Below are 265,499 nucleotides of genomic sequence, written 5' to 3'. Positions count from 1 at the left end.
TATATAATATTTCAAAAAGAGATTTTAAAGAGATTAATGAAAAGTCTTATTCTAGGTCTATATCTATATATCTATAACGTGTTTTATCAGTGAGTGGGTTATATTAATGAGTGGGTCACTTTCATCTCAATTTATTCTCTTTTCTTTTAATATGTATTTTATTAACAATTTATAATGAATTTGAATAATCAAAAAGCTTATATATTTCTTTTTATTGAAACTATTTAAAAAGATAAAAAAATAAGTATTCAAAAAACTGCAAAAATGTATAATATTCTAAATACAATATTATAATATAAAATCAATAATTTTATTCCTTATTTCAAATATCGATCTAAATCTAATAATCTTTCAGAATTAAAGGAGAATATTATTTCTGAATATATAATTGATATAAATATAAAAGGATTTTTATTTAAATTAAAAAATACAAAAAATATAGTAAAATATATTCTTGAATTAAAGAGTATAAATCATATTAGAAAACTTTGGGTATATTGATTTATAAAATATTGAATCGAATTAAAAATATATTTTAGTTATATTTATAATTTTCAAAAGGCTTTTTGTAAAGATTCTAAACTTATTAAAGAGTGATTTCAATTGATTATAAATATATAACGTAGTTTAACACCGAGTGGCCTATATCACTAAATAGCTCATTTCAAAATAGACCAAAATAGGTCATTTTTGAATATTCCTATTTTAATAACTAATCATTATTTTTGCAAAATAAAAGAATATAAAATAATAATAAAAATTCAATTTTTTAGAAATCTATTTTTTTTATAAATATTTCTATTATATTTAATAAAAAATTGAGAATATTATGATTTTTGTTACAAAAAATCTATTTTAATAATAATGCTTATATTAATTCGAATTTTCAAAAAAAGATCAGATTTTTATAACACTTTTATAATTAATTTTATATATTCAATTTTCAAAAATTTCTATTAATAAATAAAGAAAATGTATAATTATATATAGACAAATTTTGTATGTATTTGAAGTGGGCTATTCAGTGATATAGGCTACTCGGTGTTAAACTACGTTAAGCAAAATATAATATTTTAGATAGCGATTTCTATAATTTCAATAAAATAAGCTTTATAATAGGTATAATATACCTTGGAATAATAATAATTAATATTAAATAAAATAGTAAGAATAAAATAATAGAAAATAGACTATAGTAATTATATATAGTAAAAAAAAAAACTATACCCCTATTTCTAATAATTTAAGAATAGATTTATTTTTCCAATTGATATACCAAAACCGATTTTCCTATAGATTAAACTACTAAATCTATATTCAATAAATAAATAAATAATAAAATAGATTTAGAATAATTAAAATGCTTTGATAGGTATATTAAGAATTAAAGAAAGGGTAGGTATTGAATATTAATATTAAATAAGTATAAAAGTTATAAATTAAGAGCTTTTCAAGTATATTATAAAGAGAATAATATTATATATTTGAATCTATTATTATATTTAAATTATTTAATTTAATTATTTGATGTAGATTGTTTTAATAATCTAAAATATCTATATAATAATCAAATTAATGGATTTATTAAGGTATATATTAATTATATTTTAAGGATTGAATTCTTTATAGTTTTTAAAACTATATATAAAGAATCAATTATTTTTTAAAATATAAAATTAGGGTTTTGAGGAATAGATTTAATTCTATTTAATTCTAAAGTTATATTTTCGAAATTAGATATTCAAATTTGTATATCTACCCCTCCTTTTTTTGATTTAAATTAATGAATTTTTTAAATCTCTTATAATTCAATTAAAGCTTTTTTTTAATCAATATTAATCAAATCTCAAATAACTTATTATTATTTAAATTTCCTTATATCTATATTTAAAATTATATTAACTTTAACTAAAGATATAAAAAAATTAGTTTATAAGAATACACTTTTAAATATAAAGATTCATATATTTTGAATAGTAAATAAAATATCAAGCAAATATCGACATATAAAAAAAACCTAATTATATTAAGAAGGAATATTTATTAAATAAAAAGCTTTTGATATATTATTTCAATAAAAGATGAATATTCAGATTTAATATAATAAATATCAAAAAGAAAGGAATTCTAATAAGAAAGTATCTTTTAATTAATATTATAGTAAATATGGAAGGATAGATTATAATACAAAAATCTATTAAAATAATATAATAGATTCCAGATTATTAGAATCTTTATAATTTTAATTAATTGATATTATTGTTATTAAATAATATGGTTTTGAATAAGTGAATTGAGGTGAAAGTGATTCACTTATTGATATAACCTACTCACTAATAAAACACGTTATTTATATTAATCATTACCTTATACTCATTCTAATAATTCTTTTTATTCAATCTCTTTAAAACAAACTAGCAATTAGTTTTTGGAAATAGCTTTAAAAGCTTTGAAAATAATTCTTTCGAAGATCTTATTTCAATTAGATTATAATATATTTGTAATATATTTGCAATATATAATTGATATTATTTATATTAAAATAATCCCTATTTCCTTTATTTAAATCAAATTAAAAGAAAGTTAAAAAAAAGAAAATATTCTTATAATATAAATTCTTTAGAATATTTATAAAGTATTTTTACAATAAATCTTTTATATTTTTTTGCAATAAAATAGAATAATTGAATAAAAAGGAAAAAAAAAGAATATTAGAAAAAAGAAAAGGGTTTTTTTAAAAAAACGAATTTTATTTTAAGTAATGCCTATAAGATATTAATAGTGTTTTTATTATTTTATAAATTCTATTAAAAAGATAAAGTTCTTTTATAATATTTTAAAAGTCTTTTATATAAAAAAGGGTTTAATTAGTTATTTTATGAATAATTAGATTTGTTAGTTGAAGTTGATTATAAATAATTGATATTATATTAAATAATTTATATTTAATTAAAAACAAAATAGTATTTATTAAAACTATTTATTTTATAATAAATATAAATAAATTATTTTTAGGATTTTAGATTATTTTCAGATTATTTTTAGGATTTCCTTTAGATTTTAAAGATTTAATAGAAAATTAGTAAAACTCTATATATTCTTTTAATTATTTTTAGAATTTTTAAAATTTTAGATTTTAAATATATTCGTCTAATTAGCTTACAGAATTCTATTATTTTTTTAGGATTTCTAGATTTTTGAATACTATATATTAACAAATTATTATTGAATTCTAATTTTATAAATTTTATAAATTTTATAAACTTTTAAAGATTTAATAAGAAATTAGTGAAACTTTATTATTTTAAGATTTTCTGGATTTTCTGGATTTTCAAGTTTTTTATAATATTCCGAATTTTCATTATTTTCAGGATTTTTAGGATTTCGAATATTATATAATAACGAAATACTATTAAAGTTCTAATATTATAGATTTTATATATTTTCAAAATGAATAAGCTTTTGAAATCGAAAGTTGAAAAAAGAAAAACAAAACCCTATTAAATACAAATCATTATTCTATCGAATCAATTTCTTTCTTTCAAATTTTTCGAAAATTTTAAGGGTTTCAAATTTCAAATTATAGATTAGATTATTTCTAATACTTTTATATTACAATATAACTTTTTTCAAAAACTATAGAAAAACTAAACCTTATAAAATAAGGATATAAATACTATATAACTAACTCTTGCTATAGGATTTAATAAGGCTTCGAAAATATATTAACATAATAATAATTAAATAACATGTTTTATCACCGAATGGATTATATCATTAAGTAAATTACTTTCACCTCAATTTACTATTTTAAACTTATATTATTTAATAATAATTGAATTAATTAATTGAAATTATTAAGAATCTAATAATTTAGGATTTATTATATCATTTTAATAAATTCTTAAATTATAATCTGATTTTTTATATTTATTATAATATTTATTAAAAAATTCTTTTCTAATAGAATTTCTTTTACTTTGATATTTATTATATTGAATTTGAATATTAATCTTTTATTAAAATAATATATTAAAAGTTTTTTATTTAATAAATTTTTTTTTTATATAATTGAGTTTTTTTTATATTTGATATTTATTTAATATTTTATTATTATTTAAAGTATATAAAATCTTTATATTTAAAATATATGTTTATAAATTAATCTTTTTAATTTTTAATTAAATTAATATAGTTTCAAATATTAAATATAAAAAAGCTTAACTAATAATAAATTATTTGAAATTTAATTAATATTTAATTGGAAAAAAAAGTTTTTAAATTAATTATAAAAAGTTAAAGAAATTATTGATTTATATTAACAAAAAAAAGAAATTAATATATAAATTTAAATATTTAATTTCGAAAATATAATTTCAAAATTAAATAATATTAAAATCTATTTTTTGAAATCCTGATTTTAATATTTTAACAAATACTGTGATTTTTATATATAATTTTAAAAATTATAACAGATATCAATCTTTAAATAGAATTTAAGATATATCTTAATATCTATTAATTTATTATTATATAAATTTTAGAGGATTTAAAACATTTATATCAAATAATTAATTAAAATAATATAAATATAATAATAAATATAAATATATATATTCTTTTTATAATATATTTAAAAAACTTTTGATTTATAGCTTTTATATTATTTAATATTAATATTTAATATTTAATATTATTCTTTTTTTGATTTTTAATATTTTATTAAAATTTTCAATTATTCTAAATCTATTTATTATTTTTTATTTAAAATATAAATTTAATAATTCAATTTATAAAAAAATCGATTTTGATATATTAATTAGAAAAATAAATTTATTCTTAAATTATGAAAAGAAGAATATAATTTTATTTTATTATATTTAGATAAATTATAATTTATTCTTTAATCTAATTTATTATTTATTTTTATTATTATTTAATATTTATTATTATTTTAGAATATATTATTTTATTATAAAGCTTATTTTATTAAAATTATAAAAATTATAATTAAAAATATTATATTTTGTTTATATATTCGAAATTAATTAAAAACATTTTTTAATAATTTAAAATTTTATAAAAAATCTTTTGAAAATTATAAATATAATTAAAATATATCTTTAATTTGATTTAATATTTTATAAATTAATATATTCAAAACTTTTTATATTTTATATTCTTTAATTTAAGAATATAATTTAATATGTTTTTTATTATTTTAAATTTAAATAAAAACTTTTGAATTTATATCAAATATATTAAATAATTACTTTCTTTTTTAATTCTATAAGATTTATAATTTATTTGAATTTTAATATAAAGAATAAAATTATTTATTTTATAATCAAATATTATATATAATAAATTATATAATTTAATAATTTTTTGAATATTAAGTTTTTTATTTTTTTGAATAACTTTAATAACTAAAAGTATTCAAGTTTTTTTATTATTTGATTATATTTTAATTAATTAATAAAATATATATTGAAATAAAAGATTAATAATTGAAATGAAAATCATTCATTTAGTGATATAATCCATTTGATGATAAAATATATTATCAAATAATTTTAAAAAGCGTTTAAGAATAAAAATCTAAGAAGAAGGGCTTTATTATAAGCATCAATATAAAACCAGTATCACACCGATATTATTCCAATATTAAAGAATTTTCATATATATATATAACTTCAAAAAGAGGTTTTAAAGGGATTAATGAAAAGTCTTATTCTAGGTTTACACCTATATTCATACTAGTTGTCACCTTGCATCCACTCTAACAATAACTTGAATGTGATAGTAAATATATATATTTAATATTATTCTTCTTGTAATAATTTTGAAATAATATTGATTTATAGCTTTTATGTTTATTTAATATTAATATTCTATATTTGCTCTTATTTTAATTTCTTATATATTTATTGAAATATTTTAATTATTCTAATTCTATTTTATTAATTAATTATTTATTAGATACAGGTTTAATAATCTAATCCATAGGAAAATTGGTTTTAGTATATTAATTAAAAAGATATATTTATTCTTGAATTATTAGAAATGAAGATATAGTATTTCTTTCATTATTGTTATATATGATTACTGTTATTTATTCTTAATTGTTCAATTATATTGCTTTTTTTCTGTTATTTCGTTTAGTATTAATTATAATTATTCCGGGATATATTATGTTTATTATAAAACTAGTTTTATTGAAATTATAGAAATCGTAATTGAGAATATTATATTTCGCCTGTATATTCGAAATTATATAAAACTAGTTTTTAATAAACTTAAAATCTTTATAAAAAGCTTTTTGGAAATTATAAATACAACTAAAATACATTTTTAATCTTATATAATATTTTATGAATCAATAAGCCCAAAGCTTTTTAATCTTTTTTGCTTTTTACAATTAAAGAATATAATTTACTATATCTTCTATATTATTTAATTTAAATAAAAATCCTCTATCATCCATATCAATTATATACTAAATAAATACTTTCTTTTCTAAATCAATCATTTTATAACTATTTGCTTGAATTTCTATATAAAGAAATAAATTATTTATTTTGTAAAGAAGTATTGTATATATTATATTATATAGTTTAATAGTTTTTCGAATATTAAGTTTTTTATCTTTTTGAATAATTTTGATAGTTAAAAATATTTAAGCTTCTTTTTTATTTGATTGTATAATAAATAATTGATAAATCGCATATTGAAGTTGAAAAATACAAATTAAGTTAAAAATAGTATATTCGGTGATATAATGTACTCAGTGTTAAACCACGTTAGTATAAATTAATTATATAATATTTATATTCTTATTTTATAAGGTTTAATTTTTTAATAACTTCTAAAAAAGGTTATATTATAATACAAAAATCTCAAAAATTAATTCAATTTATAATTCAAAATTTGAAAACCTTAAAAATTCAAGAATACAAAAGAAATCGATTTGTTTTTAATAAAATAATAATTTATATTCAATAAAATTACTTTCATTTTTTTAAATTTTTAATCTTGAAAATTATTTATTTTTTTAAAATATATAGAATCTTATAAGATTAGAATTCAATAGTAATTTGTTATTATATAATATTTAAAATTCAGAAATCCTAAAAACAATAGAATTCTATAAATTAATTGAATTAATATTCGAAATTCTAAGGATAATAAAAATTTAAAAATTTGAAAAATATTTTTTTAAGATATAAAAATCCTAAAGTTTCAAGAGATATTTAAAAAATTTAGAATTCTAGGGAATAATTAAGAATATAAAGTTTTACTAGTTTTTTATTAAGTTTTTGAAATTTAAGAAAAATTTCGAAAATCTCAAAAATTCAAAAGATATTTAAAAGATCTAAAATCGTAAAAGAAATTTGAAATCCAGGAAATATCTGAAAATGCAAAATTCTATTAGTTTTCTATAAAATCTTTACAACCTAAAGGAAATCCTAAAAATCCAAAAGATTCTGAAAATACCTAAGATTCTGAAAATAATTTATTTATATTTATTATATAATAAACAATTTCAATAAAATGTTATTTTGTTTTTGATTAAAATATAAGCTATTTAATATAATATCAATTATTTGTAATTAGCTTTGATAAATCTTAATTATTTATAAAATAACTAATTAGATTCTTTTTCATATAAAAGATTTCTGAGAATATTACAAAAAATGTTTTATTTTTTTAATAGGATTTATAAAATAAGAATATTATTAGTATTTTATAATATTACTTAAAATAAAGTTTTGCTTTATAGAAAAGAAATTCTTCTTTTAATATTCTTTTTAATTCTTTTTTAACTTTTATTCAATTATTTTATTTTATATTAGAAGGATATTGATAATATATCATAAAGATATTTTATAGATATTTTAAAGAATTTGTATTATAAAGATATTTTCTATTTTTAGTTTTCTTTTGATTTTTATAAATAAAATAGGGGTTTTTTGAATAAATAATATTAATTATATATTAATTATATATTAATTATATATTAATTATATATTAATTATATATTAATTATATATTAATAATATATCTTAAGTATATTATAATCTAATTAAAATAAGATCTTTGAAAAAATTATTTTTGAAGCTTTTAAAATTATTTCCGATTAATTTTTTTTTCAAAGAATTGAATAACATGAATTATTAAAGTAAATATAAAATAATAATTAATATAGATTTAGATTTAGATTTAGAATAAGACTTTTTATTGATTTCTTTAAACCCTTTTTCTAAAACTATATATATATGAAAATTCTTTAGTATCGGAATAATATTAACCTGATGCTAGTTCCATATCGATGCTTGTAATAATTTGAAATATATAAATAAATTAAATCTCTAAAGCCTAAATAGTCTAATGTTAATTAAATATTTTATTATCTCTAATCTCAATTTTAGATTCAATTTAAATGAAATAATTTATGTTTTTATTTAAAGTAATCTTTTCTTTATATTATCTTTCAATTTATATAAATATATAATTCTTATTAGTTATATTTTTTATAACTTTATTTCTTTTAACAATTTTATTATATCCATTTATAGATATTAAAGATTTATATAAAATTATTTTTTAATTGAAAATCAATATGTTTTTAAAAAATATTTACATAGAGAATAATATATTAATACATATATACACTTTTTCTATTCTATTTTGTTATTTGATTTTATAATTTTTAAATTATATTTAATATTTTAAATAAAATCTTTATAGGATATAGTAATAATCAAAAAAGTATGTTTATTAATATTTATAAAGTTAATAAATGTATAATTATCAATATAATAAGAAATATAACGTGGTTTATTATTGAATAACCTATATCATCGAATAGTCCACTTTCATTTTAATTTATATCTATCTCTTTCAATACACATTTTATTAATAATCTATAATAAATTTGAATAATCAAAAAGCTTATATATTTTTTGCTATCAAAGTTATTTATAAAAAAAAAAAATTAAATATTTAAAAGGCTGTTATACTTTATAATATTCTTTATATAATTCTTTAATATAGAATGGAAGGTTTATTTTTTTGTATAAAAACTTAAGCGAATTATTATAAAATTATAGAATTAAAAGAAAAAGTAATTATTTAATATATATTTGATATGGATTTAAGAGAATTTTCATTTAAATTAAAGAATGTAGAAGATATAACAAATAATATTTTCGAATTAAGAGGTATGAAATATATTAAAAAGTTTTGGGTATATTGATTTATAAAGTATCAAATTGAATTAAAAATATATTTTAATTATATTTATAATTTTCAAAGAGTTTTCTATAAGGATTCTAAACTTTTTGAAAAATGATTTTAATTAATTACAAATATATAAGCGAAATAAAATATTTTAAATAGAGATTTTTATAATTTTAATAAAATAGATTTTATAATAGGGATTATATATGTAGTAATAATAATAACTAATATTAAATAAAATAGTAGAAGTAAAATAGTATAGTTAGGTAATCAAGAATGGGTTATAATAATAATATATGGAAATAGAGAGAATAAAACTATTCTTTTATTTCTAATAATTTAAGAATAAGTTTATCTTTTTAATTAATATATTAAAATGAATCTTTTTGTGGAATAAATTATTAAATTTATATTTAATGAATGAATAAATAATAAAATGGGTTTAGAATGATTAAAATATTTCGATAAATATATTAAGAATTGAAGAAAAGGTAAATATTGAATGTTGATATTGGATGGGTATAAAAATTATAAATTAATAGCTTTTTAAGTATATTATAAAAAGAATGATATTATATATTTATATTTATTATTATATTTAAGTTATTTAATTCAATTATTTGATATTGATTGTTTTAGTAATCTAAAATGCTTATATAGTAATTAAATTAATGGATTTATTAAGATATATATTAATTATATTTTGAAGATTGAATTTTTCATAGTTTTTAAAATTGTATATAAAGAATCAATTATTTTTTAGAATATGAAATTAGGATTTCGAGGAATAGATTTAATCTTATTTAATTTTGAAATTGTATTTTCGAAATTAGATATTCGAATTTGTATATCTATTTTTCCTTTTTTTTGATTTAAATTAATAGATTTCTTAAATCTTTTGTAATCCAATTAAAGCTTTTTTTTAATTAATATTAATTAAATCTCAAATAATTTGTTATTAAATAAGCTCCTCTATATCTATATTCAAGATTATATTAATTTTAATTAAGAATATAAAGAGATTAATTTATAAAAATATATTTTTAAATATAGAGATTTATATATTTTGAATAGTAAATAAAATATTAAATAAGTATTAATATATATAAAAAATTTAATTATATTAAAAAAAAGTGTTTATTGAATAAAAGACTTTTGATATATTATTTTAGTAAGAGATTAATATTCAGATTTAATATAATAAGTATTAAAAAGAAGAGAATTCTAATAGAGAAGTATTTTCTAATTGATATTGTAGTAAATATGGAAAAATAGGATATAATATAAGAATCTATTGAAATAATATAATAGATTCTAGATTACTAGATTATTAATAGTTTCAATTAATTGATTTAATTATTGTTGAATAATATGGATTTGAAAGTGTAAATTGAGGTGAAAGTAGGCTACTTGATGATATGGGTTACTTGATGATAAACCACGTTATCTCAAATTTTATAATCTTTTAAAAACTATTTATAAAGTTTAAATAATGTTACTTTTTCTTTATTTATATGTTTCTTTTAAAGATATTAATATAATATAAGAAATTTATTAATATAATAATAAAATTGTATTTTGTTTTTTTGAATTATATAATAGTTTCAAAGATTTATATATTTATTTATTTCATTTTTTTAATATAATATTAAAGTAATCAAAGATTCATTTAAATCTATATCTAATAATAATATTTCAAAAAGTATACTTTCAAGTATATTAATATTATTAATAAATTATATATTATTATTTAATTAATTAAATCTATTAATATAAAAAATGAGTATACAAATTATCAGGATTTTATCTATTAATAATAAAACCCCTTCTCTTTAATAAATTCAAACTCTTTCAGGTTTTTTTTTAAAATAATTTAATTAATACTATTAATATTAATTTAATATTCTAAACTTTATAATATACTAAATCAAAAAATAATCTATTTAAACATAAATTATATGAAGATTTTATTGTTAAAAAAACCAAGAAAATCAAATATATAAACAAAACAAGATTTCTTTTTTGATTAATTAAAAACTATTTAATATAATTATTTAATTCTAGTTTTTATATAACGTGTTTTATCACCGAGTGGATTATATTACCGAATGGATCATTTGAAATTACATCAAAATTAGCTATTTTTAAATATTCTTATTTTAATAACAAATCATTATTTCTAAAAATCAAAAGAATTTTATATAATAAAAAAATTCAATTTCTTGGAAATTTTAATTTTTATATAAATATTTCTTTTATATTTAATAAAAAATTGAAAATGTTATGATTTTTGTTATAAAGAAACTATTTATATAATAATTCTTATATTAATTTGAATATCCAAGAAAGAATTAGATTTTCATAATATTTTTATAAATAAATTTTATATATTAAATTTTTAAAAGATTCTATTTATAAATAAAGAAAGTTTATAACTATATATAGACGAATTTTGTATGTAAATTGAGTGATCCATTTGGTGATATGATCCACTCGGTGATAAAACACGTTAATTAATATTATATATATATAATATTTGAGATCAAAATTGATTATTTATTAAATGAATATAAAGAAAATGATTTTATATTTTTTATTCTTTTATTTATATTAATTACAATTTTTTTCAAAAAATAAATCCTTATTTTTCTTTATTAAATATATATAATAAATATATAAATAAAATATAAATACATAGAGTTTGAAATAAATATTATTAATATTATAAATGAAAACTAAATTATAAATATATACTAAACATTCTTATTCTGAATATGTTATATTATCTTTTAATTTCTATTTTTATTATTTATCTTTTATAGTTATTAATAGATTAATATAATTAAAAATGAGTTATATATTTTCCAGAATATATTTATATATTTATTTTGAGTATTTCTGATAATATTATAAATAATATATACTCCATTTTTATTCAATTTTTTCTAATTTGTATAAATATTTTAAAACCATTTTTCTAGTTTAATAAGATTTACAAAAATAACCTTTTTCTTTATATATTTTTAATAAGATTATTATTTTATAATATTTTTAAAAAAGAGAAAAGAGATTAATAAATAATAAATAAAAGTCTTGAAACTATATATATATATATTGAAATTGAATAATGAAAGCTTTAATAATATATATATTATATGGGGGTTTGCTTAAAGTATTATTATATTGAAATTTAATTTTATATAAAATCTGTTTCTTGGGAAGCTATAAGTGATCTATATATATAATATAGTATTTTAATTAATAAAATATTAATAAATATTGTAACTTATACCAAATATGGGGAAAGTGTTATATAAATTTGAGAAAATAATTAAATATTAGTTTTTATTGATTTATAATAATTCAAATAATATAGATTTTAATAAATTATTTGAATTCCCTGAATCTAATATATTAGAAGTTAATAAAAAGGAAGAAGAGTTATTAATTATAATAAAACCAAACGCCATTTTATTATATTAATTATGTAATTTAATATTATAAGTTTTAAATTAATTAAATGATTCTTGATTAAAGAATTAATAAATTCAATTATTTATTTATATTAAATATATTTATTTATTATAAATTTACATATATTAAAATAATTATATAAATTCTATATAATTAATAAAAAGCAAGGTCTATTATTAAAATAAGTATTGTAATTCAATAATAATGATAAATTTTATTATATTATTCGAAAAATTAAACATATATTATAACGTGTTTTATTAGTATATAGGTTATATTAGTATACGGATCATTTCGAAAATCATCTAAATTAAGCTTTTTAAAATATTAATATCTTAATAATCAATTATTGTTTTCTTGAATAAAATATTTTAAAAAAAAATTAAAATCTAGATTTTTTATTATTCTAATTTTTATAAAATAATTTTATTGTTTTTTAAAAGAAAAAGGAAATTGTTATGATTTTTATTACAAAAAAACTATTTTTATAATAACAACTTTATGAATTCGAATTTCTTAAAATTAATTAGATTTTTAAAAATTCTATATATTCAAATATTTTGTATCGAATTTTCAGAAAATTATATCTATAAATAAAGAAAGTGTATAATTATACACAAACGAATTTTATATATAAAATAAGTAACCCGTATACTGATATAACTTATACACTGATAAAACACATTATATCGTTTTTATAATAATATATAACGTGGTTTAACACCGAATATACTATATCACCAAGTGCACTACGAATTTTACATACAAAATACATCTGTGCATAACCATGCACTTCCTTTATTTATTAATATAATATGATTTTTTAAAGAAATTATTACATTTATTTATATAAATAATATGAAAATCGAATTATTTTTTTAAAAATGTGAATTAAAATAAGAGTTATTATTAAAATAGTTTTTTTTGTAACGAAAATCATAACAATTTTGATTTTTTTAGAAATATAATAGGAATATTTATATAAAAATTAGATCTCTGAATATTTTATTTTTTCTTATTATTCAATATATTTTTTTTTAATTGGAATAATGATTTGTTATTAAAATACAAATATTAAAAAAAAGATTAATTCAGGTATATTTTGAAGTAGTACACTCGGTGATATAATGCACTCGGTGTTAAACCACGTTAACGAAATTGCGTTTTATATAATACAAATAATTTTTCCAAGATTTCTATAATTATATTATACAAATTTTAGAAATTTTTCTTGCACCAGGCAGAAATCTATTTTTAGTATATTGGCAAAATGATTCAAATGGGCCTCGGTAACCATGAATTCGAAATTCACTCACCACATCTATTATCTTCTTTGCCTCGATACAATCCGGCTTCGGCCACCTTGATACCACTTCTTCTACGGTCCTTAATTACCCACTTGCTCAGTTCTCTCCTTCCGCATAAATGACACAATCAAACTTCACCTCCGCTCTCCTAGCGGGAGCCCTCGCCGGTACCACGGTCGACCTCACCCTTTTCCCTCTCGATACTTTAAAAACCCGCCTACAATCTTCCGCCGGCTTCATTGCCTCTGGAGGCTTTACAGGTGTGTATCGGGGAGTAGGTTCTGCCATAATTGGCTCTGCGCCCGGAGCTGCATTGTTCTTTTGTACATACGAAGCTACCAAAAGCGCATTTGCGAAACGACGAGATACCTTAAATGCAAATATACCTGGGGGTCGCGAAACGGGGAAAGCAGTTGAGCATATGGTTGCAGCAAGTCTGGGAGAGATTGCCGCTTGTGCGGTTCGTGTGCCTACGGAAGTTGTCAAGCAGAGAGCTCAGGCGGGGCAATATTCAAGCTCCTTACTCACGCTCAAGGCGATTTTGGGACAATACAAACACATTGGGGTTGCAGGAGTGTGGAGGGAACTCTATCGCGGTTGGAGTGTTACCATAATGCGGGAAGTGCCGTTTACAATCATACAATTTCCTCTCTGGGAATCTATGAAGGCATACAGGAAGAGAACAAGTGGAAGAGATACTGTGAACGCAGTGGAGAGTGGGCTTATAGGAAGTCTTGCGGGCGCAGTCGCGGCTGCGGCTACTACCCCTTTGGATGTGCTGAAGACGAGGATGATGTTAGAGAAGCAGAAGAAGTCGACGAAGGTATTGTTGAAGGAGATAATAGCTACGAGTGGTCCTAAGGCATTCTTTGCAGGGATAGGCCCAAGAGTAATGTGGATTAGTATTGGAGGGGCGATATTCTTGGGTAGTTATCAATGGGCATACAACGAATTGGCTAAGGAGGGAAAATGAATAGAAGGAAATGATACATAGGGTTAAGTTACTGGTGGGGCAAATAGTCTGATGGATTGACTAGGTACACATAGATAGCTTGATGACCACGTAGATACCCTCTCTCTAAGAGCATGATCTCACGATCCATATGAACACAAGTGTAATATTGCCTTAATATACCCATAGCCTACACAGAATTTAATGTCACAATCAACAATTGAAGACAAGCTCGGAGGCTAATCGGTCCTTTCCCAGGAGATATGCACCCAAATACCAGCCAACCCTAAGAATTGTACAAGCGCTTCTGAAGGATAGGGTATAATGGTACGTATGCTAAAACTTGACTCATTGCAAGCAAGACTATACACATCCAACAACTGTCACACAGCTAATCTGGGTGCTTCAAGACTGAATTGAAATGTTGCCCACTCCCTCTTCATCGCCCCAAACTAATACATGCAGGATGAGTATATATCGGAAGATCAATTAGGAAAATCCAGGACAATCCAGGACAATACACCCCTCCAGCATTGCGGTGGTATTACCTAAATTGCAAATCTATTCATTGCCATCTAGCAATTTGTATGTCTATGCTCGAACGATTTAGTATTGACCACAGTATGACTTCTTGACTTCGAAGCCAGTTTTGGAGATAGACTCCGGGGAAGCGAGGTGTAAGTGAGGCGATTGACTTAGCCATTACGCTACCAAATGAGATGCCATATTGAGTTCTTCGGGTTTGTACAAGTCAATATCATGATTAGACAGCTCAAATGAGCTATGGGAAGTAGTAGTTGATTGGTATCTATCAACATCAAAATCGAACTTAATTGCTATAAGCGCGGCCAAGCTTCACTGCTGTTACTTTTCGACCTACTGTGATGACAAAAACGTATCGCTACATTATCACTTCATAATCACCGCCATCAAGAGCCATTCGAATCACTGTTCCCATAATGAGAGCATAGTCGCACATACATTTCCGCACATTCTGTTCATGAGGAATCGAAAATCAGCTGCCGAAATGTTGAAGAATATCTCGCTTCCAGCTGGAGCTTCTTGGAAGACATGGGTGGTTTCAATTTGCAGGTATTTGCTAAAGGATAATGTGTTTCATGAGATTTACATAGTCCATCTTAGCCGTGATATTTCAGGTCACTGATAGGCCGTAAAAAGGTGGGTTGCGATCTACGCAACGCATGAGTCAACTAGTTTTGCATATTGGTCAATTGTCTCTGGCAGCTATCTGTTTAGTATAGTAAATGAGACATAACGTTAAAGCATAAGCTAAGTTAAAGAATAAACAGGTCAATCGTGTACATGGAGGTCTTATTCTCATAGGACAACCCATATAGTATCCATTTCCTCCGGAAGACCGCACGTTCTCTTTCTTGAGAGTAGTTTAACACTCAGATATATCCGCATGCCTAGTATTCGTGGGGCATCTATGAAATTGGAGGGCTTATGATCATCCTTCTGAATGGCTATACTAATGCAATGACTATACTATCTATAACCCGTATATTCAACATTTTCTTTCAGTCAAAGGCATATATTGTGGTAACTAAAAAGCAAAACTACTACCCAGGATAGGCACATACTGTATTACTGGCATGCTAAACGCAAATTCATAAGGTTGACGAGGGCAATTACCTTCCACTCAGTCATAAAAATAGCTCTGGAAGTTGCATTACCGAGTCAACGAAATGAACAAGAGGGGAGGAATGGAGATACGGAATTGATGTAACGATACTGGGAGCCAAAGATTCGAATGTGACTCGTAAGGTTCACAGACTTCAAGATCTGAGTGACTTTACGAGGATATGGCCATTCTGTTCAAAAATAGCAGAAGAGTAACGTGGTCATCATCTTCGCTACTATTCCCCAAACTCGGGTTCTTTTGGCGAAGATATACAGCATCATTTCTGGGAGCCGAGATACTTCTCTCAGCAATTTCAGACGAGAAGCTGCATATACAATACGAGAACCAGCGTTTTCAAACAGCTTTGCAGAAATCCTAGCCCCTCTTCCAATCACCACTTTGAACATGTTCTCTTTCGCTCTCGCTCTCGCTCTTTAGGCAGCACAATACAAACTGTCGTAAGTGGCTCAAATTCTCGACAGTGTAACACCATCACTGACGATAAATTCTGAAAGATTGGAAAATCTCAATCAAATACCCATCGCCGACCAAAGCCCAAAGTCGGGCTTTGACAGGCCTAGTAGATCCCGAAGTATAGATCAAAAGTCTAAGTGGGTTTTCTTGATACTTTCAAGGATTCAAGTTGTCTAGACTTTTAGTTCCAATGTTCTAAAAATATTGTTATTACTCTTTTAATCCCATTATTTCAGATTAATTAATTAATCAAAACTACCTAGTTTCGGTAAGTAGGTACTTACCTAAAACAATTTCAATATTTAAAAGGAGTTGATCATTTCAACGTTGTTGATTGTAACATTGCACTCCGGACTACTGGTTACTCTGAGTAAGCACTTTGTTATCAAAATACTACTCCTTCCATGCTGCACCCGGCTATTTCTAACCAGAACAGTCTAGAAACATGCGGAATATACACTAAAAGTAGAGTGGAATCCAGGGGACATTGCGGAAGTCAGCGTACCATTCGTACCTCGTAGCATTGCATGGAACCAACTTCGCGGAAGCGAAGATTATGTTGTTTTGAGCAATTGTTCTTCCGATAGGATTAAGACCTTGAGCTCCGGAACTCACAATTGGACTTTCTATCTTCCCCGAGTACCTATCGTATAGTTTGATTCATTGATATGTTTAAACTAGGTATTTACGCAATCTGGAGGGGTTCGTAGATGGTTGCCTACACCGGCATCTCACTGCCTGCTCGGGCAAGGAAAATTTGGTAATTTTCGAATAACTATCTGTATAACAATACACACAATCTTGTTGCAGCTTATTTTCCTGAAGAAATGAAAAACTTCAGCGATAGCCGGGAGTGGTTCCGGTGCTTCCCCGGTGGACGAATATAATCTAGATCCATTTTTTGGAAGCCTGGTTGTGAAACGAGATAGCACGATAAGAGATAGCTTTTACCCATTCAAATGGAAACGCATCATCATTATTTTTGGGAAGATCTGCGAAGTTTCTCATGTTGCAAGGTGGGTGTCGTGCAGCTTTTGTCCTCTGTAATCCCGTGATCGTTAGTCAGTCTTTGCCATGCGGCATTGAATTGAACCAATCCGGAATTCTGTTAGGCATGCGATAAACATATCACTCTCTTCCATTGTATCGAATGACCGTTTTATTTACACTGTATGTAATACTCGCATAGTATTAGATGCGTAAGTTAGGTGTCTCGGAGTAATTCCGTTGCCTTTCTTCTCGGCGACTACAACTCATCAACTCAACTTACCGGCGACGTCGGTGACACTAATGGAGTAAACTTTGTATTCTGAGACAGTTCAGCTTTATTAGGGTGACGAGTATCTACAGGGTGTCGACATATCGGATCGCATGACGGGGCACTGGTTTGGAGACAGGTGTGAATGCCTACTTGATAGGTCACAGCCGGAAAACCGTTGGGCTATTCAAAACGGGGAGGCACAAAATGAGTGGCAAAAAGTCACTCGGGTCATATGAGTAGAAGGATTTCATTCATGGGTGTTCGGTCGATAAGGAGAGGCTAGACTTGCGCAACTCGAGACATTCAAAATCTAGTCAACTTGACGTGTTATTGGCTGAACAAACGACTTACAATGTTTCAGCGACACCAAGCTACTTAAAATCTCGTTGTCTGGAATTGAGCAGATGGTTTGAAGCCAAAGCAGATTTATGTTGAAGATAATTCGCTTTTCGCGAAAAGCGGTTATATAGAATCTCTCCTCGGCCTCGCATTGGGCCGTCCAAGTTCAAGATACAGAATAGGAAACAACCCGAGGGTTTTTGTAATATCCATTAGGAATAGTAATATTCAAGACCCGGATTTGGTTTATGACTCTTGATACACTGCTAATGGGCCCAAATGGGAAATGGCTGAAACTTTTTACGAGTGCAGATAATCCTTGGAGAACTAAAGAGGCACAATGTTAGAGTCTTCCTCCTATTGGACAAACCATTTCTCTAGAGAACTGGTATTTAAAGCCCCTTTCCATTGATTATCTCATTGTGGAGTTCCTTGGGACCCAGAATACTTTTTGAAACAAGAGTGTCCACTTGGCTTCTAAAAATATTCAGATGCACATCAACACTGACATATACGAATTGGTGTGTGTATGTGGATAGCTGTTCCACCGACTGCATAATGCTTGAAGATCTTGTTTGACTTGCCGCAATACTCCACTTGAAGGTATTTATTAAGCGCTGAAGATGCGCAACCACTAGGACTGCATATGGCGTGTAGGCCATAGATTCTACTGCCATTTCATGTGCAGACTGTGCCTCGCGGAACGGAACGACGTTGTGAGATCTTTGATGGAGATGTTCTTAGGATTCTACGGTGCCTTAACTGGCTTCGATCCGAAAACGAACATTCGTTGAAGTACCCAAAGTGGGATTCAACTCCGAAGTCAATTAAGTGCGGAATGATGAGATTGAAGGTATTGGATAAAGAGCTTAGTGATAAGAATAGCTATCATCTTCTGATGAACAAGGAGAGATCGTCCAGGTAGTTTACCCGGAAATGCATTACAGGGTAGCGAAGGTAGCTTTGGTGAGCGATGTTTGATGCCAATCAAGTGGAAGGATACTTGAAGGAATCGATCATCGAAGGGTACGATAGGTGTGATGGGCGTGATGGAGGGGTGTAAGTCGTTTAATTTTGGTGGCTCGTTGTTCCTACCAGAAGGTTGACCAGGTTTCTGAACCTTGCAGAATAACAAGAGCGTGCCATCCACGTTTTCTTAAAACGCTTTTTGGTACATTTTAGTGTACGTAAAAATACAAGCAGACGGATTTATAATGACTTAGCAAGGGGAATAAATTGAATCTTTGGGGCTATGTCGACATATGAACGATCTTCAACTGTTGAAGACTTTTCTGCAACACTGCCGCATTCTAACTATCAACCCTGAGAGGAGAATTTTAGCGCAGTGCGTTCGTTCACACAAAACACACAAAACACACATCTTGAATATCAAGGATTATGTAAGGCTGGTGGTTGATTATGTTGGGGGCCAAGCCAGATAGATGGGGCTGTCGTCTTAGATCATGGATCATAGAATTCTGGTCCGCATTTTAGATGAGATGAGATAAGATGAGATGAAGCCCCCGTCAGTCAGTCAGCTTTTGATAGTACGCATTGTTGCTGTGCGAATGAGACAAATGCCGTTGACCTGTATCGATGTGTGGGATCATTTGTGAGACTATTCAGGTTCCCCCCACATAGAAATGATTGCTTACTTACATTGCAGTTCGTAGGCTTGACCAATGAGAAGATATCCCGCAATATCCTCCCAACTTGCCAACAATACACAATAGATTTGATGCATAGTAAGAACTAGGTAATCAGTCGATGTGAGTGGTAACCATAGAATGGAGATTGGTACAAGAATAGAAAGATGTAATGTGATGGGTGGAATGAGACTGAGTGTAATGTAGTAATGGAACGGAGAATACCCCGAATTAGGCGATAGGTTTCTTAGCGTCGGGGAACGATCACCCCGATATTCAGTAAGATTCACAGTTACTTTCTCGTTGCCAATGTACAACATAACATTCCAAGCACACACACCTTCTATTTTGAATGAGATGATCATGAGATATGACACAATATCAAAAAAACAAGTCCGGAATGGTCTCTGGCTTTCTACTGGGAAAACTTGTTGACAAGTCTTTATGAAGTCGGCCAAGACACTAGCCATGATTTCACAATTATCTTTCCATTATCCACCTATTTTGAAGCCAGATCTATACACAGAGATGATGCATGTTACATCTTGAACCCAGGTATCTTGTAGTACCCAGTACCTTGTTTAAAAGGAGTTGCCGAAAGAACACCACTAAAGTAACTTTGGCAAGGTCCTCGTATATTATTAACCACTTAATACTCTGCGGGGGAACGGATGGAGATTATGATGATGGGCACTAGAGATTCGAAGTGAACTCAAATCTTTTCACCAGTGTATCTAGCCCTCTTTTGAACGATTACAACCCAGTCCTCATCCATCGTTATACATGATTATTACTTGCCACTATCAATCGAATGATATATCCCGTTAATCCCCCGAGTTCTCCACTATCGTCCAGAACATCATGGATAACATTTCCGGGATTGATGTTAACCTCAAAAGGAAGAAACAAGCTCAGATCAGATTAATAACAGGCATCACCGATGATCTCCCATAGAAGATCAAAGCGTCTATCGAAAGGTTTGACTACTAGACGAGATGCTCTTTATTGTAGCCGCCGTTTAGGAGCGTACCACTGCCGTGCTATCCGTTGCAATATCATCTGGCTCTGATTACTTCTTGGCTTATTGGCTTATGTAATCAAATCTCAGCCTCCAAGCTCGTTTGTTTCAAAAGCTTCTGAAACCTTCGATCAAGGGTGTCACAGAAAAAGTGTTCTTCGCAGTACTCGGCGTAGTGCCATCCTTTTGAAGTGTGGGTGAAAATAAAACCCAATGTTCAGAAGCGAAGTACACTATGTACCGTCATCACAAACAGGATATCGGACAACGTTGCCACGAGCATGACAAGCAAGAAACGGGCCAGAATGTAACGGTTGCACATGCATCATGTATGACAATCATGGGTCATGGTTATCATGAATTCGGTTGCTCCCTTGTGCATAAATGTAAAATATCCTAGTTCAAATTACATTTCACGGTATTACTCCGTACAATTAGTCCGTCTGTCGAGAAGGGACTCAACGGGAGCTCCCCTTATCAATTGCATCTCGATGTGCGAATGATCAACATTGTCAGCCGAGACTAGCCATGTTGACGGCCAGCAGTAGAACCAACATCTGACATATCTAACAAATTGAGAGACAACACATCAATCTTAGGGGGTGAAATGCACGCGCTTAAAATGCCGATTCTTCCCCTGCCCGGAACACGCACAGCCATCTACCCCGTCTCCGTCCGGACCGGTTTCAATTGCGGGGTCAAGTTTTGGCCCGTTGGTCTTTAGAGACGCAAGGGTATGCGGCCTATTTGAAATTTAGCCTTCCGACCAATGACCATCTTTTTCACCAACCAACAGCTCGGATTTTCAGCCAATAGATGGCCAATCCATTCGAGCGGTATCGATGCCAGATTTACAGTCGTTACCATGTAAGCACCCTTCAAAGCAACAAGAAAACGTATGATTAACCCACAAGGAGAGGGGGATATGCCCTGATTTTCTGCTCTTACCTTCTCTATTCGCTCTAGTCTGTCCAAAATCATTTCCCATCTAATTTTTTGTTTCTATTTCCAATTTCTCATCAAGTCATACATCTACTTCTTACATACGGTAAGTACCTTTGTTCCTCCCCGGCCACTACTTCCCGGTCATTTTGCCCTGCTGATACCCCTGTGATTCTCGCTTACCGCACACCGTCCAATCCAACCCATCGACCCGGCATAATGTTCTCCCTTTCTTACTTTCATCTTTGCGCCTACCCTAGCATTCATATAATATTCGTGAGCTATTCATATTCGACCATACCTATTCTTTGTGAGTTTGTACCAACTAGCCCCATCTTATAAGTCAGCATTAGCCTCATTCCGTACCTGCCGCCCTAACCACACCCATCATTCTAAGCAGCAATGACCATGGTTCCATTTCACCTATTGATTAGATACTTGAATAGCCAATAAGCCAACTTACATCCAATTTATATCTAGTAGCCCGAGCTTCTTTCCAACATCGAAACAACGAAATACAAATAATTCCTATCATGTGAATAATTTAATTACAAATTCAGAATTATGTCCCCAATTGGGATTTCACGAGGTGCCCAATGATCTTGAGAGAATCGAAATTCATTTCAACTCCTGGTACGATGATAGAGACAGCTGAAAGGGGCATACATGATACAGCATCTAATTCGCAATGCACAAACGAATAGATACACCGAGAGAATTCAAAACAAGGCAAACGAAAATTTCATGATGGTTGTTCAGGTAAGGCAAACAATTTGACTCAGGTGTCAATTCAAAACGGAGTTCTATTTTTCTATGTCATCTTATCTCATCTATTTGATCTGTGCAACTGACAGTCCCCAAATTTTAGAGTTCCAGCTTCAACTCGCTTGTAAACATCCTTCGCCTTCAGTAATTTTTTGAACAGTTACAAAAGATGGGAAAATAGAAATCTCTCTATGTAGTGTACCATATCACATAACTCAGCTCTGATTCATACATATAGTAAGGAAAGGAATAGAAAATAAAAGAAGTAAAAATTTATATCAAAAATTGAAGAGATCCAGAATTCATCATGTCTTTTCCATCCAATCCCATTAGCCCAATTCCAGATTTACCCTGTCGTTTAAAAATCATCTCGTTTCCGAATCCATCGCGCATATTCCCAAATGAATGCATGACCTTGACCTTGCCTACCAAAGCCCAAGTATTTTCTTCCATCCGTCAATCCATCCATCATCCTACCAAGCCTTTATTTCCCAGTGCCGACCGACCGTTTGTGTGACGTTGTATCCCGCTGACGGCGGGATTATAGAATTTGAAAAGGGTATTTGTACGCTGAAGGAGACATAAAGAGAATGAACAAAAGAGAAGTTATAGAACAAGATTGCTAAAGAAGAAAAAAACAGAAATAAACGATCAAAACAATAAGTTGATAGAAAACATCGAGATGCCACTCTCATGAAAATCCACCCAACAGTTTGTAAAAGTACATGTGATGAGTTGATATTGGAAGCGACCGAGGTTCGAACCCAAACAATCGGGATTTCACAAATCGCAGATTGCAAGAACAAAAAAAGGGTGGAAAAATTCCCCAAAATGACACCGAGTATAATTACACAACGCAAAGCAAAACAGCACAACCAAACAGGTAGGAAAGGGGAAAAAGGGAACAGTTGACCCGATGCAATGCAAGGCAGGGCAGCCAGCATCGCGACTGCACTTCCCAATGGACGCGTGAACGAGCGCTCAGCATTCATCTCCCAATCTCGCATTTGAATTCGTGCGGTTGGTCGTGCGTCGTACAGCCGGTTGTGGAACCATCAGCGACCCCAACCTTACAAGTATTCTTTGGCGTATGGAGAAATGTAATTATTTGGATTTGAACCGGAAGTATCTTTTAGTGTGGTAGTATACATGATGCGGAATGAATAGTGCGGCGGTACAATACGATACCAAAAATGCAGGTTGGTGCTGACATCTGACATCCGTCTATGCACGTCGGTTTTTTTCTGGAATAATTTATTTATGATTGATGACTGATGATGACTGCTGAGTTTGAACCGAAGCGCTGAGCTATCAAAAATCTAGGTGATCTTTTCGTATTTTGCAGTATTTTGTGTAAGGCTCTGATGGAAATGAAAGCGAATTGAAACAATCTTCAAATTCCCTCGGGAGTTTTATGCCCATGGTATCCTTCTTGCCGTGACCGTTTTCATATGTTCTCCTTTGCGCCAAATCATAATGATAGTGAAATCTACTGAGTATGCCATATAGGTTCATGATTGTGATGTTCCGAGCTTGTCGTCATTAGATATGGAGCCCCTGATGAGGCTGATGTAAGAGGGCTAACCATAGCGTCATGAGGCGCATGACCAGAGCTTCCGCTGTGTGGAGGTGATGAATAGTGGGAGTCCTGAATGTAAGATGGATTCCGTCCCATCTGATCTGGATGAGGTGGAAGCACTAGCTTTAGTGTGTTCATGGTGTTGTTGTCCATAGCGTAGTTCTGAGGTCTGAAATCAACAGTTTCGATATCAAAGCGTTTAGAACAACCATCTTCCATATGTCTATTGTATTTGTTAGTTTGAGGGAACAGTAAAGATACAGAGTGGGAGGGAGGCGTACCTTCTCAGTGTGTCTTTTCTTGCAAAGAATCTACTGCAATAGTCACACTTATGGTTTCGTTGCTTCATGTGAACACTCTGGTTGTGGCGTTGAAGGTCCGTCTTCCGGACAAATTTTTTTGTACAGTTGTCCACGGTACATGGAAATGGATACTCTCGGTCTGCATCATGTGTTTCCATATGCGCCTTGTAGTTGTAACTACGACCGAAAAGCTTTCCACATCCTTTAACACGACATTGGAAGTTTGCATCTTCCTTGGTGGTGAGCTTTCGAGGTCCCCTGGTCCTTGCTACTACGCTTGGACGTCGAAAATCATGTGATGGTGATGTATCCTGACTTTCGGATCGTCTGTCATAATTCGGGATTTGTAGAGCCGAGAATGGTGGCAAGTCAGTGGAAGTGTATTCAACCTTTTGTCCCCATTGTAATTGGTCGTAGTATGAAGTCTCGAGCGACCCTGGGTAAGTAGTTGTTGCACCAACATATTGAGTGTGGCCATTGTGGGGGGAGCCTAGTGTGAAAGAATCACTATTTGGAGCATATTCTGTATGGTCTTCCATCTTTATACGCGGAGTGTAAGAAGGTATTGATCCTGCTTGAGTAAATATCTCTGAAGGTGGAGCAGAAGAAAGTGAAGAGCGATGAGAGGTATTGCTGGAGTGAAGTGGAGAAGCTGGAAGAATGGATATTTCGGCAGTCTGGGAAGTGGTATATATATCAGAAGTGAAAGGAGCTGATACTGCCGGATTATAGGAGGCAAAGGGATCATACTCCGCGGAAAGGATGTTAGGAGTCGATCTTGAGGACCTGGGCGAATCACGGTGTTGCAAAGGCGTATCTGCCCAGTGGTTGGCGATCACAGCCGATGAGCCTCCTGACTCCGAGCTAGCATCCTGATTGTCCATTGCTGGTGGAGATCCTGGAATAGAGCAAGAATAGAGTCCCAAGCCTTGAATAGAATCCGTTGATCTGTATCTCGAGTCACTTTGAGCCGGTGAAGGATATTCAAAGAGTGGCTGTGAGTGGCCTGAGAATGTGAAAGGCGGTGTTGGGGAACGAGTGGATTGAGGTGTCAACTCCATAGTGTTCATAAGAATGGAGAAGAGATATTAGGAGAAGTAGAGAAGTGATGGAAGGAGCAAATAGCTAATGTAACAGTTGGGGGCTAGAAGTGTGACTTGAGTGATGGCTTATAGTGCCAGGTACTGGTAGATCACGACTTGGAGATGTGTAATAAAGATCCCTGAAATGTGATGTGATATTTCATACAGAATCTGAGGCGATGACTGTGGAGAATGAGGACTTGGACCGTGGCGAATATAAACCTGAAGGAATCGGGAGTTTGGGGAGCTTTGGAAGTGATATCCAACAGGATGGGAAAGGTTGAAGATACAATATGAAGCTACAAGAATAGCTGGAGCTCAAATACTAGGAAGATTGAAGGATGTAGGGTGGTAGGTGAGCTGTATATTTCTTGTTCTTTCGAGGAAGAGAAAGGAAGACCACGAGCATCTAAGTATTGCAAGGCAGATTTCCAAGGGTTGTCGTGCTTTTGAAAGAAATATATATAAACATAGCGGCTTCAACGAAATCCTGTAACTCACCAGGGTTGCGGCAGTCTAGGTTGGCATACGGAACTAGTTAGAAGAGGAAGCAGGGGGGTGAGCCCCATGGAAGTTCAAATCGGTGGCACCCCTGTCATATAAGCCAACTGCAGGAGACGCACTGGTCGAAATCCGACATAAAGGTAACAAAACTTACCCGTAAGCAAGGATATTATGCTAATTCTGCTCTATTATAACGCCAAGTAAATTAAATAAATTAGGATAAGAGTGCAAAGTAATATGGGGAAGGACAAGTGGAGGTTTTATTGTTGTATGGGGCAAGTTAGTACAATCGAACTGACTGTATGATTTTTTAGTTCCTCGTTTGGAAGAGCTAACGACCCCAAAAGATTGTTAGAAGCAGTAGCTGAAAACGTAGAATGCATCTAATTGAATGAAATCGGTATTTCCAACAGACGGTTTGCAAGACAACACTTCAAGTTGCTATATTTGATGATATAAAGCAGGCTCAGGGGCCCATTCGTCCCAGGGTCTTGAGGAAGAGTGCAAAATGGAAGACTAAGCCTTGTCATTGTTGTCAGATAGATCTGACAATGATTGGCTAAGATGTGATTTGAGGTATCTTTTTTGGCCATCTCGTAATTTGATCTCGTTTAGTGTGAGTGCTGAGGCCGTTGACTGTATTTGGGATGTGCTCTCAAATATCGGGATATCTTTCACCATCTGATAATGAGATTCTTATCCGCAAGGGTTCCCGCTACGACACCACGCTCAATTATGGAAAGTTCGCGAGAAATCCAGGAACGTCTAGGTAAAGGTTTCCTGACTCCATCATTACCATATGTGAAATACATGTACAAGACTTCTCAACAGTCGATCGTAGAGTAGATATCTCTCACATCCCGGATGTATGATCGTACCGGAACCGGAACGCTGTGTGGATTAGAGATAACATGGTTGGTTGCCCTGTCGAATAGCACGTTGTCAATAGCACTTGGATTTGTATTTGATCTTTCCAACCCAGTGTCTCGAGAATCATCACTCATGTTAATTGGTATTTGGTAATGGGGAATATCCTTCTAGAGGGCAAACGTGTTGGATGACTGTACTCCGAGTCTCCGCAAGGTTACTAGAAAACGCGCTACAAGAATTAAAAATTGACACTAATCATCATAACCATTAGTGACCGTTCTAGTGTCTGAAAGCTTATAATTTTTTACTTCTCCACTAATCACTTCCATTATCTCATCCAAATATTAATTAGCTCGAGACTGGGTAGCTAGGTGCCAGGTGGTAGATATCCTTTGCCATTGACGCGCAAAATCATCAATTTACCCGCTGTTTGGGTATTAAAATCAGATCAATCTTACTTTTTCAACCAGTCATTCAAGACATTCCCAATCAAATGCCAGGGAGATGACGATTGAAAAAAGTGCGCACAGCCTTGAGTAGTTTAGTAGCGACGTTAGAACTTAGGACAGTAGGAAACGGCTATTAGAATGGGCCAGTAGGAACCATACCTCAGATAACAAACAACACCATAACAATATTTTAAGGGTTCAGGGCTGTACATTACGGTACTGTACTCTATTATGGCATTTCTGAGTGGACCACATGTTTAGACCCACGGTTAAGTCTGGTCAGATGAATGAAAATAGGGAAATGGGAAAATTGATGAATTCAGATCTTACAGCATGAAAATAATGCCTTGCTAGATACATCGTGGAGGTCAGGCTGCAGGATGGTCGATTGGTCGTTTTACTTGTTGTAATGCGTTACGTTACTGTATCTTTGTCTACTTGCTTGCTTCCGTATTATTCTTGGGTCATCGAGTCGAGATCAAGATTGGTATTTTTGTCAGATAACAGTCAGAGAGGTTCGGCTGCCTGCAGATGGGGGAAACAGGTTGTCTCGGCTGCCTCTGCCCTAGATAAGATTAGTATGATTTTAAGAGATTTCGACATTTGAAGCAGCATTAAATCCTCCACTTCTGGTTTAGCTGCAATAAAGCTCGTTGAAAAATGAGGCCACTCAAGCCGCTGTATTTTGTAAAATTTGTAAGTGACAGGCTACCGAGTATGACCCTGAGTGGCTCCTACCAACACAGTTAAGGGACAGCTCGTTTAGGTCGATTTGCGGGTGTGCTTGATCAGTGCATCAGAGGGCTTAGACCGGTACAACTATCCAAGTATCATCAAGATCTTGGCTGATCAGTATGATTACCTCAGTCTTTCACTCTACCCACACCTTTTGGAACGATTTGCGGATTGTCGTTGCATCATAGAGCCATTTGTTTAGTACATTTGCTCCCCTCCTGCTCCTCTCCTGATCCCCTTCATTCACGCGATAGGATGGATGTAGCTCATTTTCTTCTCCTTCCTCCCAATTACTTGGGTCCGTATGTTCGTACCTTCGATCCAGTCAGAAGCCCAAGTTTCCAACCGAGTTCATAGGGCCAGTTGTTCCCACATACCATCTAGCCTGCCCTGCCAATCTAATTATCGACCGTGCGAATTTTCGGTCTAGACTAACAAGCATGTAGATCTTTTTAGGACCGGATGGGTACATATAACTTTAATGGTCGGATCGCACTTTATTGAAAAAGAGGCTGTTGGACCGAAATGACAATTTTCCACTTTATTAATAATAATGATCAAATCCCGACCCATGGAAACCGAACGGTGAATGCCATATTCCGATGTTTGAATCCAACATTTGCTTGATTAGATGTCCATCTTCTCTGCTCATCCGCTCATCTAATCCCATTTTTGGAAATGTCTAAATTTGACCTACCGCAATGAATGTGATGATATAGAAGATGTCAGACAGCCTAAGATCCATCAAAAGCCTTCTTACACCTGGCCATTGAGTCGATCACTTTCCAACAACCACACCTCGTCTCTGGTAAAGTAGAAAGCACGAGAGATCGTCTCGTCTGCCTGTGCTCCCCGAAAAAATGCCCTTGAGATGTCCACACACCCATACTGATCTAGCTTCATACCCTAGCTGTTGGAACTGAAATTCCGACCCTTGTAAGTTCGTCCCAAATAAATCCCATAGGTTGAGAGCGGCTTATAGCCGGATGTGGTTTTCCTGCGACAGCGCTTAGATCCTTGAAGGTTTTCAAACCCGACTGGCCAGTACAAGCAGGAGAGAAGGTCAGTAGATGGAGGAAGATGAGGGGGAGGAAAACCAAGTTTTGGGGCCATCCGATGTTGTGTGATTATGGAAGAGATGCAGATGCACACTTACACGCGATGCAATGCTACACTTTCCCGTGGGTAGATTATCATGTACAAAGTGACTGTACGTGAAAATCCCTCCTCGCCATGCATATATCTTTGTTTCGGAATAATGAATAATATCTATATTTATCAATGATGCATCTGGGTTTCGTTCATGTTGGTCCATTCGAAGTGATAACGGCCCTACGACCGGTACCTTCTTCGTGAGGTCGAGAATAGACCTGAGATGATCATATGCTAATGATGCAATCACACATCCCTGTTTGTTCGATGACTCTTTTCTTTTTTTTTTGGTTTTGGCTGGCCCCCGTACTCGAGCTCGATACTTTGATACCGCAAATCTGCCTTGAGGAGGCAGACTTCGCGGTTGTTGTTCAGCCTCTGCACATGAATCATGTAAACGAGCTTCGATATCCTGGATGTGCAGGTAAACTACGAAGGAACCACGAGATAGAATCATCTAGTCATATTCACTACAAAACCCTATAAGTAATTTTCTACCTACAATTTCAAAATTCCATCTGCATTCCGCCGAGGCTGTAGTGGGGCTTCCATCCCCTCCTACCAGTTCCGAAAATCCTTCTTTGAATGTAATATTACCTACATAGACCTAGATCACATGAATATTGACACCTTGATCATAACAACAGCAACCTCAAGTTCTAAAAAAGAATCTAAAACAAAAACTTCTCCTTTGGGCTATCAGGATTCCAAATCCACCATCCAATCCAATCAACTCCAATCCAGGACCCCCATCTAATCACCCACACATCAAAGGATTCGAAACAACACTGTACCTACATACTGCTGCGTATTCACACAGAAACGCAAGAAATGCCAAACATGCTCTATCTGTCCACGAATAAAACCCCGGGTAACATATCCGAATCCAACCCAATTTAGTACTCATCGGTTCAGTCCATCTCTATCTAGTAGGTAGCTAGTTCTCTGCGGTGAGACTCCTTCCGGAACCGTCTTTCTTCACGTTAAATTATCATCTAAACTTAAACGAAAGGATTCACATTCTTGCGCAACCACTCCAATAACCCCAAGGCCCATCGCCACCACCGAATAATCCTATCTACCATAAAAATAGGCGACGTAAAATCTGTCAGGGTCTTTCTGCAAGGTACGGTACCTACGTCGTGTATTCGTAAATCGTGCCTGAAACGCGATCTGATGTATAGTATTATCTACGCGGCGCTTCATCCTAATCCATCCCATTTCGTCTCATCTCATCTTACCTCATTCACATGCCACAAACGGCCTGAACAATGAGCAATCTGGGGATACTGGATTATGGCCATGTACGATCCACTCTAGAATAAACATATGTAGACAGGGCTATACAACTACATTGGCACAGACAGGTACGGAGGAATTACTCTCCTCTCCTATCCGCCGACGATTCGAATTTCATGCAGCAAAACCCATGCTTGTCATTGAATCCTTCTCGCGCGAAATACTCAAACAAGCCCTACTCTACCACTCCACTCTACTCCAGCCCAGGTAAAGGTCGTTGAACCATATTCCGTGTCAAATTCCCTTTTGTAAATGAAATCTGTCAACCTGCTGTATTTGGCCGAAAGACGATAAAAGTTACTACGTATGAAAACGAGATGAAATTGTAATGATATTTGATATTAATTTTTACGATCAATGAGATAAGAGACGGCTCGTAAGCTTGGTCAATAATTCCCCTCCTAGTACCGAAAAAGACCGACCAGAAACACCTAACATGATGCTGAAAGTTTTGAAGACTGAAAATTAAGAAAAAGCACGCTAAAGCTTGATGAAAAACGCCAATGAATATACACCCTCTAGGTACGGTAGCTCACATAATTAATGGGCGGTGGCTCCAGACTGTCGTCGCCCTCAAGAACACTGCCAAAGTGGTTAGAATCATATAAATCAATCACAGGATTTTTACTCACGAATACTGTTTAACCAAAATTCCCTCTCCTCCTGTCTCCATGTCTATGCTGTAAATGTAGAAGCCCCCATCGCTCGTCACTACCATTACTTGTGGACTACTGCTACTCATTGCCACAACACTTTTGACTGGACCACTTCGGGGAGTAACTCCCATTCCTCCTTTCGGAAGTTTGATGAAAGCGAAATCTCGCGCTGGCTCCCACATTTCAGTGACAGCTTGGGGCAGGTATCCTCCAACGACTCCAACGACACCCTTGCCCACCATTTGCGAGGATCTCCTGATCATGCTTCCAAAAGTGCCACTAGACTTGTTTTTTTCTATAGGAACATCTGCCATTTCACTTCCAGGTGATATCCCAGCTGGAGGAGAACCATTCTCACTATCAAAACTCCGGGATCGTCTCCATTTATCTTTATCGCCGGGAGATCGTGGGGACTCCGGTAAACCAGTAACAGGCCCGCCCAAACGGAATATATGGATTGTATCAGAGTTTGAAGATACGCAGAGCAGCGTAGAGCTCATATTGAATGACAGACTAAAAATTGATGACGGATAAGTGCCTCTTCGAAATTGGTAGAGCTTTTGTCCATCTGGTACCGAAAATACCCTGATAATGGTTCCTGTTTCTGACGCGGTTGCCAGTAACGTTCCATCATTGTTCAAGGCAATACAAGATAGTGGTGCCCGATGTGCCTCAATAACATTTACAGCCTTCAATGATTTCGCGTCAAATATGAGAACCTCTCCGGATGTCGGTGCAACATATGGAGAGAGTGGTGGTGCATGGGCTGGTCTCTTATCTCCAGTCTCCTCCCTGGGCTTTGGTAGTGGGTATGCCAAATAGCAGTTATCAGATGAAGCGGATAGGGAGCATATGGCGTTGGGGTTTGCTGATGTAGAAATGGTGTATAGGAGACCCATGTTCTGTATATCGTACAAGTATATTTCCTCCTCCAACAAAACGGCAAATCGTTTTCGGTTCAACCGCACCGCCAAGACCGCAGATGGAAATGTAAGTTCGCATATCACCGTACCTCTCTGTAGTGAAAAGAATGGTCAGCATATGTGATACTCGGAGCTCCCAGAACATATGATAACCTTGATCTCAAACCGTACCTTGGTATTCTGAATTACAATATGTCTAGGTGATTGCTTGATGGCCACCAAAGACGTCGAGAAAAGCATCTCGATTATAGTTACATTCTCATTGTCCCCCGTGAATATCTTCGAGAATGGCTCGGTGTGGTATATTCGAAATCCTTTGGCAGTTCCTGATGAGAGCCATTAGTAATTATCGGTATTGGATCAGATAGAACACCAACCAACTGCCAGGCAGCTGTAATCCTGGTTGAACGTAACATAATTCATGGCTGCGAATCAGGAGACCCCAAAGCGAATATGTGCAGGACGATGTTTCTCCAGGATAATGCAAGAACTGTGCGCTGCAAGCTTCAGGGTTGATTGGTAGTCACAATGGCGTTGGTTGAAGATTGGGAATGGCTCTTCTGCGGATGTCACTCAAGATCAACTAGACAGCGCAGCTGTAGCAATTGATGTTCTTTTGTATGAGCTGCACATTTGATTTCGAATCTTAAGATTGACACCTCGATAAACGACTTCAAGGAAGTTATTGAGGGACGCGGGGTTGTTTCCCATTCTCTCTAAAGAGCTCCAGGAATGGGAGCTGGTTCGCCGCCTAAATCTCGGTAATTCGGCCGCTAGACTAAAATGTCAAAGCCGTTGAAGTTCCAGTATCAAATTTTTGCGAGAGGACTTTTGTGCAGTTTGCGAGACCTTTCGATTTATTATAGGTAAGGGAGAAATCTTTTAAAACTATGGAAGGTCAAATACAAAATGGGCGTCGCCCAGCGAAATTCTCAAAATCGTCTGGGCAGACCAAAGCCCAGAAAACTGATGATTCAATCATGGGTGTAAGTTTTTACACTGGAAAAACTCTATCTTCTGTGGATGTTAATGAAAATTAGACAAATAACAGCAGTATTGTTTCCAAACGCAGTGTTGAACGTCTCTACTTCCCAAATGAACCACATTTTTTTCGTTATTTCGTCAAAAAACCCCTTAGGCGATCCCCTCTCATAAATCGTGGATATTGGCTACGTATGAAGGCCATAGACCATGTAGTGAAACAGTTCCTGGAGCAGAAGTCTGAAAAACAAAAGGTTGTTATCAATCTGGGATGTGGATAGTAGGTCTTAAAACCTCGAGTTTACACACTGTTCGCTGATGTTCCAAAGTGATCCCCTTCCATGGCAATGTATGAGTAGATATCCTGCTGCTTCTCAAGGTGTGAAATTCATTGATATCGATTACAAAGACTTAATGATCAAGAAGCAAACGGTGGTACAAAATGCACCAGAGCTCAATTCCATGCTCACTAATTTGAATATTATTCAAAATGGAGACATATTGCTCAGCAGTGATCAGTACTTGCAACTGGGATGCGACTTGCGAGATCTTAAACGGCTTGAAGAAACTATATCAAAAGTTGTGGATATAGAGAAATGTTCATTCTTGTTCACGGCAGAGGTTTCAATCACATACATGCCTACGGAGGCAGCAGATGCACTCATACAATGGGCAAATAAACTTCCAAATGGTAGAATTACTTCCTATCTTCTCTAGAGTTGTAAAGTTAACCTTTTTCAGCTCGTTTCTGTCTTCTAGAGCAATTACTTCCTGAAGAAATAGGTCATCCGTTTGCAAAAACAATGATGGCACACTTTGACAAGCTCGGTACACCTTTAGGCGCCTGCAAGAAATACCCGACTGTGGCGACGCAAGACAGACGTTTCCGTTCTTTAGGGTGGCCATCGGTATTAGTTCGCAGTCTTTGGGAGCTTTGGGGAGCCGAAGATTTTCTAGATTCTAGTGAAAGGATTGCTCTTGACAGCGTTGAACCTTTCGACGAGTGGGAAGAGTTTGCTTTATTTGGCTGTCATTATCTATTACTCGTCGCAGATAATGTGAGTACAGAGAATCGTGAAGCGATTCAGGAGAGCTCTAAGCAAAACTTGGATGGCTTTAAGACTAGCTGCACTGAAAGTATATATTCTGAGTATCCAAAAGCTCAAGGCCAACGAAGATTTGCCGCTCCAATCCCTCTAAAAAGTGAGAAGAAGGGTCAAGATATCATTGGTAACTTTTCCGGCATGGGTCTCAATACACGAGTTAGCAGTTGTGACGTGTACTCTACAGATGTGCATGGTTTCAGTTCATTCGATTACCAAGATTCTCATTCATGGCCATCAAGTCGCATGTGCCACACTATCACCGAAATTGGCGATGGTGGATCTCTATTAGTTGGTGGTCGAACGTCGCCAGATAATTCTATAGTGGACTGTTGGGTGTACCATAAGTGGTTAAATACTTGGGAGAGAGTTGATGATCTTCCTCAGCCGAGATATCGACATTCTGCTGTCCATCTTGGCAATGGCTATGTGATGGTGATTGGTGGCAAAAGCACTTCAAGAACTCTGGTCGATGATGTCATGGTCTGGAGCCGACAGGGTGGATGGGTGAGATGCAGTACAGATTCAAACGAGCGGCCATCACCTACCATTGGATCTTCTTTTGTCATCTATCCTAAAGCATTGACATCTGATTCTTCGGATTCAATTTTTGGAGCTATCGCTGGTGGCATAGCTGAAGATGGACTAGTCCAAGAGGAGGTTTGGGAATGGAGTATATCGCAACATATAGGGAAGGTACGTCTCACACCTAGCTAAATTTGATCTTTAAAGCTGACATAGGCAGCAACCTTGCATCGATTTCAAATTCCTTGGAAGTCCCAATACCAAGGCCAAAAACGGGGCAACTCTTGCTCGTTTTGGCGCACAAGCACTGATCCACCAAGGCAATATCATTGTTGTAGGCGGTATTGTTAGAGATGTGCTATTGCCACTTTCACATGAGATATGTAGTAGTAGTATCGAAGATATGACGAGAGCCGGGCCCTCTTGCTCAAGCGTATCGTTGAGTTTTGAACCGCGGCCGCTTCTCATTGGTACTTCTGCAATCTCCAATGGCGATAATATCATAATCATGGGCGGCTCAGCAGTATGCTTTTCATTTGGAACATTCTGGAACAAGGGTTGCTATACGTTAACCACGAAATACTCTGGGGATTCCAAGTCCGGTGAAAATGCAACGAACGATGCTTCATGTGCTCCATGGAAATTTACGTATACTTTCGATGCTGCTGCTGCTCCTAAATCATCTCCTACCAGTATCTCAAGCTCGGCTTCAGGAACTCAGACTCTGGTCAAAGTATCACGGGTCAAGATCGATTCATCCGTAGAGTTTGACAAAATCCTTGACACCAGCAAACCCGTCATCCTCGAAAGACTCGACATCGGTGTTTGCACTCAAGAATGGTCCTCTGAGTATTTGAAGGACAGAGTTGGTGCGGATAGAGAGGTAAATATGCATCCGTCCTCCTTATAATTTGTCTTTAATTCTTATAGGTTGTCGTGCATGAAGCATCTTCAGAAAATATGAACTTCAGCTCGAAGAACTTCGCGTATGTGACAAAGAAGTTTGGCGACTTTTTAGACGAGGTAGAGAAGGGAAGTAAGCTCTATCTACGTTCACTATCTGCAGAAAAGGCATCAGAACTCCCTGCCGATATTGTGAAAGATTACCCTGCGATTTCCGCGGATTTCAAACTGCCTCCAGAATTAGCGTCCGTTACGGAAAACGCACATAGCTCTCCTCTACGTATCTCCGGACCCGTCAATATGTGGTTACATTATGATGTAAGTTTTCTCCCTGCTAAGTTAAAAGATGAATCCCAAGTCTTAATGTCTTTAGGTTATGGCCAATGTTCTCTGCCAAGTCAGGGGCTCTAAGCGTCTTTTACTTTTCCCACCTTCCGATGTCAAATATTTCGACTTCGCCCCTGGCGCTTCAAGTTCAGGTATAAATGTTTTCGAAACCCTCAGCGATCCTAGCCTCTCACACACGCACCCACATGAAGTCTTACTTCAACCGGGCGATGTACTGTTCCTCCCTTCGCTCTGGCTCCATACTGCCTCGCCTACATCTGGCATGAGCGTCGCTGTCAACGTCTTTTTCCGCAATCTTCGAAATGGATATGCGGCAGGCAAAGATGTTTATGGTAATCGCGATCTACAAGCTTATGAAAAAGGAAGACACGACATTGCTAAGATTGTGAAGTCTTTTGAAAGTCTGCCTACGGATGTGCGAGGATTCTATTTACAGAGGTTGGCAGATGAGTTTATGCAAAAGGCTACATAGATACTGATGTCACCATATACTCTTATTGCATGTCTGATGGAGAGAAGGTGCGGACATGAGGTCAAAAATAGAGAATCCGAAGATTTGGTGTTAAAGAGTGGATTTCTTCTTCAAAACCAAACCAATTCGAGGATATACATATATCTTCCCCGTTCCCGGGAATATTCCCAATACCCGTCTAGTAGTCTTGAAAGTATTATCGATACCCAGCTTCCATAAGCTTCCAAGGAAATTGCGGACCGTAATAGCTAGACTCCAGACATTGACAGGCATTGCTAATTTCCTTCATCTGTATCTCCCTCCCATCTATGGCTTCAGATGCTACATAAAAATCGAATGCAGCAATCTAGCATCTATCAATCCTATTTTATGTATCGCTATGAAATTGAGCTGTTCATCTTGATATCAATTGAAAATTAGTAGTAATTCCCTTCTGTCCCCCCCGGAATGTGTTTCTGCATTACGCGCGATTGATTATACTTGATGCAAATTGCCAAAGAATATAGAGATGTCTCACTAATTTTTTAACTTATTTCACAACTCCTGTACTCAAACATGCAAAATCAACTTTCAAGTATCCCAATCCCACGAGAAATATTATCACACTCATTCTACAACATCACATATCCCACACCAAAGCTTCTACAATCTCGCCAGTTCCAAATAGATAAGAAGTATAAGAATGTTATTCACCCCTAAATCTTACTCCTGAATTCGAGCATCTAGCTTCCAACTATCAAGTATAAAATACTCTACTATGTTCCTTCAATCCAAAGAGGTTTCAAACCTCTTTCGTTCACCAATCCATACACTACTCCTAACCTTTTGTTATACTAAATGAACACAACTTGGCACGCCATCCATAAGTGCATAACCAAGATTCTTCTTTCTCCTCCATTTCCCATCTCCGCAGCTTGTCCCTTATACTTTCCCACTTCAATCCGCATCTACGACCCAACAAAACTCGTGGTTCCACCTCCGGTCACCGGCGCCGCAGCACCATTTCCGGCCCCAGTTCCAGCACCAGTAATTCCATTTCCGTTTCCAGCATCTCTAGAATTCTGCTCGCCATCCCCGTTTTCCTGAATAAGCTTTTCGGATCTGATAGTTCTCTTTCCATTGCTCTTGTAGTACAGCAATACATCCGCGCCGCCCTTCCAGACATGTGCACGGAGGGTAGCGAGGGACATTGTTATAGGGAGTTTCTGTGTGAGTAACAGATTAGCTATATTTTCCTATCTTACTATCCTCGACTTTGACAAGCTGAAACCCGAACCTCATATCATGAGTGTATCTAGAGAAATGACGTCTGATAGACAAGATAAGTATAGGGAGAAAGGACGAGAGACAAACCTGTTCATAACAATATAAATCTAAATAATCCTCCGGCTTCATAACCTCAGGTTTCGGCTGCTCACTTGCTGGCTCGATTCTCTCCGCCACATAAGCCAGAATCTTCTTAACCCTCAACATACGATTCGCATTGAGTCTCGCATTGCCATCAGGGCCTGCGATAGAGGGGAGAAGATCTTGGTAGGGTTGAAGAATGAATGAGACTTTGACAGGATCTTTGAGTGGAATTTTGTTCTGTTGGTCATTAGATATTGGTGCTGGGAGTATGGAACACAAAGTGTGAGCTTTAATAGGAATAGGGAGATAGATACCTTTAGGAGTAGTTCGCCCAACCACATTGGAGCTTTCTCGGCAATAAGATCAGCATCTTCACCCACCGTCTCTACACTGCCTCTATACAGATCCTTGACACCACCACTCGTTTCTTCTTGAATGATGACCGTAGTGCCACCAGGAATCTTTAGCACTGGCGTCTCGGGTGGCAGACTAGGCGTTATACCGGTCTCAACTTCTTGAGCAGGATTCTCCGCGAGTAACCTATCGTATTCGTTTCGAATCTTTTGTATCGTACCATTGAAATTATCTTCGACTTCTTTTTCAGCAGGAGGTTTATCACCTGCTTCCGAAGACTCCGATCCTTCGTCTGTGGCTTTGTCCTTATTGTCGTCTAGTACAACTGGTTTATCCATAGTAGTAGAAGATGAACGACCAAGTTTCTTCGTCCCGAAGGACATTCCTTTACGAAACTTCATACCAAATGATTTACTGCTATCCTTGCCATTGTTTTCTTTTTCGGTATCTACCGGTGGCGATTTAGCCTCTTGACCATCGTTGGTTGTCACAACTGGTTGTTTAGAAGGATCGTTTGTGATTGCCGAGCTTCCGAAATAGTCTGGCTTTTCCGCTGAGCTCCTGCTTGCTTGCGATCCTCTTTTATCCAATGGCCCGCCATCTTCAGACACAGAAGGTAGATGACTCCCAAGCCCAGGAGTGGCAACACCAATACCCATTCCAGGGGTCATGGCAGGATAATGGGTGCCGTTTGCTCGCGGAGTTAAGGAACCTTGCTGATCCCAAGCGGTTGCAGAAGCATTGGGTATAATGATGGACGTTGGTGGGCTAGCTTCTCGTCTTGCTTTGACGCTTTCATTAAGCTCGGCGCGGAATGCTCCATCCTTCTTAATCTGCTCATCAACCAGTCTAGAAAAAATATACCGTAATATCCACTTTCCGAGGTTTACTGTGAACTGTTAGCACGAAAACTCCACCGTCCCCAAAGAATAGACCTACTTCTTTGATCTTCTCTAAACTCAATGTCATCTTGCAGCTCTAGTTCATCCGCATACATCTCCGCATCGAAACAATTATACTCCTCTAAAACAACAGCCAATCGACCAGTTCTAGTGTCCAATGAACACCAAGGCGCCACGGCTTCCATTGTATTCACTTCCGGCTCTACATCTTCGAGATGACATTTTCCGAAAGATTTGACAGGCATGCACTATTTTATAATTAGTCTTCAGTCTAAAGCCATTTGTTAAAAGTTTGCCTACTTTGAGAAGATCCCATAATAGCACATCTCCAGCAGTATCTAAAGTCAAAACCCTCCTACGATCATTCAAAAGCTTGTGCTTCACTAGACCATGTTGCCCCTCGATAGTTTCTTCTGGTAATGTATGAATTGGAATAATCACCCCCAAATCCTGATCCACAATTGGCTCGGATGCTTTCCCACCACCATTGACTACAGAGAAATTGGTGACAGAATCCGAATCTCTTATGGCTGGCGCCGGAAAGCTTGCCGTATTTGAAATCCTCAAAATAGATTTGAGAGGAATCTCTTTCTTAGGTTGCCCATTAGTGACAGGAGATGAAGCCGCCCTAGGTTTTGACGCAGAGCTACTGGCACGATGACGCTGATAGGCTTCTGGGAATTGCATATCTGATCCGGTATCGACATCTGCCCAGCGATTAATAGAGGAACTTGATGTTGCCGTCCAGATATGCTCCCCGGAAGCAATAACTCTAGTAACACCATCATTTTCTTGCGCCAGCGCCAGCGAAACTCCATCGTCTAGTTCTCCTAGTGTACCTCTGATGTCTGTTTTGGCTACCAATCCAGAGCGATCACTACTGTAAAAAACGCCAAGCGATGGATCCTCAGAAAACAGCGACCAAACACTATCATTGTGCATCGTGAGTGTATGCATACATCTTCCAGCCGTCATACTCCACACTTTGACTGTCTGATCCGAGCTCGCTGTCATAATCATATCGCCCGCTTCATTAATCAATATATCCCTAACATTATCCGTATGGCCCACAAACTTTGTGATTCTCTTCCCCGTCCTCGAATCCCATAAGCGCACGATCGATTCTGGTCCTCCAGCTGCCAGTATGTTGCTTCCCGTACTCAACGCATATACCGATCCCTTTTCAGAAGTATCTTCATCGCCGACTTCAATTTCGAGTTGTTTTCCGCCTCCATTCAAATCCCAGAGACAAATTCGTCGGTCCAGACCACCCGAAGCAACCCAATTGGCGGTATTGCCAGGACTGGCGAGGCATTTGACATAATCCGCATGCTGTCCAATTGTCACTGGCTCACTGTCCTTCTCCAAAGGTCTCCAGACCCTCACAGTCAAATCGCTCGATGCGCTCACCAGCGCTGTGTTATTTTTCGCAAGTACTATATCATTAACCCAATGCGTGTGAGCTTGAGTTTGCGCTCTGAAGGTGGTCGCAGACTTTGGTTTAGATTCGGAAGAAGGCGGATCGTCGAATGGATTATTGGTGGACGGTTCTTTCGGTCGCAGATCCAAATTTAGATCCCAGGCGCAAATAGCACCGTCTCGGCCTCCTGAGTATCTTTGTCTCGTTAACCCATGCGCCCATCTCTACCCAAAGCTCTTCTCTTAAAGAACTTCACTAACATATGACCAAAGAAGTAAAACCGCAACACAAAAGCCACAGGACTCACAAAATTGATTGCTCACTATCCACGGCCAAACCATTCACACCCAATCTATGTCCGCCCGGAGAATTCGCAAGTGGTAAGACTATAATCGCGCAGATCAATTAATTAGCTTCTGAATAACATTTTGTTCTTTCCTATATCCCATACGGAGAATCGATGCGAGGCCTTCACACACAACGAAATCAGGGGCTGTTGACATACCGTAACTTATTCTCTGCCGTGCCTTCTTGGCCATCGCCATCTTATCTTAGAGGCTTGCCCTCTATCATTCGCATGAAAACAAATTTAAACTTGTTTTGCGTCTCTATGTACAAGATTTGAAACTTTCTTCTATGTATGTTTGATTGACAGTCACAAAGGTAGAGGTTGGGTTATGCTGCAAACAAGGTGAGTAGTAAGTGACGACTTGCAGATTGTAGGATCGAGGTTAGCAGCGGGTTTCGGTTTATTAAGAGATTAGTGGGGATTCTAGAAGGATGAACTACAGTTTGTGGGGGAGTTAGCATTTTAACCGGGGTATGTATTCATGAATGTTGGTTTGTGGTATGATTCTGGTAATAGCCATGAGCCATGAGCCACAGGTTATGTTGATATACGGGATTCACATTGTTGGGTACCTAGGTATCATGAATGTGCTTTGTGATTATTCAAGTTTCGAATTATTGTATAATTTTGGATTTCCCGACCCAGTATTACTAGGTATGTGCGAGTCAACCGACTAGTATAAGTATAAGTAAGCAGGTACAAGGCTCTATCAGATGGAATAGACCATGCCATCTTCTGCATGTGTTCGTGTCAATCATACGGGGTCATCACCCCGAGCTCATATCATCCATCCAATGAGGTTCGTTGCCCTCGGCTTTTCTTTCCCCTTCCCTTTCCACTTTCTTGACCAAGACTCCATCTTTCAAAATGCATCTTTAACACCCTTCCGGCAACCTGCCATTTTTTATACAACACATAATATAATGGGTATCGTTCCTTTGTCCTTGCTAAAAAAAAACGCCTGTCCCAAAAACACGAAACAAATTTAAAAAACTCCCCGGCCCCAAGCGAAATCTCCTTGAAAACCTTTGTTAATTAAGAGCGCAGCGATATTCCTTCTCATGGTCGTCATATCCGTCCCATTATAACAGTCAGTATTGACGCCCAGAGCAACGCAAAGAGAATTTGTACAGACAAATACTCCACAATCATAACCATTCATTTGTCGAGTGCATCCAGTGTTTGGGGTCTTCCATTCATCTTCTTTGTAATCCGCACCGAGTTGAAATTTCAACCACCCTCGCATTAGTTTGATGAATGTTTTTGGAGACCCTTGCAAACTATCGAAATACTCAATAGTTCTAGCCATGGGTCGTACAACTCCAACAGTCCAATGACTACCTCTGCAGATAGGAACAAACACCGTGTCAACCTGAAGCAACGAGACTCCTGGAGCTTTCTTCCTACCCATCAGACGTTGTGTACTGCTCGGGCCTTTCTTATCTAAGTTTTCGTAAAAGAAGCTGTTATGTGCTATAAATTTTGGCACTTTCCCCACAGGCTCCCCGAAATCCTTTGCCTCTTCTTTCGCGAATTCGTTTGCAGCTTCCACGACCCATTCAATATAAGTGTTAATAATCTCATCGTTGAGCCATGAATTTCTGCCCAGTAGAGTTCCAAAGTCTTTGTAATGTAACGGAGTGCCACCCTGCGATTGGGTGATTGGCAGATTCCCATTATTTCGAGCGCGATCCAGAGCTTCACGAACAATGTCCTCCCATTTATCGTCCAACGCATGTACTAACCGGTTCGATGGATCTCGTCGTGTCAGTCTGCGTTCCTTTGCAATTCGAATCTTCTCTTGCTTTTGCTTGAGTTCTTGCGCTTCACGTTCCTTCTTGTGTTTTTCTTGAGCTCGTGTCGAGATAGCAAGCGGCGAGGGTCCAGATTTATCGTCTTGCTCATCATCACCAAAAGTTAATATTGTGGCCAAACGGTCGTTCAAAGAATTCTCAACAGTGACCGTGGCCGTGGATGAGCGCCTCAAGTCTCTCATCGATTGGAGGCGTATACTGGGAGCTTTGCGTGATCGTGGTGTCCGTAGCGTATCGGCTATCGACTTTGGTCTTTCTTCTTCATTTTCCCCCTCATCATCATCCGAAATTACTATAACCTCTCGTTCTACCGTTTTCGTAGGAGCACCGAAGGCTGGTGGAATCCATTGCGCATCGGTCTCTGCCCTCAGCTCTTCTTCCGACAAGCTCTTTGATTTGTCCATATTTGTTGATGGTGTCCTTCGTTGACATGATGAGGTTCTCCGGTGCTTGTCGCTTCTTGATTTATTTCTCTGCCGCTTGACCGCAGTTGACCCATCTTCTCTCGCTTCTGCCCTCTGGATATGTTCGTCTGCGACTACTGTATAAAAGGTTTTAGTGAGTTCAGTGAATAATATGAATACGACAGTACTACTCACCATCAATGTTGCTGTAGCTCATGTCTGTATATAATGGATCGACCCTTCTACGAAACCATTCCACGGCGCCCCAAAACCAACCCAATATAGTCTCGAACATTTCGTCCCCGTGAATCGGCTTACCAAAATATCAGCTCCTATCTCCTTGAAAGCCCTAAGCTAATAAGGCTTTGAGGGTCTGGACATACCTCAATAACCTCTATCGAATTGTGAGTTAACTCTTGACTAGCTTTGCGCTTAAGACTGGTCATGACGGAAAAGCGAAATTCCTTTATTGCTGGGATCGCCCAACATTGAGAAGTACGTAGAAGTAATGTTCTCAACTGGTTTTGGAGTCTTACTGATTGATGTTGATTGTTGATAGTTGATGTGCTGTTCCTTCAAGTGGGCTGCAATTTGGGAAAGATTGCATGTAGTTGCGGTTTATTGGAAGAGTGATGGTTGTGAGAGTTGCGGCAAATCAATGATGAAAGAAGAAATGGAGAAATAAGTACTAGGTACCTTACCTTACCCTACCTAGTGAATGTACGGGATATGGAACTTAAGGTTTGGAGGAGGACAAAGCTTTTTGATTGGATGAGAGTTGTTGGTGCCGGAATCAAAAGCAAGGGCTGGTTATAGCTGGGTTCAGGCCTCGTGAGTGCTAATTGAAAACAATAACAAAGATAGGTAAGATCTTACATTTTATAAGTACACTCATTAAATATATATCAATTATCAAAATGATCAATACTAAATCATTACATTTGTATGCAGTCTTAAGGTGGTTCATTCATCTGTTGGTATATTCATTAACTGCCTAATTGCTAAGTATAATAATAATACACGCTTTCGCCAAACTCCAATCCAATCCAATTCCATACATCATTGGTATCAAATCATACAATGCATACTAGGTCTTGACCCCATCGATTTTACAGAGATGGCCTCGATTCCCCGAGCTTCTTCGAACAGAAGGCTCCAAAATACTTATTCAGCGCGTCCACTGTGACACTACCTGCTTCCAAAGCCACAACAATTCCTACATATCCATCCGGTCTAACAACAACCACGCCTCCTCTTTCTTCATCCAATCCCATTTTGCTATGACTCGAAGCCTTCGCATCGGGCACTATACGATCCCAGATGTCATCTGCATAGACGTGATCGCTATATCTAGCCAAGATCTTTGGAACGTCTCGTGCAATCTCAATGTTCTGCCTCTTCTCCGCGAAAATCGTACAGAAGGTGAAGAAATGACTGTGAGGGTTGTGACGCTCGTGATAGGATACCTTATCGACATCTGATCGTAAATATGTGGAAAGGAATGAATTCTTCTTGGTAAGGTTTTGTGCAAAATCATCTAGTGCTTGCTTGGTAGTTGCAGGCTTTCCAGCAAAAACGTATACTCGGAATGAACCATTGACCGGAATCTCTTGCTCGAGATGAACGACATTGGCATCCGTGACTCGTGTGACGTTGGAATTGGTGAGAATACGGCCGGTTCGGAGCTTATTGCCCTTTGGATTTATGGCGCTGGATTGTGCTGGATGAGACGATGACCAGTTCAAAGAATTTGGATTATATGCCACTCCATAGCCACTGGTAAATTCACAGGACTCTTTGAATGTTTTGATGAATTCGTTTTCCTCTTCGTCGACGTTTGTGTGCTCTGCTCCTCGTTGTGTAGCTGCCTCTACATCCTTAGTAGCTGGCGCCTTTTGTGAGAATAGAGCTGCATATTTTGCATCGAAGTCCAAAAGATTTTCAGCAACCTTCTTTCTCTCGGCCTCGTATGAATGCAGAATAGATCGATCGGCGAATCCTGATTCGACATGGTGAATTTTCCACGCAAGATTTTGGGCATCCAAGAAGGCTGTGTTCATTCCCTGTCCAGCTTTTGGCTGCTTTTTGTTAGCGGGTGTTGAGATGGGAGTGCCGGATATGACTTACACTATGTGTATGGCAGGCATCACCGCCCATGAATACTCTATGATCAAGAGTATACTTTTCCGCAATTCCTTGACCAATTGGATACACAGAGTACCATTCCACACGTTCCCATTCAATGTTGTACGGTTGTAGTATCTTCTTTGCAGATGCCTGCACTTCTTCTTCCGTCGCGGTTTTTCTGGGATTCCAGTCCTTATCGGTCGAAGACGCAATTTGTATGTAAAGACGAACCATGTTATTTTCTCGAGGAATGACCATGATAGATCCAAAATCTGAGTGAATAGTACATTTCATCTGACAATTTATCAGTGATTAGTAGCTTATAATGATGTGCATAGGACAAGATTGCTTACCTTTATATCAGGAAAGTCCGTCTGGACAACCCCATCCATAACACCCCATACATGTGCGATCGGATCCTTGTGTTTGATACCAATATTCAATTGCTGTCGCACAAATGATCTAGCTCCTTCGCCACCAAATAGATATTTAGCCCTAACTGTCTCCTTCACGCTACCTTCAACTTGAGCTAAATTGACCTCTACTGGATAGTCGGGATCTTCATTCTCATCTGTCTTGAAGCCTGTTATCGTCCAAGGTCTCTGCATATGAACATTATGCTTCTCTAGATCTGCAATGAAAACCCTTTCAATCATTCCTTGATGTAACAAGGTTGTGAAAGGGTATCTGGCGTCAATAAAGCTAGGACAACTCGCCCATGTTCCGGTTCTGTGTATGCCCTTTCCGCCCGAAGTTGGATCCCAGAATGCGACTTCATAGACCTTCGCAGGTTCATATGCCATGATGGCAGGCTTCAAGCCCATGTTCCGTAATAGATCCAAGGACCGAGGTTGGATACCATCTGCTCTTCCGGTTTTGGTTGGCTCCGATCTGTTATCGATGTGCTTGATCTTGTAACCCCAACGTGCAAGGCAGGTTGAAAGCAGTAACCCTACCGGCCCAGCACCGACGATTACAATATCAAACTTCTCCACTACCCTTCCAGTATTTCCAATGTTCTCCTGGGGTGCCACATTTTTCTCCATTGTTGTGACTGTATAGCTAAGAGCGAGGAATTCAAAAAAATTGACTAAACAGAAAGGGAGCTTGATGAAAGCAAGATGACAAGAAGAGTAGAATGGTTATGAAAATGCAACAGGAAACAGAAGGGAAACGTGAGACTTTAATAAAAAATATCAAATTGCTGTGAACTACATGTTGAGGTCGGAAACTTCGAACGGCATTTCATTCGAGCGCCATTGATCCATCCTAAAGCTCGATTGACTACCTTGATCTAATCCCGAAGAGCATTTAAAGCTAGAAAGGAGTGTCAGAAAGGTATGAAATAGTAACGGGAAAGCCCACGGCAAGTTCTACTTGGAAATAATGCGGGGAAGGGTAGTTGAAGGTGGAGAGTGAGCCAATCATATCACTCGTATTGATTGTCATGAATTGCAACTCGTATCGGCTTCGAAATTCGGTAGCTGCTAGGTTAGTTTTAAGCTTGGTTTAAAGAAGTGGACGACTGGGGCCAAGCTTCCCAATGTATTTACTGGAAAACGGCTGCTCGTAGCATTAAGTAAGCTCGGCGAACTTTCGGTAAATCATGTGACAAAATGTAAGAACGACCATCACCCGCAAGAATCAATCAAAGGTCGATTGGCCTTAATGATTTACTATCGGTAGGAGAACTATCATACAAGAACCGTTGCAAGCGAGATTCCGGGAATTATCAGAATACACGAAACTCGGGCAATATCCCATTTCGTGGTGGAGATACCCAATGTGTTCAGTACGTCATGGACACGGAACCATGATCATTGGCAAAGCAAAATGCAAAGTCCATGACGAAATGCTGTTTGCTGCTATATTTTTCATCAATTCTCTTGAAGCTGGTCATCTTTATATGAACGGCAACTCTGTACCCGAACCTCACGACAGAAAAGAGGTCTAAGAGACTCCAGAGGCGCATTGAGAGAAGAATGATGTTCACTAAGACGAAATTGGGCACCAGTGAAAATGAACTCAACACAGACGACTTGATTTTTCACGTGGGTAATATAAGAGTTCCTAGCTGAGGGGCAGCTCTCAACTCGACTGACTCCCGACAATCTTAGACATCGGACGCACTCGCGATAGCTGATACAACTCTCATGTTTTACCGGCGGAGCTCAGAATGTGAACTGTGCTCTTAACCTCTTACGAAGGGCAAGCATGGCTTTGAAGGGCCCAAGGAAACTATGCAATGGGTATTACTCCGTATCTACTATGCAAAACTTCTTTGTATGGTATTATGGAACCAGAATTGCAACGTAGAAGCATAGTACCATACCATACTTCTGATATGATCTCAAATATATCATTAGGTGCATGCATCAATGCCGTACTCTGCAAGTTGTCCGGATTAAATTTGAATATTGAAAGCAACTTTTTTCTTGGTAGACACACAAGATGAAGTTCCCACACCAATCATGGCAAATGGAGTAAGATGAGTTCAAGAGGGGTATTTGCAGTAGGCTTTGTCAATCTGATGACCAAATGACGGACCTTAGAGGATGAATTTGTGTTGTAAACCTCCCAAACTCTCAATCAAAAGATCTCATGGTACCCAAACACTCAAGAGAATTGGCTGGCCATGGTGATTGGTCTCTTATCACCACCAGCACTTATGTTATGGTGGGAATTTATCTCCATCTTCAGACTTCACTTCATGATCGTTCCTCAAATGAGATGCATGTTCTCCAATCTTTGTTATTGGTAGTAGTATGTTGAGTTGAAAGATAATCGCGCCTTCCTCAATTATTGCAATTCCTTCACTTGAGAGAGGATATCGTACGATGGAAGGGTTTTCAAGTCGCCTCTGTCAAAAGATGATAAACAGATGGAAACTCTTAAATAAAGGCCTTTAGATGAGATATTGCGCAATATGCACCATTATTCGTCTTCAATTTCTCACTTCACAGTGGCAGCACTAGGAGTTATTCAAGGCAATATAAATTATTTCAACAACCGAAGAGATTCACTTTCGACTTTGTCGGACAACAACAAAACAACCAGCCGATTTCTTACTTACTGCCTTCACTTACTACCTTTACTCCTTTCTCTTCTTCGAACTGTCAGAATATCTACACATTATAAAATTCTTTATTTTTTCTTGAACCATAGTATCATAGATCGACAGACACGATACCACCGCATTTAAGAGGTTTTCTTAGGCACTCTCATCGGTTTCTTCAACTTACACTCCCTCTTCCTCATTTGTGATGAAATTTGTTCCATCCTTCCAACCAGTAAAAACAACAGGACGTTACAATTACTTGGTACCTTTCTTTCAGCCAGTATAATTCACTGGTCTTGTTCACTAAAAACCATTGTCTTTTTGCGATTTTGTTTTGGCAGCAATTGTCACTATATTCGTACTGTTCACTTAGTATAATTGCTGGTTTGACATTGTCAGAAACTTTCCAGTTAATACTCTATCTGATGTCCATGGAAATGAAATGATGAAGACTAATTCCATCGAAGGGGATAGTCCATCAGGATATGACAATGGTGACATGATACACCCAATCCTGGGCAATTATCATCTTCCTGTGGAGATAGAAAATCCACGGAAGCAATCAGGAATGCATAACCTCTCTCGAGAAGGTTGGGGCGAAGAGAGTGAGTAGAGTGTTTTCATCCTAATAATTTATAAATCCTAATTGACAATTTCTAGAATGTCGTAACTATTTAATCCGACTTTGTTCAGATGGTAAGCAATGCAATCCGACATCTTACACCTTTGTACCCATCCATTTTGAAAGGCTCGAGTTTCAGTCTTCAGAGAAACCCGAGCAGACTTTCTGAGCTGGCAAACAATACTCAATTTTGGTCGTCTGATTTTCTTCTGTTCAATCTACCTAGTATACTAATTTTGAAACCATTTAGTGCCTCGAAACTTTCCATATAAAGATGGATTGCGCATATTGCATCCTCGACTCCAAGAGAGATTTGGCGATGAGAATGTTGACTTGGCCCTGGGAGTATTGGAGGAACTGATCGAAGTTGAAGAGCCGCCGCCATTTCCAGCTTCTGTTTTTCAAAGATGGAAGCACGAACATCTTCGTAGAAAGGCAAGTGCTCGATAAGCCATTACGTGCTCCTTATCCTTCTAACAGGGCTGTAGGAAGACTTCACCAATCCACACGCTCCGCATACTGCAACAATTCAAGCGCCAGTCGTGCCTACCCAAGCACTCGTTGCGTACAGAGAAGAGCAGGCACGAAGACAATTTGCTCAGCCACAGATAAGTCCTAGCGCTATTCCATACTGCGAATCGTGCAACTCGAATATTGCCCACCAACCTAGCTGGAAGATTGACCATAGCGTATTCGTCTCAGTGGGAGGAAAGCCGGCAACTTTGGCATACTGCCCAACACCCGAAGAGCTTCACAAGGGAATGTGGGATCCTGAATATGGTCGTGCAGGCGTTTGTGTGCGGCCGAATACTGCCCAGACAAGTCCGCCTGGCTCGGCAATGGAAGCCATTGGACCAAGTGCAACACCGTCAAAATACTCCACTCCCACTCGATCTTTCATGAATAATGCGAAGAGAGAGCTGGGGCACAGAGTGATGAGTGCTCTCTCAGAGACTAGAGAAAGTCCAAGCAACGTGGCTTCTGACCGAGTAGAGTTGTTAGATATCGAAAGATGCGAGAAGTTTCCCCGCGATAGGGTATCTACCAGCTCCGAAGCTTCCAGAAAGATTAGTGGACAGAGTGAAGTTCGCAAAGTCTCCAAGATAATGAACGTTAACCTACCGCCAGGCCGCGAAATCCCGAATGCAAATTTCGCGAGAAAAAACGAGTTGATTTTGAGCGGACCATCAAGTCTAGATTATCTTCTCACTTCTCGTCAGCCCACTCTTGATGAGGTTGTCAATAAAATGTTGGATTCGAAGACAAATTGTCCTGGTACAGCCACCTCAAACATCGATATTAATGCTCCTTCGTCCAGTGAAGACGCCAACCCACTCCGTTCTTACTTGAGTACCTACTATAGTCTTCCAGCCAGTCCCAGCGATTTCTTCGATGGCGGGCTTGACTATAAGTGGGACACTCCAGACCCTATCGAGAGCGCGGAAAATGAAGTATCCAATACGTTTTCCGTTTCAGGAGCCGATGAAGTGCCACAGTCAGCTCATCTTATATATGGAGATAGCCACAACATCACAGACGACTCTCAGGTTGAGAATGGATATCATGCGCACACGACTGACTGTGTTGAAAACATCAAGGCAAGCAAATTCTCGATCTTGGACAGCTATGACACGAAACTGCCTGAACTCAAAGAGCAAGAGATGCTGTATCCTACGGTGTATGTACCTCCTCCAAAGAGCGATATTTTGAAGATTAGAGACCCAGCAGTAACCTCAAAGAATGCGGTTCCTAAGGAAAGTTTAGCACTAAGCTCTGAGCCTTTTGTAGAAGAGCACGAACATGAAAACCGCAATAGCTACGATGGTACATGTCAGTCCTGGGAATGTCGATACAAACAAGAATACCGAAAATCTTCCGGGAATCTTGTGAAGTGGAAGGAGCCATCTTCGGAGTATGATGAAGAATCTGGAGAGTCCGAAGAATCTCGGCTATCACCAGACATCTACAGTCCCCCATCGTCTCTTGATCCCCTTAACAAGTATAAGGGTTTTCCGCGCAGTACAAAACAACTTTCACGAAAAGCAAGTAACAATTCGTCCAACTTTGAGGTTGATTACTTCGAAAGTTACAATGCTGAAACTGAAACTGCCCAAAACATGACGTTCCCAGAAGTAGAGAACTTCGAAGCGAATGTGCCTGAAGCATCGAAGTCGCAACTTTCTACCTCACTAGGAAAATTGGATATAACACCACCAGGCCGATTGTCTGAGCGTTCATACCTTTCAAAAATTCAGGTTCCGATAAGAGGTAAATCTTCTGCCGCTTTTGGTACACAAAAGGCGGGCAGCCCAACAATTTCGATTCCCATGACAACCGAGTTTCCACTGACTTCACAATCACAAACGACAACAAATCAATTAAATCTTGCAAAAAAACGCTTGTATAATTCGTATTCCTTGGAATCTTTGGTCGAATCGCCTTCATCTGTGGTTACGTTCGAATCAGTTCAAAACCAGATCATGAATTTCGACGGTGCAGCCGATGTTTGTTTACCAGAACCAAACAATAGATCCAAAGTAGCGACTCGCGATAATAGATCCAAGAACAACGATGGCGATTCACTTTACAAAAAGAATAATTTAAGCGACGCGGCGAAAAGATTCTTGATGGAACTAAATCAAGGACGTCTCCCTACCTTACAATCCCCAGTAATCTGCCCTCCGCAACCTTTGTATATCTGCAAGCAACCGAGTCAAGTTCAACTCGAACAAGCAACAGATCATCAAGATAATAACTACAACCACGGGCAAACCCGCTATCCACCTAGGTCATCTTCCATTCCAAAACGCGAGTGCCTGGGGTCAATTGAGCAGGCCACGCCTTTTCTAGTTGACGAAGACATTGCAACCCGTGAGCCAAACAATCGCAGCACAAAGGACTCGCAGATGTCAAGAGATCATCCAAGCACACCTGAGACTACTGCTCGCTCAACTGTCTCTGAAATCAAGCAATACTACTTCTCTGACACCTATGGCACCTCTGGCGGTTTATTTGGTGACTTCATTCCAATCGGAACTCCCGGATCTGTTTATTCTCCTCAACCACAACAGCCATTGTACACGATGCCTGTTCATAGGTAAGCCAAAAAATACATGAAAATTGATACTTTTCTAACATGGATTAATTCTTCGCACAGTCGCAACGCTGGAAATTTCAGAAACCCATACACATTTGAGCCAGAGACTCCGCTGAGTATTGATGAGTCGCGCCAGACCACAATGACCGACTTTATGCATATTGATGAGAATGTCAGGCCTGCCTCGTCACCAAGTTTTGGCCATGTTAAAAACTCACGATCAGTTGGCCATGCGACAAATAGCAAAGATCTTTTGATGGCGCCCCAACACTCAAGTGATGGCCATGGTCATGGTCTCCAACGTAGTGGCACATCACCAAGTATTTCGCGGTCGCGATTTGCAGTACGCGAAAAATCTCCTGCTCCTGATCATCGAGCCTACCATGCCGGTGTCGATTCTATCTCGCCAATCCTTCAAAACGCTTTTACAACTCGAAGTCTCCCCAACCGCGGTCGCGCTGCTACTGTTGAACTGTCTCGAGTCTCTGTCAATAAAGGTGCCAGAGACAAATTTCCGCAGCCATACAGCTCGCCGGCTTATCAAGCTGCACGAAATTATCAACGACCATCGCGTTCCCCAGTTCGTATGCCATCTGACGAGCACCGCAAGCAGTCTTCACGCCCATCTGAAGAGGACGTGCCGGATGGCAGAGGTCGTTCTGCAACATATTCCCCAGTCCGAAAGGAGGTAAAATCAAGTGAAAGCAATGAGTCTTATTCGAGCAGCACTGCTTCGACTAAAATCAATCGTCAGATGACTCGGTCCCCCACAAAGAACCTGGTTGACGTAGCTGAAAAGGAAGAGCCTGATTCCCACGACCAGGACCTGCTTCCGATTTCTCCCAAGAAGAGATCGCGTTCGCCAATGAAGAAAATGTTCGGGGAGCATGGCTGGCTTGGCTCATCTCAAAATGAGGTCCGACCAAGTGTTATGTGTTCAAAGTCGACTCAGAAGATGGATAGACCCAAGAAGCCTGGAATGATGGAAAAGATTAAAAATAAAATTGAGGGCTTCGTAAGTCCATGCTATTTTATGTACGGTTTTTATTACTGACCTTGAGTAGGCTGAAAAGGCCGACATGAAACTCGACAAGAATAGAATATCAGTTTTGTCTATTTCCATCAACCCGTATGAGCAGGCTAGATATTTAGTTGAACTTGAACTTATGATAGTTCACACAGCCAATACCTTTCTCATGATACAATTCAGCCAGGGCCGCATGTCCATCGATAGCATCAAGAAGACTGTGGACACATGGAAGAACAAGGGACGTCCTGCTGTAGTCGAATTCATGTATGACCAAGGCACCCAGCGAGATCTAGTCACTGCCAATCAGTATAACTTTCGATTTCATGGCAACCGATCAGGTGATGATGTTCGTATCTCATCTATACTTTACAATTGGAAACAGGTGGCATCTCTCATGTCTATCCGTACCTTCTGTAATGCAGATACTGTTCTCTTGAAGCTGGTGTTCGATGTAGAGCAGATATTAGAGCTCATTGGTGGTTCAGAACAGATTATGTTTCGTCTCCAGCATCTTCGGTTGTCAATCAACGAGGCGATTCGCGTTGCCAAAATTGAGAGGACCACTTCACGAAATGGCCATGAGAAGCAGTGGGAACCACAATTATCGTCAAGCATTTCGCACAGTGATCCATATAAAGGTATGAAGCTCGTTCCTGAACATTACGCCAATTAAGATAATTTCATCAATCCGCAGACGCCTGTGTGTTGTATGTATGTATTTTCGCCGTCATTCGACTGATTTATATCTACCTCGAACTCGTTCAAATGACCTGTCATCTAGAAGTTAGAAACTCCAGCGCACGAGATTTTCCGTGGAAATTGAGATTCACGATTGTACATGGGTTGATCTGTGTGCATTGTGGAATAGAAAATAAATCTGTCATTTTCGCCTTATTAATTTGATCTTAGTGTTCTCATGTTGACTTTTTTGTTTCCTTTCATTCTTTGCCGTATTGCTAATTTGCTTCGAAATCCCAATTCATCTCAATTCATCTCAATCTTTTGGACGATGTTTGGACTGCAATCCAATTGTACTCAGCGTTGCACATTTTGATTACATGTGTGTACCTAGGGGGAATGGAGACGAAGCTACGAGTACATATGTACAAGGGAGAATGAAGCAACAGCTGGTAGATATTTGAGGAGGTAAGAAAGCTTCACAGTTTCAAGCAGTAATTATTTAAAATCAAAAAGTGTAAAATGAGAATTGCTCTTGTTCTTTATCTGCACCGTGATTGTGATGTGTACCTGGGTGGGTGTAAAGTGTAAAGGATATCTCGTCCAGGGTATAAGAGATTGGCCCACCTCTCTGAAAGTGGTAAGGTGTACATGCCTGGTGGGCCTACCAGGTAGGGACAGACCGTCAGTACTTATTAGGTACTGACTGGCAAACGGAAATTACCATCCATCCATCCACCATCCACCATCATTCAACCGATTTTTTATCATTAACCTTACGAGGGTTGGGAAACATTACATTGTAAGAAAGACGACTCGCTCGTAGCTTGATACCACAATCTCACAATTTATGATATGAAGCTATTCACAAATGAATGACAATCAAACTTTGCATCCACTTTTTCTTTAAGAAGGTTCCAAGATTTACTTTTTTCCCTTCTATTGTCTTATCAATTAAACTACCAGGTACTATAGCATGTGATGTTCCCCAATCCCAAAGCGCCGCCCGTAACCTAGCAGACGTCATCTCACACAGAAAGTCCGCTGTACTGTATCGTACATGTCTGGATTGCAGTTGCCTCCACGCCCTCCAAAAGAAACACGACTACAGTAATAAGTACTTCCTTCCTATCTTTTGCTTGCCTGATATTGGCAGCGACATCCTTGATCGTTCATGGCTTCTTCTCGAGTTTTCTCTTCATATTCTCTTTCATCATCTTCAACATCATCATCTCTACTCCCATTCTCTATACATTCTTTCCGCTTCAATACAAGTTACACCGCTATAAATATTACTATACTGTCTCTGCTTTCGATTTCTTGACGACGACCACATTCGCAGAGCAGTGACCCGTATCTAATCCTTCTAATCCTATTAATCACCTAATATTACTTTCTTTATAACAGTAAGTTTGCCAGTGCCCTTTCTGCGGGACCGCCTATTGATTCTCAGCAGTGCAAGACGATATGTCTCAACCTATTCATACCTTCGGAAAAGGATGTGACCTCGCTCCTCTTGGCAGCAGCTCACAAGCTCGCAAGCCGTGTGATGAGATGCCTCCAATGCGAGCGCAGTTCTTCTATTGTTCTCCTCTTCCCCTCGATGATCCTCTCACTGCTGTACCACCTCCATCGGCCGACTCAAAGAATGTTAGACATCCTCCACGACCATTCCCAAAATGCGATAACAAGGTGCTTCTGGAAGCATGGCTGGGAATGGGTTCAAAGCGGGACCGCAAAAGTCACAATCGGACATGTAAGCCTAAATCAGGGATCGAGCCGATAACAGACAAAATAATCACCAGTGCTATTGGATTCAAACCAATAATCAAACGCGAGGCTAAGGAGTTGAAGGAATCTTTGATGCAAAATACAAGAAATCCTGAAAGACAAGAGACAAAGACTGGATCGGCAACGCAGCCACAGCAGGCCCATTCCGAGCCTTCAAATAGTCATCAAGAACATAAGGTAGGAGCAAATGAGGGGAAGACTTCACCCTCAACTATTAGTTGCCCCTGCAAAGGGAGTCATCTCTGGTGCAGAAAGAAGACAGGGAAGTGCAAATGTGTGTCTTGCCCCAAAGCTCCACAAGAAGTGGCTGAAGCCGAAACCCACCCACCCCATGCATCCGCCCCTAAGACCAGTGACAAGCCAACTGTTCCTTGGCCTGTCGGCAAATGTAAGTCGAAGGAAAATCCCGAAGAAGAGACTACCGATCATAGCAAGCCATCCAAACACCAAGGGCACAATTACAAGAAAGAAAGACCTGACAGAGGAGATTCTGAGAAGGACTTCAAACCAGAGGCAGACCCCGAGCCTGAGTGTACATGCAATCAGTCATCAAAGGACTTAAATTACACAACCGGAAAATCCAAGGAAACCAAAACAAATTACAACCGCCCTAAAGAGCCATTCCCAGCCGAATCACTCAAACATGGTCAACAAGGAAAAGGAACCCCTGAAGAATGCAAGCCACATAACCATCAGCCTAAGTGTTTGTGTACCAACATCGAATCTCACAAAGATAGCACTGATCAAAAGACGAGATCTAAGCATTGGGAACACAATTGTAGAAAAGGAAAAGCAGAAAGGGAAAGGTCTGAGAAAGAACGTAACTCGGAAGAAAAGGCATGTAATGAGGAACCCGAGGAGGGGAGGCCTGTCAAGACGAAGTTAAGTGACAAAGGGAAGGGGAAGGCTGTCGCGCTCAATGACCAAGATGACACGGATCAAGTGGAAAAGACAAAGGCATGGTTTGACGAACAGTTAAAAGATCAGATGGAGTCAGATTCAACCTCGTTCAACAGAGATCAGCGTCACCACGGCGAGAGTACCGAAGATACGGAAGACTCCAAAGCACACGAGAGGGAGGAAGAAGCTTGCTGCGTTGAGGATAGAAATCATAATATAGATTCACTGGTCTCAAGAATACCAAGCTGCTGTGATGATAGCAAGGCTGGTGTCAACTCTAAGCGGCAACAATCCGAAGCCGAAACTACATTTTCGGGCCAATGTGAGGAAAGTAAAACTGATAAGGCTTCTGAGCGAAAGGAATCGGACGTTGAGACAGAATTTTCTGGCATCTGTGATGGAGACAAGGCGAGAGATCGCCCAAAGCAGAAAGAATCCGAGGCCGAGACTGCATTCTCAGGTAGCTATGACAAAAGCAAAGACGATAGATCTAAGCAAGATTATCCCGAGTCTGTAACAAGATTTGGAAGTTGTTGTGACGACCTTAAATTCAAAGACAAACATGTTTCCGAGGGGCAAACAACTGGGAAGCAGATTGCCGAGAGGCCTACATTGAAAGCATTTTCTAAAAATGCATCGGGCGGAAGCAGATTCTTCGGTAGACGCCAGGCAGATGGTACTGGCGACCAAGACCGTGGACTATATGATGATTCCGATGAGGATCCTCCCGTTGATCACATGGCTTCCGATCAAGGAGATGCTGCAAATGACGAATGCACCTGCAAACGTCAATCGCAAGTATCTGAGCATAATGTACTTGCAACCGGAAATGGCAATGTATACTCTCAAAGTCCCAAAACTGCAGGTTATGGTACAACAGGAAAGCCATTTCTGAAACTACCTGCTCGTGGTGAAAGCCCTCAGATGCAGAACAACACAGCATATGATGATGAGCCACCCGCTGATTCTCGGATCTCACATGAACGCGACATCACAGAAGATATGGAGGTTGAAGGATGCAGGGCCTATAAACATAAAGATCATGCAAAATGCCAAGTTGACATCCCTGTTGGGACATGTAGACTTCATTTGGTCAGCTTATCATCTCTGATTTTGAAGCCGATATACTGGTCACCTCTCAATGATCAGTACCCTTGCATATATGGCACGTGGTTCTATAAAGATAACATGTGTCCTGTAGAGCCCGCTGTCGCAAATCAGTTAGAGAAGGGTTACAGAGAGAACGAGTGTTGGTCTCAGACATGGGAAGATCAACTCAACTCTGCAATAGAAGTTGGCGCGGAAGGCGAAGAGAAAATTGTTCACCGTCTCTGGCCAAAAGAAAATGATGACAAGACTGTAGACTATGATCCTTCCAAACACATTCTCTCCGCAGATCCACATTGCGCCGCACGCTGCTTCCATGGCGAAGCTGCTGCAGAAGGCAAGGTTGAAGAGTCGGATGCAAAGCCAGGTGCAGCTACCTCAATTAGTAAAAAATACCCGAATTCACAAGTCATATATAAGAACTGCGAGGAAGCCTTCATTCTGAAGCCCAGCATTTGTCCTTCGGCATATTACGGACGTAGACCGCTCGCAAAGATCAAAAGTGGACTATGTGTTGGTATACCTGTCGTTCGTGGTTTCAATCGAAAGGCTTGGAATAAGCTTTATCCTTCAAAGAAATCAATGGCCGCCACGAAAGTACACACCAAAAGTGCGAAGCATAGTAACACTGGCTATAATATACTGGAAGAGTGCCCGGCATGTAAGGTACAAGAGGAACCTGAAAAAGTTACTGATTTGTGCCTGGTCATTCACGGCATTGGTCAAAAACTCTCGGAGCGCATGGAGAGCTTCAACTTTACATATGCAGTGAACAGCTTCCGATGTGAGATGAAGCGGGAATTGACAAATGATGATGTGAAGAAGGTGCTCCGAGAAGACTTCTGTGGCCTTACAGTGCTTCCTGTCAACTGGCGTGCCAATCTTTCATTTGAAGATGGTGGACCAAGAAAGCCTGGAGACAAAGAACGTCCAGGCTGTGATTTCTCTCTTGACGACATAACTCAGCCAACAATTCCGAGAGTGCGTCAGCTCATCTCGGATGTGATGCTAGATATCCCATACTATATGTCTGGACACAAGCACAAGATGATTGCAGCTTTGATTGCTGAGGCCAACCGGATATATCGTCTTTGGTGTAAGAACAATCCAGGTTTCCACAAGAACGGTCGCGTTCACCTTATCTCGCACTCTCTTGGTAGTGTCATGGCGCTCGAGGTACTAAGTAAACAGCCCACCACCTTACCAGCCGAGCTTTCATGGAGACCAAACACCAAGTATTTTGACTTTCAAACAACAAACTGCTTCCTCGCGGGTAGTCCATGTGCATTCTTCCTCTTACTCGATAGCAAGTCTTTAGTTCCTAGGAAGGGTATCTCTAAGCCTGGCTGCGAATGCGAAAATGGCAGCAGTAAAGACATTTTCGGTGACGCGGGTACATTTGGATGCTTGGCAATAGACAACCTTTACAACATCATGCATTGCAATGATCCTATCGCATATCGCTTGAACGCATGCGTAGATTCACGATATGGGGCGAATCTCAAAGAGGCGGAAGTACCGGATTCTTCTCGCAGTTTCATGACAGCAGTGACCCATGCTATGAAATCTGCTGCTGGCATGTCTCAAGACGAAGCGCTTCACGTTGGAGAAATGCCTAGGCCTACTTTAATCACCAAAATGCCATCTCAAATGGAAATGGAAGTCCATGATTTCACGGCCGAGGAGATGGCCGAGAAAAAATTCTGTCAATTGAACGAAAACGGTCAGGTAGATTGGATTTTGGGAAATCGTCCAGGAATGTTAGCCAACCAGTATATTGATATGTTGTCGGCTCATAGCAGCTATTGGAACAGTAGAGATTTTATCCGCTTCTTGTGTGTGGAAATTGGAAGGAGATCGGGGAAGATGCATACCTTGCCAAACATGAGAGCAAGGAAGAAGAGCCAGAAATAAATGGGATCCACAGGGGGTCACAACAATTGGGGATTTGTGTATTTGCTTTCAGAGGGGAGTGTCACTAGGGAGTACAATATGGTTTCGAGAGGTGTTTATTGAGTAACATTGGCACACGGACATGGGAAGACAATCGTGCTTTAGGGAGTTGGGTGGTATGGTATGGCATGGTAATGCTTGCTTTGTTTTACGTCTTTATGATAGACCTTTTTGTTGCGATTACCCTAGACTACCTAGTACATTATGATACCCACCTAGAATGAATCATGAAGTATAATTATGACCACAATTGAAATACATGAATACTGAAGACTTGATGAAATACTGGACTGATTTTGTGTTAGATAAGAGGATGATCAATATCTAGTGAGGGATGAGCTACGTGATGGGCGGTGAGATTTCCCCACATTCCCGAGAACCGAGGTCCTGGAATTTTGATGTGCGGAGTGACTTGACAGGGTGGATATATCCCGCCAAGCTGGCTGGCTGTTCATGTTCGTATGGGAGAAATAGGTTTGCTTGATTTGAGGATACAGTTTTGAAGGATTGAAATAAGCTGCATTGAAGGAATTTTTAATTTTGATCGTGAGAGTGTCACAGGAGGCTTACCAGGAAGATTGAACATATGGAAGACACGACAGCAAGACCAAAAATCACGTTATACGTTGATACAGTCAGCCCTTTTGCTTATGAGGCTTATTGGATTTTTAGGGTAAGTGGATTTCACAATGAATATAACTGAATGAGGGCATGGAGGTGGAACGGGGAGCCAAAGTTGATGAACCTGATAAACGATAGAAAAGTTTCTGTCTTCACAATCTGGTCAAGTGAGAATTGGGTATTGGTATTGATTGAGGGAATATTAAAAATGTCTTGCCTCATCATCTGTTCTAGGGTTTCTCGCTGGATATAAAGACTCATTTCTTAACTTGATTACAATAAGACGTACTAACTGATGTCTTCTTGTAGCATGATCCTACATTCTCGAAATGCAACATCGAATACATACCCGTATTCCTGGGTGGCATCATGAAAGATGTTGGGAACAATCCACCTATTAATATCAAAAGTTTGTCCCACTGCTTGCTTTCTGCTTAATCTCTCTCTTTCCTCACGCTAGAGTTCTTCATTCTCTACGATAATAACACCTCCTCTCAGATAAAGATAAATGGATCGACCGCGATCGTGTCCATTGGGCATCGGTCTTCAATATCCCCATGTCCTCTAAAACACCAGTCGGCTTTCCTCATATGACGCTTAGGATCCAACGCGCGTTGGGTGTGTTACCATCCTTGTTTCGGGAGGGAAACGAAGCGCAGGATATTTTGTGTCAGTGTCTAGATCGTTTGTATGAAATGTATTGGGTGGAAGGGAAGAATATCACAGCTCCTGGTGTTATCGAAGAGGTGCTTCAAAATTTTATTGGAGAGGAGAAGAAGCAGTTGGTATTAAAAGAAATTGCAGGGAAGGGTAAAGAGGCGGTGCTGAAGAATAATGAGAGAGCAATACGGGAAGGGGCTTTTGGGTTACCTGTGAGTTTGTCTCTTTTTCTGGGCTTTTTATAGTGGAAGGCTGTGATGGCGAGGAAGCGGGAGAAATGAATACTTGCTGACGTGAATGAAAATAGTGGATAGTATGCACGAACTCCGCAGGTGAAACGCAAGGATTCTGGGGTGTAGATCATTTAGCACAAGTGGTGGATTTCTTAGGTTTGGAGAGAACAAAGAGTAGAGCTTGGAAAGCCTATCTGTGAATTGATTCATTGCTTGTCTTTGTTATGCTAAGTCCGGAATCCTGTACTCAAATACGTCAACGGCCCATATTTTCTACTCCTCTGATGTTGTGATCGTCATTACTTCCCATGAAATTAGATGACTAAAAGTCCAGCAATGCCAAAAGCACTTAGAAATACAACAACAGCACTTAAAGAACCACCGGCACTTTTCGATCCGATTGAAGTTCCAGTGGCAGAAGTACTGGATGTGGTGTTTGTGGAGTTAGAGTCGGAAGTGGTTTTCGAAGCATCGGTAAGTGTGGTCACTGTGATGCCAGGGGTGGTAGGACATTGGGTTGAGTTATCTGAGGCCTTGAGCGCAGTGACGTTGCTGGAGAAGGTGATATCTGCGCACTATTTGTTTGTCAGCCCTGGAGTACGTTGTCTTCCTCATTCGATACTCTTCCTATTGGAACGAGAGAAATGGTATACAGAAGATGTTTGTTCATCAGGTGATTAGGAAGAAGAAAAAGCTTACGTTGTAGAGTGCACTTCCGCTTTCGCCAACGGTAACGACTTGGATTGTGGCGTTCATGCCATCTTCGATGGTGACACCGGAGGGCAAATCGAAGTCGGAGAGACAGAGATAGCCGGATCCAGTGGTGTTTAAGGGGGAGGGTGTGAGGGAGATATTTAGGTTAGAGGAGCCGTTGATGCCGAGGCCTGAGGAGGTGTTAGATTGGATTTGGAAGTTTGGAAGGTATGGTGAGGGGAGTAGGATAGGTGTGAGAAGAATGGGGTAGAGAGATACCAAGGGAAAAGACGTACCAAGATTGATGAACACATATGTCCATGGATGATGCAAGTCAAGATTGATGGGGAAGGAAGTAGTTGGGTAGAGAGTACGGTTCTCAGTGGTATTAATGTTTGCGCCTAGGAGAGAAGGTTAGAAATCGTTCGAATAACAAAAAGAGACGTTTGAGGTTGGATAAGGATGAAACGAAGAGGATAAATCCTATGAGGATAGATGTACATACATGGATATTCCCACTGAGAAGCGGGCGGAAGAAAGGAATCACCCCGCGGTGGTGGGTACTCAATAGAGAAATGGGCGGAGACAATGGAGGAGAGGAACGAGAGAAGAACGATGATATTGAAAGTCGCCATGATGATTTTACTCTCTGTGGTGATCTAGAGTACGAATTCCTTGAAGATCGGAAAAGCTTCTTATTAAAATGAAAATCCAAGACACAGATCAAGAGCCAAATACCAAAATCAAGAAAGATCGACGTTGCTTAAGAAGATAGTCGACGAAACTATTTTCAACTATTTAGTCCACCCATGCAGGAACACATACATATAGATATGCATGAACAACAAGGTACCCCAACTAATTCCCTCATAATCTGCTCACATATTCAATAGCCAATATCACGCCCATTCACACCGAACCATCCCATCCCATCCCATTCACTTCCCCAGAAAGAAACCTCCACTCCACACCCTCCCACCCATCAGATGAAGAATTTCCCCAAAATACATGACAAAAACTAGACCGTATATATAAAATGTGCTCACCCGCAGCGTCTTACAGTTCTTGGCGACGTAGGATTCCGGCTCCATTGACCCAATCGAGAAATTGTGGCTGGAGCTTTGGCTTGGCGTGAGGGATTGGGCCAATGGGGGGAGAGAGGGGATGGATGGTTTCTTTGTTTGCCATGGCGGGCGGAAAGCGAAAGGGCGTGGAATCGTGCTCATATTTGCGCAGTTTGAATTTGGGAAGGGTTTGGGGAGACAAAGGCGTGAGTTGGGTGTGAGGAGGATTTTCTGGTCGTGGGTGGGTGTGGAGGTTTGAGGCGGGGCTGAGGATATGAGTTGGTGGTTTTGAGGGTAGGTTAGCTGATTGTTATGGGATTGGAATGTAGATTAGAATCAATATTTCTGCTGGAGTTGTTGATTTGGTTGATTTGTATTCTTGTCGCATTACACTTTTGATATTCACGATGGAGATTGACGGGAAGTTACACGAAGATACGAGTTCGTATTTTGACCTTGACTGCAGCTAGAGCCTTCCTGCACTGAACTTGCGATTACTTATCCCACATCAAATTTCTAAAAAAGAATCGGAAAATTTGTATGCACATGATTATCGGGGAGGGGCAGGTGCAATATACTGCTGCAGTGCGGGGTTTTGAAGAGGGGGGGATGATATTTCCTTTGTGCAACAACCTTTCTTTTCTTTTTTGAGGCTCGAGGGATTACGCGAGGCTGGTGTTATGTACCTTAGAGTAAGAAACTCATGGTAGATATGGGCCGGCAGAACTGAGTACAAGGAGCTTAAACGCCGTCCTCTATTGAAAAGGTATCAGGAATATATCTAACATAGAAATAGGCATGGAATTGGTGTTTGGACATGAAATCCATGTCTTCCAAATGGCAGTGGTCCTGCTTGATCAAAGATTATTAAATTTGGGACTATCAGATCCGCTTCCTTCCTGGGAGATGGAGCTGGACTCATTCTTATTCAAGTCAGAAGAGTGATGGGATTTGCTCTAGACGGTGTTGTGCGATGATCTTTTCTGCTTGCGCTATCAAGCTTGCTCTGCAGCCTCGAAAGGCATTAAGAGTACCACACTCGAGAACTCGACTTCAAGTCTTCAACATGTTCTTTAATGTCTCGCAATCAGATTACAAGATATGAATTGACTCATGAACGACCACAAGACTTGCAGAGTCCCGTTGCACAACGTAATGAGGTGCACTTTCAATTATTTCGAAGATCTACTGGGCAACAGATTAATATTGGTATAGCTAACAAGCTAATGTCTTCTCAAACAATCTACACAGGATATCTCAATAGCCAAGTAGACAATCGAAGGGACAACAGCAGTGAACAAAATCCTTGACTTGACAAAAGCTATCAAACCGGCAACTACGAACTGAGAGCCTGAAATAAGGTCAAGTTTTCCGGACCGTAGGCTCAATCATCTTTCAGTCTCGATGGCGCATGATGAATGCAGTCTCCCCTGCCAGACCGTCCACTGAATTTTGGGCGCCATTGTTCGGTCGAGAGGGTCTCTGCGTCAATTTGCCCAGGGTGCAGCTCCACATATAGGGCTGTGTCCGCTCCGCAAGACTGTAGTAGGCCTGAAAATGCGCACTTGTGAGCAAATTGCTATGATGGCTACTAACGGCGTTAGTATAATTCATCAGTTATCGATGCAAATTTCAGTTTTCTTTGGATAAGACATACTGAACAGAGAAGATCCACTGCGGATATGGTTCTCTAGCCATAGAAGCTGAGAAATATGAACGTCTTAAGCATGAGCCATCGGGTGACTGGAACGCTGGTGTTGAAAGGACATGGCTTATCGTTTGTGTTCTTGTCGCAGTGATCACTTCAACACAAATTGCCGTCAGCAGAATTTTGAACCCAACTGTAGCCCAGCAGCTAGCTATGGGATGTTTAAAAACGAAGTTAATGGCCCGTCTGTTGTTGGCAGACGTGCTAATCGATCGTCAGATTTGCGTATAGGAGCGAAAGACTCATCGAACCATTAAGGAATAGACCAGACTCTAGATGATTGAGAATGAACGATGCGGCAGGTGGTTGTGCAGGTTGAGAAGCATTTGGTGTGCTTGTTGTGGTATCTGGCAGTGGCTAAAGGTTTGAGACTCGTGACAGAACCTGGGAGTCAGCTATTGTTAGCATGTTCTATGGTGGATGATAGTTTTAGATATCTCTACCTGCTAAGTATTTAAATCGTTGAGGTGAATAAGGTGAATAGCGCTGGTCAAGATGGGTAAGTCGTAATGGTTCCTCCATTTATCTTTTGCATTGCTTGTGATGAAAGTGTTGATAAAGCTGTCGCTTTGTCGAAAAGCCCTAAAAGAATGATTCTAATAATTCTGTTAGTAAAGCCGTTAAATAGAGCATAAAGAGATGAATTAGAAGTGCAAGGACAACAAACATGATACAATTTAATGCTCCCTTCTGAAATTTTCTATCATATCTTTTCTGTTGACGGAATAGTGAAACTTGTGGTAATGTCTGATGTTATGTTTAGTGTACAATATAAAGGCAGAAGGAGGACAGATCAAAGGGTTCTAATACCAAAAGAATCAATTTTCACAACAATTTTTGAGAATTCTACTGTGAAAAGTTGAATTAACTTACAAACTTTTGATTCTTTCTCTGGAAAACGAAAATATAGATGTTGGTCGAAAAACAAGGTGGACATGTGAAGCTCTCGACTCGGCTAAATAGGAGGTGTTCCAAAAGATTATGTTCAAGTCAAAGATTGGAAAATATGGTGTATTATCCATGAACTCAAGAAATATCTCAAATTTTTTAAATGAAAGAATTTTAAAGGGAGCTAAGTGTACAGGAATCTCAAAGCAGCATGGAATCGAATCGATTATTCAGGATCCTAGCTCTAATCCCAACTTTCGAACGCTTGACCTCTTTCCGATTACAACCACAACTGCAGATTCCGATCTTTAACATCAATATAAGACATGAATAACGAGTACTGTCATTACCATCAAGCTTCTCCGTCATTATATCATGCGTTATGTGTACCAATACATGCTGCGCTTATCTCTTTTGAAAAAAAAAAGATACTACTTTTAGGCCAGGCTCATTTCTTTCACCACATCTCTTCGACGCCTATTTTTAAGTCAGCCCAATCTTGCTCTAACGATATTCTGCCGAGAGATATTGATAACCATGACAGTCGCAGAATCGTGCTTGAATATCCCAGGATCTTTCGACGACGGAGTTTATAATCCATCTCATGTTTCGAAGATTTAGAACTGAGACCGAACACCCACATTCGTTGTAAAAATTGATAGAGCAGCATCGACTATCAGTCGGTTCCTCGGTGTCGGTGTAGGAGACAGATCTGCCAGATTTAAAGACTGACTCGTCCATATTGAAGTACGTACATTTTTCCCCACATTTCATTCAAAGCTTGACTGCGATCACCTTCCCGAATTGAGTTCAGATTCCAAAGACTGACAGTTAAGATTATTTTCTCAACCAGGTCATAAGCCAAGAATTCATCAGCCGACGCAAGTAGCTCAAACAATAATTTCGAAAAGGACACCTGAAATATTCGATTTGTTACTTTCTATCCTCACAGCCCACGCTAGAGACAACATGGAGTTGATCTGGTACTCCTGGCCAGTTCAACTCGCGCCTTCTGCTGGCGCTCGAAGCCGCAGGTTGAACGAGTCAACAAATCGACCACAATCGAAGGGTCTAAGTGCCCAGCACCAACGTTCTTCTCTTCCACATTTCTTCCTGCATCACCTACTAGCACGAGGACTTTACTTTCACACAGCCTCTGTTATGAGTTTTTCCTCGTGAGCGGGACAGATCAAGGGTTGTTTTCGCTAGTTCCGAAAGCTGTAAAGCTTCTAGTAAGTCATCTTTGATTATACCTCCATTCATTTTTGTTATAACAAACACAGCTAATCAATCGCTGTCCAGGATCAGCCATGTATCAACAAATCGATTGTCGAAAAAATACCTGGAGAAAGGGCACAAATATGGCAAGTGAAAAAATTGTCTCGTTGAATGCAAGTTATCTCTGAATTCGAGGAAACGATTCGTTGTCTGGTCGAATGATCCATTCGCAGTTTTACGATCTAGTTGCTTGTAATTTTATTTGCATGGTTCAGACTTGCGTTGTACTACGCGTCGGCTTCCACAGTCATGTTGTCGATCAATCTGCTAATGCTTGTTTTTCGTAGGGAAGATTGACTACATGCGAATGGTAGACTATCAACAGTCACCAAAAGAACGACATCGCCCCCGAGTGTCACAAGGCAAGACTCGCTCCCAACAATAAGGGCCTAGTGCTATTGAGAAGACTTCGGAAGCTTGACAAGAAAGCATATCCAGATATAATAAGATTAAAACGGGAAATGGGGTTGCATCGAAGAAATAAGCTCACCACTCAAGTGCCATTCGTCAAATTTCGACTAGGCAGCATTATTTAGGATCAACTGGCAAATCACCTGCGATTACCCATCGGAAGCTTCTGGAGGTTGTCAATCGAAGCCAACCAGTTGCAACACCGAAACTCAGTTATAGAACTGATCGACCCAGTCCAGCATCAGAAAGGTATATTTCACCAATCGTGGCGGCAAGGAAGCTGGATGGAAAGATTGAGCTGTGCAAGATAAGAGCCAATCCAGATATCATGCATACATGGACGGAAGAGAGATGGTTCGAAGTTTAGCTTTTGGCAATATCGCGGCACCAACAAAATGTGCAGAGTAGCTGCAAGTGTTTAAAGAACACTCTTGGTATTGGTAGAATCTAGACTAGCTAGAGGCCCCCTCCTTTATTGAAGTTCTTTTCTTTGTGGTAGTTGACATACGCAATTTATCACACTTCCTTATGAATTCATGAATGGTTCAGTCAGTTGAATAAAGTGCGTTTCTTGTATCCCGGCAAACTTTAGAACTGTGTTCGCCGTCAAGAATCTACATTGATATACTATTCGTAATTCCTGACAAAATCTATGCGTTGGAAGAATGGCGTATTAGCATTGAAATTCTTCGCCATTTTTACAGAGCTACTCTGCAACATATTTCATGATGTAATTTGATTTGATGGCTTCTGTTCTTATATCCAGAATTGGCACTCTTTATTTTGGTGAGTCGCATGTAGAATAAAGCCTTGCTTCCTGTTTTGGGACTTCGTTTTGAGCAATTAGACTATTGGCTATATAATTGATTGCACCACTTTTTCACTTCTTGTTCTGTTTAATTAGAGCAATCAAAAAATTGAATAGAAAGTTGTGATTATAAGTTTACAGTTCTCTATCTTTACACCCGCTCGCTTAATTAGACTTCCATGTTTTACAACATCTTGAATTATCAAGCAATACACGCAGACGGCCGACCACCCACCTTTAGAATATTTATCGCAAATAACAAATTTTCATTCACAACCTATGAAGTAGATTATTTTGCATTTTGCTGCCGAAGCCTATCACTTTTCCGAGATTCAGAGTTATTGCATGTGGCACATGCAACTTATGGACAGCTTATCAAGCCAAATAATCTAGGAAATCTAGAAGAATAAGCAGAAACGAGGAAGAAAATCTCGAAATGACTCTGAACAGCACGCGGTCTCAGAAAGGCAAGCAAGTTGTCACCGGTGCAACTAAGATGCAGACGGCACAAGGCACCATCAATAACAAGAACAACGCGCGGTCTCGCAAAGGAAAGAAAGTCGATGCCAATACAACACCCTCAGAGTCGGTACAAGATAATGAGGGTGCCGCTAAAGATCTCCAAATGCAGGATGTCTTCGGAAAGATCCACCAACTAGCATCTGACTTGAAAAATCTTCGACAAGGAGTTGCTAAACTTCTCGTCGAGGTGTTTGGCAATGAACGAGTAGAGTCGCTTCTTAACGATCTATCGAAGATCAAAGTTGCGGTTGACACCGGTGATACTACCTTTCATGCAATCGTCAATCTTATGCAACTAATGATTGATGAATTACAAGATGGCATCGACGAGGCTAAATTTATGATTGTTGGTAACTCATCGAATGGTTTCGAGGAAGAGGGAGAAAAAGATTTTGAGGATGATTATATTATTAACAGTAGCGCTGGGTCTGATATTCCAGCTGTGCCAAAAGGTTTACAGCAGCCTCCACAAAAGCAAGTCGATCAATCTCAAACTTCTGTTGTTGAGCCTTCGGCTGTCGCAGATGTTGCTAATCCATTGCTTCCCCGGAAAGCAGTGAAATTGTCAGCCCAGAAAATTGATTTTAACCGTCGTCCAAGTGTCAGGGTAGCATTGGGCAATGCTGCAACATCTTCCAGTGCTGGTTCATTGAGAAGGAGCAAGAGAAGTCACGACACTACAAATCTGGAGAGAGAAGATAAACATCAACGCCGTTCCTAAGAGGTTCAAGGACGAAGGGTCCTTGTGGCGGGGCGCAGTTTCATAAGCAAGTGTCAGGAAGGCAGCGTGGCAAGAGCATATACATGTAGATATATGATATTCTTCTTGAAGGGCTGCTAGCTCCCTTCAGTGTTTCATCACAGAAATTCGCCCTGGCTGGCAGTTTTCTCGCTTTCTTCTCACTAGATCAGAGAGTCCCACAGCACTTGCCTTTTGTTCGCGCGAGGCGTAAAAAATACAGAGAATGAACCGTTATAGGAAGGAAAAATGGTGGACGACATATGATTCAACGTCCTTGCACAACAAATGGCACAACGATAAACCGAGTTTCCGACACACTCGCGCGGCACAAGTACACATTACGGGAAGACTCATACTTGCAACTGGCACGCAATTGGAAGAAGGGGAAGCAGGCAATGGAAGTGTTTGGCGGGGATATGTCCCACATGCACCGATACTTACCACATTGAGGCATTTGCTTCTGCTTCAATAGCCATCGCGTTTGGCTCGTTGCTTTTTAGATGATGAAAGAAGTCTCCTTTTCAACACTAGATACCAGACTCATAATATGGACTGCGTTTCCTTTTCTGTCAGATTCTCGCAAATTTCGAGAACAATCTTTCTGCAAGAGTAGTAGGGCAGGATCTCCCAATATCAAAAGCTTTGTCATCATCCCCTTTATGAAGTTGACGTCTATGAAAGTGACAAAAGTCTGAATCTGACTAACAAAACCAGATGCAAGGTTCAAGAGTGACAAGTGATTCAATATGTATTCATTCTGTTCAACCTCCCCTTTTCTTTGAGATGATTGATGAGGGAAAGAAGCTATCAAAGAGCAAGGTTCTTTGATGTCTTCTTGTATGTTTGCCTCAGATAGTTGTTTTGTCAATCAAGAGGTTGTTTTTGATCAGTGTGATGTTATTGTGATGGTCCGAGCTCTGGAACAAATTTTATTCTCTCCGAACACCTGAATCAATGAACCATATTATTCCAACGTGTTGACCCTCCAGCAAACCTTTTCTGACACTCAAGCTCCCAAAGGACCTACAATTCAGATGCATTCAATGATTTCGTTTAAGCTCTTTCAGACGTTCATTTTCACGGATCACCTCTACATTTTGATCTAATTATCTACCAAGAAGACCTCGAGTATGAATTGAGCACTCCGCCCTCGACCCTTCCTCAATTGTTCCACGCGACATACTCTATTGCTGCTCTGAGTGGAAAATAAGCTTCTAACAGAGTATGCCGAGCTTCCCAAACATTCTCCTAGATAATCAGATATTTCAATGAACTTTCTACTTCGAAGTGTTTTGAGGCGTTTCGAATTCAAAGCCAATGCCTCTTTCCATTCCCATTAAATGTAGTCACCAATAGTTTAAGAACGGAGCTCAAATCGAGGATGTATTAGCAAATTTGGAAGACAAGACTCACCACGCTGTTTTCTGCCGCTTTTATGGACATCCTCTCAGGAAGCCTCGAGCTTGGAGCTAGATTTATATTACCTACACCGTGACACTCGCGGCTTCACAACCCTCTCGAACTTCCAAAGTCTCACGTTATTTCTACGCCTATTCTCTCGTGGTAATTACAGACTCAGTCGTTGGAACGATACCTTTAGTCCTGGTTACCATCGCTCGCTTTACTGATTTTGAAGCTGGTCACACGTCTCCAGTTACATTTCATGTATTTGTGACAGCTCAGTATTTATTACTTATGGGGGAAAGCTGCTCTAAAAATTGTTGTGTTGCTCGAAGATATGGCTTTTGGATTCCTGCAACGATGTATTGCCTCAGGTCATCCTGAAAGACTAACCACCCAGACAAGACAACTTTCCCTCCCTCCCAGCAGCTCATCGTCAACCGCTCAAGATTTCTTCTTTGCTTCTTGAACAATTCGGACAAATCAAATCACTAAAAGCTCTTCTGGATGACAGAGCAACCATAGGGGAAGAACTTCTTGCCTCTCTCTACAGCTAATGCACCAATTGTTCGCCAGCGACGACGGATCACGATGTCATATTATACCTCACTTCAATGTTCGCAAGCATATGTATTGTGGTCCCACAGCCATCACTTACTTTGGGAGTCTAAAACTGAAACGGCGATCGAACAACTTGTAGACTGTTATTCTTGAAGACAGCAACACATTTCCATGCACGTTCACTGCCCGTCTCCGGCATGGTAGTTATGTCTCACTATTTCACATGGTGAGTTCAAGTTCAATGATTGAAAAGACAAGTACTAGAACAACGGTCCTGGAATATCAAGCGCTGGTTGCAAAGGCAATTCAGTATGGGGGGTCCATAACTCTTGATGATACTTTGGACTTTGGACATGCAATGCCTCTTCACTCCTTTTGAGGGCTCATGACATGTGTAGGTCCTAAGGCTCTAGTCTTGTTACACTTCTCATGATGATTCTCATGAGGACCATATTTCTGTTCTTGAACTTGGTTATGTAGCTTGACTCTTGTCCTGTATATGCCTCATAAGATTGAAGGTGCATTCACGTCGACACCTTCCTCTCTCACACGACCATACCTGCCCGAAAGTTGTAGCATAACATTCATGGACTTACTATTCCCAGAGTGCGCGGGATCTCCCCACCATTTATCTTAGGACATTGAATCATCACAATTGATTCTTGCCAAATGCATTTTGGACCTGCATACTTTTCAGAATAGATCCCATGAAATGCTCTAGCCAATGATCAACGGAAGTGTCAACATGTCCTTCACGATCTTCGGACTCATCCCACACTATGATTTCCTTATATTATTCTTCGTCTAAGAGCTGAGGGAATGTTGAGCTGAGATGGCCCGCTTTCTAGATTAGAACTTCTGAGGGAGGTACTGCAAGCGATGGAATGCATTAGCATTTTGATGGCATTATGTAGAGCACGAGAATACTTGCCTGATAGTTGACTGTTGTATCCTATTTGCGAAAGGTTATACAGCCCATGCGGCTCCTTTTGAGCAGGAGGTTCATAGACTTGAAATCCTCTGCCGGGTCTCCTAGGATGCGTCAAAGGCAACGAGGTTTCTCGTCACCTGCGTCGTCGTAGCTGAGCAGCTTGACTTGAAGACCTGAATGCAAGCCATGGGGTCGGAATAGTGATCAAAGAGTATAGTATGCATGGTCAGTTTGATCTTCCTGGGTTGTTCAATCTCGTTTCCGTTTATGCATATAGGAATGCCATTGTTCCGGGGTCTTTCAAGTGATTTTCCTAGGCCCTTCTAACCTCTGAGAGTAGCACAGGTTCGGCTTGTAGTTCTTATTTCACGTCGATCTCACATCTCTCATTTTGTAATTTCGTTGATAGTACCTTTGAATGGGCGTTCTTCTCTGGTTTGCGGTAACTTTGGGACATTTTCCATCCTCCAGATCGCATATAATTGTTTTCAAAGACGGCTCTTATCGTATTGATGGCTTCAGCATGAGCTTATTGGCCTGTAAATTTCGTTGTGGAGTTGGGTATTGTGTGTGGTCCCTTTCTTTTTGACGAGAATTCGACATTCGGAGCGAGATAGATAATTGCCTTCGTTGGGACAATGATATCTTTAACGTAGATGCGGGAAATATTAGCTTCGTCTTTAATTAGCTATTGATACCATGCATACATATTTATTGATATCATATCAAAAAGGGCCTTGAATTCTTGAAACTTGCTGTGATGGGTCGTATTTTATTTTTTAGAAAGTGCCGGTCAAAAGTCGGTGCAGGACGATCCGTGGATACGCATTTGAGAGCTGAAACAGGGCATACCCAGAGGAAGAGACACATAACGAATTTTCTGCTCGTCAACTGCTAAAAACAATTGAAATAGCAGCAGCATAGAGACATCTGCGGCGGTCTTTGGAAATTGGGAGGTTGTGGAAAGAGAGATGTTTTGGTGGGGTCAGTTTTCTCAAAAGAACAGATTTATGAAGAGCTTCAGTCACATAATTTCGCAACGTTCTTCGATAATAGCTCTTTTTTTGATGGATCTTCAGTTCTAATATTTCAGACAGTAAAGAAGATCGATCGTTTCAAATATATGAGTATTGATATTGTTCGATTGGGGTTCTCGTTGCAGAATCGCGTACTTCGTAAACTGATCCGAGAGGACAGGGAACTCCAGCGGGCTTCCATACTCTCAATGCAAGTCAAAACCTCAGTAATTGTTGATCAATTCTCTACATGACACTATGATACTACGTTGCTTCTCTCGCAGGCGTCTGCGATTACTCTAGATGGCCTTACACGTCGTTTATTCTCGAATTTTCTTCGTAATGACTCAAATACTGGCAGATCCTGAGTGTTCCAGACCTAACAACCATCATCTCACTCTAAAATGCTACTAATTTGAAGGACTAGACTAACCTCAAGCTCAAGAAAATGTGAGCCAAGCTGCTAGTACTATACAAGGCTAGAGGCTAGCCTCATCTATCCTTAGGGCAACGTCAGTAGGAGGCCTAAGGAAGACTAGTTTCGATTCTAGCGTATTTTTTGGTCTCTGGCCCCACAATAACGAGATAAACTTCGCCTAAGCTTCAGTCTTCAGGTAATTTGGAAGTTAAATTCAGTTTCTCGCACCAGAAATTTCTAAACCTTCACAACCTCAGAATCCGACTCAACAACCTCCACCACATCAATCAAACAACTCTCGAAAATGTCGCACGTGCTCCCAACCCTTTGCTTGTTGTCCCGAAAGATCTTACGAATGGTTGAGAAGATAGTGAGTTTCCTCAAGATCGATCTAACGCTCTTGGCTTGAAGAATAATTAACGTTTTCAATTACAGCATGAGTTGGAGGAGAAGATCCTCGACAAAGACGACGTAATCCACGATTGGTGGACAAGAGCACTATGGGCCGAGCGAAGAGTTGGTGTCTTGACCGCTGAAATGGCTGGGAAAGACGTTGAAATTGCTGCACTCAATGCAGAACTTGCTGCCGTCCGAGTACGTACATCCCTGCTGCGGCTACACTCTTCTTCTTGATAGATCGTTAACAAATTCTCTACAGGCTGGTCAAGAGGCGAATCTTGGTGGAGCTAGGGGAGTTGTGCGCAAGAGAAAGAGACAAATCCACCAGTAGGGAATTTCCGTGAGTGGGAACGTCGCATTTGGCTTCTCTCGAATCAGTTTTGTTGTGTGGAAAGAGGGTGGTGCCCTAAAGAACCAAATCCTACCATCGATCTTTCCGAATTCAACTGTTTTCTGCCTCAATTATACTTTCTCTACATGCTTGTGACTCGTAATGGCGTGAATAATACCTTGGTTGCTCATTGCTTGCTACATATTCTTACTATCATAGACTACGAACGATTTTCTTTCCGTTTTTGCGTTCTTAATCGTGAAAATGTGCTTATTACTACGAAGTTTTAACCTAGTGAAAGATTTCTGGGCTATGAATACCATAATTGACCTGTAAATATAGAGATCTGCACCTCTAAGTGAACTCTTTATAGGCTTAGTTAAAGGGTTTAAAGCTTATAGCTAGCTCTAATAGACTGCTTCTAATCTCTTTATCGCCTATTGAGCAGTTAAATCGAAACTTCGAAGTAAATTTACTGTCGTTGAAATATTTTCTTTACAAACTCAGCATCGCCGGTAAGTATCTCCCGGTTAGCTAGTTCTCTCAATGATGCTAATCACCTGATTCTAGCCCCAGATCTCGTGATTTGAACATTTCGACTGTTTGTCGTCTGATTTTCAAAATCTAGTACGTTATTCTAATCAACGTATTCAGATCTCTCGTCCCTTATACTAAAGCCTACTATCTTACTTTTACTAATCATCTTTGTATAATAAACCTACTCTAAAAGAAAAACGTTAGACGAAGTACTTATAGTCTATCATCTGAGCATAAGCTAATATAATTAAGTAAAGAATTCTATCTAGTAATTAAGAGACCTCGCCTCTTGAACTCAAGGTTGTTTACTTTATTATTCGTAATATAGTTGTATAATTATTATAATTGAGTACATATAGCTCGTAGTAATATAAAAAGTTAAGAAGTCTAGTATATTATTCTCATTGAGATCTCAGTAGTTCTCGTTTAATCTATTCGAACGTATAATATTAACTGTTCTAATTATAGACATATATATTACTATAATCCTAAGATTAACTTCAATTTGAAATGTAAAATCTATTATCTAAATATAAGTTATAGACGTCTAATGTTCGAATGTAAGAGTCAGACTACTTATAATATCCTATCTTATATAATTGAGAGATAAATATCGTCTCCTATATCGTACTAGATACTTCTAAATGAGTAAATCTATTTAGTCCTTTTGAGAATTGATTCCTGAAATCTGTATCTAGTTATCCTCATTCCCTCTAATTAAATGAAATAATTTAGAGCATGAATTGCCCTGGAATTACTCTAGCATATTGATTCCTATAATAAGATAACTAATATGAGAAGTTCTCATTCTATAGACTCTAGATTAATATCTCTGTAACTTTCATCTAAACATAAGTTCTCACTTCTAATTCGCTTATAGATTAGATTTGATTACGTATGCTATTATATTAGATATAATCATTGAGTTTTTATCTTTAGTTATATTTACATCAACCTCTTATTAGTTTTAAGACTAATATATAATATAAGTCTTTCTAGTATATCTTAAGGATTATAGTTATACATAAACTCTACTTTAGTTACTTTTAGACATTAGGAATAGTTGAGTGGATAATAGATAAGAGTAGATTATTATTGTTTTTAGCGAATATTATTTGAATTGTATTTCAAGTATAACTTTCTACAGGATGTTATGGGTAGCATAGACTAGGAATTGAGAGTATCTAGAGGTTGAATGAGATTGATTGTATTATTAAACTAGCTATGAAAGAAAGAGAGCTATTAATAGTACTAATTAGAGCCAGCTCGTCCTGTTCTAGCACTACGTGAAATATACTTTTAATAAATCACTTGATACTATTTATTACACAACTAGATAATCTTATACCTCTTAAAGCTTATTTAATTACTCTCGTACTCCTTGAATTCTATATAGGTTTTAGAGTAGAATATATTCTAAAATAAGCGAATCTAGCCACTTTGAATTAGATTCTATAATTAGAGAATAAATTCTATAAGGAGAGGCTGGATTTCATAACAGACTAGATTCTATGAAAAAGCTAGATTCTAATTATTTTAGATCACATTCAATTTAAGAGGCTAACTATTTATTTACGTATATAGAGTAATAGATCTTAACTAAAAGCTATCAAAAGAATTCATCACTTTTACATTCGTTTGATTAATACAGCACATAACTATCTGAATTGAGATGATTACAAACCTAGGTATATTTATATAATTCCATCTTACCTTAAAATCTATCACAGAGTCTGAAAAGCACAAGAGTAATCAAGTTGTTTTTAAGGAGTATGAGAACAATTCATCATATATATTTTAACATTAATCCTCTCACTTTTGATATATTACAATAATCGAATAACGTAAGATTCTTCAGCTTCGATTGTATAATTCTAACTCTACTATAGATCTAGAACCTATAAAACTTAATTCAAAGGCTATAAACGATTCTCATTCATCTCGTTTATGTTATATAGAATAATACTACTCGTTGAAAATAGTGAGATTGTTTCTAATACATGTGTTGAATATCGTCAGTATAGTAGCTTACTAAGCATATTAGCTTATTTAAGAGCTCTCCTCTTCCATAGAACCTTTAATCAATCAACTAATTCTACAAACCCTTTTCTCTGGTGATTCAATAGTTCTACAACATTAATACTAGCGCAATAAAAAATACAAATGGGATTGATAATAAACAAGTTTTGAATACCCTTTTTTCTATAGGATTTGTAAGATCAGATTGATGAGAAGTAAACGAAGTGGGGTGTACTGGGTCGCAGAATTAAGGATTACGGACTAGTCGAATTGATAATATGGATTTCATCTGATTTTGTGACCCGACAGCTCATTCTTGAAGTGATTACTGGCTTTCGTGCAATACGTTCACGCAAAATAATTGCCCTACTAATACCGAGCTACTACCTAGTTGGCTAACCGCAGCCATTATATAATGTGTGTACTTAGAATTCCTATTTTGAGAAAGAAACAAAAGTCTATGAGAGGATGAACAAGGAATAGAAACTTTTCCAGGTTCAAGTTGAAGTCGGGGAATGGAAGTCCTACAACATTCAGTCGGAGACAGCTAAAAGTCAACATCTAAAAGTAAAATTGTATATTTACACAATGTAAGACGAGATCGTAGTTCCCAACTTTCACTCAAGCTTCTATCTCCATGCTTCTCTCCGCTTTACATCATACAACAGTGAAGAGAAACTAAAGAATACAGAAAGAAGTTTGCACTGGACAAGTATCCGGTGGAGCTCTATATCCATGGCTCAAACGACGAAATGTTATGATCTCCATTCATAGGCAGAGACTCCTCGATTTCATATGGATCTATAATTGAATCGGCAGTTTTGTATTAATATTTTATATTTAATACTCACCCCAAATTATGGAGTCAAATGTGCCGATTGGGGAATAACTTATTTGTCCCTCGGACCTTGCGGGCTGGAACGTAGTCATATCATCGATATTCAGTGTAGGCAATAGTATTTCCTGTAATCTGTATACGGGTTAGTTTAGTAATGCGTAACAAATTTTTTCGAAATATACACGAAAGTAGTATAACCCCCTTTTCAAAAGTACTAGCTACAATATCAATATACTAATACGCGCTACAGTTTCACTATAGTATACTAATGCCTACACTGTCGATATTGTAGTTGCTTTCTTTTCGTGGGCAGGGTGGCTAGCTGATTCTGTTAGAAAAGCCTCTTGCGAAGTTTCTTAGCGAAAATGACTTACCATGCACCTTTGGCAACATTCGGAAATCTTCCCACATTTCCAGTTTCGGGTGTAAGATGACCTCCAGTGTGTAAAGTGTTACTTTCATAATCAGTGTAGACCTCTTGAGCGCAACAATAGCTCTAGCCTGTGGTAGAGTTAGCTTCTAGACTTGAGCCAGCGGTACCATCCTGGCTCTCTGAAAATACTTCCAGAATCTTGCCTTGCAAATCTCGCACTTCGGTGTCTCGAGCAGTACCACCCAGAAGACCTAGTAAGAGGGCTGAGCTTAAGCCATTATGCATAATAGACCATGATCGTGAAGTGACAACGCTCATTGAATGTAGATTTACGAATGCTAGTACACATTCAACAAGATTCTGATAGCATTTCTCAATTAATTATGAGTGGGTAAATGTTCGTGTTGTAGGATCGTGACTGCGGAGCACCGGACGACATAAACAGTCCATGACGAAAACATGTGCGAATTCAGTATTGAAGCTCACAACGCTGCACAATGTTGAATCTTTGTGGTCTACCGTTTCAACCAATGATTTTTGATCGGATCTGCTCAGTACCTGATACGTCCCCGAGTATAATAGCAAGGTCTGGCGATTCAGAAGATGCCGACAGGCTACTACTGCGGAGAGTACGATCACAGAGAAAGTGTATAGCTTCTACGTAGGAAATATTGTCTCGGAGATCCTCCGCTGCAGCGATTGGTCTTGTGACGGGGGTTCTGTCGAAGCATAAGGATAATAGATAATCTCGCCATACGACAGCTAGCCTAGGAAGAGTCAATTTACTATGACGATAAAGTGGAAAGGCGTGTCATAGCTTTCGACTTGACGAAGAGGCATCGTGTTTTTGTGTGTGTATTCCAAGACTCTGGGCAACTCTAGCAGTGGTCCATAGAAGTATCCATGCACTTTTAAGTTTCGTGCCATTCTGAAGAACATGGTCAAGAATCAACATTGTCTGGATACATAACAATGAAGGTCGTACAAGAAACTTTGCCATCCCGAGACACTGGATTGAGTATCGAACTACAGATAGTCCACTGAGTTAACTACAGCGGTTGAGTGAGTTCATGAGACTGACGGTATAATTGGGACTTCTCCTGTATCCAATTGCTGGTGTGTTCCGAAAATCGTAGTCCTGAGGCCAACACTGCATAAAGAGATACCAGCCATGCTATTGAGCGCCAATTCGAAGTATCTAAAAGATTTGGTTCTACATAATTGGATTCTCCATCTTGCCTCCTGCCTGCCGTGGTGCATCCTCCGTTCCAAGGCCGTTTGCTGGATCCAAATGCCTTATATCAACGAGATGCGCTGTGTATGCTACTCCATTGAGATTTGTAGTTAACTCCGGTAGAAATTTTGAACTCTAATGCTTTAAAGGGGAGCTAAATTCCAGATTCCTGTGTGTGTTGACTTCCTGCTGTAATTAATGTTTCGCCGTTTGTGAGTGTTGATCTCCTGAATGTGGAGCGCCTTTCCTTTGTAGGAATATTCCGGACAAGGTGATCATGGGCCCAGATTCATATGCATATTTACAAAGCTCCGGATAACTTCTTATTGCAAAATTTTCACACGGAGAGGCTTTATCGCACCTAGCCTTCACGTTGACTTCTATAGATCAAAAAGAATTAATTTTATTATTAAGTTCAATCAATTCTTATCTTACTTTAAGACTTCAATAAAGGATTTGAAGTTTATATAAGGCAGGTCCTGATTGGACTGTGGGGGATGATAGCCTTTTGAATTTGATGTTTTGTTCGATATTCAACGAGCATAAGAGAGAAGTCCCTCAATCAATCTAGGAGATTACGGAATTCACAAAAGATATGTCTCGGCAGATAGTAGAATAATTTGTTATGAAATGAACTTTTTTTCTGCTACTCCACAATGTTGATGGCTACTCAAAACGGATAGTAGCGCGGCAATAGCATCCGAACATCTCCGAATACTTCCGAACCAATACGAACTTGAGATAATCCATCGATTCGAAGGATCCGCATTTGATTTATCCGGTTTGTCTTTGGGATATAAAACAAAGATAGGGGACCATCAACAAGATGCATTATCATCAGTCTCGTTCTCACAGTCTGACAGCAGGAGCATCGTTCTACAATCAATATAAAAACAGAGAAGCGACATAAAACGCAACATATCCCCATTCCTTGCTCGTTATCAGAATCGGAATATCATTGAACGTCTCGACTCTCAACTCTCACCTCATTTGACTCTACTTAGAAATCCGAGACAATCAACGCAAGCATGGTTTTTTACGAGCCAGGTGTCACTGATCATAACCTTCCCCGAGATCCATTCAAAGTAAGCACTCGAATCCTTTGATATAACAGCTTTTGACAGGAATGACAGGCTTGTGTTGTACCTAGACCTATTGGTTGGATCTCGACCCGATCACAAGATGGTAAAGATAATCTTGCACCGTATAGGTATGTACCTTTTCGGTTCGAGTGAGCGATAGCTAAGGAGATGATTCAGTCAATTCAACAACCTGACTTTCGACCCACCATATATCATGTTTTCAGCCAATCAAACAGACGCTAACGTTCGAAAAGATACCACTATGAATGTTGAACAAACTGGTTCTTTCGTATGGAATATGGCCACTTGGGACCTCCGAGAAGCTGTGAATATTACATCTGAACAAGTTGCATACGGTGTTGATGAATTTATAAAAGCTGGTCTCTCGAAGATTCCCTCAACAAATCTCAAGCATGTAGTTCCCATGGTTGGAGAGTCACCAATCAGGTTCGAATGCACTTACCATTCGACTTTGAGATTGCCGGGAAACCCTCCTATGGGGACTGTAGATATTATCATTGCGAAGGTTGTTGGAGTTCATATCTCGGACACAGTCCTCACAGATGGACTAATCGACTTGAGTAAGGTTCAGCCCATCGCAAGATGTGGCTATTATAGCTATGCCGTGGTGCGGGAAACATTTGAGATGCAACCTCCACTTGGAAAATGGTCCTATGGGCTGGAAGGAAATGCAGCGAGTAATGCAAAGGCGAATCGTGAGCAGACTAAGACTGAAGATTAGACAAGTAAAGCCTTGTAGATTCAAGACATTGATCCCATACGACCTGAATACACAATTCTTTGCAATGCTGATTGTGAACGCTCATGTATAAGGTTCACTTTAGACAATGAGAAGCTCACCGTTATTTTATGTCCCAATACTCCAAGCCCGACGCTTCAAATTCAAACTAAGACTGACAAAATGACTTTAATTCCTCAACCGTGAGCAATATAATCCTTCCTCCCCGTGATCAGATGCTCCAAATTTAGTCTCGCACTCCAAACGATCATGCTTTTGATTCCCTTTTGTTTTGTACTTTTCGCATCCCCCTTCTCCAGACTATTAACATCACTATCTCTGTCCATCATTCCAGCCATTTTATAATGTTGAAAGAGTTGAGGCTCAACTGGAAAACATTTCATATCTAAATAACCATCACGACAAAGAGACGCAAGTGCATCGTTGACGGGGAGATTATTACCACCTTTTACCGCAGCCATGAGAATCTTCTGAGCTCCACGATAGGAAATTACATATCCCAAGGTACATTTGGGAGCACCAGCTTTATGAACTATACGCGTCTTCTCGGGATAATCTGCGAGAGTTTTAAGATATGGTTGAGAAGATTTGGGAGCGGCGGTTTCGTCATTGTCAATTCTGTAGAACTCATCCTTTTTCCCTTTGTGGAAAACAGAGGGAAGCTCATCACCACAGTGACCTGGCCACAATACATCCCAGTCATCGCCGTATGGGGAATGTTGACGTTGAGAAAGTGGGATGTGTGATAAAGTGCGGATACCCTTGGCGAATTCGGGGAGTTGGGTTCGGAGCCGGATATCCCAATCAACGTCGTCGTCCATAATCAATGCTGAGGCAAGCTTGGTTTCTACGATTCTGTGTAATAGTATTGTGGATTAGTATTGAATCGTTCGTGTATTCTAGAACGTAAAATGATAGTAGATAGATAGTATGTACACACCTCCGTATCACATTCATGTGACCCCGCCAAGGACCCATCGCCCCTCCATTCAGAAAATATTCCTAGGTCAGAGCGTCAATCCTCAGTTCTGGTACCATTTGTCCCAACTTATAGTAGGTATCGGGTGCTGTTGTAGAGTACATGTCACATACCGGCGGCTTAGCCTTATCGGCTACTTCATCGCCTTCAATTCCATCGACAAATTCTACATCAAATCCCGTCAGAGAGGCAGATAACGCTATCGTATCCCGTTTGTCTGAATGTTCTCTCAGCCCTATGACAAAAACTTTCTCAAACTAGTCGATTATTGTGTTAGCAAGCTAGTTTCACCCAATCAAAGTTGGAGGAGGAGGATACGTACACCAAGAGTTGCATTACTGGCTCGACCTATTTCCGAAATGGTGTCGGCCGGTATAAGCTTCTCATCGGAAGTCGCGGATACATAGTTGCGGCTATCTGAAATTGACTTATCTGAGTAGTCTAACCATGTCGAGGATTTTGGTGATTCCTGGCGAGTTTGGAGAGAGATAAGGGTGATGAACACGAGGGCGACAAACGCGCCAAGAAGATAGGGGCGGGAGCTTCGGCGAACCATCACTGCTCTACTATTTCATATGCCGATATTTATTATCAGGGGTACATAAGATAATGATTATCGAAAGGTTACATTGGAATGGGAGCACGCAAAGTTGCAGAAAATAGGGAGGTCGAGAACAGACTGGCCAAACGAAATTGCCTTATTTCGTGATTCAGTAAGAAATTTACTAATATAGACTTTGTGGAGCCATCAGTCGAGAGTTAAAATAGAATAAGGATTTTGAAGGAAGTATTAACCTTTTCTGTACTTGGGCGTTTAACGGGGGTAACCCAGACGCTAATCACACCACACGCCTGTCATTTGTTCCATTTGAAACGCGAAGCACGTGAATTGATGATTCAAGAAAGAAAGATCTGATCCGGTAACCGATATCCCTACATCGTGCACGTCCCTGTATCGTGCACGCTTTTTTAGCTTTCAAAAACATCAATATCATTATCTAAATATCGCGACAATATATCTTTAGAAAGCCATATGAAGCTTATGCTAAATCATATTAAAGATCAAGAATATCCTAAATATACTCAGATAGCTTATTTATATAGAATCAATTGTATTATGCTCTCAAAATGGTATAGAGGCAAAACCATCTCCCATAAAATAGATTATATTAATATATATTAATATCTTTTATTAAAATAGGAGAAAGCTTTATTAAATTAGATTAACAAATTAATACAAAGATCTATACCTTTTATAAATATTATAATTAGAAACTTAATAGAAGAAATAAAAGAGTGCTGTGTAGAGAAAAACTAAATAACCAACTTCATTAAGTAGTATAAAAGTTGTATTCAAAGTCAATATCTTTATTGCATTGATAATTTACATATCAAGATTAATAATATAAATATGTTTAAATACTTTTATAATCTTGTTAATATTATTTTATATTATTATTGATTTATACTATTTAAAAAAGCTTTTGCTAATCTTTTTTTTTTTTTTTTTAATTAGTAAAAGTGATTATAAAATATAATATTGTATTGAAAAATATATATAATTAGAATAAAAAAGAATTTCTAATTAATTTTGGAAGAGTTATGAAGAGAATAATAAGTATTAGTACATATAAAAAAGGCAGAGTTACAAAAGTTAAGCAAAATAGATTAAGAGAGTTTATTACTTTTTTAGTATATATAACTGCCGATGGTATAGCTCTCCCATCTATCTTAATCTATAAAGAGGAATCAGACAATCTATAAGATATATAAGTTGATAAAGTGGGCATAAAAGATCAAGCTTATTTCGAAGCCTTAAGTAATGGGTGATCATCTAATGCTTTTGAGCTTAATTGGCTTATAAAAGTCTTTCAATACTATACACATCTAAAAACAGGTAAAGAATATTAGCTATTGATTGTAGATGATCATTCTAGTTATATTAATATAGAATTTATATCAAAATGCGATGAATTGAAAATTATATTATTGATTCTGTCTTTTTATTCTATGTATTGATTACAACTACTCGATATAAACTACTTCCTCCTTCTTTTAATGAATTATGGTATAGAACTCAATAATTGGATATATAAAAATGGGGGTTTAATTAGTATATCAAAATACAACTTTTGGGTCATCTTTAAAGTGGCTTGGGCTTAATCTGCGATTTTCTATAATATACTATAATCCTTCGAAAAAGCGGGTATTTATTCATTTAGCAAGGAGGCTATTATATTTAGCATAGAGCCAGAAAGAGCTCCTATATCATTTATATTGATATGGCTTATAGAGGAATAAAATTAAAACATTATATATGTCAAAAGCTCTATATTGATTTAAATTAGAATTTCGACGAAATTAGAACCCCGAGATTGCTTTAAAGCTTTTTAAGGCTGTCTTTGCTAATGTAGCTAAAGCTGATATTCAATTGTATAGAGTAAAAGGTCTAGAAAAGGCTTTAAAAATGGAAAAGAAGAAAAGGACTTATTCCAAGCATTTAAATCTTATAAAAAAAAAGGCTGGTGGTGCTTTTTTATATTCCCCCTCTTAGATTAAAAGAACTAGGATTATCCAATCAGAGAAAAAGCTTGTTATAGAATAGGAAAAGAAAGTTAAGATATAGAAAAAAGCTAATAAAAAAGCTAAAAAGGAAAAAAAGGTAATTAAAACTAAAAAGAGAATAATACAAAAGGAGATAGATTATTAATTTATAAGAGATATTAAAGAGAAGATTGAAAGAACTTATAAATCAATAGAATTTCCTATTAAAAGAGATTTAAAGCTTTAAGAAGATTTATATATTATAAATCTAATATCTAAGGAAACTATAGAGCTCTCTAATATAATAATAATGGATAAATCAACAATAGAAGAAAGGGAGGGGGTTATATAGTTGAAACAAGGCCAACAGATCAAGATTCCTATAAGATTTAAATAAAGAAGTTTTAAATATTCTTTTCTAATCTATTATATTTTATTATATTCTTAAACAATTTATAGCTTTATATCTTATTGAATGCATTTATTATTAAATATTGAAGTTGTTGTAGAGTGAGTTTAAAAACGTGTACGATACAGGGACGTGCACGATGTAGGGATATCGGTTAAGCTGGTACCGCATCAGGGGCTGGAAATTGCTATCACATTATCGGCTCGGTTAGCGCCGTCGAATGCCCCTGTATACCCAGTATTTCTCCGAGCCAAGGGTCCTAATTCGAGAAGAAAGAAAAAGAATAAATAAAGCGTGACAACGTGAATATCAATACAATCAATGGTGAGTGATATTGAAAAATCTAATGGCATTTTCTGGGAAGCTTCTCTATCCCATGACAGTTACTGATTCCCACAGATTCGTCTCCAAAAGTCACGAGGTTTTAGTGAAAGGAAAAACTCCAGATGCTCCCTTGTAGATTATCCAGGGTTGAAACAAATCCTACCTCTTGCGTCCGAATCTGGTAGCAAAGATAGAGGGATGCAGCAGCTGCAAGATGGGGTTAATCATGTGACACGATTTTGCTCAGAGAGGGCCAATTGTATCGTGCTGGGTTATGAGGCTCGCGCTTCAAACTATCGCAGCGATTACACCGTCCAAAATTAGCATCCTTACGATGATCTTAGCAGGGTCCCGAATACCTTACACTCGAAAGCCCTTCCATGCATCAGATATGTCATAGAACTCCATTCTCTTTAATTCTTTTATTCATCGTACAAATGCTTTCAAGACAGTATTGTAATTGATGATACATTGAGAAACGTTCTTCTATCAAAAACATGGCGCAGAGATGGACTTTTGAGGCTCCGGTCAACGTCACTGCAACTTCTCTGGTGAACCTGACGTGGGCAGCTCACACGTTCAATGTCGCCAAAAATGGAGATTTTCTTTTGAATCTATGGCTTCTGCGCGCCGACTCACAAGATAACACAGTAGTGAAAAAATACGCACCTTTTCTTCTTGCTGGTGAGTTATACTGATTCACTTTGTGGTGTACTTACTAAAATCATGAAAGGCAATCAGGATGTCTACAATTCTTCCATTCTATGGACACCTACAGTTGATGAAATCGATTTCAATGTTGCAGCCGCCGGAATACATCAGCTGGCATGGGAACATAGTTCGAATAATACAAGTCTCAATTCATTAAGCACAAAACTTGAGGCGTGGTCAAGGGGATTCCATATCATATCACCGGTCTCCTCAAGCACCTTTTCGATGTCATCTTCTACCCCATCATCGACCTCGTCAAACCCAACAGCTTTCACAACCTCAATAATTTCAGCGACCTCAGCAACTTCAGCAACTGCAACCACCCCCATAACCTCAACCATCTCTTAAGAACCCGCCCAAAAGACCGACTCCCCAGCCGGACCTAACGGCACCCTTATCATCGGGCTAGTAATCGGAAGCGGAATCCTTCTCATAACATTCCTCTCCGCTTCATTCTGGGGATTCCAAAAATATCATTGGACCATAAAAAGCTCATCTCTCGAACAACTATCCACACCCCAGACTCACCATCAACACCAAATCCAGAAAAGCCTTACAACACCCCATCCACCTCGATACCCAATTCACTACCCCATGAATTCTACTCCCCACCTACAAACTCACCACCCATCCCAACCCCAAACCCAAAACCCTATGAACTCCCCTCTACATCCGCATCCCCAAATCCCCCAAGGAGATGTTATATATAGCCCCGGAATAATCGGGTTGGGATTTTTGTACGAGATACCATTTCGGGTGTTATTTTATGGTTTGGATGAGATTGTACACCAGCTAGGATATAGAAAATCAGATCGAGCATTTTAACTGAATTCCGAAACTTACTGTACGTAGGTATAGAACTCTCATAGCTAGTTAATCACACAAAAGGGACGAATGAAACATTGTAAATATCTCGAAAATAAGTCGATGGTAATCTCTGATACCCACATCATCATTCGTTTCTGAATGCATATCAAATAATTTGATGAAACTCTTTCACGAATTCGTTCAGACTATGAAGTGTCTCTCCGTATGTCGATACATTGATTCTGTATACCACTTTTCACTTCATACCATCAAAAAATAAAGCTTCGGTCAAAGATCGAGATACCTCCACCAACCATCTCACATCTCATATCCAAAATCCATCTAAAAAGGAGATAAGACACAACATAAGCAGCTGATCAGAAAACCACAGTAAAGTAAACATTACATATCAATCCCATCACACTCTCTCTCAACAGCTCGATCCCACCACTCATACCATCTCCTTACAACGTATATCTTGCAGAGCGCCGAAAGCCTTTCTTCAGAAATCCCACTCGCTTGTTACCTTCATCCGATCTCTCAAATCCTATAACCGATTCCATATAATCAATCCCAAACATCCCTTAAACAAGCGAAGAGCATCAAGCCCACTACATATATCAAACTTCAATAAAACAGTAAACCCATAGATATTCAGAAATCACATCAACCTATCTCACACTTCTATACGTCGTCAATAACCTTAATACAGCTACCATTCTCAAAATCTCAATCTCACTTGGAAATGATATCCTTTCAGATTTAAATTCTCTAGATAGGTATCGAAAGATCTATCCTCCTTCTCAACCAATTCTAACTTCACATCGATACACTCATCTACAATATCCTAGGCCAAGTATGAAAAACAAATTCACATTCCCATCTCATCCCCGCCTTAGTATGATCCAATGCCTAGCTCAACCCACTCCCTACTCTTCAAGTATTAAATCTATGCTCAATTACTCATTGACATACATCTCCAATACCCTCAATCTCTTCATCTTTTTATCCTTATATAAAATAACTGAAATTAATTCCTCATCACTCCTATAAGAAATCAATACAATACTCTCCTCATGTAATATCTCCTCTTCAGTTCACTACTTCCTATTTCCCTCCCATCTCATTCCACTTTATTCCATTCAATCCCAAAACCTCACACAACACACTCTCAAATAAAAGCAACCCATCTCAACAGCAATCCATCTCAACAGCAAAACAAATCAAAAAAAACCCCCCCCATCCAACAAATTCAAACCTAATTCAAATAGTCAAATCTCCAACTCCCTATCTACACACTAATAAACACAAGATTTCACAACCACATTTATCACCTAAAGAATCAAACACAATCAAAAAATCTTACACTTTACAAAAAGAAATAAAGTACCTACCTACCTAGATATACAAAGGACGGAAATCCTCTCTCTCCTCTTGCTGCTCTCGCTCCTTTCACCTCCATATCTCTAACACCTCAGATCAGACTCTGTACGCACCTGCTACAAATCTACAAACCTACAAACCCACAAAATTCTCAATCTACTTGACGAAAACCTTAAGACAAGAAAAAAAATAAAAACAAGATATGATTTTCATCTCATCTCATCTCATCTCATCTCATCTCATCTCATCTCATTCTATCATCCCAGATTGAGTTTTCATATCCCATATCCCATATCCCACATCCCAAGCTCACAACACAACCCAACACTACATTTTCGCAAATCAAATCATCACTAAAACCTCCTTCCACTCCCTCACTACCTAAAAACCTAACTCTCCAAAACAAACTTCAACACATCTCCAACAAAACACATCAAAATCCTCGCAGACCTCTCGAGACGTCTGAAATGAGAGATTGCAGAATATGGGTTAACATATAAGAGGGTTTTAAAGTTAGGAGGTACATCGAGTTCCCCAAAAAAAGAGCTGATTTCTCATTCTACCTTGATCTCGAGGGATGGATACCATTATACCAAATTACCAAAAAATCCACAGGCAATACCATGAAACATTTTCTATATTATCACAGTGTGAGGGATTGGAGGTAGGTAAGATGTATGATATTCTACCAAGATGGAAGGAGAAGGGAGAGTGATGCCGACTACATGAGACATGGGTACTCAAGAAAACCACACAAGTATGCGATTAAACTCGTGGCGAACATGCCGCCCTTTATTGCGCTCAAAAATATGAGAGCCTATATACAGACAATATGACAATGCTGTGGATATTGACCTTAGCAAAGCAGTGTATTCGAAATTAGCTCGAAACCCAAGCAGCCACATTACAGTAACCTGGTAGCGGAGTGTGGGGCGAAAGATCTATCGAGGTTGAGGCTCAGATTGAGGGGTAGCCCGAAACCGAGCGGGGAAATTTTCGCATATTGTCTAGCCTCACGTGGTGGTATTTACATCTGCGTGGTAAGCTCCAAAGCCCAAAAAGCCTTCATCGCATGCCACGTGTATTGTCCGCTGTAGTCATGGTTCATTCAATAGTTTGTGTCAAACCTCGTATTTTAATAATTTCTGGCGGCTGCAGGTGATACACTGACAAACCGATTTGTGGCATGACAACGATATGAATGCTCATACGAGAAACTTCCCTTCCTGAATCGCATTCCAAAACATTCTCGCTATTCGTTGTCATCGGATGTCTAGCGTATCTCTCTCATTCAACTAGACAACCAGAATTCTGATATCTTATCAGAAACGCATCCATAGCTACCACTTCACCATGCCTTCCACTTGGAATTAGGACTCGAGGTGACTTACTTAGTTTTGCTGAATCAGATACGTGGACAAGTTATCTGTGTATTCTCAGACTTGTTCGGTGGCAAAAAGAGGGATGATGATGAGTGAAGAGTAACCAAGTAAACTTCCTCTCAAGATTAACATGTCATGGACCCCTCGATATGTTGAATAGAAAGACAAATGCAAACACCACTTTAGAATCTATAGTGCCTTGAGCACTCATGTCAGATTTCACCTAACCATGACTCAGGTTCCGAAGTCGTCAATGTACTGATACTGAGTAAAGTTCCCTCCTTCGCCAGCGATCAGCTAATATGGACTAGGCAAGACTCAAAAGAAGATTTTGCTCGCCATCACCAACATCATCATCAGCATTACCATGCATCTACAACTACCTCTGCCTCAGTCGTCAACTTTGCCTCGGCCATCAACTTTGACCTAACCACCAAAGGATTGACTACAAAATCCGTTCAATCTAGCACCTCAAAGAACTATGATCACCTCCACCATGAAAACATAGATAGATTGACCTGTGAAAAGAAGTTGAATTCGGATGCTCAACATCATTATGACCACAATACCTCTATCTCTACAATTGCTTCAACAACCAGTAGTACAGTTAGAGGTATCAATCTGCCTTGGGCTTCACAAAAGTATTTATATACCAATGGCCATTTTCATCTCAAGTACTGACATAAAACAGAAAGAAGTTATTTGTTTGCCTTCACCACGACTGGGGACAGAAAAAATCTGAACATCATCACTATGACAATGCATTTGCAACAGCATATACTTCTGCTTCAACTACCAGCAAATCCACTATAAGACGCGAGCAATCCTCAACTCCCGAAGAAGTCATTCCCGGTCTTGGGTTACAAGATGAGCAACTGGCAGGTGTTGGAAGCTGGATGGAAGAGTACGATGATAGTTGTGACGGAAACCATCCAGAATTCAAGCGACACCGTGGAGCCAAAGAAAAGGGAAAGGGATGGTTAGGTAATGAAGTAGAATGAGGATATTATGGTGCTGATAGGTCATGCCTATTTTGATATGATCCTATCATTCCCAAAGAAGCATTAGAGGAGTGGGATGAAGTATTTTGATGGCGCCTGGTGATCACAAGGTTATGATTTCCTCGATAACACAGCCTATCAACCAGGAAAGCTACTACTTTCCCATTCCTCGGTGTGTTCACTTTGGGTGATATGATATTTGCACTTGCTCTAGATAATTCCATGGGTGATCCATGATTCTACATCGTGAATGCATCAACCCAATAGAGCCATATGAGAAGATCGAGCTAATACTTCCACGGTGAGACATGACATGAACCAACCAACAAAGCTGTAGAGCCCACGATGAATAATTTTTCCATCGCTTCGTCTTCACGAATTCCAATACCAAATAATCATATATCTCTCCACGGAGAATCTCCACCGTGCACCCCCCAATCCTCCACCCCCACGCACCTTTCCACTCGCTTCCCATCGCATAATCTCGGGCACTTACGGTTACGCATTCGACGCGGAGGAATAAATTTCCGGTGGTGGAGAGAATTCCTGATCTGTTCGAATCTCGATGTCTCGAAATCTCAACATTTTCCACGCATCTCATTATAATATGTTATATCATCAAACTCAGCAACCCGCGGAAAAGGATGCGATATCGCATGCGTAATAGGAGGACGAGAAATTATCGGAACCATGTTAGAGTGATGAACGGATTGAGATGAATGTGGGAAATTGATGGCGCTTGTTGATGATGAATCTGAATATGGGTATGGTATGGGATTGTGGGGAGCTAGAAGCTGGATAGCTATTTAATAGGTGAAAGTGGATTGGTTGATGTAATTTGACATGTGTGAGTGAGCTTGAGCTTTGCTCTTTTGGTGTAACGGGATGAAGATGCGGTAGAATGATGGAAGGGCCGAGACTGTTTTCAGCCTTTGATATCGACCTGCCTAGTAGAAAGGTTGATGCATGAAGGAGAGTTCTTTTGTCTGTCTGGTCTGTCTGGTTTGTCTGTCTGTCTGGGTTGTCTGTCTGTCTGGGTTGTCTGTCTGTCTGGTTTGTCTGTCTGTCTTATAATTTAAATTTTGGAAGAGAAGATAGAAAACAATACGCGATCTATGTGTAGTGAAGTGATAGTGAAGATTGATAATACCGGTAATCAAAAGAAAATGAATCGCGTCGAGAATGGTGTGTGTATGTATGTGTGTGTATGTGTCTCATGTCTCATGTCTCATGTCTCATGTTTCAATCACGGGAGAGCGGAGACTACAGATGCCGCGTTATCCCAATCACAATAGGAAGGGATATGTTAATCTTATTGACGCTAGATCATTTAGAGGATAATCTCCCCCGCATTTTTGTGAATCTCTTGGTACCAAAGCAAAGGGTTGCCAAGTGAGACGATAAATGCACCTGGAAGGAATTATGGATCATTTATTACATATATACAACGAGGATACGGGACATACGAGGTATAAGTAATCATATAAATATATAAATATATAAATATATAAATATATAAATATGAGTATGAGATTATTAGAGAATGAGTATGAGGGTATGACTATGAGTATCAGACTATCCGAGAATGAGTACAAGGTAAGGTTATGAGTAGGTATGACTATGACTATGAGACGATAGACCATGAGATTATCTCAACCCAGCATACATCAACAGCATGAATAAAGAGACACATCCACAATAGATCAACATGCCAAAAAGATAAATATCAATCATGTGGCTATGCAATAAGAATGTGCTTCAATGAGAACAAGGCTAATAAATTATCTTTTTCTTTCTTTGTTGTCCCTGTGGTATGACATTAAGTATCTCCGAAAACAGATAATTCTGCATCAAGGAATGACATCAGGCTGAGAGATATCGTGTTATATCCCCCCATTGGGAAGGTAGATACTATCAGAGCTATATCAGACCTTTGAAGTATCACCTCGGGAAAACAAGAAATGAGAAACCTGAACCCTTGCACTATATCAACCATCGATGTTATAATTCACATAGAATGCGAAGAGAAGAGAAGAGACGAGAAGAGAAGAGGAGGAATCAACACTCGCATGAGCATGAGCAGTAGCATCGACATTAGCATCAATATTAGCATCAAGACTAACTAGAAACATTCATTGCTTTCGTTTGATAGCCAGAGGAACAACCTGTACATCCATACTAGAGCAGGTATAGCATCATCTCATCAAACTCAATCCCAATCCCAATCCCAATCCCATCCATACCTTCCTCACACAAGAAGTGCCTTGCAGCCGCAGCCAAACAAACCTTCGACCCCGCACCCAATAATTGATCCTACCACTCTCTGCTTCACTATACCAAGTCGGCCAACGGGAAACTCAACATCATCCAGCCAATACGTTGAACCCATCAAATCCTGAAATACTTAATCGTTGTCGTGCTTGTCTTCCCATACATTTGATTTGATTTGATTTTTATTTCATTTTCTCTCGAAATCTCCAGCTTCATTTCTCTACACCATATCATATCATCTCACAGCCACATATCGTAAACGACGTTATCTGAATCTTGTCTTATCAGCACAGGGCTGTACACTATTGATATTGACTAGGGAGACGATCGACTGTGCATATCGACCCAAATACTACCAGCCAAGCCCACTTTCTGTCCCAGAGGTACGCGACGGTAGTCCGGTTGGAATAATCCGGTACACGGAGCATTTCAAGTGAGTGATGGATGTTTCTCTATTGTTCGATTTTCTTTACCAAGGTTATCTACCTTACCGCTCGTACCGATTTCGCATGCCTCTCTCGAACTTCCCAAGGGCTTCGTTTGTTTCTGGACTCATTTCCGATCAATCCCACGTCCGTTCATATGTTTGATGATGCCTGGGTCTTTTATTTGGGTCGATGCAAATAGTCCAATTATATGGATTAGATTCCCCACAGCCCACAAGAATCAAGGTCGTTCTTGGATACCTATGTACATATAAACGCCATGTCCCACGTCTATCCTTCCGTCATGAAAGAGATAGAGTCATTCGGGCTAACAATTCACGGCTGCTTACAGAGCAAGACACCTGCTCAATATCATATTAATCTACCTTGAATTCATACACATCCCTTTTGTCAAACCACCCACAATGTCCACCACCAACTCCATCAAGCAAGCTGCCGAAGCAGCACGAAATAGAACATCAGAAGCAATGGAAACGACCAAACGACTTGCCGACTCTGCCAAAGCAGATCCCATAGCTGTTAAAAACGATATCCTTCACACACCATTCATGCGTGCCGCTCTCCCCTTCATCAACGGAGGTCTCGCAGGCATGACAGCTACCACTGTCATCCAACCCATCGACATGATCAAAGTGCGTCTCCAACTCGCCGGTGAAGGAATCCGCACCGGTCCCAAACCCACCCCTCTATCCGTGACCCGCGAGATTCTCGCCTCCGGCAAAGCACTAGACCTCTACACCGGTCTCAGCGCAGGCCTCCTCCGCCAAGCCGTCTACACCACCGCCCGTCTTGGCTTCTTCGATAGTTTCATGACGACCCTCTCCGCTCGCTCAAAAGAAAACAATACCACCATCGGCTTCAAAGAGCGCGCCGCAGCAGGTCTCACAGCTGGTGGCTTGGCGGCCATGATAGGCAATCCTGCAGATCTCGCTCTGATCCGCATGCAATCCGATGGATTGAAACCACTAGCGGAACGCAAAAATTATAAATCCGTCATCGATGCTCTCATATCCATTACCAAATCCGAAGGCATCACAGCTCTCTGGGCTGGGTGCGCACCCACGGTTGTGCGAGCCATGGCTCTCAATTTCGGACAGTTGGCATTTTTCTCCGAAGCAAAATCACAACTCAAGACACGCACTGATTGGAACCCCAAAACACAAACACTTACCGCTTCAGCCGTCGCCGGTTTCTTTGCCAGTTTCTTCAGTTTACCGTTTGATTTTGTCAAGACGAGGTTGCAGAAACAGGGGAGAGGAAAAGATCGCGTTTACAAGGGCATGGGAGATTGTTTTGTAAAGGTCGCGAGAGAGGAAGGCATGATGAGATTTTACAGAGGGTTTGGTACGTATTATGTGAGGATTGCTCCGCATGCGATGGTTACATTGATTGTGGCGGATTGGTTGGGTTTTATGACTAAGTAAGTGGGTGTGGTATGGTATTGTGTGGCTGGAAGCTGAGGAGCGGAGTGGAATGGAGAGAGGGAAGTGGGTCCGGTTTGAGGTTGGAACCTTGAAGACATGGGTTGATGAATGAATTTCTGATAATGCAGCATTGTTTGATGGATTGCTTGGGATGGAATTGGAATTGGAATTGGTTGATGGGATGGAGTTACATGTTTAGGATACCGTCTTTGGGGTTGGATTTTTCTTGTTCAGCATATTTGGATTAGGTTTAGGAATAAGGGTAGGATGCTCGGGAATTGTTTTTAGTTCACCTTATTCAATGCATTTCCGACTATTTATATTACATTTACATTTATTGCCTTTGTTTTGTTTTGTCTTGTTTGTCTCCTCGAAGCGTTTGAAGAAAGATTTATTATATCATATTTATACATCTTGGAATGAGACAAGAGGGGGCGATTTAACATGATTAGAAAGATTTAGACTGATGTGTAAGGTTAGCGACTGCTTCTATACAACATCTATCCTAATAAATACAGTGTTTACTTACCTACCCCTGGACCTAGGTAGTTTTGGAGGTAGGTAGTTAGTTTTCAAGCGAAAATCTGCTTTATATTCGGTAGTCGGTACTAAAGATTTACTACTTAGTAGGCCGGGGTACCTAGATAGGTGGTTGATGTATAAGGTATGGTTATAAATGTCATGTTATATATACAATTGGATTGTGCTATATATCTGAAGATGGGGAAGGGATGTGTAGAGGGATATGCAGAGGGGATATGGAGAGGGGATATGGAGAGAGGAGTGAGGAGAAAGGAGTTTAAGTAGTGATAACTGCGAGATTTGATGGTGATGGGAACTTTGGAAAGGTGGGCAAGTAAATTTGGGAGAGTTTGGAAAGTGAAGGATTCATATCAGAGATGTGGAATGTGGAATCTGTAGTTTGGAGATTTGAAATACGCTATTTGAACAGTGATACACTATACTGGTATTCGATAGCTAGCAAGAGTTGAAAATATATAGTACCAAGCCCGCCCTTATTAGGAAATAGGAAGTTGTGATTAATTGAGATCTTCATATCCAGAGTGAGTAGTCTAGGAATTATATATCGAGTGATTCAATTCAAGTTCAGTATATCTATATCTATATGACATATTCCGTCTCGAATAGAAAATTTTCAATTAGATAAATTAAACTGAATAGCAATCAAACACTATTTTATCAATACCAAAATCACGATGAAAAGTAAGAAATCTACATCTAGAGAAGCCATGATGAATAGATAGATGGATATTCCTAGTAAGCGAATCGAATCATTCGGGATGCGAAAGAGATGGAAGTGAATACTGTTCTACCTAGTGTGTGATATGCTATGCTATCTAGCTAGTAGGGCGAGGAAGGAATTCATAAATACATGCATGTATACATATCATGTGAAAGAGGGTTTGATTTCATATAGTGATAGGATAGGATAGGATATCCACATGAGATGTATTCAACCATCGAAGTTCCGTATGAGAGGGGAGATATAATATGAGCACCTTTCGGGATGTGATATGATATGATACTTGATATGCAAAAGCAAATGCAAAAGCAGAGAAAAGAAAAGAATTGAGGTGCGAATTTATGAAGCTGGAGTGATGATGGGATGGATGGTCTTCAAATTTGAACAGTACCACGATAATGAAATGGTTGGGTACGGATAGGGAAAGAGAAAGAGAAGGATATGAATCGATTTCCCGTTATCTATTTTTTATTCTACGAAGTAAAATAGAACTAGATGAGAAAAACGAGGAAACGAGTATCTGAAACACATTACCAATAAGCATCTTGTTTCGAGCCATAGACCATTCGGTAGTAGATATAGATAATAAATCAAGCCAGCGGCCAGCAGCCAGATGGCCAAAGACGCTTAAAATCCACATCGAGTTTGTTCAGGATAGATACATAAAGCGTGCAAATATCAAGTCAACTAATATTCACACAATACACATTATATTGTCCAATCGCCATTTCACTATTCCATAGAAATCAATCAAAACGATCAGGACAGAATACAAAGATACCTAGATAGGTAGTTAAAAATCTCGCGATTCCCTCCACTTTCCTCGCGTTCCCGCGCCATCCAGCATCCACCATCCGAAGAGGTATCTGGAAGCAGGAAGGCATCTATCATACACCTCATAATTAAATTCTCCATCAAATTAGACCAGCCATGAAACGCCCAGCCGCCATTCTGAAATTTTTGCGCCCGCTTCCTTATTAGTTGATCATTTAACATATCATACTCATGGTTTTCCTAATTGTTCGCAAATATCCCGAAATACCACCCTTTGCCCCATATCCCAGACCAATGTCCCTTTCAACCCTGCGTATCCTTGATTGCGACGAGAAGATCTGTCATATAAGTGGCCTGTTTAGATTGTATAGAATTAGTATACATGAAAAGATCAATAATTGTAAGAAAGATGAAAGATGCAGTCGAGTATTCAGCACTAAAAGTCATAAAGATATAAATTGCCTCCCCACGATCTTGCGGTCAATACGGATGAACGAAAGTTATGTAAATTTATTTTGATAATCATGTGAGAGTTGCTGGACAAAAGAAAATTCGAAACGAGATGGGAGGTTGAAAAATAGGAGAAAGTAGCATACCAAAATCTTATTATGCGCATAGATAGCAAATAATCTCGGTTCCACCGGCTTGAACAACCGATCAACCCAAGAAACTTCACCTTCCTTGAGAGCCGCCTCCTCTGCTTCAGTCTTACTGACATTCCTTGCCAAGTTTCGGAGAACGAGCACTGCACTTAGTGGAATACCTGCTGCATCATTATGCTCATCGACAGCTGTGAAGTGGTATTTGAAGCTTATGCGAGGTGGCTGGACGATGTATGATGGTTTGTGTTTCTTGGCTGGTGGAGGACCGGAAGGTTCTTGTGATTCACGTTCGCTAGCAGGGGTACGCTTAGGAGGGAGATGAACTTTGATGTGAGTAGCGGCTTCTGAGAGCTTGGTGGCAGGAGAGGAGCGGAAACGAGAACATGTATCCCACGCGCAAACATATTGTTGATTTGAGGCTGAATTGACGTATTTGTTGTCCGCATTAAGTTGGGCTCCAAAGTGAGTTTTGAGAATATGCTGATAACCTGCTTCAGGAGTCATGTAGAATTCTCCACAGGGCTTTCCGACATGAGTGCGCCACAAACATTTGGTGTATGCCTCTCCTTGTAGGTCTACTGGCTCACTGCGGCATCGAATGCCCTTAATGATGAATTTTGTTACAGGGCCGTTTTGAACTTGTGCATTCGCTTTGTCGCCAAAAGTCGTGCTTACATTCTTAATGAAATCTGCAGCAGGAAGAAGTGGCTTTGATGTTTGTGTGGCCAAGTAATTGAATTGTTGTTGATAGGCGTGCCACAAGGCAATTTGTGTGATAGACTCATCGGGATCTTCCTCATAAAGGCAACGCAGCCAGCGTGAACTACGCTCTGGTTCCTCAAACTTGGCAATTTCGAGTAGTAAATCTTGTGGAATAGGCGCAATTTCTGAAGGTGCAGGCTTTCTGTACTGAGTTCCAAGATTAAACTCTTTTTCTATGATGCGAGCGCCATGCATAAGGAGTCGTGTCAACTGTTTGACCAGTGGCTCTGCTTTCACCTCTGTGATAAGGTAATCCACATTTTCAACAACCGCGGTGTATTGATAGAGGAAATCCAAACAAGCATGGGCAAGGTCTTCGTCATTCAGCAAGGTCCAATCAATAATGTTTTGTACAGCGGATGCTGGTACACCCTTAAGGAGATTGTTCTCCTCAAGATTCATTGATATTCTGCTGATAGCTCTCAGGGAAGTTAAGATGGCGCCTCGATCGTGTGAATCCAGTTGTGCGAGGAGTGAAAGGTAAAGGGGATCTCCGACCTCAAAGTGAAGATATTTGGTAAGCTGTTCAGCGATATCTAAAGCGTAGTGTTTCAACTCTACAACAGTGTCGGAATTGGGGAGGTTCAAGGCAATGGTGAGAAAATCTCGTAGAGGTGCAAGTTCAGATACGTAGAAGGCGTTTTCCTCTAACATTACCATATTTCTCATTGTTAACGCTGCCTCGTTGATCTGAAGAAGAGTATCACTGAATTCTTCGGTTTGAATATTATCATCAACTGGTAGCTTAGCTAAATGTTTGATTCTTTCCAGTATGTCTGGTGTGCCTTCCAGACCGTTGATTGTGTCAGTGGTAGATATCATGTCGCCATCTTCTGTGTAGGATATCTGCCAGTGAACATCGTAAAACAATGAACTGACTTCGAGCATCTTTTCGATCAAGGCTTCGGCAAGACCTGGAAATCCTTCGAATTTGTATTTGTCACCACGTTCCATGGAGATTTTAACCAGATGGTGTAGAGCGTAATCTTGCTCATCTTTGATGCCCGATCTCAGGGAACAGAGGCAACGAACGTAGATGTTAGGTCCATCAAAACCAGCTTCGCGAATCATTAGTACCCACTCTTGAGACGGAATCACAATCTCAGAGGAAACATTAGAAAACTTACTGCCAGGTAACATCATCCCCCTTGGAATTGCACTAGCTTTGGCGCCTTCTGCGGCCGCAGCTGCATCCTTCAATGCTTTCTGGCGTCGCGCAAACTCGATGGGGTTATTTCCAGGTGTAATTATAGGTCGCAGTGTCAATGGCATCTGGAGTCGAGGTTCGTAATTTGTAACTGCGAGAGACATATTTTCGGTTCCAGAGGAAGGGTTGTGTGAGAAGGGACCACCAACTCGTGGCATATGATGTTGATGCGAGTGAGAGGGCGTTTGGTGTTGAGGTAAGTGGTGCTGTGGAGTTGGTGGAGGATGAGAAGTCGCAGGGGGATGTTGTCGAACTTGTCGAGATGGTTGGGTATCGGGTTGAAACAATACCCGCTGTGGAGGAGCTTGTCGTAGACCTCGAGTCATTCTTCCTCCAGATCCAGGTGTCTCTTCACTCCCATTTCTATCGCGCACAGGTGTACCATCATCACCAGAAGCCTCCGAATTCTCAGTACCAAGCATACCCGTCTCTCTACGAATCGAGGGTCTGAAATTCTCCATCGTCCGGAAAAGAAGCCCCCCTCCTTTAGCGGTCGTATCTTCCAGTATTTCACGAGGAGGTGGTACCTTACCATGGTACGTTGAGATTTCATATGCGGCGAGGTATTTGTAATATGTTGTTTTGAGACTAAATGCCAGCGCAGGTAAATTATTAGCTCCCAAGTTGAAATCTGAACCAAGCTTTCTCCAGGCAAGTTTTTCATCGCTAACTTTATCGTAGCCACCGCGCTCAATTACAGTATTGTAAAGGTGCAATAAGTCGATTGTCTTAGTTCCAACTCGCGGTTCAGGATCGAAATGCGTGCCTCTTTTTTCATGATAGACTCTAAGTTTTGCGATAAAATCCTCATATTCGGGAGTATGAACGATTGAGGTATCATGGTGAATAACTCTTGGGGGCGCCATTGTAATATCCTGCCATGCGACAATTATGGCGATCCAATGGTTGTCGGAAAAGCTTCTTTTGATGCGACAAATAAATCAACGCGTAGAAATTGCGACGGCGACGCGATCGGTCGTTGAAGGTTGTGAGCTCCGGACTGACTTTTGGGCGAGAAATGTAGGTACACCCGAAATTTAAGGTATCAACTATTTCACTTGACATAAACGCTAGGTAGAGGACCGTGCGTTATAGTTAGTGGCTTGTGACATACTAGTTGCCATAGCCTAAAATTTGATGAATCTATCTCCAACTTTGAACAATCGTCCGTACCTTAGCTGACAACAAACTGTTTTCAGTTCAATTCCATGAAACATGTCAATTGAAAAGGACAACCATCTGAAAGGAATTCGTTCAAAATAGGTTGATACAGGGACAGCGACACTGATATGACTACCATCCTAAGGTTGTTAATGTCACCATTACTATCATTCAAACATTGATCTCAAATTGACAAATTCCTGTTACTTACCTCCATAGCATTTATCATCCGAAGGGTCTCTATACATTATCCCTCTTTTATTCCTTCTATCTTCTCTCATTTTTCTCCATTCTTTCCTCAATATATCATCTATGCAGTCATTTTCGTTTATTTTTCCTTCAAATATCCTTAATTTCATAGATCGAGATGTCTCGTTTCTTCTCTCAAGAGTCTCTCACTTTCTCACAATCGCAACTGAATGCGGGCGTTGTTGTTCCTCTTGTCAAGTTCTCATGCTCTTTGACCCATCAAGGTGATACCACAGGTGCTCAATGGACTCATTACTCGAGAAGTGATCTTGAACTTGTGATTCAAGAGGTGCAAGTTAGTAGTTCAGTGAATGAAAAGCACTTATTGATGAAAGTGGTGGCAGGCGCTGAGTATCTGGTATGTGATAAATCTTCGTGCAAGGCTTTCAATGTTGTAACACCTTTCAAGGAAGAACAAAACTTGAACGATATCGTGAGGGTTTACAAGAATTTCGTTTTGTCTCCAGGTAGCGAGATTCCAGTGAAAGTAGTGGTTAAACCTCCACTTCTCGCACTGCGTTACCCAAAGCTCAATGATGTAAGTTAAGAGCGCCGCAAGTTTTTTTGTCCCTTTCATAGCAGCTGACATTACTTCTTTAGGTACGTAGGTTGCAATTCAGGTTTCGTGGTGACTCAGACTTCAATCAGATTCTCCATATCTTGATAAACTTGGGTTTGACTGCAACAGAAAGTTTGTCGTCAGGGCCTGTCTTGCAATCCCGCCCACCAACTGCAGACTCGACGTCTTCTGGAATATCTAATGGTCATTCTTCAGCTGTAGGCTATCTTCCTTTAACTCCAAGCAGCGAATTCAAAGTTCCCATGCGGCCAGATTCAGCTAGTTCTATACTTCAGAGACCGAGTAGCTCGTATAATACCCAATCCGATGATCACCTCTACATCAGACCACAATCTGCCATGTCCATATCTTCATTTATGCCTCAGTCCAAGCCATCTGCAGAGCCACTCAATAGAGCACAATCATTATATATTTCTCAGTTTGAGCGAGAGGTATGTCCTGTTCTTTTTCATTCTATTTTATTTGGTTTTAATCTTCCCATAGCAACGACAAATTCAGTCCTCAAACTCTGTACTGAATACCTCCGATGAGGTGCCTGCAGGTGGTAATTCATATGTGAATCGAATGATGTTGCCAAAGCCAGAAGAATCCCAACGTCGGTTCTCTGCCTCACCTTTCTTCGAACCTTTCTTCGAAACACAAAGGAAGCATTGTCTACCCGATAGATTGACTTCGTTCTCTTCGGTCAATGATCCACATAATTCAGGCAACAAAACACATGAAACGGCACTAGATTCCTTGAGTCCCGTCGGAGAATGTTCATTGCCTCGTTCCACTGAGTATACTTTCTTCGGTGCACCAGGAAAACGCCCAATATCTCTTCCAGCCGAGAATGATATTTGCCTGGGCCTTCCTATACCACCAAAGCGACAATTACCATTTGCGACTGTGAAAGATCCTTTAAGATCCAAATCTGTGTTCGTGGCCGACACTAGTAGACCAGTTCAAGTTGCACAACAGCGAAAGCGACCGCTTGAAGAGTTCGTTGGGGGAAACCTGTCAAATGGGAGTATCGCGCCTGCTAAAAAGCCAGCAAAGAGACGTGTTGCAAGTCGCAAGGGTACTGCACACCTACCAGAAACTAATGGCCTATTAAGTAGAACTTTTCCTTCAAAAGACAGTTCAGCAAGTGGCACCCTTGACATCCCAATGAAGACGGCAAAATTGCCTCCTCTTGAAGCCAAGAGCATTACAACACCAATCGCATCAGATACAACGTCATCAAAACTGCAAGCAGAAAGAATCAAGACTAGACAGCAGTCTGTACCAACACTCGCAATTCCCATGACTCTAAAAATGGTGGATAGATCTACTCAAACTCAGACTCTTTCAGGTCGAGACCACACAGCGGCTCTCAAACCTGCTTCCGATATTCCTGTCGTAAACCTTCAGTCAACACGACCGACAGCTTCTGTATTACAGGATGATTTGGATCTCGTTGTTTCAAGATACAATATGGGCTCGCGGGTAATTCTGCCGCCAAATTACAACAAACTCCCCAATGACGAACGGCATAAAATGCTCAACGATTTTATCATCAAAAATTTAGAGAATGATGACTTTCTCAAGTTAGCGGAGGATATGGATGTTTCTTGGCGTAGGGTAGGTCTTACAAGATAGCTGAGCTTTATTAGGTTAGTGTGTCAATAGTCATCTGTGGAAGAAAACGGCATTTGGCTATCAGATGGATTTAATGCTTTATTTTTGCTGGGTTCGGGTAGCACAAAGTACGGTTTTACAATTGGCTAGATGTCTGGGAAGCTGTGAATAATTTAACACTACAGCGCTGATAATCTTCTGCTAACTTTACAGAATTACACAACAATACACAAAACTCCTCTTCTGTAACCGAGCCCAGCCCAAGTGTGCGCCGTAATATACTTTACATCGCGACGACCTTAGTAGTCTCAAGATCGTTCAATTCCCTCAACCATTCCATCACCATTTTCCACCGATAGCGTATCGAAACACTCGTGTAAAAACTTTCCCTCCTGTCATACCCCATACTTGGGCCGCTCCCTATATGTTTAGCGTTTATACCACATAGGTATATATGAGTGAGAGGAATCTCGTATAGTCAAATACTGACTTACCGCATTCAATGAGACTCCTGTGAACATCAAAGTAATGAAAACCCTTTCTGCGCCATTACTTCCATTTGGTCGCTCTGCAGCAATCAGATGCTGATTTATAGGTCGATAATTTGGTATTCGGTACTGATCTCGAGGCCAGGACGAGGGGTTATTGACGTTCTCTGGTATATTTGAGGTATTCGGCGGTACTATCATATCATTCATTCCCCTGTCGTCACCAGTGTGATGAATGTCATATTCGGCCAGTGTTTGGCGGGAAGAGATGGTAATGGGATTATCCGTTATGGTGGCCGACATCCTTTCAAAAGCGAACAGAACGATGTTATTGCTGCAATAGAGATGTTTTTTCTGGGAGATAACGACAGCTACCCAAAAAAAATCGAATTAGTTTTCGGAATCCTGGAACACATCATATCTCTTGAGCAGTGAATTTACGGAATTTCGGGGAAACTCCTCCCACCCTCCACATTCCGCTAATCCCTAACCCCTAGCCTCTCCCCGCATCTCGGATGAGGAGTATACGATTTCCGTAAATTTTATGATATCCATACTGTATTCAATTTAAGATGTATCATTACATAACCCCAACAGAAATTTGTGACATTTTGCAGTACAGTTATCAACATGGCAACATTCGGCATTGACAATCTACGAGCATCTGTAATTGATGGTAGATCCGACAACGTTAGATACAGACAAAATGAGCTTCAGAGTCTCCATAAAGTTCTGCGAAACAATGTCGACAGGATCACATCAGCAATCTCAGAAGATTTCTTCGGTCACGTTCGAAAAATCGATACTGAAGCCCTATGCGTGTTCTACCTTGCTTCTGACGTTATCCGGAAATCCTATGAAACGCTCAACTTCAAGTAATCGATAAGCAACGAATATAAGGTTGCTAATGGTATAGATTTCTTGTCACGTAAGATTGGAAAGGGTTTAGTTGTCATTCGGCCGACGACGCACACGAGATTTTACTCAATCATATGTCCGATAGCATTTGCTATCGCTGCCGGGAACTGCGTCTGTTTAGAGGTACGTGGAAAAGATATCTATTGATAGATACGAAACATATACTGAAAGATGACTAGCTTGGTGACACAACTTCAAAAGTTGACAGCATCTTGAAAGAATTGTTACCCCAAGCCCTAAACAACGACACATTTTATATCTCATCGAGTAATCTACGAGACTCTTTGATTCTTGAATCGGCACTAATAGTCGATCAAACATGCAATTCTTCGACCCCGAACATTAATCAACTCATCTCAAGGTCAACAGATCGAATAATTGCAGTTGTTGATCGAACAGCAGACATTGAAAGTGCAACAGAATCTATTGTCACTGCTCGATTTTCCTTTCAAGGAACTTCGTCATATAGTCCTGACTTAGTCATCGTCAATGACTTCATCAAAAGTGATTTTATAGAAGCTTGTACGAGATATGCGAGCGAGTTCTTTTCCTCTCATAGCAGTAGCCAAAATAGACAGAACGATGGAATCTCTGCCACCAAAAAGGCACTCAAGGATGCTGAAATCAAAAAGCAAATCCCGACCTTTGGATCCAACAACTTTGTTCTTGTTGATGTTGTGGATAGGTAAATATGTCAATGCCTATGCTTGTTCCCAGCAATCAAAACGTCAGCTAAGATAAATCCAGGGCTTCGACCATTACAGAGATGAAAATTGGCGGCTGCCACCTACTAATTACGGGAACTACAAGTTTAGTGGATGCCATAATGACGCAAAAATCAAAGTGAGTTCACAAAGTTCCGTCCAAAACTCTAGAATAAAGTACTTACAAAACATTTCCAGATCTTCATTACTCGCCTTGTACATCTTTTCAGACAAGTCAACCGCAAAGTTTCTCGCTCAATATTTCAATGCCAGCACCACTTACATAAATCATATTCCTCTGCACCTCCTCGTGGGACCCGCTGCTCCCTCAACACCACTTCCAATTCCTGCGTTTCACAAATATAGCGTGGAGATATTTTCATCTCCGTGTCCGCAATATATTGCTCTTCCGCCCGAAGAATTCTTGCTTCTTGATAAGGTTCTTACAGGAGGATCAGATAGTCATGAGCTTCTCAAAAAGACTAGAAACATGGCTGTAAAGGCACTGCAGGAAACGGGTCAGGCTCCCGGTCATGCCATTGGATTTTTTGAACAGGGTATTATGTTGGGTGGTGGTTTATTTCTGTCGGTTGCTGTTCCGACTTTGGGGTATATATCTTGGGTTGGAGGAAGGTCTGCTTGGGGTATCATTTGGAGACTGTGGGCGGCTAAAGCTTGAGTGCTTTTGGGGTTTGTAGATATGAGCTCGGTTCGTGTTCAAGGATATTTGTCTAGATTATTTCACCACCCAATTTAATTTTTGTACGCAGTTCGCCAGATGACTCCCTATCTATAGTCTATAAAGAAATGTGAAAAAGATTTCGTCTGTCAGGCTCCCTGATAACCACTGAGACATTATAGAGGATGCTTCTTATTAATGGCTTGGCACACCCTGAACATTGAGAGAAGCTATTCTAGGGTGTTTGATTTTCCAATACTGAGCAACAATATATGGCAGTGTTATTCCATGGAGTTGAATCTAATAGAGTTGAACGAGGAATTTTGAAATTGGTAAACGCGCTACTATATACATAAAAATAAAATGATCGAAAGAACTCTCATATCCCCCCAAATACATCAGAAACCCTAAACTTTGCCCATCATCCTCGAATTACCAGAGCCCCAGTTTCCAAACGTATACTGACTATTACACATATTCCTCAGCTCCCAGTCCTCTGCCCCCATCACAGCAGCAGTACCCCGATCTTCAAAATCTCCACAAAGCCCTGCCACAAACATTGCAGCCATAAAATGATCATCTGTGCCATGCGCATCACGATATTTAGGTAATTTCATCGACATTGTCACTGCTCTTCGCAATTCCGGTCCGGAGTTTTTAGTCATTGCATCTTCGAACTCTTGGCGAAATTCAAGCATTGCAGCATCTGGAGGGGATTTCATGGCGAAGTTGTCTATGGGGGGTTGTGGTTCGATCTTGGAGATAGATGGTGGTTGTAGGAGATTGATTTTGTACCTCGATACATTAACATCTGAAACCAATTATTCCGATACAAATTATGTACCGCGCCTCCCGTACCAATAAAGAGCACATCTTCTCTTCTCAACGGTCGTAGCGCAGTTCCTACCTTGGTATGATAGTGAGCATCATATCGTGCATTCATAGAGATAATAGTCGTTGGCGGGCATCCATCCGGGAACATTCGTATGAGGATTAGATAGGTATCATGGATCCAATCAAACTTATCATTGAGTTTCGCTTTGAGTCCATTCTTTTGCAAAAGTTCAACACAGCGAGTTGCCATGGGAATGTCAGGATTTAACTTGTATGGTACGTATTTGAAGGATGCACGTAGGCTACTGGAGATTTTCCGGGTGTGGGATTCGAAGCAACTTCGATTTCGTTGCCGAGAGTTGCCCAGTGTGCCCCCTAAAGTCTTTTCAACAAAATGCTGGATAGCGGAGGTTATTCGAAGAAACTTTGCTACTAACCATCATTACCACGTGTTTTATCCCATTTGCCAGAGCTTCGTCGCCGCATTTTTTCCAATATGTTGCACTATCGGATTGTTCCCCAAGCATCATTGTGGAGCCATGAGAGAAGAAATGAACAGGAGTCAAATTCGTCACCGGCGCCATTTGTACGAATATCAGTTTTTTTTCTCGAAGCAGATTGTAATATTTGCCAAATTCGACATGAATTCATGTTGACTCAGTCGTTCATGGGTTTCTATGAATTTGGGGGTCAATAATGGACACAAGTTCCGGAAATGCGGACTTTGAAAGCCAAAGGAGTGGGGCCGGCATGGTGTCGATCAAAATCTTAGGCTATATGCGCATACGTTCCTTCCCCACACATTACAACCTCCACTACGGCAAGTCCGGTTAAAGCAAATTGCCCGCTTACCCCTCAAAGTATCTAAGCCCAACCTGGAAGAGGAAGAGCGGTTGTCGAATCTGAAGAGGGACACTGAATGAGATTAAAGAGATCAGATCTATCCGCATCCAACTCCACCTCCACCTCCACCTCCTGAAATCCTTCAACTGTCACTAAAATCAGACGGCAAGCATATGACTACTTTCCTGCGCTAGATATGTCGGACCATGCAACCTTTGATAACGGCGGTGATGCACTAAGCATTCTAATCAATGCGGCAAGTTCAATTGGGGCCGACCGACAAGCGCATCCGGGATTCGCTCGATCATCGCCGCCGATGCCCCCAGCACCAGCCGTTAACCAATGTCGAATATGTCAACGAACCTATGAGCGAGGGGACCACCTCACTCGTCACATGAGATCACATGAGAATTCTCGACCCTTCCGGTGTCAACGATGTCCAAAGACTTTCAATCGCGTTGATCTCCTTAATCGCCATGTTGCCACTCATGAACGTAATTTGGGTCAGAACCGCCCAGAAATTAGACGAACAGAGAGAGCTGGAAGAGCATGTATAGCATGCGCAACAGCAAAGGCAAAGTGTGAAGAGCAAAAACCGTGCTTGCGATGCCGAACAAAAGATCTTGTTTGCGAAATATCCCAGCAATCGCACAAGAAAAGATGCGTTTCGGGTGTTGCGTAAGTTCATCACTCACAAAGCCTAAAGCTTATACACTACTCAATTGTTTTCTCTATTACCATGGACGTATACATTTCCAGTAATCTGGACTGCAGTCTAACAATGAAGGCTTTAATTTTTTGGATTCAATTAGAAGATTCAGATTATCTCAGTGGTTGAGAGCTTCATCATTACTCGAATACCTTAAAATCAGTTTGCTAGACTGGATTATTGAACATTTTAGCCCCCCTCTGAACCCCTTCTACAACTATTCGAAGTACCTAGATGCTGACATACTAGTCTGCATAGGAAAGAGCCACGTGACTCCATTGCGGAACAAGAATCTCTTCCTCAAGATTCTGTGATACAACCTTTAAGCATATTGGATCCTGTTCTACATAGCATTGTTTGGACCAATAATTACACAAGCAGGAATACCTATCCTGAATATAGCGCCGAGAATGCAGAAGCAATACTGCAATCTTCTTTTGCCTTATCTGCACCAAACTCGGACAAGGAATCAACGGAATTCAATTTTGTGCAAGACCAACTACCTTTCGAAAGTCTTGCCAATGAAATGCTTTTCTTTCCCTCAACAATTCTCAACAACCAGATCTCAGACTTCAGTTTTGAGGATTTTAACTTCCAGGAAGAAAATTTCGAATTCACTCCTATGGTTTCAAAACGTCTTACAGTCGATGAGAATACTGTCTCTGGGCTGTCAAGAAAGCCAATGATTCTAGAAGGGATGTTGCTCGAGGGCATGCAGCATTTGCCCGCTCGCCTTGGCTATGGACGCCAGCTTCAACCGATCACATTCTCAGGGATCGAGATAATTTAGCGGTTGATGAAGAAAACATATCTTTAAACCTCTCCCCTAACGGTGCAAGGCCTCATGAACACCTCTCTATAACATCTTCCTTGCGAGACAAGATGTTTCACCTCGTTTCAACTGCTAACAAATATGCGAGTGGTATCCCAAGTTTTCCTTCTTTAGATTTACTAAACAGTACAATTGAAGCCTTTTTCTGCCAGCAAAGCAATCAAGACGATAATTGGATTCACACCTCAACAATATATTCAAAAGATGTCCAACCAGAGCTTTTGATTGCCATAGTGGCTGTTGGATCTACTGCCATCTCCTTGCCTGCTGTATGGAGAATGGGACTGGCCCTTCAGGATGTAGTGAGATTTAGTGTATCTGAATTGGTAATATCATCCTTTTACAGTCCAGGAGCCTTGCTAATTCTAATCCAACACAGTGGGAAAGGGCTAACAGTAACACTCGGAAGCTCCAGCCACTACAAGCCTGGATGCTTTCTCTCGAGCTTGGGTTGTGGAGTGGTTTTCAGAGAAACATGGAACTAGCCGAGAGCTTTTCGCAACCTCTGATCACGGTAAATGATTCATCTTTTTTTCTTGGATGAGGTGTCCACTATTTTAAGAAATCTCAACGATATGAATTCCTCGTATCTTTGAACTGTCGTTTAGGCTTCCGAAAACACCAGTCTGGGAAAAGTCGACATTTTGATTCAGGCTGATTGTTTTAGATGATGCGCCGTGGTGGAATTCTATCAGCTGCTTCGGATTCCCAGAATCTGATCCCAAACCAAAATGATACCGGAAAAAGCCTGGAAGCAAAATGGCAAACATGGGCACAAAGGGAGTCTTTCAAAAGGTATGTTTGGGTGCACTCATGAATATTGCAGCCGGCTTACGCTTCATTCTTAAGATTGTCTCTCAAATTGTTCCAGCATGACACTCGTGCTTCTTTAGCCCTTCAAAAACCCCCATTGATTAACTTTACAGAGCTATCTTTCTCAGCACCTGCATCTCGTGAATTATTTCTAGCTGAATCTGCAGCGGATTGGAAGTCAGTGTACATGGGAAAATCTCATTCATCGGTGGTCACACCACCTCGCTTGATCGATATTATGCACAACTCTTGTGGTCTTGAAGATCTGGATGAATCTTGGGACGTAGATCTGTGTTATGAAGCAGCACTGAATGACTTTTGGGGGCAAATATGGGCAATCGGAGAGTCAACCCGTTTTCATGGTATCGATGGGAACAAAGACTCTGTGCATCGGCTATGGATTACTACTCAACAGCGAGAACTTTATCGTGAAGTCGAGAACTTTCGAGATCGAATTTTAGGCAGAGCAAAAATACCGTCAGGACTTAACATTACAGTCGAATTATTCTTGCTAGCTCTGTGTGTTTCTCCTGATGAGTTACAGCGATTCGCTGGTAAATCCGGCCAAGAAGCAGCATCTCAAAGTTTGAAATCATTGGAACGATGGTATACAACAGAACGTGCAAGGAGGGCAATTTGGCACGCCGGACAAATCTTTCATTGGGCTTCATTGATGGCTCCGGCTCAGTTGCGGGATTTCTACACCGTTGCCGTCTACTTTGCCAGTCTTACCATGTGGGCATATGGACATCTCTCAAATAGTATCACCCGCGAGAGTAATAATGAGACAAAGAAGACTCGCGATTTCCCTCAATCAGAGATCAATCTTATTGGCCCTGACAGTCGCGAGACTCGGACATTCATATCTAGTGGTCAAGGAACGCCAGTTCTCATTCTGGCACCTCGAAATTCAACGGACATCGATGCTACAACTGGAAGGTCTGAAATTGAAGACTTCACTTTGAATAATGCAAAGATTCGACTCAGTAACCCTAATGAGGTACTTAAGATGGCACGAGATCTTTATCGAAGTAACTTTCCAATTCTGGAGGAACCACTTCCGCCGCTCGTGGAGAATTGTAGTAATTTGATGAGGGATCTTAGTTGTGTTCCCGAGAGTCGATTTTCTAGATGTGCTAGCCCGACAGAGAAATAAGAAACTGTTTTAAGGCACGATGAATTGTTTGCTACTACGCTGATGTAAATAAATTTGTTCTTTGGGTTGGGTGATGTCTTCGGTAGTCCGAAGTGCGATACAACATTAAAAGGGTATCGAATTTAGATTTGTTATAATTGGGGGACACTTTATTCGAGAGATGTAAATCATTAAAGAATCCATAATTTTCGACATCGTTTAGTATTAAGTCCAGACTATTAAAAATCTGGAGGTTTGGGGACTAACTATGTATCTTTCGCCGTATGCTCCTAGGAGATTTGCGGTCTTTACACGCAGGAAATTTCCCGAAGGAAAAATACTAGATTACATCTGTAGCTTTATGGGTTAGCAAGATCGTTTCCATTGAAGCTGAGTATCAGACAAAGCCAGTATGATGTTTTCCGTCCTTTAGGGATTGACTGAATGTCAAGACCGTCAATCTCTCAGGAACATATGGCGACTACACTTGTTTACTCGTTGTGGTAGGTGATCCTGTACATCTATCACAAATCGGACACGCATTTGTACTAAACTGATTTATCTTAGCCATACACTACAAAAAAGGGACCGGCCCAGGGTGTGTAATTGCATTAACCCCTGATTAGTTAGTCGCCCGTAGCGTCATCCCGAACGGAAATCTCGCTTCCGCCATCACTCCCCCACATTCCGTAATCTTTCCATGATATTCTGCTCGGCCTTTAGCTGCAGCCCGACAGAGACTTTGCTAACAATCGAGCTGCTAGTGACGGTGGTTTTAGTGAAAGGAAAGATACCAGGCTCTAAAACACAGCAACTGATGTTTTGAACAAGTACATCTTGATCACCTTGGCCGAAAATAAATATCAATCATTAGCGAATCAACATTCACGATGACCACCAGCAATAAGATTAGAGATATCTCAGAAGTCATTGAAGACAAAGAGAATGGATTGGTATTTGAGAAAAACGTCTCCATTCCATTGAAGGCATCTGATCTTCCTGTGAGATGTAATGTCTATAGACCAATTGCTCCAGAAGGTGCCAAATTCCCTGTCCTTGTGACATATGGACCTTATGGAAAAGACATCCCTTACGTTAAGTAAGTATAGACTGTCAAATATCCTTCCACACAAATCATCACAGAGTAAACTATACATACTGACATTGTCGTTCCAAAAGTTTCTTCGCCAAATCCTTCAGCGAGGTCAACCCTGAGCATAAAAGTAAATATAGTGCTTGGGAAACCCCAGATCCAGTATTCTGGACTTCCAAAGGATATGTGGTTGTAAGAGCGGATGAGAGAGGACTGGGTCAAAGTCCTGGACTCTTAGATACAATGTCTCGAGGCACGAGCGAGTGTTTCTTTGATGTTGTTGAGTGGACATCCGAGCAACCTTGGTCTTCTGGAAAAGTTGGACTGTTGGGAATCAGTTATTATGCAGGTATGTAATACTGACCAATCAATCTCTAATCTTGTCTATTCTGTACTAATATATCATATAGGCAGTCAATGGCGTGTTGCAGCTCGTAGGCCAAAGGGTCTTGCGGCTATCATACCATTGGAGGGAATGACTGATTATTACCGTGATCGATGCAGACATGGTGGAATCCTCTCAGATGAATTCATTCGATTTTGGTGGAATAGACAAGTTATCACCAATCAATACGGTCGACCTGGACGTGCAGCTTCGAAATGGGGTGAGAATACCATTGAGGGGATTTAGATGAAGAGACGCTTCTTAAGAATCGTAATGACCAGACTATCGATAACGTTAACAATCGCTTTTTGGATGACTATTATTACAAATCAAAGGATTTCAATTTGGAGGACATTGATGTTCCGGTTTTATCAGTAGCGAATTGGGGAGGTATTTTGTTGCATCTTCGAGGTGAGTTCACGGATGTCAAGATTGTTTTGACGGTTACTGATGAAAGTTCTAGGCAATGTAAATGGCTACATGTGGGCAGGTTCCAAGTTGAAGTATCTTCGTTTCATTACTGGACGCCACGATCTTCCCTTTTACTACAGGAAAGAAGTTGAGATACAGAAATCGTTCCTCGATGCGTTTCTCAAGGATGACGACAAAATTGGCTGGTCTATCCCCGGAAAAGTCAGCCCTGTCAGTGTGATTCTTCGAAAAGGCGATGTTGGTTACAATAATGCTGAAGCAGAAACCAAATATGAACGAAGAGAAGAAACAGGATGGCCATTAGCAGGAACACAATATACCAAATTCTATCTCACACCAGGGAAGACACTTTCCAGAGATCCGCCAGCATCAAGTGCGGAAAAGGTTTCATATGATGCTTTGGGAAGTCTCAAAAATCCAAAACTCGTCCAATTCACAAGCGCACCATTCGAGCAAGAAACAGAAATTACCGGACATGTCACCGCACATCTTAACGTATCCCTCTCCCCTTCCACATCAGCAACCGCCCCAGCAAAAGACATCGATATCTTCTTGACTCTCCGCCATACCTCCCCCTCAGGCGAAGAAATTTTCTACACCGGCACAGCTGGAGATCCAGTTCCACTGACTAAAGGCTGGCTCCGAGTATCTCTTCGTAAAATCGCGGAGAATCATCCGCGGAATCTACCATATCAACCATATCGCAAATATCGCTCGATAGATGTTCAGGAAGTTAAACCTGAAACTGGCTATGCAGTGGATGTAGAGGTGTGGCCTACTAATGTTGTGGTAGAAAAGGGGGGAAAGATTGTGCTGGAAGTGAGTTCGGGGGATACTCAGGGAAGTGGAATTTTTGCTCATGGAAATGAGAAGGATAGGTAAGGTTCTTTTTTTGATTGATTCCTTAATCTTCTGTCCTTGTAGGAGAGATATACATGTGCTGACTTTGGAATTATAGATCCGTAGAGAAATTTGCAGGTAAGAATAACATCCATTTCGGTGATGGACAGGAGAATTTCGTCACATTGCCTATTGTGCCATCAAGATTATAAGGGTTTAGATGTACCTACTTGTCATGTAATATTTTAAAATCTTAGAATTGAATGTTTTATAAAACTCTGATAATTCAATTCTGCCGTATAAAACTGCTTTGGAGAAGCCTGGATGGTTAGAGGACAAGTGCCACTAGTCTTCAATATTGCTGTGTATAAGACAAAATTTGCAGTTTGAACTGAACATGGGAAAGACAACTTGTCATCTCATGCCTTCTGTTATTAAATACTGAGGGATCTCATAATGTCGATCAACTCTATAAAAAAAAGTTCCCTGGTCATCATCTATCATTTTATCAACACCCCTTGGATTTGTGTCCCAAGTCCCGAGCCTTGAAGCAAAAATAACTGATATCCTTGATTCTCACCGGTATTATCTTCAATTCAAGATGAGGGTACTTATCGTCCAGAAGCTCAAAGATCAAGCAACATTGAATGAATGGATATCGTATAGGATGATTACTGATCCAATTTATGAATGGCAGATGATACTGGATGAGAACAACCTTAAAGTCGATTAATGTTTCACAAATTGCATCTATACACAAAGCTGTCATCGAATAGAAATCTCAGGTTTTTAGATAGATAAAATTGAAACTGAGATAATGTCCACTGATGATACAAGTACACAAAAATGTTTATATTGCGAAATCTTCGACCGTGATCAGGTTATCTTCACGAATCCTTAGCCACTTTTCCTCACTCCATCCATTGTACCTAAATCCTCCTTCAACTCCTTCCCATCTTCTCCAATAACCGGTTTTGCCTCTGTCAGAACATATAGCATTCTCGCCCACTCTGTCTCACTACAGTTTCTCCAAGCGTGAGCTGTAGCCCTCTGCACACAAATATCACCTCTCTTCAAGATCCTCTTTTCACCCCCATCCAGAACCAACTCCACTTCCCCCTCGATAGCCACCCCGTAATCCAAGCTCGTAGTTCTATGCATCGGTGAGATATGCCCAGGTTCCATATCCACGACACGGAGGACGGTACCCCCTGGAACCATTAGGCCTGGTGGAGCCGATAGATAAGTCGTGTAGCTGGATATGTCTTTGTTGGAGCTCATCTCTACTGGAAAGTCCGATGTGCAGTATCCCAGAAAGAACTTGGCGCCTTTCGTGGCGGTCCAGGTAGATTCTGAGGAGAGAAAGGAGGATATTATGGCTTTGCCGTTACGGTCATGGTCGGTGATGTGTCGGGAGATATTGGTTAGAGGACTAGGCTCTACTGTGTTGACCATTTTGGCGATTACGGAGTATAAATTTGGTGTGGAAGGATGAATGAGGTATCTTGAGATGAAGACTTGGAGATATAAATGATCGAGTATTGTTAAGTGTTCGCTGAAATTGTATGGTGATATTACTCCTTCAGGGCCAAGGATGGGGTAACTGGATGCGTGAATAAGTATTACCTACAAGTAAGACAAGTGCCGCAAAGAAGACCAAGATAGTCAATAATAAATTGGCTATGTTTCACCCTCCATTCGAGATGCTGCCGGGACTACGATAGTCTTTCCGTGGATTTTGCATCCCGGTTTAGTAATCAGAGGGTTGTTTGCATGTCGCAAAGATTATGTGGGGCCGAGTGGAGGGTGACGATGTAAAATGTATAACAACGAAACTGCCGGTGGGTGCGGGGCCCCATAACCGGGAGTAAATCGTGATAACCGCGGCCACATACAGAAATTGGTCAGAATTCTTGATGTAGGCTCCAGTCACGCTACAGAAATCAACAATAGATGCCTGTATCCCGGCGGGAAAGCCAGAGGACGGACTTCACGGAGATTGTATGTCTATGAATGAGAACATACATATCTTCAATGTCTGATTTTTCGTGAGCATATTGACGATAATCATTCAATCCCACATCTAGCAATACCAAAAAGCTAGTTCACTTCCAAAGCTTTTTAATTCATAGAACCTAGAAATTAACGATGAATACCAACGACAATATCAATGATCAGTACAAACCTTTAAAGGTATTGATAGCGGGTGGTGGGATTGGAGGCCTCTCAGCAGCGATTTTTCTGCGGCAAGCAGGACACATTGTGGAAGTGTGTACAAGTCCCTGAATTCTACCCAAGATACCGAGACTAACTAGTAGATAGATTTTTGAACAGTCTCGCTTCGCATCTGAAACTGGTGCAGCAATACACATTCCCAGCAATGTGAATGGTCTGTTAAGAAGATTTGGCATGATACCAGAGGATCATGGCGCCAATCAGACAGAGTGGGTATCGGAGTATCGACCAAGTGGGGAATTGGTATTTTCCAGAGATGTGAGAGGTCTTTCAAAAGTCTTTCCATACCCTTGACAGTTGATACACCGAGTCGACCTTCATAATGCACTGAAGGATATTGCTACTTCTGAGACAGGCAAAGGAATACCAGCAGTCCTGCACACTCGAAGCAGAGTTGCGTCTGTTGATATTGAAATCCCTTCTCTAACGTTGGATGATGGATCTACGCACACGGGTGATTTCATAATCGCTGCGGATGGCATTCATTCAAAGATCAGAAGTTTACTGCTGAAGGATCTTCCACCCCCAGAGCCATCTGGAACCAATGCTTTCAGATTCTTAATTCCAATCGACAAGATTCGAGTAGATCCTAAGACAGCACATTTCGTTGAGAAATCTGGACAACTGCTTCTACTATACGGAAAAGATCGAAGGATAGTTGCGTATCCATGTAGGAACAACACTTTGTTGAATTTTGTGGCACTGCATCCGGAAGAAGAAACGGAAGCTAGTTCGGAAGAGTGGAGTCAAAGCGCATCCAAAGACTCCCTTTTGAATTGTTACACTTCATATACAGATGATGTCCAAGCTCTACTAGCCAAGGCTTCCCCTGAAGACGTCAAACTATGGAGTTTACTGGATCACGAGGAAATGGGGAAAGATAATTGGGTTCACGGAAAGTGGCACTTCTTGGAGATGCAGCTCATGGATTTCTTCCACATCAAGGACAAGGTGGTGCTCAGGCAATAGAAGATAGCGCGGCAATCGGCGCTCTATTTCCATTAGGTACTCGATCTTCTGATGTTCAGCAACGTTTGAAGCTTTACGTTGAAGCCAGATATGATCGTGCTACACTCGTACAAGATTTCACTCGCCAAGCTGCATTTGAAACTCCTCGTGGAAAGCATGGAGGAAAGGTTATAGATCCGATGCAATTCACGCAAATCAATCTATCCCATGATGCTTACGATCATGCGCATGGAATCTTGATTCGGCATTTGAACAAAAACGCTTTGTATCGGAGAATGCCAATGTCCTTTGGGCCTAGCCCAGGTCCAAGACAAGATCTCAACGGGATACAACGAAAACCCTTGAAGGCGACATACAAAACAAGTTATATCACCTTTAAAACATACAAAAGCTACCTATTGACTCTTTTGCCATCCGATGATTTCCAAATTGGTACGGAGGGTATGTGGGCAACTGCCTCGTTCTCTGTTACGCGCTTGGAGAATTTAGAGTGGCTCGGAGGTCGGTGGTATTCAATGCTGGGGTTATATGTTCATGATATCGTGCACAAGAGTTCCTCAGGGAGCGATTCCGGTGATTCGGTTGAAATAAGAGGTGACTTTCTGCCAGTTCTCTTCGAAAATATGGCTGATCCAATCATTACTGGCCGAGAGGAGTTAGGGTTCTCGAAGGTATTCGCAAAATTGGATCAAAAAGCTAGCTCGGAATCGTCGTTCGTATTAAGCGCTGGTTGGGAAGGTAGCGAGTTTTGTCGCCTCACCTTGGATGATTTGGAGGAGGCTCCAGATGCTGAGTCTGCTTTACAAAGTCCAGTTTTACACTATAAGGCCATTCCATCAAGTATGAAAAAGGGACAAGATGCGGAGTACGCGACAATCTATCCTTCAATACCGAAAGCTGAAGGAGAACAGAGATGGAAAGCTGGGAAAGCTGAAATCGTATTCACAGATCTGGAGCATGGGGAACTGGACATGACGTTCCCAACTCTGGCTAACATAATCAAGGGATTGAGGGGCGTCAAAGTCGTGGAGATCATTAGATCGGGAATTCAAGCTTCAAAGTCTTGATTTAATCTGTCATTTTAGTTATTTGAAGTTATTTGTATCGGAGTCTCGCGTTGCTCTTGACTCGAGAGAGATATCAACCTCATCTTTTATAAAATGAATACAATTATTACGTTCAGGATGATTCTCTTCTCTACGCCAGCTTTGACTGGTACCAGTGTAGGCAATAGTATACTACAGTGAAACTGTAGCGCGTATTAGCATATTGATATTGCAGCTAATACATATAGAAAGGAGATTATACTACTCTTGTACATATTTATATACTAAAGAATACTAACAGTATACTGAAATACTAAAATCTAATATAAAATATATATTCCTATTTGTATTAGGTGATAAATTTCCATTCCTTATTTCAAACTAAATGAAAATCTTTTATTTCTAGTCTAATTTGAATAGGAATGTATATTTTATATTGAATTCCAGTATTTCAGTATATTACTAATAGTATTGAATAACTAAATGATATTAAATACTTTCAGTGTTGTTGAATTCTGTATTATATATATATATATATTTCGAAAAAATTCGATACATACCACTAAACTAACCCGTATACGGAATACGGGAAATACTATTGCCTACACTGACTGGTACCGCAAAATTCATTTGAGATACTTGAGTAAACAGATCAATGTACAGATAAAAACCTCAGTTGCTTTTGCAAGGCGCTTAGTTTGAGAAATATTACATCACCTTCATAACAGCAAGTCTAATATACAATTTATCTAATGTATAGTCAGGTCTCTAAAGCTGAGATATCAATAAATTCTTTTAGAGAGGAATAAAATGTGTTTAAATCGGAGTAGAAATAAAGGATTTGGATCATTGCTTTATCAACTGAGTAGATAAGCCTAATTAGCTGAGCTTCAGGCCAAGCAGCAGAAATTGCAATAAAAGAGATCAGTGACTGAGAAGAATAATTTATGATAGAGACTAGCATTGAACTTATTTACGTGATGGTTGCCCCTGTATACTCAGCACATTGAAGGAATGTTTAGTATGCCTACCAGGACCTATGCAGCAAGACGATCCAACCACGGATTACCATCTCAGAGTTACCCCAAACTATTTTTATCCCTTTACCGGGAGTTTAATCTGAACTCCTCATGTTGCATATCTGAGAATTGGATCTCTATTTATAGAACTTCTAAACTTGCTCGGGAATTGTTTCCACCTGTTAATTAGCACTTCGCTGGAAGCTAAATATACCGAACTTTATGCTTGTGATTTGAATGACTCACACTACATGTCTAAATAAGGCTCTCTATTTATGGAGCGGCTGAGTTACCTGTGCAATTGATTCATGACTCGAGCTTCGCACGCTGCATATATCAATGAAATCCAACATGGAGAGGAGCGAAGCAAGGCATCTCAATTACATGGACTATTCTCTCAACGTCGCTTGATCTAAAAAAGGCCTGACTCTGCACATTACATTGGGCTTCGCAGCGAACATCGCAAACTATCCTGAAAATTTGATCTGAAATTCTGGGTTTGCCCATTTATATAAGAAACCTGAGTCAGGATTTTGATCTATTCAAAAAATAAAACGTGACTGGTTCCCTCCTGTTGCATATCTGGATAAGAGATAACAGATTCATGACACGATTGAGTTCGATTTGTTGCATATCTGGATGAGATCGATGGCACGATAGAGTTTTGATTGCCATTAAAGTAATACAGTATAACGTAGTTGAGGTCGTCATGGCAAGAATAAACCAACCGTTTTATGACATAACTGATGCATGGAAGATGAGAAATGATTCGACATGGATGGTTTCAGTCAATTCACTAGCTAAAAGCGAATAAGCACGAATCATTTAGGTTGATTACTATAAGTAAAAGTTTTTGGATCGACGAGCTGAGCTGGATGCGTTGTAGATTCTTTTAAGGAAGGTTTCGAGGTGTCGGTACTGACACAATACATCCATGATTGGGTAATAACCCCTCTACTTTGAATGATGGATGTTAGGTACAGTTGGATCTATCCCTCAAAACCTATGCATGGGTAAATTAATACAACAGGAGCATATTAATTCACTACATATGAAAGCTTTCAATGCTCGATGATGCAAGCATGTTTCAAACTTCGATAGATGATTTAAACGATTTCGATCGTTTCCACGAGGCCCAATACCTCAAACGATCGTACTGATCAAACCTCTATTACTAGCTTACTAGATGAAAAGAGACGCCAGCTACCGTAGCCAAGATCCTATCCTAAGATGTTCATACCTAAGCTCGCTGGGTAGACGTTTAACTTTCGCTAATTTTAAGCGGATCCACCGAGATGCCTAGGGCAATAATTCTGTCGCTGAGTCAAGCAAGATTGTGATGATGCAAGATGCGTTGCCGTCATCGGGTATGAATCTTCTCAAGAAATTAATACAAACATCAGTGTATGCGATATTCACGTCTGCTGGTTGTCGTATCAGACGTTTCTTCAAGACTCGAGGGACTAATGACAGGAGTAATCTGGACGAAATTTCGAAAACAATTGACACATGTCCTCATTATAATGGAGCGATTGAAGAATTTTTATGTGTCTGAAAGGAGTCTTAGAAGAAAGAAACTCATAATAGAACTTGATTGCTGTTCTGATCGTCTACTTCGCAACAATCACACTTATTCTTAGCAAATTTCTTGTCCATTTCGTTGCATGTCTAAATCCACCTGTCAAAAGATTAGAGAGCCAACTAACTTCCTACTCTATTTCTAGCTCGCCATATCTGGCCTATCAAACTTCAGGTAAAGACAAAAAGGCATTTTGTTGCACATCGAGTCCACCTGTCAAAATTTGAAAGCCAACTAACTTCCCCGTCCACTATCCTCCACCTATCAAATTTCAAATTGAATCATTACAGTCTTTTGTTGCATATCTGAATCTCCCTGTCAAGAACTAGACAGCCAGGTAACTATAACCCAATATCTCTGGCCTATTAGACTTCAAGTGGAGACAAAATTAGTATCCTGTTGCATATCTGGCCGCCCCTGTCCAAAAAAATAGAAAGTCGACTAATTCCTTGTCTAATATTGCACCTATCAAATTACAGATGTGTTGCTTGTCTGGATCCACCTGTCAAAAAATTAGGAAGTCAACTAACTTAAACTCAATACATCTGGCCTATCACACACTAATAGAAACAAAATAATATTATGTTGCATATCTGGATCCACCTGTCAAAAGTAGACAGACAGCTAACTATTAGCTCACCATCTTGCACCTATCAAGTTCTGAGCAACACTATTACAGTTTGCTGTTGCAAGTCTGGATCTATCTGTCAAAAATAGACGAAAAGTAAACTTTTAGCTCACTATCTCTCACCTATCAGGTTCTATATTGAAATACAATAGCACTATGTTGCATATCTGAATCCATATGTCAAAAGATAGACCGTCAGCTGATCTTCAACCCAATATTATCTCACCTATCAAATGCTAGATAGATACAGTAAAGTCTCTTGTTGCAAATCTGAAATGAAATTTCTATAAATAACTTCGTACTTCCATGGTTATGTCATATATTCAGAATCACTTGTAGATCTGAAGAAGTGTGAATGTATATTCAGCTAATAGGAAGATTACTAGCATCTGTCTTGCTCCTCCCAGACTGCTTCTTGCCAATCATACTCCCGAAAGAGGAACAAATGTGTTTTGTTGCATGTCTGGAATATAATTTCTATAAATGACTTGACTTATTGAGGGATATCTTATCGTACTATGTTATATGGATGAAAGATCTGCAATTATCCTCATACGTTTAGGGTTGAATATTATCTTGAGCTAAACACTTGTTGGCAGTTATGTCCCAAGTGCTATCGTTCTTCCTCCCACTTGTAACTCAAAATACTCTGTCTACATGAAGTGATACCATTCAGTTTGGGATATACCCCTTTATACTCACATGGATAAAGGTCACATAAAGTTCAATTTGACATTCAAAAGCTCACGAAGCAAAAACTATGTAATAGCAGATGACCACTATTGTATTTTTCTTTTGTAAGTCTTTTTTAATTTCAAGAATTCAACCTTCTTACTAAATTCCATGGATTTCATGAATTTTACAGGTCTTCAGGCCCTCCAAAATACAGCCGTGGTTTATATCATCATACGGGTCACGAATAGTATCTCAAAGCTTTGTTTCTCTCCTATCATTGAAAGGATAGTGATCACTATGATGCTTTTGAGAAAGAAAGGTAAGAATCCTCCAAATTCTTGCAATTTTAGACTTGGATCAACTAAGAATTTTCATATCGCTCAATGTGGAAAATTCGCGAGTCATCGGTGCTGCAGTACGGGGGAAATTTCGATTTCTAACTGTAAAAGCTGGCCAAATCTAAACGATGCAATTCCAGAACAGCAATCAATCCAAATTTCTTCAAGAACTCTCATCACCGATATTCATTTTCACTCGTTGATTTTCAACCTTTCAACCTCGTCAATTGATGAATGTGTATATAGCTGAATCAAAGCTCGCTTAACCGAAACACAATCGCACAACAGCACAAAGAAAATGCTATTCTATACATTTCGTCTCACGAGCTGTCATCTGTGATATTTTTGAGTCACTGCATGTCTAACCAGGTTTGGATAATGTTTCATTTCATGCTCAAAGATAGGCTTGCAGATGTTCTCAATAGGTAGTCATGCATCTTGAGACGAACTCGTTCTACATACAGCAGAAAATTATTGGAATTAAAATTTTCAGAATTAGAAAAGGTTACCGGTACCTATCTGATCATACGATAGTCTAAACAGCAATCCCATCGATCTATTTTCTTCTACAGTCAGATTACTTGCCAGTACACTTGCTTGATCAACTGTGAATTTCAAAAATGTCCCCACATTTTAGCACAACAATACACGTGTGAATTTTGAGAAACAATAACACTGCCTCTACGTAACCGAAAAAAGCGGCGGGAAATCAATCCCATCTAAGAGGACTTCAACAATTTGAATCTCTTTCATTACAATATTAAATATATAGTCTTAGTTATAAATATAAAAAAAGCTCAAATTTTCATTCGCTTTTTTCAAATTTCAGCATTTGATTTTGTATAAATTTAAAATCTATTAAAGAAGTTATTTGAAAGGCTCAAAAGGGTACTCAATTTCCGCCGCTTTTTTCGGTTACGTAGAGACTGCATCGGTGTGCTCGTTGGACGTAACTACTTTGGTATTTCTTTACGACACCGAAGATGCTTTCATTTCTCCATAATGAGAACATGCCAATAACGATATCGTTACGTATTTGAGCACAGCGAAAATGCGATCACCAAATGATGAAGATTGAGAGTAATATCACATCTGACGTATTCGTTGCTCATAGTTCTCGGAACGTTTTCATCAACATTTCCTATTTGAATATTGCTACACGTCGCAAGCTCCTTGTCCAGTCGTCATTGATTGACTTCCAATGCCACTATTGAAAAAAAAATGTTTGGGCTCTGATTGGTTGGTATGGGTCTTTGTTTCCAGATCTATCGAAAATCGCGACGACTACAAAGTTTATTCTGTGCTAGATAGGCAAGAGCGTTTTCAACTTCGTGCTTCGTTTTGAAGAAACAACGATTAGCAAAGGCCGGGCTTATTGTGTATGTTCTAGCTGATAGCAAATACAGATTTGGGATACGTGTCTAGATCGATTTTGATATTTAATTCTGCCTCCAAATTTGTGTCTTGATTGAAACCCCAAAGAAACGCAACATATCTATGGATGAAAAACAGTTTTGGGCAGCTGTAGAGTGGAGTGGGTCTTGTTCTGTCCCTTTAAAGGTACCAGTGCAAGTATCACTCGGTTTCATATACTTCCGAACCATTTATTACCCAATTCAAAGCGCTATCACAACCTCGTGTAACCTGAGATACGGTTTCTACGTGATGAAGGAAATATGATGATTTGATCCATCAACAACTCTTATCGCCAACCAAGATCGGCATTTACTGGCGCAGAGCAATGCTGGGGATGCGAAATGGGATCGTGAGAAGTCTATGGTGAAGTATTACAGTCAAGATATAAGTCGATAAAATGAAATTTCATTTTGATTCCACACAATTCCAAAGAAGCCAAACAAGTTGAGGATGGCAGTTTCACAGCTTACTGGTGATCAAAACTCCATTACAGAATGGAAAGAGCGGTTGCCTTATTTTGAAGCACCCACTAATGACTATGGAGCCCGTGATATTCCCCCTACTAAAGTTTGGAAATTATAAATCCAAGGAAAACAGTACAATGAGTCAGAGGGTATTTCTCTTATGACCAATGACAAACTGTGAATCACGTGCGAATATGGCTTTTCATTGGAAGTTAAGATGTACCAAATAAGCTTGTAGCTGGATTCTGTCACTCACATTTAGTAACACTGCACTAGTCCATCGCTTCGAGTAGACCAATTCTCCAACATTCCATTTTAAATTCTCAGAATGCATAGCCAGGATTATACAGTATGTTTCTTTATGAAATGATAACATGATTGATCCCGATAACTACAACGTACTCCATTCCCTTCCTTCTCGTTTTCGAATCACAAAATTCGACCCAAAATTGAAGAAATTCATCCTATTCTTAGCGTGAGAATTATATGGGTTTCAAGGTCGCAGTGCTAAGCGAGAAAACGAGGGGAGCGTACTAGCAGGTCAGTCAACGTTGATGGCATCCTTAGTATTGAATTAAAACTTAAATTTCGAAAATCGACCAAAGTAGTGACCAATGGGCATAAGATCGGAGTTTCTTCAACATTATATGTTGGATGACATGCGCATTGAAATAAAAACGAATGCTTCGCAAAGTCTTGAGCCCTCAAATTTTCCCACATCTGAACACTTTCTATTCTCACTCGTACAAATAGACACATTTGGCATCACCCTATCATTAAATCATCATTTCTCATACAAAAAAATTGACAACTTCTTAGAAGAGCGATAAAACTCGAAGTAGGTACGGCCACATCACTTGAAGCATATCCGTCCTTCCCTCTTTGGATTAGACTTCCTCTAACTTTCAAGGGTAGCGTAGAGATGGCATATCATTCGTTAAACTAACTTATTGAGAGTAGAGCTACCAGAGTACATCAAGAGAGAACTTCCGCACAATTGTTCATCATCAGCATCATCATCCCCATCATCATACCCCACAAACAAACAAACACAAAATCTTATCGTTCTAGAGGAAAAAAAAATCACAGCGCATAGAGTTTCAAGAAACACAACACAATCGAACAGCTACAAACAATACTTAGAGCGACTGGCAATCACAAGGAAAATTCGCACCTCGATAAAATGTCCGCTGAAAAAATGATTCAGCGCTGCCAGCTGAGCAGCGCCGCGAATTTGTTTCTCAACTCTCACGAAGAATATGACAATAATGGTAAGCTTCCTTGTTGTTCAATGGTATGATCACCACTAATTATTCAGAAACACTTCCATTGAATCATCCTACGGCTCCATATTACGATGGTCACAATTGGAAATCGGCTGAGTCTGTTGCGAAGGAGCTCGAGCATCATAAACAATCCGCGGTTGATGAGTATTTTCGCATCAAGGAGCAGATAGAAGACTCGTTTCAAAGAATTGAACTTGGTTATAAAGTAAGTCATACCTGCATATCTCTGTCAATTGGAGGTTTATCGCGATGAGCGAATAGGGGGAAAGGTTTAGTGAGGAAACAACACAAGCTGACGAGTTACTAGAACGCAAAGAGGGTAGATCAGAACTGCAAGGCAAAGAATATTGCACAAAGAGGCTCTGTCAGGGCTACCCATTACCCCGCATACTTGCAGACACCCTTCATTTTGAATCCCACTCCAAACCGCGTTTCCCCATGGCCTAGAGGCTTTGAGAATCCTCAACTCTCCGAGCACACTGGCATGTTGGGGCTGCCAGTTAACTATGATCATGAAGACATGGATCAGGGCGCGTTACATCTGGAATTCATAAGAGCAAACGCTGACAGCAATGGACGCAAAGATCAACAATATTCCCCGCAGGATTACCATGATCATATATTGGAGCACAGCCATAATCCCAACAGCCCTAATGGAAATAAGCCCCTTCTTGAATCAGTGGCTTTATTTTTGTTTAACAGACTACCACAAACCATGAAAAGGATTCGCCATGAAATAACCAAGGGAACAGATGATGAGAAGATGATGAAAGCCGAGATTTTATTGTCCAAGCTGAAAAATATTTTTCGACGTAATCAGCTCAAGAGAAAGCTAATTAAGACGGCCAATAAGCATGCGGTGAAAGCGCAGAGAATGGCCAATCTCTACATAGGATATAAGAAGTCTGCGTCCCTCCGAGAACAGATTAAGCAGTTCGAATATATAAAGGAAAGAGGCGGAGAGGGTTATTTGGAAGTTAACCATCATTTAAGTGCGGTACCTAGATACATGGATCGTGAGCTTTCAGGTGAGCGTCTGCTGGGTACAGGACTGTCGAACGGGATTGGACCTGGTAATGGAGTCAAACGTAAGCGCATGGGTTCTGTATGGCGTAATCGTGACCCTTATGGTTTTCATAGCTCGTTGAGGATAGTGAGTAATGCTAGTAGTGAATTTCAAGAAGAGTACGTCACGAAGGCGACTTATCCTCCGCCCAATTGGATACATACAGTAGATGGCGGGGCTGAACAAATGGCGGAAGAGTCGATTCCAGAAGACATAGATTCAGACGAGATATATTCAGAGACATCTTCCGACCAGACATCTCCAATCGATATATCTTCAGACGAGACATCTCTCGAGACGAAATCCGATGAGTGGGTAACAGAGGAGGATAAAACAATGGAGGATGAGACAATGGAGGATGAAACAATGGAAGATGAAACAATGGAGGATGAAATAATGGAAGATGAAACAATGGAGGATGAAACAATGGAGGTTGAAACAATGGAGGTTGAACAAGATGAGGTTGAGAACGGGGATGAGTAGAGAGAGGTCCGCAATTCTGCAGAAAGGTAATGACTCGGCTAGAGACAGAAACATTTCGAGGTTTTACTGACACAGCACTCAGTTCTTATTCCCCAGAAATGATCGGGACGGCGTCCCATCAACAAGAGTTGTATATGAAGCCAGGTCGTGTCTTCATCGAATGAGGGTTATCTATAGCTTCAGTCCAGATTTGTGGATTCATTTTCGCAGATACGCTGGCTTGTATCTTCCAACTACTTCTTCCATGATTCGAAGCAGCTTTCGAGATTATGATTTCTTTCAGCGCATTTTGGCCATATCGCCTCTCCAAATTGAACGGCAAAACTCTTCATATATCAAAAAGACATATACACTACGACAATTATCGCATATCGCACATCTGTCTCCTTTCATCGAATACATCCGAGAACTTTCGAGTTTAATAACGCACACTCCGAAATCTCGCGCACATATCTGAAGCATCGTTTCAATCTTTAACATCCGAAATTGAATCCACCTGAAGCCGGATCGGTGCATCTAGTGAGATTCAAGCTTTCTCGGTATATTCTTTGATCCCGTTCGATTTCCGAGAATTTTGAACATCAGGACGTCAGCCCAGGGCGAAGCATTGCCAAAGATTGGCTTTGATATATACTCTAGCTTTCGAGCAGTCTCCTCAAACATGAACATTCGGAATTACTGAGTACTCAAAATAGTACTCGACAGAGATATTTGAAATTTTGGCTAGCTTAAAAGAAAATATAAGCATAGCTGCTTGAGTATGTTTCCCATAACAATGGCACAGCCAATTTTGTGTAACTACGAACTCGATTCTTTGACCAAGATTATCGGCCGATAAGTTTTGGATATCGAGTGATACGATACAAATATATCGAATAGCCAGGCGGGTACAGAAGCTTGATTTGCCACGAGTCCAACTCATATTATCTCTGGGGTATAATCGATCGAGGTTTTGACGCATGAAGCGAGTGTTACCTCGGTCCATAACAGCGAGACAGATCAGATGCTCAGTGCCGCTCTCCTCTGATACACCTGGATGCTTACAGAAACTCCAGAGTTTCCTTCCACCTTTAGAAGTACAACTAAGAGAGAAAGATGGAAAAAGCGACCAAGGCCTGATTGGGAGTCTGATGTTCTTGTTGTAAAAAAACAGAGACCGGGCACAAAAACTCAAGTCTCGCGACTTTCAGGATATAGAACGATGTTGGTATCATTTAATTCGCTTAATAGCCGCCTCCAAGTTTCGTTGGAGATTAAGAATTTGGTTTGAATACTTAAAAGATATCATTTGGAAATTATCGTCAAACAAGTTAGAAGAGAACTCTTCTCACGAGGCGTCGGTGCAAAAAGGGATCAACCGTCTTACCATTTTCTTTTGTATATCATTGGTCATATGTCTGAAATGATTTGTAGAATTTAGAAGGAGGTGGAGACTTAGAAGAGAGAGCTGAGTTAAAATGTCAAAGAGGTCAGAATTGTTATTTTACAAGGTCTGTCAAGCAAGGAGGGCTCTTAACAGATCTTGCCATTTTTCTTTGTCAGTAGGCGTTTATGTATCTGGAAAATCTAGCAATGGGAATACTTTAACACTAGGTGGCGGAATCTTGTGCAGTGATAATAAATGTATGAGTGAGATGAATAGAGGAGGGATCGTAGTGTCAAAGCCGTCTAACGGCATGGAGATTGCAAAGCTGACGATATTGGGATCGTGATAGAGCTCGGTGATATATGTTAGGTACGCATGGTTGAGTAATAGCCAGGATACAAGGTGAGCCGAAATAGAAATAGTATGGGAGGCGACATGAAGATAATGGCTCTGAATAAGTTGTGACCTCTTCGAAGATGAAAACAATTATTGCGGGAGAAGGGAAAGAAAACCAGTTGGTATATAATGAACGATCTATAAATCATACTACTCAAGACAGAAAGTGAAGGAACGGCAAGCATGTCAGAGCAAAACAAGCCGGCATCGACTAAGATAACCAGCAATGATCAAAATAAATGTAAAGCAGAATGAAATTCATTCTGCAGGACATTTGTTGCTGCTCCTAAGGTCTGGTCAACTAACTATGAATACAGGTAGCGCTTGCTAGTTCATTATTCGTCTTTCGCATCGGTATCATACAATTCCTTCCCAATCGGCTTCCTCGCTCGACTAACATCACCCCCTGGTATCATACAGCACTTCCACATTAAACTTTGCTCTCTCCGGCATTCTTCGCGTCATCCACGATTTTGTCTTCCGGGGCAAACTTCATGCTCACACTATTGACACAGTGTCTCTCATCCGTTGGTGTCTTATAACCTTCACCTTTAAACACATGTCCCAAATGGCCTCCGCAATTTGAACATACAATTTCGGTTCGCTCCATACCCAAAGTACTATCTGTATGTCTTGTTACGGCGCCAGGAATGTTATCGAAATAGGCGGGCCATCCACAACCAGATTTGAATTTGTGTGAAGCTTTGTATAGAGGGGCGTCGCAGCCGGCGCAGGTGTAGACACCGGAGTCGGGCATATGTTTGTCATATTTGCCAACATAGGGGGCTTCGGTGCCTTGTTTACGGAGGACTCGGAATTGTTCTGAAGAGTGTTAGACGGGGTTTGTACATCAATTGTGCATAAGATCATGGTGGAAGAAGAGTATGGTAGGAGGGGGGCGAGGTAGACTAGGTGGGTGGCAAAGGGGAGAAGGGAAACTTTACCTTTTGAAAGAACAGCTTGCCATTCTTCGTCGGTCTTTTGCACTGGATAAGACATTTGTTGAGAGCTTGAAGTACCAAAGAAAGATGATAGAAATGGGATGGTTGGCATTGATCTCAGGACAGTTCCTCGAGTGATAGGTTGCAGGGCTTTATATTGTGTTGCTGGGAGGCGAGAAAGGGTATAATTGCTGATTGTATAGAAGGTACGGACGAGAGTTGGGAACGTTGGGATACGCATGAAGGATATTTATAAAACTTTTGAGGATATATTTGATACTGAGGAATGACAAATTGGGTGGTATGTGAGAGTACAATGTGCAGGGGGAGCTCAGTCTTATGTGGAATCATTGCTTTGTACGCCCGCGGGGTTGAACGCCACCATGACAGATTTTTAGCGAACCGAGATATTTCACCGGTCACCGGTATTTTTGGCAAGGATCGGACTTGGGGTTATAGATGGATTGCATCATGCATCATTGGAAATCTTTAGAGGTGAACTTTGTTGATGTGAAGTTAATGAAGAAAGTGCTAGTCTAGTTTGGTAATGTGGGAACACTCTTTTCTGGCGGGCTGGGCTTTTGCACATCATGACTTCAGCTCAAACCAGAGTTATTGGCAAGAGACTACAAGAATCTAGAGCTACTATGACTACTAATCTATAACTCTATCTTCATTGCAATCGGGTGAATGGAGGGAACCTTGGAATGTAATGATAGAAATCAGCCCCCAGAAGCAGGTATGGAGGAAACATTTTGAAGTACAGGTGTTATAACTAGGTAGGGCGTTCATCAAGCTTTGTCGACAATATGATATTGAATATCAAATATACGAGCGGCTAAGTTTATATTGTATTTATCTATGAAACCCCCTCCGAAATGCTCTTCAACGATGCGTCAACAAACCCAGTCAAACAGAAAACTTGAAGAGTGTTTATTATACATAATTAACTTTCGAGAGGAAAATTCTTTCTAGTCTATTAAACCACTAGAAGACCCAGCTGATAGAGGCATCAAACCTGGAAGTGATTGATTGATCTGCCAACAAATCTAGGAGTTTTAGCCCCCCTCCTTCTTCTCCTCCTCCTCCTCCCACTATGTGCTTGTTAGATGATAGACCAATGATTACCTGAATACCTACCGGTAGATGAGTGTGCAGTAGCCATAAATCAAGAACCGTATTCATACCTAGGATGCATTACTTATCTAAGTGTGATTACTTCTAAGTCTGAATCAACGGTATTGTCCAACGAAACCTTCCGAGAGCGTGAATCGACTCTTTCAAAGTGAACAAAGTGATTAGCACAACATAATGACTTATTATAACCGTAATATATTACGATCCAATTATTCAATTGTCCGATTGCCCAAATCATCCCAAACGTACCAAACCGTACCAATCTTGGGCCTCTCTCGGTAAGGTTGTAATGACTTTGTTTAGTGGGGACGCAAGGCCGAGCAACCTGTTCAGGCCTGTGCTGCGCTTTGTGTGGAATCAAGAAAGCTCCTTTCAGAAACATTTCATTCAATTCCTCAGGACACGCGACATAATCTTCCAAACCATTACATACAATCATTATAATCGAAGTTCTTTGCCAAAGGAATACTCATTTTCATTTCATCACACTTCACTTAGTTTAATTTCGCCAGGATGTCGCGCAGGCCAGCAAATCCTCAGGCTGAGCGTATTGCGCAGAACACCCAAACGATAAAGAGTCTTTTGAAACTCGAGTGTAATAAAGTCTGTTGCGATTGCAAAAGGAATAAACGTAAGTTCTATCCATATGCTTCCATCCATTGTATGAAGTCAAGAGCTGATTATTCACTCCAATCCGTCAGATCCAAGATGGGCAAGCTGGAATTTGGGGGTGTTCATGTGTATAAGATGTTCCGGAATACATCGTGGAATGGGAACTCACATCAGCCGAGTGAAATCCGTTGATTTGGATTCATGGACAGACGAGCAGGTACAAAGCGTATTGAGATGGGGAAATGCCAGAGCAAACAAATATTGGGAAGCAAAGTTAGCCCCGGGCCACGTACCATCCGAAGCCAAAATCGAGAACTTTATCAGAACAAAATACGATTCGAAGAGATGGGTTATGGATGGGCCAATTCCGGATCCCTCAACTCTGGACGTCGACGGAGACGATGATATACCCCTTGGACTTGTCAAGGAGAAGCACAACCTTGAACGATCAACATCACAGAGAACCGCCCCACCTAGTCAAGCCCCTGCCCCGATCAGCGCCCCTCCTCAACAGGATCTCTTTGGTGATGATTTCGGACCACCTCCAAGAGCGAGTACCGCCGGTCCGGTACCTGCGAGACCCCCCCCAAAGTCAGAGCCGGCTCCCCCAAAGCAAACAAAACCGGCGGATTCTCTCTTGGGCTTGGACTTCTTCGGAACTGAGGCTGCTCCTCCTAGTCGACCATCGAGTACAACACCTGCTCCAGGCGCTCAGTCCAGACCTGATTTGAAACAATCGATTCTATCGCTTTATGCATCCGCTCCTCGTCCTCAAGTGCAACAACAGACATCGCAAATTTCACATGCATCGTCTGGATCTTTTGGTGGTATGCAAGCGGCACCCCAACAATCGCCACAGCGTTCTACATTTGGAGGTATGAATGATGCATTCAGCAGCTTAAGTTTCTCAAATACAACATCTCCTCCAGCTAAGACATCAGCTTTCTCCAACTTGGGTAACCTCTCCAGCCACCGATCTACAGGTTCCGGGGCTCAAATTTCTACTCCACCCCTTAGTGGCGGCGGATTCTTTGATTCAAAGCCAAAAGCAGCCGCTGCGCCTTCTCAAGTATCTCGTACGTTCAGCTCCACAAGCGGGTTTGGGGCCTTTGACTCGGCGCCAGGACAATCACCAGCTCCGCAGTCCACAAATGCAAGTTCCTCGTTAGGAGATCTATTCGACTTCTCCACTCCTGCTGTACAGAACGTTTCACCACCTAAACAAACACTCGCTTCGCCACCTGCTCAATCATCAGTCTTCAACCTTTCAAGCCCTACGGCAACTACACAAAAATCTCCGCCAGCAGCACCTGCTATGAGCAGCGCTTGGGGCAACACTGACGCATGGGGTTCAAGTGATGCTTGGGGTAGTTCTGCCAAAACTAGTCCATCGCTCACCAAAGCTGCCCCACCTCAAACTAACGCTGGGGATTTCGGTAGCTGGGGAGGTCTATCGAGTCAAAGTATAGTACCAGGTACTGGAGGTAGCTTTAATACTATGGCTAGTGCTCCAAAGGTGACAGCAGATGATGATTTTGGAGGTTGGAGTAGTGCGGCCCCTGCGCCGGCTTCGAATGCAACTTCTGGAGCTGGGAAGCCTGCTGGAGGGTTCTCATCGGGTGGTGAGGATTTATTCTCTAATGTATGGGAGTAAGGTGAGGATACTGCATGGATATAGTACGACGTGAAGTGGGAAATGAGGGCTAAGTTTGCGGGATATATGAACATGGATGGATGGATGGAAAATGACATGAACATAGATATCCTATAAATGACAGATAATTCAAGGCGCAATTTAAGTTTGAAGCGTTTCTATACAATTCTCGCGTATATTCATCTCACCCCTGAAAGCAACAACCAACCATGCTACGAAATATCGCCATGTATCCTGACCCGGTCAACCGTCATAGTATATGCAACCAATAACGCCCATTACAATGCCACAGCCACAGTTTAATATATCTGCCAATGTCCTGCCCATACATATAATACAATGCCTTCCTTCCGTGCTCTGTCTCAGTCTCTGTTTCTTCCCTTCATTCCCGTTTCTCTTCTCAAGCGCTATTGAATTTGGACGCTCAATTTCAGATACGTTGTCATTCTTGCGCTGCATCTCACAAGTTCAAAAATTGACCTTGCCTATGCCTTCCAGGTTTGATCTTCCATCTCCCCTTTTCCATCATGTAAAGCTTCCGATCCCTCGTTTAAACAAACAGTCCCCATAAGAACCACAAAATCATCACGCACCCAATAATCATTCCGCTGAGTTTCATTATAGCGACCTTATTTCCGGAGGAAGCCATACGGCCTAGACGCGAAGCGGATCCTTTGAGGGAGGAAGACATGCTGGAGAAGGTATCAGACTATTCGTGGGATAGATTAACATTTGTTTGTTGGCTATGTGGGCGGTAAAAGGCAAGGAGGGGCAGGATAGAATGAGAAGTGAATGGAATACATACAGTATTATCAATAACATCTTGCGCTCTAGCATTATCATATATATCCACCGTAACGCCTCTCAATGCCGACACTTTTGCTGATAGTTCATTGAGACGAGAATTGTTTTGACGTTCGCGCTCGTATGCATCCGACATTTTGAATGGTAGATTTGTGTTTGTGAAGGTAAGAAAGTATTAGGTAGCGCAGGTGAAGAGGTGAGGTTCTGAGACTATGATGTCTGTGTTTCAAATCTCGTGGGTTCGAGTGGATGGGAAGACGGATGGCTTTCTTTGTCTGCAAGAGTTGATACCCCAGTTGGTTATTCGTGGTTTATTGATTATAGAGTGCGATCAATCCTCGTGTGACAAGTTATTTAGTTTTGGGAAGTGAAATTTACTTGAGTGAGTTAATTCGTGCAATTCATGAAACATAATGAGTGTATCCTAGATAATCTTGTCGCAACCATGTTCATTTGTGATTAACCCAAAAAGGTCCAAGGCTGAGGCTGATTTGACACAGCCACAAGCTCGGCTCTCATTCCGTCCGACAGGTGATCATTCATCATTTATTGAGTACGAACTGTTAGTTCAATTCATTGCGCACAAGCTTAGAATTATTCCACGACGTCAACGGCTCTGGTCTGATTATTTTCGCCTGCATACAAAGATTGAAGTTTAGAACCTGGTTCGGACTCTTCGGAATTTTTGAATTCGATTTCTGAGAACTCGCCAGATCAGATATAGGAATACATATCTTCATTTACTCCTAATTCTTAATCAAAACATACTTGGAGTTTGGAGTGATTTCATACTTACAGGATAAGGCGATAGTAAAACACCCCACACTTTGTCACCGAACATCCCACACTTAATTCCTGGTTCGCGAACGCAAGGAGATACATACATACCCACATACCTACAAACCTACATACCTACATACCTATCTAGACAGACGAACCGACAGAATAGCTTTACGCAAAATTCATTACAACTATCGTTCAAAGATCTACCTTGCATAGGTATAATTCTTCAATATGCCTTTAGGAATCAATAATCCGCTTCCTTCGTCTATGGCGTGTAAGTTATTACATCTCGTTAATCGACCGATATAAGATCATTCAATTGCAGGTAGAACATACAAGCTGACATCTATTCTTTTACCAGCGGAATGCAAAAAGTGTGGAAAGATTTTGTCCTCATTTATTGATCCACGACAAGCTTTCGGACCAGATAAGATTATTCCACCACATGTTCTCGCGCAAGCAAAGGTTTATTCTCCCTCCAATATATGCCTTCCCAGCCACCAAATTTCCGAGCCTATCACTAACATCTTTCTCCAAACTAGGGCCTCGCAATCGTGACAGTTCTTAAGGCTGGTTTTATCGGTTCCGGTCGTTACGGTAATGGTGTCGTTATAGCTCGTCTTTCCGATGGTTCTTGGTCCGCACCCTCAGCAATTGGTATCGGTGGCGGCGGAGTGGGTGGACAAATCGGTTTCGAGCTTACAGATTTCGTTTTCATTCTCAATGATGCTGCAGCCGTGCGCACCTTCTCTCAAGCCGGTTCTCTTACATTGGGTGGAAATGTCAGTATTGCCGCTGGACCAATAGGACGAAATGCCGAGGCAGCCGGAGCTGCCAGTATGAAGGGTGTAGCTGGTGTTTTCAGTTATTCCAAGACAAAGGGACTCTTTGCCGGTGTCAGTCTCGAGGGAAGTGCAATTATCGAGCGTAGAGATGCGAATGAGAAACTATATGGAAGAAGATTCACAGCCGCTGAATTACTTGGAGGCGCAGTTCGAGCACCACCAGCAGCACAACCTCTTATGAATGTTTTGAATTCGAGAGCTTTCGCGGGTCAGAACCCCGATGATGGGATTTATAACGATAGCCCTGTTTATGACGAACGTCACGATGATGTAGTTTGGGAAGGTAGGAGAGGAAGTGCATATGGAGAAGGTACACAGAGAGATCGAGGCGCAAGTTTAGGACATAGTGACGATTATGTCAATCCAAATCGTCCTCAAAGAGCAAGTACATGGGCCGATGATATATACGACAGACCAACCAATGGAAGCCGGGCTAGATCCGGTAGCGGATTTGATGATGATTATGTGTATTCTGATAGTCCCCGTGCACCTCCAAGTCAATTTGGTGGTAGTGGAAAACCAGGACCAGGTAGACCTGCCGCGCCGAAACCGAAATTTCAACCAAAGACAGCTAGTTTGAGAAGCAATGAGGCGGTTGCGCAATTCACATTTGATGCAGATCAGCCAGGAGATTTGGGTTTCAAGAAGGGGGATGTTATTACGGTAACAAAGAAGACTGAGAGTACTGAGGATTGGTGGTATGTTTACGTTTTTCTTTTACTCTAGAAACGGTTTCTGGGACTCCAGGGTGAAGAAATGGACAGTTAAGGCTAATTTGATGTTTGAATAGGACTGGTACCCTCAACGGACGATCAGGTATCTTCCCCTCGAATTATGTCAAGATGAGGGAGTAAGTTTTGTCAATGGAACACGGGCGAGAGTCATTTCCTACTCAACTTCGCATTTTAACACGCTTTTAACCTCGACGGCCGGGACAATACTCTTGATTCGTTTCTGGCATATCCTTATTTCATATTCTAAATTATGGGAGTTCTCGGAGGTTTCATTTGCATTTCTTAGGGGTTTTTATACTCATCTCTATATCTATCTGTTTTGCTAGCGAGTCCATTTCTATATTCTTTGACTTTTTTCATTTCTCCTGTTTTTCTTGTACTTTTGGGAAGTACATGGTTGTGGATAGAGCTTGGGCTCAGGCTTTAGGATGCGGGTGAAAAATTTGCGAAACAAAGAGCACGGCGAAGGAAATCCCTTGGTACATAGTGATGAGCAGAATTATGAGTAGGAAATTCGAATGTGAATATAGGATTGAAGAGATGAATTGGGGAAGAGCTTTTCTAGGGTGAAACGGTTAGTTTGGATTGGGGTTTGCGAAATATGAATTAAAAAGTGGTAATTACATGATCTTTTGTGGGTTATTGACATGTGAACATATGAGGTCGGGAGGTGGAGTTGAAGGTCAGTAGGTGGTAGGTTTGTGAGTTCTTTCCATTTCCAAGCTCAAGTGAATTCTGTATCTTGGTGGTGATTACCTACGGTGGTGAAATTATGATTCCAACTTGATCTTGAGTACAATTAATAATTCACAGACTCTATACTATGTGTTCATCATTCACTATCTTCCTCGAAATTCAACTCATCGAAAGATCTGTCCATAAACCCCTCATCCTTTCTCCTGATTCCTTTTCCTTACCTTGTTATATAACTCTATCTTGTGCTGTTTGTAGAGAGTCAGGTGTGGAAACAAAGTTTCTTTGAACTTAACAGGGCTTGGTGTGGCGATGCGTGGGTTGGTTGGTTGGTTGGTTGGGAAGTGGGCTTTTTGGAGGTGGGCTTTGGGGGGATGAGGAATGGGTTTGGGGTTTGGGGTATGGGGTATGGGGTATGGACTTGTATAGGGAGTTTGGGAGTTGGGATGTGCAGTATTACGAGGAAGGGTGAATATCAAGTTTTTGCGGTACTATAAGGGGGGAGAAAGTGGAAGGAGGAAGGAGGAAGTATGTCATATCATTTACTAGGGCTCTGGGATGGCTACTGGATAGGGCGATGCATTTCTCCCCTCTGCCCGCTTCTTTATTTCCTTCTATCTGTATGATTTCATAGTTTTATTGATATATAAGAGTACATCTCACAGAATAACAACCCATCAAAAGACTTCAATCGTTTGGGAGGACGGACCATGTGCGATGTGCGGGTCGATGAGTAAGTGTATGTATGTATGTGTACAAATTGGTGTGCGGATTTGATGTGAGTTTTGAGTGTGGTGTAAAAGGGGAATCTCGGTAGCAGTGAGGTTTTAGTTTGACGATGGAGAACGGGAAGGATGGTTGGATGATGATGATGATGATGATGATGATGAGGATGATGATGATGATGAATGATAGCGCTTTGAGATTTTTGGCAGTGCTATGGAAGTAGTGATAGTAATGACAGTGATGGATAATTGACAGCTAGATAGATAGAATGGCAACTACATGGCTTTATCAGGGGCAGGGCAATGGTATTTATTCCAAGCTCGTGGATTCGTATCGCCTACTCGGGAAATCTTTACGGGTGCGCTTGGTGTACTACTTTTTGAGGATCTTCTCCTGACGTTGTGGAGGTGGATGAGAGTTTGATTTTGTACACAAGAGAGATATTTATACTGAGTGGATCGGTTTTGGACGCGGTATTTTCTCGAGCTCGCTTGTTTAGTTGGGGATTTTACGGGGTCTTCGTGATTCATTCGAGACATGAGGATGAGGAGGAAGGGGGCTAGTTGGATTTTTGAGTTGTTGATTTTGTGGTTTGTTATCTATATAAATTTCACTTGATAGAATCCTATGTTGATCTTTAGGTTTGCCCATTCGACAACAGAGACCTGAAAGGGTGTAGTTTCGCGGCATTTGTGTCTGCAAACTTGGAGGTTTGCGGGGAACTGGCGATTACTCGATGGAATTTGAAGGTATCTTGGGTTTAGTGAATAACAATATGGTTGACTAGATTGACAGTAAAGAAATGAAGAGATGACAATGGTAACATGGTGTGAGATAAGTCTCGGGAATCTGCCTCAATGTCCTTCTCTGGATAATACATTCAGCTATGATCCTTTGATAGGAAGCTGCATATCTGTACATCGTCGTTTGCTGACCCTTGGAAGCTGAGGTATATTTTTAGACTTGGTCTTTTGCTCATCTTTTTTGGTACTTTCGGGCTATTTATGCTCAAATCCTACAAGCATCAAAGGTTGAAGTCGGGCTATTCACCCATTCCCTATCCTATCATCTTCCTGAACATTGGTTCATAGTGATGCACATATACTATGGAAAGCTCTCGGTCTCATTATTCACCTGTATTTACTATACTTACCCCTCACCAACAGAACCGCGAAGAAGTAAAAGCTAAACTCTTTCAAGATAAGGCACATTAGGTGGCGTGCTCACTTCCTTCACCACCTGTCTTTATAAGGATGGACCTTTGCGTGATTGGATTGAAATCAAGATAGTGAGCTCTAAGGACTCGATCTATGTGTGGTGGGAGAGAATTATTTGGCAGGCCTGCCAATATGGCAAGATGCTGCTTGTGCTTTTGGTCGGTAAATCATAGCGAATTATGATATTAAATCTATAGCTGATACTGAACTATTAGAGAAATTGATAAGCCTGTCAGGTGGTGTTGATTAAGTGCAATGACAACAAATGTAGTAGAGCAAAGTAACAGTTCGAGCCAGGATCAAAGTATTCACAAACTCGTCGCTTCAAAGTTTGACATAGAAACGCTCATGAAAAAAATCAAGAAGCACGTTCCCGCCCCATCTCTTGCATTCTTGCTTCTATCTGGGTTGGATTCTAGAGATCTCTGCAAATTGTTATATAGAAGCTAAGTTCTCTATTGTATCGCGCTGAAGTGGGAAGAGTTGAGCGTTCATGAATCATCACAGTGAATATCTGAAAGGGGAAAGTCTGGTCATACAATGAAATTCTCAGTCCGATTGAATTATCATAAGTTAGGTAATCCTGTGAATCAAACTTGGTATCTGAACCATACGTGATTGGTAATATATCCTCGAGTTCCTCGAGAGTTTCCAGGATGACAGTTGCGGAATATCTGTGAGATATGTTTATACAGATTTCACATCCCCGATTCCTCAGGTCTCATCTCGTTGATGAGTCTGTGCAAATCGCATTCATTAGGGGTTAGAGAGGAAATGATTCCAGGCTTGATGACTGAAATTTAGCATACCCACCTGCCATAGTGTACCAAAGTGTATTAATATCACGTATTCCTCCAATACATGATGATTGAATTGCCCCGGTTAGATTCACAGGAAAAGAAACTTCTCGCCATCTGATTACAGCGACGGCTATTGGGACAATGATTACACTAGTTATGACAACAGGTAAATTTTCTTTATGTCAGCAATCTATTCATACACAGGATAGTATTCAAGCAATAAACCCTCCTCTCATTAAGCATTCGATTTGCCTTTGAAAAAAGAAGGTATGAACCTGGATGGGCTACCATCTTGACTTGATAAAACCTGACTTTACTCAAACCTTTTCAAGCATAATTGCACTCGTGTTTGATGAGATTATTGTCTTCGCGAACTATGCTAAGAGGCTCAACACAGTGCATTCTCATGGTTTCTGTGAGTCAATTCTAACTGGCATCAGCTACTTTATTGATTCCCTCCCATTTCAGAAGTTCTATTTATAAAAATTGGCGATTTGGGAAATGATATATATATCCATACAAAGAACAAATAACTGTGTTAGTCAGGGACATGGATATGCCAATCCAAATAATCAATATCATCGAGCTTCATGCAGTGTATTGACACTATGAGTAGATTCAGAGTATCTATCTCCTAACCAGGCGGCCTGGTGCAAAATTCGGTAGTTGAGATTCTTTCAACCCTAAAGTCGTTAGATCACTTCAATGAATCTAATAACAATCCAAATGAATCCAAAAACGAAAACTCCCCCGTGAATGAGCTATAGTCTAAGTTATCGGACGTCCCAAGTAGGTTAATCGGAAAATGTCAAGAAGAGAAGCTAGCGGCAGACCGTGAATTTTATTGATGGCAGGAGAATACAAATTTCTTATTCTCGGTAGTTCTTTTCATAGTAGCTCAAGCCTCACAAGGACGTTTAAGCCCCATCTTATGACCAAATCCTGAGTCTAAGTTGATTTCTGCCCATTTTCGATGAGGCATCGTAGAACTTTACATACACCAAGGTTGACTTCATTTTTGTGTTCTTGATGACCAATCATCGTTTTTTATCTTCTTCCGGTCTGAGTATATAACTTTTCTTTTCGCACAAATGGAAATTCCTCTACGCACTATTTTAGAGATCATCCTGGTGTAGGGTGCTCGTTCCTATCAAGTAATTGAACAATACTTCGATAGACCCTTCGATGATGACTTCCTTAAGCTACCTTTGAATTTACCAGTGCCTTTAATTATCAGTTTCTTTAACTATCAGTCTTGTCTCAAGTATCGAACAGATTTGATGATATTGTTGTTATCTGAAATGGATACTGTCGTAGATGAAAATATAGCAAGGTATTAGACGAGACCATGACACTCTTCAGCCCCCGAACGCTCAGAAGTCATCTGTGAGCTCAATCCTTTACTTGCAAGTTAGATACTTGAAAGTGAGACATGAAATGAGCTGTCAACTGCTGTACTTTTGTCGCCACCTCGCAATTCTGTCTATGATACGTCCTCTTGAGGGATGATAAAAGATTCAAGGTTCCTAAATGCGGAAAATGAAGGATTCACTACCGCTGCATGAGATCTCATACTGTAACTTCGCTTTCTTTTTCCTCTTTTTATTACAGCTGCCCTATTCACATCATCAACCTATCTCTGCTTGCATTCACCATGCCCACTATATCAAGTCCGCAGCTCTTTCGATTTTCTGTTCTTGGCTATATATACGCCCATTGTACCGGCTACTATGGCTGCCAAGCCATCTAGGAGTTCTTTCGAATATTCTTCAATACTAGAGCCTTGGGAGTTCCGTTGGAGCCTATGTAGGAATCTAGATGTATTTGTCACCAGGGTTTTGATCAAGTTTCGCGGTCTTATATCGATAGGTAGGTATATTTCTCTGGATCATTTCTCTCCGATCTGATAGTATATCAACAAAATTGAATGAGTAAGTAACAGCAATTGGGGAAGTGGCGAAAATCATTCTAAAACCCCAAAAACTTTACACAAGGAACCAGTAGAAGTAACACGTCAAATCCCCCGAATATTCCACCCGATCACAAAGCTTATTAGATGACGGATCGCGAAGTTGGGGAGCGGACTTGATCAAGTCAAAACTGACAGCTCGCTCGGCGTTGTAGGTGCATATGCTCACAGGATTGAGAACTATATAGCCAATACTCTCGGCCCCTAGCAGCTAATATTCACCACCGTATCGCATCTTCATATTCAAATCTGCGCTAAGCCTTGAATGATATCATTTCCAGTTCTCCCCCTCCTTGAACCCTCTCTAAATATGCCTCGTATCCCACCAATATCAGCTAGATTCACCTCATTCAAACACCCTTCCCCAAGATAATCACCAGTATTATCCACATCCAATTCCCAGAGCTATGTATAATATCACTTGCGAAGTTCATAGAAACTAGACATGAGAAGCGAAAATCAACAAGATCCATTCCGTACAGAGGGACCAAGATGGGTACCTTGACACAGCCAGCATCTTAGACTTGGTTGGAAATGATTCTAGGTGGCTGATCAGGATTGAGATATAGGAGGGATGTCATCACAAGCATGACTATGGGATAATGCGATTACATGTTAAGCTCATGGCAGCAACTGAATCATTGCTTAGAACGACAATAAAATTATGGCTGGCATCATATCAGACCGCATGATCTCCCGGACGGAGAAGAAGAAGTCTATACAACCTCAAACAATCTGAAGCACCCAGCCCGACTAGGAGAATCAGGTCTTTCAAATACTCCAGCGCAGAGAAAGTGGGTATCAAGAAAGATATAAGGGTTCGAAGCTAAGCTAACTTTTTATCCTCAGGGGGGGAGGGCCCGTCTCGTTTTGAGAAAAAAATGTTTCTAAGTTTGATATCAATAACAATCATTAATGAATTAATAACAGTAACCATCATCAAAGGCAGTAAGAGACCCCGCGAAAAAGTGAAGAACGATATAAAAAATTGACACATTTCCTACCGGCATACCTGACGCAGGACAAACAATCAGCGAAGTACTAACAATAGATCCCATTCTAGCTCACGCCACATTTCGATGAATTTGACCTCGTTATAATCGTTGCTATACTCTGTCAAGTGCTTGAGACGCTTGATTTATATATCTAAAAGTTGAGGTTTGATAGCACAGTACAGTACTCCCTATTAAAAACACCGCGTTTACCTTGTCTTTGGCTCATACGCCATTTCCTGGATTTACAGAGAGACTGCATACTTATTATTAGTAGATATCTTGATTCACCGTTTGCAATTACACGTCCCTATATGTACGGGCTCAGAATGAAGGATGATATCTAAGACTAAGACCCTCGAGTTTTCCATTCCCAGGTCTATATAAGAGAGAGATATGATGGATACTGCTCTTCACGCTTGAGAGAATACCATACAAGTGAAAGCGACGATTAGGAAGCGTAGCAGAGCAATTCCAGATAGCTAGTCTATTGGCAGGATCAATGCCATACCAATGAATTTCGCATACAATTCTTGAAAACTGAAAGATCTAATATTCATGATCTCGGATAAAGCACAACCATGGTTACTTAACAACAATGAAAACTCCCCATGCTCAAAGCACAACAAAAAACCAAGCGAAGTCCAAAAAAGAAGATGAGCACAATCATATAGATCGTTTTGTCGGATTCCTCTGTACCTCGATGATCAAATGGCCACTAGATTTAGATGTAATCCCCAGACGAGTCGAACTTGCTTCTTTTATTTCTCCTAGAGCCTTGAACTACCTCTGAATTGTTTCTTGCCGGCTACAATATGGAAGTTCCTGTGAACTACTTAGCAAGATGAGAAGTCTGGAGTATTCACCTTTCTCCTCTTCCAACATACTGTTACACATTCCGTCATCATTATATCGAAACGTCCTTCCCTGATTTCTTCTCTGGACGAATCATCATCTCCTCTGCTCCCCTCCCTCTCCCGCAAAGCTTCTACCATTGCATACTTCTCACTGCTGATTCACTCACCCATGCACATCAAGCGTCCTAACCTCGCAGCGTCCCAGTTTATTCCCCTCCCCTCCCTCATCTCGAATCTTCCCACCTGGTCATTATAAGCGTCCTCTCATCCTCTCATCCCTTCATCTCCTCAAATAAACAATTTCCATATTACTGCATACCCTGACTAGGTGCCCAAATCACCTAGACAAATTCTACTCCACGATATCTTATCCAAACCCAATACCTTCATCCCCCAATTCTAAACGCAAGGTATAAGAGGCCACAACCAGCATAAGCCATAAAACTCAACAAAACCCAACAACAAACAACAAAAATGATACGAACAAGTCCAATCCTCCCATCTAAAAACACCCCAAAGAATCATATGTAAATTCACACTGTGCTTTCTCCCCAGCTACCACGAACCCAAGAACCCAAGAATTTACTCTCTAACCCTGACAAGTCTCTTCAACGATCTGCATTTTTCTCATACAATCTCTGTTTGGTAGAAGAAGTAGATCTTTAAATAATGCGATAACAGAATCTTGGAAGGTGGATGGAAAGCGGAGAAGAAAGAGAAAGAGAAAGAAAGAAACAGTGAATAGGAGGAACATAGTATACCTATCTCACAGACTCGCAGATATCGATCTCCTTAAAACACACAGATTCCCTCTTTGAAAATCTGGCAAGTAGAATATCGCCTAAGATTTTCTAGAAGTTTCCATGCGGACACGATATAATGCTCAATCAATTTCTTGATTTTATGGAAGGGCAATGGAAATATAAGTATAACATCGATAAATAAGCAAGACTGCGGCGAGGATTCAATCACGATTTTAAATTTTCGTTGAAAATTCGCGTTGTCATTTTTTCTGACCCCACACTCTCATTTTAATCTTTCACATCTTCCCATAACATGTCTCTCATCTCCAAATCCCTCCCCCAAACCCGCCGCCAAAAAAAAACAAAAGAAAAAAAAAAACACAAGTTTCTTCCCGCTAAAACCCATCAAACAGCCGAAAGCAACAGCAGCCACAATACCTGGTCCCACCAGTTCCCACAAGCCATGCATTCGTTGGAAGTCCTGTCTCTATACTATCCCAGATTTAAGTATCGATACAGGTCCACAGGTGTCTTAAATACCACTCCAACGAGATCCCCTCCTTCCCCTCCTTCCCCTCCTTCCCCCCTTCTCTTTAAAAAAAACCAATAAAAAAAACCAAGTGGATCGAGATACAGATCAATGAGGAAGGCTATGCAGGGATGGTGAATGGAACCAAGAAAGAGAGAGAGAGAGTACGAGGAGATAACCCCACAGTTCCTAAAACCCGACTATAACCCAACTCACCACCTCCACCCCCCCCCCCCCCCCTACAAAAGACCACCTTACCCCCTTACCCCTATCTCTCTTCTCCCCCACGCAACCTCTCATCTCCAAATCCCGCTGCAACTCTCTCTTCTGCTCTCCTCTCTACTCCCAAAGCCATCCTATAATAGCCATGCAGCACAATCGCCAGACCATCCCTCTCCCTCTCCTCCTCCCCCTCCCTTAAATCCATACCCACATCCGCATCCACTCACAAACCACATTCGCATCCCTATCAACTCCCAAACCCCACCCGCCACCCCTCTCTATCCAAATTACATTTCGTACCACTCCCAACCCTCCCTACCAACACCATCCACCGCTACCCCCCGCCCAACCTCTTAACACCACTCACTCACTCACCCACACCCCAACCTCCCAACTCCACAAACAAAATCACACCCTTCCTCCAAAAACCGCATACACCATCCAAATCATCAACCCCAATAAACAAATCGCAAATCGTCATCCCAATTTTGTCATATCATATCATATCAAATTATACATACATCTATCTCCAAGAGAGTAAAGCGAATATATAGTAAGTATAGTAAGTATAGTAAGTATAGTAAGTATAGTAAGTATAGTAAGTATAGTAAGTATAGTAAGTATAGTAAGGATACATTTATAACACAAGATGCAAACTCCAGAATCTCTTAGATGCGGATTTATGCGTAACAGAGTGGAAGGCTAGGAGTGCCTAAATGGTATGTGCTAATGTATGCATGGAATGTAGGTAATATATGATATGATATGATATGTATAGGAATTTAGTATGCTGGGAAGGTATAGATAAGTATGTGATGTGTATCATTAACTACAAGCGATTATGTATTGTGGGATGTTTAGTGGTTAGATGTTGAGTTCACGCATGCATGATAAGATCAATGGTTTGTGTGGGGTGGCATGTATAAGATTTGTATTGTAATTAAATATTATGTGCTATGCGGAGGTAGGTAGATTAAGGAATGACCAGTACCTAGTATCTAAACGGCGTTTGTCTAATCGAGCAAAAGACCAAGCATCAGGTACCTTTCAAGCAACAATAGACAATATCAAAATACCGGCGAAGGAATAAGCATCTCATCCCCCATGAAACTCGCACGAGAACGAACAATTATGCTCCCCAAAAGCCAACATCATTAATCAACACCTCATACCCCACCCTCCTTGTAGAAAAAAATTCTCATCTCAAAGACTTTCAGAAAACACGAAGCATCTACTAAAATATTCGTCCAGTTCACATCACACATCAAGTTCCTTTTTGAAACCCAACATAAGCTGTCCCTATCTGGATATTCATCATATAAGCCTTTGAGAATCGAACCAATTTCACCTGTCCCGTGGTGAAGAAATAAAGTTTGCACTAAACTAGCAATCTGAGCATCTAGATGTGGAAGTCGGGTCCCTTGCCCCTCCTTCCTCATCAATTACTTGTTCTTACTAGCTAGAAAATGAACCACTGGTTCCTGAGAAAGGAATTAACAAAGTGCAAGGAAAAAAAAAAGTTGAAAAAAAAAAAAAATGAAAGGTGGGGGTGAAGAGAATCCTTCTCAACAAACACCCTCTTCCTCTCCTTCCCCATCAAACAATTTTCAAAAGCAAAATGAGCTGTAGATTTTACACGTGTGATTGACACATGCATGCAACCTTCTTTCTGCATCGCCAGAGAAATGTCCACGGCTATGCAGCATACCTTGAACAGTGTTTTAACACTACACTACTACTCGAGCCCAAATGTGGAATCGGGTGTATGATTCTTTGCAGGAAATTTCCTATGCTGAGATGGGAATCGAACATCGAAATCGAATATGTGATTACCATATCAGCAGAAAGATATTTTCCATGTCAGATTTTGTGTGCATGGATGGATGTGTGTGTAAAAGCTTGAATCGGCTGTGGACGCGCTGGTTGTAAATTCGGTGTAAATTCGTGAATTCGGAGTTCGTAATTGCCACATGTGTTTGTGGCTTTGATATGCTGAGGCTCGAATCGAGATAACAAGCTTGAGGTTCGAAAGTATGGCACACGTACCTGTCTGTGTATAGACGTTTGTTGGTTGCAGATGCAGTTGTCGCTGTCAGATGAATAGATAGATTCTATGAGGGAATAAAATGACAACTGCAGCATCGATTGCAGTTGCAGTAGTTGCATCATCGACAAACGCCGATAACGAACAATGTAATGCACTGCACTGCACTTCACTGCCAAAGTTCCAGCTTGCTGTTCATTCTTTCCTTACCATTTAGTTTCGTGAATCGGGTAGTAGTACAGTAGGGCTGCGTGCTGCGTGCTGCGTGCTGCATGCATCTCGTTCGTAGCTGTGAGCGCTGGTGCGAATCGGACTGGACTGGACTGGACTGGATGGGACTGGGCTCAATTGAATGAACTCGTACCAGCAGTTAATCTCATTCCCGCCCATTGCGGAGGAACACCTTATGTGTTCATCATCTTTATCTCTATCGTATATTCGTAAGATTTCATAGCTTTACGACGATATCAAATTGGTGATGAGAGAAACATAGATTGATTCCTTGAAAGAACAATATAAATGATGAGTAGTAATAGATAGGATAGAAAGATATATCATCCAGAAGAAACAACCATGCTGTAAATTGAATCGATCAAGAATACATGAATACTAGAATACATGAAATGAAGAAACAAAAGAAGTGTAGAGAGAGAAAAAGAGATAAGATGACGAAAGAAAGTTTTTTTTCTTTTTTTTTTCTTTTCCTCTATCTTCCCTCTCACTCTCACTCTCTCCACAAAAAGAAGAAAAAAAGTTTTTTTTTTTTCTTTTTCATTTAGGCACTGTTCATCCAGACTTCCACCCGTGGCACCGATGATGCGAGTCATTTAGGGGCTTTTTCCTTTTCCTTTTCCTTTTCTTTTCCTTTTTCTTTTCCTTCCTTTCATCATCATTATCATCATCATTATCATCATCATTATCATCATCATTATCATCATCATTATCATCATCAGTATCATCATCACCTCCCACTCAATACCTACCTACGTAGTAACTCCATAAGAATGTCATCACCACTCCATAAAATTCCCAGATAAATGGGTAGGTAATAGATCATATATATATATATATATATATATTACATATCTACCTATGTACCTACGAGTACCTAGGTAGGCAATGAATAATATTTCATAAATGACGCCGAGCTAGATATCGTAGATGAATATAGATTTGATTCGAGTTACCAGGTATAATAACAATAATTCCCCCAAGAAAAAGGTACAAGAGTACAAATAGATTACCACCCGGCCTACCTACCTAATAAAGAAAGACCCTGACCCACGCACGGTAATGACTGGCTAAAGTCATATAATAAGCATTTCTTTCCCTTCTAGAAGATCACTATTAATAGATGAGGAATAAGAGTATGTAGTATGTAGTATGTAGTATGTAGTACAGAGTATCTACAGAGTATCTACAGAGTATCTACAGAGTATCTACAGAGTAAGTAGAATCTAGGTATTTACTCCGAGGTAAGGTACTCAGTAGTTCAGTACGTTAAGTTAGACGATTAAGTTCCTCAATACGGAGTAGAATGATATCGAGAGAATACAGACGGGTAAGGCTATAACCATCTTCTTCTTCTCTTTCTTCAAGAGATACCAAGGAGCTAAGCTAGCTAACCAGAATACTACGTACATTATTCAAAAAAACGCCATTAGAGAAGATTTCATTGTATTTATTGTTTATTACCTCACTTTACCTTCCTTACCTGTGCTGTACATATACACATACACACTCACACACATACATACACATCTACCTGCCGACCTACCTTTCCTTAACTATCAACCAATCAACTCTTCAAACCCTCATCGCTACCTAACCCCTGAACATGAATCGAAAACGCAAAGAATCCCCCCCCAAAAAGCGAAACAGATCTCGTAAATTGATTTTAACCTTTCCATAGGTACCTAGGTAATATTAAAAATTTCCATCAGATGACCTTTCTCTCAAGCTTGTAAGTTGTATCAAGCCATTCTCCTACCAAAGCTTCCACGGATATGGTTCAGGATTCGGACGGAAATCGACGTCTGACTCTCATTCCAGCTCACACCGCTACCTAGGAGGTACCTGCTCCCAATACTACTCCGCAACCGGGTTATTGAATGAAAAAAAAAAAGGTTTCCTCTGTAGAGTGTGGGAAAATTAAATTATATGAAAAGTGTGGGTAAGTTAAGCAAAATAGGGGACTGAGATTTATTGGGTCAAATACCCTTCAAATCCTTATAAAAAAAAAAAAGTGGTTTGATCTTCGAGAATTTCATCATGAATTCTAAGGATTGACGAATGAAATAAGTTTGTAGCGGGTGGCAAAATTATGGGTTGTTGTAACTTGTAAGATCAAAAAATGATTTGGTATCCATCAATCATCAGTATGGCATCACTGCCTCCAGTTTTACCCAGTTGAGCCAGTCCACAATTCAAACTATTTCCTTCGTCCCTTCGTATTATGGATCCAAAAAAGACTGGGCATTGTCAATCCGTGTTTTGGATGTCTCGACTCTCAACAGTAGTCTTAATAGTAGTCTTAAATTCGGAATCGCATCAGATATGTGACTTGTCCAACTAATAAGCTCCACTAGTTTCTGTTGTGATTGCTTGTTCAAAATATTATTTCCCATCTAGAAAATAAACGTGGCCCTCAGATGGCTTCTAGAAGAAACATTAAACTTTTGGGGGAAGTTTCTCAAATCTCAATGCTCAATATGGTCCATAAATAAATGTTTCATTCGTTGCTCGGTACCGGCAGGGGGCTTAATACACCTTGTAAGATAGAGGAAAGGCGGGGATCTTTGGGATCTCTGGCTCGAACAGCCAAGTCCTTACTCCTCGTCCAAATTTCCACTCTGATGAGACACCATCAATCAAGAGAAACAAATACACCCACAAACAAGCTTTTCGAATCTCCCATACTGATACCATCAAAGTATGAATGGGGAGACAGAGAGAGAGAGAGGATTGTAAAGATACTTTCTCCAATTGTCAAAGATCTCGCCACATCTCATCTATCCATTATTTTGCATACAGTTTGCAGCAATCGAGAATCATGTACCTTGTAGTAGCCTGCACCTTGTGGCAATCTGCGTATGAAGCACACCGCTTCATCCTTTCCCACACCATCTGTACGGTTTGTATGGACTATGGGAGTATCGGAGACAAGTATCCTTCCAAACGGTCAATGATCCCCCACGTCTTTTCAAACTTATCATGTACCGCCATGCCAACCTTCTCTTGCACAACCTAGTCAGCATCCTGGACATGCCAGCCAGTCTGATGGTCACCCACCGCCGCCACCATGGAAGCATTCCTCTCTGCATTGATGTTCTAGCAAATATCCCGGCACTATAATCCTGGTTCCGGGCACTTCAATAGCGTTTTGAGTGGGACAAGCTATGCAAATCAGCACGGACTTTGGAGGGAAGCTACCCTGTCGAACCCTGATCTGTAAGCTTGGGAGAAAGAAAGCTTCGGGGAGGCGCCGACGGAATTAGAATAGAAGCAGAAATAGAAGGAGAAAAAATAGTCTTTGGCTTTGCTTTAAAAGGTCTTTGACTCTTCCAAACATTTATCTTATCTTCCTTTCATATCCCCTTGATTCCATTCCAGAAGACTCAAGTTCTCATCATTCTTCCAATCCTCTCTACACTACTAGTTTTGCCTGACAGCATTTCCGCTTTATCTTCATACAGATCCTTTCGTCGACTTTTTGCAAAATATAGACCACTGTTTTTTGTTCGTCACGTACATCGATAAATCTTTGAAAGGAAAACCAAGAGCTGGATTCCTACATACACAGTCAGCATTATTTTCTTTCAATGTTCTCTTCCCTTCTGCAATCTCACTAGTCAAGAGAAAAACAAAAAACATCTCCGGTCCGAGTTTCTTACAGCATAAGCAAGTTCTGGTGTTCATCTGTGAACTCCGAATTCTGTTTTGAGACTTGGACCCTTAATGATAAAGATATCTCTTGTGGGGATTCTGTGAATCACCCAATTGTTCTTGCAGATTCGCATATCAAAAGGGGCAATCTTCCAACGTTCTTTTTTTCCTAACAAGTTAGCAGACTTTTGAAACTCCAGCATACATACAGTTGAGAATTGTTTTTGACTTATTAAATATAAAAAAGATCTGTTTTCCAAAGGTTCGTTCAATATTCTCATTTGAAGAATTTCCTGATTTTGCATTTCCCACCCCACACTGAGACCAGGGAGAAGAGAAGCAAGACAAGGAGAGGAAGATAAGAGTGAATTTAAAGAAAATAATGGGAATTCGGCCAGCTGGTCAATACCTACCTAATATTCACTCTTCTTCACCCTCTCTTGACTCCTCAAATCATTGCATCATTCTCTATCAGTCATGGAATAATAAATTTGGGTCTCGGTCACTCGGCTTTACTAGCTTGGTTTTGTAAGAATATACGCTAAGATTTTCTACTTTATTATAGAGCTCCTTCTCGAAACAACTTTTCAAAACTTCCATACTTCCTTCTACATATACACAACTTCGAAAAACTCTTCTTCAAGAGACAATCATCCTTTCGTACTTCATATTGTCTTTCAAGTCACTTTAATTGTCAACAAAAAATACAAATATGTCTGCTATTCGTTCCTCCTTCATTCGGGCTGCCGCAAAGGCTGGTCGCAGAACCACTCCTTCCATCATTTCCAGACAAGCTGTTCGAGCTTTCACAACCACTCCACAAGCCAATGACTATGAGGCTATCCATGAGAAGGAGATTCCTGCTACAAAGTTCCAGCCTGGTAAGTTCAACTATCATTCCTAATATCAAAGCTACATGGAGGTTTCAATACTCCATGTAGTTTTGATCCCCGACGTTCAGCAATTTTCTTTCAAATAGATTCTCCGGTTGTCAGTATTTGACTGACATCTGGATGTCATAGGTTCTGGAGCAGAAAGAGTAACAATTCCAGTCGAGGAAGCCGCATTGGCTGCAGCAGCTGCAAAGGAGGCTGTTGACGTTGTCACTCCCCTCACACAAAGTGCATACAAGGGCATGACCCCTACCATGCAAAAAATGAGTTTGATGGGCAAAGTTGTTGTGGTCACTGGGTAAGCTTACTTTTCTTTTCTTTTCTTTAATTCCAGATATATTTTGTGTGCGATCTAGATCTACATCTACATCTCTAGCTCGCACAAAAAATCAATTCTCAACAATCATGTTGAGATTTGATTGACCCTTATCGGTCTTATCATCTACACTAGTTGTTTTGGGTTGATTTAGTTCAAGCAATATCTTGTTTCAAAACTGAACATTTAGGACTAACACAAAGTTAAAACAGTGGTGCTCGAGGCTTAGGAAACCACATGGCACGTGCATGCGTCGAGGCTGGAGCCAAGGCTCTTGTTATCTTCGATGCCAACCAAGAGTTGGGTGATGCCTCAGCTGCCGAACTTTACGAATTGACCGGAAACAAGATCCCCATCTCCTTCTTCAAGGTTGATGTTCGTGATGCCGATGCGATTGAGTCTGCTGTTGCCAGTGTTGTCGCAGAGCATGGAGCTCCAGATGTTCTCATCAACTCTGCAGGTATTGCCGAGTAAGTACATACCATGACCAATCTGCCAAACTTTTGTACTAACAAAATTTTCAGTTCCAACATTCCCGCCGAGACTTATGACCACAACATGTTCAGACGTCTTATCGATATCAACCTTACTGGTTCGTTCCTCATGTCTCAAGCCGTCGGAAAGGCTATGATGGCCGCTGGCAAGCCAGGATCCATTGTTCTCGTCGCCTCTATGTCTGGCTCTATCGTCAACTACCCACAAGAACAATCCTGCTACAACGCCTCCAAGGCTGGTGTCGTTCAACTCGGAAAGTCCCTTGGTGCTGAATGGGCCAAGTACAACGTTCGTGTCAACATGATCTCCCCAGGTTACATGGACACCGCTCTCAACAACGTACCAGCCCTCGATGCTCAAAAGGTCATCTGGAAATCCCTCACCCCACAAAACCGCCTCGGTGCCGTTGATGACCTTAACGGTCTCGCCGTCTTCCTCGCCTCCGATGCTTCCGCATTCATGACCGGCTCCAACGTCATCATTGACGGTGGTTACACTTTGTACTAAGTGATAATGAGGAGCTCACTTTTATGAGAGTCAATCAACGTCTGGATACTTCATCTCTTGGGTAATACCCGAAAATCTACCTGGTCGTTGGATGATGCCTCAGGAAAGGGCTTAATGACTTCTGATACCCTTTGCATAAAGATTTCATTTTTCCAAAAATCGATATGATGTTTCTTTGGTGCACGGCATGGAAAAGAATAGCAAACTTCTCTGTAATTACTTTTTTCTACGAAGTAGGCGACAGAGGGTCTAAGATTTGTACTTGGGTACTTCGGTTTGGGCTTGGGCAATCTTTGATTTACTCGGCGTTAATATAAAGGTTGCATACAATATGATCTACATGATCATGAGTTGAGCGAATGGGCTCGGTTTAGAGGGAGATGTTTCATCACACTTTTAGATAATGTTACGGCTGGCTATGCGTAATGGTTACAGTGTAGCATAGCATTAGCAATGATGCGATCAGCAATGCAAAATAATAATAACATATTGATGTCTTTGATGTCATGCAGTGATTCGCGAAGTGAACTGTATCTGCATTTTTAATCTCTCAGACTTTCATCCACATATTACTTTCTGATTACGTCTATATAACCCCCCCCAACGCCCGTTCCCCTCTTCCTTCCATCTACCCTCTCCCCCACTACATGAGCGAATCGGTCAAAACCCCACGCGTTCAATTTACCGTATCGTATCTTGTCGAATCTCATTCACTAACTCGGTTGCACTAATCACCCTACCTATCTATGCATGCTACTCTCCACACCAAGACCCCAGAATCCAGAATCCAGAACTTATGTTATCCATACGCTGATTGATACACATACACCGTCGAATTAATAAACAAAAAGAGTGAGGAGAGTGAAGGATGGATAGGATATACTTTACAATTACCAAGGTACTTACTTGGAGCTGTGTGTTTTGATCTTGCTCTTGGAGGGTTAATTAGGTATATAGGTAGGTGTGTATATAGGTAATTAGAGTGTTAATTTCACTTTTACCTAGTAGGTATTAGCACTATGGCGTCTCTATTTGATGAGGAGAGGACGGGGGGGAGGGGGTAAGAAGTGGATTCATGGAATGTGTTTTGTGTTTGTATCTGTTTAGCTTATTTGTAAGATTTCGGTTCTTGGTATTTGGTATTTGGGATTCGATGAAATGGTGTTTTGAGATTCTCTCTTTTTTTTTCTTTCTTGACTTTGGGGGTATTCGTGTTAATGCGAATGAGAACGAGAATGAGAATGCGAATGAGAATGTGGATATTGCCAATGTTCATGAATAGATGGATAGATGGATAGATAGTTAGTTCTTACCACCCACCTACCCACCTGCCCATCGACCCTTTCCAACATTTTTCTTTTCATTTTTCTCTTTTATTATTTTTTCTGATTTATTACTCCTTTCTTCCATATCTCATATCTCATATCTCATATTTCATATTTCGTAGCTAGGTAGATAGGTAGGTAGGTATCTAAATATATTTATTCATCGCTTATTTCTACTTCTACTTCTATATCCCCCTATTAATACCTACCTACGTATTACTCACGACCTTTTCCCCTATTCTCATTATCTAATTTTCTATTCCATTCCATCCCTTCTCATCTCTCACTCCATAGAATCTCACCTGCTGAAGTAATCAATCACATCACTATAATCACTCAATCTCGCTTCCCTCTCAATCCTCTATCCCCTCCCTATTCTCCATTTCCCAAGCTCCCCTTACTATCATATCATCCCATTCCCTTCCATTCTATCCCATCTACATCGCATTCTAAAACTCAAATATACACCTAGCACTATTGGATCCCTACTCCTCCATCCACGATATTAATCCCCATCTCCATCACACCACGAGCCTCGTCTAGATCCTATTCTCTATCATTCTCACCACCCCCTTCCCCTTCCCCTTCCCCCTCACCCTCCTCCCCTCACGTCAACCACCCTACTCCTAATCCCCATCAATTTACAATATATCCAACCTATACTCCTACCATATCATACCAGAACCATCTCAACCCCGTACATCCATCCCATTCCATCCTATCCCGACTTCCTTCTTTTCTCCCTAGATAAAAAGAATCAAAAAAATTCGATAAATAGGTATATACCCACCAATATGAGGCAAAACACATAATAGACAACAAAGAGTCGAATATGCTGTCCATGGCATCTAGTTTCTTCATTGCGCTTACGCAGGACTACTGTTACCGGCATGTCAACAGGTATTTCCACAAAACATCTAGTCTTCACAGTCACATACACATACAATCAGACACACGAGAAAACAGAATTAAATACTTTTCAGTCAAATGCATTCAAGTAACACCAACTCCCATGATTTTCCCACCAATATCTTTTTACGATACGAAACCTATATGTTCTTACTAACTTTCCATTTTCCATCCGCCCCAATCACCCCACAAATGCACCCAGAGACCGCCCATAAAAGAAACATTGGCTCCGCATAAAACATGATAAATGCCTCTACCTAAAAATTCTCATGATGAAACGTGTCAACTGTCTGCATCTCCCATAAATAAACCTCTACCACCAATATCCACACGTATTCACACCCTTTATCGTGCTATCCATCCTTATCTAATATGCAATTAATATCTATCACCACCACGAACAGGTTTATTCTTTCCCTCAGCAACAGCTTGAAGAATCAACTCCTTAGCCTTCTCAATGCCTTCTTCACTACCAACAACCTCAATTGGATCAGTTCCCTGTCCACGAGGAACAGTAACGTTGCAGCCAGTGGCCTTACGAATACTGTTAACCTTGCTGCCATTCTTACCAACAATTGATCCATACAAGCTAGGATCTACAAGGGTAAGATGTCCAACAAAGTTGTTCTTCGATGCTTGTTCAATGGCTTGAGCCAAGATGGACTTCGCTTGCGCAATATTTTCGGTGGAGCCACGCAAAACCCATGGAATGTCACCAGTCTCTCCAGATTCAGACTTGTTGAAGACGAACCATTCCTCAACGTCATCAGTTGTATCCTTTTCATCTGTGATCAAAGCATCCTTAGCGCTAGCTCCTGAAGGTGGTGTTGCTCTTGCCGGCATTTTAGCTCCTGCATGATCTACTGTGACTTGAAGATCATTTCGCAACTTTCGGAAAAATTGGCCATTGTTCGAAATATCGTGATGAAGTTTTCGTGGAACTTGGACAGTTTCACCTTCTTGACCTTTAATGAGTTCAAGAATATGGGCCTTTGCCTTTTCGACATCAGCAGGAAGACCAGTGACGGTGATTCCAGTTTGACCACTACCCTGTCTGGGAATATCGATCGAGACTTTGAAGTTCTTCTCCATGCCCTTCTTCGTCTCACCACCAGCACCGATTAAAGGACGATGCTTGTCGGTTGGAACATCCACAGTTTCTGTTATTTGGCTGTCTCGTTCCTCAACAATCTTTTGAATGGCAGAAACAATGTTATCAACAAGTTGTCGGCTACCTTCAATCTTAATAGCATTGCCCTCTGATTCAGCCTTGGGGAATTGCACAACCCGAGCGAGCTCTCGGCGGTCGCCAGATCCACCAGCATTGACAATGATGGCATGGATGTTTGCACCTCCAGCGCCGATCAAAGCTCTATGATGCTTCTTGTCGACATCCAAAGTCTCGGTAACTGTCGAATCGAAAACACTCTTCTTTTCCTCGATCAACTTCTTTGCCTTTGCGACTTGAGATGCCGTTCCCTTGATCTGAATCTCAACTCGTCCTGATGCGTCAGCACTATCGCGAGAGTTTGGAACATCAATCTTTGCTCCAGTCAATTGTCTCAATTCTTCCATACCAGCTCCACGTTGACCGATAAGGGAAGGAACCTGGCTTTGCTGAACACTGACAGTAGCGCTATGGGAGTTATCTTGTAAATACTGAAACAAAGAAAGGATTTCATCTCGGGCCTCGTCAGCTCCCTTCTTAGGTCCCTTGATAGAGACTTCGTCTGGAGCTTGTTGACGTCGAGCATTCTGTTGACCAGCATCATTTTCTACATTTTCTTCATCTGCGGGACGACCCGAGCGTGGGAAATGAATTTGGACCTTGTAACGAGTTTGCAACCTATTGATCTGGTTTCCCTTGGCACCAATGAGCTCAGGGTGGAACTTAGGATCGATCTTCAGGGTGTAGGTTGTCTCATCAGCCCATTGTCTGCCAAGAGACGAGATATGAGATTTCGCAGCATCTGCTTTGGCCTTGGGTCCCTTCACTTCGACTTGGCCATCCTTGAGTTGAATGTCGACGTCGAACTTTTCACGCAACTCGTTCACGTACGAGCCTCCCTTACCAATGAGCTGGTTTGCATGCTTTTGAGGGAAGTCAAAAGAAAGTGTGTAACCACGCTCTTTTTCCTCCTCAATCGCCTGCGCGACAAATTCTCTGACCTTAGCAGCCAACTTCTCCACGGTAGGTCTAGGTCCTTGAAGTGTGACAATAGTGCCGTTAGCAACAACGCGAGTTGGAATCTGGAAGGCCTTGTTTTCAGCGGTGATGAACTTCTTGAGTTTATCGTGGTAACTATGGTTGTCAGCATTCAATCGAAGTAAACGTTGTTTCAAAGACTTACATTCTTGGAACATCGATCGATTCGCTGGTAATCTCTGCCTGAGAACTAATGACATCAATGATGTGCTTGCGGGCATCTTCTAAACCACGTTTGAATTCCGCGATATCATTCCTTGAAGGTTGGCTACGGGGAATACTGTATTCCGGTTCTCTTCCAGCAGGTCCTTCGAAAACAAGGAGTACATCACCGTTCGGTCCATCTGGCAGCACAACGTGCACGCCATAATCTTTCTTGACCCTAGGTGAGATATCTTGTTCAAGATGCTTATGGTAAAAAGAGTTTACTGGGATGTTTGCCATACGTGAGTGAGGGTGAGCATCCATTATGTTCATCAATTGTCCCTGTACTTCAAACAAGGCATCCGTTTCCTCGGAGAAGATCTCCCAGATTGAGCCACTGCCAGCATTTGGTGTGTAAATACGAGCATTGTGAAGTCTCTCGAGTCTTTCGAGCTCGCTGCGCTGGCGCAGATATCGTGCAAGGTTGAAAGCATGCTCTTTGCTGTCTGGTGCTTCAGTGAAATGTTGACTGATATCAATATTGGCAGATTGCGATTTAGTCGATAGCTTTCGGGCTTCTCGCACAGCTTCCTGAATCTTATCTATAGGGCCAACGACTGTGATGGTGTTATCTTGTTCGTCTTTGTCTGGCACAAATAGAGCACATCCAGTTCTGGCAAAAAAGTCCTCTCCTGGGTTACCTTGTTCACCAATAATAGATTGATGGCGACCCTTGCTGATTCCTCTCACTTCCTGGCGAGTGAGCTCTTCGTGCAACTGCTTGGCCCGACGCTCAATCTCCGCGCGCGCTGCTAAGACGGCAGCACGGTCACCATTAAGAGTGATGCAATTGTCAGCAGCAGCTGGAACAAAATTTGGGCCTTCGGGACCGTGAGGAGGGGTTCGCCAGATATAATTAGAGGGGATTTCCAACTCGGACAAGTTGTGAGTATTTCTCAAGGAATCAGCATGAGTGTCATGGGGACCAGCAAGGAAGCGGTAGAATTCCGATGGGATACCACGCAGCTTGGTCTTGGTTGTGCCTGCTTTCTCTCCCGCAATTTTCTCGATTTCCTTCTTAGCTTCTGCAACCGCGACAGCATTGCCCACAATAGTGACGTCTACTGTAGCATCTTCGTCATCGTCGATAGGGCCAGCCTTGTTGTCTTTGGGCATTTGAATTCTAGCACCAGTAGCTTCTTGCAACTCCTTAATCTTTGAACCTTGCTTTCCAATGATGAAGGCTCGCGCTTTGCTGGGGATAGTGACGTGGATTTCTTGCTGGTGAGAGTATTAGATTGGATAAATGAAGAGAGTGACGATCAGCTTACCTTTGCACCAATTTGTTCCATCAAAGCCTTGATACCAGTACGAGAAGCTGCGGGAGGGCCATAAGCTGTAAAGGTCATCTTACCTTCTAGACCAGTTGTTTGAGTAATGTTAGACCTATACTTCTTGTTGATCTCTCTTAAAATTTCTGGCAAAGGCTTCTTTAACTGATCACGCTTAAGAATGTGATCCTTGGCTAATTCAATTCTTTCTTGATGTTGTTGGCCTGGCTGATTGGCCTTTGGTCGATTGACGGTAGACAATGGGGTTGCTGCGCCTGAGATGGGAGTAGAAGCTCGGGATGCTCCATTGGTTGGAGTTCCATTGGCATTGGCTGATGATTTTCCGCCGCCCCAAATACCTTGAGCTTGAGGCTTAGGTTGGGAAGAGGCCCCGAGAGCTGGGAACAACTCGTGAGATTGTGTATCGATTGAGGGCTCCTTGCGGACATCCTCCTTCTGTTTTCCTGCAGCTTTTGTGGACACAGTGGGGACCCATCCTGGAGCGGTAGAATCTCCGTTGACGTCCTCGAGCACGCTGGTAGTGGTAGGTTGTTCACCATGCTTCAAATCTTCTTCATCGGGGACTTCCTCAATGCTGGGTTGATGTTCATGATGGTGTTGTTGCATGAGCTTCTGAGCCCGAGTAAGTTCAGGCCCATTACCGTTGGCTTCGGAATGGCCATTTGGCACAGCAGTATCGACGGTAGACATAGTTGGAATGATTTGATGTTAAGATTGTAGAATATGGACGAGGTTGAGGTTGAAATCGACTAGTAATTCTATGACATGGCAAGTACATTAGTATATGATGTAATGAATAGTATGTTTCCCGCAACAATCACAATTGAACAGAGATCAGAACTTACCTGAAGAATTGCTGAGAGATTGAGGACAGGGTGAACGCAGATCAATTGAACCGGGAAGATAAGGACAAGTAAGGCCACGCAGACAAATTATGGGAGAATGAGCTCCAAGGTCTAGAAGACTGGCATAAGGGGCGATGCAGTAACAATGTGGGAAGGTCTGTAGAAATTGATGAAATGCAGCGCTCTTCTAGATTGAATAGGCTCTGTAAGTACAAGTTTCTTCTGTTTTCTGAAATGTTATGTACAACGACGTTGAAAGTTGTCAAGATGTCGAAAGTTGTACCGTGGGTGGAACGTATTATGGAACTTTCTTGAACACTTAATCAGAAGCTTGGGCGATAAAATGAACCTGGTAAGCGAATTCCGATCTGGGCAAATGGTCTTGGCATCCCGTGACCTTGCAAAGCCTCGAGTCCTCGAGTTATCCGAAGGAGCATTGAATGAGTGAATGAAGCTGTTATCAAAGTCTGCATTTGAATTCCCACTGGTTCAGGTCAATGACATCAAGCTCTGGAAATCATATAAGTATATTTTGTCCCTGGTTTATGAGTAAATTAACTAACAATGATCACAAAGAAACTTCAAATCCTCACTAAATCATAAGAGCTTGCACATTGGATACTATGGCACCGAATTCACCAAGTCTAGCAATAATGAGTACATAAATATGACCTAGTACTGGCATAGATTCTATTCAACCGTCCCCACTGATTTCCAATGTCAATGCAATTGAGGGGTATATCCACATACAAATTTCCTCTCCGCGTACGATCAATGTATGAGACTTGATCAGACAACACTCGAAAGGGTCGACGATGATGCACCTGATGCTTTTGAGAAGGTAGAGCTGGAGTGGCTTCATTATGGAGAGAGCACTTGGGTATACATACATGTACTGACATGATATTCGAATTCGCAAGTAAAGTACCCCAAGACTCGAAGATATCTGCCAAGGCGAGAGCTTCTTGATGAATTTCTGTGCCAAGTGGCTATGCTTCATTCCTGTCTTGAGAGGATTTTGAGTTCTGATTGTTCCGCCTATGGTTCATCACATAATCGGATGGACATGGACGACGAGTTCAGTTCGAAATTCGATTGAGGATCACCCCTCCTGTGGTGTAACAGATGTGGTGTCTCGAAGTCTCTCGGAGTCAGCCCACCCACTTGCTCGAGGTAAAATGTCACTACTTTGTACAGTACAGTACAAGAGGTCCGCTGCACTACTGTATATCATGAGAAGGTACTATACAACATTGTAACGGTGCTTTTCCATTGTCTATTTTGAAGTCACAGAACAGATAATGGTTACTTCGGCAACCAGGAGTATGACCCCACTATCTCAATAGCGGGCGTAGATGAAGCTATCTCGTTTGAGATTTCGGGGATAAGAGAATGATTCGTATCGAAAGTCAGTTAAAGATTGCATTTAGAAGATAAGGATGATTCGGGCTGGTTGTAGAAAAAAGTGATAGTATGCTGTACCAGTATCATTGCATACAACGGCTGAGGATATCTCCTTATGTAGAAGCGAGAAAGATCCCGATGAATGATATAAAAAAATGGCGATTGTAAATTGTTGTAACTTGTACCACATCGTGACTTTTAAATTTGAATCTATGAGTAAGGATAAGGAGGTGAAAGATCCTTGCTCTCGTAACCAGGGATACAGCTTCATATGTCTTTTCCCGGTAGTATCTGTTAACTTCATTCTTCTTAGTCTTATGATAATATTGTCACTATCGCTCAGGTGGGGAGGAGAATACGATGATCTTCAAGGGATCAAAGATCTAGAAGCCGGAAGCATGAAAGCTATGGGGTTTTTGATTCATTGCACCAACGGCTTTCAACAGTTTATTACTAGGGATTTGGTATCAGTTACGTACTTTGTACACTAATGAATATGAAGGTGTGGTATATCGGATGTTGACAGCCTCTGGAGGTATTTTGTCCGAACAAACTGGTGGAACAAAGTGATGATGGTCGTGGGTTGTTGTTTAGGGTGAGCTACCACATAGTATAGCTGGGAAATACATGTGTGAACTACTAGATGGATAGTTTAGATAGGAAATATAAGTGACGAAAGAAAAATTAATTCAATACAGAAGGATTAACCAACGAAATCATTCTAATTCAGCCAGCCAACGAGAGAAGTTCTAGATGAATCGCAATCAGGCAAGCAAGCAAGTAACACTTTTTGGAGAGTAGTAACAGTAACCTACTATAAGAAGCCATTCAGGGTCTTTGCATGAACCTTAGAAGGCGTTCAAGTACGAATATGATTGTTTGCAAGATAATTGGACTAGCAGTGAGGTCGTGTAGTTCAAAGGTGGTATATAGATTGCTAGACATACCAGTGAGAAAATGGGCTGCAGAGTTTGTAGGGCAACTTGATCAAAGGCAGTGGCTTAAAGACCTTCAAATACAAAACATTACCTTTCTAGGTGTGATTACCTCCCTATTAAATACATGCTGTCGATGTACAGTAGTGTCATGTAATGTATATGTTGTGGTAGTGAGGCTTGTTTGAAATACTGTACGAAAAATGGAGCAGCTCACTGGAAGCAATTACTAGCATTGGCATTCGTTAGTAGGCTACTCGTAGGACAAAATGGAATTGACCACTGGCGAACCCCTTCAACGATGCAAAGGTTTCCCTCTCAATTTAGATGATTAAAAGTTGCAATAGGTAGTATGATAATTGAAGGCTACCCAAAGGTTTGTTTTGGTATTATCAACTCTCGTAAATTCATTTGTGGTTGATTTATTATAGGATTTATTGAGTCGATCAATTTTGACATGGATTTTCTCTCACGTATCGGCAGGCAGGTGGTATTAGAGAAAGAAATGATGGTAGATACAACATCCCTTGGTAGGCAGATATGTGCAATAGTTTTCATCATGAACGTAGATAATATTAGACAGTACTTATTAGATATCGCTCATTCATGAGCACCTAGTAAGTTTGTCGATATAAAAAGTCGTCAAAATGCCAGTATCTCTTGCCTTCCCCTCTCTCCTCTCCTCCGTATCGTCTCCCAAGCTTGATTCACATTTTGGTGTATTGGGGTTGAATGTCATTGATTGATTGATTGATTGATATATTCCAGACTCCTTCTTACCCTCCTCCGACGACCTCCCCTCCTTATATTCCATTGACAAGAATTCATTCAACCTATCCTATCCTTTCATTAAAACTCTGACTCAAATTACTCAATTACTCAATCATTAGATTACTCCTTCCCATTACTTTCCTTCTAGAATCCATTGATCATTCCTTTCCCAAGATTTCATCACGATTACAATTTACAAGCCAATTTATGACCCAGTCATCCTCTCTCTAAACCCAGTCAAATCGGTTAAACTGACAGCGCTGACAGCGAAAAGGGTCGAAAAAAGGTCGGGCAGTGGAGAAAATCGAAAGTCTTTTCCGAATCCAAGCTCAAGTCCTTCAAACTCAGCAGGGAATATAATCAAGGAATTTTAATGCTCTTGGTATCTTCCCTACCTTCCCTACCTTCCCTACTTTCCCTACTTTCCCTACCAGCCGAGCAGAGCAGAGCAGAGCAGTCTTCGTACCCAGTACCCAGCACTGTCCCTAGGAATCGGAATTATTGAAGGTTCTCTCCCCTGCCATACATTGGCAAATCGCTCATCGCTCATCGCTGGGGCTTGGTTTGGCAACTACCGCCGTTGAAGCCACCTTATCATACACTCACTGATCATGATCATTGAGCTCAAAGATTTCATAGCTTCACAAGATCGATCAAAGCCGTATTAAGAATTGGGGGGGAGAAGAGATGTTCATCGTCAGTTACCCTTTTGGAGAGGATCACAGTAATTTATTCGTCCATCCGAGGATTTTATATCATATCATATCATATCATATCAAATCAGATACAACTGACAACTTACAACTTACACACACATCCACATACACATACACATACACATACACATACAATATACCCATACCAGCAGCAGCACCACTGGTTCATGTCATATTATACCTGTCCTATCTAATCTATTATCCTCACTCATCCCATACCCCTCCCAGTCCCTCCCCTCTTTTTGAATAATCTCCTGCCCCGTCACGACCTACCTAGTACCCTCCTGCCCTCCTCCTCCCTCCTCCCTACCTAGGTATCGCTGTCATCAAAATCAACTGAAGAAATCAAGCATCTCCCATTCGTCCACATCAGCTCAAGAAACCCAGAATCCCCCGTCATAAATTGATTCACCTCCATTCATCTTACACAGATATTGTTTTGGCCGCCAATTTTATCGACGAACCACACTCCGATCATATATAGTGTTTTGGCTGCACTGTTCAACTAGAGATACTCAGCACCCATACACATCTTCTGGTAATTCCCGTCCGCTACCAAACAACAACAAGAACTATTACTTTACCCTCTTCCCCCTTCATTGAGCGAAAATTGGGCGACAATTACTCCAGTACTACTTTCCTGTACCATTATTTGATTTATTTGATTTACACAAAGGAGATACCGTACAGACAGTGAACCCCGTCACTCGTTACCCTGTACCAATTTGATATTGCATGCAGATTTCATTTTTTGATTGGCTCAAAGTGTCACGGCAATTTACGAAACACTCATCCTCCACTCAAAGCGGCGGACCTCCCAAAGTTCAAACGAAGGTCTGAGCAGTGACCAAAGATATGGATCAGGAAATCAAAACAACCAGCCGCAGGTTAACTAAGTTAACTAAAAGGCCACCACCATCCAAAGCTATAGCTTCATTCGAGGCAAGACAAAACGACAGCTCATCTTTTTCCTTCCATACATCTTTACGAAGCCAGCGTAGCTCTGGAAGCTTACAGCGAGCCCCATCGGCACCTTCTTACCCCAGATCTTACTACGCTCCAGGTCATACCCGAAAACTTACCTCTCCCCATCCCGCATCCAGTAATTCGTCTCTTGAGCATCAATATTCGAACACCTCTCCAGTATTGGCCGGTTCAGAATTCGTGCTTCAGCCCATAGGCATGGGAGGAGCGAATGATAATCGCCGTTCCATTCCATCGCGACCAATAAGTGAGAAGAGTTCCGAAGACTTTATCGGTGCTCCCTTTGATAGTTCTGGTTTATTTAGTCACATCGATTCAACAAAGTCTTCTAGTACCCCAAATACTTTGCGGCGACCGCCACCACCACAGTTATCGCACACGAGTCCGGCATATATGGTAAGTCCACAGTTACGGCAATCCGCAAGTTTTACCGCAGGCGATAAGATGAGCGAAAAAGCCCCTCCACGCGTGGGTGAAAACCAGCTCATCAGTCCCAAGAGGTACTCGGATGAGACTAAGGAGCCCAAATCCGGAATGCTAAGAAAAAAGTCGGGCTTCTCTGGTTTTATGAGCAGCATAGGTGTTGGCTCACCTAGAGGGGTCAAAATTTCCGCACCTGAGAATCCTGTGCATGTTACTCACGTTGGATACGATAACACAACTGGTCAGTTTACTGTAAGTATGATCAATGACGAATTGCCCCGCTCCAAAGAATTATTCCGTATCTGACAAATTCTTAGGGGTTGCCAAAAGAATGGCAGCGTATGATCAACGAAAGTGGAATCACGAAAAAGGAACAAGAGCAGCATCCGCAAACAATTGTCGATATCGTCGGTTTCTATAAAGAGAACACGGATAAAGGTGGTGAAGAAATATTTGACAAATTTGATCATGCAAAGGTACCAGAGATGACGATGGCGCGCACTGCGCCGGCGCCATTGCCATTGTCCCCGAGCTTCAATAATCCGAATTATGGTTCAATGACACCGATGATGAGTCCTCCAGCTAGTCCTCGATTTCCCTCGAATAACGAGATGAATTTCGAGAACCCAAGATCCCCGCCTCCAATTCCACGCGGAACTCAAGGTGTGGGTTCCCAGCCCAAGCCTGAGCTCAATGGGCTCGTTCCCAACAGACCAGCCCCTAGGCCACCTATGTCGATGCAAGGGCCTACTCGAGTTGCACCACCGCCACCTGCCGCTGGTAAAGATTCTGGAATTGGAATGACCCGTCAAAGTGATGATTTACCGGCATTGGCATACGTCCCTCCAACTGTACAGGACAACGGCCCTATGCTTCCAGAAGAACACAGGTCAAGATCAAGATCAAATTCAAGAGTAAACGGCACACCACCATATACAACTCCAGTACCAGCATCTCCACAGGTTTACCAACAACAGATTTTGCACCATCAAGAGCAGGCAATGCAACAGGCTCAACAGGCAATGAGCCGATCGATTAGTGTCAAGAAGCCCACTCAGCAAGCTACTCCGCCAACTCCTCAAGGTCAATTCCCAGCGAATGGTGTTCCACACCCAATCCAACAAGCTAGACATGTACCGGGTCCACGCCCCAGGCAACGAGCACGACAAAGCACTGGTTTTGATATTGTCACCAGGTTAAAGCAAATTTGTACAGAGGGTGACCCTCGAGATATTTACAGGGAGCTCACTAAGATTGGACAAGGTGCATCTGGTGGTGTCTATACTGGTTATGAACGAGGGACAAATCGATTGGTAGCCATCAAACAAATGAATCTCGAACAACAGCCAAAGAAAGATTTGATCATCAACGAAATTCTGGTCATGAAAGACAGCTCTCATCCGAATATAGTCAATTTTATTGACAGTTTTCTGGTCACTGGAGAACTTTGGGTAATTATGGAATACATGGAGGGTGGAAGTTTGACAGATGTTGTTACTTTCAATATTATGTCAGAAGGTCAAATTGCGGCAGTTTGTCGGGAGACTTTGAAGGGTTTACAACATCTGCACTCCAAAGGAGTCATTCATCGTGACATCAAGTCGGATAACATTCTTTTGTCTATGGATGGAAACATTAAACTCAGTAAGCTTGCTACCTTCCGAATATGTAACACTAATCCTAACATCTTTTGCAGCTGATTTCGGCTTCTGTGCCCAAATTAACGAAGCTCACAATAAACGTACTACCATGGTTGGTACACCATACTGGATGGCACCCGAAGTTGTCACACGCAAAGAATATGGGCGCAAAGTTGATATCTGGTCTCTTGGTATTATGGCGATTGAAATGATTGAAGGAGAGCCCCCCTACCTCACCGAATCACCCCTGAGAGCTTTATACTTAATCGCAACGAACGGCACTCCTGCCATCAAGAACGAACAGGAATTGAGCATTGTCTTCCGGGATTTCCTTTACTTTGCTCTTAAGGTCGACCCAGAAAAGCGAGCTAGTGCTCATGATTTGTTAAGGGTAAATATTTTCCTTCATCACATCAATATTGATTACGGCTAATACATTATCTTTTGTAGCACGATTTCATGAAACAATGCACAGACCTCATTCAATTGGCACCTTTAGTACGATCTGCACGCAATGCCCGAGCACAAGAAAAAGCTCAGAAGGCACTATCATGATCTTCACAAAGTTGAATCATGAACGAATAATGAACTCAAAACATGATGTTGGCGCCGCAATCTTTGCATGGAGCAAAGACATTGGCTTTATTCTCTTGGCGTTTTTGGTGAACATGGCAAGAAGTGACCTTTTCTGCTGGTCGCATATGTGTGCTTCCGTTGATAGAGCACATGGAGCTATTATATCACCTTTACTTTGGAATACACGTTCTTCTTTGAATTTGGGGCTTTTCATAGATCAATGCTCACACCTGAATATATGGTGTGCAGAGCAAAGCACAGCAAGAATTTCTGAATCGTTGAGCGCTTTTTGACCGCATCATATGTCAGCATTTGCAGCAAGCAAAAGTTGGTATTTGTCAATCGCGACCTTTGGCTATTTTGTTCTATATTTTGAGCTATAGCACAACCCTTTTTTTTCAGTCTACTTTTTTCTCTTCTCTCAGGTCAGGTGGAGATGGAAAAACTTTTTTACATATATGAGATGTAGGGCTCTCCGTGAAGGAGATTGGGAGGATTTGGTATCACTATTGGATTTGATAAGGATATCATGGAACACATTAGAAGAGTTGATGGGCGGTCGATGAATGGTTGGCGAATATATGATATCCTGATTGACTTCAAAAAATTTGCTTTTTCGCCTTTTACCCTTTATGTTTGGAGGATTGGATAGGCAATTAGAAGTTGAGGATGATGGAACGGAATAGGGCATTTGTATTAATGGTCGAGCCTTGTTTGGCCACCCTCGCGGACTTTTCTTTCTTGAGTGTGGTTAGGGTGGTTTTTCTTCTTTAGGGTGGCATTTTGAGTGGGTGATGTGGAAGAGTGAGGACGAGCTTTAGCTTTGGGGAGAGGAGAATGGATTAGATGTTGAATGAGTACAGTTGATAGTAGTCCAAAACGAAGAGGGATTTCACTTCATTTTCGTCTGATTTATCGGTTGATGTGTAGATTGTGTATATGATATGATCGATTGTCTGGAGAGGTAAAGGCAAATGCAAGTGCAAGTGCTTTGCTTTTGTGCATTTACTTTTCATCAGTATCTTTTACGGAAGTGGTGATAGGACTCGAGAACACAACAATGTGAAAAATCGCTCTTTTACTTGGTAGCTTTCACCTCAGAAAATTCAAGAGTCCAAATCGCAGTTCGATATTGAAGATTATCAAATCCTGAGATCGAATAGAACATTCCACTCATTTGGCATTATTCATTTGATTGAATTTCCACAAATGGTTTTTGTATTTCTAATTACTTTTACTTTTGAGATATATTCGGGCTCCAGTATTGTTTGTCTGGATTGTTGTCTGTCCGTTGGATAGATGGAGAGATAGATAGATACCCTGTTCTGTTTGTTCTGTTTCGTTCTTGGGGAAGAGAAGATAATGGGGTGGGGGTTTGGTGGTTTGGTGGAGGGTAGGTTATTGTTGTGTGTAGCTTTGGGGTGGTTGTGGTTGGTTATGGTTGTGAGGACTTATGGTTTGGCTTTATTTTTGAGGGGAAGGGGAAGGGGAAGGGGAAGGGCTGGGGGTTCTTGGGTGGTTGTGGTGCGGAGAAAGGTTGGAGGTGGTTTTTGTGTTGTGTGCAGTGTAGTGTAGTGTGCAGTGTAGTGTAGTGTGGAAGTTTTTGGATGGTGGGAGGGGGGAGGGGGGAGGAGGAATTAGGGAATGGGGGGGAGAAAAGACGCGAGGGTTTGGATTAGGTTATGGTTCTACATTCGGGGGTTTTGCGAGGAGAGGGGGATAATTGAATATCGGAGCGGAGATGGTCAGACTGTTGTATATGGATACTGTGGGTCAATATTTACTATTGTCTTTTCAGGGATGATTAAGAAATAGTGCAGTGTATGGAAATTAATATATCAAGGTAGTAAGTAGTGTGTACACAGATTGTGTATGTGCTAGCGGTTGAATGAGTTTTAATTACATACTGATCTTGGTATTTGGTTCTACGTGTGTACGAATGCTATTTTGTGAAGATGATTATGTATGAGGTGCTTATACAGGCTGGGTTTACTAAATATAGTCCTGACTTTGTATTTCTTACAACCCTTTCTCACTGTAGAGTTGAAGAGGTGGCTTTTATAGACTTGCTTATGCTTAATATGTTAATTCAAACAACTGAGGTCATTCGGTGGTTAGTTGAGATTCACTCTTTGACAAATGACTCTGACTCGTACCACTATACCAAATGTGAAGATATAAGAATCTCCTTACTTCTCTCTATCTTTTTCTCTTCGATATCCCATCTAAAGGACACTTTTCAAAAATGAACAACAAGGGCATTTGGCAATTGGTGTCTTTTGAGATAAACTTGGGTATGTATAGTTCGGTAAATACATCGTGGAATAAGTAAGTAGTCTTTTCATAAAGCTGGTGGTAAGGGAGTCGTTTGTGGTTTTTCGACAACAGTTGAGGTTAATGGCCGAGGTTCGCTCTTAGAGATTGATATTGAGTGTATCGAGTAAATATATTGATTGATGTGAACAATTGACAACAACTTCAATATACTCTTAGTGAGATTGATATATTCCAACCTTACCTACAAGAAAAAAAGGGAATATATTTCGAATCGTGCTCAATTGAAAACTTCATAAAAATAGACAAGCAACATCTGATTACTAATCCTGTCATGATGCTTTTACCTCCTCTGTCGGTCTTTTTGCAACACACTTGCAAATATGTGATTGAGTATCATAATTTATACCAGCAGTAAAAGATCTACAAGTCTAGAACATGTCCCAAACGCCTCCACCAAACAAAATGCAAAAATCTATTCCGGTACGGGGAATTGAACCCCGGTCTCCCGCGACTTGATTGAAGCTCGGAAGCATCGAATGAGAGGCGGAAATGCTAGCCACTACACCATGCCGGATACTTGGTTGATTGATGGAGAAAGATGCTTTTGTTAAAAATATATTGTACATTTGATTAGTGGGGTAAAGAGAATTTTGTCAGCAGAGATTTTAAGCGAGGGACGTGGGGGGCTGGACTGGACTGGCTTGGAGTGGGGGTGGGGTTGAGGTGAATGGAATGTTATATATTGGAGGGGTGGGAACTATGAGGTTGTATCGCTGTGATATCGCAATTGAATAAATACTGCTACATGGTCTTGAGAGGTGTTGGTTTGTCTCTAGATGAACCATATCGATTCTACGCAAAATTCTCGGGGCTAGTAATGGGAATAAGAAATTATCATCGGCTTTCTTCGACGTCGAGGACTACACAGAGCGATGACGTGTAAGCGCTGTTCTTCAAATTTGATCGCCGTCTATCTAATCGTGAGTGTCTGTGAAGAATTTACTATGAAAGATGGGATTTGGATAGTACTCTCGCTGTCGTTAAATCTTGCCTCTCCAAACTCGTTCGCCGAATTTACTCCGCCGTCGATCACTTCATTTGAGATATCGCCTGACTCCAGTATCATTTTTCGATAGCATTATAAAGGTTTCATGTCTAATACAGGGCATGAGATGTTGGAGTTAAGACAATACCATGCATATTGCCGAAGGGATGTATACTCCGATTTTGATACAAATCTATATCCGCTTTGGTATGTGGTTCATATCTGCATTAAAGCAATTAGAGCGAATTGAATACGTCAATACTCTATTTGAGGGAGAACCTGATGATTTGAAGTAGATATCTACAGCTATATTACGAGCGAAAAATTCTCTATGATAGACCACCTTGCCTGAAATTCACTATGTCGATCGAAATCATTTATCATTCATATATACAATATGCCCCAGGAGTCGAAGGCTATATCTCAAAGTTTTGGAACCATCATTACATAGACCTTAGGAGTTGGAAAGTTGCTATCTGACATTTCTGTAAGGGTCCATCTGGTCCGGTGATTAGCAAGCTAGGTTAACAGAACCCTAAAGCTTTAAGGCTCTGGTACTATTAGTAGCATATCAAGTGCCATATATATCCGAAGTCTGTTGACAACAAGAATCTTTTGTTATCTTTTTCCTATTCTTCTACTGTAATTTCCTGACGTTAAGATACCTTTCAATTTTTAACCTTGAAGTACGAGTACTCTGGCATGATTGATCTATTTTGTTCTATCTGGAAACAAGTCCCGCTCCCACAGAGCATGTTGGTAGAATATCGAGGGAAGCATGTATATCATATCGGTTGGAAGATGTTTATGGATTATTTATATCTTTCCTGTTGCTGCTTGAAGTCGAGAGCTGGGAAGAAGTGAATAGTCTCGTACTCTCATTCAGCCATACAAGTTTGGCAAACAATACTCCCCCCCTTCTATTGGTACCACAAAACCCACAGCTATGCTGCTCCTGTCAAAATTCACTACCCCAGCACCAGTTAACAGAATTTCTTCCTCTTTCGGCCTACATGATGATTATTTAAGCTCCCTCTAGATTCAAGGTTTGGATGGATCAAACGAGGAAAGGATGCTTATCTGGTTGGCTATAGGGCCTGGACTCCAAGACCTGGTGAGAAGGCTCAAGCGTTTGTCAATATTCCTACCAAATCTAGCGTTAACAATTGAGAGAATTATTTGTGCAAAAATTGTGTCCATTGTCTCATCGTCTCTTGAAAAACGAGATTGGCAATAGCAATCTATTATTGTCATCGTTTCATCTTACAATCTTTTCGTCATCACTATCCTCCAACATTGTTTGTTCTTCCTACTTTTCTGTTTCTACTTATGGGAATTGAAGCTTTAAGTCCTATTTTGCATATTCGGGCTTGAAATATTTGTCGAGCTTAAGGCGTACCATCAATCCAAGTCCTCGTTGAGAATCTTCGGTAACTCGTATCCTTGCAATGTCCACGTAGACAGGAATCTGTTCTCTTTTGTAGGTCTCCGCGTAGCTCAACCCGCAGTGGGTGGTACACACTATGGGGCCTGAATATAGATGATAAATTCAGCTGATTTGATCTTCACACTCTTCGTGCTCGTACGCGTGAGAATCAAGAAGTGAAGCTGCATTTTGAAAATACTTGATATTCGAATCGCCTAGAACAAATAATCATAAGTAATTCTGGCCAAGACGCTCTCATTGATCCAGAGCTTCAAGAATGCAAAGCGGCCCTTACTTATTGCGAGTGCAGATGGACAGAATAGGTTGATTTCTTCAGAACATTAATATGCAGTCAAGTTATAGTGACCTTGTCTGTCTCAAAACTCGTGATATATTGTACAAATACTTTCTCGACGATTAGAAAGTGTTTATGATCCAAGATGACAGGCCATCAAAATCCATTGCTTTCCTCTCTCGCTATGAAATGTCAAACGATTCAAAAAATACATATCCAAACAACCTCAGACGAAACGTTTTAACCTTTCATAACACCCAGTATACAGTAGACTCCAGCGTAGAATAACAATTTATCAGAACTTGAGATCCATACCTGATCTCTAATAGAATACGTAGCTACTTAAGCATGATACCAGCTGGTGGTGTTTGACTGACTGCTGCAAAGACTGAGAGAAAATTCTTCTTTGGGTCCTGACTCTTATCTCGATGTATTTGATTTTTAAAGTCATTTTCTTAGAGAAATGAGCTATTGACCTCATATGATCAACATTTTGGAAGGTGCAGTCGGAATAGCCTCGTCTGGGGCCGGAAGGAGCTGTTGACTTTTTCAAAAATAGGAGGGCTTTACCCGAATTTGATTCTGATTTTAATATGGAACCTAATTTTGAAGTTGTTTGCAAGTAAATGCCAGAAATAAAGATTGATGAAATATCAGCTTGGCCATTTCTGACATGAGGATTTAAGTGGTTTCGACAAATGTAATTGAAGTTCTTGAAAGTGGTTTTTACTACTGCCACTGTGGTACACATGAATGATCTAAGATAGCTAGCTTATCCTCAACTAAATATTTCTACTTAAAAGCTCAAAATACGGCTATAAAACTCCTAATCAATCAGGTGACCATACTAGCCGTAGCTAGTTGGGCCAACACAAGCTAGCTACTATTATCTGGTACATTCTCACATATAAGGACGCTCTTCAATCCCCTTCTGTCACTACTTATTTGAAAATATATCGATCCTTTCAACATTTTCGACTTCAATCACGTCTAAATCCATCCCAAAATGGATAATATTAAATCCTAGCTCGTTCTTTTTCGACAAAATCCATTTCGATTCAATCGATACCTTGGCATCTCGAGGCCAAATCCATCGGATGCCTTAAATAACTCACCCTTGCGCATAGTTCCAAATGACGTTATGCAAATGATTGCTAAACATCTTACTCCTGCATCGGCTGGATCCTTTTTCCTCACTTGTCGACAAATTGGCTTGGTGATTGGAACGCAATATATCGATGGCTTGAAGACTTCGAAAGACGACACAATAGAATTTCTGAATCTTCTGGAACATGATCTTCAAGATCAAATCGTTTGCACTTTGTGCAGAAAGCTTCATAAAATGCGAATTGCTGAAAGATATGACAAAAATTATTACTGCTTGGATGGATATACAACTGACCCAGAGATTTCCGGACTTCCAGAATTCGAAAGAATACCAAGTTGTGTAATAGACGATGATTTGCGCCATTTGTATGTGTATGTCTACAAGAATTTTGGCGTCACTATTTACAAACGGCAATCAAAAGCCACCGACTTTTTGGTAACGATGCTCAAACCCAGCGGCTCTTAAGACTATTGTCGGCACCCGAGAACTACGCTGTTGATAAGTTTTGCAGAAGCTTGACCACAGAAAAGAGAGGAAAATGCCGTATCAAAAATGGTTCCATGGTCACACGGAAATTCATGAATTACAGATGGAAATGTCAAAGTCTTGACGCACCTGGCTGTATACCTATTTGCTCTCATCTGAATCTCTGGAAAGTTGATGATAAGTTCTGCGACAGATTATACTGTGACTACGGTAGGCATGAAGATATATGGTCAGCGTCACAACCACCTTGTCAGAAAAACACCGGCACCGACGAGAACAACACATCTCGACATGTTCATTCGGTACTTTTGCAGTGTCGGTATTGTCTAACGGTATGCAAATTTGAATTGAAGCACCACAACCGATACCTCATCTCTCGCTGTAACACAGCACTGGCAATCGTTGTTTACAAGCAGTTTGAGTCGGAGGAAGATTGGAAAAGACATCTACCACTTTATGGTTCAGATAACGTAGCAAGCGAACCGCTTGAGTTCTGCAAAGAGAAAATCAGCTCTGTCTTTGAAGTGGATGATACTGGTTTTGGTCCTGGATTTCCTTCTTGGAGTGATTTTTATCTTGCATGGCAAAAAGTGTTTCTGGATGAAGTGGAATTGGGTTGTCTTGCGATTATATTGTTACTATTGTACTGGCATAGTACATAATTAAGGCAACGAACACTGTCTATGAAACTCATCTTCGGATAATCTTCTCCCTAAAAACATTCAATATAAACATCATTCACGAAGATTCATGCGATATTCCCAATATTTCACGAAATTCAACAAACTAGGGAGGAATTCGATTTCATCTTCCGGAGCAACCCATTGGACAAGGAATTGACTGGTTTCAAGACAGCGAGAACTGAGACGATGGATTCTGATGTGAGTGTGATATTAATGGCAATGTACTCGGAACTTTCGGGTCTGCTAGAGATTACAGTGTGGAGAAATTGGGGAAGTTATGATTCAGGTTTATTGGTGTAGGTAGAAGAACAGGGTGTCTAATAGTCTGGACTTAGTTCAATAAATAATAAAGGTTGTCAAATTCTCAAATCAGTTAGAAATAATCCAGTCGTCTAAGATGTTAAAATCGATTGAAATACTTAAAAAATAATCGAACTTCGAATTGCTTTTAGATATTTAGAATCTTATATTGTTGAATTACAATTCAAACAATTGGATACTCCAGGAAAGAGAGATACAGGAATTTCAATGGCATAGACTTTTAGTTCTATATACGATTGAGTAAATCGATTCGTTAAATATTTTGCTTTCAATCATTAGATATTGTGCAAGCTTAGGAAAAAACGAGCGCATTAGACACAGTTCAGTATCTACTAATATGAACTATGGAATACCCTAATACCGTAGATTATACTAGGTTTTCATACTCTCACTCATCCAACCCGACCATCTTCAAAGAGTCCCGCCAAAGTCTACCTTCTTTTTCTTTGTCAAAAGCATGCTCCACATACCCCGGGATGTTAGCAACGTGATCGAGCTGACGATCAGAAGGATAGAGTCCTGCAACTTCGCAATTCTCTAGGTAAACTCCGCCTTTGTTTTCAAACTCCTTTCCAATTGCAGCTAACACTGTCGTCGCAGCACCTTGCTCTAGACTTTTCATCGTTTTCCTCATTATCTCTGTGGCATTGTACTCCGCTACGTCTTTCGGGTCAAGATGTCTGTTAATCCCAGACGGTATTGCTCCCGGCATCAAGGACGTTGCATGTAACCCTTGCTGACCATAGCGACGATCAATCTCATTGGCCATGTAGATATTGGCCGTCTTCGATTGCGAGTACGAACCCCATAAGTCATACTCTTCTGGTCTTTTGGTGTAGTTGTAATCGTCGAGTCTGATACCCCCATTACGGTGACTGGCGCTGGATACCATAACCACCCGCGAATTAAATGATGGAGAAGCAGAAGATAGCAACGTATCCTTCAGCAGTTGAAAAAGTAGAAAATGTGCCAAATGGTTAACCCCAAATTGTGTCTCGAACCCATCCACAGTCGTGGTATAATTTGGAATTGCCATGATTCCAGCATTACACACTAGAACATTCAATTTAGACCTTTTTCTTAGAAATTTCTCGGCGCCCAATCTCACCCCAGCTAATGAGCTGAGATCCATTTCCAGAACCTCCACTCGGCCAGGCTCCAAGATATCCTCGAGTGCCTTCTCAGCAGTGGTGATGTCCCGTGCAGTTAGATACAATGTCGCTCCCGTGGTAGACAGAGCTCTGGCAGTTTCGACACCAATTCCCGAAGAGCACCCTGTTATGAGGATGACTTTTCCAGTGAGTTTGCCTGTTAGATCCTCATCTTGTACAATCTGCAAGGCGGTTGGACGTGCATCACCTGGTCCATTAGTTGACTTGTGTGCCTCTGTCCACTTTGAAGGCATCTTCTTTGTAATTGCTCGAGGAAGAAAGGTATACGGAATCCCAGAATGATGACTGTATTGAGGGAGGATGTGGATAGACTATCTCATGCCAAGGATCAAAGAATGAACTTATGTAAGTTATCGCATATTTGCATCGTTTCTCTCAAGAATTGGAGGATGAAAGGAAATGATTTTGAAGCCGGGGTTATGGTACATGTTACATTGTAAGCCGCTGACTGCAATAATCATTGGCCAACAGAGCATCAAAATATGCAGGTTTAGGCAAAACGGGAAAATTCAAACACCCTCAATCTCCGAGGTACCATGTACAGGAAGCTGCACTGCCCAAAAAATCCCTCTTGACTTCTTCATCAACAAGATGTTGCAGATTCTCAGAATCAAATAAAATTCTCAATATCATATATATCAAAAGACAGCTATCTGTGCTCACTTATTATCATTCCAGAAAACAAAACCACAACCACCCCACACTACCCCACCATCATCACCAAAGCTTCACAAATTTGAACCCACCACAACTTAAGAACTCCACAACAAAACAGTTATTCAAAATTTCAAATCTATTGAACGGGCAAAAATTTATGCGTTCGCCGGGAATCGAACCCGGGGCCCATCGAGGTTGTGTCGCATTCGTCCTGTGAAAGAGAAGTTGATGGCAACGATGGATTTTACCACTAAACCACAAACGCTGGTCATTACTTTGTAGTGATGTATGCTCAAGTGTTATTCAAATATATATTATTGTTACATCTGATAGCCAGCCAATATAGTAGACACAGAGTTGTGTTCCGGATCTTTTGGGGGGAGAACAAACGAGTAGGAAGGGGGTCGCAACTTCAAGAGGAGGCTATGAGATAATGGGAGAATTCTTTAATGAAAGTCTCAAATATCTTTTTCGCTGATGGTATTCGACTCGAGGCTAAGATTAGCATTTAGATTTGTTTACTCATCATTTTGAATCTGTTTGCAAAGAAGAGGAGTCTTGTCAATTATCTATCATAGACGATGAGCAACACTTTTCCTTCGAAGAGAATGATATAGGTGTCACTTGGCAGACTCTAAATATATACATCTCGTAGGAACAGTTGACTATTTTTCGTATTTCTTCGTTAACTATGTCTAAAGCTAGAAATAATGGTATCAAAGATAGACTCCCGGACCTGAAGTGTTCTGTTATTGTCTAACGGACGCTAAATGGAAAGATCTAGCTGGAAAGATCAATCATTGCTACAGAGACGAGAATTTACTTAGATAGCGTTCTATTTCTAGTTGATTCAATTTAACGTTCTTCGAGAATCAATTTGCCACCGCGGCGTCATCACTAATTTGACTGCAAAAAATATCCCATTCAAATGCTCAAGTTAGCCGACAAGTGTCGTAGTGTGTCTTTCTTTCGAGTATATTCGTAGCAGACCGCTATCTTGCTATTGAGAAGGTATCTGACGAACTATGCGTATATATCAGTCAACCCCGTTCCCAATAATGATAGTAAGATGTATTATACGGTTGGTGTGGTGAATGTAGAGCCTGGTAAAGCGACGAGAGTGTATGTTTGAATGATGTTAAAGGGTATCGACAAAGAAGAAGGCTTCTTTCCTATCAGTGGTTCAATCGGCTTCGCCTAGACTTCCTGAATACATGGCGCTTATCTGAAGTATTCATCCCGATTTAGACAACCTCAAACGTTTGGATGCTACTTCTGCTCCAGATAGATTCCATAAATTTACCAAAAGTAGAATCACTGATTTTACCACCGACTGCTATGCCACCTTTATCAAACGTGGCAATACCCACTCTCTCATATATCTCTGAAGTTTCTGATTGCTTCAAGACTAGTGCTAAATGACGGTAATCATTACGCCTAACACCCTGGAATGAATTGATCCACAAGCAATGTAATTCTCCACAATCGACTCTGTCTTTGGAAAACCTCAGTGGGATATCTGCCATCGGCTTCCCAAAATTTTGATTGTCTTTTATCGCTCGTCCACGTGCTTTGATACCATGGAAGAAAAATTTGTAACATTGAATTTCCTCGATGAACAATTTTACTTTTGTTGGTGTAACGGATCTTCCCTGCAAAACAATCTTTCCACTTTTAACACCACCGTATATATTAGACGGATCGATTAGCGTTGTAAAGCAATTCAAAATTTTGAAATCAGGGGCTATACCACCGGTACTGTAGTGATTTCCTATGTTAACACCCTGACCTGGCTTTCCACTTGATATAAATTTTGAATCCAGAGAAGCCCATGACCATGTGGGCGCATTGTATGGGACGATCCGAACTACCTCACGAGGTTTATTCTCCGGAAAGATCACACGCCATAGCAAATCATGATGTAGGTTGTCTTCCCAAAGACCAGCAAAGTAGCGAGATGTTGTCAATTTCCCATCATTTATCCTACGTTTGTGGCTCCCGAAATGAGACGCAATCCCTGCAATAGCTGGGAGCCGATCTGCTGGCTTACTGAGGTTGTGCTTGGAATATTCATCAATTATGCCCCACTGTCCGAACCATTGATCTTTTTTCTCTCGGTGGCTATAGTTGTGATACCTTGGTACTGTGTCAAGGCCAAGATGAATATCACACGGGCATACACAAACGACCATGCTGCCGCATTCCCAGATCATTTCTGCTGATGTGAAGTGTACAGTTCGAGGCGCCAGGAAACGTTCTTGGTATACCCACGCTCGGGACATCTGGAAACTGTTAACCTAACTCTTCTGCATGCCCTTCTGGAACGCCTACCAGAGGACCTTCTATACGAAGTTCGGAATCGTGAAAGTGGCTGTGATCTATCTCCTGCATATAAATCGAATAATCGCCATGATTTGAAATACTTCCTGGCCCTCGAATCTCACGCAGCGCCCCCAAGAATCCATCCTCCTCATTCCAGCCGTCATGAAAAAGGCCAACAGTACTGTCCTTGCAAGCAGTTGCAGCTATATTCAAGAAACTGGAAGAGTAAATCTGCGCCATCCTGGAAGCTTCTAAATTTCAATCCTCTTCGCTATTTTGGATGATACAAAGTGAATCAATCCATATATAGTTTATGTTCAGGTTGTAGGTGATAACTACAGCATCTCGGAAAGTTTTTGGTAAAGAGTCAAGAACAATGCCAGATTCTCTATCGGATACAGTGGCCTTTGAGGTCGTAATAGGCGCATGGTTTGCATCGCCCCAACAGTGACTTAGGGTTGTGTACTTTTGGTGTTTTCCATTGCTGTGAACCAAGTAAACTTTACCATCGAGACCAACCCAACGAACATCTAGCACACGAGTAGGTAGCACTGGCATGATAAGCCCGCTGACTTCGTGGCACTGATGGCCTGAAGGAGCGAGACTATCAAGGCTCACGCACTGGCTGAGCCATTTTTTGATATGGCGAATTGCATTCAATATCTCAATTCGTGGGGGAATGTGTTGCTGGGCTGTAACGCAAGGCCATGGTGAAGTTTGACCTTGGACATTCAGTTATATGATTTCTAACGTAAATTATTGCAAAGTTGTCGAGGTGGTCTTACCAGGCAAGGTGTGGAGGTTGACACAGTACTCTCTTTGGGTAGATTCCTCATCGTCCCAAGAAGCTACCGCAGCTAAGTAGCCATATTGGAAAGAAAACTTCAAGAAAGATACACATTCCACTTTGTAAGTTGCAACTTTCAACGGGATTGAACACGCTCGCAGCCTTCTGCTGCTGTTTCCCTCATCGAGTACACTCCGATATATGATCTCCAGGTTTTAACTTGATTGGGTCAAATGGGTGTAATACCGAACAGGTTTTACATGAACTTTGTGTCAAATCCTTGCCTTGCGCATAGCGTAGCAGCAGTTGATTGTCGGCCAAACGATTGTTATCACCTTCTCGTCCATGGTTGTCTAATGTTACGTCGCCCGTGCTCTTATCTTGTTGAAGTTGCTCAGAATTCTTCTCTTGCTGCAACTTCTTGCGCAACATAATTCTACTTATTACCTTCATTATTTGTCTCCCGCGGCAGATTATCTAATTATCCGCTTTGCATTTTAGGTTCCAATTCTGAAGTAGTTGTTGTTCATTTGAGTGGAGCAGCTCGATACTACGGATAACGCCAGGAGATTCGGCGCTCTCCAGAAATTCGGTGTTCCGGGTGGATTCAAGGTTTCCGACAGAACAAATATAGCAATATGAGAGAGTAATAAGATGTTGCTGCGTTGTCATCTACCCGCTGGCTAGATCTTATCGAAAATAAAAGCAGCAGGCCATGCTGTACTGTCACGTGGTAGATTAGTGATGCTCCACTCGAGCCACTCTCCTCTCCTCTCCTCTCTGCTCCACTCCTCGTAGTTCAACATCTTCTCTGAGGGGTCGAACATCTGCCGCGGGATTATCTTTCACGGAGTACACTCTGTAGATAGAGCAAGTCGTTATATGGACAGACTGTGTCCAAACACGATCGATGTTTGCGGTCGTAACGCAGCAACGCTCATATCCTTTTTCTTCTGTTCAAAGAGCTAATTTTCTAGACTTCGCAACATCATCGGGATGAACATCCCATGTGTCGAGATTAAAAGCTCTTTTAGTTCCAAGGCACGCTGTACACTAAACTGTTAGGCAAACGAAATCGTTATTTGTTGGATTGCAGGCAAGACAGCATCGATTAGACCGGTGGACCTCGGGATGATAGAGGTCGACGGCTTTAAAAAGTCTTGTGGACATCAAGCTTTTCTCTCGCTATTTTCCCATGACATGAGGGCCAATCAAGGCCTCCGAAAACACATTATACTCTTAATTGACAGTTACACGTACCTGCATCTGCCGAATTATTCCATCAAGTGGCTATGGTTGCAATGAGAAGTGGGTACCCCCAGACCAGTGCTTAAGCGAGCATACTTTTCACATGCACAACGGGACGGGCAGCTCGATGCGGCAGTTTATTGCCGACCTGGGGCCCCGGATTTCAATATTGGGTTAATCGCAATTCTTGAACACTCTGGCTTACCCCGCAGATCTAATTCCCAAGATCAACCTATGTGCTGCCGATTGGAGCGCATGGAATATCTTTATACCTGCAGGTCTTGGGATCCGGTATTGGATATAAATATCTGCAGCCATAAGATCCGCCGTTTTAGTCTGGAGAACTAACTAATAACATAAATTTGTTCTAATTAAACCTGGCACGGGTCACTGAAGTGGCGGGCATTTTCTCCACTATTTGTTGACATAGTACACATATTTTACTAGCAATACCTATGATTAGGTATGCGGGGTGCATTCGGGATGACCCGAGTTCCCCATCAAACTGCTGCTGTTGTTTCTTTAGCACTGTACAAGTCAGACCTCGTGACGCGTATAATAATTGTTCCGCGAGCATCAGAGGTGGAATAAAAAGTTCCATATGACTCTTGGTCCTCGGAAATTCCGATGAGTGGCTATCTTGAGTATCTATCAATACGACTAGGTAGGTGCATGCTATGCGTACCAATCAGGAGCATGCAAGCCAAGCTTCACACAGTTGATGAAGATAATAAAAGGCACGCAAGACGCCGACCTTAAAGTGTATAGTTCTACGTCAGTGGCCATTTAAGCTTCTCGTTAATGTTTTGAGAACTGTCAAGCGTGCCTCACATCGTCGTTCCGCCACAAAAGTGATTAGATATGTTTTCACGTCAAAAACTCCAACGCGCTCGCGCACTTGCTCTAGGCCTTGTTGCCGCCAGCCCTCTCGTTGCTGCTGGACCCTGCGATATCTACTCCTCTGGTGGAACTCCGTGTGGTAAGCCTTCAATTGATTACCTCAGATCTCGTTACATTGTAAAGGTTCCTGATGACTGACCCTTCAATCTCACAGTTGCCGCACACAGTACTACTCGCGCTTTGTACAGTGCTTTCAGCGGTTCGCTCTACCAGGTAAGCAATCAGATGCTCAATCTCATATTCTTTGGTAAACAATCACTGACTCTTCGATGTACTAGGTGAAACGTGGCTCAGATGGAACAACTAAGAACATTGCACCTCTCGCTGCAGGAGGAGTGGCTAATGCTGCTTCTCAAGACACTTTCTGCGCTAACACCACTTGTCTCATCACAATAATCTACGATCAGTCTGGTCGTGGTAACCACCTCACCCAAGCTCCTCCCGGAGGATTTAACGGTCCTGATGTGAACAGTTACGACAACTTGGCTTCTGCAATTGGTGCACCAGTCACACTTAACGGCCAGAAAGCATACGGAGTCTTCATTTCGCCTGGAACAGGCTACCGCAATAATGCTCCCAGTGGAATAGCCAAGGGTGATGCAGCGGAGGGTATGTACGCAGTTCTCGATGGAACGCACTACAATGGTGGCTGCTGTTTCGATTACGGCAACGCAGAGACTAGCAGTACTGACACGGGTAATGGTCACATGGAAGCCATCTACTTTGGTGACAACACCGGTTGGGGATCAGGATCCGGCAGCGGTCCTTGGCTCATGGCCGACCTTGAGAACGGCTTGTTCTCTGGTAAGAGCGCTACTGTCAACACTGGAGATCCATCGATCACCTCCCGTTTCTTCACTGCAGTCGTCAAGGGAGGACCAAACTTGTGGGCCATTCGAGGCGCCAACGCTGCATCTGGCGCTCTATCGACGTACTACAGTGGTGTGCGCCCAAGTGCGAGTGGATATAACCCAATGAGCAAAGAAGGTGCTATCATCCTCGGAATTGGCGGAGACAACAGCGTAAGCGCTCAGGGAACCTTCTACGAGGGTGTGATGACCACTGGTTATCCTTCTGATGCCACCGAGAACTCGGTTCAAGCCAACATCGTAGCTGCTAAATATGCTACCACATCATTGACCAGCGGAACTGCTCTCACCGTTGGTAACTCAATCTCTCTTCGGGCTACTACCGCCGGATACACAACACGCTATATTGCACACACTGGCGCCAGCGTGAACACTCAAGTTGTTACATCATCCAGCGCCACCGCGCTCAAACAGCAAGCTAGCTGGTATGTTCGCGCCGGTCTTGCAAACAGCGCCTGTTTCTCCTTTGAGTCAAACGATACCCCCGGCAGCTACATCAGACACTACGACTTTGGACTTCTGCTCAATGCCAATGACGGCTCCAAAGCCTTCCGCGAAGATGCCACATTCTGCCCACAAGCTGGTCTTAGTGGCCAAGGTAGCTCAATTAGAGCTTGGAGTTACCCTACTCGCTACTTCCGTCACTACAACAATGTACTCTACGCTGCGTCCAACGGTGGAGTCCACACCTTCGATGTCGCCGCCTCGTTCAACGACGACGTAAGCTTTGTTGTCAGCACCGGCTTTGCTTAGAGTCTTAAGCGAATACCCCCCAAATGCTGAGCGTTTCATCGATTTCCTTCTGTATGAGTTGGTCCACTGCTTGTTCGTTCACATCAGTCTATTGAAACATAATAGTATGTAAATACACACGTTATACGGCTAGTCTAGGCAGTATTTCCCATAAAGTTTATATAGTCATTGGTGTAAAACTCTCATAGCACATCTGTATATACATATATATATTCTAGTACGATACATAGCAACAGAATCCAAAAGTCAAATTCAATCTTTTCAAATCCCACATGTGATACTACCGGATCTCAAAGAGACTATCCTCAAATATATTTAAACGTGCACTATACTTGGAGACCTCGCCAACAATGGTGCCTACTACTACTCCAGACTTCAAATGCAAGATCTGGAATTGATCAGCACGTAGTGGCTATGAGTATAAGAGTTAGCTGGAGATATCGTGAGAAATTGACTGGCTGTGTACGTCTGGGCACACAATTGTTTCCACGCCCTTCGATCTCGACCCCGGGCCATTCACCAAGTCTTTGAAAACGATCTCGTCGCTACCCCATGTGCGCGAAAGTACGGACTATCTTCTTACGTCTGTGTGAAACGTAGCCAGGCTGAACCTGTCAGCGCTGATACTTTTCAAAAGCCTGAAACCTCACGCGCCTGTCTCAGAAATCCATTCTTGCATTCCGTTCTAGCAGCAGAATCATTTTGCGATTGCTTTTCTGCAAATCAATGGATGAATACTCACCACAAATAGATCAAGACGCAATTCACACATACAATAAGCTTAGTGATAGTGAATATATACGAGGCGTATTTAAACTCTTCCTAATAGTTTGTGAAAAGTAAAGTACCCAGGGTATACCATGACCATATCCCAATAGAATAGTCCCAATGTATTCATTCCAACACGCCAAACCAACCAAACCGATTGCAGGAAGTACAAGTACAAGTACAAGATCACCCCAGAGATGTCTCCAGGTCTGAAACAATAATTTACTCCTTCACGCCAGAGCTCTCGCTTACGCCTCTCCCATATTCAAACGCACCCATTTCTCCTCTCTCCGACCTCAAGGCTGATGCTCTTCTTTTCCTCCTCCATACGACCAGCACAACCTCCAGTAGTGCAATAACGGCATATACACCCGCCATGACAGCTACATCAAGAATCTGGTCACTAACTGGATATTTGCTCTCCTTTCTCCCGTCGTAGCCATATTGTTGTTTCAATCCAATAACCTGCACAGCACTCATGACAATTCCTCCTATCCAAACCAACATATTTATTCCCTGCCACCACTTTACACGTCGTTCTATTCCTTCACTCCAAAACAAAGCAGCCGAGAGAAGGATTCCAGCGTAGGCGAATGGCAATAAACCAATGCCATAGTGAAGGTTAGTCAACCGCACGATTTCGAGAGTAAGCATGGCGATATTTGCAAAAATAAGGAAGTAGTAAATGGTAAGGAAGGTGAGGTAAAGACATGATGAGCGGGTATTGGAGCGCAAGTGTGCGGTGGAGGGGTTATAGTTGATTTTGCGGTGGTGTAGCCCTAGAGCAAAGAGGATAGGTAGGAAGGCGAGAGCGAGCCATGTTGGAAGGGGAATGAGGATAACGTCTGTGAAACAAGTTGTGGGGAGGGTTGAGGAATTGAGGTGGGAGGCTGGGCCCTGGAAAAACTGTCAGTGGATGCGGAGCTGAGGGGACATGTATTGGGATGTACGAAGCCCTCGGGTCTGTTTGTACAGAGCATTCTGTACAGAATTTCTAGTTGTGACGATGATAGATAATGCGCAATGAGTTTCCTGCGTCTGATTCAATGTCGCGGCTTTGACAGTTTGTTTCGAAGATTCTCCGGACTTTCCGCAAGCACAAAATTCGTCCCAAGTCTCTAGGTACTTGTGTATCTTGTGTCAAAACTGTTCAATTATTCATCCGATCTTCAAAACAATCAAGCCATATCGAGACAAGGATTTGTTCGTTCGTGTAAAATTTCGATCGTCGTGTTCGTCTCAAGTTTTACCCGTCGTGTCTCACAATGTTTCCTTCGTGTTATAAACAATCCTTTTCTCTCGGAAATAAAGAGAACCTTGTGATGCTATCACGCAGGCATGGAAAAATAGGAGAAAGTAAAGTAGAAATAAAGGTACATTACCAAAAGTAAGGAAAATAAACGTCAAAGGAACTTGACCTACGCATGTAACTAGAGGCGTTCGGGATGTTTCTCTCCCGGAGGATCAACGACTCGTATGTCTTAGTGAAGGCCAGACGACCGGAGCTTAGGATATTAAGCTTATAGTGGTGCCGTGGGATATGGGACGTGAGGGTCCGGGGACGGCTATCCTATCAACTTATCGATTGATTTGTGTTTTTCTTCTTAAGAGCTCAATCCCTTTTGAATTCTCTGCAGTTTTCATAGAGAATTGATACGGTGCCCACATGGCCTTTCGTGCGAGAGGAAGCAAACAGAGCGAGAGAAAATTGTCGTATATATGAAAGACGTCATGTTCTCGGCTATGCAGACATCCGCGAAGTCCGCGAAGATACTTATCAGGGTATCTTGTTGATATGGGCCAAACCTTATGATGTCGTTGGAAAGCATTCAGGAAGGAACAGTGGGACGTGAACAGAGGATCTTTTCGATCATAATTTTAAAAAATAAAGCGGCGCCGAAAGTATTGCCTATGCGAATGTATCATCTAAAAGCGGCGTTTTACCCCGTAATTTACCCGTATCGGGTCAACTTTTGGTGCTGCTACTCTGCTCAAGACTTTCTGAATAGATACTAGGTAGGTGGTAGGCTCGAGGTAGGTAAGCAAAGTAAACCTATGAAAAAAGCTCATGTATTATCACAACTTCAAATTCACACATGTCATTCGTCTCGAGACCAACTTCACCCTCATTAATTGGATCCAACTTCACATATTCATCGCTACTCTACTGTTCACAGCTTTCTTCCTTCCGACCCCTTCACTTACCGAGGATGAGGAGAACAAGTCTCGCCGAATCACATCAACTCAATGTTTCTTGAAATCCGTGCCTTTTCTATCAGTCGCCTGCATCTTTGTCTTTTTCCAGAAACTGTGGATCTTTTCAATTCTGTTTCTTACGCCTATTAGACATTCTTTCGGCTCTTAATTGGCATCTACTGCTATCGACAGCAAACGATGTTTTGGGAAAACTCACGCTTTTGTTAAGCTTTAAGCATTTCTATGAGGGTTTTTGTCTTTTTTCTAACTACCTAGCTTCGGCAATTTCCAGGGCTGCGCCATTACCTTCAAGATAAATTTCAATTTGGCAATTATCATCTTATTTCGACAAAGCGTCGGCTTTTCAACTCAATCTTTCGTGGGCAAGTTTTGATTGAGTATTCATATACATACCTCTCTTCTATTCTCACCCCAAGGAATTATTCTGACAAACCTCTTAATACATAAAGGCTTTCCTAACTCTTTCACAAGACTGATTCTGGGGATTGGATCACAAGGGTTTTCACACCCCAGTGAGATCATTTGGAAACTTCCGATCAGGTAGTATTGAAGTAGCAATGTTACGAACAACAGTTTTGATTCTATCACAACGACACTAGTGGCTTAACTATCTCTTGGAATTTTGCTGTGCAACCCCGAATTCTCATATCTGCCTACTTATATTCTGCCACACTTCCCCATTGTCTCCCCAAATATGATAGTACCACCGATCTCAATGGTCCGGGCTGCAGTTTGACATTCAGATGCTTCCAATATCTTGATTCGAATATTCTATTGGGTTGAAATCTCAAATTCATTTCGGATATTGGAAGACTTAATATTTTAAGCTTACTTTAAGACTGCTAGTTCCAAACTGTGGAACGCTTTGATGGACGCTAAACCATTTTACCCCTACTACCTTGGAAAGCTTGAATGTTCGCAATTGCTTTTATCTCCACGCTTTCAAGCGTTTAGAAATAAATGCCCAAGCCAAAATTTCCTTCAGTGTCGCCAAGCAATTTTGGAGACCCTTCTCCAGACGCTGTGTCGCTTAACAGCGTAGACATGGGAGATAGTGGGGTCGTGAAATTGTCTTCGAGGCTTGGGAATTTGTCTTGATGATTATCAATAGTAGCTGTGATGGCAGCCATGGGGAATAGTGAACCATCAGGGTTGGTAAATCGGTGCGGATTTTGATCTTGATATTGAAGAGAGAGTTGTGCCTTTATAGCCATAGATTCCACAATTTTTTGAAAACTTGCTCCATCTCTCAATTCGTCTTCCATGTCTGCTACTAGCTCAACTGGTTCAAGAAACCAAACCAACTTCTTGCCAGGAGTATAAGTATGAAGAGGAAAGTTAGCGTCAGTGAACTGGTGTTGACTGGCTCTAGGAGTCTCTTCCTCTTCCTCTTCATCCTCCTCCATTCTCAACTGTCTTAAAACTTCCCCTCTCTCCCCGTTTCTCTCCGCCTCCCTTTCTTTTTCTTCTCTCGCCTTCCTCTCTGCCACTTTTGCCGCTACTGCTTTTGTGACACATGCAGAGCAGCGTTGCTTAAGTCTCAGTATCTTAGATTCAGTCTTTTGACCATTTCGACCTCTTGCTTCGCTATATCTGTTGACTTCTAATGATAGATCTTCGATCTCGCGGAAGAGTCCACAACTTTCTAGCTCCAATGGTTGTTTGGTTCCCGTCTTACAGCCGGGGAAACAGCTATACATGGTGTAGTACAGGACACACATTTGGTGGAGAGCTTCGAGGACCTGATACTTGGCACAGTGTTAGGTATATAGAGGTATTATTGGCTGAGACTCGACCAAAATGGAGATACTCACAGTTACTCTTGAAAATTGGTTGCCGGTTGGGCAGTGAATTCAAGAACAACCCCGAAGAGGTTGAATTTAACGTCTGATAGGCTGAAGACGGGATGTATCAACAAAGTGGTAACAACTGTACCTCTTTCTAGGACGATAGCAGTTTTTTTTTATGTTACGACCATAAGAAGCTGGAGCAACACCCTCATCACCGGTGTTTAGTGATCTTTTAAAAAGGCACAGTGTGAACAATAATAAATATAGTTCAAGAGTTGGATACGGCCATCTTGATAACATATAATGGGGTGCCGGCACGTTCACTCTGCCGTATGATCAAAACATGGATGAACTTTCAATGTGAGTGAATTAATAGATATATTGACTTTGGATTGTGCCAAATTGCATGGCTAGGATAAAATAATCGACACTGTCGCCTAATTTTCAAACAGAAGGATGCAGTTTGATAATTGTGCTGAAGTCCTGGATCACGAAGCGGCGATAACTCACGTTCCTCGAGATGATCAGGACGGTGGAGACATAATGATTCCAAACAAAAAAGCTATATGCGACTTGAGATGAAATCCCCAGAGCAGATGATTCCTCAGAATAGCTGCGGGGTTTGCGAGTGGACTTGCACAAAGACAACACATTCTACCAATCACCATAAGAATATTGCTCCAAGTTGTAATTTATCCTCAACTTTTAGATAGCAATAAGAGCATTTAACATTTCAGTTCTGCATTAGGGTTCCTACTACAAATTTATCGTATATACGTAATTGTACCGGCTTTGAGTCGGTTTTTGTGTGGCTTTAAATTAAACGAAAATTAAGTATTATCCGGTAACCTGAACTGAATATCTTTTTGATGTGCAATTGTGTAAGAAACCATCGAGATTTTGTTGAAGAATTCAAGCCTATTACTTGCAGAACAAAAGGACTTATTACTGACTTATATTCTTCAACCACCTAGGTACAATGATCAATTTTACCCCCGCACAATAGAGGGGGAAAGCGCTCAAGATTACTCGAAAATGACTAAGCGAAGCCTACATGATGTACTTATTTACCTACTTAAAGATCTCCATCGCACTAATGTGTAAACAAGTCTGGGGAATCACATGCGCTAGACTAATTAATGACACTCTTCTTCTGAACAGTTACATCACAAAGTGTCCAGACCTTTCCTGAAATGTGTCTCTTTCACAATTCATCGATTCCCACAACACCCAGCTCCAACCAAGATGGATCGTTTCAAGACAACTTCCAGCATCCGTCAGTTGCTGAGAATACACTTTCCTCACAAACGAAACGCATTAACAAACTCAGCGTTTGAGAATTTCTCTAGCGAATTGATCCAACAGGTTGCTGACAACTTGGATGTCGCATCGGCCGCACTATTCTCGATTTCGTGCAAAACAATCTATGTCATCATCGGATCTCAATACATATCCAATCTAACACGCCACGAGAACTTGTTATTTCGAAGAATATTGGCATATGATATTAAGAATATGACCTTGAATGGTTGCTGCAATATTTACTGTTCTCTACAATGTTCGAGCCCCGCAAAAGGTGTCGGTAGGGTTCTTCAGAAGCTTTCAAAATGTTCTGTTAACCACAGAAAAAGATTGAGTAGATCATATCACATGAATGAGATGGCTGCAGCATATCTAGCCCGGGATCTACATTACCATATCTGCTTCTTTGCGCCCTACAACCGAGTTGGTTTTCCCTGGACTGTCGAAAGAGAAGTGTTTTGGAATATTATCCGCGAAGATAGCGAATCTTGTGGTTTCCAGAAGGATCGAGTTACATTCGTTAACCAACGCGGTTCCACATTAGTCCGCCAACATAGGGCTTTCCAAGGAAAATGTGGCGAAGTAATACGGCTACGCGTCGATATATGTGCCCATCTTCAATGCTATTCGAATTCAATGCATATCCGTCCCCGAATTTGCCCAACGAGACGGGATCTAGTTATTGACATATCTGACAACATTCCCAAGAGCTCATGGGGACTATACTGGAAGAAAGTTGAAGAAGAGACAAGTGAGATTGAACATTGTGTCGAGTGCCGAACTGAATTTTCAATTCGTTTCGCTCACGTACGAGACTGCATTCCAAATCTACATTGTCGCATGGAACTCACAATCACCACCTGGAAAGAACTTGGGCGAAAGCTTGATGACAAGATATGGAGAGAACACTTCCCTGAGCCTCAAAAAGGCGTTCCAATACCTGTCCCGCGAGTCCAATCGCCCAGAAAAAGAATCGCTGATGCCTTCACTCCTTTGGCCGTTCTTAACCTACTACCATTTGTATAAGTCGACGTCTTCTAAGATCCTTCCTAAAACTCGGCATGAAACTTGGTGTCAGTGTACTGCGATGAAGCGATGGAATTGGACATATCGCATATTTCTTTGTATGGCAACGTTTCAACATCTTATCGACAATTTTCGACGGCGTCTAACATCGTAGAGAGGGTTCTATAAAAACTGGTTGACGGGGTAGAGGGCTGATAAAAATGGTTTCTTTTACCTCTCGAATAAAGATACGGACAACAATGGATAACAGCGAAAGGGATTTTATAGATCTGCAGAATTAGGATTTAAGAAAAGTCATTTAATGGCAAGGATTTACTATGGAGTCTGGAGAATCGGTGCCACCGGGAGCCTTGATAATGGACACCTTCTGTATCTTGAAAATAGTTTAATCAATATATAAAATGAAATCGTATGACCTACCTTGAATCATTGAATCGGCTATATTGGATTCCCTGCCGAGCCGCCTCTAGAAAATAATAGACAGCCCTGGAGACATGAATATATCACTTCATTTAATACCGCAAGGAAAGCAGAAAATCAACCATTCGAAGCTGAAAACTTGTTCCTTTACTCGAAATAAATTTTGGATGGACCGAGTGATCAGTCCGATTCTATCAAGGTGAGCACTCGATTTCTCGTACATTCGAAGTGTGTTGATGGTAAAGAACAAAATGAGATAGGAAGATTGTGTGGGTTTGTATCATGGCTGAGGTCCTGTTCATCGTCAGAGTCATAAATTTCGCGGCTTGATGTGAGAAATGAATACAGTGTCTTCAGCGTTTTGGGGGAGTGAGAGCTTTATGCCTTCCTGAACACTTTGGAAAAATCGCACTTGGAAAGGACTACCATCGCGGCTCTGGCTTTCTTCAAGAAACTTCGGCGTCTGATTGGTTCTTTCTCTAATTTTCTTCTCTGTTTGAGGGACTCCTTTCAAATACATTTTTGTAATTCGAAAATGATTACAATGAGTAATACACCGGGCAGGAGCCATCTCTTCCACACTGGCATGGCTTTGGTTTATTATTCCGTGGGAAACAATAGGCCTCATTTCTTTATAATTCATTCTGGTTCGAGCGATTTATTGGGTATCATGTTTTGACTATTATTTTGACATCGAAGATACTTATGTTTGCATCAAAATGGCATTTCACAGTTGATATCCAAATTATATGTTGGGAACTGACTGGTTCTTTCCATGCTTCATAACAGTTGCTACTTCTTTTCTAGAGGTCTGGATAACCAGTTTTCACACACAAGTTTCTCACAAGACTTCTTAATGGTTGTTCGGTGTGAAGGGCAATTCAATCATGCAATTCTTTTGTGTTCATTGTGCAAGTTGTACTTTTGAAGCAATTCATCCTTTTGACTTCTGCTTTGTCCCTTGTGACTTTTTATAGGCCTAGAAGTGAATTTGGACTATAGATACATGAGTAGTGTCACTCAACACATAGATATCATTCACCTGGCACTATGCAGGCTCCTTGAAAGCATGCAAGCATGCGAATCCCACCAGACAAGGGTGCTGATCTGCTCAAGAAGGGCCCTATTGTCCACTGACATACAAATAAAGACTTCAACAGAAGGAAGGAAAAGTTTCTTGATGGTCATTGTGAACAATTCACTTCTGGTTACTCTTCAAAGTCAACGAGGCGAAGAATTATGATCAGATATTTTCTAAAGTCATGTGAAATGGAGAAATAGCTTAACATCAATATTGTGGAGATTTTCCACCAGTTGCAGATCAAGAAAATCACGACATCAACCAAGCCATTGACCAATCATATTCACATTTATTTATGGTATTCGCTCAATAGTTCGCTCTACATCGGCACAAATAGGGGAGAGAAACTTTTTAACAATAATGAGGAAGAGAGGTTGAGACCCTCCGTAGTCGGACGGAAGGACTATGGATATCACCAGTGCTGTGAAGTATTCTTTTGGGTCAATACTCAATACCTGAAGGCTTGATCTGCTTTCAACCAGCGGGGTTAGAGTGAATATAGAGCCAATATACTCAAGTTTGAAACTGCTTGTTTCCAAGGTTGTCCATGGGTGTTGATGTAGAGTTTGATTCCATGTATTTTTGAACTATGTCAGGATAAACAATAGCCGGTCAGAAAATGGATTCTGATTACGAGCTGGAGACCTTTTTCACAAAAATGGATTCTGGTTACGACTCGTCAGGAACTCTCGAGGCACCTTGACAGGTATTGATTGGCTTTTTGTTGAGGTTCAGAATGACCATATAATATCATTATTCACTTAACTAATATTGCCTCTTTTTCTGTATGACTACCAGGTAGTCTTGAGGTAGTCTTATATATTATCACTCTTTTTTTGTTTACAGAAACTAGTAGGTCAATGGAAGATCTTCGGGCATTCATTCACTAGACAAAGAATTTCTTTCAATAACATTTTTCAGCCGTGCACCAAATTTAATCTAACACCCTGGTTGAAAAATTGCCCTAAAAACTAGTTTGGTGTCTCGGAACGGGACAAAGCGGCCGCTGGTGACTCCAGCATCATTTTTTCCCCTCCACAAATTTATTAATTTTGTCTGCCCCGCGTATTTCAGTCTTTCAGTTCTTATCTCCAAACAACAACCTCTCCAATTCCTGGAAACTTCTTTTCACAAGACAGAAGCATCAAATCACTCAGAATATACCAAGATCTTTGGGATAATCTATTCAAGATGTCTGCCAACGATATCTATCAAACTCCCTTGACTTCGCGTTATGCAAGTAAGTATCAGATCTCTCCCCTCCGCAGTTGATTGATAAAATCTCAAATCTAAGTTTATTCTTCTTAAGTCCATTGACTGCATCTCATAATGTGCTCTTCTCTTCCGGTTGAATTTCATACTTGACAATCAATTTCTTTGCTCAATCATATTCAAAGACTCAATGCTAACCATTTTACTCTCACAGGCAAGGAGATGAAGGAGATCTTCTCTGCTCGCAACCGTGCTTCAACATGGAGAACTCTTTGGATCGATCTTGCTGAAGCCGAGAAAGAGTTGGGTTTGGATATCAGCGCTGAGGGTATTCAACAAATGAAGGAAAACAGAATTATGACCGACAAGGACTTCGAGGTTGCTGCCGAGGAGGAGAAGAAGCGCCGTCATGATGTGTAAGTTCTCTAAATCCCCAATTCTTCAATTTTAAAAATGCGTTTACTAACTCCTTTTACTTAGTATGGCACATGTTCACGCATTTGGCCAAGTTGCTCCAAAGGCTGCTGGTATCATTCACTACGGTGCTACTTCCTGCTACTGCACCGACAATGCCGATCTCATCTTCCAGCGTGATGCTCTCGATTTGATCCTTCCCAAATTGGCCACTGTCATTCACAAGTTGTCTCAATTTGCTCTTGAGTTCAAGGATTTACCTACCTTGGGCTACACTCATTTCCAACCTGCTCAATTGATCACTGTTGGCCGTCGTGCATCTCAATGGGTTCAAGATCTTCTCATGGATTTGGAGGATATCAAGAGAGTTAGAGCTGATCTTCGTAAGTCTTTCTGATACTTCTTAAACTTGAGCTTGATTTGCTCTCACCTCTCTGGGCATTTGCTGACTCTTTCTGGATATAGGTTACCGTGGTGCCCAAGGTACAACTGGTACACAAGCCAGTTTCATGGAGATCTTCAAGGGCGATGGTGCCAAGATCGACCAACTCAATGAAATCCTTTGCGAGAAGGCTGGCTTCCCAAGCTGTTACGCTATCAGCACCCAAACCTATTCCCGTAAGGTTGATCTCAGAATTGCCAATGCGCTTTCTAGCTTTGGTGCTACTGCTCAGAGAATCTCAAGTGACATTCGTCATCTTGCCAACTTGAAGGAGTTGGAAGAGCCATTTGAGAAGGATCAAATTGGTTCATCTGCCATGGCTTACAAGCGCAACCCAATGAGATCCGAGCGTATTGCAGCTCTCGGTCGTCATCTTGCCAACCTCAACAAGAACGCCAACGATACCTACGCTGCTCAATGGTTTGAGAGAACTCTCGATGACTCTGCCATCCGTCGTATTACCATCCCCGAGATGTTCCTCTCAGCTGACGCTGTCTGCATGGCTATGGACAACGTTGTCTCTGGCTTCGTTGTTTACCCAAACCGTATCCACTCTCGTGTCATGGAGGAATTGCCTTTCATGGCTACAGAAGTCATCATCATGAGAATTGTTGCCAATGGAGGGTCAAGACAAGAGGCTCACGAAGAGATCCGTGTCCTTTCTCACCAAGCTTCTGACGTTGTCAAGAAGCAAGGTGGTAAGAACGACTTGATCGACCGTATCAAGGCCACCAAGTACTTTGAACCAGTCTGGGCTGATCTTGACAACATGATGGACCCAAAGAACTTCATTGGCCGTAGTGCACACTCGGTTGAGAAGTACTGTGGACCTGGTGGAGAGGTTGAAGCTGCTCTTGCAGAATGGTCGAGCCAGATCAAGTCCAGCAAGGCAGTTGAGTTGAGTCTTTAAATTTAAAATTTGATGACTTTACAATTTCTTCCGTTGGATGATTTTGAAATGGTTGCATATGGTTGGGGGAGCATTGGTTGGAGTTCACGGAGTTGGGAGATTTTCAAAAGTAACTTTACGACTCATACCCATTCTACCTGGAAGTTATTGCTTTACGCGATACGAATAATCTTGATAGAAACATCGGTTGGTATTTTAGTTTTCTGGAGGTGCAATATTGCAGCTTTAACCAGTATGTATGCAGCCTTGGCAGCGACTTAATACAAACCTATATTACATATTCTTTCTGTGCCTTGAATTTGCTGACTGAAATGAGTGAACCTAATGAAAACCAATGGAACATATCAATGTATCTATTAATGTAGTGAGTAACATGCAGATCGATCCTATCTAGGGGCATGTGGCCAAGTCCTTATTCATATTCCTGCTCAAACATATCCCACAGATCAACAAACGGATACTCAAGTCCATTCATCAAGCTCTCTGTATCCGCGAGAAAGGGTACATTTGTTGGATCCCCTACACTTTCACCTACCACTTCCATACCCGGCTGTTCAGTCCTATTTTCTCGAACGTTCGTTGCCGTTGAACGCGATGACACGTTTAATCTTTCAATCGGTTCTGCACATTGCGCGAGACATATTTCGGCGAGATCCCAGTGATGAGAAGTATGTGCCCAATCTAACCATTGCTTTACCTCGGATAGACTAGATTTGCACGACTCGGCGGTTTCGGTATCAGTGGTATCAATGGCGCAGCGAAGGAGGATGATAGTTGCAGAACAGATGTGATATGCGCTATCTTTGATGGGTTTAGTTATTCATAGCACACTGAGATGGAGAGTAGGACATACATGGCATCCAAAATTCGTTGAGATTCTATTCCGTTAGTGAAGTGAGGAAGGTTGTTATTGCTTTTGCGCATTCGCGGAGCATTGCTTGGTGGTATGCTTTGACTTCTTTTATACATGGCTCGGGAGAATGTGTGGCACTCTGTGTGGTAATTGGTATTTAGCTTTATACAAGTGTGGATAGTGAACTTACATGAAAGGCTATACGGCAAAGTAGCATTTTGACCGAGAGAAATCCGAGCTTTAGGCTGCTGAGACCCGATACTTGTTCGGCGTTGGATTTATTTGTCCCCCATTGTGGAAGAGACTCTTCCCATTCATCAAGATTGATCTCGAGTTGCCGCAAGAGTTTGTTGGTCTCGGTGATTGGTCTGCATCGACGGTCATATAACAGTGGAAGGATGTCGCCAAGAATTTCGGTCAGCTCACAGAGGAGAATAAAGCATTCTGCTGGGCGGATGCGTAAGATTTCGTGATTGCCGTCTGTGAGAAGTCCCTTGAGTGTAGGGAGCGGGACATCATATTCATTTCTTCGAATATGCGCAGGTACACCATGGGCGAAGCTCGACCTAGGAGATTGTTCTAGTAAGAGGTTGTAATCACTTATATTGGGAGATATGATGCTCACCAACGATCGTGGATTAAAACACCCCACCAAAGACGAGTTCGTAGACTTTTTTCATGATCAGATATTCTCCATCTGCTAGGATCGCGATTTAACCCTAGGCTATGAGCGAGAGCAACGGATCTTCCACTAGTAAGCGTATTGCCTGTAATCGAGATAATAGGTCGCCCAGTCAAATCAAGAAGCGCTGCATAAAGGGTCGAGAGGCCTGGTGCGAGAAAACATCCTTGAAGTGATTCTACGGCCAGATTCCAGCAATATCGCTGGTCTGGAACCGGAAAGCGTTTGAGGTTTGGGCAATGCCTCCAGTATACCAAAGATGAAGCTAATATATCACACATAAGTGCAGGTGATAAACTTTTATCGCCCTTGGAGTATAATTGGTTGAAATTGTGTTCGTCAATGATAGGAAAGCTAGGATGAATATGGCGAAAGTAACTGAGAGATATTCAGCATACACAATGAGATATTGGCATGGATCATACAGATTAACAACTTCTCTGACATTTGGCCCTAGGATTTGTTCCAAGATTTCCTTTTGTTTTTCACCTGCTCGCTCACTTGAAGAGAGCCCTTCTCTTCGTCGAGGAACGCTGAGATAAATCACGGGATCTTTTGGATTGTCCGATACAGTGTCATATAAGCGTCCCCTTTTAGATCTTTCGGGACGAGCTTGAGATTCCATGTATTGTTCTAGTAATTGGACATCCTCTGCAATGATGGGGCCGATGATCATCGAAGACTTGTCATTAACATTGGATCTTTCCTGTCGACTATAGTCGGGACTTTGAAGACCAGATTGCTCAGCGGTACTATCTTCTGGGAATCTGTTTTCATGTCTCAGAGAAGCAGAAGGGCTTGAATCAATTATTCTGGGACGTTTCAATGAACGCACTGAAGGTACTTCAATGTTATTTGTGTTTGGAGAGGTTTGTTTCCTCGTCTTGGAGGCCTCTGACCTAACACAATCGACATCTTGCTCCCGACAAATACGACATGAACCATTTGATAAGTCGGCTTCACATCTTAACTTACGCTTTCGACATCGATCGCAGGCTGGAATTTTGTGAGACCGATATGGTCGGCATTCATTTGACGTGGAGGGAGGATCCATTGGTTCAATGAATCTGATTGCTGTAAACCTCTCGTAAGAACACGGTTAAGCACGCAAACTTGTTTGTTTTACCAGTTGTCCGAAGTATTTTGTGTCTAGCAAGATAACCAAAACGGGAAGGTGGTTCAGTTTGCCGAAGTGACATTCGAGAATCGGTACAATATCGGATGTGAATTGACTTGGACCGTGCACTTCACTTACACTGACAGGCATTTTCATACCGTTCGCGCATTCAACACGTTTCAAAAAAGTTGGAGTAATTAGGCTTGCTTGAATTGGCTATCAAGATTTACAGTTTGAACAGGTACTTTCGGTTCCTCATACCTACTCAATCGGCATTGTACCAGGAGTAGTTCTCAACGCCTCCTCAAATATTCTGAGTCCGGCCATCAATTCTTCATCAGTAATAGTGATAGGAGGAGCAATACGAAACACCCCACCAAACGACTTCATTGTCGATAGATTTGCAGATAAGCCGAGTTCACTTAGTTTTTCCGTCAATTCTGCTCCCAGCTCCGGTGCTGGCTCTTTAGTAGCTCGATCCTTTACAATTTCAACTCCTGCCATTAAACCTCTACCGCGAACGTCCCCAATACAACCATACTTTCCCTGTAATCTTTTCAACTCAACGTTCAACTTCAAGCCTGCTAATCGAGAGCGTTCGACAAGATTATCTCGGACTACAATATCCAGAACCTTGGCACCCACAGCAGCAGGTAACGGGTCATTTACATGAGTTGTGTAGAAAAGGTACCCGCGATCGAAGCAAGTTTCTTCAATTTCCGCCGAAGTGACAACAGCTGCAAGTGGAAGTCCATTGCCCAACGTCTTGCTGAGTGTCAAAATATCGGGGGTGCATTCATCATGCTCAATTGCGAACATAGAACCGCATCTACCAATTCCCGTTTGTGCCTCGTCGACAATGAGAAGCATGCCGCGTTTTTCGCAGTGTTTCTTCATCGCTTTCATATATCCTTTTGGCAAGACATGCATACCTCCGGAACTGAGGATAGGCTCGAGAATGACTGCGGCTAATGACCCCGTCGATTGTTGATCGATCAAATTCCACCCATAATTCAACTCTGTTTCCCAGTCATATGAGCCATCTGCATGGCGAAAGATCGAACGATATGCGTTTGGAGATGGTAGAACGTGGTTGCCTGGCATCTTTTTATAGTTAGTATTGCCATTCTATACAGATTTATATAGCAGTGAACATACGCAAGGGCCATAGCCGGTTCTCCCAGAGTGGTAGGTTGATGCAGATGCACTTCCCGTCATTCCATGCCAACTTGCTCCCAAACCAACTATCTCATACTTTCCAGTGTATAGTTTAGCCATTTTGATAGCAGCTTCATTCGACTCAGCTCCAGTATTGAGAAACATAGCACGATCAAGTCCGGGTGGTGTCAAAGACGTCAACTTTTGTGCGAGTTCTACCACAGGCGGGCTTAGCATGCCACTGAATAAATGATCCAGTTTTGCAGCATGTGAAGTGATTGCCTCAACAATTTCAGGATGTCCATGACCAATAAGACAACTCATTTGTCCGGAAGTAAAATCTAGTATCTTTCTACCATCGGCAGTGTAGATGTAAACACCTTCTGCTCCTACAATAATTTCAGATGAAAAGTTTCCTCCAAATCTTATGAGAGATGAGTTTGCGTTTTCTCTCATGGTTTTCCCATCAATGTTCTGGTAGAGAGGTAGACTCTCCGAGGTAGGTACCAGCGTTGCAGAGGCTTGAGATTGCGACATGTTTATCGCAGTGTTTCGTAACTTGTAAGTATAGAAGATGAAGTTTGAGTGTTCAATTTGGATGAATTGTGAGAATAACTAGAAATGTATACCTTTCACAGGGAAAACGGCGTCTCTTATATAGTAAAGTAATCATCATATTTTTTTCTATTCATCTCGCATCACTTATCAGAAGGTTTTCACATGAACCATTCGTATCGCCCAGAACTTACGTTAGCAACGATAATAGCTGCAAGCAAGTCTCACAGTGGTCTGGTTCCATCGACAATCTATTTCTTTCGCGGTCTTTACAAGCTGGATGCTCGATATCTCGGAAAACTTGATGCGGGGCACGGAAAACTAAGCTCGGCACTATGTCAAGTTTTCCGTATGGGTGTTCGGGAAACTTGGTGGATCCCGTCTACCCCAAATGTTACACTGCATTGGTAGACGAATGTTATCTACAATTTTGGATAATGGGGGTTATCTTCTTTTTCGATTAAGTTTATTGATGATGAAGTCTAGACCAATTGATACAGGTCGAATCGCGTATGTCTGTCGGTTTTTATAATCTGTTGATGATGAATACTGGCCGAGAAATCGAAAACTAAATATCTCCACTGAGATTTCGATGCAATGCGGTCAATACCTTTGGCATTGTTTGATGTTCCAGAGGAATCCTGATTAAATCCTCGAAGATCAAATATTATATTCCCAAGATTCAGTTTTTATAAATTTAACTTGTGTGGGTATCATGACAATATAATACTTCGATTGTATATTAATAAAGTGATGTTAGTCAAATCTATGTATTGAAAATCAAACAAATATCTATCTGAAAAGAAAAACCTGCAAATTATTCACATCCAGCTAAGAAATTCTAAATATTAAGTATTATCTCAAGTTTATTCAGACATTAAATTTTCTTGGTTGTTTGTTCAGTCTCTACAATTCTATACATCGGCGTTCGAGTGGAATGTCTTCAAGTACTTGCCGATCCCATCATCCTCTAATGGAAATACTTATAGACTCCGGAGATGTGTTTCCAGCACTTCTCTAACGCCTCTACTACCTCAACCGGTAATTCTCCCTTCTCCAAATCCTTCAAATTTTGCTCCAACTGCTCGGGACTACTAGCCCCTACAATCACCGCATCGTTCAATTCATTTTTCAGGGAAGAGTGATGCGCCATCCACCTCAACCCACATTCCGCCTCGGTAAGTTCATGATTCTTGATAACAGGTCGAAGAATATCTTCTAATGCGTAAAGATTCCGATCATTAACATAGCGACCGTGATGCAATTGTCCTTGTGGCATGGAAGGATCGAAGCGGGAACCGGCTTCGTATTCAGTTTGATCGCGATGGTATTTGGACGTGAGGAAACCGCCGGCTAGTGGTTGGAATGCGTAGAGAGACATGTTGTAAAAGCGGAGACAGGGAATGAGTTCTGCTTCTACGGAACGGTTGAAGGCGTTGTAAAGACCCTGGTAGACGGATGGTTTCACCCAGCCGTTTTTCTCGGCAATGTCGCAAATTCGAGCTACTTCCCAGGAAGTATAGTTGGAAATTCCAAAACACTCCCATCTTCCTTCTTGGTGGAGTTTATTAACTTCGCTAAGGGTTTCTTCGAAGGGGGTACTGCGGTCGGGACCGTGGAGGTAGAACATCTCTATACGATCCGTGTTCAGCGCTTTCATACTGTCCTCGAAACCACGACGGACGTCGGCAGCAGAATGAGAATATGTGTCTTTTGTGAGCCATGCCATTGCTCCCTTGGTTGGATAGAGCTTGGTTTGCATGATGAGACCAAGTGATTGCCAATCTATCTCTGCGAGTCTTTCTTCGGTGGAACCGCCACCATAGGCACGAGCAGAGTCGACTTCTGAATGGCCATGTGCTTGGAATACATCCAAGATTTTTTGGGCACCTTCAACGGTTGTGACACGGATTCCATCACCTAAGAAGAGAATGATAAGTTTGAGTTGAAGGGGTTCAAAGGCGAAAATATATACCTGGTCTACCGATGGTCATTGAACCAAAGACAACCTTAATTGCACTTGTTGGAGTAGGCATCTTGATTCTATATCAGAAGTATGGAATGAAATAAAGAAGTATAAATCTTTTCTGTGAAATCTTGTTTGTTTATCTACTGTAAAGTGGACGAACGAAGATGATATAGCATTTCTCAAAGGAGTCTACGGGCATAATAGCCATTAAAACCAAAACCATCGTGGTATCTTGAGCCTGTCGTCGACTCCTCCCCCACTTGGTAACGGGCATAGAACGGCATTGTCAGGTACAAGCGAGACCGCTTACTCTGATAGGAGGTAGGTTAATATGTATTAGCATCTATGAGCAAATACTACATCACAAACTCTCAAAATTGAACGCATTACAAGCATTTTCATGCATGAAATCTTTGAGCAAACCTGAGAGTCATGTAAAAGCGCCACATATGTAAAACCCGAATCGGTAATAAGAGCCTCATTTGATTCTAGCACAGAGAACATTGAAAAATTTTGAGGTTTGACTTGGAAGTAGTTCCACCAGTTCCTATAAAAATGATTTTTCGGCCGAAAGAACTCGATCGGAGTGGCTGGTGATTGTGGCTTGTGCACCTACCTCTTGGATTTATTGTTAGAGGGATCTCTACGACAGACCGGATTTGAGTACCTCAATCTTGTGGATTAATTGAAACAGTGATTATACTTATTGTAGTTGTCCTCAATCCTATCTCTACAGCAGTTTTGTTTTTAAAATGTAAATATCCATATAATTATTCTGGGTGACTGGTTATTTGTATTGAAGGAATCCCGCCCTAAACTATATGAATCACATGAAAGGGAAGAAGAGCTCGCCATTCCGTATCCACGAGCTCCGGCATGGACACAGTATAATCACTCCCTCGCAGCCACCCATCCTTCAATCCATTTATGCATCCATTTCACCTTAAAAACATCTAGCTTTCGCATGGCAGGGCTTGCTTCGAGGGCCTTCTCCACCACCATAGGCTGCATTGGCACTTTCTCAGTATCCGCGTGTGTCGCCCACAAGCCTTCAAAGGAATAAAGTAATTTGACAGCCGGGTTCCCCGTCACATCCTCATAACCTGCCTCGCTGCTCGCTCGCAAACTAGCCAGCCATGTTACAGGCGACACTGTATGAAGCGGCTGAATTGCCACAATAGCAGACAACAACGTGCTCCAAGATACCAGCTGCGGATCCGCAGATTGAACACCGTTGCAGCCGTAGCTAGGTCGACTAGTATCTCTCTCAACAAGTCCACAGATACAAAATCGACATTGTCAAATCTTGGATCAAGGCTATGGGAGATCTGTCCCAAGTGCAGGGAACTGAGCACTAAACTTAGTAGCCACTCCCGTGAATTCCAAATACTAGGGCTGTGCACAGAACCGGCGATCTGAACCACGCGGATCACATTCGTAGGTACTTTGCTTCCGAGATGCCGACCACCAGCGTCGACAAGCAGCTCTGCAAGGAATTTGGCGCGGCCGTAGCCAAACGGTGCAGGTGTCGGGGCTTTCGAAGGGTTTCTCGGGAGCTGGACCGTGTCTATATCCCTCCACAGCAGCTATTGATGATATGAAAATGAACCGTACTGTGGGAGAAGTAGCAGAAGCAGCTAGAGTGAACAAGTTTACCAACGCGGCAAGCTGTGGACGAAACGCAGATAGTGGCAGGTTAAAATTGAAGGGCCATGCTGCATGGACAATAAGATTGACGTCTGAACGGAGCGAGTCGTATAAAGTACTATCTAAGCCTAGGAATGGTGACTCGACATTGACTTTGATGAAAGTAGCACGTTTGTCAAGTTGGCTTGTAGGTAATCCAGCTGCAACAAACTTCTTGTATTGTGTGTCTCTCCCGCCGTCTTTGCCACGATTCAAGCAAAATATGCGTGCAATTCATCGCGGCTAAGTAGTGCTTCTCGTGATTATCTTACCTTGTGCATGTGTCTGCAAAAGCGGCTTCCATTCAAGTAAGAGTGATTGATATCCGAAGTGCACTAGGTAGGGTAAGGGAACAAGAACCAGGGAGAATAGATATGCCTAAAGCAAACACCTTTCCGCAATGGCTGTAATCTGATATCCGTTTTTACCACAAGATGTCACGCTTAACGAGAATAATCGCGGTGTTTCCTAACGCTACTTCTTGAAAATACACCTCTAAGTACGCCGATGATTACTTGCCATAAGCCAGTATGCCGATACCTTCCAAGTGAAGCTGCATGGCCTGGTCTAAGAGTTTGGTATAACTTGAACCATACCATTAGAGGCAGACTTCTCCGCGGCGTTTCTCTAGGCGAACATTGTTAAGATTCCCAATTGAACATCTTGGAATGCTCGAAATTCCAAGACGATTGAACATCAATATCACCGTAGTAAGTGGAACAATGCTCGAAATGTATTTGATAAGTACACTGATACTCATCATGCAAAGTCGATCGGGTTATTATCATGTCTCCTTATTGGATGAACAAATCCTGCAGGCCTTCTTCGGGCCTCAGCGCTCTTGTGCTTTAGGAAACCTTGCATCATATGCCCTTGATATCAGTACTGCCGAAGATGTCATTGCGGGTGTTCGGTTTGCGCAGAGCAATAATATACGGCTCACTATCAAGAATACCGGACATGATTACCTGGGAAGATCATGTAAAATCAAAACGTAACTGGCAGGCGCTAGCAGCTACGAAGCCTGGATTGAAGATCTCAAAGTTCTGCTGGAAGAGAAAAGATACTGTTGGTATCACTAAGGTGAGAGGATGATTAGTATAGCTAATCAGTCTCATTGCTTGTGGTAAGCAATCGTAGTGTGATTCATGTCTGACCTCTTTCCATTTGCTATATCTTCGAAGTTAACTACCTGGGTACTCACTATACATAATGACTGCCTGAGGCCATATACCTAGCCTAGTGCTCAGGTGCTGTGCCATATGATCACATGATAATGCCGACAGATGCCAAATGTTGGAACGACACGTGAACGACTAGGTAAGCTAATGCGTACCTATCTCATCGGCTTTACGGGAAAACAATTAGTCATCCAAAAGATATTTTCTGTAAATCGAGTCTCTCCCAGAACGATGTATTTACTAGACAATGAAAAAACTGGCTGGCCATTCATTGACGTTGCTATGTGTTATGCTCAAACTTACTAATATACATACACAGCTTAAAATCTCATTCCTAATCATATTGGAAACATGCCTAGTCCAATAAGGAGAGCCATTCCTTAATGAAAATGACCCATTCACATCTATCCCTTTGCGCGCTTTGTGCTGTTTTGAGAGTTTTTTGCGGTTTGCGCTTTTTGTGCGGAGGCTCGCCACCTTGACAACAGTCATACAGGTTTACTATACAATACCGTTGAATATCTAGTTCCTTCGAATTTGGAATAAAGTTTCTACGATTTTGACTTTCAGTGGAAGTCGCTTTCCACAATACTTATAAGGCTAAAAGCAAGTATGACTTTAAAAGATGACATGACATCCACGACCTGTCCGACAACAACAACGAATAACAGTATAAATTCTGGTGAGAAGATGGAGAATATTTCAACTCAAAATTCAGTATTGATCACAACATCCTATCTATTATCAAATCTTCATTGTCCCTCATGTGTTTCAAACATTCAAAAGTCCCTTTACGCCTTAAGTCCTCGACCAAAAGATGTTATCCCATCTCTCATGTCTTCATGGGTGACTGTCCAACACGATAAAAGTCTATCAACTAAAGTTATTCGGAAGGCGTTGCAGTCTGCTGGATTCGAAGTGTGCGATGTTACGTCTGAGGAGTACGGTAGTCTTGCAAGATCCCACATACAACATGACACAGATACAGGTTACCTAGACCAAGTGCTTCAAAAGTGGTCAGCTACCAGAAGACCCCAAAGACAATTTTCATCGTCATACTTTGATTCGAACTATGACCGGCACTTAGAGAATTGTGAAATTTGTCGCCAGGACGCCACGGGAGCGAATCAACAAAATGTTTCAAAACATTTGGCACAATCAAGTATACTTTCAGAGCCGGCATATAACAACGATACGAGTGATGGTAGGAACGATGGTACCACAGACAGTTCCGGCAAAAGAATGGAACCTTTGGTAGTTGTTGATTCCATCGATTCAGTTCCTCAGACATTTCGAGCATCGTTGGCTATTGGTGGTATGACATGTGCCGCTTGCGCCAATAATATCGTGCTAGGACTAAAGAAGAAGTCCTGGGTGAGGGATGTCGTTGTTAATCTCATCTCGAATAGCGCTACAGTTGACTACGCCGATGAGAATTACACATGTCAAATAGTTGAAGAGATAGAGGATCTTGGCTATGATGCAGCCTTGGATAGTGTTATCAATTTGAAACCTGAGCCTCAAAAACAGAAAGTGACGAGAACGGTTGAGATTATGGTAAATGGCATGTATTGTGGTCACTGCCCTCCTCGAATCAACAACAGTCTGATCAGTTTTGGCGATCGCATTACCATAGAGAAAGCCTTGAGTTTAGAGAGCCCAATACTCAAAATAACTTACACCCCATCGGCACCTACTTTCACAATTAGGCAGATTCTTTCCAAAATTTCCAATGTCGAAGAAGGATTTGTTCCGACAATCTATCATCCACCGACTATCGAAGAGCGGTCTCAAATAATCCACAAAAGGGAGCAACAAAGAATATTACTTCGAGTTATCGTCACTTTCATCATCGCCATACCCACCCTCCTCATCGGTATCATTTTCATGAGTTTGGTATCGCCATTCAATACAATCCGACAGTATTTTATGCAACCTCTTAAAGCCGGCGTCGATCGTGCGCAATGGTCTCTTCTCGTCATGGCTACGCCGGTATACTTTCTTTGTGCTGATGTCTTTCATAGAAGAGCTTTGAAGGAAATACGCTCGTTATGGAGACCCGGCAGCACGACACCAATTCTTCAAAGATTCTATCGTTTTGGGAGCATGAATATGCTTATGTCACTAGGTACTACAATTGCTTATGTATCATCTGTGGCTCAATTAATCGCCGCTGCAATTCATCCGACTGCCATGGTGGATGATAGCTCTTTCTATTTCGATTCAGTCGTCTTCTTGACTTTGTTTTTACTTGTTGGCCGTCTTATTGAAGCTTACAGCAAGTCAAGAACTGACGACGCTGTGACTATGTTAGGGAAGCTGCGACCCACAGAAGCACTTTTGATTGTCTCAGCTTCGACATACGAACAGGACGGGGATTTCATTGTTCCATACTCTGACGAACATGCAGGAACCTCCTCAGGCGAACAAAGCTCTATCAGAAGCGTCAACGTTGATTTGCTTGAGTTTGGTGATACTATCAAGGTTTTACATGGTGGTTCCCCAGCATGTGACGGCAAAGTCATCAAGGGAGAGACTAAATTCGATGAATCGAGTTTGACCGGAGAGGCAAAGTTGGTCAAGAAAAGTGTGGGAGATGAAGTGTTTTCTGGAACAGTCAACAAGGAATCCCCAGTAACAGTCAAGATTACTGGAGTTGCCGGATCTTCAATGCTCGATCAAATTGTCATGGCAGTTCGTGAAGGACAAACTAAAAGAGCACCCATGGAACGAATTGCAGATACTCTAACCGGGTATTTTGTACCTGTCATTACCCTCATTGCCATCCTCACTTTCATTGCTTGGCTATCTCTCGGACTTTCAGGAGTCTTACCAGACGATTATCGTGGTTCTAGTGGCTGGGCCGTTTGGTCTCTTCAATTTGCTATTGCTGTCTTTGTCGTTGCATGCCCTTGTGGTCTAGCATTAGCCGCTCCTACTGCACTATTCGTTGGTGGTGGTCTTGCAGCGCATCATGGCATTCTAGTAAAGGGCGGCGGTGAGGCTTTTGAGAAAGCTAGTATGCTTGATTGTGTGGTTTTTGATAAAACAGGTACCTTGACTCTAGGAGGCGAACCAACTGTTACAAACTTCGAATTTGTCTCAGACAACGAAAACGATCTGATTGTTTCAAGCGGCCAGGGTAGTTCAAGCATGCACTTTTTTCAAGGCGATGAGAACATCCCAACCAATGACCTTATCTCAGGTAATCTGATTGTCCCAACGATTGAGAAAGAACAAGATCTTTTAAATTTGATCAAGGCCGCCGAAGAAAATAGCAGCCACACCGTGGCCAAAGCCATTGTCTCATTCTGTGTCAACAATTCAAAACCTTCCTTCAAGGCCTCTACCGATATCGAAGAAATACCCGGATACGGCATGAGAGCTACTTTTAGTAGCGGAAGGCTGCTAATTGGGAACGAAGCGCTTATGACGCAATATGGCGTCAAAATTGCCCCTATTCAACAATCTCGCTTCGATGAATGGAAACAACAAGGCAAATCGGTAGCACTAGTAGCTTATTGTTCTACGCTAAATGGACTCTATAAACTTACGGCCATATTTGCAATCTCTGATCCTATCCGTCCAGAGGCTATTTCTGTTATTTCAGCCCTAAAAACACGTGGCACGGCTGTCTGGATGCTTTCGGGCGATAATCAAACTACGGCAAATGCTATTGGCCAACAAGTTGGAATCGCCCCTGAAAATATTATAGCCGGAGTTCTACCCTCAGAAAAAGCAAACCAGATCTCCTATCTCCAAAAGTCCCTCCCTTCCAAACGCTTTAAGAAGAATTCATCTCCCAAAAGAGCTCTCGTAGCAATGGTCGGCGACGGCATCAACGATTCTCCTGCGCTAACCACTGCCGACATAGGAATCGCTATAGGTTCCGGTTCTGATATCGCTATCTCCTCGGCTGAATTCGTACTAGTTTCTAGCAATCTCCATTCCCTAATTACGCTGTTGGACTTGAGCAAAATGGTCTTTCGAAGAATCAAATTCAACTTTGGTTGGGCTCTGGCTTATAATTTGGTAGCGCTGCCGGTAGCAGCAGGGATATTCTATCCAATTGTTACGCGGGGAGGAAACCATGTTAGGTTGGATCCAGTTTGGGCAAGTTTGGCAATGGCAATGAGTAGTATTAGTGTGGTTTTGAGCAGTTTAGCGCTGAGGAGTAGAGTACCTGGATTAGGGTTCAAGGCTAGGAAAATAGAGGGGTGATTTTATAAGATTAATGGCCCTCAGTTGTTGTGAGTAGAACAATGGGAAGCGTAGAAAATTCATGGCATACTACATGCACCCTCTTGTAGTGAACGCACATCAGGCGATAGAAATTTATTGTGAATTTCTATGAAAGATATAATAGAAGGCTGAGTTCTAAGTCACAATATATACTGAGACTGCCAAAATTGGATATAACAAGACAAACATCCCTCGTGGCGCAATTGGCTAGCGCGTTCGACTGTTACTTGAAGCAATTCAAATAGTTAAATCGAGAGGTTCGTGGTTCGACCCCACGCGAGGGAGTATTTTTCTTTTGGATTTATTTTTGCTCTGCTCCGCTATGGTGTTGTGAATCACCATTTCGTTGCTACAAGAGGTAGCCCGGAGTGGTTGGCAGCTTTTGGGAGAGAAATCTTTGAACACAATGGCTGACACGCTGGCCCGTGCCCCCAGATGGAACAAGCCCACCCGATGTCATCTTCACATCTTCATTCCCCTTGCTTCCCTTTTGCACTTCCGTGAAAAGAGATGTGGGTGTGGTGGGGTATTATCAAAGCCTAAGTGGATTTGATTGGATAAGGAAAAGCTCCGAGGTGGGTGCTTTGTAAAACTTTTTTTGACATGCATGAAAATTTCGGTTTAGCTAAAGCTCCATGGACTTCTTCTCCCATATCAAATTCTGAGCAAAAAGGAATTATCTTGAATTTCTTTCTTCTTGAACATAATGCCTAGTAAGCCAAGCTTCATTGTAGAAGCTGCTCAAAAATGTCCAAAAAATCCAAAAGGTATATTGATGAGAGTGGGATTCGAACCCACGCCTATTACTAGACCAGGAGATTGTAAACAACCGTTTGTTAAGAGTTTATCACCTTAACCTGGCGCCTTAGACCAACTCGGCCATCTCACCTATTGGTTGATATCTGCCAGGTGTTTCTATACATGAAGCTATTTTCAAGCGGGGCAGAAAGATTAGAGGAAGACTTTCTTCTCCACTTCATGCTCAATGAGTGCCCCGCTCCCTACATGTCTCATTTCAAAATGGGTAAATTCTTCCTTGCTCTTGAGTCATAGCGCGTAAGGTATGTCTTCACAGAAAGAAAGGTGATTTAGTGGTAGGATTTTTGTAGTGATTTCTCAGTTCATTTGTTCATACAGGAAGACCTTGTCCCCTAGTACGTCTTCCCCTTTAGATTGATAAAACCCATCTGTTATTCAAAATCGATATACCCCCCCCGTAACGCCTCGCTATTCCTTCCTATACCTTTGAGATATTATGATTCCTATTCTGTCTTTCCCGTCGTAGTCTTTCCATATGCTCCACCTGCCGCTTTCCTCATTTCAAGAGCTCTCTTGTATGGAGGTGCTGTTGGAGGCTGTACAGGATCAAGTGTAATGCGATCCTTTGGTAAATGATATGAAGCATCAGCATCATAACCAGATAAATCCCCACATGCCAAAAATGGAGCTATCCATCTTCCCGATTTTCTGGCTTCAGCTTCATCACTAGGAAGTTTAACTTCCCATATTCCATCTTCTCTTCGTGTTGTTGTGTTGACTTGATTTCCTGACGGTTTGTCGCCTCCGATATATTGTGAATCGATAGGCGAAACTACTGGCTCTTGACTAACAGCTGTATCGACCATTTTGGCCAGTCTATCCCCAACACCCATAGGATCTTCCATGCTAGCTTTAAATCCCTCTGGGGGTTGGAAATTCAAGCAGACAATGAAAGCTTCTACACTGCTTGCGCGACTCGACCTTGGCTTTGCAACAACCACCCTTTCAAAGAAGATTTTCAACTGTGCAAATAAAAGATCAACATTTCTTCCCCTGAAGATTTTTGCAACAAACTTTCCACCTGGACGGAGGACACAAAGTGCAAGATTTAAAGCGGCAAAAAGTAACTGTGATTGAACATAAATGTCTAGATCATGAAGACCTGTAACATCAGGAGCACCATCACTAATAACGAGATCCACGGGGTTGGAAGCTTGCTGGGACAAGGACTTCGGATCATAAGAAGAATCGAGAGCACTTAGAAGTAATGGAACGGTTGCAGGATGTGTAATATCTGCTCGAAGTGTTATGATTCCTTGCAAAGGGCTCATGGGTTGTAAATCGATAGCCACAATTTTTACATCTTTCTTAGGTTTCAATTCGGTCTCGTTTGGTGGCTGCTTTTCTTCTGTTGAAAATGGGATGTTGATTTCAAGTATGTTTTGTCGCATTCTAGCCTCCTTGTCTTCCCATGCTGCTCGACCGAATTTCTCTCCTTTGATCAAGACTCGGGAGAGGACTTGAGACCAACTTCCAGGAGCAGCGCAAAGGTCTACGACACGAGTAACATCGGAGAAGAGGTCGAATTCTAATATCAAGTTAGTCAAGGTACTTTGCGCAATGCAACACTGCACAGAGTAATTATATAGTGGGGTTAATGCCTTCATCAAGTTGTAATAATTTGAAAGCACTTCGAGCTCTCCATCCTTGTTCCTTTGCGAGCCTGTAATACGCATCGCGCTTATCCTTTGAGGATTTTCCCATCTTGGAAAGGGAACGATTATGAATGAACAAAGTTGTGGAGAAGAACTGAAGTTATCGATGAATGATTGATTTTTACGACAAGGCTGAACCACTAATCTAGCGCGGGGCTGAAAGGCTAGGTCGACAGGGGTCTTCAAGAAAAAAAGTTATTGATATGCTTTTCTGAGAGAAACGAGTTGATTTGATACAACGAGAAAATTCAAGAATATCGACCTCGAGGATTTTCAATACAAAATGGATACTAAACAGAAGAAACGCTCTCATTCAGAGACCAATGGCTCACAGAAGGCCCCAAAACGTCAAAAGATCCAGAAACAATCCAAGAAACAAAAGAAAGTTGCGCCGAAGAAACAAGTTGCGGTAGATTCTTTACCATGGAACGAAGTAACAATGCCAGATATGTTTGAAGACGCCGAAGGTTTCTATGGATTGGAAGAGGTGGATGATGTTGAGGTAGTACGGGATGGAGATGTTGTCACATTTGTATGTATATCCTCGGAGGATATATGGAAGGATGCTCATTTCTCTTAGGTATCTTCCAAAATACAGCCTAAAAAAGACGACGACGAAGAATTTGAAGGCTTTGGAGACGATAATGGGGATGATAAAACTACAGAGATGGATGAGACCAGCGAAGTGAAGCCAATACTGAAGCCCGCTGAAGAGAGCATGGGAAATGAAATCTCAGAAGGACAGAAAGAGAATTTAGAGAAAAAGCCAAAGCCCGAGAAGAAACAGAAGAAGGACAAGCCAGATACGAAAGACCAGGAAGAGAAATTACCAAATAAGAAGGAGAAGAAACAGAAAAAAGAGAAAGCGCAACAACAGTCAATCGACAAAGTTGCCGGCCTTAAATTAGATCCTCTGAAGAATGTTTTCGAAGCACTCGAAGAAGATGCTGCAAAAGAAGTTGATGTTTCAAGCTGGGAAGAGCTAGATCTCTCGTCAAATACTTTATCTGCATTATCTAAAATGGGCTTCTCGAAGCCAACTCCAATTCAATCAGAGGCTATTCCAGAAGTGCTAGCTGGACACGATGTCGTCGGAAAGGCATCTACTGGTTCTGGAAAAACATTGGCCTTCGGAATACCGATAGTAGAAAAGTGGCTTGAGGCATATGGAGAACTTGATGAGGATGAGCTAAAGAAAAATACAAGACCGCCAACTGCATTAATTCTTTCGCCAACAAGAGAATTGGCACATCAATTGACTGAACATATTACAGCTTTATGTAAGGGTATGCCTACAAGTCCATGGGTAGCTGCTGTCACTGGAGGTCTTTCCGTTCAAAAACAACAACGTCAATTAGCCAAGGCAGATATCATAATCGGTACACCGGGTCGTCTATGGGAGGTTATAAGCTCTAGTAATGAATTATCAGCCAGCTTGAAACAGGTTAGGTTCTTGGTTATTGATGAAGCAGACAGACTGTTGACCGATGGTCACTTCAAAGAAGCAGAGGAGATTTTAAATGCTTTGGATCGTACACACGGTGATGAAGACGACGAAGAGGAAGATACATTACCACCCAGGCAGACTTTAGTTTTCTCGGCCACCTTCCATAAGGGTTTGCAACAAAAGCTTGCAGGAAAGGGCAAGCAATCTTTCAAGGATGAAAGTCAATCTATGGAGTATCTTTTGAAGAAGCTCAATTTTAGAGAAGATAAACCCAAATTTGTTGACGTTAACCCAATCTCGCAAATGGCAGCCAATCTGAAAGAGGGTATGGTAGAATGTGGCGGAGAAGAAAAGGTAACATTCCATAAACCACAATTCACATACACACTACTAACAATTCACAGGATCTATATCTCTATTCTCTCCTCCTGCACCACCCCAATCAGCGAACCCTCATCTTCACCAACTCCATCCACTCAGTCCGCCGCCTAACCCCCATGCTCCAAACCCTCAACATCCCCGCCCACTCCCTCCACTCCCAAATGATCCAAAAAGCCCGCATGCGCTCCATCGAAAAGTTCTCCCGCACAAATAACACCGGCTCCGTCCTCGTCGCCACCGACGTCGCAGCACGTGGTCTCGACATCGGAGGCGTCCAACTAGTCATCCATTACCATCTCCCCCGCACCGCAGACATGTACGTACATCGATCCGGTCGTACCGCGCGTGCCGCCGCCTCCGGATCTAGCATCCTCCTCTGCGGCCCCGAGGAAGTCGTCGGAACGCGCAGATTGGTCGCGAAAGTCCATGCCCAAAATGCGCTGCATGGAGAAGGAAAGAAATCAAAATTCTACATCCGCAGTCTAGATATCGATCGCAGAGTCGTGGCGAGACTTAAACCGCGCGTGACGCTCGCGAAGAAAATCGCAGATAGCGCATTGGCGAAGGAAAAGAAAGGTCATGATGACGATTGGGTTAAAAATGCAGCGGAGGAATTGGGCGTTGAGTATGATGAGGAGGAATTTGAAGCCTTGGGCGGAGGGAGAAAGGGCAGGGGAACTGGAAGGCGGTTGAAGGAGAAGGAAGCGAGAGGGATGAGTAAAGCGGAAGTGGGAGCGCTGAGAGCGGAATTGAGAGCGCTGTTGGCGCAGAGAGTTAACGTGGGGGTGAGCGAGAGGTATTTGACGAGTGGCACGGTTAATGTTAATGAGTTGTTGAAGGGGGCGAAAGGTGAGTGGTTGGGAGAGGTGGAGGGTATTGGTATGGAGGATGAGTGATCGATGCAATTTGGGAGGCGTGGTAGCGTGTACTCTAGTGTACGTGTACTGCTGTGAAGAAGCCTCGTTTTAGTAATGATTGTTGGCAATGAATAAATATAAATATTACCGCACTACATACAGAGTATGATCTAACCTTCTTGGTCCTTACTCACTCACTCACTCACTCAGTCCATGCACACAATGATTATTTAAATTATATATTCCTACAAGCCGACTACCGACTACCGACTACCGACTACCGACTCTGACTAACCAGCTAACTTCTCCCTCACTCACTCCATAAACTATGCATTATCCACTATCCACTATCCACTACCGACTATCGACTACCCTCACGCACCCCAAATCAATTCTCCACACCCCTCCATTCACACAAGCATCATCATCGAAGAAGACCACCGATCACGTCACGTATAACCACGACATCGATGACCCATGCATCTGAAGTCCCTTCCCACTTCCCCCCCATCCAGTTGCAAATTCCTCGCATCTGAATGTCTGCACACTACCACTATCACTACCCAACCCCCTCATCCCCCACCACAATAATCCATCCCACAAACAGAAAAAAAAAAAAAAAAAACAAGCAGAAAAAAAAAATGCACAGAAACAAAGCAATACACCGCCGCACCCCCTACTCCACAATCACCACAAGCGAACCTCCTCCCCTTCCATTCCATTCCATACCCAGCCCCGTTCCTCCTCCCACAAACCAGAACACAAGCACAAACCCATAAAATTAAAGACTCAATCTCAATCTTAAACCCAAGCCCAAACACCTACCAATATGCAGGGTATGATATGCAGCATTTTCCCATGTCCTGAATCATGACCAAAAAAAAGCTGGGAATTGCCTATACTCCTAACGAATGCAAACGAGTAAACAAGCGAGTAAAAGCTTGAATCAAAAATCCCGAGCCCCATCTTTCCTTTCCTCATCCCATCCATGCTGATAGAAAGAACGAACGAACGAAAAAAAACTTCGACTGGGTATACGACAATGAATATAATTTAGTTGTTGTGATCCCAACAACTGCTAGGTATAATCTCTCGGCCACAGACCGATAAGTTAGTACAATGAGGAAGAGCATCGCGAAATTAATAACTCAAATTCGCCTCATCCTCATCATACGCATCCTCCAAATCAATTTGTCTTTGCTCATCATTCCAATCTCTCGTCTTGATACCCATCTTCGCCCTGACATCTCTCTGAATAGCCAAGAAATACTTCCTCAAGCTTTTCAATCCCCTGAGAAATCCCAGATCCGGCTGATCAGGATGACGAGGTGGACAGTTTCTTCCTGGTGCTAGGCAATCTTCTCTGATTGCACAATTTGCGAAATCTGCCATCTTGAGATCGATTTCCCTTCTTCTACTTAGAGGCTCAAATGTATTACTATCAGACTCTTCCTCTTCGTGCGTTTCGCCATCATAGAACAGAAGCAAACTGGCAGCGTAGAAACGGTATCCTGGTAAACTCCTGATCAAAACCTCAAGTGTGGAAAGCTTATGAATGAGAGTCGGAATGTGTCGTAAAATACTTCCATCGTCAACACCATCATACAAGAACCGAGTAAGAGCCTTTTGAAAGTCCGGTCCAGCTTTGAGATCTCTTCCGAAATACTTATCATGGAAAACGTACCCTTGAGTCTTCACATCCCAAACTTGCAGACCACAAACTCTGACACCTAGATCGTGAGATGTTGTCGCCTCACACTTTGTGCGTTGGGACCGCTGTTTCTTCTCCACTGCATCGATACCGTATTGACGAGTTCCCATTTTGAGATCCATAATACAAGGTTTCTTCATGCCAGCCGTCAAATCTTCCAAAAGTAAGAAATATTGAATCCGTTGACCTTGCGTCTGGGCTTCCTTGGGATTGACAGGTCGAGGAGGGATGATAAGCGCACTCGGTGATATCTTCGGGGTGACTGGACGTTTAATCATGGTATTAGAATCAACTGGCGTCAATTTAGGCATCTCATTGACATTTCCAAGCTTGGGCGTCGGCTCTTCCTTCACAGATGATAAAAACTTTTGTGCGTCAGCAGGTTCGGGATCCATAGCAAAAACGTCTTCTTCATCGCCCTTGTAGCCAGCATCATCTGCCTCTTCAAAATACTTGAGATTTCCGCGATCATCAGCTACCTCCGTAGGCCTACGGCGAAGCCCGCCACTGGAGAAACGTCTCTTTGGTCGTTTGGGAGAATCTTGAGGTCCTGCAATCTTAGGCTCAGGAGCACTAGTGCCAGCCATATGATCAAATTCATCATCTTCTTCTCCATTCTCGACGTGGCCATGTCCGTTCACTTTGGAATCATTGGTCGACACGGGCGGGGCAGGCGTAACAGGTGTCATTGGCGAGAGTCCAGTCTTTTGTTCAGCCGCAGATTTGATAGCTCTTGTGCGCATTGAGTCTTTAGGTTGTTGGCCATCGGCCATCTTATTTGATTGAACTTTCAAGCTGGACTCCGAATTGGCGTTTCGTAGCGAGGCACCGTTTCGGATTGCTCGGTTCTGCGTTCCTAGCTTTTTATGTCGATGAATGGGGATCGGTTGTTGTAAAAATGCTTCTCCAAAAACTTTGTTTCGAAGTTCCTTGTTGATGGTGGTTGCGCCCCAGCTGACGGCATGCTTGTCTGATAGCTTTGGACGAAACGTGAAATCACCGCTGGGTGGTGGTTGAGTTTGACTTTGACCTTTTTGCTGGTGAGACTCCTTAGTATTAGGGGCCTCGACGGGGTCAATCAGATGAGGATGAGGTTGCAGAAAGCTCTTTGGTATGATGTGTCTATTGTCGGCAAAATTGACAGTTGCTATAGGAATAGAAGATGTTTTTAGTGACTGGCTGATCATTCTTGTTGGCTCTGGAGTCTTGATAGAGTTTGCCTGCCCATTCGTGCCGGTCGAGGTAGCAGCATCATCTTTTGTCAGTTGTCCGTCAGTACCATTGGATTCGGCCGTGGCATCTTTGTCATCCTTGGGTGGTACTTTTGGTCGCACATGCTTTTTCTCCAAAGTCACATTCAAAACACCAATATATCTAAAGATCAATCAAAATAAGTACATTAGTTCAGGTTGAAACTGGTGCCTGAGGAAGGGCTTGGTTTGTTGTCTTGATGAAGACTCAGCTTCGATGCCAGAAGCGGGGATGAGTCAATGAAATACACACGTACCTTGGAAGAAATTTCATAAGCTGTGGATGTTTTTGCTCGCATATCTCGTAAAACTTGTTTTCACCATTATTTAATTCCTTGCAAACTGCACGGTTCGAAAATCTCCACATGGTAGTGTGACCACCGACTTGATGCTTGTACGGAATCAATTCAACGGAGCCTTTTGATTTTCTAGCTTCGTCTTGCTCTTCGGTAACATGTATCTTGGGTGTTCGCACCATGAAGCTACGACGACGCCTTGAAGATGTAGGTGTTGCCTCAGGATCATCAGTTAAGCTTGATTCTTCATATGCCGTGGATTCTCCTTCATCGTATGAGTCATGATTTGGGTCATAAGTATCTGTAGGAGTGACATAGCCATTGCTTTCTGCTGCTGGCTCATGCTGCTTAGGAAGACGTGGCGATGGCAATGGTCGTGATTTACCTTCTTGACTTTCATAAGTTTTATCTACTTCACAAGATGGGACTCGATGTTCTTCAAGCCACTGTTGTGGGTCTGAATCTTCTGATTGGACTTGATCATTACCCCCAGCCCTCGTGACAAGGTCTACTCTGTCTCGCGGGCCCTCTCCTCTCCGTTCAGATGTACCATGAGGGGTCTTGTGAGGAACGAATAACGCCGATGAAATCTTCTCCTCGCCGGATTCATCACCGTCATCACGACTCTTAGTCTTCATTAGTTTAGTGCCATCTTCACTGTCTTCTCGATCTAACTGAGGTTTGCCTATTGAATTCTCCTCGCCCGAATCCGACTTTGACTTCTCAGATTCTGGAGCTGGTATGCTTCCCGAGAAGGAAGATCCTTTCGCATTACCGGGTGTTAAATTGTGATGCTTGCGTATATCCGCCAGTAGCTGTGAAGGCATTCGTCTTACTTTGTCTGGACGCGGAGTGTCGATACTGTGAGATGGATCAAAGTAATCAGTTTCGGTAGCCAGTCCCTCGGTAGGATTGGTAGTGGATTCGTAACCGTTGCTGTGGGCGGACGACTTGGTAGGCGACTTTGGATCTGGAAAAGGTGATAACGGCTCACTTGCAATGCCTCTTGTATCTATTGTCCCACCTTCTGGTATGCTACTGATCCTAGCAGAAGAATTTGCATCTTTTGGATGAGCTCTGTTCTTGTTTTCGCGCTTCTTGGTCTTGTCCTCTGGCAGACCTTCTCTAAAAAATCTCAAACTGTGACTTGCTTTTCGACTGCGGTTGTTGTGCTCGACTCCCGATAAAGCTTCCGCAATAGCCTTTTCGACCGAGCCACCTTGGTCGTCATCCCCTTGTTCGCAGATTGACCAGGCCTTCTCCACAGGTGGACTTGCCCTGGCATCTCTCCATGATCGATAGCTAGCTCGAACTCCATCTACCGGGGGGTTATCTGAAAGTGACCGAACTGGTTCTTGCATGGGTGTTGATGGTCGAGTTATTATGGCAGTATCACCTGGGTTGGTGGAGAAAGACCCTTTTGGTAAGTCCTGGACTCTCTTCTCCTTTGCTGTTCGTTCCAGAGAGGTTCCTCTTCCTTTTGCGTTTGAAGTTCTGAAGGGGTCCCGGTGGCCGGCGAGAGCATGATTGACTTGATCCATATCGAAGATCAATCCTGTGGAGAGGAATGGCGTTGCCCCGGCACTGACAGGTCTGTTCGACATGAAGCCGTTTGGATTGAACGTAATCGAAGCTGTAGCAATGACCGCGTCGTTCAAGTCATCTGCCAAACTCCTAGCTCTCTCATTCTGGTATTGATTGTTCGAGGAAGAAGGGCGTGGCTGTCTTATGCTGGAAAGTGTATGTCGGGGTGGTGTGCGAGGAGTAGGAGCGATATTGGCTGCCGCGGATTCTTGGAGATTTAAGGATAGAGCTTGAGTTAACAAAGAGGATGAATTTGCACTTGATGAAGTTGGTGGCGCGTTGGCCCTTCCTTGTGCTTCATTTTGATCGCCATGCTGAGAGATCTGTTGACCTGGCTCAGTACTCACCGGAGGGGTGTGTGCGGCATTTCTGGAGTCAGTAGGGGAGTTTGACATGAGGCGCACATTTATCGAATCCAGTGACAGTGTGAGAAAATGATTCGCAGGTATTGAACCTTCTCTTTTTTTTTTTCAATGGCTGGATTGAGTCTGGGAAGAATGAATTGAAAGCCAAGGATCAATCAGGCAAGGATTTACGATCAGGGAAAATGTATGTTTGATAGAGGAATAAATTCTCTAGGAAACAACAATAGAGATCTCTTGAAGCTAGTAAAAACACGTGGAATTTCTCTTCTTGATATAGAAAATAGGAAATTCTATGGAATTGGATGAATTGGATGGAATTTCAGTGTTTTGTACTTTCTTCTTTTTCTCCTTCTTTCTTTTTTTCGATTTTCCCTCTTGTGTTCTTTGATAAGATTCAAAAACAACAACAACAACAACAACAACAACAACAGATTTTCCTCTTGTCTTGTTCTTTCCCGGTTAATTGGAATATTGTTGGATTGAGCTTGATATGTTATCTGTGCAGTGTAGTATAGTGTAGTGTAGTGTAGTGTGAAGTAGTGAAGTAAAGTAGTGTTGTTGTTGGTATTAGGATTGGGATTGGGAGTGGGATTGGTGTTGATCAATCAATTGGGAGAAAGAGGAATGGAATGAATCGTAAGGTACAGGTACCAGATGGGATGGGTTGGGTTGAAAGTTACTAATAAGTGACTAGGGAGGGAGTGGTAATCGAAGTTAGAAGAGGTTAAAAGAGTGGGTAAGAGTTGGTCACACAGATAAATAGAGAGGGGGCCCGAAGCAGGACAGGACAGGACAGGACAGGACAAGACAACAACCACAACAACAATAAGTGAAGTCAAAGTTTTGATTCAAAACAGGAATGAGTACTTGGTACCGTACCTGGATACTGGTGGTACAATCACGTAGGATCAAATGATTATCATGATACTCTTATAAGAAATGAAACTCTTGAAACAAAACCAACCAACCGTAGAATTCGAGGGACAACATGACGAAAAAGTATATCACGTTCAGCTGGGCACGAATTAAAAAACATAATTTGGGCTGCGAGAGCATGACGAATGAAGTTGAGTTGAATGGTAATGAAGGGTAATGAATGGTAATAGTAATGGCAATGGTGACAGCAGCAGCAAGAGAAAGAGTGAGGACGTGAGTAATGCCACAAGCATGTGCACACCTACTAGGTAGTATTTCCCTCGATAATTTCCCTGCGTCGATATCGCTGTCGGTATTGGTCTTGGTACTATCGAATTACCTATTGCCTATGTAGGTAGGTGGAAGGGCATAGGGCTGTCATACACACACAACCTTACACACACAACCTTACACACATAGGTACCACGTAGTATGATGGGAGACGGACGGCAAGGATCGATTACCTCCCAATCCGATAAGTGATAGAAATTCTACGACCAGGATCGGTTGATGAAAGAATGTCCAGAAGGAATCATATTATCCATCCATCCATCGGCTTCCATTGAAATTCCAGAAGCCGATGAAGTAATTGAATGAAAGATACCAGTAGCTAGTATTGGTTAGATTAGATGCGGATGGACCTTACCTACTGGGTAGTAGTTACAGTAGATAGGTAATGATCAATATCACACTTGAAAAAACACCGTGTCAAAGGTTCCATTCATCCCCATGATCCATCATCCATTGACTCCAGGCATACATCCTAGATACCTACCTACCTACCTACTTTAGTACTGAACGCGGGTCCCAATTAGACTAAAGAACATCCATTCCTTCTCCAGCAAAGCCCATTCTCCACTTCCACTTCCACTCCCACTTCCACTTCCACTCCCGCTTCTTCCTGCATCCATCCATCCTTATCAATCATCAATCATCAATGCCAAGTGACGATGGTACTAGGGAGATAATCAAAATGGAGATTCAAAGCGTGGCTTACTAGGTACCTAGATACTTAACAATCCAGATAAGCATCGCATCGCATCTCCCCAATTGCCAACCTCTTATCAATGTATATAATATTGCATCACACCTACCATACCTACCCAGCAGATAAACACCTATCGTACATGATTATCCCATTATCCCATTATCCCATTATCCCTACAAATATCCAACCATTCCTCCATCCACTCCATGCGAATCTCGAATTCAGCCATCGACTTACCCACCCACTTAGTATCTACCTACCGGTAGTATCTACCTAGTAAATACTTCGAACTACCTACCTACCTACCTACCTAGTAATCTTCCCCTCCATCTCATCATTCACCCTTTAAAACAACACAAAACCTAAAACCTAAAACCTCAAACATCAAACATCAAACATCTTACCACCCACCCACTCACCCACTCCCCCAAACCATCACACCAAACATACTAAATCTATTCCTGTATCCCCAACGCACCGCACCGCACCGCACCGCACCGCACTGCCCGCAACGCCCAACTCTATCTACCTAGGCAGTATCTACGCAAATCCAATAACCATCCCCCATCACAAAACGTGGGGCCATCTAAGTTTTCCCTCGCAACCACAAAATTCCAACATTCCCTCCACGACACAGCACTATGCATTCGATTGGCCAAAGGAAGAGGAGCGGTCAAATATTGAGAAGAATTGACTTTGCGGGGAAAGAATTGGAATTCCTTCCGGTGCCTCGATACCTCATATTATGGTTACAAACTAACACTACCTACCTATCACCTACCTATCTACTCGTACCTATCCAAGTAAATAAAAACCTAAAAAGTCAAATTTAACACATCGAATCACAAAAGACTTTATGTAATTATTTACTATAACCAGAACTATATTTATAGCTTCTTCATAAGATCATCTGTCCATGTCCAGGCTATATAGGTAAGCAAGGGTATTCTATTCATCTTCGCATCCCATCCGTTTCATCCGGTACCGGTATTCCATCCATCCATACATCCATCCATAACACCAAAAACCAAGCAATTTTACACATCAACTCGACACATGCATAACGACCCCTTTCGCTACAAGACCTTACCTATCATGTCCATATCTTCTCAACAGAAAACATGCCTCGTGAATGTAAATCACTATCCCGTTTCGGTGTTGCCAATTCAAAATCCGTGCTAGCTTTATTCATCTCCCCTTCTACCGACCAACCCCCTCCTAAGAAATCTTCCGCTTCATTCAAAAAGTCTCCCAATATATGGTCTCCCAATTTAGCATTACTAGAAGTTTCGTTCAGAGCTGTATGTGTAGATAAACAAGAATTTGAAACTTGGTTTCCCAAATCATCCTCATCTACATCCTCAAAAGTTGTATAACTTTGATCCCTTGCTTTCCGGCTTCGTGAAGGGCTTAACGTAAGACGACGTTCTCGCTCTCGCGAAGAATGGCGATCAGCTGAGATGAAGGCTTCTGCCATTGCATCAACCGCCGGGCTGCTGGCAACCAGGTTGGTCGCACCCGAAAGGGTACTCTTGTACTTTGCAATCGAAGAAGGGCGCTGAATGGTGCTATTAAATTTCGGTGTACTATCACCCACGGATTTTCTACGAATTGCGGAGAAGTGGTTTTGGAAGCTGTCAATATTTGTGATGTTGTCGTCAAACTCAGCCCTTTTACTCCCGAAATCCCCTGGGCGATATGAGCTCTCCGGTGACGGTGACCGGCGTTGACGCTGCGAGCTACGTTGAGATTGAGATGGATTTTCTTCTTCCAATAGTCCAAATGATACTCGCTTGCGTTTCGTACTCTTTTTCTTGGAGCCATTTACCCATGGATTGAGTGTAGCAGCTTCTACGAGAAGCTGTGTGTTTGATGGCCGCTGGTCGAATCCTGGTGTATTCAGCTCTTCTGGTCGAGGACTTGGTGTCATGAGATCACGGAAAGGTCGAATGATATCATTATCTGGCGTGACTGGGCGCTCTTCTCTCTGCCAGCCAGAATTTGTGAATTCATCATCAGCCTGTGGTTCGACTATTCCAGTAGTTGCGAGTAATTGAGGTGCAATTATCAGTCCCGCTTCAGCTGGTGCCCAGGGACTTTGTGGGCTGTCATTTTGAACAACCATTTGATCTTCAGACCGTACACTGGAGATAGGACCTTTGACGGGCCCATTATCTTCGAAAGGAATAGGTGCAATATCTTCCCGAACAGTTAAAGATTCGGTAATATCCTGGTTGCTAGCTGGTGAAAGGACTTTTTCTCCACTATGTATCAAGGGCGCAAATTGGTCCGACATAGTGCTTTTGGAATTTTGGTTAAAGCTCCTGGATTTTTGAGATGATGTGAGGTTGTTTGTTCGTGCGGGTGATGATGACGTTGATGTTTGGCCGCTAGAAAGAACCGAATTTAGGGCGTCATCGGCATCGGCCTCCGTCCGCATAGCTTCCTGCACCTCTTCCGGCATATCCTGAGCCACACCTTGCATATCTCCTTCATCCTGAATTTTTTCAGAAGCGACTATTATATCAATATTAGATTCTTGGTTAGCTTGCAGCTCGGGAACCCCCTTAATTTGCTCGCTCTCAAGCGCAATATCAATTGCCGAAGCGACTCCTTCTGCCTCGATTTCTTTATTGTCATCCAATCTCTGGACGCGTTCCGAGATGCTATCTTCAAGATTGTCCCGGGTAATTTCAGTGACTGCTGAGTGGGGTGTGGTCGCGATGCCATGAGGAGATTGCTGATTGTCCTCCAAACTTTGTGTCGCATCCGGGGCTTGTGAAAATTCATGGGCATTCACTATTGACTTGGCTGGACTGGTAATGTACGATTGTGTACTCGACCCATCGAGATCGTTGAAAGTTGTTGGCACATCGATTTGGCTGGAAATTTTAGGAAGAGTCGGTAAATGGGATGATGATGTTGAGACAGGATGCGTAGATCGTGCAGGAGAGGGATTTTCAAGGCGCGATGATTGTAGACTACTTTCAAACTCGTAGTCCCCAAACATGGGAGCCTCTGTATGCTCAAAAGGAACCGGCTGTTTCTGAAAAATTGAACTTTGATAGATCTGCGTGATGTCCATTGAAGCGGATGATTTTGGAGCATGATTCAAATCATCTTGTGTTGTAACCCAGCTATCATCAATATCTTCGTGTTGTGGACGATATTCTCCTCTAATTGTTTTATCAGAATGCATTATCGATGGAGTAAGTCCGACTTCTTCTTGTGTAGTAAGCCAACTCTCATCAGCCCGAGAAGTTCTACGAGATGAACCTCTCGATTTTGAAGATTTTGTCCGCCGAAGCGGAGACACTGAAGTTGCTTCCGCCTTCTCGGTTGAGTGTAGAGCCAAGGGGGTCGAGAGAATTGCATCACTCTGAGGGTTCGGGTTGGACCTAACCTCTTCAGATAATGGCACTTCGCTACCTTCTCCATTAATAGCCATGGGCTGACTTGGGACCTTTGGAGAAGCAGTCTTGCGTCTAGACTTCTTTCGAAACTGAAATTGCTCCAAGTTGATAGAAGAGGGGGCAACATCAGTGACAAAACTGATATTTCCAGGGGTTTCCTGATTTTCCTGATTTTCCTGATTTTCCTGATTTTCCTGATTTTCATGAAGTACCGCACCAGTTCTCGAATGTGAGGGGAGTCGCGGAGAAGTGACTTGTTTTGTTGGCGAAGGCTGCCGAGCGCAAGCTTCTTTGCCACCTGGGCTTTCAAATGGTACAGGAGAGCTGAGGCCAGGTGAGTTATCGTACAAATAAGCAGATTTGCTACAGGATTCCAAGATGGAAGAGCTGCGCAGTTGCTGCCCTTGTTGTCCGATATTAGTATGGAACGATAGTTCTGTATCAAATGCGTCGTTACTTGGTGGCTGCAAAGATGCATAGCTCTCCGGGGTAGCTAGCCTTTGTTGTGGGGCCTCTAGAAACAAATTGGATTGCGGATGAATTTTATGCTGAGTCCGCTTCTTTACAACTGTTGTAGTGTCTGTGAGCTTTTGTTGCAGTTTCTGGCTGTCTACATGAGGTAATGGAGTCGGCGATGAAACTGCTGGATCTTCCCAGCGAGCTCGTTTTGAGACATTGGAACCTTTCAACCAAGCTACCTCCACAGATCTCTTGACAGCAGTCCATGTTTCCGACCGTCTACCATAATCATCTTTATTCGAAATCGAGCTTCCCACGGTCGGCGCATCTTCAAAGCCCCTTAATTTCGCAGATGTAGGAAGCGTTGCTTTTGGAACCTTTGGTAGCGGTGGTTTGATTATTTGTTTGCTTTCAACCATCCTACCCCCTTTTTCCATAGTTATATCTCCATGTATGGTCTCATCTGCCAGTGTTATATTTGGGTCACCCGAGGACTCACTCCTCATTTCAATATAGTCGTCCATTTCCATTTCTATTGCTTGTCGTTTAGCATCTCGTCGACACCATGCAAGTGCTTCTGTGGGGCTCATATCCTTTCTGCCATGTTCCCTAGCTCTTCGCATAACGTCCTCCTTTCTGAATAGCATGTCTTTTGAACCAGGTTTCCACCAGTCCCCCTCTCGATGTCTCCAAGGATTTACCCACTCGGTGAGAGGTCCCCTTAGTTGCGCAGATTGTATTAATGGCAGTTGTCCACGGTCCACCCTTTCCGCACATTGTTCGTATTGCTGTCGTTTTTTGATTATTGCTCTTGGATTCGCCTCGGAATCAGAACCCTCACAAATGAGGTCTTCTGGCTTGTATGCTGGTGTAAAGTAAAATGGCTCGTCATCGTCATCGGGGGTGAGCGAGGACCTTCTCATGTGGAGAGACATTCCTGCAAATAGTCCATATGCTACATTCCAATAGTTGGGTTGTGTCTCAAAGTGTGAATGTGATCACAGAAAGTAATCAGTTATCGCATTTTGATGTGGCTGACCAGGCAACTCTTTTCGTGTTTGCGTGTTTTGGCGAAGACTCGAAAACACGTGATATGTGGCACTTATCTAAAGTGGTTTTTCATCACTAAGCTTCTCCCACAGCACTCGTTTTGGTTTCAATTCAATCAAATCTTTCGAGCCTTTCCAACAATGATGGTAGATTGTTATTCTTTTCTATAATTCACCTCAAGTATTCAAGACCTTGAGGTCACACAAAGTATCCGACTTCAATGATCAATTGAACTATACAAAATGCAATCATTGGCCATGTACTATAGAGAGCGACACAATGAATGCTCTTCCCTTCGTACCCCGTCTAGTCAGTCCCCAGAGAGGATGTGTATGAATCTCATGCAGAAACATTTCAGTGCGTACAAGATTATCCTCCTACCAGAGCTACACAAGAGGTTAGGAATCTACTCTACTTGCATTGATACCTCAATAATCATGAGTAAGTACCAGCAGGTTCCTTTCCCGATGCCCATTCACAACCACTTTGAATTACAAGTCAAGGTTTATATTGGCCAACGATATACTTCCAGTACGATCCGCTTTAATAAGGTTATCGGAAGATTAAAATACTGGAACAAATCAACACACCTACGTAGGGATAAACTCTGAGATGAACTGATTTGGGAATTGGTAATCAAGAGGATTAAATAATATCTGGAATACCTGCATTGCCAACTCAATTGAGCTCCGCAATATATCCCAATATTTCAGCCTTTAATATAATGTGACAAATGGAAGAGAGGTAGGTACTAGGTATGTTACTTAGAACTGACATATTGAAAGAGCTTCATTCATAATACTGTATCATCGAGCTCGAACTGTAGCTGTAGCTGTAGGTACGAACGAGATCACATGAATCTTCATCTACTCCATACCTAGTACCATACCTTACTCTACTCCATACCCTTTTTTCTTCTTTCCTTTCTTTTGGTATTATTTTAGGATCCATTCGACGTGGGGTTGAGACTGTAGTGGCTTGGAAGATTAATTTACCGTGATCACCTACCTAGTCCTGTTTTTGTTTTTGTTTTGATAGGCCATTTCCATTGTTTTCCTTGTTCCTTCCTGCACGACTTTTATCATTAAAAATGTCCAAGTGCCAACCCCCAGCCTAGACCACAATTCAATGTTTCAATCCCACTTCGCGACCATCTCAATTCACCACACTCTATTCCACGGCCTTCAAGTATGTTAAACAACCAATAAATTCTATTCTACGCACTATCTTGAGAAATGTATATTGTCTCAAAACTCACTTATACAATTAATATTGCATACGCTTAGACGCGACACTATTTACGCGATCATTCACTTCAGCAACAACAATAAACAACAAACATTCAGCATAAGACAAAGCCGAATTCATGCTCACTGCCCATAACCTTGCGAATCTATCAAGATGGACCAGGCCTGGTTAGATTCTCTCTCCGAAGACTGGGTATCTCAACCTCGATCTGAATCTCCACCTCGAACCGAATCGCCAGAGCCCGAACTCCCATCTCTCACCAATGGCACATCTGATTCTTCAAATTCCCGCCCAACAACTGCTCCGCCTAGTCGCATACCGAAGTTTAATGCAGAAACGAAATCTTGGTCGAATCCGCCGGATAGTAATCCATTGAGCGAAAGGAGTCAGAACGAGAACAACATTCCCTTATCCCAGCGAAACCATCAGCCATCAAAATTACGAAGTGAGATACCGCAGAGCCCAAGGAGCGGGAAAGTCTCTCGTCCCTTGTCAGCTTGTAGCACACATACAACAGAATACAACACAATACAGCACAACAAATCTCTTAGCGCATCGCCCCAGAAGAGCTCAAAAGATACACCGGAATGGAAGAGGAGGCTGCTCCGAGGAGATGTCGGTTATGGCGAACAGCGCGATCTATTTAGCGCCGCTGGTCTCGAGACGATATTTCAACCACCGCCTGCCGAACCTTCAGTAAAGAAGCCACCTACTTTTGGAGAAAGTAGTATCATGCCATCCAGCCCCCCCCTCTATCGCACAAGATTGGAGCCTCCACAATTCGACGACAGCGAGTTGTCATCTGAGGATTCTGTGCAAGGAGATGGGAACGTTCTACAGGGTATGAGATATAAGGTGACGGAAGATTTTGGCAGTGAATTTTCTACCAACGATTTGAGTCGAGGAAGCGATTTCAGGCCCACTGTATTGAATACTCTGAGCCCCGTCAAGGAACACTTTTCTCCATCCAATTCTGTTTTTAACAACGACAACCTCCGCGCCAAAAAAGAATATCTCGACGTAGGACGAACTATAAGCGGGCAAAGCGATACGCATAACGAGTTTCTCTCGCCGATATACTTAGCAACACAGAGTACCTTGCCCGATAAGGCCGAGGTTTCACCAATGGATATATCACCTGCTGAACTTCAAGAACGTCTAGAAAAGCTTCGCGCCGACGACCCAGATGTTGATGAAATGGAAGATCTCCAAAGCGTTTCCCGGCCTATCACTGGGGATACGGATGATTTCAAACATAACGGACAATTTGTCAGTGCTCGAAGAGGCGGTCATTCTGAAGAAGGTTCTTTCCAAAAACGAATGCTGAGTGCTTCTTCCCTGCCACAAATCGACGAATCAGCTCTATCAGTTGATGATTCTCGACACGATACCTCTGAGAAGCAACTTCCGAAGATACGAAAAACAAGAGCCTCCAATGAGCTTTTGGAGCCACCTGTAAACCTACAATCTCCTCCCACAGCGCCAATGCCGCATCCTAGCCCAGTTAAATCCCCCGTCAAGAGCAAGTCTGGTAGTCCATTGAAATTGTTTGGTACCCATGATACATTTACAAGTCAAAAGCTTCTACGTAGACTCAGCCAATACGAGGAGGATCGAGGAAGTGAGCTTGAACCAGACGTGCCACCCAATACTGCTCATGAGTCCAATCATCCCCATATAGATAATGCAGATGATAGCCGGCCTGTATCGGAGAGTAGCTATTTCCCAAAGGAGCGTAAGACAAGGAGATATAGTAGCTTTGGCGTTGGCGACTTGGATACTTATCGGTTCAGCGAGGATGCGTCTTTTGAATCGAATCGATCTATCTTACACAACGATGATACAGAAAAACTCGATCTCCCTGTCCTAGATCCGAAGTCACAAACAAGATTTAGTTTTCGACTAGATTCCTCACCAGGCGTGAAAGAGGGTGAAGAAAGACGAAGTAGTGGAAAATATAGAACTGCCAGCAATAGTACTAGTAGGCGCCGTAGCTTGAGCGTTAGAAAGAGATCTAGCACTGGCTCTACATCGCCATCTACAGTCTTGCCCTCGTTTCAAATCAACGAAAATCTCAAGACACCCAGGAGATCGAATGGTGAGGCGGAAGGTAAACGACTTATGAGATCCCCAGCGAAAGATTCAACACCAAAGAGACGCCGGACACTGCACAGGGCGGACATTTCCCTCCCACTACAACCTGAAGAACCGCTGGTCTTACTTCCTGGTCCTTCGCGTCCATCCACACAGCCAGCTATGGGTAAAACACGCCAGTACAATGAGCGAAACGTTCAAGCTGCTGATCCGAAGATACTTGCAATGCGACAATTACTTCGTCCTCGGACTCCCACTCCTAGTCAGCGTAATAGTCAACAGCACGAAGAGGCACCCTTTGCTGAGTCAGGTCTCACATCGGACGAACGTACAAAACTATTGCAAGAGCAAAAGATTGCTATGATCCAAGCTGAGCTTGATCTGGCCAATCCTGATAGACCTCTTAGCTCCAGTCAGGAATCTCAGGAGAGTCGAAAACCCTCTGTAACCACCCAGGACTTTCTAGACGAAGCGAAGAAGATTATGGCAGGCATTCGCGGTAAAGCAAGACCTCGTAGTGGTCTTACTAGCGTAGAAGAGTCGGAGTCCGAAAACGATCGTGTTCCATCAAACAATGCAGCAGATGACGAGATGGAAGATTCGTACCAGGAATCAACTCAGGAGCTGTTTGAAAGGCCACCAAGTCGCGAAGGTGCCCCAGTATCAAGAACGCCGCCAACTCAAGACCCAGAGCTTTTAAACCACTTGCGTAAATATGAGGAGAACAGTGAAATGGATGGCATCATTGCTTCATCCATAAAGTCTATGGCTATGGCAAAAGATGTTGTCAGAAATGCGAGGGAAATTGACAGATTGGCAGACGAAACAATTTCAAGATCACTTGGTCACTTCTTGGATCCTATCAATGCAGTTCAGAGCGAACCAGCAAATATCCGCATATCTAACAACCCGGATATTCAGCGAAAACGTAAACACTCTGGCTCTTCGCGACAACTGGACGAAGAATATGATGACCCCGATTTTTTTACACAAGGTTCGAACAATTCCATACCCACAACATCATCTAGAGGTTCGGATTCGAGGCGTGTAATTGCTCCACATACAGTATCTCATCTAATACCAGAACAACTTGCTGGCATGGTTTTTGATCGAGATCGGAATATTTGGGTAAAGAGAAAATCTACTAAAGAAAACGATGGGCAAGATTCTCCTATTTCCGAAGGAAGTGAAGAGGATCCTTTTGAGGACATTCCTGATTTGTCATTTGATGAAACGCAAGAACTCATGAGGCTGAGGGCTGTTGCTGCCAAACAAAAGGAAGACGCACGATTACGCTTGGCCGAATATCTAGACAACGAAGGACAGCACGGTGCCTTGAGTGGCCAATTCTCGCCTCAAAAGACTTCGAATATGAGCGTTCCGATGGTGGATAACAGACCACGGTCAGCGCCCTCAGAGCCCATCCAAACTGCCATAGATAATCCTATTCCAGAGATAAAAGTTCGATCCGTCTCTGTAGGCGAAGATAGCATCCTACGTCCAAAAAAGACCCGGCGCGGGAATGTAAACAAGTCTATTTTTGGCAGTCATAGCTCAGCTGAGGGCAAAGCACCCGAAGAGAGTAGGAGACTGGTCGAAGACGATGTTCTTATTCAACCAGATGGAGACTCGAGTACCACAACTCCAAAACGTCAGCGGAATGTTACAATTACTTTCTCGTCCCCTATCGCGGAGCTTATTGAGCCGCCTACTTACAATGATGATGATAGCTCAGCAAAGGGGGGAGCTTATCAATCTGACGATGACAGTGTCAACGAATCGGATAGCGATGGTGGCGGAAGTATTCGAGTTAGCAAGGGGAAATCTAGACAAGGAAGCGGAAATCGTGGGGGATATAGAAGTAACTCTCGTAGGCTGTCGGTAGGAGGACAACAATTCATGCCGCGGCCAGTATCACGCATTGATGAGCAAGACGAGGAGTCTTTTAATAAAGAAAGAGGTGGCGGGAATAAATCTAGGAATCATCTTCTTCCAACACCATCTGTCTCGCCAAGAAGGGTTAATAGTGTAGTCCTCGCTACACCACGGCCCATTCACGAGATTGGGACTCTTGAACTTACTCCACTCTCAGAATTTACCATGCATCAAGCAGACGAATCTTATGGGATGGACGTAAGCTATGTGGCAAACGGACAAAAGCACAATGCAGAGCCTTCTTCAAAGACAACACTGTCTCATTCGATCAAGGAAATGGTTGAAAAATTGACCGAGATAGAACCATACGAGCCATACTGGGAGCATATGAAGAGCGCCGACCTGCATAGGAGGAAACTGACAAACTTGCATAAGCTGGACGAGTTTTGTGAGAACCTGGAGGAACTGAAGGTTTCCAAAAATGCAATTAGTCAACTAAATGGTGTTCCTTCATCACTTCGTACGCTCATCATCAACCACAACCGCCTTTCCGATCTTACATCTTGGGGTCATCTGTGGAATCTTCAGGAAGTCGATGTCTCCAACAATGAGATTGAAAGCCTTTCCTGCTTCAAAAACTTGGTACACTTAAGAAGCTTACAAGCAGACAACAACCAAATCGCTTCGCTTCATGGTATTGGAACTCTAGATGGCTTAATTACACTTCGGCTTCGAGGCAATCCAATTGAGACACTGAATTTTGAAGGAACAAACCTCAAACACTTAGAACATCTAGACCTTAGAGGTTGTGAAATTTCAGAAGTCAAGAACATTGGACATTTACCGAATTTGTCAAGCCTCGATTTGGAGAACAACAAGTTGGTCAATTTCATGACATCAGACGACACATGCTCTGCTAGAGAAGTCAGGTTGAGCTTCAACAACCTTGAATCTTTCAATGCGAATCTCACACCTGAGATTCGTGTTCTCTATCTAGATTCCAATCGAATTAAGACAATCACCGGCCTCCTCCACAAAAGAAACCTTTATAGTCTCTCGGTGCGTGAACAGCAATCTGGTACGGTTCTGGACAAATCATTTCTCCGTGAGGCTTTCGAAGTGAGAAAGTTGTTCCTGTCCGGTAATCATTTGGGAACCTTCGACCCAGGTGTCGAATATCTCAATTTGCAATATCTTGAACTTGCAAACTGTGGTATAACTACCCTACCAGATGATTTTGGTCTTATGGTGGCAAATGTAAGAGTTCTAAATCTCAATTTTAACGGGCTGCAAGAGTTCCAAAGTCTGCTTGGTATCGTCCGTCTCAAGAAACTGCTCCTTGCCGGAAACCGTCTGTCTAAAGTAGAGAGACTCACAAGAACCTTGAGAGCGTTTCCTCATCTGACTACTGTTGATATGAGAAATAATCATGTTAATCATAATTTCTACCCAATAGCATTGGAAAGATGTTTGATCAAAGATGGCGGACTCGAGAGAAATGACCTGGATGTTATAGATCCATACTCTCTTGGCAATGCAGATCCAGTAAGAGATGCTCATTATATCTCGTGTTCGGATATGGCAACAAGATTGATGCGACGTGTATACGAAATGCTCGTTTTTGGAAAGAAAGGCGACAATCCCAAACTACAGAAGTTGGATGGTCTTCCAATCAATAGAGGGGTCTCAAAAATTCGAGATGACGTTTGGGAAAAGCTTCTCGAGATGGGTTATATAAAGTCATCGGAAAAATCTAAAGGGAAGACAAATGGTAGTCCAACTGAGGATGAAAAAACAGAAGAGAGTTTGTTAGGAGGAGATTTATATCAGGACACTCCTAACAGAAGTTTAACGGATGAAACAGCTAAGAAGACGGAAGGTTCGCAACATCACCAGTCCAACAATAATGGCGCTGGGAAAAGACATCGAGGCCCACATGATACGAACTCTCATTTTGAAAACTTCGAATTGAAAATTGAAAAGCCACCTGCTGGCAGTTTTGGCAAGAAGATCGCGGAGCCTAAAGTTGATGTAAATCCAATGACCCGGGAGAGTGGAAATGCTGAAGCACCTGAAGTCGACTCGACATCAGGGCCATCCACAAGAAAAAAGAATGAAATAACACGCAACATAGAGAAAATCATCGCTGAGAGTCAAGCTACCGTTGCAAAACATAGGGCCTTGGTAAGACGTATGGATGATGAGGTTGGAGAAAGCGTGTCCGGACCAAAGCGGATGGAAACCAATAGACCTAAGGCCGGATTTCCACCTCCAGTGATTCCGCTCGCCAATCAGGCTATTCATCAGAAACAACCCTCAAAAAATCCTGGAGCTAGCCCCCCCACAGCTGCTCAATTGAAACAGGAGCTGGAGGAAATGCTGCAGTCATTCGAACGCGAGACGAAGTCGAAAGAGGCCAAATTGTTGAACCGAAATCGAGATGGCCATGGGTCTTCTATTCGGCAGAGCAGCCGAAGCAAGCCAGCTACTAAGAGGAGCGCTAAGAAAGTTGGATTCGCTGAAGGGAGTAAGGAGGCTAATGCAAGCAAAGAGCCCCGCTGGCCAGCTGAGGATAGCTTCGCTTGAGTAGCGAAAGTTACGAATTATGGATAATGACGCGTAATGCGGTGGGATGGTTGGGTTGTATAAATAGGATAATCACTAAGGTATGGTGTTGGTGGTTCTACAAAAGAGTTTGGTGTTTGTGGGATTATCTTTGTATAGTATTATTACAGTATTGTTTGGAAGACCACGGAGTGGTCAAGTGATACCTTTCGGCGTATACAATTGCTTGCTACATATAAAAACATCATTTTTCTATAATTTCGACGGCTTCTTTACTTGCTTCTCCCATTCAGCAACTCTACCCGTAGCCTCTTCTTTCCTCTTAACTTCTCTATCCATATTCACCCCGTCCCTCTCTTCGTTCTGTGCGTGCCCTTCCAAATATCCCAGGGTCTCTCTCCACATCTCCGCCTTCAACACACCATAAACACCAGTCTTTCCTTTCTCCAGTAATTTGCATTCATCAACTAGCTTTAGCACTTCTTCCCATCCACCCAATACATCTACAAGTCCACCTTGGAGCGCCGCTTCACCGTTGAAACGTTTTGCTTCTAAAACGAGAGAGCGGTAGGTAGAAGGAGAAGGGAGTTTTTGGCGGAATATGGAGGACATGGGGGGTTTAAGGGGCGCGCCAAATTCAAGCTCGTTGAGACAGAGAAAGCCCCGGCTTGGGTTGAAAACGCGGTAGTCGGTGTACATGGCGGTCATGAGGCCGCCAGCAAATGCATGGCCAGGGAGGAGGGAAATGGTGGGCATGGGGTAACTTCATTTTGTCAAGGTGTTAGGAAATAATCCTGTTAATTGAGGAATAGGGATGTATTAAATGAAAGAGAACTTACGTCAACAGCCTCTTCCAGAGCGCATAGAGGCTGTTTTCCCAAAATCCTTTAACCTCGGTAGCATGATTCAAATCTAAACCATTGGAGAAGAATTTGGGAATGGCGGAAGTGATACAGACGGCACCAACGGGGTAGGAGATTTCGAGGATATCGAGGGCGTGCATGAAAGTTTGGCAGAAGGTCGTTGTGAGACGATTATCTGGGGGTGATGAGAAGGTGAGGAGGTAAAGGTTCGGGTGCGCAGGGGAGGGTGTGGTACAGGTGAGGGTGCCGGGTTGTGATTGGAGGGGGGAGGATATGGGAATGGGGAGAGTAAAGAGGGGAGTAGTGGTGAACATGATGTATGATTGAATATTAAGATAGAGATAGAGATTGAAGGTAGAGGAGTATTATCTGATGAGATCGATATATCTGTATATTGAATAAAGACGCGAGGTCTCGATTGTAAGAATGCAACAATCGGTAATCATATATCATGCCGAGGTTCAAAAAAGCCCAGCCTTGTGGTGAAAGAAATGCCGTCTAACCTACCAGATCCGAACTATGCGATTCAAGAGTGGATAAATCACTCTAAAATTACTTACTACCCATCGCGAGACCCCACATGTTAAAAGTTTCTGGATCAAAAATGATTCTGGGTCTATAATCCAATTATCTCGCTGATAACATACCGGTAGCTCTTTCCTTGACATGTGAAGGTGAAGCTTGATAATTTTAGCACAAGGCTGAAGACCCTGGCAGCATCCCTGTCAGCCTACCCACCTTTATTACCAAAGAGCTTGCGACAGGCTATCTGTCACTTCGATGATCAAACATAAAACACAAATTTTTGCACGACGTCGGGATGGCTATTGCAAAAAAGCAGAAGACCATTGTGTTCTTTCATCCCGATCTAGGGATTGGTGGTGCCGAAAGACTCGTGGTAGATGCCGCAGTAGGATTACAGAATCGGGGTCACAAAGTCGTTATATTTACCAGCTATTGCGATCCTAAACATTGCTTTGATGAAGCTCGAGATGGTTAGTTGGACGATGGAAATTTTGCTATACGACACCAATGCTCATGCTGTACAGGTACACTTGATGTGCGAGTAAGAGGAAACTGGCTTTTCCCATCCTCAATCCTCTCTCGATTTTCCATTATTTGCGCCATTCTTCGACAGTTACATCTAATTGTCCAGGCCTATTTTACCTCTGAAATCAGCAGCCTAAATCCCGATGCTTTCTTCGTGGATCAGCTCAGCGCTGGACTACCGTGGCTACGATACTTTTATCCAAACACTCGAATCTTCTTTTACTGTCATTTCCCGGATCTGTTGCTCGCACAGGGAAGGACCCATTGGTTGAAACGCGTATATAGAATACCTTTCGACTTCTTGGAGCAATGGAGTATGAGTTTTGCGGAATCAATTGCGGTCAATTCTGGATTTACAAAGGGTATGGTGGAACAGGTATTCCCTGAATTGGCCAGGGAAAAAGATTTACAGATTGTACATCCTTGTGTGGATGTGAACCCAAAGAAATCTGAGACCAGTGATGATGCCATTCCAGTCTGGCATGACAGAAACATTTTGTTAAGCATAAATCGATTCGAAAAGAAGAAGGATATTGGTCTTGCAATTAAAGCATATGCAGGATTGGGCAAACATGGAAGACAGGGAGTGAGATTGGTACTTGCTGGTAGGTCATGTTTCGCTATTGGTGAGAAGCATGCTGACACAACTGACAGGTGGATATGATAACCGAGTGATGGAGAACGTCGTATACCATAAGGAGCTCGTTAAGCTGGCTACCGACTTAGGATTGAAGACAGCTACCACACGGACCATCGTTACAGCATTAAATGTACCTGATGATGTGGATGTTTTGTTCTTGTTATCAGTACCAAATACTTTGAAAGAAATGCTTCTCAATTCAGCACGACTTTTGATATATACTCCTTCTAATGAGCATTTTGGCATTGTACCCTTAGAGGCAATGTTGGCCGGAGTTCCAGTATTGGCCGCAAACACGGGAGGGCCACTCGAAACAGTAGTGGAAGGGAAGACAGGCTGGCTCTGTCCACCTGATGATGTTGAGAAATGGACTGCTGTCATGGATAAAGTCCTAAACAAGATGACGGATGATCAGGTTAAACAAATGGGAATTGACGGTGTAAAGAGGGTTAAAAGTGAGTTTTCTGATATCAAGATGGCCGAGAGAATTGATGGATTGATCGACGGAATGGCAAGTATACCCAGGAAGAGTTCTCTACAACTCTCCGCGTTCCTGTTAACTATTATTATGGTTGTATTGGACATTGCATTCTGGGGCTTGGGCCAGAACAAATCAGTCGGCAAAAAGCTGGACAAGGTTTTGTTGCCTCCATTCGTTCTTAGTCTAACGTCATTGATATCGTGGACTGTGTATTTTGTAGTCAATTCTCAGGTCAAGTCGAGTTCGCGGCAGCCGACTAGATGAAGATAATTAGATATTTAAAAAATGCATTGATAACATCCCACTCTGTATATCTTGCGGGGCAAGGATATGTGTGTGAGCATTATTGAGAAAAAAGGGGTATGATGAAATATGATTGGTTAGATCCCGCCGAGGCGAATGGGGTTTTTTGCAGGCACCACGAACCTCAACATTTCTTACAAATTTCAATATAGCACAACATACAACTCACAATCCTATGTGTACTATATGTCATTCGTTCATTGTTTTTGATATTTAAGCAGTTCTAGATACCAAGTGACTTCGGTCTAGTAAAGGCAGATTATAAATTGTATTACTTACTATTCTTCCCTAAAAGCCTAGGCTAGGCTACTCAGTTTTTCATCTTGAAACCTCCAAAAATCGCCAATTTGCCCCACCACCAGTCAATATAACGCGTGTTTTGTCTCGACACCGCTCTCTTATCATTCAATCACAACTTGGTGGAACCGTATCTTCATACACTGTTACCAATAAACACGCCAATCATTATCATTCACTTGGCTTTTTGAAAAGCCAAAGCCGACAGATAGTTTACACTGCAAGAACTTTGCGAGGTACGAAGCAATTCTTGGGACTTCCGCCAACCAATCGAGCTTGTTGCATTCCCAACGAGTGCATATCCTGGTGTCATTGAAAGGGTGGGCATAGTGAGATACTGGGGTCGTGGTAGTATCCGTCGATATCCGATACCGTACCTGAACGTTTGATCTGTTTGCGGGGAGCTCCTTCTGCATACGTGTACCCATACGTGTACCCATACATACTCAGAGATGTTGTTGCTTAAAAGTTCACCCGCGCCCATGGTGGCTGGGAGGGTCTCGACACGCACTCTTTTGCACGTCTTGAAATGTGGTAGATTCAGTAACGCAATGGGGGAGTTACAAGCACCATTGCTTAATCACGTGCTACAGAGGTCTTACAGTCTCAAGAGTCTCAAGAAGGTAGAAAAGTTTGGCTCTGTAGTCGTTGGCACTGGGCCAGCAGGACTTGCGGTTGTGGGCAATCTTTTGGAACAGAAGAAAGGTCCAGTTTTATGGGTTGGAGACGCTCAACGTTCGGGGGGTGGCAGATTAGACCGAGCGTATCGAGCTGTGCCTTCGTGAGTCTTGTCCTTCTCTCTATTGCTTGAATCTTGAGTATAAATCTAATGATATTCTACCATAGTAACACGAAAGTCAAGTTCTTTTCTATGTACGCAGATGCTTTAGAGCCTTTCAAGCAAATCACAAGTGAAGCTGTCACTCCTAACGCGTATAGCGTTTTGCAAGATCTTGATCAAGAAAAGACTTGTCACATTGCTGAAGCTGCTGACTTAGGGCTGATGTTGGGAGCCGGGCTTCTCAAAACCGAGGGTGTTTTTGGAGTCAATAATGGCACAGTTGAAAGTGCTTCTTGGTCCGAAGTAAGTTCATTGTCTAGGTCGGTTTTCTACAAGCTAATGCCAAATAGTCCACGGGCTGGAAAGTCAAATTCAGTGCCTCAGGGAGTAAAACACGTTCAGTATCCTCCGATCTCCTTTTTTTGTGTACTGGTTCTCACCCCAGTTGGAACAGCCTTGAACTTGACCAATCTAGTAAGCGGATACCTAGCATTGGTCTTGACAGATGTTTGAAACCCTCACTATTAAGACAAAGTATCCGTTTTGCTGCGAAAAAGAATCCAGATCCAACCCAACGCACCACAATTGCCGTCATTGGTGCGTCTCACAGTGCAATTCTCGTACTGAGAAACCTTTACAACCTCGCAAATTCCCCTGACCAGGAGTTCAAGAACCTTCGTATCAAATGGTTCACTCGCCATGAGCTTCGATATGCCGAGGAACGTGATGGGTGGATCAAACGCGACAACACGGGTCTCAAGGGCGAAGTCGCTACATGGGCAAAGGAGAATCTCGAGGCCGATACATTACCTACATCTGACGTATCCAAATCCCTTGAAAAGGTAAAGACCTCAACAGAAACCGAGAAGGATGACTACGAGAAACATTTACCAGGATGTCACTGTGTGGTGCAGGCTATTGGGTTCACCAAAAATAAGCTTCCAACTATCGAGAGGGATGGCACGCCATTGGAGATTACTTACAATCATGAGACCTCGGAATTTGTGGATGCTGAGGGAAAGACGATTAGGGGGTTGTATGGTGCTGGAATTGCGTTCCCGGAGAAGGTTGTGGATCCCGAGGGAACAACGGAGTACGCCGTTGGCTTGTGGAAGTTCATGAAGTATTTGAAGAGGGTTGCGCCAACATGGACTGCGTAAGGAGAGACGCTGTGATATTATCATGGTGGTAGGAGATGCTGCATGATCAATGATGTAATGAGATAGACTCTTTTTGGTGCCTGCAAGTTCAAATTGTACATACCCTGCTGCAAATTATATACTTATTGTCGCAAGTCTAACATGGTGACGGAAGAATATTGAAACTCCCTGCACCCTCGCTTTTATCGCACAGCTATTATGGGCGCTTTTGACTGATATGTTGCTTGAATTCATGTATACTCACCTCAAATTTCGAAATCATTTCATAGACTGCGTCTATACTACACATACCACAAATTAGTTTCAGACATCGAATTTATTATATCATATGGTAAGGTCACTTCACATATCGAATCTAAGACGTGTACCCATCAAACCAGCCACACCTACTCCAAGCAGTGCATCTTCCTGCCATCTTCCCTTTGCCGCCATCGAATATTTCTTGGTGCCCGCCATGCTCAGCGTCAGCTCAATCCAATTAACAAATCTCATTCTTATTTCTTGAGGAACCAAACATATTGAGCCTAAATACTAGAGACTCTAAAACTTCCCTTCAACCTTCACACAAAGTGTGCTTCAAGCGTAGTTGTTAGCATGAACAGAAAACAGCACTTCGTTTAAGCCGATCGTATTAGACTGTTTTACTTCAAAATTGTTTGCTAGTTCGCTGACTGTTAACATCTCTTCCGCTGTAAGACTAAATTATATCCGTCTCCTCATTCTAGTAACCTATTTTTGACGCGGAAGCGGTGCTTACTCGTGCTACGATAGACGAGAGAAATACATGTTTTCATGCTGATCTTTGTATGTTTATGTGCATATATCATAACATAGCTACGAATGCGAAACTCATTGACATAAGACTGCGTTAATTGGATGTATTGTATATCATGGTTTAGGTATTGCTCAGTGACGTGGGGATCCGATTTGAACGGTGATGGTCGTCGAGTTATTTATAGATTACTCCAAGGCTTCTGTTATCGAGAGTCTAGTGATGCGAACGGCAAGTTCTGGAGAGGATGTAAGAGCTTGCTATCGTTTGGATTACATTATAAGTTAGTAGATTTAAGGAGAGAGGGAGGGATGAAGTAGCCCAAAAGCACTTGCTTTCAAAAGATAGATGAGAAGATCGCAATCTCTCGTTCCTCGTGTGATCTAAAGGGCCATCGTCGATGTTTGGAATTAATCAAAAATCTAGCTGAAGGAGGGATCATAAAGAGATACAAATGTCATGCAATACTCCCACAATCGAGAGTGAATTCTTGGATAGTAACGATGATTTGGAAGGGGAGTTGAATGAGACATGTGCAGACTCGAGCGCATTTGAGTGCGGAAGTGTCCTTTCAAGTAGGAGGATTTCATTGAGAGCTAGAAACATTCAGTATATCCTCTCAAGAAAAAACCAATTGGAAATGATCCAGGATGTCATTTCAGAAATGAAGTGATCATCAAGGAAGAAGAGGAAGGAAAGAAGGAAAGAGTGATCACTCAATTAGTTTTGGAGTGAGTACCATTAACAATTCAAAAACAAAAAAATGCTTGATCAAATGCTTACTTTTCGATTGTTTCGCGAAAAGGGCAGGATGGCAATGGAAGGAGGAATGAGGAGACGAGTTGGATTCCTTTAACTTGATGGATGTCCTTATTTCCTCACAAGAACATGATAACAATGTCGAAAGTCATAGTGATTTTCTGCATCAAATCCTGCTTCTTACCCTCAATTTTCTCCTGTATTATATTGCTCCCAATTACCTTCAAATTGTATCCAACGTCATCAATGATTCTCTATTATCTGATCTAAAGATTTCTTATTGTCGCTGCATGGATAGTCCAATAAGCGTAAATGAATGGTAACAATTTATCTCCCAAAGTTGTGTGAAGAAGAAAAAAATGGTCACAAGCATTAACCGATATCCCTACATCGTGCACGCCCCTGTATCGTGCACACTTTTATTTCTTTTAAAAAAGATATTCTAAATTCAATATATAATTAATCAATTATTGAGTTCTATTAATAATTATATATAATATATTATATTACTATTTATTTCTTATAAAGTAATCAAAATATAAAAAATAATTATTATATATAATTTATTCAATATTAAAATTATTAATATAAAAATATTATATATTAATTTATTTATTAATAAAAATAGCGAAAATTGAATTTTCAATTTCTTTTTTATAAATTTGAATATATTTTAATATAAAGAAATAAAAAAATCAAGTTTTTATATTATAAGTTTGATATTATATTAATATATTATTTTAAGTTTTTATAAATAATCTTTTTTTTAAAAAAAAATTGATTATAAATCAAGTATTTTATAATGATTTTTAATTTTTTTTAATTATATAATATTATTAATAGATTAATTTTGATTAGAAAACTAAAAATAAACTATATTTTATTAAATATATATATATATATTATCAATTATTAAAAAAATTATAAAATTAAATATTAGGATTATATAATTAATAATAAAATATTTCTAAAAAAGATTTTTTTTTTAAAAATTTTTAAAAACGGAATTAATTTGAATATTAATAAAAATAGAATATATTATAATATTAAATTATAATTATATTTAATCTATAAAATTATTAGAAATATTATAAATTTGAGGATTTTTTTTAAAAAATAAATTCTTTTAAAAATAGATTTATAATATCTTTTAGTTTTTTTAAAAAAATAATAGATTTATTTATTAAAAAATTAGAATATTTTATTTCATTTCTTGTTTTTTCGTTTTATATATTAATTTATAATATAATAAGTTATAGTTTTTAATTATTTATTATTTTTTTTATAATTTTATTATTATTATATTATATATTTCTAATATATAAAAATTCTATTTTCTAATTAAATCTAATAATAATTTCAAATTCTTAAAATCTATAAAAAAACATTTTAAAATATTTTAAAAAGAATTTTAAATTCTTTTTATTTTTTTGAATATTATATATATTTTTGAAATTATATTTAAAACTTAATTTTTTATTTTTTTTCAGAATTTCAAGCTTTTTTTCAATAATAATAATATAAATTAATTCAAAAAACTTTATTTTTAATAATATAAATTTATTCTAATATAGATTTTTATTAAATTATTAATATCTTAAAATATTATTTTTTAAAATCAATTAATGTTCTATTTGATATTTCAAATTTATTAAAAACTTATTATTATATTTAACTAATCTTCAATCTGTTTTTTATAAATTTTAATATTATTATAAGCAGTTTTGGATTTATAATCAATTTTTAATTCAATAAATTAAAGCGTGCAAGATACAGGGTCGTGCACGATGCAGGGATATCGGTTATGCATCATGACCACACGAAGTCACCCGTGTAACGACGCTATGGTAAGAAGACAAAATCCATTCAAACATCTCTCTTGAATTTCTGAGAACAATGATACAGTTTTCCTTCGATTTAATTATTCGCGCATACTCCATTACAATTGGAGATGGTGAGGAATATCTAAATGACATCATATCAGCTAGACGTTCGGTTGGCAGATGAAAGTCAAAGAGCGTGATTACTAGCCTCTGCCATTGGCATCAACAATATACTGGGCACCGGAAACCATCAACTGTGACATTATTCCTTGCTATTTGAGCCACGAGGTATCAGAAAATATTCCATCATCGCGAAAGGAATTCAATCAGTATCTGCGTTTTCGTTGAATGTCATTCTTACCTTTAACTCCACGGGTTCCTCCCTGTGGTGGCAGAATCCGTGGTTGACGAAGTAATCCTTTCATAATTGCCATAAATTCTATAATACCTTTATTATATATTGAATAAATCATTTTTAAAATATTAATATAATTAATCTGATTATTATATATAACAAAAGTTTTTTATTTTCAAGGTATTTTATTATTTTCAATAAAATTTATTGTTTCTTTTTATATTCAAATTCAAATATTATTATTTTTTATTATATTTGAAATATATATTTATATATAGATTGATTGTTATATTTTGAATTATATATATATTTATATAAAAATTTGAGAATATATAAATTAAGATTTTATATGAATTACAAGATTATAAGTAAAAAATATATAAAAATAATATTATAAGTTTTGTAATTAGTTTATTTTTATTCTTTTTTATTCCTTTTTATTTTTAAAATTATAATATCTCTATTATCAAGTTTTTAGATTATATATCTATTCAATTTCTTTTTTATATTTTAATATAATTATTTCTCTTTTATTTAATATTTATAATTATTAGAGTATCCTTTTAAATCTCCTTATTTTTTTAAATCGAATTTCTATTTCGACTATTTTGATTAAATATTTTAAATAGAGAAAACTTTAATATATTATAACTTTCTTTTATTATATTATAATAACAAAAGTATATTATCCTCCAACCTCTATTTATTCTTTTTAAATATAAATTATTATATCTCTTTTATATATATTTCCCTTTATTTTCAAGAGGTTTTTTATTAATATTCTTTTATTTATTAATATTCTTTTATTTATTAATACTCTTTTATTTATTAATACTATTCTATTTATTAATATTATTTTATTTATTAATACTTTCTTATTTATTAATATTTTTTTGTTTATTAATATTATTTTATTTATTAATATTATCTTGTCTTTCAATATCTAATAAATTCTTGGTTTTTAAATTATTTTTTTTGAGATTATGAATAGATTGGGATTGTAATAATAAAGTTTTTAATAAGGTTAATATTATTTTTATTAAACTTAATATTATATTTAATCTTTAAATATTTATATTCTTAATATCAAAAAGAGACAATAATTCTATTTCAATAAAATATATAATATTTCTTTGAATATTTTGATATTATTAACCTTTGAAATCAGATATTAAACTTTTATTTTATTCAAATATTTTTATAAAATATTAAATTTAATAAAATCTGATTTTTTTTAATATAAAACTTATTTTTTAAAAAATTTATAAAACCTTGATTTCAATATCTTTTTTTTTTAATATTATAAATCTTTTTTTATTATTTTATCTATTTTATATAATAATAATATAAATAGTATTTATAAACTATAAATTCTTGAAATCATTTAAATTAAAAAACTTATTTAAAATATCGTTTTGAATATATTATTGAAAAATAAATGACAATACTTTCTAATTATAGAAATTATTTTGTTTTTGTATATATTTCAATTGATTTTGTATATAAATCTAGAAATATATAAATATATTAGAATTATAATTATTTTTGAAATATTAAATTAAATATTTTTTTATTATATTAAAAATTATCTTGAAATTCATTATTGTTTTTTTTCTATATTCAGATATTGTTATACTCAATATCAAAGTAATAGGTAATTTATCAATGGTGGTTGTATAAATTAAAGGATTTTGTTATTTAAATTGATTTTTTTGAATTGGGATTTAAGACAGAATTCTATTATACTTTATTGAGGTAGCAGAAAACTGTAATATATTAAATATAATTTTGTTTGATAATCTTTGAATAGATTAATAATATAAATAATATAAAATTGTTATTTAGAAAAATATCTAATACTTTTAAATATACTTAGGATTATTAATATTCTATATCTACATCCTAACACCTATCCCAATCTTATTAATATTTTTTTAATAATGCTTTTATTTATATTTAATGCTTTTAATTTATAAAAATAAATGAATAAAAACAAATAAAAACAAGTAAAAACAAATTTAAAAAAAATCAGTTTTTATACCCTTGGAAATCTTTTTGTATTATAATAAAACTAATATTATTAATTTCTATAGTTTTTTTTAATATTTATTATAATAATCCAGTATCCCTTTTCATAATAATAATTCGTTTTGTATATTATATTATATCCTATAGAACTATATATTTTAATATATATTTATATAAAAGGAATAAAAATTTATTATTAAAATAAATAATTAATATTATTTCTATAGTTTTTTATAACACTTTAATTACTAAGAATTAAAATCAGAAATTTATTCTAATCATTTAAGCTATTTATTATATAAACCTTATAAACACTACTTGGGGGATAAAATTTATTTAAATATTGATATAAAACTTAATTTCTTTTGATAAAAACTCTATATAAAATTAATTTGATAATTCAATATCTAAATTTAATAAACAATTTCTATTTATTTAGATTATAAATTCTCTTTTTATTAAATAAAAGCCTTTTTGACTTATATCTGGAAATAAGTATTTTAGATTTCTTAATACTTTTCTTAATTTTAGACTTTTTATTAATAATAAACTTTTTTGTTTTAGTGTTTTTGATTGTTTTACTATTATATTGACCCCTTATATTTTTTATATAATCTTTAGATTTAATAAAAAGAGAAAATAGAATAAAAAAGTTTTAATAAAATAAAACAAAGGAGTTTTAATAAAATAGAATAGGGGAGTCTTGATAAAATAAAATAAAAGAGTTTTGATGAAATAGAATGAGAAAATTTTAATAAAATGGAATAGAGAAGTTTTAATAAAATAAAATAAAAGATTGTTTTTGAAAATATTTTAAAAAATAAAGGAAAAAAAGATTTAGTTTATAAGTTAGAATATTCTAAAGTTTTTATAAAACTTTTTGATTTGTTATATTCCCTGATTACCTAGTGATTTCTATTTTTCTTAATTTAATAAGTTCCTATAAATACTGTTTTGTATTAGTATTATAAGATTTTTTATATTATTAAAAAAGATTGAAATACTTTATATATAATTTTGAATTTTTTAATAAATAAAAATATTAATAGTATTATTATAATAGAATTGGAAGTTATATATATTAAAGAAAATAATTGTAATTATAATCTTTTTATTGTAATATTATTTCAAATTAGAAAAGAAAAGTGTTTATATAAAAAATTCCAAAATTCTGTTTATAAAATAAATAAAATAAATACAATTATATAATTTGATATATCATTTATATCTCCTTTACTTTTTAATATTAATTGAAATTAATGTTTATAATTAATTATTATTTTTCGAGTTTTTTTATAATAAAAACTTATTCTTCCTTTTAATTTAATTTATATTTCAAATATTAATTTAATTAAATCAAAATATTTGAAAGATATTTATATTTCCTATTTAAGATTATATTTTTTAAAAAATTAAAGATATTGCAATAATCAAAAAGTATTAATAATAAAATTCCTAATAAATATTATAAAAATATAAATGAATATTTATTCAATTCTTATTTTATTTATAAACAAAAAAGATAATAGAATCTTTTTTTTGATATATATATAATATATAAAACCAAAAAGAATATAAAAATTAAAATTATTTATTATATTAATAAATTAAAAAAATCTTTATTATATTAAAATATAAATAAAAATAATCGAAAAGTATTGGAAGAGAAAAAGAAGAGAGAAATTCTTGATTTAATAAAAATTGAAAAATAGATATCAGATTGTAATATTTATTAATTTATTTACTAATTTTTAATAATTTTAAATTTAATTCGAAAATAAATAAATTTATTTTAAATAAAATTGATTTATTTAATTCTTTAATTGAAATCGGTAATGATATTGATTTATAGTTTGAAATGAATGAGTAGGAGGATAATAATAATCTTTTTGATTTTGAAATTATTAATAATAATAATAAAAATAAGTTTAGTGATAATAGCTGTTTAAATAAGAAAAAAGAAGAGAAAGAAATAAATGAAAAAGAGAAAAAAAAAGAAGATAGTAAAATGGAAATGGATATTAATAATTTTGATAAAAAGGAAATAAAACAATTAGAAAAAGAAATAGAATTCGAGATTTTTGATAAATAAAAAGAGTATATCAATAATAATATTTGAGGGAGATTAAATAAAATAGATTATTTTTCTATAGAATTTTAAGCTTTAATAATTTAAACTAATAATAAAATAGATTATAATATAAATTTATAATCTTTTATATTAAAAGGATTATTGAAGTAAAATATATTATAGATTAAAAGCTATTTTACAGACTTTGATTTTCGATATATTATTATTAGATTATAATTAAATAATTTATTAAGGGATAAGATTAATTATTAATTATAATTTTTGCTTTTAGATTTAATAATCTTTTTTTTTAAAAAAAAATAAAATAAAAAAAAGACTTTATATTTTTTATTTATATTTTTTATTTATATTTTTTATTTATATTTTTTATTTATATTTTTTATTTATATTTTTTATTTATATTTTTTATTTATATTTTTTATTTATATTTTTTATTTATATTTTTTATTTATATTTTTTATTTATATTTTTTATTTATATTTTTTATTTATATTTTTTATTTATATTTTTTATTTATATTTTTTATTTATATTTTTTATTTATATTTTTTACTTATGTTTTTTATTTATATTTTTTATTTGTATTTTTTATTTGCATTTTTTATTTATATTTTTTACTTATGTTTTTTATTTATATTTTTTATTTGTATTTTTTATTTGCATTTTTTATTTATATTTTTTATTTGTATTTTTTATTTATTAAGCAAATATTTTGAAATTTATTAATATATTTAGGTATTTTAAGAAATTATTATATTAATTATTTGATTACTTATAAAGAACTATTTAATGAAATCTTTTTATATAAACTCCAGAAAAATTAAATCGATTAATAAATTAATTAAATTTTGATTATTTTTTCTTTTCTAATCTATATAAATAATAAATCTATTTATAAAAAAAGTATAAATATAATATAAAACAATATAGATTTTAGTAATCAAAGTAAACTATAATCCAGAAAAATAAGGATATATAGAATTTACTTTTTTTTCTAAAAGAAAATAAAAATTCTGAAGAGTATATTGAGTTTCTATATATTTTTTTAAAGTATAATATAAAAAAATTAAAAAATTATTTTTATTTATAATTTTCAAAATAAGAGGGATATATAGTAATAACAATAATAATAGTAATAATAGTAATAATAGTAATAATAGTAATAATAGTAATAATAGTAATAATAGTAATAATAGTAATAATAGTAATAATAGTAATAATAATAATAATAGTAATAGTAATAATAATAATAATAATAATAATAATATTACTAATTCTAATATAAATTCGAAAATTGTTTATATAGATATTATTATAATAAAATATAATCTTTGAGAATTATTAAAAAGTATATTAATAAAAAATATTGTATTAATATATAAATAAACAAAAATAATCAAAATATTTATTTCTCTAAATTGAAGAAAGTATATAATTATTGAAGATATTTAATTAGTAAATTAATTAATTAAATTACTTTTTATAAATATAATCAAAAGAAATAATCTTTTAATATTTATATTATTAATAGTAATAATTGATGTTTAAAAAAGATATCTAATTTTAATATAAATAATAAAAAAGATAATAATATTATTTGGGGATATATAGAGAACAAAGTTAGGAGAATATTAAATAAAATTTAAATAATAAAGAACTTTTTAAATATAAGGAAGAGGGGAGATATAAGAAGGTAATAGTTTAAATTGAATATAGATTTAGAGTTTATAATTCGAGAACTAAATTATATATAATATAATTCAAATAAGGATCTGGATAATAATAATATGAATAATAATAATAAATCTAATAGCAATAATAAATTAAATTAAATAGATTGGAATAATCTAAATATTTTTTATTTTATTTGATAATAAATTAATTTTTAATAAATATTAAAATACTAATTAATTAGATTATATTTGAAATATAAATTATATATATTAAATAATAAAAGATAATTGAATTTATTATAAAATATAGGAATTATATTATTAATATTTTTAATTCCTTTTCAAATATTTGAAGAAAGAATATATAGTTTTGAAATAAAATAGGTTTATAATCTGAATAGATTGATTATTATATTAAAAATTATATGATTTATATTGGGAATAAAAATATAAACAATTCTTATAATTATAAATTATATAGGGAATCTAGATGGTATAAAAAAATAAATAAAAAAGGAGAAAAATATTCAAAAAAATAATATATCTTTTTTTCTTTAAAAAGGAAATTAAGTGTATAATTCAGATTTTCTAAAACTAAATATTTAATAACTTATAAAATTAGTTTTAATAGAATCAAAAATCAAAATAGAAATAAAGAATAAAAGAATATCTTTAATAACAATTTATATTAAAATTATTATAAAAAAAAGCTTAATTTATTTTAGAAATAAGATATTTCTATATTCTGTTTTTATAAATTAATATTAATTAAAAGTATAATAGAAGATATAGTTTTAATATTATTATAAGATGGTGTTTAAATAATTAGAATTAATAATTATTATATATACCCTATTATTCTATTTAATCTCAATCTTTTTCCAAATAAATAAATAAAAAAGAAAAACTTTTTATTATCTTATTTGATATTAGAATTAAGAAAAATTAATAATTTAAATTCTTTTTTGTAATTTATAATAAATAAAATACTAGTTTTAGATAAGGATATTTATAATCTAGATAAATATAATGGTTTTAAGTATTAATTATATAATTTTTTTATGAATAAATTATTTGTATTATATATATAGATTATTATTATATCTAGGGATGGTTCTGGGAGAATTGAGGTTATAGAATTAAAGATATTTAGTAATATATATTGCTTATATTATTATTATATAATATATAGTATTTACAAATCTAATAATGATTTTTATTATATCCTATATATTATAGCTCAATTATAAAATAAAGATTTAGAATTAAGAAATAATATTTGATTTCAATTGAGAGAATAGAAAGGAATACAAATAAATAAAATAGCAAAAGATAAATATTAGGGATTTGTATATAGTTTTATATTATTCAAATTCAAATTAATTTATTTTATAAAGAATATTAGGATTAATATAATATATTATATTTTATAAAATATAATATAAAATCTTCATTTTTTATAGGAAAATAAATAGTTTAATTTGAATAATAAGAAATTCTATAAGAAAAAATTAAAAAATTAAAAAAAAAACAAAAACAATAAAAAGACAAGGTATTATTATTAATATTAAGGGAAGGAAATCCTTTACTATATAAAGTAAGGAATACGATTATATTATAGATATTAGATTTAAAAGATATTAAATATGATTTAAAGAATCAAAGAGAAAATAAATTAAATAAGAAAATATTTTTAGTATTATATATTGTATTAGAAAAAGAATAATATTAATTAAATATTATTTAAGAAGAGATAAGATATATAATTTCTTTATAATTTGGATAAAATATTAGATATATAAATAAATATTGAAAGGAATATAAAGCTATAAAATAAAAGAAGTTTCTAATATAAAATGGAATTATTCTTTTAATAAATTTATTAGAATTTGAATTTTATTTAGAGAATTTTATTCTATTAAAAGATATATATATTTTATATTGTAAAAGATTGATATTAAAGGAAGATATAGATAATCTTGAATAGAAATCAAGGGAATTTATATAAATGTTTTAAAAATTATATTATTAGAGCAAAGAAGATTATATAAAAATATATAAGATTAATTAGTATTTTTTACTTTATTTGGGTATAAAAATCCAATCTCTCAAATTTTTATTTATATATAAATAGAAAAATTCTAATATGAAATAGTAATACAAATTAGAAATTTAGATTTAGAATAGGTGTTTTGGGTATAATTAATAGAAAGATATATTAATATTTATAAGAATATAATAATTAATATGGTTAATATAAATAAAATTCTATTATATCAATTAATATAAATAGAATATATAAATTATTTATTAGAATTCAAAAGTTATTATAAATAGAAGAAGAGTTATCTGGAGTAAGGCTTAAAGTTTCTAATAATATTTAGGGTATTTCTTGATATGAATCTAAATTGTATGCAATTTAGTTTAATTAAATAGTATTTTAGAAAAAAAGATTTAAAATAATGATTAATTAATAAGAATTTTATAAAGTTTTTTAAAAAAGTAAGAATTAATATTGATATAATAATAGAAACGAAAATTGGGTAAAGTATTTTAATAAAGAATTGTAATGATTTGTATGTATAGTGGTATTTAAAAAAAGAAATTAGGGAGTGATATGGAAGGGTATAAATTATTATATAAAATTATAATTAGAAAAAAATTATAATAATATAAAAGTTTTGTTTTATATGAAAATATAGAAAATGGGATTTTTTAATAATTAATGGATTTGTTAATAAGAGATTTGGTAGATTGAAGATTATAAAATTAAAAGAAATAAGGGATATTATTGGGAGAATAAAAATGATGAGAGATTATAAAAATTATTGGGATGGGTTTATAGTATTGATTTTATAAAATAAGCTTTATTTTGATTAAAAAATTGAAAATATCTTATATTATAATAATATTATTTTTATATTTGTTTATAATTAAATTCGAAAATAATCAATTTTATAATTATATTTTTATTTTTTTTATCAAAATTTAATAATAAATGAATCGCAAAAAGAACCGATTTGATTTGTTAGTAATAAAAAGCTTTATTTATTATTAACAAATATATATATCAATATTGTAATGTATAAAATAGAAATTTATATAGGGATTTATATTGAATTTATCTTCGTCCGGAATATTAACTTTGCCACCACAGGGCCTGCTTCTGTCCCCCACAACAAACATATGGACCATTTAGCGGGGCATTTTGGGGCCATCCTCGCGAAGTCGCAATTTCCCGTTGGAGTTTCTAGCAAAGTGTTAATAATTTCTGTGGGATTCTAATACCATCTGGCCTTTCCGTTACAACGAACTCTTATGTGACCCAGCTTCATTCCGAGTATTTGCCTATCATTGTTAGTAGTTTCCTTTACCCCAACTTCTACTCTCAGTCTACTCACATATCCTTCTCGGTGATATCCTTCACCACCTTCCAATTATCAAATCCTGCATCCATCAAGCGATTCAGATAGTATAGCATCTGAAGTCTGTTAAATATCATCTGAAGTTCTCTGTCCGGAGGATTCATGTCTGGCAGATCCATGTTTGGTAGACCAAAGTTCGAGAGATCCATATCAGGAAAATCCATCTTTGGGAGTCATTTATTGCGAAGTTCCTCAAGAAGATATTGAAGAACAAAAGTCTAGATTGCGAGAAAACTGGGGAATGGAGCTCCTTGCGCCTTGCTTCAAATGCAGTGAACAGGATAATGCCAACTTTACCTGCGCGCTGAGATTCAAGCAGCGAATCATCAATTCCATGTCGGGCTTGCATACCGGATTTGATACCGCATTCGGCTTCTCTTCCTATTTGACCTGCGCACCTCGAGTGCAATGCTTGACCATAATATAAAAGCCTTGTATTAAGCACACAGATGCGCTAAATCTTTGATACACTTTAAAGCCATGGTATGGTGCTATGTCATCCAAATGAACGACAAAGACTACCAGTAAACGGAAGCCTCTCTAGAGAAAACCCGCCAAATATTCACATAGAACAGCGCATCCAAAAACATCCCCTCAATCAACCATGTGCAACTATTACCCTCGCCACCTGTTCAGAACCCCTTTCAATCGCTTTCGAAGCAATCAGGATCCCCATAGAAAGTGTAATTTCGAACCGAACCATCATATTCTTCGGAGATACGTCCGGTATTCGCTTCGTCTAGGCACGAGCCACATGAGAGAAATGTGACATGTCCATGCTGATGCTGGCACGGGAGTTCTCCGTGCATCTTTCCACGAGACATCACTGGATTGCCACTCTGAAAGCCATGTCGCGATTGGAACGTCTTATTATCGGGCATTCGGAATCGCACCTCTCGACGGGTTGGGAAAAAGCCACATCAAAGACCGGTTATGTAACTCGGGTAACACAAAAGGGGGAAAATGTTTGAGGGTCGGTAGATTGCACGGACAATCTTCTCCATAGTATACATTCATTGTCCGATTACGAGAAATTCCTCTGGATGAATAATCTCCCTTGAGCATCATTTATTTTTCGATATGTTGTTTAAAATCTCTGGCACAGAGCTTCTTGTTTGAAGAACCTGTGAGGTCTTTGAATGTTTCAAATGGCGCGAATAACTTGAAACTCCCAGAAGCACTGCATCTCTGAGCTGCATCGAGTCTCACCACGATACAGTCGTTGCCACGTAAACATGGCAAAAAAAGGAAATATCAGCCATTTTTACTTTTTGTCATATCAAACAATAGCCCTATCTTTGTGGAATTGATTGGTGTGATAAGAAACTAAGATTGTGTTGAAAGTTGATTTACAAGTATATCAAGATAAGAAAATAATGTGAATTCTTTCGATGAGGGCAAATTTCCCCCCAAAATTTGATATTGGCTGAGATGTATTCCTAGGTCATCGCCCAAAGAATGGATACGGAACTGCGAAGAAGGTTTTCACTTGAGTGAGAGAGTGAGCGCTCGAATATACGGTTTTACTGATTCTCAGCTCAAGAACCCCAAAACCCACGTTTCGACAAGGCGAGGAAAAAAGACAAAATTCAAAATTCAAAGATGCAATACACGCCTCAAACATATCACCCAAAGCACCACGCGCACGAAGACCGCGTATAGGGTAAGTCATCATTCTATTTGTTCTTGATGTGCGCACTATCATCATATTTCGTACTCCAGATATCGTCCTCATCTCCTCTCTAGTGTTGCCTAATCAACCGGATTTCCCTTCTTCCTCCTTTTCTTTCTGCTATGATGTTTCATGCTACCTCAAATCCAGCAAGGTAGTCGCTCTTGTGCATAAAAATCCGATTGAAATGTTGATCTCATTTTTGTCATTATTCTCCACTATCACCAGGAACTTTTCGTCTACCCGTTTTCCTCCTCAACTCCTTCATCTTCCACCACCGGTATGTATCTTCGCCAACCAGAAAACCCATTATGCAAGCACCATCCGCCACCCAACAAAGTTCCCCTCAAGCTATCTTTCCCTCCCCACCATATCACATCAAGAATCAAAACTAAAAATCTCTATCTGAGCATAATAAAAATGTGTTTCCTCCCAAACAGTAGAAAGAAGAATCAAAAAGCAAAATTGCAAAGTTCATTCGCTAGTCTAAACAAGCAAACAAGCAAATTAGAGAAGTGTAAACATCAATGCCGTTCATTGCCGTTTTCGTTTCGCTCCATAAAACACCTTCGCCAATTCAAAATATCAAAAAAGCAAAAAAGGTCTTCTGCGGTGCAAAATAAAATAAAAGAAACAAGTTGGAAAATTTTGTGGTATCTCGTAAAATCGCGGGACGTTAAAGTACAAATAAATAAATTGGTGAGTATGGTGAAGCAAAAACTCGATTCTAGACCACCACTTTCATGCCGCAGTCGCGATGTTTGAATATTGCTTGTAAGGAGTGCTCCCAATTTTCGCAGGTTTGCGGTGAAATGTTGTGGCAAGTGAGTTCGTTGTGACAAATTACAGTGGCGTGAATTAGATGTAGATGTAGGTAAGACAGACGGGAATAAATCGTAAAGCGAAAGCTGGAAGTGTCGCAAGAAAACGCAATTTGAAAATGTTGATACAGGACTTCGGATTATTCTTTTAGAAACAATTCAAACTGCCCTTCTTCTTTTTCTTGCTGCTAAGAGCGTTCATACGTTCTTCAAGGTGAGCTCTCGCGAGCTCGGCTTCTTTTCTCTTGCGCTTCTCTTCTTCGACTTGCATTAAGCTCCAACGATTTTCCTTCTCGGCATTGCCATTCTTGGCCTTCTCCTCGGCAGCTTTCAGTTCAACTTCCAGTTCATTGGCACGTCTTCTCCATGCATCACAATCGGCTTTGACCTTGTTGCTTTGTTTCTCGAGATCTGTGAGAGCCTCTTCGAGGGTGGATGTGAGCTGCTTTTCAGCGAACAGGTGCTTCTCGATAGTGCGGATACGAGCTTCTTGGTCCTCTTGAATTTGAGTTGCAGCTATGTCTTTACTATTGCGAGTATTGAAGCTACTTTGTGTAGGTGTTGGTGGAACTGGCGATGTTGAAGGAGCGGGTCCTGTCTGTGCAGTTCCCGAATTTCCAGGTAGTGGCGGTAGAGGAATTGCCGGGGGTGGTGATGGAAGTGAAGTCACGGATGCCGATTTGTGGAGTCTCGAAGTCATCGAGTTGGAACGCTTGTTGCTGGCTTCGGATTGCAAAACTTCGTATTTGGCCTATTGAATGAGTCAGACATACTTGATACACAAAATGAAGTCGAGCTTCGCAACTTACCTGAAGAGTGGCTAATTCCTCTTTGATCGCATCCAGCTCAGTCTGAGCACGAAGGGCATTTGCATTGGCTTCGTCTAGTTGAGCATTACGCTCTGTTTGGAGTGTAGACAAACGATTGTTAGCAGCTTGATGCTCATCGAAATTTGAGGCAAGTTGGTCCTCAAGCTCTTCTACTAATCTTGAATTTTTCTTGTTCTTAGTTTCAAGATCGTGCAGCTCCTTCCTCAAAGCTGCTAGTTGATCTGCGACTGTAGCATTTTCGTCTCTCAATCTTGAGCCATCGGTGGTCTTGGCCAAAAGATTAGCCAGTTCCGCCTTGGTATCCTCAAGCTCCTTCATGACAGACTGGTTTATGGTTGACAACTCTTTAGTGAACTTCTCGAGCTCGCCGACTTTAGCTTCTTGATGCGAAAGCGCTTTCTGGCTTGCAATGAGATCTGCGATCCTATCTTGTAGTTTCTCTGTGCTGACGTCGACTCCAAGTGCAAGCGCGACCTGGGTAGCGATCTTTGTCAGATCATCTCGCGCGTCAGAGAGCTCTCTTGTCAGTGCATCGGTGCTTTCTTGATGTTTAGCCATTAACTCGTTTACCTGAGCCTCGTGGTCAGCCTGGCTATTTGAGCGAATTTCCTCAATTTCCTTTGCATGATTTGCGTTCAAGAGGGATATTCCTTCGTGGTGGGCCTTGAAAATGCTCTCATGCTCGGCGATCTGTTCTTCCAATCGATTCACAAGAATTTTGTGCCCTTCCATCTCAGCGGAGACAATATTTTTTGACTGGATGGCTGCCTCGAGCTGTTCACGAGTTGTTGCATGGGCTTGCTCGAGCTCAGCAAATCGCGAGACGTTTGCAACAACAGAAGCCTTGTGTTCCTCAACTTCTCTTTGCAAGTTTGAAACATGCGTGTTATGATCTCCAACTTCGCGGATCCTATGCTCCCCACTCCTTACCAGGCTTGTTAATTGTTGTTCCAATTCAGAGATAGTAGCTTCGAGCGTATTTTGAGAACTTTGCATAGAAGACAACACAGCCTGATGCTTTCCTTCCCAATTGATAACTTCTGCTTTCAGCTCTGCTATTTTTCTTTCATGATCATAATCGGCTCCGTTACCCTCAGAAGTATCTTGGTCAGCAGAGTTGCCATTAACCATATGATTGAGATTGAGAGAAGTCCGAAGAGATTCGATTTGCTGAAGCAGCTCCTTTTCACGAGCATTGTGAGTCTCCTGGAGCATTCTGACTTGGTTCTCTGAGTTGATAATCTGGTCCTGCATAGCTGAAACCAGCGACATATCCATGGGTGACGCCTTCATGCTCGATCTCTCTCTTGCAAGCCCACTAATAATAGTTGTCTTGGTTTCCAACTCCTTCTTGACTGTACTGACATCGGCCTCGAGCTCCTGAATGCGCTCTGAGCGGGTATGTAATTCGTGCATGGCGGTGTTCAAGTTTAACTCAAAGTTCGCCATAACATCAGGATCATGCTCAAAATTTTCCGCTGCAATATTCCTCAAAGAGGCGAATGATCTATGAGCCCGATCGATAATCATAACGTTTTGGCTGGATTTGCGGCGTATAACTGGCGTGCCCGAACGTGGTGATGTAGCTTCGGCATTCATTCTCGCCTTTGAAACCTCGGCCTTGAGCTCCTCCATGCGATCAAGAGCCGCTATGTGTTCTTCTTCTAATTGGGCATATTTCTCAGCAAGCATCACTTGTGCCTCTTCGTGCTCCGCGCCTAACTTTCTCAAATTGTCAACTTCCGCCGCACTCGTCGTATCACTGGCCTCGTCTGAGGTAGCTACCGAGTCCGAATTTTTGATCACGGCTTCAGCATCAGATTGTTCTACGGTAGTGGGTAGTTCCCCAGCTGAGGACAATTCCGATGAAAGTGATCGCGAGGATGAGTATTGTCCTCCACCCTTTAGCTCGTTCACCCTCGCGTCTGCTAAAAAAGAAGCTGTTCTTGCCGTAGTAGTCGACAAAATAGAATCACGTGCACCGGTACTACGGGCTTCGTCAACAGCGTCTTGAAGTTCGGCCAGTGTACGAAGAGCTTCTTCATATCTGTTTGAGAGAAGATCATATTCGCCAACAGTAGCTTCATGCTCAACTCTTAGATCAACGAGTTCTTGGGTGACACTTTCGAGCTTATCCTCGACAAACTTTGACTGAGCCGGGCTTTGTGGCGCATACTGGCTATCGATTTCCTCACTTAAACTTTTCAGGGGAGTGTCGAGGTCAATTGACTCTCCACGATCGGCGGGGCCATCAGTCTCGGGTCTGATGCCATTTGCGGGACTTACTGAGAAATCCTCATCACTTTCGTTGTCGGTCTCTAGAATGACGTTCTTTTGATTTCTCCTACTTGCAAGGCTTTGTCGACGGCTATTCATACCAATAGAGGATCGCTTGCTATTCGGGGCTTTATGTTCGTCGCCATTTTTTCCTTCCTGCTGAATACCATCCAAATCATAAAGCAGGCTGTCCAATTTCCCAAGACTTCGTTGGCGTTCAATAACATGCTCCAATCGATCGATCTCACGTTGCATCAGTTCTGAATCTTGATCGGCCTCGGCTAAGCGTTCCTCGAGAGTCGAGATGTAGTCTTCGGAAGTAGCTTCATTTTCGCGAATGCGAGCAATCTCTTTGCGGAGCTCCATGACAATTGCCGAATTTTTGTCTTCGCCTGAAGTATGGCCTTCGAGCCTTGTTTCTAAGTCATGTAAATAGCTTTCTGTATTAGCTTCTCGATCGGCCAGTTTTTGCAAGCGTGCTTGAAGTTGTTGATTAACTGTCTCGGCATAAGCACACTTTGCTTCTTTTTCCAAAAGTTGAGTTTCGGTATTGGATAAAGATGATCGAGTGTTAGAAAGAGAATGTTCAAGACTCTGAATCGTTTTTTCGTATTCGAGGACTACTTGTTCAACCGCCTCGGCGAATGAGTTCGAGCGTTTTAGTCTCTCTGTGGCACTGTCACCCAACGTATTTTCATGAGCCTGATTATCAGCAACTTCCTCATCCCTGGCTCTGGCTAATTCCGCGATAAGCTTAGCATGTCGTTGGCTAAGGGCTGTGTAATTTTCCTGCGTGTCAAGTAGCTGATTATGCAGTTCCACTTCTCGTTCGTTTTGTCGCTCGGGCCTCTCACTCGTGGGCTTGCTACGACGATCACCCCCGCTTTCACTGTGCTTAATCTGATCCCGAAGAAAAGCGACTTCGGCTTTCAGGCGGTCGATGACAGCTTGTTTATCGCTCTCATCTGAAACTTGCTGGATTCGAGGCTTGCTTTGAATTGCGCGGGCACGCTGAGCATATTGCACTGTATTCAGAGTTTCGCTAAGGTGAAATTCGGCCGGCGTGACACACGCAATCATGTAAGTGATCGCGTTACCTCCAAGTGAATCCTGGAGTAACCTAGTGAGTTTAGAGTCTCGGTACGACACGTGGGATCCGGCTTGTCGGGATGACAGTTGCGATATAACTTTGCCCAAACTAGCCAAACCAGCATTGATGGAAATACCTTCTTTAGCTCTTTCTCCTTGTGCGCCGGTGTTTTTCAATCTCTCACTGCCAGCTAAATCGACAAAATGGAATTTGCTGTCAATTGTGACCACTTCTCCACCATTCATGGCTTCTAGTGGAACGGAAAATCTCTTTTCAGCACCTGGTGTTACCTTCGATTTGCGCTGGACCAGATTCAAACTGAATACAGCATGAGATCGTGAAGATTTGGCGTTGATCGCGGTTGCATCGGTTTGGCGAATCATAGACCCGAAGTTTAGTGCCGCCATGAGATCTTCCACAGTATTAATCTCGACTTGGTGTAATCCGGTAAGAAGAATATGACCCTTGGTGTTCTCTCGAATATTGACCACCTCTCGTTCATGAGCTGGTGTATGTTCGGGAACTAGTAAATCTCGCAGCTGCTCGTTGTAAATTTCGACATACGTTGCCTTGAGACTCCAAGTTTTGTCCTCCGCAGACACAGCAGCAGGAATCGTGGAGTACCTCTTGGGAGCTCTTAGACCAGTCATGGAGCTCCGATTGGATTGCTGCGGTTTCCCGCCGCCGAGTTTCTCAAATATTGCCATCGCCGCACGTGGAATAACACCTAGAAAATTGCACATATATTAGCATCTTCCCCATTTGAGCATCATAGCACGTTGTGCAGCAGCCCAATATCGGATTGAGTGCGACGGATCTCGAACTCACCCATAACCTCGGATTTTCCTTGCTCGCCTGGACCGGATGTACCCATTGTGAAGGACTTTCCAGCACCAGATTGTCCATATGCCAGCATAGAGACATTGTATCCCTGAATGAAAGCATTTGTACTCTCGACCAGATATTCCCAAATTCCTTCCTGGTCCACATCTTCACTAAATACTCTGTCAAATACGAATATCTTCTTTCCCTGGGGAGATTCGATTGCTAAGTTTGTGGGCGAGGTAACCTGTACCATAGGTCGTTGAAATCTTTGTGGGATGAGATCGAAGCCAGGATCGGTTGGTCGGAGGGGTGGTCTAACTCGCACAGCTGCAGGAGTAACTCATATTAGCATTGTGAGCGGCACATAAAAAATCGATCAGAACTTCCTTACCAACTTTGACTGCAGTTTTGCCATCTTCGTCCGAGGCTCGACTTCCTCCAGTTTTACTACTCATGCTCATCCCACTATTCGATCTTGGTACTCCTTTCATCATTGCGCTTGCGGGCCTAGGCAGACTCACTTGGGGCGATTCTGGAGGGGAGCTGGCCATGGCTCTACTGGAGCGTTCGTTGCGACAAAATGTTCTGGAGACCGCCGTGTAATATTATGTCGTTGTGATTGTAGATAAATTGGATGATGTTTGAATAAGTAATCAGAAGGTGTTGGAAATAGTCAACCGCCAACGCAAATTCATTGATTGAAGATTGGCCGAATGAGAGTGGATAATATTGTAGTTGAAGAATCGAGTGCTGCAGGTTTTGATTTCCTTTCTCTCTCCTCTCCTGTTATTATCCAGGGTGTATAATGCTTCCTTTTTTTTCGACTGACCAACAGGACCAACCAGAGAGGTAAGCGAAGTGTTGGAGATGAACACGCGTTATGGTTGTTGTCGATTTATCAACAACTAAGATATTGAATATGTAGATATCTTTCCTTTCAACGCGTCCTGAATTACTTTTAGGATATGCGGTATTAATGCAGGTTGAGAAGTATGAACAACAATATGTGGTATCAAGGGATGATTAGGTATACAAAAACGATTGGAGATGATGTGAGGTCTGAGGGGGAGAGAGACAAGACGAGAAAGACAGTGGTAAATTTAGTAAAGGGCAGTTTGCGCCGGATGGTGAAAAAGAATGGATCGCGATTGTACGGAGCATGTAATATGTATATATGTATGTATGGGTGGGCGAGTGTATGTATGTATGTATGTATGTATGTAGTATGTAGGTAGGTATGTGCGAAGTATGTACAGAGCATGCACTGTGCAGGAAGTGAAGGATGTGAAGAATTACGAATGAGGGAAGATTCACGCAGACCAATCCTAAAGCTTCGACTCGGCGGAGACTATGAAGGAAAGGATTGAAATGGGGAATTTGCGGTGCAGTTCGTGGGTCTGCGGAAAGTGGCCATGGCGAATCTGTATGTAGTATGTAGTATGTAGTATGTACGATGTACGATGTACGGAGTAGGTAGTCTGTAATTATGGATATATGTGTGCCTAGGTCGCATCTACCGTATAGTATTCAGTATAATACATTGTAAATTTGCAATGACGATAAGGGCACAGTGGATATTTATTACCAATTACCACAACCTATTATCTATTATCTATTGTCTAAGAAAACTGGCAATTGAATATGAGTGAATAAATTCATACATTCAGGGGTCGCCAACTCTAACAAACACCAACTATCGTCCTAGGTACTATTACTCACTACTGGGGAGCCTAAGGTACCTACCTACCTGCCTAGTTATGTACCTATTCTGTACGAAAGAGATAATATAAGTGATATACCAACGAGACAGGGTCTGACAGACAGAAGTATAAAAAAATAATTCATCAGCTTGTTATGGAGCACTTAAGGTACTCAGGGCATCTCTCCAAACTCTAGAATCCACTACCCAAGGCCCACCACGAACTACTACTATGTATATCTACAAAGTATAAAGGAAGTACTACTGTATCGAGTATGTTTACTGTATCTTACTGCACCTACTGCACCCACTACATCCACTACATCCACTACATCCACTACATCCACTACATCCACTATATCCATTCTAACTTTCTTGCTAAACATGCTAACCCCAGAACTTTCACAACCTTTGCCTGTGGTTTTTTTGGTTTTTGGGGGGGGGGGGGGGTTTTTTTTTTTCAAATCTTCCAGCATCTCAATTGGGGAATCTGACAGGGGAAATGTAGTCGATCTCTCATCCTTGTCTCGCGCTTTCATTGACTGGTTCCTGGTGTTCCTGGTGTTCCTGGTGTTCCTGGCGTTTCCTGCCGAGCTTGCTTCATTCAGGTACGATATATCTAATTGCTGTGCTGCACCTCATAAGAGAATGAACTATTTGGTCGTAAACTTTAATACCTTTAATACCTATTTCCTCGCGCAGAAATCTCATCTCCAATGTAGCTCAGATGATAATTAAATAATAAAACAATTAAGAGTATTCATCTTAAAAGACGATACTGGATCCCCTCTCCCTCACCTCCTTTTCTCGTTTGTCGTATGCAGAGCACACATCAGTACAGATGCATACCTAGGTAGGTTTGCAGTGTACATGGTATGATACCAGACAACATGGAAGCTACCTCCTTGATGATCCCCACGAAGAGAGGCCAATACCAAAATCATTCCGCGATTAATCAAAAGAATCGAGCCCCCTAGATCCCAGATAGCACACGAGGCAGCAAGGGACAAGATGTACAAAGCGTGCATTATGTATCTAGGGTACCAGTTTTCAAGAGGGGGTTGGGGTTAGATTTATTTATGGCGTTGACACAATTAGGACTTGGACTCCCTTTTGATCTTTTTTCCATCCCAAGTATATTCTTAATATGAGGATTAACCTTGTCGAGATCTTGGAAGCTAGATTTTTTTTACCTTTGTTTTGACACAGTGACAGATTGGTAGGATGGAAAAGATCAGACGATATCTCGAGAAGGTCAATTGATAGTGAGTAAAGGGGTGAAGGATGAGGACAGCGACAATGAAGGATTATTGAGTTTTGAAGGAGGCGGCACGCCGTTTGATGCAGGCGTGAAATGTGAAACGTGAAATGTGAAATGTGCAGTGGATTTCTAGTACCAGTAGTGCCTATCATAGTATCATTATGATTATTGGCCAATAGCGTAATCAGACAATGTGTTCCGACTCCCCAGATGGATGTTTACAGAGTAGGTAATAGATGTGAAGTGCCTGAAGCTAAGATGCAAAGATAACGGCTTGAGAACGGCTATATATCATAGGAAATGAACTTAATGAAGTCTCGGTCGCTTGGGGAAATGAAAATCATTATGATTGTCTAGTCTCAAATCTCACAAAAACTCTATCGGAACTTGAAACTTAAATTCACAATGCTTTCGTTTTCTCCACTCCTTGGGATTTTTTTTAACGCCTTGCGGAGATTGCATTGTCTCTATCGTCTTGAGATTTCCGCTTGAGATTGAAAAAATGTTTCGAAACATATCTTCAAGACTCAAGAGGCGTCGTCCATACCAAGTACAAAGTCTTATCCTCAGAAGCCCCCAAGTGTACCAAATGTGACTGCGTGAGATCCACCTCTTGCTTCCCCTCCAAGATTTGTCGGTTGTATCAACATTCATCTAGTCTTGATCATCCGCTGCTGGATCACTACTCCATGCATCGGAATATTTTATTATGCATGCCTTACGACTTGCATATTATACATATAAGCACGCTTTGATACGCCAGAGCAATCACGCTGAACCCTGTCTGGGCAGATCTTGTATATATGGTATCATATCGACAAACTAGATATGGTTGACATAGTGATGCTATCATGCTGGCTGGAAACAGCCTTAAGTGAGGCTCATTATGAAATGTTAATGTCATTCTAAGATTACACACTTATTAACCATTCTCATAATATCAAGATTAGACGCAATGAAAAAGCCTCATTCGCCAACGGAATTCGCGGCACGAAACTCGACAGGAATCTTTGTCTGGTCAACCGGAGAATATTTAAAAGCTCTAGTCGGATGGTTTCACATGCGGTGCATAAGTCATCCTCTATCTCAACCTTGGAACTATCTGAGATTCTTTTATGCAGTGGCTCGAGGGATGGCGATCTCCTCATATAGGTGGCATAACCTCTCAATAACTTGACAGTCTGATACGGTGATACGGTGATACCACCCTTCTCTGCATCTCATCATCACTATTCTGTCTTTGCGAATCCACTGAACCATCTACATGGTTCGTGCAGTATCATCGGCACGGGCCAAACATTTACTTGTCCAAGCGCACATCAAGTGACCCAAGAAATTCTATTCATGCGAGGCTGAACTGCGCAGAGCTGTGTTATGTATGCACAGTAGTAGGTACAACTTCTCGACTCTCGAGGTGACAATCTAGTGTGAGTATTACCAATCATCATCATAAATCACGATAGCCTGAAGCTTGGCTTACCAATATTCAGTCAGCTATATTACTTTTTCTCCCTCACGAACTCCCCAAATCTTATCATCCATCATGAAACCGTTGCGTGGTTTATCACACCGGTACACTGATTTTCTGCGCAAATATTCCGGCGAACAGATGGGATCGTCGGTCGAATCATCAGCTCATCATACCTCTACCAATGATACTCAACGTCCTGACTACTAATACGCTTTGGCCAACACGTTTCTCTGATCCGGAGGCCGGCCGGCCGTCTTCAAGACGGCCGAGTAAAAGGTTCACGGCAATGCATGATAGATTCCGAAAGCTGCCACGGCCTGGAAACCCTTACATCTGACGCCAAATACACACTTCTTCCAACCGGCAGGTTATTTACGGACTATTCAGAAAATTTTATGCTCGACAGAGCATTCGAGTGTCAAGTAGCTCCTCAAGTCCCTGAAGCTGATTTGCTAAAACGGACGTCTCGTCGACCTCTATTTTCGGATAATCTGGCGACATAAATGGCCTCTTGCAAAGCTTGAGATATACAAGTATTCACGCGGTATAATTGACCACGTGACATGCTGAGCAGAGATCTATACACAAGCGTTCTACTTTGCCTCTTGAGGAGGCTAAATATCAAAAGAGACGTTGGAATCTCGACACGTGAAGAAGCGCTGAAGTATGTCATAGCTATTGCCTAACCGTCCCAACAGTTTTGCATATACAGCATCAATAGCGGCAGAGCGTATAAAAGATTTCTACTTGCATCAGATCCTTTCTATAATACATCTCTTGCCATGATCAAAAAGTTTTCTTTCTGGCACACGGCGCAAAATATACAGCGTGGAGTAAAACATATCGATTTCATTCATACACTAACTATGTTTCGTTGAACGTCAAATCGATGCATAGCATCTCTTTCCCATGAAAAGAATCTTTCATATCATATCATACTCCCATCCTCGACACGTCTTTTGACGGCTACGGTTGTAATTTAACCGTGGGGGAGTAAAACGACATAGGAAGGAATAACTTCAGGGCATCCAAATCATGAATTATCCTCTTTCGACATCTCAAAAGTTGAGATTATATACATCTTATCTCCTTCTC

At 40.1% G+C, this 265,499-nt stretch overlaps 66 protein-coding genes across 66 annotated transcripts; 32 read left to right on the top strand and 34 right to left on the bottom strand.

The window, feature by feature from the left end:
* Positions 1 to 14,142: 14,142 nt before the first annotated feature.
* Positions 14,143 to 14,997, top strand: EAE97_011648 (uncharacterized protein; the record flags this gene model as incomplete). Its single annotated transcript, XM_038882163.1, has 1 exon — positions 14,143 to 14,997. One exon carries the CDS (start codon positions 14,143 to 14,145, stop codon positions 14,995 to 14,997), a length of 855 nt encoding a protein of 284 aa, XP_038727061.1.
* A 9,558-nt stretch (positions 14,998 to 24,555) lies between these two features.
* Positions 24,556 to 26,008, bottom strand: EAE97_011647 (uncharacterized protein; the record flags this gene model as incomplete). The annotated part of the gene is made up of 2 exons (XM_038882162.1): positions 24,556 to 24,868; positions 24,927 to 26,008. The coding sequence occupies 2 exons, from the start codon at positions 26,006 to 26,008 to the stop codon at positions 24,556 to 24,558; spliced, it is 1,395 nt and encodes a 464-aa protein (XP_038727060.1).
* A 1,349-nt stretch (positions 26,009 to 27,357) lies between these two features.
* Positions 27,358 to 27,537, bottom strand: EAE97_011646 (uncharacterized protein; the record flags this gene model as incomplete). The annotated part of the gene is made up of 1 exon (XM_038882161.1): positions 27,358 to 27,537. The coding sequence occupies one exon, from the start codon at positions 27,535 to 27,537 to the stop codon at positions 27,358 to 27,360; it is 180 nt and encodes a 59-aa protein (XP_038727059.1).
* A 4,019-nt stretch (positions 27,538 to 31,556) lies between these two features.
* On the bottom strand, positions 31,557 to 33,040 carry EAE97_011645 (uncharacterized protein; the record flags this gene model as incomplete). Its single annotated transcript, XM_038882160.1, has 4 exons — positions 31,557 to 31,620; positions 31,671 to 32,710; positions 32,789 to 32,943; positions 32,995 to 33,040. 4 exons carry the CDS (start codon positions 33,038 to 33,040, stop codon positions 31,557 to 31,559), a joined length of 1,305 nt encoding a protein of 434 aa, XP_038727058.1.
* A 467-nt stretch (positions 33,041 to 33,507) lies between these two features.
* On the top strand, positions 33,508 to 36,949 carry EAE97_011644 (uncharacterized protein; the record flags this gene model as incomplete). Its single annotated transcript, XM_038882159.1, has 7 exons — positions 33,508 to 33,603; positions 33,658 to 33,878; positions 33,928 to 34,289; positions 34,340 to 35,397; positions 35,447 to 36,109; positions 36,157 to 36,447; positions 36,503 to 36,949. The coding sequence occupies 7 exons, from the start codon at positions 33,508 to 33,510 to the stop codon at positions 36,947 to 36,949; spliced, it is 3,138 nt and encodes a 1,045-aa protein (XP_038727057.1).
* A 662-nt stretch (positions 36,950 to 37,611) lies between these two features.
* On the bottom strand, positions 37,612 to 41,688 carry EAE97_011643 (uncharacterized protein). Its single transcript, XM_038882158.1, has 7 exons — positions 41,481 to 41,688; positions 41,283 to 41,361; positions 39,856 to 41,170; positions 39,593 to 39,803; positions 38,614 to 39,542; positions 38,303 to 38,536; positions 37,612 to 38,154 (listed from the first exon to the last, which is right to left on the bottom strand). Exons 1-7 carry the CDS (start codon positions 41,518 to 41,520, stop codon positions 37,897 to 37,899), a joined length of 3,066 nt encoding a protein of 1,021 aa, XP_038727056.1. The 5' UTR covers positions 41,521 to 41,688; the 3' UTR covers positions 37,612 to 37,896.
* A 621-nt stretch (positions 41,689 to 42,309) lies between these two features.
* Positions 42,310 to 43,988, bottom strand: EAE97_011642 (uncharacterized protein; the record flags this gene model as incomplete). The annotated part of the gene is made up of 3 exons (XM_038882157.1): positions 42,310 to 43,679; positions 43,738 to 43,855; positions 43,926 to 43,988. The coding sequence occupies 3 exons, from the start codon at positions 43,986 to 43,988 to the stop codon at positions 42,310 to 42,312; spliced, it is 1,551 nt and encodes a 516-aa protein (XP_038727055.1).
* A 663-nt stretch (positions 43,989 to 44,651) lies between these two features.
* Positions 44,652 to 46,715, bottom strand: EAE97_011641 (uncharacterized protein; the record flags this gene model as incomplete). Its single annotated transcript, XM_038882156.1, has 3 exons — positions 44,652 to 45,620; positions 45,670 to 45,963; positions 46,023 to 46,715. 3 exons carry the CDS (start codon positions 46,713 to 46,715, stop codon positions 44,652 to 44,654), a joined length of 1,956 nt encoding a protein of 651 aa, XP_038727054.1.
* Positions 46,716 to 49,169: 2,454 nt separating this feature from the next.
* Positions 49,170 to 54,679, top strand: EAE97_011640 (uncharacterized protein; the record flags this gene model as incomplete). Its single annotated transcript, XM_038882155.1, has 6 exons — positions 49,170 to 49,332; positions 49,388 to 49,423; positions 49,600 to 49,788; positions 49,842 to 52,446; positions 52,507 to 53,461; positions 53,511 to 54,679. The coding sequence occupies 6 exons, from the start codon at positions 49,170 to 49,172 to the stop codon at positions 54,147 to 54,149; spliced, it is 4,587 nt and encodes a 1,528-aa protein (XP_038727053.1). The 3' UTR covers positions 54,150 to 54,679.
* Positions 54,680 to 55,621: 942 nt separating this feature from the next.
* EAE97_011639 (uncharacterized protein) lies at positions 55,622 to 59,866 on the top strand (the record flags this gene model as incomplete). The annotated part of the gene is made up of 1 exon (XM_038882154.1): positions 55,622 to 59,866. The coding sequence occupies one exon, from the start codon at positions 55,622 to 55,624 to the stop codon at positions 59,864 to 59,866; it is 4,245 nt and encodes a 1,414-aa protein (XP_038727052.1).
* A 347-nt stretch (positions 59,867 to 60,213) lies between these two features.
* EAE97_011638 (uncharacterized protein) lies at positions 60,214 to 61,619 on the top strand (the record flags this gene model as incomplete). The annotated part of the gene is made up of 4 exons (XM_038882153.1): positions 60,214 to 60,578; positions 60,836 to 60,935; positions 61,025 to 61,398; positions 61,494 to 61,619. The coding sequence occupies exons 1-4, from the start codon at positions 60,492 to 60,494 to the stop codon at positions 61,617 to 61,619; spliced, it is 687 nt and encodes a 228-aa protein (XP_038727051.1). The 5' UTR covers positions 60,214 to 60,491.
* Positions 61,620 to 61,676: 57 nt separating this feature from the next.
* Positions 61,677 to 62,923, bottom strand: EAE97_011637 (uncharacterized protein). Its single transcript, XM_038882152.1, has 4 exons — positions 62,618 to 62,923; positions 62,409 to 62,513; positions 62,119 to 62,303; positions 61,677 to 61,994 (listed from the first exon to the last, which is right to left on the bottom strand). The coding sequence occupies exons 1-4, from the start codon at positions 62,745 to 62,747 to the stop codon at positions 61,734 to 61,736; spliced, it is 681 nt and encodes a 226-aa protein (XP_038727050.1). The 5' UTR covers positions 62,748 to 62,923; the 3' UTR covers positions 61,677 to 61,733.
* A 1,329-nt stretch (positions 62,924 to 64,252) lies between these two features.
* EAE97_011636 (uncharacterized protein) lies at positions 64,253 to 64,486 on the top strand (the record flags this gene model as incomplete). The annotated part of the gene is made up of 2 exons (XM_038882151.1): positions 64,253 to 64,385; positions 64,428 to 64,486. 2 exons carry the CDS (start codon positions 64,253 to 64,255, stop codon positions 64,484 to 64,486), a joined length of 192 nt encoding a protein of 63 aa, XP_038727049.1.
* Positions 64,487 to 64,760: 274 nt separating this feature from the next.
* Positions 64,761 to 65,115, top strand: EAE97_011635 (uncharacterized protein; the record flags this gene model as incomplete). Its single annotated transcript, XM_038882150.1, has 2 exons — positions 64,761 to 64,779; positions 64,841 to 65,115. 2 exons carry the CDS (start codon positions 64,761 to 64,763, stop codon positions 65,113 to 65,115), a joined length of 294 nt encoding a protein of 97 aa, XP_038727048.1.
* Positions 65,116 to 68,705: 3,590 nt separating this feature from the next.
* On the top strand, positions 68,706 to 69,512 carry EAE97_011634 (uncharacterized protein; the record flags this gene model as incomplete). The annotated part of the gene is made up of 1 exon (XM_038882149.1): positions 68,706 to 69,512. The coding sequence occupies one exon, from the start codon at positions 68,706 to 68,708 to the stop codon at positions 69,510 to 69,512; it is 807 nt and encodes a 268-aa protein (XP_038727047.1).
* A 4,652-nt stretch (positions 69,513 to 74,164) lies between these two features.
* On the top strand, positions 74,165 to 74,590 carry EAE97_011633 (uncharacterized protein; the record flags this gene model as incomplete). Its single annotated transcript, XM_038882148.1, has 3 exons — positions 74,165 to 74,230; positions 74,296 to 74,454; positions 74,519 to 74,590. The coding sequence occupies 3 exons, from the start codon at positions 74,165 to 74,167 to the stop codon at positions 74,588 to 74,590; spliced, it is 297 nt and encodes a 98-aa protein (XP_038727046.1).
* A 3,764-nt stretch (positions 74,591 to 78,354) lies between these two features.
* EAE97_011632 (uncharacterized protein) lies at positions 78,355 to 78,675 on the bottom strand (the record flags this gene model as incomplete). Its single annotated transcript, XM_038882147.1, has 2 exons — positions 78,355 to 78,480; positions 78,547 to 78,675. 2 exons carry the CDS (start codon positions 78,673 to 78,675, stop codon positions 78,355 to 78,357), a joined length of 255 nt encoding a protein of 84 aa, XP_038727045.1.
* A 63-nt stretch (positions 78,676 to 78,738) lies between these two features.
* Positions 78,739 to 79,296, bottom strand: EAE97_011631 (uncharacterized protein; the record flags this gene model as incomplete). The annotated part of the gene is given in 3 exon segments (XM_038882146.1): positions 78,739 to 78,977; positions 79,019 to 79,124; positions 79,144 to 79,296. The coding sequence occupies 3 exon segments, from the start codon at positions 79,294 to 79,296 to the stop codon at positions 78,739 to 78,741; spliced, it is 498 nt and encodes a 165-aa protein (XP_038727044.1).
* A 1,323-nt stretch (positions 79,297 to 80,619) lies between these two features.
* EAE97_011630 (uncharacterized protein) lies at positions 80,620 to 81,415 on the top strand (the record flags this gene model as incomplete). The annotated part of the gene is made up of 3 exons (XM_038882145.1): positions 80,620 to 80,676; positions 80,725 to 80,801; positions 80,851 to 81,415. The coding sequence occupies 3 exons, from the start codon at positions 80,620 to 80,622 to the stop codon at positions 81,413 to 81,415; spliced, it is 699 nt and encodes a 232-aa protein (XP_038727043.1).
* A 194-nt stretch (positions 81,416 to 81,609) lies between these two features.
* Positions 81,610 to 82,968, bottom strand: EAE97_011629 (uncharacterized protein; the record flags this gene model as incomplete). Its single annotated transcript, XM_038882144.1, has 4 exons — positions 81,610 to 82,288; positions 82,374 to 82,435; positions 82,526 to 82,669; positions 82,735 to 82,968. The coding sequence occupies 4 exons, from the start codon at positions 82,966 to 82,968 to the stop codon at positions 81,610 to 81,612; spliced, it is 1,119 nt and encodes a 372-aa protein (XP_038727042.1).
* Positions 82,969 to 86,186: 3,218 nt separating this feature from the next.
* Positions 86,187 to 87,110, top strand: EAE97_011628 (uncharacterized protein; the record flags this gene model as incomplete). The annotated part of the gene is made up of 3 exons (XM_038882143.1): positions 86,187 to 86,373; positions 86,423 to 86,654; positions 86,810 to 87,110. The coding sequence occupies 3 exons, from the start codon at positions 86,187 to 86,189 to the stop codon at positions 87,108 to 87,110; spliced, it is 720 nt and encodes a 239-aa protein (XP_038727041.1).
* A 3,091-nt stretch (positions 87,111 to 90,201) lies between these two features.
* EAE97_011627 (uncharacterized protein) lies at positions 90,202 to 90,973 on the top strand (the record flags this gene model as incomplete). The annotated part of the gene is made up of 3 exons (XM_038882142.1): positions 90,202 to 90,227; positions 90,284 to 90,613; positions 90,664 to 90,973. The coding sequence occupies 3 exons, from the start codon at positions 90,202 to 90,204 to the stop codon at positions 90,971 to 90,973; spliced, it is 666 nt and encodes a 221-aa protein (XP_038727040.1).
* A 1,988-nt stretch (positions 90,974 to 92,961) lies between these two features.
* EAE97_011626 (uncharacterized protein) lies at positions 92,962 to 93,362 on the bottom strand (the record flags this gene model as incomplete). The annotated part of the gene is made up of 2 exons (XM_038882141.1): positions 92,962 to 93,095; positions 93,260 to 93,362. 2 exons carry the CDS (start codon positions 93,360 to 93,362, stop codon positions 92,962 to 92,964), a joined length of 237 nt encoding a protein of 78 aa, XP_038727039.1.
* Positions 93,363 to 94,094: 732 nt separating this feature from the next.
* Positions 94,095 to 95,114, top strand: EAE97_011625 (uncharacterized protein; the record flags this gene model as incomplete). The annotated part of the gene is made up of 1 exon (XM_038882140.1): positions 94,095 to 95,114. One exon carries the CDS (start codon positions 94,095 to 94,097, stop codon positions 95,112 to 95,114), a length of 1,020 nt encoding a protein of 339 aa, XP_038727038.1.
* Positions 95,115 to 97,455: 2,341 nt separating this feature from the next.
* On the bottom strand, positions 97,456 to 100,589 carry EAE97_011624 (uncharacterized protein; the record flags this gene model as incomplete). Its single annotated transcript, XM_038882139.1, has 3 exons — positions 97,456 to 97,506; positions 97,749 to 99,574; positions 99,644 to 100,589. 3 exons carry the CDS (start codon positions 100,587 to 100,589, stop codon positions 97,456 to 97,458), a joined length of 2,823 nt encoding a protein of 940 aa, XP_038727037.1.
* A 662-nt stretch (positions 100,590 to 101,251) lies between these two features.
* Positions 101,252 to 103,333, top strand: EAE97_011623 (uncharacterized protein; the record flags this gene model as incomplete). The annotated part of the gene is made up of 3 exons (XM_038882138.1): positions 101,252 to 101,671; positions 101,734 to 102,144; positions 102,197 to 103,333. The coding sequence occupies 3 exons, from the start codon at positions 101,252 to 101,254 to the stop codon at positions 103,331 to 103,333; spliced, it is 1,968 nt and encodes a 655-aa protein (XP_038727036.1).
* A 318-nt stretch (positions 103,334 to 103,651) lies between these two features.
* EAE97_011622 (uncharacterized protein) lies at positions 103,652 to 104,103 on the bottom strand (the record flags this gene model as incomplete). The annotated part of the gene is made up of 2 exons (XM_038882137.1): positions 103,652 to 103,732; positions 103,807 to 104,103. The coding sequence occupies 2 exons, from the start codon at positions 104,101 to 104,103 to the stop codon at positions 103,652 to 103,654; spliced, it is 378 nt and encodes a 125-aa protein (XP_038727035.1).
* Positions 104,104 to 104,430: 327 nt separating this feature from the next.
* Positions 104,431 to 106,101, top strand: EAE97_011621 (uncharacterized protein; the record flags this gene model as incomplete). Its single annotated transcript, XM_038882136.1, has 4 exons — positions 104,431 to 104,640; positions 104,898 to 105,403; positions 105,466 to 105,561; positions 105,621 to 106,101. 4 exons carry the CDS (start codon positions 104,431 to 104,433, stop codon positions 106,099 to 106,101), a joined length of 1,293 nt encoding a protein of 430 aa, XP_038727034.1.
* A 407-nt stretch (positions 106,102 to 106,508) lies between these two features.
* On the bottom strand, positions 106,509 to 107,185 carry EAE97_011620 (uncharacterized protein; the record flags this gene model as incomplete). Its single annotated transcript, XM_038882135.1, has 2 exons — positions 106,509 to 106,834; positions 106,897 to 107,185. The coding sequence occupies 2 exons, from the start codon at positions 107,183 to 107,185 to the stop codon at positions 106,509 to 106,511; spliced, it is 615 nt and encodes a 204-aa protein (XP_038727033.1).
* Positions 107,186 to 107,199: 14 nt separating this feature from the next.
* On the bottom strand, positions 107,200 to 107,661 carry EAE97_011619 (uncharacterized protein; the record flags this gene model as incomplete). The annotated part of the gene is made up of 2 exons (XM_038882134.1): positions 107,373 to 107,661; positions 107,200 to 107,310 (listed from the first exon to the last, which is right to left on the bottom strand). Exons 1-2 carry the CDS (start codon positions 107,517 to 107,519, stop codon positions 107,200 to 107,202), a joined length of 258 nt encoding a protein of 85 aa, XP_038727032.1. The 5' UTR covers positions 107,520 to 107,661.
* Positions 107,662 to 107,974: 313 nt separating this feature from the next.
* On the top strand, positions 107,975 to 111,288 carry EAE97_011618 (uncharacterized protein; the record flags this gene model as incomplete). The annotated part of the gene is made up of 6 exons (XM_038882133.1): positions 107,975 to 108,456; positions 108,746 to 109,062; positions 109,140 to 109,621; positions 109,699 to 109,833; positions 109,987 to 110,114; positions 110,169 to 111,288. 6 exons carry the CDS (start codon positions 107,975 to 107,977, stop codon positions 111,286 to 111,288), a joined length of 2,664 nt encoding a protein of 887 aa, XP_038727031.1.
* Positions 111,289 to 112,157: 869 nt separating this feature from the next.
* On the top strand, positions 112,158 to 114,229 carry EAE97_011617 (uncharacterized protein; the record flags this gene model as incomplete). Its single annotated transcript, XM_038882132.1, has 6 exons — positions 112,158 to 112,366; positions 112,447 to 112,709; positions 112,771 to 112,965; positions 112,992 to 113,156; positions 113,209 to 114,055; positions 114,136 to 114,229. The coding sequence occupies 6 exons, from the start codon at positions 112,158 to 112,160 to the stop codon at positions 114,227 to 114,229; spliced, it is 1,773 nt and encodes a 590-aa protein (XP_038727030.1).
* A 685-nt stretch (positions 114,230 to 114,914) lies between these two features.
* EAE97_011616 (uncharacterized protein) lies at positions 114,915 to 115,472 on the bottom strand (the record flags this gene model as incomplete). Its single annotated transcript, XM_038882131.1, has 1 exon — positions 114,915 to 115,472. The coding sequence occupies one exon, from the start codon at positions 115,470 to 115,472 to the stop codon at positions 114,915 to 114,917; it is 558 nt and encodes a 185-aa protein (XP_038727029.1).
* A 693-nt stretch (positions 115,473 to 116,165) lies between these two features.
* Positions 116,166 to 118,288, top strand: EAE97_011615 (uncharacterized protein; the record flags this gene model as incomplete). Its single annotated transcript, XM_038882130.1, has 4 exons — positions 116,166 to 116,285; positions 116,340 to 116,495; positions 116,550 to 117,102; positions 117,153 to 118,288. 4 exons carry the CDS (start codon positions 116,166 to 116,168, stop codon positions 118,286 to 118,288), a joined length of 1,965 nt encoding a protein of 654 aa, XP_038727028.1.
* A 7,281-nt stretch (positions 118,289 to 125,569) lies between these two features.
* EAE97_011614 (uncharacterized protein) lies at positions 125,570 to 127,221 on the top strand (the record flags this gene model as incomplete). Its single annotated transcript, XM_038882129.1, has 3 exons — positions 125,570 to 125,657; positions 125,705 to 125,877; positions 125,980 to 127,221. The coding sequence occupies 3 exons, from the start codon at positions 125,570 to 125,572 to the stop codon at positions 127,219 to 127,221; spliced, it is 1,503 nt and encodes a 500-aa protein (XP_038727027.1).
* Positions 127,222 to 128,916: 1,695 nt separating this feature from the next.
* Positions 128,917 to 130,383, bottom strand: EAE97_011613 (uncharacterized protein). The gene is made up of 2 exons (XM_038882128.1): positions 129,928 to 130,383; positions 128,917 to 129,805 (listed from the first exon to the last, which is right to left on the bottom strand). The coding sequence occupies exons 1-2, from the start codon at positions 130,163 to 130,165 to the stop codon at positions 129,414 to 129,416; spliced, it is 630 nt and encodes a 209-aa protein (XP_038727026.1). The 5' UTR covers positions 130,166 to 130,383; the 3' UTR covers positions 128,917 to 129,413.
* Positions 130,384 to 130,571: 188 nt separating this feature from the next.
* Positions 130,572 to 133,458, top strand: EAE97_011612 (uncharacterized protein). Its single transcript, XM_038882127.1, has 2 exons — positions 130,572 to 131,692; positions 131,763 to 133,458. The coding sequence occupies exons 1-2, from the start codon at positions 131,575 to 131,577 to the stop codon at positions 133,325 to 133,327; spliced, it is 1,683 nt and encodes a 560-aa protein (XP_038727025.1). The 5' UTR covers positions 130,572 to 131,574; the 3' UTR covers positions 133,328 to 133,458.
* EAE97_011611 (uncharacterized protein) lies at positions 133,459 to 134,545 on the bottom strand. Its single transcript, XM_038882126.1, has 2 exons — positions 134,133 to 134,545; positions 133,459 to 134,036 (listed from the first exon to the last, which is right to left on the bottom strand). The coding sequence occupies exons 1-2, from the start codon at positions 134,265 to 134,267 to the stop codon at positions 133,878 to 133,880; spliced, it is 294 nt and encodes a 97-aa protein (XP_038727024.1). The 5' UTR covers positions 134,268 to 134,545; the 3' UTR covers positions 133,459 to 133,877.
* A 175-nt stretch (positions 134,546 to 134,720) lies between these two features.
* Positions 134,721 to 137,171, top strand: EAE97_011610 (uncharacterized protein). Its single transcript, XM_038882125.1, has 4 exons — positions 134,721 to 135,188; positions 135,276 to 135,379; positions 135,457 to 136,457; positions 136,550 to 137,171. The coding sequence occupies exons 1-4, from the start codon at positions 135,146 to 135,148 to the stop codon at positions 136,611 to 136,613; spliced, it is 1,212 nt and encodes a 403-aa protein (XP_038727023.1). The 5' UTR covers positions 134,721 to 135,145; the 3' UTR covers positions 136,614 to 137,171.
* A 6,292-nt stretch (positions 137,172 to 143,463) lies between these two features.
* Positions 143,464 to 144,165, bottom strand: EAE97_011609 (uncharacterized protein). The gene is made up of 2 exons (XM_038882124.1): positions 143,778 to 144,165; positions 143,464 to 143,715 (listed from the first exon to the last, which is right to left on the bottom strand). The coding sequence occupies exons 1-2, from the start codon at positions 143,883 to 143,885 to the stop codon at positions 143,674 to 143,676; spliced, it is 150 nt and encodes a 49-aa protein (XP_038727022.1). The 5' UTR covers positions 143,886 to 144,165; the 3' UTR covers positions 143,464 to 143,673.
* Positions 144,166 to 151,882: 7,717 nt separating this feature from the next.
* On the top strand, positions 151,883 to 153,381 carry EAE97_011608 (uncharacterized protein; the record flags this gene model as incomplete). The annotated part of the gene is made up of 4 exons (XM_038882123.1): positions 151,883 to 152,051; positions 152,193 to 152,361; positions 152,592 to 152,849; positions 152,904 to 153,381. 4 exons carry the CDS (start codon positions 151,883 to 151,885, stop codon positions 153,379 to 153,381), a joined length of 1,074 nt encoding a protein of 357 aa, XP_038727021.1.
* A 2,612-nt stretch (positions 153,382 to 155,993) lies between these two features.
* Positions 155,994 to 160,007, bottom strand: EAE97_011607 (uncharacterized protein; the record flags this gene model as incomplete). The annotated part of the gene is made up of 3 exons (XM_038882122.1): positions 155,994 to 157,917; positions 157,967 to 159,246; positions 159,297 to 160,007. The coding sequence occupies 3 exons, from the start codon at positions 160,005 to 160,007 to the stop codon at positions 155,994 to 155,996; spliced, it is 3,915 nt and encodes a 1,304-aa protein (XP_038727020.1).
* A 4,836-nt stretch (positions 160,008 to 164,843) lies between these two features.
* Positions 164,844 to 167,590, top strand: EAE97_011606 (uncharacterized protein; the record flags this gene model as incomplete). The annotated part of the gene is made up of 4 exons (XM_038882121.1): positions 164,844 to 165,647; positions 165,713 to 167,039; positions 167,092 to 167,426; positions 167,486 to 167,590. The coding sequence occupies 4 exons, from the start codon at positions 164,844 to 164,846 to the stop codon at positions 167,588 to 167,590; spliced, it is 2,571 nt and encodes an 856-aa protein (XP_038727019.1).
* Positions 167,591 to 173,795: 6,205 nt separating this feature from the next.
* On the top strand, positions 173,796 to 174,910 carry EAE97_011605 (uncharacterized protein; the record flags this gene model as incomplete). Its single annotated transcript, XM_038882120.1, has 3 exons — positions 173,796 to 174,127; positions 174,184 to 174,550; positions 174,602 to 174,910. The coding sequence occupies 3 exons, from the start codon at positions 173,796 to 173,798 to the stop codon at positions 174,908 to 174,910; spliced, it is 1,008 nt and encodes a 335-aa protein (XP_038727018.1).
* Positions 174,911 to 175,640: 730 nt separating this feature from the next.
* On the bottom strand, positions 175,641 to 176,657 carry EAE97_011604 (uncharacterized protein; the record flags this gene model as incomplete). Its single annotated transcript, XM_038882119.1, has 1 exon — positions 175,641 to 176,657. One exon carries the CDS (start codon positions 176,655 to 176,657, stop codon positions 175,641 to 175,643), a length of 1,017 nt encoding a protein of 338 aa, XP_038727017.1.
* Positions 176,658 to 178,325: 1,668 nt separating this feature from the next.
* On the bottom strand, positions 178,326 to 180,643 carry EAE97_011603 (uncharacterized protein; the record flags this gene model as incomplete). The annotated part of the gene is made up of 5 exons (XM_038882118.1): positions 178,326 to 179,363; positions 179,413 to 179,634; positions 179,743 to 180,125; positions 180,189 to 180,251; positions 180,451 to 180,643. 5 exons carry the CDS (start codon positions 180,641 to 180,643, stop codon positions 178,326 to 178,328), a joined length of 1,899 nt encoding a protein of 632 aa, XP_038727016.1.
* A 1,656-nt stretch (positions 180,644 to 182,299) lies between these two features.
* On the top strand, positions 182,300 to 183,960 carry EAE97_011602 (uncharacterized protein; the record flags this gene model as incomplete). The annotated part of the gene is made up of 3 exons (XM_038882117.1): positions 182,300 to 182,417; positions 182,493 to 182,551; positions 182,617 to 183,960. 3 exons carry the CDS (start codon positions 182,300 to 182,302, stop codon positions 183,958 to 183,960), a joined length of 1,521 nt encoding a protein of 506 aa, XP_038727015.1.
* Positions 183,961 to 184,950: 990 nt separating this feature from the next.
* EAE97_011601 (uncharacterized protein) lies at positions 184,951 to 185,708 on the bottom strand (the record flags this gene model as incomplete). Its single annotated transcript, XM_038882116.1, has 2 exons — positions 184,951 to 185,625; positions 185,679 to 185,708. 2 exons carry the CDS (start codon positions 185,706 to 185,708, stop codon positions 184,951 to 184,953), a joined length of 705 nt encoding a protein of 234 aa, XP_038727014.1.
* A 2,187-nt stretch (positions 185,709 to 187,895) lies between these two features.
* Positions 187,896 to 188,645, bottom strand: EAE97_011600 (uncharacterized protein; the record flags this gene model as incomplete). Its single annotated transcript, XM_038882115.1, has 1 exon — positions 187,896 to 188,645. The coding sequence occupies one exon, from the start codon at positions 188,643 to 188,645 to the stop codon at positions 187,896 to 187,898; it is 750 nt and encodes a 249-aa protein (XP_038727013.1).
* Positions 188,646 to 189,980: 1,335 nt separating this feature from the next.
* EAE97_011599 (uncharacterized protein) lies at positions 189,981 to 191,063 on the top strand (the record flags this gene model as incomplete). Its single annotated transcript, XM_038882114.1, has 1 exon — positions 189,981 to 191,063. One exon carries the CDS (start codon positions 189,981 to 189,983, stop codon positions 191,061 to 191,063), a length of 1,083 nt encoding a protein of 360 aa, XP_038727012.1.
* A 2,692-nt stretch (positions 191,064 to 193,755) lies between these two features.
* EAE97_011598 (uncharacterized protein) lies at positions 193,756 to 195,542 on the top strand (the record flags this gene model as incomplete). The annotated part of the gene is made up of 4 exons (XM_038882113.1): positions 193,756 to 193,804; positions 193,991 to 194,192; positions 194,257 to 194,573; positions 194,656 to 195,542. 4 exons carry the CDS (start codon positions 193,756 to 193,758, stop codon positions 195,540 to 195,542), a joined length of 1,455 nt encoding a protein of 484 aa, XP_038727011.1.
* A 412-nt stretch (positions 195,543 to 195,954) lies between these two features.
* On the bottom strand, positions 195,955 to 198,131 carry EAE97_011597 (uncharacterized protein; the record flags this gene model as incomplete). The annotated part of the gene is made up of 6 exons (XM_038882112.1): positions 195,955 to 196,343; positions 196,396 to 196,420; positions 196,499 to 196,534; positions 196,586 to 196,961; positions 197,021 to 197,455; positions 197,503 to 198,131. The coding sequence occupies 6 exons, from the start codon at positions 198,129 to 198,131 to the stop codon at positions 195,955 to 195,957; spliced, it is 1,890 nt and encodes a 629-aa protein (XP_038727010.1).
* Positions 198,132 to 198,455: 324 nt separating this feature from the next.
* On the bottom strand, positions 198,456 to 199,889 carry EAE97_011596 (uncharacterized protein; the record flags this gene model as incomplete). The annotated part of the gene is made up of 2 exons (XM_038882111.1): positions 198,456 to 199,298; positions 199,353 to 199,889. The coding sequence occupies 2 exons, from the start codon at positions 199,887 to 199,889 to the stop codon at positions 198,456 to 198,458; spliced, it is 1,380 nt and encodes a 459-aa protein (XP_038727009.1).
* A 988-nt stretch (positions 199,890 to 200,877) lies between these two features.
* On the bottom strand, positions 200,878 to 201,943 carry EAE97_011595 (uncharacterized protein; the record flags this gene model as incomplete). Its single annotated transcript, XM_038882110.1, has 2 exons — positions 200,878 to 201,827; positions 201,883 to 201,943. The coding sequence occupies 2 exons, from the start codon at positions 201,941 to 201,943 to the stop codon at positions 200,878 to 200,880; spliced, it is 1,011 nt and encodes a 336-aa protein (XP_038727008.1).
* Positions 201,944 to 202,767: 824 nt separating this feature from the next.
* On the bottom strand, positions 202,768 to 203,843 carry EAE97_011594 (uncharacterized protein; the record flags this gene model as incomplete). Its single annotated transcript, XM_038882109.1, has 3 exons — positions 202,768 to 203,122; positions 203,267 to 203,736; positions 203,835 to 203,843. The coding sequence occupies 3 exons, from the start codon at positions 203,841 to 203,843 to the stop codon at positions 202,768 to 202,770; spliced, it is 834 nt and encodes a 277-aa protein (XP_038727007.1).
* A 1,512-nt stretch (positions 203,844 to 205,355) lies between these two features.
* EAE97_011593 (uncharacterized protein) lies at positions 205,356 to 208,964 on the top strand (the record flags this gene model as incomplete). The annotated part of the gene is made up of 1 exon (XM_038882108.1): positions 205,356 to 208,964. The coding sequence occupies one exon, from the start codon at positions 205,356 to 205,358 to the stop codon at positions 208,962 to 208,964; it is 3,609 nt and encodes a 1,202-aa protein (XP_038727006.1).
* A 1,283-nt stretch (positions 208,965 to 210,247) lies between these two features.
* EAE97_011592 (uncharacterized protein) lies at positions 210,248 to 211,508 on the bottom strand (the record flags this gene model as incomplete). The annotated part of the gene is made up of 2 exons (XM_038882107.1): positions 210,248 to 211,332; positions 211,406 to 211,508. 2 exons carry the CDS (start codon positions 211,506 to 211,508, stop codon positions 210,248 to 210,250), a joined length of 1,188 nt encoding a protein of 395 aa, XP_038727005.1.
* A 234-nt stretch (positions 211,509 to 211,742) lies between these two features.
* EAE97_011591 (uncharacterized protein) lies at positions 211,743 to 214,183 on the top strand (the record flags this gene model as incomplete). Its single annotated transcript, XM_038882106.1, has 3 exons — positions 211,743 to 211,991; positions 212,040 to 213,260; positions 213,311 to 214,183. The coding sequence occupies 3 exons, from the start codon at positions 211,743 to 211,745 to the stop codon at positions 214,181 to 214,183; spliced, it is 2,343 nt and encodes a 780-aa protein (XP_038727004.1).
* A 1,101-nt stretch (positions 214,184 to 215,284) lies between these two features.
* On the bottom strand, positions 215,285 to 219,380 carry EAE97_011590 (uncharacterized protein; the record flags this gene model as incomplete). Its single annotated transcript, XM_038882105.1, has 2 exons — positions 215,285 to 217,229; positions 217,363 to 219,380. 2 exons carry the CDS (start codon positions 219,378 to 219,380, stop codon positions 215,285 to 215,287), a joined length of 3,963 nt encoding a protein of 1,320 aa, XP_038727003.1.
* A 2,966-nt stretch (positions 219,381 to 222,346) lies between these two features.
* EAE97_011589 (uncharacterized protein) lies at positions 222,347 to 226,060 on the bottom strand (the record flags this gene model as incomplete). Its single annotated transcript, XM_038882104.1, has 1 exon — positions 222,347 to 226,060. The coding sequence occupies one exon, from the start codon at positions 226,058 to 226,060 to the stop codon at positions 222,347 to 222,349; it is 3,714 nt and encodes a 1,237-aa protein (XP_038727002.1).
* A 1,516-nt stretch (positions 226,061 to 227,576) lies between these two features.
* EAE97_011588 (uncharacterized protein) lies at positions 227,577 to 233,978 on the top strand (the record flags this gene model as incomplete). The annotated part of the gene is made up of 1 exon (XM_038882103.1): positions 227,577 to 233,978. The coding sequence occupies one exon, from the start codon at positions 227,577 to 227,579 to the stop codon at positions 233,976 to 233,978; it is 6,402 nt and encodes a 2,133-aa protein (XP_038727001.1).
* Positions 233,979 to 234,074: 96 nt separating this feature from the next.
* EAE97_011587 (uncharacterized protein) lies at positions 234,075 to 235,384 on the bottom strand. The gene is made up of 2 exons (XM_038882102.1): positions 234,797 to 235,384; positions 234,075 to 234,720 (listed from the first exon to the last, which is right to left on the bottom strand). The coding sequence occupies exons 1-2, from the start codon at positions 235,132 to 235,134 to the stop codon at positions 234,210 to 234,212; spliced, it is 849 nt and encodes a 282-aa protein (XP_038727000.1). The 5' UTR covers positions 235,135 to 235,384; the 3' UTR covers positions 234,075 to 234,209.
* Positions 235,385 to 235,640: 256 nt separating this feature from the next.
* EAE97_011586 (uncharacterized protein) lies at positions 235,641 to 237,255 on the top strand (the record flags this gene model as incomplete). Its single annotated transcript, XM_038882101.1, has 3 exons — positions 235,641 to 235,815; positions 235,870 to 236,475; positions 236,525 to 237,255. 3 exons carry the CDS (start codon positions 235,641 to 235,643, stop codon positions 237,253 to 237,255), a joined length of 1,512 nt encoding a protein of 503 aa, XP_038726999.1.
* Positions 237,256 to 238,142: 887 nt separating this feature from the next.
* EAE97_011585 (uncharacterized protein) lies at positions 238,143 to 239,532 on the top strand (the record flags this gene model as incomplete). Its single annotated transcript, XM_038882100.1, has 3 exons — positions 238,143 to 238,372; positions 238,438 to 238,675; positions 238,723 to 239,532. 3 exons carry the CDS (start codon positions 238,143 to 238,145, stop codon positions 239,530 to 239,532), a joined length of 1,278 nt encoding a protein of 425 aa, XP_038726998.1.
* A 12,640-nt stretch (positions 239,533 to 252,172) lies between these two features.
* On the bottom strand, positions 252,173 to 252,880 carry EAE97_011584 (uncharacterized protein; the record flags this gene model as incomplete). The annotated part of the gene is made up of 3 exons (XM_038882099.1): positions 252,435 to 252,880; positions 252,348 to 252,381; positions 252,173 to 252,283 (listed from the first exon to the last, which is right to left on the bottom strand). Exons 1-3 carry the CDS (start codon positions 252,620 to 252,622, stop codon positions 252,173 to 252,175), a joined length of 333 nt encoding a protein of 110 aa, XP_038726997.1. The 5' UTR covers positions 252,623 to 252,880.
* A 1,239-nt stretch (positions 252,881 to 254,119) lies between these two features.
* EAE97_011583 (uncharacterized protein) lies at positions 254,120 to 261,157 on the bottom strand. Its single transcript, XM_038882098.1, has 4 exons — positions 260,365 to 261,157; positions 259,977 to 260,300; positions 255,761 to 259,875; positions 254,120 to 255,702 (listed from the first exon to the last, which is right to left on the bottom strand). Exons 1-4 carry the CDS (start codon positions 260,522 to 260,524, stop codon positions 255,100 to 255,102), a joined length of 5,202 nt encoding a protein of 1,733 aa, XP_038726996.1. The 5' UTR covers positions 260,525 to 261,157; the 3' UTR covers positions 254,120 to 255,099.
* Between the last annotated feature and the right edge of the window lie 4,342 nt (positions 261,158 to 265,499).

The sequence above is a fragment of the Botrytis byssoidea genome (genome assembly GCF_014898295.1).
Source record: "Botrytis byssoidea strain MUCL 94 chromosome Unknown BBYS_039, whole genome shotgun sequence".
Lineage (NCBI taxonomy): Eukaryota > Fungi > Ascomycota > Leotiomycetes > Helotiales > Sclerotiniaceae > Botrytis > Botrytis byssoidea.
The sequence above is the reverse complement of the archived record's forward strand: the minus strand, read 5'-3'. Positions and strand labels throughout refer to the sequence as shown.

What these genes read in the sequence shown, in the direction of transcription:
- EAE97_011643 (XM_038882158.1), bottom strand. Translation starts at nt 41,520, where the DNA reads ATGGCGATGGCCAAGAAGGCACGGCAGAGAATAAGTTACG. An exon ending in TGGGCGAACTACTCCTAAAG is followed by an intron (nt 38,537 to 38,613) that starts GTATCTATCTCC and finishes AATGACCAACAG; the next exon opens with AACAAAATTCCACTCAAAGA. An exon ending in ATTTATATTGTTATGAACAG is followed by an intron (nt 38,155 to 38,302) that starts GTTTGTCTCTCG and finishes TTACTCACACAG; the next exon opens with AAACTCCCTATAACAATGTC.
- EAE97_011637 (XM_038882152.1), bottom strand. Translation starts at nt 62,747, where the DNA reads ATGGCGACTTTCAATATCATCGTTCTTCTCTCGTTCCTCTCCTCCATT. An exon ending in TTCTCAGTGGGAATATCCAT is followed by an intron (nt 62,514 to 62,617) that starts GTATGTACATCT and finishes CTTCTCTCCTAG; the next exon opens with GCGCAAACATTAATACCACT. An exon ending in ATATGTGTTCATCAATCTTG is followed by an intron (nt 62,304 to 62,408) that starts GTACGTCTTTTC and finishes ACACCTCCTCAG; the next exon opens with GCCTCGGCATCAACGGCTCC.
- EAE97_011613 (XM_038882128.1), bottom strand. Translation starts at nt 130,165, where the DNA reads ATGCGTATCCCAACGTTCCCAACTCTCGTCCGTACCTTCTATACAATC. An exon ending in GCAAGCTGTTCTTTCAAAAG is followed by an intron (nt 129,806 to 129,927) that starts GTAAAGTTTCCC and finishes AACACTCTTCAG; the next exon opens with AACAATTCCGAGTCCTCCGT.
- EAE97_011612 (XM_038882127.1), top strand. Translation starts at nt 131,575, where the DNA reads ATGTCGCGCAGGCCAGCAAATCCTCAGGCTGAGCGTATTGCGCAGAAC. An exon ending in CGATTGCAAAAGGAATAAAC is followed by an intron (nt 131,693 to 131,762) that starts GTAAGTTCTATC and finishes CCAATCCGTCAG; the next exon opens with ATCCAAGATGGGCAAGCTGG.
- EAE97_011611 (XM_038882126.1), bottom strand. Translation starts at nt 134,267, where the DNA reads ATGTCGGATGCATACGAGCGCGAACGTCAAAACAATTCTCGTCTCAAT. An exon ending in AAGATGTTATTGATAATACT is followed by an intron (nt 134,037 to 134,132) that starts GTATGTATTCCA and finishes TCCCACGAATAG; the next exon opens with TCTGATACCTTCTCCAGCAT.
- EAE97_011610 (XM_038882125.1), top strand. Translation starts at nt 135,146, where the DNA reads ATGCCTTTAGGAATCAATAATCCGCTTCCTTCGTCTATGGCGT. An exon ending in ATGTTCTCGCGCAAGCAAAG is followed by an intron (nt 135,380 to 135,456) that starts GTTTATTCTCCC and finishes TCTCCAAACTAG; the next exon opens with GGCCTCGCAATCGTGACAGT. An exon ending in GAGAGTACTGAGGATTGGTG is followed by an intron (nt 136,458 to 136,549) that starts GTATGTTTACGT and finishes ATGTTTGAATAG; the next exon opens with GACTGGTACCCTCAACGGAC.
- EAE97_011609 (XM_038882124.1), bottom strand. Translation starts at nt 143,885, where the DNA reads ATGGTAGAAGCTTTGCGGGAGAGGGAGGGGAGCAGAGGAGATGATGAT. An exon ending in TGATGACGGAATGTGTAACA is followed by an intron (nt 143,716 to 143,777) that starts GTATGTTGGAAG and finishes AGTAGTTCACAG; the next exon opens with GAACTTCCATATTGTAGCCG.
- EAE97_011587 (XM_038882102.1), bottom strand. Translation starts at nt 235,134, where the DNA reads ATGTTCACCACTACTCCCCTCTTTACTCTCCCCATTCCCATATCCTCC. An exon ending in CTCTGGAAGAGGCTGTTGAC is followed by an intron (nt 234,721 to 234,796) that starts GTAAGTTCTCTT and finishes GACAAAATGAAG; the next exon opens with TTACCCCATGCCCACCATTT.
- EAE97_011583 (XM_038882098.1), bottom strand. Translation starts at nt 260,524, where the DNA reads ATGGCCAGCTCCCCTCCAGAATCGCCCCAAGTGAGTCTGCCTAGGCCC. An exon ending in CAAAACTGCAGTCAAAGTTG is followed by an intron (nt 260,301 to 260,364) that starts GTAAGGAAGTTC and finishes TTACTCCTGCAG; the next exon opens with CTGTGCGAGTTAGACCACCC. An exon ending in AGGAAAATCCGAGGTTATGG is followed by an intron (nt 259,876 to 259,976) that starts GTGAGTTCGAGA and finishes GCAATTTTCTAG; the next exon opens with GTGTTATTCCACGTGCGGCG.